Here is a 214,353-nt window from a genome sequence, read left to right as displayed (position 1 = left end):
ATTTGACCTGGACATGGTTCAAGCAAATGCCCACAGCTTGAGCACCCACGACCACCACCTAGATAGCCTCATCCAACTACCACTGTCACCTCTGTGGGGAGACCCTGGGCAAAGAAATCCCCACAATGCCAAGCCTCCATAGAAAGAATCTCACCTAGGACCCAACTAAAATTTCCCACAACAATCTGGGGAACAACCCAACACCCTGCACAAAGACCGTCCAACACCACCTTGAACTGTAGCAATCACAGGTGAACAGGACAAAACAGAACGGCTGCACTACAGGCATCTAGTGCACACGGCCCTCCCTGTTACATCACATTTCAGAGTAGGAAAAAAGCACCACCTAGGGACCTCCCCTTCTTCTAATTAAGCAGGAGAGTTCCCAGCAAAGGAGATCAGTTACCCTACAAACTTACTAGCCCTGAGCCAGGAAAAGAAGATTCAGATGAGAATAAACCTGCCAACATGAAAAAATAAAACAGTTTGACACCCCAAGGGATCACAATGGTGCTATAGTAGTGGACTCCAAGTGCAAAGAAATTGTTGAAATGACAGAAATGAAATTCAGAATATGGATGGCAAATAATATGAATGGAATTGAAGATAAAGTTGAAAACCAACAAAAAGAAGCCAAAAAAATTTTAGGAAATCAATGAAAACATTGCTAAAGAGCTAGACAATGTAAGAAAGGATATAATAGAACTTAAAAAAACGAAAGAGTTATTTAGGGAATTTCAAAACACAGCACAAAAATTCAACAATACACAAAACCAAGGAGAAGAAAGAATCTCAAGCTTGAAGACAAGGCTCTTTGCGCTAACCCAATCATCATTCAAAGAGGCAGAGAATAAAAAGACTGAGCAATCACTTAGATATGGGATTACATGAAGTGAACTAATATATGAATTGTAGGTATCCCTGAGGGAGAAGAAGAAAGAGCTAAAAGTATGGAAAATTTATTCAAGAGAATTATTGAGGAAAAATTCCCTGGTATCACCAGAGATTCAGACATCCAGATACAAGAAGGTCATCAAACACCAAGAAGATTCCTAGCAAACAGCACATCTCCAAGACACATATAAGCTCAATCAGAAATGAAAAAGGAGATATTACAACTGATACCACAGAAATACAAAATATGATCCATGAAAACGATGAAAATCTCTATGCACATAAACTAGAAAATAGATAAATCTGTGGAAAAACACAACCTCCCAAGACTCAGTCAGGAAGAAACAGAACTCCTGAATAGACTGATAATGAGCAGCAAAATCAAAGCAGTAATAAAAAATCCCCCAATAAAAAAAGTCCCACACCAGATGGATTCATAGCTGAATTATACCAGACCTATAAAGAAGAGCTGGTACCCATACAACAGAAATTATTGCATAACAAGAAAGAGGGAATCCTCCCTAACACATTCTATGAAGTGAGTATCACCTTAATATCAAAGCCAGAAAAGGACACAACAAAAAAAGAAACCTACAAACCAATATCTCTTATGACTATAAATGTAAAAATCCTCAATAAAATACTAGCACATCAAAAAAAATAATCCACCATGACCAAATGGGCTTCATGCCAGGCATGCAAGGATGGTTCAACATACATAAATCAATAAATGTGATTCACAAAAAAAAAAACAGAAGTAAAAATGAAGATCATGTGATCATTTCAATAGATGCATAAAAAATATTTGACACAATTCAGCACTGATTCATGTTAAAAAGCCTCAACAAATTAGGCACAGAAGGAACATGTCTCAAAACTATAAAAGCCATAACATTCCCTTGTCTGACCTAGGAAAAGTTAACTAGGAGTCTGACATATTTAAAGGTCTAAAACAAACATTTATCATCTATTTCCTTTAAGGGCTGCTACCTGTGAGGTTTTATTTACATAAGAAGACCACCTTTGCTAGCCAGGCCTCCCCTTCTTTCTCTTCCATAACTTATCTTGCCACTATAACCTGATTTAACACCATAATCTGGTTTTGGCTGTGCTCCAAGCCCCCATTCTTTCTGCAACCTCAAGATGGTAAATAAGCTTTTGTACCCCCATTGGTGGAGTTGGGTATAATCCTTCTGTGGTTCTCCCCTCATGTGCCTGTTAATAAATTTATATGCCTTTTCTCTAATTAATTTGCCTTTTGTCAGTTGCTTTTTCAGCAAACCTTCAGAGGTCAAAGGGAAAGTTTTCCTTGGCCCCTACAATAAGATAAACTGATAAACTAAAAAATTTAGGGGCCATCATTTGCTTTGGACTTACTCCAGCACATATATCATCAGTTCAACCCTTTCTACCAAAGTATTCTTACTTTCAAGATTTCAGCCTCTTAAACAGAACCCTATAACTAATAATTAGAGGATTTCTTAACCTGAAATTCAGGATTTCTTAACTTAAAATAATTTTCAGATTTTGAGATATTTAGTATGCATTTCCATGGGAGAGAATGCATTGTTTTTCATCATATAATCAAAGGGATCTATGACCCCAGAAATGTTTAAGAACCTGAGAGGAAAAAAAGGAATACAGTCTTTAGCTCTGTTAATAGATGAGCAATTCTGACAAGATTCTGAAGGAGCTTTATTCTCTGACCTCCACAACTTTCCAGTACATGTGTTGCTTTCTCTGTCCTTCTTTCCTTCCCTTTACTCCCTATCATTCCGCCTACTAACTTCACTGGGCTAACTCCTTCATATCATTCAAGACTCAAATTCATCTGTCTCTTACTCCAAAAAGCCTTCCCAAACTATACCTAGCACCACCCCCAAGTTGTCAGGGAACCATTTTCTGGCCTCAGAATTCTCTGTACAATTCTACATTGCCTGGATGGTAATTTTCTAACTTTATGTATCCTCTATTAGGATAGGAGCTCCTTAAAGGCAGAGACTTTGCATCATACATCTCTGAATTTCCAGAGTTTAGCAGAATGCTTAGTACACAAAAGGTATTCTATATAGCTTTGAATTAACATGTAAGTTTTTAAATGAATAACATAGTCCACAAATAGTGGTTTCTTCCACAGAGCCATGACACAGAGATTCATATATTACTCCTGAAATAAAGACTATAACTACTCCTGAAATAAACTATAATTACAGGCAGGTTATTTTTCCTGTTCCCTTCCCCAAATCTCAGAGATTTTTTTCCCATAACATTGTTGAAAATCTTTATTTAGGAATTTACAATCTTCTATAAAAACTTTCAATGCTATATAAAATTCCAGGAGTCCTTTTGTGTTTCTTTGCTTTGTTTTCCTTCAGTTGACATGCAAATACATTATTTTGAAAGTCTGTTTAGAGACTCAAAAGTTCACAATCAATAATTCTTAAATATATATGACAAATAAAAACATCTTCTTTTAGAGTTTAAAAAAAGAGAAATTTCTTTTATAGATTCCATGAAATAAATGGGGAATATAAAAAGCAAAGATTTGCATATTCCCAAATGGTAAACACTACCAATGAATTATTGCAAACTTTCACACTTGCAAAAAGTTTTTATAATCAGAAATATCAAATTCATCTAAGGATGAAATTTTTCCTTAAATCAATATTAAAATTAATATCTACTCCATTGTTGAAATTTAACAATTAATAAAAATACTCTGAAACTCACATAAGACTGTGCTGTTCTTAAATGACTCAAAGACAAAGCTGTAGTTTTGTTAAAAATATGTACGCAAAGTATTGACATCCTTTGAGTTTCTTAACATATACAGATCTCTAGAGTACCTCTCATTGAAAATGATGCTGAGCCAAATACAACATTCATAGATCTCAGAAATACAGACATTATCAGAGAGCCTTAGAAGAAACAAGCACTTAAGTTTCCTGGCCAAAAAAAAAAGGTGTTTTCTGTCATCATACTTTTAGGATCTTTAATAGAAGCTATGCTTGCTTATGTTACAAAAGATATAAAGGTGACAAAAAATAATTTTAACTTTTAAAAATATTTCTTAAAAGAAATAAAATTCTATAAGTAAGTCCACATTCCCTTTTCCACAATTCCAAAATCCCCAAATATCTTAGGCACCAAAACTAATTTGGTAGTAAAACTTGACCCAAATTGATGTGAAGCTATTTATGATTTTTATTCACTTAGTATGAATGTGATATTAATGTGTTTGATTACATGGTACTGTCTCATACCCCATTGAAGGTATTATGTAATTGACAGTATATATGCTGTATTGTCTTTCCATAACAAAAAAATCTGAATTCTGAAATACATTTGCATACAAAGCTGCCAGATAAGGGACTATAGACCTGGATTTCCTCTTTTTTTAAAGGGATTTTACTACTGAGCCTTTAGGAAAAAGCAGACACCCACACACATTCATGTACACATACCAGCTGAGCTACCATTTCTTTGGGGGTATAAAAAAATTATGCACTTACCAGACCTTATCTCTAATTCTCACCTGAAAGGTAGCTGTTGCTACCCCCAGTTAACAAATGTGGAAACTAAAACCAAAAAGGCTTAACTATTTTGTCCAACTACTAATACAAGTTATTTATATCAAATGGTATTCTCATTTCTAAGGCTTTTAAAAATTTGAACATTCTGCCTATAGAAGATTTCAGATTCATATAGAGTTACTTTTTTAAAAAGACATTTATTTCACAGAGAAAATGATCAGGGTGCAGTCCATTTTAACAGACTGCTTCATTCTAAAATGTTCTACATGGGCCTCCACAGAAATAACAAACTTAGCAATAAAACAAATTATTTCACCATATAATTTAAACAAAAGCTTTTTATTATGATAGTTGGAAAGAAAGGAGAAGAAGCTAAGAAATTAAAGCAAGAGCAATATAACATGAGACTAATACTCCCACATTTAGTTAACTGTAAGGTTTCTTTTTTATTATTATTGATAGTCAAATTGCTGGGGAAAAAGAAAATTCCTGACATTCATATCCTCATTTTAAAGCAAGCACAAGATTTAAAAGAAGAAAATTCCTTTTGCAAATCTGACCTTCTTACAGAGCCATCTACATACTTTAAAAAGGTACCTTAGTGTCCCCTTACTCCTTCAAAAAATTTCTCAAAATCCACCTCACATAGAGACAGGTCCCATGATACATAGTTCAGGTAACAAGCCTACATTCTCCAAAACTTGGTGTCTGACTTTCTTCTGATAGCAAAGCAGTTATATCAATGAAAAAAACAAAAAGAATGTCTTAGGCCGGGCGCGGTGGCTCACGCCTGTAATCCTACCACTCTGGGAGGCCCAGGCGGGCGGATCATTTGAGCTCAGAAGTTCGAGACCAGCCTGAGCAAGAGCGAGACCCCCTCTCTACTAAAAATAGAAAGAAATTAGCTGGACAACTAAAAATATATAGAGAGAGAAAAAATTAGCAAGGCATGGTGGTGTATGCCTGTAGTCCCAGATACTAGGGAGGCTGAGGCAGCAGGATTGCTTGAGCCCAGGAGTTTGAGGTTGTTGTGAGCTAGGCTGATGCCATGGGCAACAGAGTGACACTCTGTCTCAAAAAAAAAAAAAAAAAGAATGTCTTACATTCTTTGTGTGTTCAAAGCTTGCTTTTATATGTAAAGTATATGTAATACATTTGAAATTTTTTTTATATTCAAGCTTCAAGTGAACTAAGGAAATAACATTTACTGGACACTTTAAGTATATTATTTCCAATATTCACAACTATCCTGCAAATATCATCTCTATTTTACAGATGAGGAAACTAAACATCAGAAAACTTGAGCCCAAGGTCTACGTCTAGTAAGTCACAGAAACAGGATTTATGTAAGGATCTGAGCACCAGTTCTTTCCATTTCATCTTTCTAGAATATGCTTAACTTAGAACCAGGAATTTTTATCATGGCTATGATTTCTTCAGAATGTAGTATGTTGCAATATAAACAGAAAGCCAAATAATGATTCTGGATAATGTTAAAATGGCCTTTAAAAACTACAATCTTATACTAATTCTTTGCAGATCTTGAGTAAGTTGCTCAACTTCTCTATGTCAAAATGTCTCTACATATAAAATACAGATAATACCTTACAGAGTTGTTAAGAGGCTAAAACAGATTAAAATATATAAAGCGCTTAGCACAATGCCTGGTACAAAATAAATACTTCATAAAGGTTAGCTATTGCTATTGAGATGAGAAATCACCAGATGGACATATTTGGTACAAGGTGACTCCACCCAGCAATAGTTGGTCACCTAATTCAAAGGCAGTGAATCCTACAATGGACTGTGATCTAGTGGTAAAAGATGATGAACGTCAATAAAATTCTCTCTCTTAGAAATCTAAATTAAGAAACAAAGATTGAGCCAGCTAATAGTGAATCAAAAGTTAAATGGTCTGGCTTTTACTGTCATCAATTTTCTGTTATCAGTGATCTCCCTGTTGCTAAATCTAGCTTTTCAGGCTTCATTTTACATCACTTGTCAACATTTAGTCTGTTGACTATTCCACTTATCTTGAAACATTCTTTTGGTTGTACCCTAATCTCTCCAGGTGTACCTTCTCAGTCTCTTTGGAAAGCACTGAAATATTGCAGCTACTCAACACTTCATCCCAGGCCTCTTCTCCCTCTAGGCAATTTCATCCACACCCATGGCTTCAGTAATTATTTCTATGCCAAAATAATTATCCCTATTGCCAGTTCAGATTTTCCTGTAAATTCAGCTGCCTTGTCAATCTCTCCACTTATTTGGATGTCCTAATGGTACCTCAAACTCCATACATCCAATGCTAAATTCATGATCTTTCCTCTCAAACCTAGCCAAGACCCTTTCCAGTGTTTCCTGCCTCAGCAATGGCACCACCAGCTATCCAGCTACACAAGTTAGAAAGTGAGAAGTAGTCTTTGATACCTCCTTCTCCCTCATCCTCATACTTCACTAAGTCCCATTAATCTTATCTTCTAAATATTTCTCAATTCCTTTGCTTCATCTCCATTGCTACCTTCTAACAGGCTCCCTATATCTGCTCTTGTACCCTCTGGACTCTCCACACTATAGCAGGTTTCTCTATATCCACTCTTGTATCCTCTGTACTCTCCACACTGTAGCCAGAGTTATTTTTTTAATGATTCTAACCATGTCATGTTCCCACTTAAAAGCCATCAATGGCGTCCCATTATTCTTAGGATTTTTGACCAAAATTTGTATCATAGCCTACAAGGTACTGTAAGATCTCGCTTCAGCTTACATCTTCTCTCCTCCCAGTTCTCGACATGCAGGATTGAGAAACAAAACAAAGCCCTTCATGGATGCAGAGAGACAGGAACACTCATACGCTGCTGGTGGGAATGCAAACTAGTGCAACCCCTGTGGAAAGCAATATGGAGATATCTTAAACAGATTCAAGTAGACCTACCATTCAATCCAGCAATCCCATTATTGGGCATCTACCCAGAAGAACAAAAGTCATTCTATAAAAAAGACACCTACACCCGAATGTTTATAGCAGCACAATTCACAACTGCAAAGATGTGGAAACAACCCAAATGCCCATCAATTCATGAATGGATTAGTAAAATGTGGTGTATGTATACCATGGAGTATTACTCTGCTATAAGAAATAATGGTGATATGGCATCTCTTTGGTTCTCCTGGAGAGAACTGGAACCCATTCTATTAAGTGAAGTATCCTAAGAATGGAAAAATAAGCACCACATGTACTCACCAGCAAACTGGTTTCCCTGATCATCACCTAAGTGCACATTTGGGAATAACACCAATTGGGTATCGGATAGAGGCGGGGGCTGGGGGGAGGGGATGGGTGTATACCTACTTGATGAGTACGATGCGCACTGTCTGGGGAATGGACACGCTTGAAGTTCTGACTCCGGGGGATGGGGTTGGGGGGAGGGGATTGGTGCATACCTACATGATGAGTGCGGCGATGTGCACTGTCTAGGGAATGGACACGCTTGAAGCTCAGACCCCGGGGGGATGGGGGGGCATGGGCAATATATATAACCTGAACTTTTGTACCCCCATAATAAGCTGAAATTTTAAAAAAAGCCCTTGTGGAGCTTACATTGTAGTGGAAAGAGACAGGCAATAAGCAATATAAATAAGTAAATTAAATAGTATGTTCAAAGCAATAAGAAAAGAAGAACAAGGTAAGAGAATCAGGAACAGGGAACTTCCAGTGCCTATCTTGGTGCCTGGCATATAGTTAGCACTCAATAAATACTCACTGAGTGGATAAATGAATAAAGCAATGATCATGTTCAAGTTATGAGGGAGATAAAACTAGAAAATGAGTAGAGGAACTACTCAGTTGAAAAAAACAGAGATGCCATGAAAGAAAGAGAAACCATGAAGGCCTTGAGAGATAATGGTTCCTTGAAGCATGCCTGATAACTTCACATAGTTTCCAGTTCCAGTTCTGGGGTCAGAGGTGGGGGCAAGGGGGTATGTGTGTAACATAACCACACACATACAACACACATACACACACACACCCCAGGGCTGAAGCAATTCAAGTGGATCACTCTCATAACAATAATACCTAATCAGGACACATATACAAGGCTATGTACACCACTACCACCACCCAACACCGCACATATCCCCAAAGCCACTGCCTTCTACACACACACCAATGTCATCCCTTGCAAAGAAGTTCCAGTTCTTCCGTCCTCAGCCCCTTTTAGGAACAAACTTCCTCCCACACACACAGGCCTGTAAAAAGTCTTGATTTCTTCTGTGACCCTGTAAGACACTTAAAGTCACTATCTCTCAAAGCCCAGTCATACTCACAAGCTGTCTTCTCAGGAATGCAGTCTCCCTGCCCTTTAAAGATGAACTTCCACCCACAGAGATGTGGACTTACACCCCTTTGTGATTTTGAATGACCTTCAAGATCCCTGATCCCATATACACTCACACTCAGGCTGTAGCCTCCTTTGGTAGGCTCCTAAAGGACTGTGGCTCTGGGTGTCCCCTCAAGCCTCTTGTCTTTTAAAGGACCCATACAAGGATTTGTATATTTTCTCTGTGGCCAGGGATGACCCTGAGGACACTACACTTCCTCAAACCACAATTACTCTGTGTAAACCTCCCTTCCATGGCAATTAAAGTAACACACCTTCCACACACACCTCCCTCTTCAGAATCAGGGTCTCTCCTCCCTTTCCACCCACCCGAAATTATGCCCCTTTAGGGATCTCCCCCACACTCCCACAGGGTTGTGTACACCCTCTCCATGACACAACCTGTCCCTGGGATCAACCCTGACCACAGGTGCCCCTCAGGATTAGGGTCTGTGTCTTCCCTCAGGTCCCAGCCCTTTTTGGGCCCATGCTTTCTGGAGTGTGCACACTCCCCCATGCTCTCCTCCCCCAGCAGGACTTCAAGGTCCCTGCCCGCCACTCAGAGGAGTACACACCTCCCTTGACCCCTGACCCTGGGGTCACAGCCGCACCGCGCAAACACTCAGGGATGCCTCCTCAGGATTAGGGCCATGCCGGAATCCCTAGTCCCCTCAGGCCCAGAACAGCCCCGCCGCCTCGGCCTTCCCCTGACCGACCGCCCCCACAGACCTGCTTCAGGCGCCGTCTGGCTCCGCTCCGCCATTTTTGTTGTCCCTCAGTCTCCGAGCCCACGCAAAAACCGCGGGGCAGTAGGGAGCCGGCGGTGGGATCAGCGGGCTGACAGGAGCTCCCTCAGGAAGACGCGGCCCTACGGTTGCCAGGGCAACGGGCAGCCGGCGTGCGGGCGGCCGGCGCGCGGCTGGGGGCGGGAGGGGCGGGCTGGGAGGAGCGTGTGTCCGAGGCTCCGCCCCCGCGGCGCGAGCAGGCTCGTGAGCCAGGCGCTTGCAGGGCTGGGACTCTGTTGCGCTGCTCCCTGCACCCGAGCTACTGCGTCCTGGCAACTGAGCAGGCTCAGCTGCCTGCCTCTTTGGCGCTGGGGCCAGGGCTTCTGGGATGGCACTTTCCTGCCGCTGACCAGGGTCCTCGTGCTGACCACAAAGACTAGCTGAGCAGCTGGCTTTTCAGAGGTTGGTGCTCCACTCTGGGGACTTGGGACAGGGTTATTGATTTCCCAGAGCTTCTCCCATGGCCTGCCTGGCCTTCAGCAAGGTGCTGGGTAACATGTCTTCAACTGAAATACACTGAGAATCAACTGTGTTGCCCACCCCAACCCAAACACACAGAGCCCAAACGAACTCTGGCTCCTAGCTCCTCTGCCACTGCACCAACCCCCAACTCTAGAGACTTCTCTTTTGCTCTTATATTTTCCTTTTGCACCTTTCAGTGGTGACACGTCACTATCTTCTGAGACCAAGCTGAACATAACCCTTTGCTGACCAGCCCTGTCCTCCCACAGTTCCTTGTATGTGTCCTTTGTTCCAACACTTACAGTGCTTTATGCATTATTTCCTCCCCACTGGGCCATGAGCTCCCTGACACCTGAGGTCGATCTCTTCATCTTTGTCTACTCCATAGTGCAGCATGGTGCATGACACTAAGTAGGTACTCAGTAAATATCGGCTGAATGGAAAATGATTCCTAAGTTCACAACTGCACATTCCTAGCAGTTTTATTGAGCACTTAATGTTGTAACAAGTACCTTGCTAGGTAGGCCCCTTCTCAAGGAGCTCATAGAAAAAAACAAGGAGATAATGGCTTTGACAGAGGTTAACTGTGTTCGAAGTGCTGCAGGATCGGAGATGGAACTTAAAGTTGGTAGTGGGGGTGAGGGTGAGATAATCAGGGAAGACTTCACAGAGAAGTGAATCTTGAAGAATGAATAGATAGATAACAGCCAAGCAAAGGAGGGGAAGAGTGTGCTGAACAAAGGGAGCAGCAGAAGCCAAGGAACAGAAGTGTGGGTGATCAGCTAGAAAGTGCAACAAGTCCAGTATGGCTGAGCACAAACCACATAGGGAAAAACGTTGTCTCTAAAAAGTGTCTTCATTTGGATTCCCCAAACGCAGAGCCTGAAGTGCTGGTGATTTATTTGAAAGGGAACAGAAGTGAGGTGGAGAGAATGAAAGAAGGAGGGGAGAAAAAGCCAAGAAAATTGTTATTGAGCTGATTGCTTTTGAAGATAGCAGTGTTTAATCTTGCTGAAGACCTTATGAAGAACAGTGCAGAACGTGCCTCAGCCATTGTCTCACCGAAGAGCAAGGAGGCTAGGGCATTTATCCCCTAATTTCTATCTCCTTTGGTCGAGGGTTACTCTTCATACCCCCACTTGCACTCTCACATTTCCTGCTTATGTATGCCCAGAACTGAGCAGACTTCTACGGTTTGAGAGAAAGCCTTGAGGCAGAAAAGCAGAGAGGGACCTGAAAGCCTTTGAGGTAAGATGCTGGCAACATGCATAGAACTGTTCATTCACCTACACTGCAATCAGGGATAAGGTGTGGGCACCACAAGAATCTTCTATAGAAAGTTACATGAAAATATCCATCAGAAACATCTGTGACATTTGAGAAGTTTAAAATTCACAAGCCATGTCCACACAACCATCAAAATGAATGTTTATGTGCTTTCTACAATCCTCATAACACTTACATAAAGGCTGTGCAGGTTGTGGGAACTTCAGTGTGAAAGCTGCCACTGAGGGCTGAGGAGGACAAAGAAACTTTATTAAGCATAGGGAGATGGAAAAAAAGAAAATCTGGGTTCTACTCAGACTGACCTTATATAGCTTTATAATATTGGGCAAATCATTAAAACTAATTGAGCCTCAGTTTTCTTTTCCAACAAACTGAGAGAAAGGCCCTGCATACTACAAATAGGGTCACAAATAGGGTGATGGATGAAAATGCATTTGACAAGTATAAATCCAATCAATAAAAAAAGCTAGTGCAGTTTAAAATAATTCACTTGAACAAACATCCCCTGATGCCTCTTCTGAGCCAGCTCTGTGCAGACAGATGCTGAGGATAAAGAGGTGAATATAACACTGTTAAACTGAATTGCATTAATTTAAATTTTACATAAAATTTAGAACTCAGTTATATCTATTCAGACTAGCCACATTTCAAGTGCTCCCATAGCTACATGTGGCTAGTGGCTACCATATCGGACAGCATATGTATAGAACACTTCCATCACTGCAAGAAGTTTTATTAGACAGGGTTCATATACAAACGCCAACTAGGCAGAGGAGATGGAATGCCTTGAAAATCAGCTTGCTGACAGGACCAGGTTTGGTTCTCCTGTGTGTAAGCTATTCCTCAGGAAGCAGTGCAGAAGTGAGTGTAAACTCCTTCACTCCTGCTAGAGTCCTCAGAGGTATCCCTTTTGTTGTGTGAAATAGTACAATATGGGGAGTGGGGTAGAAATGCCCCCCAACTGGGCTGCTAGGAATTGGTTTCCTCATGCTACCATTCAGAGTGTCCCTGGGATGTCTGCCTTCACCGGGGATCTCTTGTGGTCTCTTTGTCCACCACAGTCAAGGTGCCTTCCTTCAAACAAAATACATCCTGTAGGGTTCACCCGCATTTATTAAAATGACACCTTCCATGTTTCTGGCCACTAAGTTAGATGCAGTATGTAATGAGAGAAATATTCAAGTTATATCATATTTGTACATGCACTAACTTATTTAGTTCTCAAAGCAAGATTATAAAATTGGTATTAATATCATCCTCTTGTACAGAATATGAAATTGAGGCTCAAAGAGTTTAAGTGACTTACACAAAGTCATAGTCATAAAGTAGCAGACTCAGGGAAGACTGAAATGGTGCTAAGAAATTCACCTATGTTATCTCATGTAATTTTCACATCAAAAATACCATGCCTTTGAAGTTTAAAAGATCAACATACACAAATCCATTTTGCAATTAGTTTCCAAACAATGTCATAGAAGCAATGACAAAGGCATCCTCAGAAAAGTATAGGAGTACCAAAGAGGTATGCCCTTGATGGGCATCTGGGAAGGCTTTCTGGAGGAAATGACCCAGAGCTAAATATTAAAGGAAAGGATAAGGGGAGTCAGCCAGATGAAGAGTAAGGTGGTCAGAAGAGAGGGGAAAATACTTTCTAATCTAATTTGTCGTTTGTATTTCTACTTTGCTTATGTTGGTTTGGCCTGCTTTCAGGCTTTTCTAATTTGGCTTCTAAGTTTGTTTAAAAACAAAAACAAAAATAAAAAAAAAAAAAACCTGCCCAATGCCGAGGTTGTAAAAGAATTGAGTATTTGTTCTTAATCTCTTAGAGTTTCATATTTTACATTTACATTGTTGATCCACATAGAATTTATATTAGTGTAAAGTGGGAGATATGGATCCAACTTTATTTTTTCCATATGGTTATCCTATTGCCCGAACAAAACTTATTGAATAAACAACACATTTTCTCCCCAGTGACTTGAGGTGTCACTTTTATAATATACTTAATTCTGGTATTCGTTTGTGTTCATTTCTGGGCTTTGTTGGGGCCCAGAAACCAATAATCCAAAATATGAAGCTTTGTACAAGCTGAACTGGAAAAAAAAAAGCCTCAAGGTCTTTCTGACCTTCCCCTACCCCTCAAGTTCTCTCTCAAAGCATAGGATAAAGTTGTTCTCCAAAGTTCCCTTATATGCCTAAAATCCAGACCTACCAAAATGCCCTGAATTTTTATTAACTGAACCCATACTGCAGGAAGGAAAACTAAAGTCTATCATAAAACCTGAACAGACTTTTGTCACAAACCATTGTCCTCTCTGCAAGCCCAACAGGCCTCACCCCAGACCACTCTATGTTCTTCAAGCCCATTGAATTCCCCTAAAAATAATTTACCAACCCCCTAAAATCATCCACACTTCCCCATCATACTTTCCCCTAAAAATTAGTGTGTAAGCATCTTTAACTCATTGGGATGTTGGGTAATTACTCTGAGATTCTCCCAAAGGCTTAGTAGTAATAAATTTGTAAAGACTTTTCTCTTATTAATCTTCCTTATTGTGAATTGATTTTTCAGCAAACATTCTAAGGGCAAAGTGAAAGTTCCCTTGGCCCCAACAGCTTTCTATTCCATTTCATTAATATATCCCCAAATTCATGCACTAGTATTAACCTGTGTTTATTAAAGGACAACACTTTATAATATCTGGTAGGACCTGTCCCACTTTGTATTAATCATTTTTTTTATTATATTTTCTGTATTCTGTGATGTTTCAACATCTTAAAAGCTTGCTGGCCTGGGAAGAGACGGCCCCTCCTAGGGCTAACCAATTCCTAGAGAGAGCAAAGGGTTTCCCCAGTGGGAGCACATCTTTCTTATACAAACCAACCATTCCTGGGTCTATAACCTCAACCACCACTTTATCTAACTCATATACCAAGTCAATACCCTACCCCCCAAAATTATCCCAGGACCAGGTACCAACCAGCTAGAGATCACTCCTATAGCCAAAGCACACCAGAATTATTCAAGCTAGCCAGTCCTAAACTGTTTACTCTACCCGGCCTTGCCTTCCTCCCAGAAATCCCAGTAAAGGCTTTGGCCTAAGATTTCTACTTGCTCCTGTCTTCTGCCCACTGACCAAAACCTGGTGCTTCTTCTCTGGCACTGCATGGCATGAATTAATCCCCTCACTGGAATATGTGAGTAAAATAAACTTCTTTACAAGTTTCATTCTCATTTCTTCCTGTGGCCATACCTACTTTATCATACCACATCCAACATTTATATTCTTAGGACACACTTCTTATTCTACACTTTAATAAACAAGCTATTCTTGTTTACTCTTAACATGTAAATTTTGAAATTAGCTTGCTTAACTGCAAAAAAATAAAAATAATAATCCTGCTGATATTTGTATTAGAATTATGGTAAATTTACAGATTCATTTAGGGAGAAATGACATCTTTATGACTTTGAGTCATATCCAAGAATATGATATATCTTTCCATTTGTTTAAGTCTTCCATTATGTCCTAATTTTAAATTTTCTAGTAACAAAATTTTAAAAACTAAAATATAACAGGCGAAATTAGTTTATAAAATATTTGTATTTAACCCAATTCATCCAAAATACTATTGCAAGATATAATTAATGTAAAAAATTATAATGAGATATTTTATATTCTTTTTCATACTATGTCTTTGAAATATGGTGTTTGTCTTACACTTACAGCACATTTCAATCTGAATTAGCCACATTGCAAGTGCTCAGTAGATACATGTGGCTAGTGGCTACCAGTATGGACAGCACAGGTCTAAAAACTCTAATTAAAAGGCATAGATTGATAGAGTGGATTTAACAACAACAACAAAAACAAAAACAAAACAAAACAAAAACAAGATCCAATTCTATGCTGTATACAAGAAATTTACTATAAATATAAACATATATAGGTTAAAGTAAAAGGATGAAAACACACTGTACAAACACTAATCCAAAGAAAGCTGGTTTAATATCAAAGTAGACTTCAGAACAGAAAATATTGTTAAAGAAGCTTAAAGAGGACATTGCATAATTATAGAGGTTTTTTCATCAAGAAGACAATTGACATCATAATTAATAATAAATTACTAAGCACTTAGGTGTAAGGCCTAAAATTAATGTTATAGGCTGCCTTCACATCTAGTAAAAAGAGGAGGGCCTGGAAGGACCTAACCACAAGTTCTCCTCCCTACTCTCCTCCTCCCACAGATAAGGTCCCCTAGACAAACAATCCTTCTTGTCAAACAGACCAGGTGTAGTTCCTGATTATCCCTGAGTAGGGGATTTCAGTTCTCTGCCAACTCACAATTATTCAAACAAGCCAATTGTATTCCTCCACAGGCACCAGGGGAGAACCTAACCCTGTTGAAATTATTACACAAAGACTGCCTCCCACAGCCCCTGATTGTTCATTCTGTTTCTGAGTTCAATCTCCGGGTGGCCCTGCATGGAGTACAGTGTCAGCCTCTCCTGGGCTCTGAGTATATGTGACTAATAAACTGCTTTCAATCTCATCTGTCATGTTAGGTATCATATGTTCAGCCATCCCCAAAACTGTAGGGCAGGAATCCCTCCCTCCTCAATGGGGTGAATAAGAGGTAATTAAAATGATGCTTTCTTCTTTAAATTAGGAAGAAGAAAAGGATGCCCACTGTCATCATTTTTATTCAGTATTATACTGGCAGTCCTGGCTGGTGGAGTAAGATAAGACAAAAATAAAATAAAAATTCAGTTAGAGTGAAAAGGAAGATATAAAATGTTTATATTTACAGAAGACATGATTGTCTACATAGACAATCCTAAGTAATATACCAAAAAGCTACTAGAATTAATAAGTGAGTTTTAATAGATCACAGGATAAAAGGTCCATATACATAAGTCAATTGCATTTTTTATATATTAATAATGGCAAAATACAATTGAAAATTGAAGTTAAAAAACACCATTTACAATCACATAAAAATAAAAATACAAATAAACTTAAGAAAATATGTTCAATATACAGTGAAAACTATAAACTATTTTGGGGAGAAATTAAACAAGATATCAATACATGAAGATATATGCCATGTTCATGGATCAGTAAACTCAGTATTGTTGAGATGTCAATTCTGAAATTTATCTATAGCTGCACTATCTAATAAATAGCTACTAGCCACATGCAGCTATTTAAATTTAAATTAATTAAAATTAAATTAATTTAAAACTTATGTTCTTTGGTCAAACTAGCCAAATTACAAGTTCTTAATAGCAGTATGTGGCTAGTGGCTACCATGTTGAACAAAGCAGGTAAGGAATAGTTCCATCATCACAGAAAGTTTCACTGGACAACACTGATCTATAAATTCAATGCAATATCCATCAAAATCTCAGTAATTAAATATTTTTTTTAATTTAAAATGACAAGTTGATTCTAAGACTTACATATAAATGGAAAGAAACATTTTTTAAAAGAAAAACAAACTTAGAGGACTTACACAATTGATTTCAAGGCTTACTACAATGCTACAGTAATCAAGATGGCACGTTATTACCACGAGGATAGATATATTGTATAGGTCAACAAAACAGAATAACATCCCAGAAGGAGATCCATGAATATATGGTAAATTGATTTTTGAAAAGTGCTAAGGTAATTCAATGGGAAAAGACAATTTTTGCCACAAATAGTACTATAACAATTCGTTATCCGTATGCAAAACTACAATGAACTTGGACCAACACCTTACACCCTATACAAATATTAACTCAAAATGGATCATAGACCTAAAACTAGAGCAAAAATTATAAAAACTATAAAACTTCTAGAAGAAAGCATCAGCAAATATTTTTATAACCTTGGTTAGGCAAAGAATTCTTAAGACAAAAAGCATGAACCATAAAAGAAAAAATTGGTTGGTGGGACTGCAAATTAGTGCAGCTTCTATGGAAAACAGTATGGAGATTTCTCAAAGAACTAAAAGTAGACCTACCATTTGATCCAGGAATCCAACTACTGAGTATCTATTCAAAAGAAAAGAAGTCATTTTATCAAAAAGACACCTGCATTAGAATGTTAATTGCAGCACAATTCACCATTGCAAAGATGTGGAATCAACCCAAGTGCCCATCAGTTCATGAATGGCTTAACAAAATGTGGTATATGTATACCATGGAGTACTACTCGGCCATAAAAAGGATTAATTAATGCCTTTTGCTGCAATTTGGAGGGAATTGGAGACCATTATCCTAAGTGAAGTATCTCAAGAATGGATAAACAAACACCACATGTACTCTCTAATAAATTGAAACTAACCTATGGGCACACATGTGCACAGAGGGAAGTAAAAGTCATTGGACATGAAGCAGGGGAGGAGGGGAGGAGGGAAGGAGGGAAGGAGCAAAAACCTACCTAACAGGTACAATGAAAACGTTTCAGGTGATGGGCATGCTTATAGCCCAGACTCAAGCCATGTAACAAAAAAATTTGTACTCCCTTAATATTTTTAAATCAAAAAATCACTAAATGGCATGAATAGATTAATATTATAATGTTATACTTGCCTTTTATCCAGACACAACTTTGAAAATAATAAATTTGGTTTTAGAACTGGAAAAAAAAGAAAAAATTGATAAATAGACTTCATCAAAATTAAAAACTTATGCTGTTCAAAAGCTACTATTAAGACTATGAAAAGACCAGCTATTTAATGGGGAAAATATTTGTTTTTTATATGATTTTATATGTGTATTTTTTAAGCCAGTACTCAAAAATGTGGAAGGAACTCTCACAACTCAATATTAAGAAGATGGGCAACCCAATTATGGACAAAAGAGTTGAACAAGAAGAATATACAAATGGCCAATAAACTTGTGAAAAGATACTCAACATCATTAGTCATCAGGGAAATGAAAGTTAAAATCACAATGAGATACCACTACCACATACTTGAATGGTTAAATATATAAAGACTAAGAATACCAAATATTAGTGAGGATGCAGAGCAACTAGAACTTTCCTATATTGCTGGTAGAAATGCAAAATTGCACAGTTACTTTGGAAAACTGGCAATTTCTTACAATGTTAAATATACTCTTACCATATGACCTAACAATTATACTCCTAGTTACGTACCTAAGACATTAAAAACAAGTTGCCAAAATAAAAATGAGCTAAATAAAAGTAGAAAACCCAGCTACAAAGGCAAATATACATGAGGCTGGTGGCCTAACAAGGCAAGGAAGAAAACTTGAAACAGAAGAGAGTGTATGTTACAGCAATAATGAACTAAGGAGCAGGTGGTTTTATTCAAGTTTTTCCCAGACCATATGACTATCTGCAGAGGTATCTTGGCACTGTTTAAAGGTATAGGAAATTATTTATTTTCATATTATAGACTGAATGTTTGTGTTCCTAAACATTCATCTCTTGAAACTTTAATCCCAATGTGATGACATTTGGAGATGGAGCCTTTGGCAAGTAATTAGGTGATAAGGGTGAAATACTGCCCTTTTAAGAAGAGACAGGTAGCTATCTATCCACCATTTGAATATACAGTAAGAAGTTAGCAGTCTGCATCCTGAAAGAGGGCCCTCACTAGAATCCAACCAGACTTGCACCTGATCTTGATTTACCAGCCTTCAGAACTGTGAGAAGTAAATTTCCGTTGTTTGTAAGCCACCAGTTAATAGTATTTTGTTATAGCAGCCCAAGCTAAGACACACCATATATAGAGAAGATCTGGGAAACACATACCAAATATTAAAAATAAAGAATGTAAGGTGAGCATAGGAAATATGGCTAAGTTAATAAGGATCATCTCTTTATTACATGAACATATATAAATTCTGGATGCTATGTTAACAATTTTAAAACATGGTTGAACTCAAAAGGAAGGAAAATATTCTGATATTAGAAGGAAGCAATCATGCAAAGTCATTTGTCCTTGTAGTTTCCTTTACCCCGAATGTTCTTCTTTCAAATAGCTGCCTGACTGGCTTTCTCAGTTCATTCAAGTTTCATCTAAAATATTACATTACTACAGAGGTCTTACCTCACAATACTATTAAAAATATAATTCCTAATAATATTCAGTAATATTATTTATAATTATTTACTAATAAAAATATTTAATAATTTTTATTGGTACTGTAAATGATATGTTCTATCATTTTCTTCTAATGACTTTACTCAATGTCCTAGTTACATTTAGAATTTGTCATGTAGACAAATGTTATTGATTTTTTGTAAATTAATATTATAGTTGGAAAATTCAGTGAATTTTGTCTAATATGTCATGTTATGTCCTATAGTTTGTGTATTGCTTCAGATTCTTTCTAACTTATAAGAATAATGAACACCAATATGGCAATTGTCTCTTCCTTTCCTATTTGTTCAGCATATTTCTTTTTCATGTGTTATTGCTTTGGCCAGGGCCTCTAGTATTATGTTAAAAAGTAATGTATACCTGGAATTCTTGTCTTTTCTTGATATTAAAGGAACTGCTTCTAAAGTTTTTCCATTTAATGTGACTTTTGATAGATAGTCTTCGTCAAGTTGAGGAAATTTTCTTCTTTTCCTAGTGTTCAAAGAGTTCTTAAATTATAAATAGGTATTAAACTTTAAATCAAAACCTTTAGTTGCATCTACTAAGGTAATCATGTGACTTTCTTATTTAATGTGGTGAATCATGCTGATAAATTTTCTGATGTTAAAACATCTTTCCCTTTCTGGGATAAATCCTATTTGATCACTACTATATTTTTTAATGCATTGTCGGATTTAGTTAGCTACCATTTTATTTAAAATTTTTATATCTAGGTTAGAAAATAACATGGGCCATCTGAAACTAGAGCATTTTGGGGGGAATATTTTTATTATCATTTTAAATTCCTTAATGGTTACTATTTTGTATTTTCTTGAGCCAATTTGAGCATTTTATATTTTTTAGAAATATATCAACTTCATGTAGGTTTTAAAGTTTTCACAATTTTTCTTTAATTTTTAAAAATGTCTCTTGTGTCTGAATATATTTTCTCTTTTGTATTATGAATTTTGCATATTTCAATTTTCTGTTCTTTTTTATTGATTAGTATTATCAGAGATATAGCTATCATTGGTCTTTTCAAACTTTAGTTTTATTAATATCCCCCCCCCCACTTAGCTAGGGTTAGGTTCAGGTACAAGTTACAGGAGAACCCAAATTGCCCGTGGCTTTACAAGAAAGAATATTTCTTCTTTCTTAAGTTGAAGAAGTCTGGAGATAGTTTAGGGCTGTTATAGTCCTCTAAGTGATGGGGATCAAGTTGCATGTATCTTATTGCTCCACCTTGCGTGGTTTCCATCTTAATGGTCACCTCACCATCCAATAAGACTACTGGAGTTTGTCACTAAGAATTTATTCTAACCAGCAAGAAGGAGGACTATGTTTTAAGGATACATTCCATGGGTCACAAATATAATTCTACTTATATCCCATTGAGCAGAACTTGCTCACAGAAGTACTCCTATTGAAAGAAGGGAAGGGAAATGAGTCTATTTTGGGTAGTTGTGTGCCCAGATCAGGACTGGCTACATAATTGGTGGGGCCCAGTGAAAAAGGAAAATGTGAGGCTTGTTAAAAATTATTAAGAATTGCAAGATGGCAACAGCAGAGCATTAAACCAAACTTGGGGACCCTGAGTACAACACTCTGTGCTACTTCACAGGTTTCATGCCCAAGAAGCTGGTCTTGGCCCAGGGTTCTCTGAAAATTGGGTATCTCTATTTAATGAAGAAGAAGAGAATAAATATTAAGGGGCAACAAGAAGTCCATGCCTATTATTTAATTTAATAATTTCTGCATTTTTTACTTCCTATTTCTTAGCACTCTGTCCCACTTTTCTGGTTCCTGAATTAAAAGCTAATTGCTTTCATTTTCCTGTTACTGAAAAATGTATTTTATACTCCCTTCCATGTACTTATGAGGTAGTTATTAGTATTATTATTATTGCCATTTTATAAATGAGAAGACTGAGCACTGAGAAGTTGAATAACGTGGTGTCTTACTCTGTTTTTGTGTTGCTATAAAGGAATACCTGAGGCTGCATAATTTATCAAGAAAAGAGGTTTATTTTCATATAGAGCTCTCAGATTGATAACATCCGGGCAGCCTAAGTTGATGAAGAGTACTGCATCAATGATGGTGGGGATGGAATAGTATCTGGATGAGTCAGACTTGGTATTGGTTTCAAGGAACTCATAGCCTAGGAAAGAGACATTGTAGCAATTTAAATGGAAAAGCCTGTTCCCTTATTAGCTCATACATCTTAATCATAGTAAGTGATGCCATCAAAGAGAATTTAATTGGCACTGACACCACTCTGGATAGAAAAGAAGGAGAACCATTGACAGCTAGTTTGGTGAATCTGAAATATAAACCAGGCTTAGGAGAGCACCAAACGGCTTCTTAGCACAGTAATGCTTGGGGCTAGTGTGCTGAAAGAAGCAAGGATAAATGCATGCTAATAGAAAGGAAAGCCTGGACTTGGTTAATTTTTTATTGTCTTCAAGAAATATGAATTCCCCACCCTCTTCCCACAAGATGTGATGAGTTCTTGGGTAAACTAAAGAGGAAATCAACAGTGATATCTGTCTCTTATGAGTAGGCAATAGCTGAGAAGAGTAGGAGCTATGGGAAAACAGGCCCGAACCAGATATATACAAAAGGTCAGAGAAGCAGATTATCTTCCTTCAGAGGAAAGGAGTACAGTTCCTAAAGGAGGAAATCAGAACATGGGCTTCTGGGATTTGGAAGTAGAAGGACTTAAAGAGGAAAGGTCAGATAAATCGAGAAGGCAAAGAGGTCTCAAGGATGTAAATTCCTTGGGTCATCCTTTTTCTGAAGGCCCAAGTCTGAAAAGCTTCCTTTTTTCCATAAAAGAGATTGCTAAATACAGATGGCTTCTAGTCTCTGTTTCTCCCACTCCTTGCTAAGAGATAGATCCATAAAAAGCTTTGTAAACTTTATGTAGTTATTCATTTGGGTAAGATTAGCAAGACAGGATAGTCGAAGAACAATCAGACCTCATCAACCCCCTTAGTATCTAGGAACTCCAGCGGAGATGGGACTAGAGAAGGCATTATACCCATATATAAATTTATTTTTTAAAAATTGATATCTTATATTACATATTGTTTATGCCTTAGTTTCATCATTTAATGTTAATTCATGAGAATTTTCTGAGGTCATAAAGTATTCTTCGAACATTATTTCTATTGCTGTAAAATATCCATCCTAGGGATGCATCATAACAAATTAAACCATTCCCTTCTTGGATATTTAGGTTGAGTCTTACTTTTTCTGTTGTAAATAATGCTGCAGTGAGTATGCCTTTTTTCATCATCTCTGATCACTTTCTTAGTTTGGATTTCATATATGAGGTCACTGGGCAGGAGGACGAACTGTTCAAGGGTCTCGAAACAATACTGACAAATTGTCCTCCCAAAGACCTTATCCCTTACGTTCTCACTGGCAAAGTACCCAAGTACCTGTCATATGATACTCTTGTCAACATTCTGGCTATGATATTTATAGGGAAAAATGTTTTACCCAATTAGCCAGGACACATGAACTGATAAAACTTAACCATCTGCCAAGAAGAAATTTGAGAAGTTTGGTTTAAACATGGAAAAGCTGATTTTACTTTCACAGATAGGGTACCTGCAGAAAAAGGGGACAATTGTTTTCAACAATTTATTTCCATCAGGAGAGAAAGGCTGTGCACCCCAAGTTTTGCAACCAGCTCCATGAACAAAAATGCCTTTTTGTAGTTCTCTTATGTTTCAAGTTTCCAGGCCAGTGAGATTTGCTGACCAGAACTTTGTAACTTTCTGTTTCTCTGATCCATTCCCTTTTGAGTTGTTTTTCTTCCCCCACCCCCCCAGAACAACAATTTCTGATACATAGCAAGTGGATGATTAATACATATTTTTAATTGAATGTTTGAATAAATGAACAAATGCTGTGATAGCTCTATGTACAGATATTTGGAGAGTACAAAGAAAGAGCACCTAATCTAAACTTGCAATTACAACATAGTGTGGCCAACGGAGATTTCCCAGAGGAAGGTAAAATGTGAGCTGAGTTTTAAAGAACAAATAGGGAAAAAGAGAAGGATCCTATGTCAAGCAAACAGGAAGAGATTTGAGGACAGAGGGTAAGAGAAAACACAACTTGACTATTTAAGAAACTGAAGGTGATCTGGCATGACTCGACAATAAGGTGAATAGGAGAAAATGCCTTCTGTCTGGTGGAGGAGTTGAGTGTAGTCTTGGAAGCTCTATACATAATTTGAGCCCCAAAGGTGCTAAAAATATCCTCTTTCTATGTGCTCCCAAAGACGATCAAAATCATCTGAACTTTCCTTCCAGTAGAGTTTCAAGCAATACAGGAAGTTAAAAACATTTATTTGGGAAGTCCTCACCTTTAAAATTCTCTCCTTGTGTCCTGTTCACCTCCCTCCCACAATCACTCTCCAACTAAGATCTGGCAGAGACTGAGGCCAGCTACCCTTTAGGACATCCAACAAGATTAATGATTATAAACCAGATTCTCAGATGGGATTAGAGACAGATTCTGTATAGTGAGTTCATCTCACAGTAACTATATTTAATAATATCCAGTAATTGCTATTGTTGCCATCCATGTCTTGGCAGATGTTTTAAGGGGTAATCCCCCTTCATCTGCTCCACAATAAACTGATTGCTAAAGATGCAATTTCTCTTATGTATATTTTCAATGCTACTACAATTGCAAACTTAAGCACCAAATGTCCTCTATATTTGGAGGGGAAAAGAGTATGTGTTTCTTTGCAGCAGGTAAAATGGTCCAAACAAAAAACCACATCCATGCCCCAAGGAGTCTGCAATCCAAAAGCAAGAATGGGCATGCTTCGGAACATAGCAGAACAATACCCACACAATACAGGCAGATGGAGTGGCATATGGCCACCACAGCTGGAACGCTTTGTAAATGATCCCCAAACCATCGCTAGTCTTTGAACACTTTCCTAGTTCAAAGTACAGAACACCATCTATTATTAGCATTAACTCTCAAAAGCCAAATGAGATGTTTAAGGTAGCCTTGAGTAAAGGTCATATTCCTAAAGTATGTAGATCTAAAAACTAAAGCTTTCTGACAAAAAGCAAATGACTGCCCACATTACCATCCACCTACAATAGTGAAACAGTCTGTATCCTTGTCAGAAGCAAATACAATTCATTGACTTTTTCTGGTAAGATGCCACTAACCAATGCTTAAGTAAATATCTTAGATAAATGTTTTGGGGGCAAATAGTGGAAAAGGGTTTACAAACTATTCACTTAGCTTAGCATTAAACCCTAGTACTGTTATTGACTATTTTGTTACTAATGTTAGGGAATAGTAAATAGAGAAGTAAATGGAATATGGTAGAAAGATCATTAAAACTACAGTGAGATCAGCTATTAATTCCTAGCAAAACACTTCCTCTTTCTAAGCTCCACTTTTCTTATCTATAAAGTGAAAGTATGTACTAAATGTATCTACTTCACTAGAGTGTTTAAAAAATTAAATGAGATAGTATATATTAATGCATTTCCTAAACCAGGAACACTGTACAAATACTAGAGTTTATTATGCAATAGTCATTGTTTCCATGTTCTTCTTCTTTTTTTTTTTGAGACAAGAGTCTCACTGTGTTGCCCAGGCTAGAGTGCCATGGCATCAGCCTAGCTCACAGCAACCTTAAATTCCTGGGCTCAAGCGATCCTCCTGCCTCAGCCTCCTGAGTATCTGGGACTACAAGTGTGTGCCACCCCACCCAGTTAATTTTTCTGTTTTTTTTTTTAGTAGGGATGGGGTCTCACTCTTAATCAGGCTAGTCTCAAACTCCTGAGCTCAAGTGATCCTCCTGCCTCGGCCTCCCAGAGTGCTAAGATTACAGGCATGAGCCACTGTGCCCCACCTCCATTTTCTTTTAAATTCCTGTGGAAGCTCTTCAAATGACCCTACAAGCATTTTTATTTATTGTTTTTTTTTAATTTATTTCAGAATATTACAGGGGTACAAACTTTTTGGTTACATGTCTTGCTTTTGTACTGCTTGAGTCAAAGTTATAAGTGTGCCTGCCCATCACCCAGATAGTGTACATTGTATCCAGTAAGTATGATTTCACCCATTCCCTCCTCCCCACTTCCACCAGCATGATTTCCATTGAGTTTTTCTTCCATCTGTGCACATGAGTGCTGATCAGTTAGTTCCAATTTTATAGTGAGTACATGTGTTATTTGTTTTTCCATTCTTGTGATACTTCACTTAGGAAGATGGTCTCCAGTTCCATCCAGATTGTTGAAAAAGATATTAACTCATTTTTTATGGCCAAGTAGTATGCCATGGTATACATATACCACATTTTATTAATCCACTCATGAATTGATGGGCATTTGAGTTTATTCCACAGCTTTATGATTGTGAATTGTGCCGCAATAAACATTCTAGTGCAAGTGTCTTTTTTATAAAATGACTTTGAGGGGGGGTGGTAAATACCCAAGAGTGGGATTGCTGATCAAATGGTAGGTGCACTTTTAGTTCTTTGAGGAATCTCCACACTATTTTCCACAGAGATTGCACTAGTTTACAGTCCCACCAACAATGTATAAATGTTCCTTTCTCTCTGCATCCATGCCAGCATCTATTGTTTTGGGACTTTTTGATAAAAGTCATTCTCACTGGGGTTAGGTGGTATCTCATTGTGGTTTTGGTTTGCGTTTCTCTGATGATTAGTTCTGTTGAGCATTTTTTCATACGTTTATTGGCCATTAGTCTATCTTCTTTTGAAAAGCTTCTGTTCATGTCTTTTGCCCACTTTTTAATGAGGTTTTTTGATATTTTCCTGCTGTTTTGCTTGAGTTCTTTGAAAAGATTCTGGTCACTAACCCTTTATCGGATGCATAACATGCAAATATTTTCTCCCATTCTGTAGGTTGTCTGTTTACTCCATTGACTGTTTTCCTTGGCTGTGCAGAAGCTTTGTAATTTAAAGACTCATTGCCATTCACAATAGCTACAAAGAAAATAAAATAACTAGGAATATATTCACAAGGAGGTGAAAGATCTCTACAAAGGGAACTATGAATCACTGAGGAAGGAAATTGCAGATGAGGTAGACAAATGGAAAAACATCATGCTCATAGATCAGCAGAATCAACATTGTTAAAATGTCCATATTGCCCAAAGTGATTTACAGATTCAATGCAATCCCCATCAAAATACCACCATCATTTTTTGCAGATATAGAAAAAATAATTCTATGCTTCATTTGGAACCAGAAAAGAGCCTTAATAGTAAAAGCAACCTTAAGCAAAAGGAACAAATCTGGAAGCATCACTTTACCAGACTTTAAGCTATACTATAAGGCTATCATAACCAAAATAGCATGGTATTGGCAGAAAAATAGAGACATAGACCAATGGAACAGAATAGAGCACCCAGATATAAAACCATCCACATATTGCCATATGATCTTTGACAACATAGACAGCAATATATACTGGGGAAAAGAATCCCTACTTAATAAGTGGTGCTGGGGAAATTGGATAGCCACATGTAGAAGACTGAAACAGGATCCACATCTCTCACGACTCACAAAAATTAATTCAAGATGGATAACAGACTTAAATCTAACACATGATTCCATAAGAATTCTAGAAGAAAATGTTGGGAAAATTCTTCTAGATATCAACCTAGACAAAGACTTTATGAAGAAGACCTCAAGGGCAATCACAGCAACAACAAAAATAAATAAATGGCATTTTTTGGTTTTAGTTTTTTTTTAAATGAATTTTACTTTTTGGAACAGTCCTAAATTTACAGAAAAATTGAGAAGATAATATAGACTCCCCATATATCTCATACCCAGTTTCCCCTCTTATTAACAAATTATATTAGTATGGTACATTTGTTACAATTAATAAACCAATGTTGCTGGATGATTATTATTTAAGTCCAAAGTTTATTCAGATTTTCTTAGTTTTACCTAATGTCCTTTTCTTTTCCAATATCTCATGCAGGATACCACTATCAACCTTAAATAATAAGATTTAGAAAATATGATTAAGTATAGAGTTTGTTCAAGCCAGATGAGATAAGTGTTCCAAAGTGGAGAAGTTAAGATTTTACTTATACAGGCAGAGACAGAGAAATTTTAGGAGGATTATAACATTTTCTGTAGGAGACCAGTACATATGTTACAGCAATTTCATTGGTTACAGATTGCTACATTTCAAGAAAGATTACTTTCTTACTCCATGAGGAGGGGCAGTGATTTGAGGGGGTCTTATCTCTGGTGTTGTTTGGTCTTAATTACTTAAAGAAAAAAAAGGCAGATGTTGTAGCCACCTGCCATGTGATTCAGGCTACATAGCCACATTACTCTCAATGCTCAGTATAATTTAAAGTTCCAATAGCTTTAAGTTTGAATTATTTAATTTCATACCATATTACACTTAGCTGACATGTTTCTTTAGGCTTATTTTGGCTGTAACTCTGACTTCCCTTGTTGTTGATGACATTGAAAAATTTGGGGAATACTGTGTAAATATTTTGTAGAATGCCCCTCTATTGGACTTTGATATTTCTTTCATAATTACACTGAAGTTATGGGTTTTGGGGAGGAAGATTACAAAGGTAAAGTGCCATTTCCATAATATCATATGAAGGGTATCTACTACCAACATGGCTTAGGACAGTTGATGTTGACTTTGGCCACCTGGCTGATGTAGTGTTTTCCAGATTTTCCACTGTAAAGTTACTCTTTTTTCCCCCCTTTCCATATGATATTCTTTGGAAGAAGTTACTATTTGCAGCTCACACTTAAGGAGTGGTAAGTTATGCTCCTCCTCTTTGGTTTTGTCTTTACCAAACAAAAGCAGGATTTTCATGGGACAGAACTTGCCCACTTATAGTGGGGAATGTTGGGGCTAAAAATTATTTTCAAATATCTGGTATGAGCTCACTGTTTTTCAGAAGAAAAACTATGGGAAGCGTAGTTTTCTATTCCTTGCCTTGAAAATCATAGTCAGTTTCTCTTCTTCCTTCAAGATAATTTTTACCTGAAAGAAAAAAATTGTTTACTCTGTTAGGTTTGCCATTGAATGCTTGAGGGGGCCTGTCCTCTTCATGGAGTCCTGCATTTTCCTTCCTTCTACTTTCTTATCACACCTTCTTTAAAAGGAGAACTCATACATTCATTTCTTCTTTTAGAATTTTCTACCACACTACTTCAAATATGTTGCCTGTATAATTTTCTGAGATAAAAAAATTAGAATCCAAAGTTTCTCTCTGAGGAAATATTACCTTTGAAGTTCAAGGAGGCATCAAAATCAAAGCAAAATCTACAATTTACTTCCTTACAACAAATTCTGGAAAGATAAAACTAACAAGATACAAAAGAAAAAAATCTGTTTCAAACTGATAATAAAGATGTTATAATAAGTAGAAAAAAAGAAACCATGACAAAGTCATGAAAAAAGTTACTTAGTTTACAATGATTGCATTTCTCTAAACCTCAGCAATACGGGGCAGCCGAACTAACCAAACTAAGTTTGTATCTCAAACTTCTTATTCAGCTTTTCCTTAGCAAACTTCAATTCTCAGAATACTAGTTTCTGAGGCAGAATAAAAGCAGAGTAAACATACAAGTACACACAGTGAAATCCAACACAAGGAATTTAGACTGATTAAACAAAGTTATCAATATTTTCTTTTAAAATAAAGTTATATGGAGGTAAGTAACGTTTTTCTAATGATAACCATGTGGATACATAGTTCTTGCCATCTTCTACATCAAAAATATATACAAACCTAGGAAAGCAATTTAAGATTTGGCTAACAAACTATTAAGACAATTTCTTCTTTAACAGCAACAAAAAAAACAAAGATTAAAAGCTTCTTTAGTCATAGGCAATACAGTGTAAAAGAGAAAATATTACTTTTGTAACTAAAAAGACCTGAATTCAAATTATGACCTCACCACTTACTAGCTACATGACCTTAGGTGATTTATTTAACCTCCCTGAATCTCAGATTTCTTATCTATAAAATAGACACACTTGTGTCTACCTAGTGTGTCCTTATGACAATTATAGATAAGGTAGATGAGATGCATACCAAAAAGCCTAATTAATACATAGCAGATTCTGAATTAGAAAAAGAGAGTAGATACTCCTGTCTTCACAGAATTTATAATCTAATGGAGGAAATGGAGATTAACCAAGGAATGAAACAAGTAAAATTTTCAAAATAATAAATTCTACAAAAGTGACTTAGAAAAAGTGCTCAATGTCTCTAATCTTCAGGGAAATGCAAATCAAAACCACAATGAGATATCACCTAACTCTAGTGAGAATAACTTTTATCAAAAAGTCCCAAAACAACAGATGCTAGTATGGATGTGGAAAGAAAGGAACACTTATATACTAATGGTGGGACTGCAAACTAATACAACCTCTATGGAAAGCAGTATGGAGATTCTTCAAGGAACTAAAAGTACACCTACCATTTGATCCAGAAATCCCACTATTGGGCATTTACCCAAAGGAAAAAAAGCCATTTTATAAAAAAAGATACTTGCACTAGAATGTTTATTGCAGCACAAAGATGTGGAATCCACCCAAGTGCCCATCAATACATGAGTAGATTAATAAAATGTGATATATATATACCATGGAGTACTACTCAGCCATAAAAAAATGGGGAACTAACACCTTTTGCAACAACCCAGATGGAACTAAACACCATTCTTCTAAGTGAAGTATAGCAAGAATGGAAAAACAAACACCATGTGTACTCACTATTAAACTTGAATTAATCGATCAACACTTATATGCAACATATGGAAGTAAAACTCAACAGAAATCAAGCAGGTGAAGGGGGGTTGGGTAAATTCACACCTAATGGGTACAATGCATACTATCTGGGTGATGGGCACACTTATAACATTGACTCAAACTATACAAAATAAGACATGTAACCAAAACGTTTGTACCCCTATAATATCCTGAAATTTAAAAAAAAAGAAAGAAAAAGTTAAGTTTTCCTGTGAAAGTGATGATTGAGCTGGAAGAAAGGTAGGCATTAACCAAACAAAGCACTGAGTAAGAATATTTAAGACAAAGGAAGCAGAATATGCAGAGTTCCAATGGTGGGGGAGATGGTGGTGGTTTCAAAGAACGGAAAGGAGGGTGCAGCCAGCCAGAAATAGTGAGGTAGGAAAGGTAGTTGACCCCAGGACATGGAGGGCTTTATAGGCAGTTTTAAAGATTTTGGTCTTTGATCTAAGAATAATGAAAATCCATTGAAAGGTTTTAAGCAGTGAAATAGTCACATTTTTTTAAAAGCTCACTCAGGCTGCTGTGAGAATAAACTATAGGAGGCAGGAGAAGATATAGGAAGGCCCAAAGAAGCCATGGTGGCAGGTTAAGCAGGGGTTGAGGAAGGCACCAGAAGAGTTAAATGTAGGCACAAAGAGATTAGTGATAGAGCCAGAAGTGCCAGGTCCATCTTCCTCCCAAATTTCATATTTTCTAGCCCTCATATGTTATAGTAAAATACTATATACCTGCAGTGAACACATAGAAAGCAGAATGCTTGTGGAATGAGCTGTTGAGTAAGAGAATTTCCCCAGCCTCCAGCCCTCAGGTTCGTTCCCAGCAACACAACTGCATGGAGGACATGGTGTGCACAGGACAGAAGCATTGACAAGACACTGAGGAACTAAATATATGAGGGAGGGAGAGGCAGGGTGACGGGAAGGGCACTGGATGGGGAAACTGGATACCCTCACTGTAGTCCCATCTTTGCCACAGACCTTTGGACAAGTCCCTTCTCCTTTTCAGACTATCCCCATCTATAAAATGATCAAGCAGAACTGGCTCATCTCTAGGGTCTCTTCCAGCTCAAATGTTTCTCTCACTGTGGAAAACACATCCATAAACTACAAAGGCAGTATAATATTAATATAATTGTTTAGAGTGAACATTCTGAAGCCATAAAAATAAAAGCACACACTTCATACGTCCTTACCATGCACCAGGCTTTGTTCTAAGTATTATATATAAACTGCCTTAATCTTCCCAACAAATCTTTTAGGTAGTAACTATTACTATATCAGCTATTGCTATATCACAGCTTCATTTTATAGTTGAGAAAAATAGACACAGAGATGTTAAGTAACTTGCTCAAGATTTCACATTATTAAAAGTCAGAGATAAAGCCAAGAGCAGTGGCTCACGCCTGTAATCCTAACACTCTGGGAGGCCGAGGTGGGCGAATTGTTTGAGCTCAGGAGTTCGAGACCAGCCTGAGCAAGAGTGAGACCCCCGTCTCTACTAAAAATAGAAAGAAATTATATGGACAGCTAAATATATATATATAGAAAAAAATTAGCCAGGCATGGTGGTGCATGCCTGTAGTCCCAGCTACTCGGGAGGCTGAGGCAGTAGGATTGCTCGAGCCCAGGAGTTTGAGGTTGCTGGGCTGACGCCATGGCACTCTAGCCCGGGCAAGAGTGAGACTCTGTCTCAAAAAAAAAAAAAAAAGTCAGAGATAAGATTTAAAAGTAGTAGTCTAGCTTTCATGTATATGCTCCCTCTGGATGCCTGGGTTCAAATACTGACTCTGTGATTTTCCAGTCATGTAACCTTTTCTGAGCCTCAGTTTTCTCACCTATAAAATGGGAATAATAATAGTTCTTACCTAAAAGTATTTTTGTGTGGATTAACTTAGAATATACCTATTAAATGATTAGAAGAACAGTCCCTGAACTTAGTAGGTGCTCTGTAAATGTTAGATGTTATTATTAATATTACTGGTGGCCCAGGGAAGAATGGACACACACATTTTGAGAAACCCTCATTGGCAAGAATGACTTTTTGTGTCCCCAAGCTTTCGTGGTGTTTCCAAGGTAAAATTTGACCTGGAAGAGACCCTAGAGATCAGTTAGTTCCACTTGGTCATCTATAGTCAAGGATTGTCTGAAGAGGGGAAAGGATTTGTCTAAAGGTCTGTGGCAAAGAAGGGACCACAACTAGGGTAACCAGTTTCCCCATCTAATACCCCTCCCATCACCCTGCCTCTCCCTCCCTTGTGTATTTAGTTCCTTAGTGTCTTGTGAATGCTGCTGTCCTGTGCACTCCATGTTCTCCATGTAGTTGTGTTGCTGGGAATAACTTTAAATACTGTGAGACTCTACAGAGAAGAGCTACTGTTCTGTACAAAGAATTTATCCTAATATATTTATGTTTAATTTATGCCCTCACTTAACACTTGAAAAAAGAAAAAACATGGTGATGATGAATAAAGTAAGTTACATACAAAATAAAGTGTAGTCCCTATACCTAATCCAATTATGATTCAAATTAGGTTTGGAAGTCTTTAATGTTGTCATGAATCAATTTATTCGGTCACAACGAACAATTAAAGGAAATGAAATAATAGGATACTATAAGTTTGGATAGAACATCACAGTACATTGCAGATAGTTAAGGTAAATATTGTTGCATAAAATTTTTGTTTCAGTGACAGAGACAGAAACAAAGACACAGAGAATATAAATTATATTTTTTACCTTGGGTCACAGTTTAAAAAAAAAAAGGTTGAATAACACTGAGCTAGATTATTTATTCATTCAACAAACACTCAATATGCCTAATTTGTGCTAAGGAATCTACTAAGAGTTGGTTTCACAAGTAATAAAAAAGTTCCAGCTTCAGGAAGTTCAAACTGAAATGGGAAAAACAGACCCTAAACAAAAACCTCACTGAACCTTATGGGGCTTAGGCCTCACTTACTGGGAGAAGAGTGATATTTAGGAAGGAACAGATGTTTTGGAATTACTCAGGTATCACGGGAACTACATGGCTGGGGAAAGAAATGCATATTCTGTCATGGTCAGTGGTAATTTGGTAAATTTTCTTTGTTTTTAGATTTACCTTGACTTAAAAAAATTGTAATATAATGTATAAATAGCTAAGGAACAGATAAGCCGTGAGATATAAAGCACAATATCACTGATGTAATATATTTTCTTGCTTTCCTACAGTTTCTTTTCCTTGGGAACACCAGGAAAGGGACCTAGGGTGGCATGGGAGAACACTAGATCCTTGTCTACTACTTCTCCTGTATATCCCACCATTATGGGTTAAAAATAAAAGCTATTGAATTGTGGAACTGGATACAGTTAAAGCCCCACTGTAATTAGTGCAGGAGCCCCACAGATTGTTAATGAGGCTGTTTGAGTTAGCACCTGCTCCCGTAAGGGTTGGTTGTGAGCCTGTAGGCAGCCAGGTCCCTTGAGTCAGTGAGAGGGAAATGGGAGTGGAGCGAGCAGTCCCCGGGCTGCCTTGTTGATATTTTCTGAGAGTCCCTGAATCAATATTTTATTTTCTATGTTATTGAATTCACTATGTGAAGAAATCTAGGCTAGATGCTAAAGGAGACATAAAGATGAGAGATACACCTCTTATCCACCAAGAACTCACACAAGGAGCAAGACATTTAACAAGGAACAAAAGTCCAAAGCATCTATGAAACAACAGAGTTCAGCATGAGAACTCTGACTTGGGAGTGAATCATGATCTTTCCAATTCCTAGCTGTGTGATTTTTGGCAAAGTCACCTAAACTTTCAGAGCCTCAGTTTTCTTATTTGCAAAATCAGGACTATTGGATATTTATGAGGAGTAAATAACAGCCATGAGTGAAATGGGCAGTATATTTCTGGGTGAATAGTAGGTGCTCATTAACTAAGTTGACTGTAAAATCAAAGTGCCTGCAAAGAAATACCAATGAAATTCTTTGGAGCTTCAAAGGAAGAAGGTGTCAAATCAAGAAAAACTTCTTGGAGGTGGTATCTAAGATGAACATTACAGGATTTGCCTGATTTTAAAAGGAAGTAATACAGTAGGGGGAAAAGATTCCTAGGGAATGATGGCATAAGCAAAAGGCACAGAGCCAGAAAAAAACTGGGACATTACAAATAGTAGATGTGTTCTTTGATGGGAATTGTGGTTACATAGATGAATAAGTCCATCTCCAACCTCAAAAATGTCATAGTCTAGTGGTGACACAGACATATAAACTGAAATTGACAAAGCAGAGAGATACCAATTGAGATAGAGGACTGCCCAGGGGGTGTGGGAGTCCAGAGGAGGCCCACTTGGATGAGCTAGGCTAGGGCTGATCAGGTGGAATGTCAGAATATGAAGAGGGTGGGGTGATATTCTCGAGGGTAGCATGGAAAATGCTGACCACATGGCCCATGCTCAGTAGAAATGCCTGGCACAACATCATCCTAGACACACAGGTTAGGAAGTTGAAAACCATAATGAGAATGAAAACTGGGTTGGTAGCAGTGAGAGAGTAAGAGCAGTGACCAGGGAGGAAGCAGGAATCATAGAGAAAAATGGATAAATTCTAGAGCTTAAAGGTGGAGCCATTTAGTGCTCTGATGAAGCCTGTGGTCAGCTATGAACCTGGGTGGCTGAAATGGAGGAAAAATGAGTCACTGGAGATGAGGAGTTCAAGGATTAGTGGGATTCAGTAACTAAAAAAATCATTGTTGTCAGCTGATGGCCCAGAGGGCAGAGATATAAGGAAGTCTGTGGGGAAGAGAAGAAGTCAATGAGGGGGATGTAAAAATCACCCAGAAAGGTGAGAGTGTGTCTTGGAGAGCAGTAGACGGTTTTGGTGTTTGAAATGGTGTTCAATATTAATATTGAGCACAGTGTTATGTCAGGGACTGTATTTTTAAAATTTTGTTTTTATTTCAATAGATTTAGGGGATACAAGAGAAGTTTTGTTACAATGAATATATTGTATAGTAGTGAAATCTGGGCTTTTAGTGTATCCATCACCCAAATAGTGTACATTGTACCCAATAGGTAATTTTTCATCCTTCACCCCTCTCCCAACCTCCCTCTCATGAATCTCCAATGTCAATTATTCCATTCTGTATGACTATGCATACAAATAGCTTAGCTCCCACTTATGACTGAGAACATGCCATATTTGATTTTCCGTTTTTTAGTTATTTCTCTTAGAATAACAGCCTCCAGTTCCATCTAAGTTGCTGCAAAAGACATTATTTCATTCTTTTTTATGGCTGAGTAGTGTACACATACATATCACATTTTCTTTATCCACTCATCAGTTGATGGACACTTACATTGATTCCATATCTTTGCTATTGTGAATTGTGCTGCGATAAACATATGACTGCAGGTATCTTTTTGATGTAATGACTTATTTTTCTTTGGGTAGATACTCAGTAGTGGGATTGCTGGATTGAATAGTAGATATACTTTTAGTTCTTTGAAAAATCTCCATGCTGATTTCCATAGAGGTTGTACTAATTTACATTCCCACCAACAGTGTATTAGTGTTCCCCTTTCACTGCATCTGTGTCAACATATTTTGGGTTTTTTCTTTTGTTTGTTTTGTGTTATAGGGGGTATTGTTGTTGTTTTTGAGACAGGGTCTCACTCTGTTGCCTGGGCTAGAATGAAGTGGTGTCTTCATAGCTTACTGCAACATCAAAATCCTGGGTTCAAGTGATATTCCTGCCTCAGCCTTCTGAGTATCTTTTGGTTTTTGACTTTTTAATAATGGCTATTCTTACTGGAGTAAGATGGTATCTCATTGTGGTTTTAATTTGAATTTCTCTAATGATTAGTGATGTTAAACATTTTTTCTTATTTATTGGCCATTTGTATATCTTTTTCTGAAAAATGCCTGTTCATATCGTTTGCCCACTTTTTAATGGGGTTGTTTTTCTTCTGAATTGTTTGAGTTCCTTGTAGATTCTGAATATTAGTTCTTTGTCAGATGCATAGTTTGTGAATATTTTCTCCCATTCTGTAGACTGTGCCATATACTCTTTTGCTTATTTTTTTTGCTGTACAGAAGCTTTTTAGTTTAATTAAGTCCCATTTGCCTATTTTTGTTTGTGTTCCATTTGCTTTTGGGACCTTAGTCATAAATTCTTAGCCTAAGTGAATGTCCAGAAGAGTTTTTCCTAGGTTTTCTTCTGAATTTTATGGTTTCAGGTCTTATATTTAAGTCTTTAGTCATCTTGAGTTAATTTTTATATACGGTGAGAGACAGGGATCCAGTTTCATTCTTCTGCATATGGTTACCCAGTTTTCTCAATGCCATTTATTGAATTGGGTGTCCTGTCCTCAGTGAATATTTTTGTCTGCTTTGTCAAAGATCAGTTGGTTGTAGGTACATGGCTTTATTTCTGGGTTCTCCATTCTGTTCCATTGAACTAAGTGTTTACGTTTATGCCAGTACCTTCCTATTTTGGTTACTATAGCCTTGTAGTATAAGTTGAAATCAGGTAATGTAATACCTCCAGTTTTGTTCTTTTTGCTTAGAATTGCTTTGGCTATTCAAGCTGTTTTTTGGTTCCATATGAATTTCAGGATTTTTCTTTCTAATTCTGTGTAAAATGATATTGGCATTTTGATAGAGATTGCATTGTCTCTTTAGATGGCTTTGGGCAGTATGGTCATTTTAACAATACTAATTCTTCTAACCAATGAGCATGGGATGTTTTTCCATTTGTTTGTGTCGTCTAAAATTTCCTTCATCAGTATTTTGTAGTTTTTCTTGTAGAGATCTTTCACTTCCTTGGTTAAATATATTCCTAGGTGTTTGTTTGTTTATTTGTTTGTCTATTTATTTATTTATTTATTTATTTAGGCAGCTATTGTAAATGGGATTGAATTTTTGATTTGGTTCTCAGCCTGGTTATTAGTGTATAGAAATGCTACTGATCTGTGTATGTTGATTTTTGACCAAACTCACTGAATTCATTTCTAGGAGTCTTTTGGCAGATCTTTAGGACATTTTAGCTCTAAGATCATATCATCAACAAATAGAAATAATTGGACTTCCTCTTTTTGCATGTCTTTTATTTCTTTCTCTTGTCTGATTACTCTGGCTAGGACTTCCAGTACCAAGTTGAATAGGAATGGGAAAAGTGGGCATCCTTGCCTTGTTCCAGTTCTTGGAGGGAATGCTTCAACTTTTCCCCATTAAGTATGATGTTGGATGTGAGTCTGTCATATATGGCCCTTATTATTTTGAGGTATTTCCTTCTATGTTTAATTTCCTGAGGGTTTTTATCATGAAGTGATGTTTAATTTTATCAAATGCCTTTTCTCTGTCTATTGAGATAATCATATATTTTCATCCCTGATTATGTTGATATGATGTATTATATTAATGGACCTCTATATGTTGAACAATCCTTGCATCCCTGGGGATAAAAGCCTCTTGATCACGATGTATTATCTTTTTGATATGCTGTTGGATTCTGTATGCTAGTATTTCTTGAGTATTTTTGTATCTATGTTCATCAGAGATATTTGTCTGTAGTTTTCTTTATTTCTTTCTCTTTATTTCTTTCTTTCGTTCTTTCATTCTTTCTCATCCTTTCCTGGCATTGGTATCAGGGTGATACTGGCTTCATAGATTGAATTAGAAAGAATTCCCTTCTTCTGGATCTTTTGGAAAAGTTTCAGTAGGATTGGTACTGGTTCTTTTTTGTACATCTGACAGAATTTGGCTTTGAATCTACCTTGTCCTGGGCTTTTTTGTTGTTTGGGGGAGATTTTTTATTACTTATTCAATCTCACTATTCATTAGTGATCTGTTAAGAATCTCTATTTCTTCCTGATTCAAGCTTGGGAGGTTGTATGTTTCCAGGAATTTATACAATTACTCCAGGTTTTCTAGTTTGTGGGTGTAGAGACGTTCATAGTAGTCTCCAGTGATCTTTTGTATTGCTGTGTATCAGTTGTAATGCCTCCTTTTTCATTTCTGAATGATCTTATCTGAATTCTCTCTCTTCTTTTCTTGGTTATTCTAGCTAGATGTCTGTCGATTTTGTTTATTTTCTTAAAGAACCAACTTTTTATTTCGTTGATCCTTTGTATCATTTTATTGATTTCAATTTCATTTAGTTGTGCTCTGATCTTTGTTATTTCTTTTCTTCTGCTAGCTTTGGGTTTGGTTTGTTCTTGTAAAATTTTCTAGTCCCTTGAGTTACAACACTAGGTTGTTAATTTGTGATCTTTCAATCTTTTTGATGTAGGCATTTAACACTATAAACTTCCCTCATAGCCCTGCTTTTTCTGTATCTCAGAGGTTTTTATACGTTCTGTCACTGTTTTCATTTGTTTCATAAAATTTTTGTGTTTCCATCTTGATTTCATCATTGACCCAAAGATCATTCAGAGAACAGGTTGTTTAATTTCCTTGAGATTTATTATATTTCTAGTTGTATTTGTTGGAATATTGGTTTGGTTCCTATGACAGGAAGGTCCAGAGTAATCATGGCCTAAATAAGCTAGAAGTTTATTCCTTTGTCATGTAAAAGTCTGCATATGTAGTCCATGGCTACTATGACAACACACTTAGTTATCAAGGCTTCGGAATCTTTGTGTTTTTTTGTCCTGCCAATTTCTATCTCAGCTCCCACCATGACAATTTCCACCATGATATCTGCATTCCTGTCAGCTGGAAGGAAGACAGAGTAGATAGCATGACCCAGAGTCACTAAGAGCGACCAAGATACAAGGGTAGGGGGATTAGATTACCCTCTTGGTGAAGGAGTAGCAGGGTCACAATGCAGAAGAGCAGGTGCATAGGGAGATATTGTTGTATCCATATTTAGAAAATACAATCTTCCACATGTGACAATAAATTACCTTTTACAGAATGCTGCCCTGCTTAACAAATATGCAGACCAAATGGCCATGAATAAAATGGATTACATTTACTTATTTCATTTAATTTAATCCACAGAATAACTCTTTAAGGTTGGTTAAATCACACCCCATTTTTCACATGAGGAATGTAAGTAACTTGCCCTAGATCTTCAAGACATTTAGCTATAGAACTGGGATTTGAACCTACAACTGTTTGATTCTCAAGCTTGTATTCTTTCTTGGCATGACACAGCCTCTCATGAAGCCTGACATCCAGAGAGAATGCAACAGAAAAGAAAGATTCACCTTGTTTATCACAAGGACTCAATCAATATTTCTCAAATCGAACTGGAATAAATACATCAAACTCCTAGAGTAGAATCTTAGGAACAAAATCTGAAAGCTATGAAAGAAATACAATAAGTCCTCACTTAACGTCACCAATAGGTTTTTGGAAATTGGAACTCCAAGAGAAATGATGTATAAGGAAACCAATTTGACCATAGGCTAATTAATATAAATGAGAGTTAAGTTCCTACAACATATTTCTGGTCACAAAAACATCACTAAACTTCTAAATGAAGACCAAAACACTTCTAATATTAAGTATTTGAAATAAATGTGAACTATACATACATTTAAGAAAGATTAATAAAATCAAGTAACGTAATTATTCCCCACTTATTCGAGTTCAAGGTCGTGGGTGGCCAGAGCCTATCCCAGCAGCTCAGGCCACAAGGCAGGAACCAACCCTGGACAGGATGTCATTCCATGGCAGGGTGCATCCACCCACCCACCCACACACACACACACATACTCATTAAGACATGGACCATTTAGACACACCCATTCACCAAATGTGCATAGCTTTGGGATGTGGGAGGAAGGGAGGAAACTGAAGTACTCAGAGAATACCCATGCAGACATGGAGAGAAAGTGCAAACTCCATACAGACAGTGGCCCCTGCTGGGAATCAATTTCTTTTTCTCAACAACGCTATAATGAAATGACATTGAACAAAACAATGTCATTCAAGGACCTGATGTATATTAACCATCTAATAAAACATATTCTCTATGAACAACATTTTTTCATTCATTGGTATTCACAGAACAAATACTTTTTAAAAGGATTTATTCCCTTCTGCATTCTAAAAGGATTCAAGGGATAAATATTAGATTAGAAATTCTGATAAAATGAAATAGTACTCAGAGATTTTAGTTATGTCAGCACATCGGAAATGCCCAGTTAAAGGTAACCATTGCCAACTGGGTTTGTTCCTAGATCTGCTTCTAACAAGCTGTGTGAACTTGGGAAGATCACTAAGCTTCTTTGGACCTGACTTTCCTCACATGTAAAATTAGGAGAATGATATAAACAATTCCTAAAGTCCTTTCCAATACTTAAACCTACATGACTGAGTACTTTCTTTCTTGTCATTTCCTGCATATCATGGTTAACCAAGTTGTTTTCTACTACTGAGCAATTAATTATCTAATCTATTAAGTGCAAACTGCAACTGTTAAGGAACAACTAAGAATTGTTAAAACTGTTAGAGCAAAGGCTCTAATCAAATGTTTCTGAACATATGCTCATGAGCTTACTTGAAATAGCACTTACTCATTGTTCCCATTAAAATCTCATGTGCTTAAATATTAGAGAATGCACAAATTTTGTTATGTTCATAATAATCAATAAAATTACAATGCAGCTTTGCTCTGACAATGGAATGCGCCATTTACTTCACAGCTATGTAGAGCAGATCTTTTTAACAAGTGTCTCTGTCAAGCTTTGCTGTCCAGTCTTTTTAACTCCTGCTTCTTTAAAATTCAGTTCTGGAATTATTTTTCCCCCAGGAACATCCTAGCATTTCCAGCCCCTCCCTCACAACCAGGCTGCTTTGGATGTTACTACTCTGCACTCTAGAAGTCCCTCCTGCTTCCCTCTATTTTAGTAGTGTATTGTCACTGTCTGTCATTTCCTCATCAGGCTGTGATCTTGTTGAGAACAAGACAACTCTACTGCCAGTGCATGAGGCCTAGACCTAGGAAGTATTCAATGCATACTTGTTGAATGAATGGTGTTCCATTGTTCCCCTTCAGGAGATGTTGGTAATGAAGACAATAGACGCATGTTTTATCTTACATCAAATTCCCAGATTTCTCAAACATCCATAATTTCACACAAGCCTATTCTTCTATTGGTGTGTGTAGTTGAGCCTATTTAGAATGTGCCCAGTGCAGAGGCAAAAGGGCAAAGACAAGCAACTTTTATTCAGTGGTCATTTTACATACTTTTTCCATTAACATTAAAAATCATCATCTTCATAACAACCTATGAGGTAAGTACTATTATCTCTATTATATAAAAACTGAGACTCAGAGTCTTGATAAAGACACTTGCCAAGGATCACATAGCTTCCTCCTGAATAACAAAGGTGGGATTCATCTGACTCCATCTAAAGCCACATTGCCTCCCCAGGGAGGGGCAGGGCAATGGGTCGGGGTGGGGATGTCTCATGATCTGAAAACTCTCCTATGTTTTAAAATCAACCTATCCCCCAAGTCTTTGCTTACTGACCCTTAATTTTAGCCCTGGAAATGAAGGTTCAGCAACAAGTGCTCCTCACCATAACTAATACCTCTGTTCCTCACCATTCATTATTTGAGCTGTGGGGTTTGTATGGATGCTATTGTTAAGTTCTTCTCATTAAGAGTGAAACAGGGCGGGACAGGGGAGGAGTGTGACAAATCAAATCCTCAGGTCAGACCAGTCAGATAAACAAAGAAACACAGGTGCCCTTATAATTAAGGTGCACAATGAGCTAGTAATGCCTTTGTGTGAAGAGTCGGGACTTTTAAAGAAAAATAACATTGCCCTTAATACAAGAATTGCTTTTCAAAGGAAGAAAGTAAGTTTCCATGCTCTTACTTATTGCTTTGTTATGTGAACTTGACTATTCTAGAGCCACAATCTGATTAGTAATTGTAAAATTGTAAATTGTAACATGATCACAGATTTTATTTATGGTTTGTATTGGAAAGGAACATAAATTAACATTATACTTTGGAGATTTTAACATAATTCCAAAACACTTATTTTAAGATAGTTAATACTATGCTGGTAAAATCAACATTTTAACTTTGCATATATATGTATATAGGCATATATATACATGATTTAGCCTAAAAAATATTTTCAATTGATGAGAAACTTTTTTTCCTATTGCCTGGTTCTTAATTCTGTGATGATTTGTTCTTTTTGATGACATTTTTCATAAGTGGTATTGCCCTAATATATTTGATTCCTAGACCTTTCTCAGATTACTTCTGAAATACCAATAATACCAATAATATAGACAGAAACTGTAAAATTGGAGATGTATTTCTAAAATCTCTGTGTGAAGTTTTCTCATTTATTTTTGATAGAGCTTATAAATCCAGAGAATAGATTGAATCATTGAATATAATAAATAAAATCTATGATAAAGTCCCATACATGCTGGATTCTTTATTTTGAAGAATTCATAGCTAAACTGATTTTGGAAAAGTTAGGCCTGAAAGAATGAGTAATCTTTGTATGCCTTGTATATGGATTTAACTTCTGTTTTAGTAATAGGAGCACATGTAAATGCTACATGGGTTTCTTTTAAATGGAATTCCCACTATGAATTCTGACAGCTTGTGCATTTGCATAACCTTTAGGTGTTAAATAACAATATGTTCATATATCAATATAAGAAACACGCACTAAAGTCTTTATATTAGAGTGTGACAAAGAACTTAAAATTTGTAAAATGTGTAATCATTTTAAAAAATCCAAATATACCAGGGACTGTTCTTATTGCTTTCTGTTAACTCATTTAACCCTCAGAACAACCTCCATGAAATCAGTTCTAATATTATGCCCATCTTACAGATGAGAAAATTGAGGTACAAAGAGGTTAACCATTTTACCCAAGATCATAGACATACTAAGTGGTAGAGTTGGGATTCAAACCAAGACAGGCTTTAGACCCCATACTGGTACCTACCACATTAAATAGCCAAATTAGATCTCTTGGAGAGGTGACTTGAGTAATAAAATGGTTATAAAAAGCAGAACTTGTTACAGAGTTGTGTCTAAAATCATTAAAAACAATAACATGTATCAAGTTCTTGCACATATGCTTGGCAGTGTATTTGGCTAAGTTCTCTAAATGACTCTTTGCATTTAATCCTCACAACCACACTATGATATGAATATTTATCTAGCTGTGTAAATTTAGCCAAGTTATTTAAGTTCCCTATTTAAGCCTCAGTTTCCTCATCAGCTGATGTGGGCAGGACACTGTACATACAGTGCTTAGCACAGTGCCTAGCACAAAGTAAACCCTTACTAAATGTTAGCTATTATTATCATTACTGTTTTTAGGCTTTAGTTGCTCACTTTGGCAGCAGATATACTGTTTTTAGGCTTTATAAAGATAAAGCAACTTGGTCAAGATGATATACCTTAAAGAAGACAAAGCCAAGATTGGAACATAGGTCTGATTTATACTCTAACAACAGTGGTCAAGACTACATTTTTGGCTGGGGCAGTGGCTTATTCCTGTAATCCCAGCATTTTGGGGAGCCGAGGCTGGAGGATCACTTGGGGCCAGGAGTTTGAAACCAACCTGGGCAACATGGTGAGACCCCTTCTCTACAAGAAAAAATAAAATAGCTGGGCATAGTGGTGCACACCTGTAGTCCCATCTACTTGGGAGGCTGAGGCAGGAGGATCACTTGGGCCCAGGAATTTGACAGTGAGCTATGATAGCGCCACTGCACTCGAGCCTAGGCAACAGAGCAAGACTCTGTCTGGAAAAAAAAAAAACCTACATTATTTACTATGCTAAACTGTGCTTAATTTTTGCCTGCTAGCCTTTGCCACAGTGCTTTGTTCATTGTAGGTATTTTGATAATAATCAGAGATAGTGATACATTAAAACTAATTTATTTTGTTTTAATTCCAAAATAATATATATTTACTATTTAATTTTTTAAAATGCAGATAAGCAAAAGAGGGAGAAATAAAAATCAGTCATAATCTTATCTTCCAAAATAACCAGTTACCCTTTCAAAAACTGGATTATTCTGAGCACACAATTTTGTGACCTGCTTTTCTCACTTTGAAATATATTGTGAACATATTTCCATGTTGATAAATATTCATCGACTGTATCATTCTTAATGTCTCCAGAATATTCCGTTGTATGAATAATCAAACCCATTATTGACCATTAAATACTATTTCCAATTTTTCCATATTTCAAAGAATGCTACAATAAACAATCATAGAGCCAAATCTTTGACTATGTTAATGATTATTTCCCTAAGACAAATTTATAAAAGTAGAACTGCTGGATCAAAAGATTTGAGTTAGCAGAATTTTGATTTGGTATATCCCCATCTGCTCAGGAACAAACTCTTTTGTATTATATAGTTAAAGGACACTGTGGGAAAACAACTCTTACAGCCATCAGGAATTGCTCAGTTTTAAGGCTGCACTAAGAATGAAATCATCTAAAACTTGGATTGATAGTCCATGGAAAGTTGATAGTGCTTGGCACATAGTGCCAATAACATAGCTATTATTATAATGAAACCATCATCAAATTTGTTCCTATCATCCCAAGTCCTTTTACTACCTACACCTCCTCTTCAGTTTATTTGGGTCTATTTGAAGTTCTGAATCTCAATCAAGTCCTAAAAATAGAAAAAATTTGAGAATGCTGAGAATTGTGAAGTAAAGCAATAGGCTAGGAGTTAGGAGAATTTTACAATTTTTCCTCCTGATTCCCTTGTGACCTGGGGTAGGTCTTCTCTGTACCTCAGAGCTTTGGTTTATAAAGAGGTATTGGATAAGATGATCTCTTCAGTATTTGCCTTCTAACACTTGGTACTAAGCTTACTTTAAACCCAGTACTTGTATTTCCTGTATTTTCAAACAAGGTAGATTTACTTTCTGGAGTAGTGGGTATTCTCAACAATCTAAATGTGAGTTTCTGAGCCCTAGTATTGAGGCTTTTATAAAGGTCTAGGAGGGCCAAAGAACCCACTACTTACCACTGGACTTATACTGTATTATTCAAACGTTTAGTGTGGTTTAGGAGGCCACAGGATAACCTCTTGGGAAGGGCTCTCCAAAGTATTCAGGCCAACAAACATTTTAACCTAAACTCTCAGTACACAAAAGACTTGGTTTTGGGGGCTTACTGATGTCAATCATTGTCTCCATTTCTCATTTTACTTTGAACACATCTTAGATACCAAATAGCCAAACACGGCTTGAAGGATCCACTTAAGATGTCTACATTCCCTGCCGAAGACAGGCCACATATCTAATGCCCATTCCCTCAAAGGGTAAAATTTATTCCAAGGGTCCTGAATTTGTCACATTTGTAAACCTCCAAGGCCTTACAAAACCACGCCCTCCCCGCCCCCCTGTGCAAAAAACACAGTGTTTTGGAGTTAACATTATTCCAAAATGGTGTTGGGGAACTTGAGCTGCAAAGAAGCTACTTCACTCAAAATTTAACCACAGCACAGGTAGCAGTACTGGAGGACGGGGAGGAGACTTACTCATACAACAGTTTGAGTATACACTGATGTCAAGCCTGGGGCCACAACGGGAGCCCGACTCGAAGGGGTCCGTCCTCTGTCTCCGCGCGAGGCGCCCCCTGGAGGCGCCGATGGGGGTGGCGGAGCCGCGGTGCCGGGCGGCCCGGCAAGCGTGCGAGTGAGCCGGGGAGCGAACGCGGTGCGACTGGGCGGACGTCTTCGCCCCCGCCGCGGCCCGCCCCGGCCAGCCTCCGCCACCTTGGTCGCCGCCCGGCCGGGAAGATGCGCCTCAAGAACCAGGTAGCTGAGCCTCCGCGCCCGCCGGCACCCCCGACGCCCCGCCCCCCCGCTGTCACTGCGCCGGCGGCCAGCCCGGCCGCGTGGCCGCGACTGGCTTCACCCAGCGGCCGGCCACAGCCTCCCAACTCTCAGGGACGGGAGGAGGGGTCCGAGGGCTCCTGCTAGAGGATGCCGCCCCTCGCTCCTGAGACCCGGGGGCTGCTGGCGACCCCCTAGGCCGCCCATCTGGCAGCGCTGGCCCCGCGGGGTTCCCGGTCACACCCCCGCCGCCCTCCCAAGACTTCTGGGGCGGCACGCGAGACAACTGAAACTTGGGTCGGCGCGCGCCCCCTCCTTCGCGACAGGCGACCCTACAGCGTAGAGAAGCCGCAGCCCCGCGCCCATCCCCTCTGTGCCTTTTCAGAGCCGTCCTCAGGGTGGCTTTGCCAAACGTACTGATGGCGCCAAAAAGTCCGGAGGGCTTCGGGCGATCAGGGCCCCAAGGCACTGGACGCGCTGGCGCGGATCCTCAGGGGACTCCTCTGTGTGTGAGACTCTCACTAATTGTCACACAGAGAGGGCAGCACCCTCCGCTGCCTTTCCTCCATTACAGCCCGCTGTGGACCTGGGACTTGAGCTATTTCTAGATGAGATTGAGAAGGCGCTTACGTTGCACTAAGCAGTGCTCATGTTTAGCGGAGGAAGAAGGAGGCTCAGGTGTTGGGTGGGATATATTTGTGTGTTATAATTGTTGCCTCTTTGGGCTGAGGCTTGTCATACACTTAGGATTTAGTAAACACACGTCCTCAAGCCTTGAACGTACAGGAGACCAATTCATTTCTAAAGGGAGAGAACCTCACCTCCCCCAACATATGTTAAGGGACTTAGGGAAACCTCGGGGAAACTGAGGGGAGGGACTTCTAGAAAACAACTCCAAGTTTGGGGGGAAAATGAGTCATATTGATTCCCAGGCTGTTAGCCTATACCACTCAAGAGTGATAATGCTTATAAAATCTTCCCTCTGGGGAATTAAATACCCACCTCCACAACACAGTTTGTCATGAGCTCTGTGGGTTCCTTTAAGCCTATCCATGTGCCTTACCTAGGTGCCTTAATTTAGTAAAAACCCTTCAAGAGGCTGCCTCACATTACCCCCCTGCATTTGTGCACTTGGTTTTTCATATTTTATAATACTTGCAAATTGACACTGAACAAGCTTTAACCTCAGTCATTTCAAAGTAAGTTTGATGTTTTAAGTGAGATGTGAATGGAGCTCCATTCATGAAGGAAGTAATCTGTGTGAAGTGTTTTGTAAATGTGAGTGGGTTGAGTTTAAAACACTGAATAAAATTAATGTAACAAGGAATCAAAGGGTTCAATCCAGATGTTTGCCTCCTTGCTTCCTTAATAAAGTGACAGTACAGGCTGCACAGTGCCTCTCCTTGTGGTTCTTGGGTAGGGTAGACTGTGGCACTGTGGTTGACCATGAACAAGTGGATGGTTGGATTCCTTCAATTCATTTTTTAAAGTACTAACAAAATCCTTGGGGCTGATGGGGTTATGACCCATCCACCTATACAGAGGATATTCCCTCTCTACTAACTACTTTAGACATATCTGAAGGATTTACATGCAGGTTTTCAGTTGAAGATCGTGTAAGTAATCCTCTTTAGTTATCATTAGTATTAGCCTCTGAAACCTTTGCTTGCGTGTTAAGATAAGGTATTTGGGTGTGGGTTTTAACAGAGGTGGGCTTGTGCATTAGGGCTGGTGGCCTTACTAATTCCTCTACTTAGTGTGTGTTTTGTGTTAACAGGAAACTCCTTAGCATTTGTGTAGAGGCAATATCATTTAGCATGAGGGATTCTAATTCAGATATTCTTGGTTCTGGTCTGACCTCACTACTCAGTAGTTATGTGACTTTGCATAATTAATTTCTTGGTCTTTTTTTTTCTTTTCTTTTTTCCTCACAGACAGATGGGAATGATACTAACCTTGCAAAGTTGACATGGGAATTATATGGAATACTATGTAACAGTGCCTGCCATGTGGGCACTCAGTAAATACTCCTAGTGTTAACCAAACGTAAACAGTAGCTATCACCATCACTGTTTCTACATCTGCTTAAAAACAGATACCCATAGTTGGGGAGGGAGATTAACCACAAAGGGGCAGGAGGGAACTTGCTGTGGAAAGTTTTTAAAGTGGAGACAAGGCAACAATTATTAATAAAATATTTTTAAAATATAAACTCACTTATCTAGCTGGGCGCGGTGGCTCACGCCTGTAATCCTAGCTCTCTGGGAGGCCAAGGCGGGCGGATCATTGGAGCTCAGGAGTTCAAGACCAGCCTGAGCAAGAACGAGACCCCGTCTCTACGAAAAATAGAAAGAAATTATATGGACAGCTAAAAATATATATAGAAAAAATTAGCCGGGCATGGTGGCGCATGCCTGTAGTCCCAGCTACTCAAGAGGCTGAGGCAGAAGGATCACTTGAGCCCAGGAGTTTGAGGTTGCTGTGAGCTAGGCTGACGCCACCGCGCTCACTCTAGCCTGGGCAACAGAGTGAGACTCTGTCTCAAAAAAAAAAAAAAATATATATATATATATATATATAAACTCACTTATCTAAACATTAGTGGTCGTAATCTGTTCAAACATTAAGTCTTGGGAATCCAGACCAAAACCATGGTGGAAGCAAAAACGTTTCTGAGAAGCAAAAACATATCCACAAACAGTATGCTAACTTGTTTACTCACGGGCAAACTCCTCAGACCCTCCCTCAAGCCTTTTGATTTTTACTTCAGACATAGTTCTAACATGCTTATTAGTTCCCTAGTTTCTTGGCCTACAGAAGATTAGAAGGCTCGCTAGGTAGGGGACACACTACAAGTTTCAAAAAATGTTAGCTGGAAGTGAGGGGCAAACAAATTGTAAAGATAAAACATGAGAAATCAGTCTTAATCTTGGGTAGAAGTAAAAATTGAATTACAGTGTTGAATAATTATTGCAGGTTTTGTTGGAAATTTCAATTTCATTCTTTAAAAGGGTTAAATTATGGTATACTCTATTTTAAAATGGGGATAGTATATAATATATTTTAGAAAGATTTCCATCTGATATGATTAGAATATAATCTTTGGTTTGTTTAAGGCTATCTTCAGTTACTGGAAATTTTACTTAATGTGAAATGATTTATTCACTCATGGTACTGCATAAATGAGGCATCCATTGACTTGTGATTTTTGATTGGGAACTAGATTTTTTAAATTGCATTCATCTTTTGATGCAACAACATAATGAAATGAATTATACATGGAGTATCAGTTTTCTAGGGTTGCCATAACAAATACCACAGACTAGGTGGCTTAAGCAACAGAAATTTATTTCCTCACTGTTCAGGAAGCTAGGAAGTTCAAAATCAAGATGTTAGGAGTGTTGTTTTTCTGAGACTGCTCTCCTTGACTTGTAGATGGCCATCTTGTCTCTGTCTCTTCACGTGGCCTTTCCTCTGTCTATGTCCTAATCTCCTGTTCTTTAAAGACACCGGGTCTGTTGGATTAGGGCGCGCTCAGATGACCTTATTTTACCTTGATTACCTCCTTAAGGCCATATTTCGAAATATAGTCACATTCTGAGATATTGAGGATTAAGACTTCAATATATGAATTTGAGGGGACACAATTTAGCCCACAACACATGCTATTTAGTAAAAAGCTGGATTGGTTCTTTCAAAATAATTCAGCTGACCTGTTTCATATTCTGTAGCATATGAAATAGGTCAGATTTTAATTGTTTTGGAACAGTCCAACTTAGATTTAAATGGGAGAAACCCCAAAATACTCATCATATACCAATACATACCCACATAGTACATATATACAAACCTTTTATGTGTGAAGCTGATTACAGCTGAAGCAGAGTTAAGGTTATTGTCCAAGCTAAGTGTAATCTGTGATAGTGTTCACTAGAAATCATGTCCTTCATTGATCAAAAAAGACAGCTGTGTAGTGACTTCCTAATCACTCTTGCCCTGTAGTACTTTGGGTAATGGAAGTAGAAGGTTTGACTTTCTTGAAAGAAACCATTTACTTCTTTGATACTTTCATACCTAGTTATCTTTTGAGCTCTTTGACCTTCTAGGTATCTATGCAACAACATAATTATACTAATCCCTTGATGCATATTTTCTACATATTCAGGCCATGAGTTTATGGATCCAAATTTGCTGCACAAGCAACCTTTGTTCACTCAGATCAAAGCCTGCCAATAGTTTACTCGGAGATACCTAAACTGCTTACTTCATGGTTTATTCTCCTTACTAGTTTGAAGTTCATCTCTGTTCTATATGTTCATGCATCAGAATATATTTTATCTAAAGAAAAGAAAAAATATCTCTGAATTTATGTTGTGCAAAAATGACTCCCAAACGCATTATGTGTGTTACTATCAGTTTGTGCTAATTTGCACAGCCTCTGAACAACTGGCAAAGTAGCTAGTTTTGATGTTGCAGCTGCCACTGAGTTCCTGGTTGCTTTAAGAATTTTTAAATTTTATTAGTATAATGACAGAGTTTACAATTATTCACAGCATATTAATTGCAAACACTTATTATCTATGGTACCAGCTTAATGCTTGATCTTACGTTTCCTTTAATAGAAATGTTGCAGCTTTTACATTTAATTATAATGGGAATTAATCATCACTTATATGAGTTTTCACCTAAGAGCAAAAATTTTGGAACAAATTATAGTTGGGATGAGTCTATTAGATTTAAAATATAACACCAAAATAGCTTTCCTTTGTGCTTTTAAAATTTCCATTGACAAAACATTGTTAATGTCACTAACCTCCTGAAACCATTCTATGTAACTGATTGGACGATTGATTGATCCAGTAAATACTTATTGAGTGTCCAGTATGGGCCTGGCCCAGTTGTAGGTGCCTGGAATAACACTCAGTGAGCAAAACTCAACTATCCCTGTCAGCAGGGGAGCAAGAGGAGACAGACATTCAAAATCACCATGATAAAGAAGCATATTGTATAGCAAGTTAGAAGGTTATAAGTGCTATGGGGGGGAAGTAGAGAAGGATAAGGAGGGTAAGGATTTGGGCAGGAGATTGGAATCTTGAATAAGATAAATCTCATTGAGAAGGTGACATTTGAACAAACTCGATGAAGGTGAGGAAGTTAGTTATGTGGCTATCTGGACAATAAGCAGAGGGAGCAGCCAGAGCAGAGGCCCTAAGGCAGGAGTGTACCTAGAGGGGTTCAAGGATCAGCAAGGAGGTCAGTGTGGCTAGAGAAGAGTGAACAAGGAGGAAAACGATTATAAATCTGGTTATAAGGTTTGTATGCTGCATAAATATTGTCTACCAATGAGTAGATAGATGCTTAGAATAATGGTTCTCTGTAAATGCTTGTGGAATGTTTCTTTGGCAAATGAATTGGTGCTTATAAGAACTGGTTCTGAACTACAATAGAAAATGAAAAAGACTTCTGGAATTGTTGCAAATTCTGCTGCTGGTGAAAGTTAGAATTGGAGTTAGAAAAGGGGGAGGACAGGAAACCAACATGGTCACAGCTAATGGGTGGCTGTCTGTGTCCTGCCTGACCACCATCACACCCATCTTGCTAGGGGAATTAATTTTTCACTTATCTGGTACTGAAAAATCATTTGGTACTGAAAAATTCCTTTTCTCTTTGATTTTTGTCCTCGTGATTGGCACTTTCAATCAGAAAGAAAAAATTTCAGTGTAGGGAATACCCATGATTTGAAAGTTTGAGATCTGTCAACCTTAGGAGACTCATACCACAGACTGGCATTATTCTTTCTTGTTTATTTCTTATAGAATAGATACTGTAATTATTGTAGCTTTGCATTTTGTTTACATTTTACAAATTATTTTTACATATATTAAGTCATTTGACCCTCACAGCAAATGGACATGAGAGGTGGGCTAGGCATTATCCATTTGCCCTCAAGATCTACTCTCTACCCTTTTTCTAATCCTTTCTGTGGTCTTAAAGTTGACCTTCATAGACTGCATCAGTGAGCTCCCTTTTTCTCTTCTGGAAGGATTCAGCCAAAGGGGGACAATGGCAGGGTATCTGTGGCAGAAGGGAAATGAATTTGGGGTTTTATTTCTCCAGCTCCCTTCCCACCAAGCTACTGATTAGCAGTGGCTGTGTGGAGGCCACAGCACCTGTCTAGTCTTCAGCTACAGCTTTCTTTCTGGGTTCTCTCAAGGTCTAGGACTGGTAATGGGTCTCCTCCACTATTGCTATCCCTTAGTGACGTACCTTCATTATTCCTTGCTCAGTTTTCCTTTTTTTTTTTTTTTTTTTAATTTCAGCTCTTCATGGGGGTACAAAAGCTCAGGTTATATACATTGTCCATGTCCCGCCCATCCCCCTGAATCAGAGCCTCAAGCATGTCCATTCTCCAGACAGTGTGCCTGGCACTCACCATGTAGTCGTACCTCCATCCCCTCCCCTCACCCCCCACCTCCCCGAGTCAGCACCTTCAAACATGACCATTCCCCAGACGGTGCGCAACGCACTCATCATGTAGGCATACTGAGTGTGCCTTCTGTTTCCTGTTGAGACCCTGACTGAGACACTACTTTAAAAATGACAACCTAGAGAAGTTCGGTGACTTGCCCAATAATAGACATCTGGTGAATGACAGAGTAGGGACTTGAATCCTGATTTTGTCACTCAGAGGCATAATCAATTCTGAATATACTACAAAGGAACCTATTCCAACTAGTAGATACTATCGAAAAACCTTTCTACTTTGGTCTCAAATTTAAAGTGTATTATATGGGATATTATCTATTGGTATCCTTTAACTATGGATAGCCCTTTAAAAGAATAGGGCTCTTTAAAAAAGAAATGTACCCTCCCCCCAAAAAAGAAACCCAAACATATCTTCATAAGAGAAGTATGGAGATAAAATCAGGAATCATTTAGAATGTTTGCTTTTGGTTGTTCACTGTGATGAATAGTGGGGACAGGGACAGTGTGAATAGTTAATTAATAATCTGTCATTTTCCTCTTTCATCTCTCTTCTGGTCTATCATAAAATTCTCTTTACTCTTTATCCGACTTTTCAGTCTCTTCCCCTCCATCTGGTCACCAATATCAAATATTGTCTCTAAAAACATCTGACCCTGTCATTTCTCTGTTCCCCACTAGCCACAGGATGAATCCCAAGCCTTTGGTTTGCCATTCTCCATCTGTCCTCACCCTTGTATCTAACCTAGTGGCCTTCTATTTTCTCCCATTCAAAACCTATACTTGCTACAATGTTAAATTATTTGCAGTTGATAAAATATGGTTCGCATTTGCTTTTGCCTTTTTGCACTTGCTGTTCTTTCTGCTACAATATCTCCATCCTTGCTCCTAGCCACATTGTCTGTTAAGAGAGCCACTTATCCACCAGGGTTCTATTGGAAAACATCACATAAAACCTTTTGTACCCCACAGGCTGAGCTGACAGATACAGGGAAAGAAGCTCAACTCTTTGAGGACAGAGACTAGGTCTTATTTATCATTGATTCTCCTAAGTTCTGCAGTCTAGTCTAGGATTCTGTGCTTAGTGGACAATCAATAAGTTATTTATTAAGCAAATGACTTAGTGTGAGGCTCCTTCAACCCACACCTTTACAAGAAAAATTTTGGAGTTGTTTTTGCTGATTTGAATTAAAATGTTAGAAAGATGGGGTAGAGAGGGGAGTAATGAGAAAATAAAAAATATAAATTTTGAATGGTCATCAACTGCAGAGTTGCTAAATAAGGAGTCTATGCCATGGAGTTATGTTTTCACTGCAGAAGGATTGAGTAGGACTCTGTACAACTTTGGTCTCTTTTCCAACCTGTGATTGATCTGTGTTAGCTTACTTTGCTGTCAGTATAGAAAAGATTTTCCTTTTTTATCCCCCTAAAGATTGGTTGACCGTTTTTTCTCTACATCTCTGATAGTAAAGGTCTTTTAGTTCTCACAGTATGAGTTTCTGAACAAAGGGTCATCTGGAAGCAGCAGTTTGAGGATCTTCCTCAGGTCATTGGAACTAATGTTCTGGAAGTGCATGACTGTCATAATAAAAGTCAGACCCCAAGTTGGTATTTGGTAAGAGTTTTGCACCACAAACACTCCCAGTCCATTCAGACTATCACTCGTTGAGGGGAGAATTATACCAACTGTAGTATATGTAATACTATACAGTGATGCACCCCATAACAACATTAAGGTCAATGATGAACTGATTGTACAATGGTTGTCCTGTAGGATTATAGTGGAGCTGAAAACTCCTATCACCTAGTGACATTGTAGCCATCAGAATATCATAGCACACTGCATTATTCACGTGTGTGTGGTGATGCTGGTGTAAACATCATGTAAAGTATATAATAATAATGATAATAAATGACAATGTTACTGGTTTATATATTTACTATACTTTGTATCGTTATTTTAGAGTGTACTCCTTCTACTCATGTATAAAAAAAGAAGTTAACAGTAAAACAGCCTCAGGCAGTAGATATTCCAGAAGAAGGCATTGTTATCATAGGAGATAAGAGCTCCATGTGTGTTATTGTCCCAGAGGACCCTCCAGTGGGACGAGATGTGGAGGTGGAAGACAGTGATACTGATGATCCTGACCCTGTGTAGGCCTAGGCTAACGTGTATGTTTATGTCTTAGTTTTTAACAAAAAAAGTTAAAAAGAAATTCTTAAATAGAAAAAGGCTTATAGAATAAGGATATAAATAGAGAAAATATTTTTGTACAGTTGTACAATGTATTTGTGTTTTCAGCTAAGTGTTATTACAAAAGAGTTAAAAAATTAAAAAAAGTTTATAAAGCAAAAAAGTTACAGTAAGCTAAAGTTAATTTATTATTGAAGAAAGAAAAATATTTTTGTAAGTTTAGTGTAGCCTAAGTGTACAGTGTTTGTAAAGTCTTACGGTAGTGTAATGTCCTAGGTCTTTATATTCACTCACTCACACACTCACTCACCCAGAGCAACTTCCAGTCCTGCAAGCTCCATTCATAGTAATTGTACAGGTGTAGCATTTTTTATCTCTTATACTGTATTTTTACAGTACCTTTTGTATGTTTAGATGCATAAATCCTTACCATTGTCCTACAATTGCCTGCAATATTCAGTACAGTAAGATGCTGTCCACGTTTGTCGCCCGTGAACCATATAGCCCAGGTATGTAGTAGGCTATACCATCTAGGTTTGTGTAGGTACACTCTATGATGTTCACACAATGATGAAATCACCTAATAATGCCTTTCTCAGAATGTATCCCCATTGTTAAGTGACGCATGACTATACTATAATTTGATGTCAAATTACCGTGTTGATTAGGTATATATAGTAGAAGAACAGAGCTCAAGAAACTTTTGTATACATGGGACAATCTTGTGCATTGAAATAGTATTTTCCTCACCTTCAAGGGTGAGGTTTATTCTTCTGGGGTATAAATTATGCAAGGCTAGAGTATTCTTATAATAAGATAATTTCAAAAGTGGCACCAAAACATTTTTACCAAATTAAAGTAAGTTTGAATTTTCTTTCCTAAAGTTTGAAATGGAAAAATCACATTGTACAAAGAGAAAGTGAACAGAGTAAACTAAAATTTAGTGATTTGTCCACTAGTCACAAAGTGGTGTCACACAGGAGTCGCAATGTACCCTGGCTTGCTTTTATAGAGAAGTTCTATTCAGTGGGAAACATTTTCTAATTCACAAGTCAGAGAACAGACTTAACAAATTTACCAGACAAAATTGGGATAACCAGTACTATAAATGCTGTCATAATAACCAGTCACTACCATAATGGAAAACTAGACAGATATGAGCTAGATTGATATTCAGCAGGGATAAGGACAGGATAGGATACATAGGAAGAAAAATCAATTCACAAAAAATTAAGAAGCAAAATGTTTGGAAGTACCAGCATTATTACTTATGTTTGTTATAGCACCCATTCGCTTTTCTTACACTTATCTACTTATTAATAGAAACAGTGTTATAAAAAGAGCACTAAAATTGAAGATTAAACAGTAAAAATGGAACACTGTATTAATGGTAAGAATTCTGAGGTAATTCTTTCATCACAAGTGTTCTTGTTCCTGTATTTACTATTCTACTTATTGGTACTACCATTTGCTCAGTGGCCCTAGGCAGAAGAATCTTGAGGAATTATCTTAGACCCGTTCTTCTGCCTTACTGTCTGTATTCAGCTTTCCAGTTTCTGGGTCCGGATCGTCAACCTGATTCCTTTAGTTAGCCAACATTTATTGAGTGCCTAGTATGTGCCTAGTAGAATGATATAAACAAAAATTGCAGCCCTTGTGGAACTTACATTTTCTTAAACACCATATTTCTCTTATTCTAAGATGAGATTTCTGAAATGGTAATGCATTTTACAATGTTAAAAAAAAGTTAAACTAAAACTTAGTAGTGCATTGTGTTGTGGTTATCATTGCCTATACATGTATGAATTTAGTGAAGCTCATAGAAAGTATCTGTTCAACTGTCACCCCAGTTGAGTTGTTTGCATTTGGAAGCTGCATAAGCAATTAAATTTAACTTAAATTTGGATCCCTGGTTGTTTTTAAAAATACTTTTTAAAATATCCAACAAACACATGAACAGGTCCTCAACATCATCGGTCATTAGGGGAATGCATATCAAAACTACAATGAGATAGCACTCCACACCCACTGGCATGGCTATAATTAAAAACAAAAACATAAAAAAAACAAGTATTGGTGAGGATATAAAGAAATTGGAACCCTCAGGTATTACTAGTGGGAATGTAAAATACTGTAGCCACTGTGGAAAAGTTTGTCAGTTCATCAAAAAGTTAAATATAGAATTACCATATGACCCCCACAATTCCACTTTTAGGCATATGCCCCAAAGCAGCGGTTCCCAACCTTTTTGGCACCAGGGACCAGTTTCATGGAAGACAATTTTTCCGAGGACTGGTGGTGGGGAGGCAGAGCTGAAGCGGTTATACGAGCAATGGGGAACAACTGTAAATACACATGAAACTTCACTCACTGGCCCCCTACTCACCTCCTGCTGTGCGGCCCAACAATTTTTCCCCTTACAGGTTGGGGAGGGGATGGGGGGACAGGTTGGGGTGGAGGGTGGGGAGAACTCAGGCTGTGATGTGTGGCCCAGTTCCTAACAGGCTGCGGGTACTGGGCCAAAGCCCGTGAGTTAGGGACTGCAGCCCAAAAGAATAGAAAACAGGTATTAAAGTACAAGCACACATGTTCATAGCAGCACTATTTACAATAGCCAAAAGGTGGAAACAGTGCAAATCTCCATCAGTGGATGAATGGGTAAACAAACTGTGGTTTGTGCATACAGTGAAATATTATTCAGCCATGAAAAAGAATGAAGTTCTGATACATGCTACACTGTGGATGAACCTTTAAAATATACTGAGTGAAAGAAGTCAAGCACAAAAGGTCACACATTATGTGATTCCATTTATGAGATATCCAGAATAGATACATCTATGGAGTCAAAAGGCAGATTGGTGGTTGCCTGGGGTGGGGGAAGGTGCAGGGCGGGCATTAGGGAGAGGAGAGAATCTGGGGAGAAACCGCTCAATGAATAAGGGGAAATAATGGAAATGTTTTGGACTTAGATACAGCTGGTGGTTGCACAACAATGTGAACATACTAAATGCCACTGAATTGTTCACTTGAAAATGATTAATTTTATATTACATAAATGTTACCTCAGTAAAATTATTTATTTAAATATTACACTGTGCTGCAAAATTGAAATGAAAAGTTATTGTGTGCCCTGACGTTTGCCTGTCATATACCCTTCAATGCAATTAAAAACAGAATAAATTGCAAAATCTCTTTATATAGATTCTAGAATTTTAGAGTTCAGAGAGATCTGTATGACCTTTTCATGTGTCATCAAGGAATGTCATTTAAGCACCTGACATCTATATGTCAAAAGCTTGACTTCCAACAGAAACTGTATGACTTTTCATGATACATAATTAAATTTAACAGATGTGTCCGCATTCCTTTCCCCTCAGCAGCTCTGAGTACATCAATATGCTGCACTCAGGAATCATGAATGGTATTGCTCTTTGCACCTAAGTCATGGAGCACTGGTGTCAGAGCTGTAACTTGCCTGAAGTGAATGTATCCATGACTAAGATCCAGAGCAGTAACAAAGGGTTTTGTGAAGCAGAATCTAGCTGAGAATGTGCTAGACTGGATCCTCTGTTCTAACTACTGCACTGCCACCAAGATGATCCCACTTATAGAAATACTCTCCAACTGTTATCTGCCAAGTCTTAAATAAGTCTCAGAACTCAGTGGCACAGTAAGTTCATGTTTCCACACTTTACAGGCCCCGAATCTGACCACCCTATACCTATCCCATCTCTTCTTGGAGTGTGGCTGGACAAAGTTGTCTGTTTACTTCCTATGGGCAGATACCCTGAGTGCCTGTAGCACTCAAGCATGATTTACATTCTTCATTCAAGGTAATTTTTCCTTCTGTTTCTCCTGTTGGAGAGGGAAAAAAATAATCGCATGTTTCATATCCAGAAAAAAGTATACATTTAAAAAAATCAAAACTTTGAATAACCAAATGCAGAAGAAACCTCAGTATTCCTTGATAGCTCTTGAGATTGTAATATCGATCATAAAGTATCAAAGATATCAAGTTCACCAGCATTGATTATGAAAAGCAGGATCCTCATGATGCTTGGCTGAACTGTCAATGACCAACAGTGATGGAGAATATATTTGCTTAATAACATCTGTTTATTCACAAAATTATATACAAATTTAGTTTTCAAAATTTGAATCTTGAACCAAGGTTTGACTGGGCTTGAATAGTGGCTATTTTCTTTGGTATTATTTTTAACCTAAATATATTTAGGCAGGATATGTACTTTCCAGGTAGGCTACAGAGACCACAGGCCTCCTTAGTCCCTTTTATCCTACTTGGGTCAGTTTACACATTTATGTTCCCTGCCTAGCTCTTGTAGCCATTTGAGTTTGTAATTGCCAAAGTAGACTCAAGTTTTGAAGTTATATGTAATGGTATAGATAATTCACAGTAAGACCAAATACATAGTAGGTTCTGGGCACTGTGTAAAGTGTTTTCTCTGTATTAACTAATGAAAGCCTCACAACTGCATTAGGTAGTGTGGCCCTCATGGAGATACACCATTCAGATCTGCCTTCACGAGAGACATGCTTATTTGCAAGAAGTGTAGTAAGATGACAGCCTCCAGCTACAGTGTCTTTAAGCCATGCTTTCCCTGGGCAGCCACAGCCAATAACAACGACTGAGCACTGTGGGGGTACCAGGGCCTCCCATTTTTGCCCAATGTGGGGACTCCTCTAATGGGAAATCTTTGTTCCAGAGCTCCCCATTAGGTTGGCCAAGGCTTTGTCTGATCTGTGTCATAGTCTCAGGTTCTGTCTCCAATTCTACTTCCTCTCCCCTGTATTTTCACAATCAACCAATAAATCTCTTATACTCCTGACTATCTCAGTGTCTGCTTCTGGGAGGATCCAACTAATACAGGTAGGTACTATTATTATCCTTATTTTATAGATGAGGAAACTGAAGCACAGAGAAGTGACTCAAGGTCTCACAGCCAAATGAGTTTCAATGTTTTTTATCATGTTTTTTACCATTATGGTATGTTGCCTCACTATCCTAAAATTCTTATTTATCCAATGAAGTATCCTTTGTATCCCAGAAGCTCTGCTAGGTGCATGGAGTGCATAGGTGAATAACACAGCCTTTGATCTCAAGGAGCCTACAATCTTGTGGAGAAAACAAGAAAAATAAGCAGACAACCTCCATCATTGCTCTAAGTTCAATGATGAGATATGTGCAGGATTCCATGAGAGTCTAGAAGGGAGGAACTTAATTTGTGTCATTTCTCTCTTCCCCTACCCCTGGAATGAACCACCCTTCCTCCTCTTGTTCCCCCTAGCCCACACCATCACACTTATCCGGGATGCCTGTCATGTCCTTGGACCTCCCAAAACTGAGCTGAGCCTGACTTCTCTGTATTCTTGTAGGAATGCTCCACACTTACCATAGCACACCCACCTTCATTGGTGTTTCCTGGTCCGTCTCCTGTTTACCTGTGTGGCCAGTGTCTAGTTCATGCCTGGCTAATAGGAGGGGCTTAGGAAGTGTTTGTTGAATCAATGAATGAGAAGAATCATTTGTTTGGCCTGTTAACTCACACACTTAGAGCCCTCCAAGGTGTGAGTAGGAAAATGCACAGGAGAGGAATGGTGGTGCAGGTCAATTTTACCTTTTTCTGAGAATATCTCACTTTATTTCCGACTGTCATCAACAGATGTGGATTTGGGGATGTTTTCCTGCCCCTTTAAAATTTTGGTTCAAACATGGACAGATGCTTTTAATCTTGTTTCCCAGTGATACAAATATGTTAAGCTGATGTTTTTATCCATCCATCCCTACATACAGACTTGCATGTTAAGTCTACCAAACACATATTTATGAGGTGTCCTGTGTCAGGCATAGTGCTAGGTACAGTTCACACAGTGGTGAACAAAAAGCAGTCTCTGTCTTCAAGGATCTTTCATTCTGGCAGGATTTGAGTTCTAAATAAATACAACATGAATATCCTCTAGACCTCTCTACTTTCTAGATGGTAGGTGAAGTCACTTTAAATATTTGTCACTAAGTCCAGTGGATCTGTATTTTCCCACCTACCAAATGGCATGCTGTCAGTCTTACTCCTTTCTTATGTCTCTGTGGGAAGACTCAGGACCATTTTTTTTTTTTTTGGCAAATGAAATAATGCATATTATTAACACATTCTTGGTAGTTGAGTAAACTCTTCATAAGTGGTGAATATTATTATTAATATAATCGTATAATGTGTTCGGCTACTTAACACTTTTGCCTTTCTTTTTCTCTGATGCCTCCTCTTACCATATTTCCTTGCTGTTGTCTGCTGTTGTTCTATTTGTTGTTTTAAAGCTGCCAGTACCTTTCCACTATGTTACTGCCACTGTTGGAAAAACCTACATGATGTTTATCAGCTTCCTGTATGGCCAGTGTCTCCAGATCTTTGTCCCTATATCAGCATCTGCACTAATCTGCTTTGCTATGCTCACCTCACCAGCTAGCCATACTCTTCCCTCAGGACTTCCAGGAGTGCCTGCTCCTTCTTCTCCTGCCACTTGGAGTTTATTGCCATTTTTTCTACCTCCAGATCTCAGGTGCTCCTCTCTTTCCAGTCATTAATGAAGCACTCTCTTCTTGTCTGCCTACTTTCAAGAGGATCTCAGTGACAGACTTATGGCTTAGGTTCCTAGTGACTGTGTTACTTCATTCTTTATCATACGGCATTCCTTTTCTCAGACTGTTAAATGTGTCTTTCAGTTAGAGCCTTGCACCATACCTGGAAACACTGATTTCATCTAACTTCATGCCCACTGTACCAGCCCTTTTCCTCATTTATATGTTCCCCCCTCCCTCAGGGATTCCTGTTTTCCCTCTTTTCAACTGGAAGTGATATTTAGACTAAGGGATGAAGGAAAAGTAGGAATTAGCTGCTGGAAGAAGAGAGGCAGGATTCGGTAGGGTGCATAAAGCAAATACGATATCCAGTATAAGGAATAGCCTGTGCAAAGTCCCAGAGCCCAGAAACAGCATGAGTTTGTATTAGAAGGTGTACTGGGAAACTACAGGCATTGCAATGTGGCTGACACATGGTAGAGTTCAAGGGCTCAGGTGGCAAGAAGTACCCCTGAAAAGTTAGGTTGTGTCAGATCAAGGAGGGTCTTTCCTAGATATAGAGAACAGAAAAAAAAAATATTCTGGAAATGAAATTGGTTGAATTTTCCCAAGTACAGGTGTTTTATTCTTAGCTAATTTTTCCCTGGTCCCCAAAGGCTAGAACACCAGCTGCTGACATTTTGTATGCATTATGCATGGCTTACATTTCTTCTTAGTCCTTTTATCCGTCTTTTTTCCCTACTCCATGGGACTGGTCTAGACTTAACGTTCATTTTCTGGATCTTTTGATTGGCATGACCGGGTGGTTGTTTCAAGTTTCCAGGACCCAGTTAACAGCCCTGCCAACTTCTGGATATGTTGTGGCTCTCAGATGAATCCTTCTTGCCTACATATGGCCTTGTCCAAACCCACCAGATTTAAATAGTTACCACATGGATATCTTGAAGATACAATCACCATGACAACCCTAAGACAAGAATCATACACCTATGGCAACAGAAGACTATGTTCCCACAGGGAATCTCCCACCCTGTTCATCTTCATGATCCCTCCCATGTGCAGCCTTGCCAAACAGATCCAGCCCACTTTTCTCTCATTCTTCTTTGAATTCTGGAATCTGTTTATTCCATTCATTTGATGATTAGTAATACTCTCTTACATTTCCTCTCTTATTGTATCATTTAGCTTTTTGTATATTTCAATCTTGCATTCCCAACCAATGTTGAGTTCCTTGAGGGCAGGAAACATGAATTTAAGTGCTTTGAAGCCTCCCCAAGGGCCAGTCCTGTGCCTGGAGACATAGGGGATATTTGGCATATATTTGCTAAGTGAAATCACTGGCTGACAATTAAGCTGCAGGAAGCCATGGAGAATTTGGAGATGGTTCACCCAGGCAGCATGGGTGGAAGCTCGCAGTTATTAGCCCAGTGAGGCTGCTCACACCCTACTTTTTCCTCTTCCCTCTGTAAAACAAAGGTGATGGTGGAAACTTCAAAGGTTATTGTAAGGATCATATGAAATAATATATCAACAAATGCAATCACAATTGTTATTGTTTATAGAAATGGCCTTTTGAGTTCAAGCAATCAGAAGTACAGGGAAAGATTAGGACAGATTATTTAATCTGAAGAAGACTGGAAAAAGTTACTTATTTGTTGGATTAAGGAAAAGATGCTCTTTCTTGGATTAAATGCTGCTCTGAAGTTGGACTGCCTGATTTGAATTTTGGCCCCATTGTTTGCAAGCTGTGGAACCTTGGGGCAAGTTAACATAACCTCTGTGCACCTCAATTTTATAATCCATAAAATGGGGATACTAATATTTATTGCATAAAGTTATTGTGAGAAGTGAATGAAATAATCAAATAATCCCTGGAAAGTGCTTATTAGCACAGTGCCAGGCATATACTAAGGCTCAGAGTAGGCTGGTTTATTTATTGCTACTTGCATCAGTTACCTGTTGCTGTATAATTAACCACCCTCAAATGCAGTGGTTTAAAACAGTGAGTGTTTATTATGGCTCATGAGTCTACAGATCTGTTCTTTTGATCCCAGCTGGGCTCACGCATGCCTTTGAAGTCAGTTGTTGGGCAGGTAGGCAGCTCTGCTGATTGTGGCTGGGTTCTCTCACATGTGTGAGGGTTGATGGACTATAGGTTATTCTAGGATGACCTTGGCTAGGCTCATTGGACTGTCTTCCATGTGGTCTTTCTTCCTTTGGAAAGAAAACCAGGGCTTGGTCACATGACAGCCAGAGTTCCGAGAGAGAGTGAAAGTAAGCGAGAACTGACACAGTGAGATTTCTAGTACATCCTATTGGCCAAAGCAGATCACAAGGCCAGCCCAGATGTAAGAGTGGGGAAAGAGATCATGTCTCTTGACAGGAAGATCTGCAAAGTCATATTGCAAAGGGCATCGATACAAGGAGGGGTGAAGATTGTGGCTGGTTTTACAGTTGATCTACCACACCACCCTTACATTCCTTCTAGAAACAATAGAAACAAATATTTGTATCATAATTTACAGATTACAAAGACCTTTTGTCTGTAACCACTGAGTCGTACAATGAAACTGTGAGTTAAGTATTTTTGTACCTTTATTTACAGTATACTAGATACTATCTTAAGCACATGCTTCACATACTTCTGAGTGCAGCAGTGCAATCATAGCTCACTGAAACTCCTGGGCTCAAGCAATCCTCCCATCTCAGCCTCCTGAGTAGCTAGGACTACAGGTGCATTCCACCATGCCTGGCTAATTTTTTAAAATTTTTTGTAGAGACTGTGTCTTATTGTATTGCCCAGGCTGGTCTTGAACTCCTGACCTCAAGCAATCCTCCCACCTTGGCCTCCCAAAGTGCTAGGATTACATGCATGAGCCATTGTGCCCAGCCCCATTCTTTTGAAAACTTTTTTCTTGCCCTTCTAGCACACGTTAATTGCTAACATTTGAGCAATAAGTTTTCCTCCTAATCCTACTGCTCTCCTGACTCTTCAAGGGTCATATTATTTACTTTCATGGTTTCATGTTCTACTCATATGTAGAGACATTGATACTCCAAACTAAACCCAGCTTTGTTTTTCTATGTCCAACTGCTGTTGGCCAACTCCTCATAGTTGTCACATGGCTACCTCAAACTGTGTAACTATTTTATTAAAATATAATTAAAAATATTTTAAATGTGTTATTATTTTAAAATATAACTATGTTAATAATTCACAGAGTAAAAACGCTGTGAGAATACAAAATACAGGTAGTAATTATTTGACTCTCTATGACCTTTACATATGACCTTTGGCCCTCTAAAATTTCGGAAATACTGAAAATGGCTTTTTGTAATCAAGATTCTTAGGAAAATACTCTCTGGACAAAGGCATTTCCTACTCAACCTTAATGTTGGGGCAATTAATCTTGGGTCAATAGGTAGGGTCCTGAATGTAGATTGGGTAGCCAAGTAGCTTAGGAAATTTCAGAGTTTTTATTTAGGGTTTTAGTGGTGCTTCTAAATATAGCATGTCCCATTTTTCCTTTTCCCTCAAACTGTCTCATTGATGTAACATGAAACCAAATAGAACAGTGCCGAACAGCTTGAAAGAGTGAATATCATGTGTTGAAAAGGAATATCACAGTATCACCTGATAAAAATAGCTTGTACCCACAGTAAGCAGAGATTGGTGTGCTCTAAGAGAGTGAATGTTTTTTAAAGGTTTTATTCACTCTCACCTCCCAAAGAAATTGACAGGGCAAAAGCCCTATCAAATAAGAGGTTGATGGATGGGGGGAAAAAAGAAGCTTTAAGTTTGGTGGCCAAGTAATTCTTTAAAAGAAGCAACAGAAATGTAGTTAAAATAGTCATGTATTTTTCCATGTTACCAATCAAATATGTTCATATTCTTGAGGATTGAGGTAGAGTTTTGACAAAGTCAAGATTAAGAAGCCTAAAGAGAAATAAGTAAGGAACTATATCATTTATTTATTCAACAGGCTTTAACTGAGGGACCATATCATTTATTCATTCAACAGACATGAACCAGGAAACACTCTACGTGGGTGTCCAGAGGATACAAAGGTGAAATAGACAGGGATCCTTGAGGAGTTTCCAACCATGTAAGGAAGACATATTGATTCATATAAATATGCATATAAATATTACCATGTTGAAAAGGACAGATATAGTGAGACAGGTACAGATAAAGTGATACAGAGTTTGTATGTTCTGTCATTTATTTATTCTGACAAAAATTAATTGAGTACCTACTGCATCCAGGCACTGTGGTAGGTGCTAGAGACACAGCTTACATTCTAGCAGGGCATATAAATATAATAACCAGCTAATAAACTATTAAATAAAATGATGCCATTGTAGATCATCATTAAGTGCTGTAAGGAAAATAAAGTAAGTTAAGGGGATAGAATGGGGGAGGCTATTTTAGATAAGTGGTCAGGGATATGTGGAGATGAGAGTGGGGAATCAAGGGGCTTCCTGAAGTCAAAGACTAGACATAAAAAGACATGAGAGAACACGGATGTATTTGGGGAAGAGCAGTCCACCTTGACTGTATGGGTGTGGGTGAGAGGGAGTAGCAAAGCTCAGAAGAGTTGGTTAATCTCCATATTCTAGTATTTTGAAGGGTTCTCCAGAGGAATAACAAGGCAGGACCAAGCTGGGACCAATGCTTGGAAGTTTCAGGGGTGAAAGTGTATACTATCTAACAGTAGAGTGTAGGAGGGCTTCTGGACTGTGTTAACAAAGCATGGTTAACTGCTTTTGAACTCCACAGGGGCACAGGAATGGTTCCTTTGTCATTTTTCATATCCCTATTGCCTGTCACAGTGTCTGGCACATAGTAGGTGATCAAGAGTTGATTTTTTAATTGCATTTCTCAACATCACATGGTTGGTTGTATGAAATACATGGATATTTTGCAAGCATTCAGTTGGGATGGCTATGGATTTAAATGGAGATCTACAGGTAATTTTTCCCAAAAAAGATGACCTATTCTGTTTGGGCACCCCTGGGTGAAATGAATTAATAGTAACCCCTTATTTTATAGGCATTTTCTCTTTCTAGGATTGTAGAGTTGTTTCGTTTTGTTGTTTTTACCATAGAGCTGTTCCTGATTTAAACAGGGTATGGTAATTTAATTTCTATTTATTCTACTTATTCACAAATATGTATTTATTTTAGAGAAAGTAATTTACTCAGGATTTCATAGACAGTAGTCACTGAGGCTTTGTGGCTCTAAGTCCATGCTCTTTCTACTACATTCTGCTGACTTACATGAAACAGATTTCATTTCATGAAAGCTTTGTTAATGTGTCTATATGTCATATTTTAATATCTCTAACAGCAGCATCATTTACCAGCTAAGAGAACCACCTGCTCTGGATGGAGACCTAGCCACTGTGATGAGGACACTTCACTCTTTGTCCCCTGGTTAATCAAGCCTTTCTGGACCTCTCTGGCTCCTGTTATTGTCCCCTGTTTCTGATTCCTGTAGCATTTATACACTGTTCCACACCTTCTTACTTAGCCTGTTTTCTTGTTAATTCTGGTTGTCTTGTCTCCACAAATGGGTTGTATGTTCTTCTAACCCAAAGGCTGTGTTTTAAACCAGGAGCTCCATTACTGTTTTGTCCAACTCTAGACACAGGGGCTTGTGAGCTACTTTTTTGATTCAGAATCACTTATAGCTGAAAGGAAAGTTGAACTCCTCCAGGACAAGGATCATATCATTAACCCTACCTGTATTCCTAGCCACCAGTATCTGGCCCAGAGTAGTTGCCCAATAAATGTTTTTTGGATATGTGGTCTGTTTATCAGTGTTCCTCTTAGTTAGTGATGTTGTCGACCTCACCACCTTTGAGGCAGGGTCCAGGATTTATTTCTATAATAACTATAATAATAATAATAACAGCTTGTTTTTTAGAGTTATAACCATGTGCAGGGCATTATACTAAGTACTTTACATAAATTCTCTTATTAAATCCTTGCAGCCACCCTGGGAACCCAGGCAGTCTGACTCCAGAGCCCACATTCCTCACCTCGGCACTATATTGCCTTTGGAGCCCCTTCCTGTGCTCGGTAACTCACAGGGGCCAGCCCTCCTGAATTTCTAGTGAAGGTGGGTTGAAAGTATTACCTCAGTATTTTAAACATTTCTAAGTCCTTTCTATTATAGTGTCTTGGCCGTTAATATCTTTTGTGAAATTCTGTGGTTTCTTTTCCCTGTTGCATGGGTTTGCTAAGTACAAAACTATTGCAGGGAATAGCTAAACTAGGATAGAATTGATATGTTTGCCACTCCTGGATTTGCCAGGCAACAGGATTCCTTGTTTTCCTGAGCTTTCTTGACACTTAATGGTGTTGAACGTAGGAGGATACGTGGGATGTAAACAATGGTCACTGGAATGGAGGGGACAGCAGTTCAGGAGATGCGATAGGACTGCAAAGGCAAGGGAGGGCTGAAAACTGCATTTATTTTCCTGAATCCTCATTTGGATTTCTACTCATTTATTACTATTTCAGGGGAGTGGGGAGAAATGGGCTCTTCTATGAGACTCAATGCCTCATCATTTTCATTTCCTCTTAACTAACCTTTGCTTTCATTTGATAGAAAGACTATAGAGTATAAAAACTCCACTGATAAGTGGTGAGGTTTGAGAAAGTTACATAATCGTTTTAGGCCTCAATTTTTTCCTCTGTAAATACCACATACTCCATAGGACTGTTGGTGGAATAAATGAGATCCAAATTCCTTACCGTGGCTTGCAACATCCAGTAGATGTCTGATCTCAGCCTCAGCCTTTCTGACCCAATCTTAGATCACATTGGCCCTTGCTCACCCGACTCCGGCTTCACTTGCTTTCTTGCTCTTGTTCCAGGACACCTGCCTGGCTCTTTGGCGCCATCCTGCTCTACCTGCACTTCCAGACCCTCACAGAGCTTCCCTTTCACTTGGCTCAGGCCTGTGCTCAGATGACCCCTTCTCAGAGCATCTTCTCTGACTCCCAGTCCAGAAGAGCTCTCGTTCCCTCCCTGTTCTGTCTACCTACCTTATCCTGCCTTGTTTTCCTTATACTACTTACTACTATCAAAAACTGTTTTAATTTTTTATTACTCGTCTGTGTTACCCTCACTTGAATGTAAACTCCATGAGGGCAGGGACTTTTTCTATCTAGTTTCCTTGTCTCTTCAGCCCCTCCAGTGGTGCCTGGCACACAATAAGTACTTAAGCAGTATTTCTTGTCATGAATGTAAACGTCCCCTGCACTATCCATTCCACATGCATAGACTTCCTAATTTCAGCTTTGTAATAACTTTTTTTTCTGGTCTGTGTCTTTGTTTTTACTAATTTAGCCAATAAAAGTTTATTGGACCATTTGATTACAGAAACTCAGGTCTACCATGGATACAGCTTCCTACTCATCTAGGAGGCTGCCTTTGGTGTAGAAATTTTTAGGTGCAGGCTTATCACTGGCTGGTAATTTTAAGAGAAGCAGCTAAGGTAGGATGGAAAGAACTGAATTTGAGTAGATCAAGAGAACACCAAGAACTTTGTCTGAACATGATGGAGACTGTAATCAAACTTGACAGGCAAGGAGTGCCTTATACTTACTGATAATATGACCTTGATCAAGTCCTTTTAGCTCCTGTGCATTGCAGTTTCCTTGTCTGTAAAATAAGGACTATTAATGGAGAAGGGGGAGGGGAGGGGCCGCCTACCACTTAAGGGTCGTTGTAAAACTGTTGAGAGAATGTATGTGGTAACAGTTTATATTGAGTAGCACTCACATAAATTGACAAAGGTGCATATAAAGTGCTTGGCACCCAGTAACTAAGCAACAAATGGTACCTATTACTATTTATATTAACATTATTAAATCACTTGGAAATGATTTGGACCACTTGTAAAGATTTGGATGTCTTACTAGTGTTAATGATTAGTTTTCCTCGAATTTAAACAAACTTTTGGATTGTCTTCTGTTCCCTGTTTGCATTTATAAGCATGGGAGGACCCATGAATGCAGTGAGTAAGAATCTGGACTCTGGAGTCAAGACAGAAATGAGTTCAAGTCCTGAAGTAAATGAATAAATTTATAAGCAAATGGACTAAGATTAAAACCTAATCTGAGCCCATGCAAGTTTCAATTTCCTTTCTCTGTCAAATTCCTGTGCATCACTGAAGGAGGTACTGTGTACAAAATACCAGGAGCAAGAGAAATAAACCGTGGCCTAGGTAATTCACAGATGCCTTTTGTACCTCTTTATGAATGTGAGCCACCCCTGTTTTTCTTCTCCAGCTGAGGCAAGAGCATGCTTGGTCCACACAGCCCCACTGGGCCTTCCCACTGTTTTATGAGACAGATGCCAAGACCCATCGGAGTAGCAGTCCCTCACTGCCATCATCACTGATGAATGACAAGAAGCCTGGAAAAGAAAGAGCTGTGGAAAAGTCACTCTATCCCTCAAACTCATCAAGCAGGGACACAGATCCTCTTTGTTTCAGTAGTTAGACTCTGACATACCTTGAATGTCCTTCACATCTGTTGTCTTTGCAAATGCTGGGAATGACATAAATAATAATCCTGAAACAAAGATTGATTGAGTGCTTGCTAAATGTCAGACTTTTTGCTTAATCCTTTATTTGAATCCTTCCACAACACAAGGAGGTGTAGTGGTAGTAGTATCCCCATTATACAGATAAAAAAAAAACTGAGGTTTCAAGAGATGATATGACTTTCTCAGGTACCCCAGCTAGAAATTGGAGGAGTTGGGATGTCAACCAAAGTCATCTAACCCCAGAGCTTGTGCTGGGCTATCACTCTCTAGGTTATCTCTTGTCTCTACCAGACTGTGAACTTTTGGGGAAGAGAGACAGCTCTTATTCACCTTTAGTCCCCATCCATCCCCAGTGTCAGCTCAGTCAGGGATTATTAAGATGAAATTTTAAAATCCTTTCTGTGTAGGTGATGCCCTAATCTGTATCTCAAGTTGCAAGGTAGAATGCACCTGCGCATTCTCCTCAGCCTTTTGCTCACACAGTCTCCCTCTAGTCTCACAGCCCACCCGGGAATAGAGGGTATTGTCACATCTTTACAGAGGAAGAAACATTCTGCTAGTCCTTCATAGCAGGTAGTGGATTTAGGATATAAACTCAGGACCCTTAACTTCATATTTGGACATTTTCCTTCTTTTGTATCTTTAAACTTTTAATATATTTGGAAATTTTGTGGACTCAGGCAAGGATATTTGACAGATTCTCCTTTATTATTTTTTAAAAAGCTCCTCTTAATTGTGAGGCAAAAGTTATTTTAATCTCTAATACAGGCACAAATGCTCTATGGATTTTTTTTTAAGCAAGGTAACAAAAACCCATGTCCCTCTTTTTGTGAAAAATCATTATTACTAGGTGTTGTGGTCTGCAAGATGCTAAATAAGGATTCTAGCTAAAAGGCTTGCCACAACCATTCAATGCAAAATCAATGGTATACATAAAAATTTATGATAAAATGAATTAAGAACAAAACAATTCCTTACGTTTTAGTGAACATAAGAAACATTAACATAAAATGTTAACTTTTGGTTCATCCACTGGAGTTTGAGATGTCATTAGTGGCTTTATAAATGAGAAAAACACCAAGAGCCTTGTCTGAATATAATTATGGCCATAACTAGACAGGCAAGGGGGTGCCAAAGGGCCTAAGTGCTTAGGAAAGTAGAGGTCTGACACAGGAGCTAGAAGTCCCGGAAGCTCTGGACGTCCAGGTAAGACTCCTATACCTTTGGTTGCTTTCTGGACATCTTCAGTGGATCATGTGAACGAGATTGTGAGCTGGTACTTAACTAGGCTTGGCTACAAGGCATGCTGGGTCACCAGCATGGTAGGTAGGAGAGGTGAGTGAGTGAGTTTGGTGGGCAGTATTTTGGACAACATTCTTTGAGAGGCTTTACTGGTGAAGCTCAAGATCAAGGGTTCTGGGGCTATGGCTGCTGGTGTAGCATGGCCTGGCTGGCTAGGCTATGCCTCTCTAGTTTGTGATTGAAGCCCAGCCATGTTCTTTTATAGCTTTTAGGACTTGTTTTACAATTATTTATATTTTTGTCTTATCTCATAGTGAGTTCCTTGAGGAGCCTGTCTCTGACCAGTTCCTTATGTTAACTGTCCTTGTTGTATACACTCCAGAGTAGGCACTCTAGAAATATCTGTTGAGTGAATTAAAGGATAGTTTAAAGAACACTCATAAGGAGATCAGGTACAGAAATGATAATAGTGGCAATAATTCCTGCCATTTATTGAGCACCTTCTATATGCCAGGTACATTGTTCACATTTCTGCTGTTTTTCTTTTAGGTCAATAACTTTATGGTAAATGTTCACTGGGGCTGACTATATGGCAGGACTTGTGCTGGTTCAGGAGTTCTCAGGGAGGAAAGGGACCCAGTCTGTTACCTCAAGGAACCCACAGAAAAGATAAAGTACAATTACCATATGGTGAGCTCAGTGCTGCAAGAGCTGTGAAGTTCCTGCAGAGTGACCTAATAACCTTGGGGAAAAGGTGCAAGGTAGAGCTGAGTCTTAAATATGAAATATAAATTTGCCAGATGAAGACACTGGGGTTGGGGTGGAGGGAACAGGTCCATCTCAATAGAAGGAACTACAAAAGCAGAGGTGGGAAAATGCTCAGCTGTGTGATGAGCTTACAGAATATTAATTAAGCAAACACATTAGGCACCTGTTGTATGTTATGCACTGGGGACACAGTTATGAGCAAAATCTCATGGAGCTTATAATTTAAGGCAGGGGGTACCATAAATAATAGTAAAAAACAAATAAACATTTATCTACAAATTATATTAAGTGCTATGAAGGAAAAGAATAAGACACTAAAAAAAATAGAACATAATTTGGATTTGGTCTTTGTGAGAAAGGGATATTTAAGCAGAGACCTAATGGAGTAGCCAGGAAGAAAGTAGGATGAAGTGTGTGCCAGATGGGGAATGCTATGTGTGTCTAAAGGCCCTGAGGCAGGGAAGAGCTTGGCACGTTTAAGGGGCTGTAAGGCCAACAAGGAGACAGGTGGAGACAAATCATGGAAGTTCCAGTAGGTGACATTTTTGGGAATTCTATTCTATTCTAGGTTCAAGGAAAAACAATTGAAATGTTTGTGCAGGGGAGAGGCATGATATTTTTTCCTTAATTTTATGATGAAAATTTTGAAACATACAGTGAAGTTAAAGGAATTTTAAAGTGATCTCCTATGTACTCATCACGTAATACCATTTTCATTTTATTGGATCCAAAGATTTGATTTATTTTAAAATCCATTGGCTTCTTTGTAGAAGAGTGTTAGAGAGGAAGAAGAGGGAGAAGTGGGAGCTCTAGTTGTAGTCCCATCATTTATTGCCATTGTAGGTCAAGAAAGCTCAGCATGGAGGCCTGGAAGGCTGCATGGGTGTGGCAGGGGCCAGACCACAGTGGGTCTTGCGTATTGTGCTAGAATACAGGTGGTTCCTGATTTACAACGGTTCAATTTAGGATTTTTCAACTTAACAATCCTGCAAAGGCAATACACATTCAGTAGCTAAACATAACCCCATCATTAGTCAAGGAGCATCTGCAAATGTAGGCTATGGGGAGGTAGTGAAGGATTTCAGTAGAGAGTACAGTAGTCCCCCCTCATCAGCAGCTTTCAGTTACCGGCAGTCAACTGAGGTCTGAAAATATTACATACAATAAGATATTTTGAGAGCGAGAGAGAGAGAGAGACCACATTTACATAACTTTTATTATAGTATACTATTATAGTTGTTCTTTTTTGTTATTAGTTATGGTTAATCTCTTACTGTGCCTGGTTTATAAATTAAACTTTACCATAGGTATGTATGTATAGGGAAAAAACATAGTGTATATAGGGTTTTGTACTATCTCAGTTTCAGGCATCCACTGGGGGTGTTGGAATATATCCCCCACGGAGCAGGGGGTTCTACTGTAGTGTGATCAAGTTTGCATATTCCTGGAGGCAATAGTGTATGGGGAAAGGTCTGACATGGTTTACAGCTGGGGCTAGGAGGCAAGTGTGGAGCCATAAATCCACTGCAGGAGGGAGGATAAGCTGTGCAGTGTAGGGCCAGGAGGAATGGGAATAAAGAGGGACGAGTGAATTTGGCGATTATTTAGGGGTACAATGCCTGACCCACAATAGTTGCTTGATAAGTGTTTATTGAGTGAATTAAAGTACAGTCAGCAGGATTCAACGAGTCCTGGTGACAAAAGATGAGGAGATGAGTTGTAACCTGTACAAGTCATTCAGCCTCTCTGAGACTCAGTTCCTCTTCATCTGTGAGATGGAAAAAGTAAGAGCTGTTCCGATATTAGTCAAGGTTCTCCAGAAAAACAGAATTGATAGGATTAATGAGGTGTGTGTGTGTGTGTCTGTGTGTGTGTGTGTGTGTGTGTGTGTGTGTGTGTGCGCGCGTGTGAGCGCGCGCGCGCGTAGAGGCAGGGAGAGTTACAAGGAATTGGCTCACACAATTATGGAAGTTGACAAATCCCAAAATCTGCAGTCAGCAAGATGGAGACCCAGGAGAACTGATGGTATAGTTTCATTCCAAATGCTGGCAGGCTTGAGGCCCACAAAAAGCCAACGTTTCAGTTCAAGTTCAAAGGCAGGAAAGAATTGATGTCCCAGCTTAAGGCAGTCAAGCAGGAGGAGTTCCGTCTTATTCAAGGGGTTGGGAGGTGGTCGGCCTTTTTTGAAACCCACTCAAATTAGGGAGGGCAATCTACTTTACTCAGTCTACCCTGAGCCAAATGTTAATCTCATTTAAAACGCCTCACAGACACACCCAGAATAATGTTTGACCAAATATCTGGTCATTCTGTAGCCCAGTCAAGTTGATATATGAAAATTAACCATCACACTTCCTCCGCTTGGTGTGAAGTGCTGTTTGAGTTATAAAATACTGTACAAATGAATGGGGGTGTCACCATTGATTCAAAGGGAAAAGGTTATTCTTTCATGATAATAGCTTACTTTTATCCAGTGCTTCCCATGTGCCAGTTACTGTTCTGTTTTCCTTGCCTTATTTAATTTTCACAATAATGTTATCCCTTCCTCCTTTTACTCCTTGGAAAGATCCATGTCTACAATTGTTACTGCACACAGATGGCCTGCATTATGGCATGGTGAAGAGGAGCACAGGAACTGGAGCCATCCTGCTGTGGTTTGAATCCCAGCTGTGTCACTAGCTACATGACCTTAGGGGCAAGTTACTAACTTCTCTCTGCCTCAGTTTCCTCTTCTGTGAAAAGGGATAATAATTGTGAAGTGCTTAGAACAGAGCCTGGCATTTAGTATATAAATATATACTGTACATAGTGTGTATCTGTTTTTATGTATGTATGTGTATATGTTGCAGCAGTTGTTGTAGGTGGTGGTGGCAATGATTGCACAGAGAGCAAACTCACCTGCTTTCAGGCACCAGTCAGGTAACATCAGTGTGTGAAGCAGCCAACAGTAAGTCAGTAAGGAGAGGTGGAGTGAGTGGAAAACTAGGAAGTGTCCTCTTAACTTAAAGGCATTAAAGTCCAAGAATTTCCAAAAGATAGCTTGGGCCACATAAAACCCTATCATTTTTTGACCCCTTGACTGCCATATGCCAAGCTGTGTAATGCATGTTTCACAAGTAGTTCCCTTGTGTTAGTGGGGTGGTCCAATTTATAGATGTCAAAATCAAAGCTCATGTACCAAGTAGTACATACTGGTGGAACTGGAACTGAACAAAGGGAACAGAGGCCTGACTCCAAAGCCAACAGGGCTCTTTTGACCATACGGTACAGTCTCAAGTCTCCTGGGTGAATGGAACTGGAGCAGTCAGTCCATGCGACTGTCCATCATCACTGACCCCTTCGTGGATGTGCTCTCTTGCTGATCTGCGGTAGAAACAGAACAAGTGAAAGAGGAAAGGTGCCTGTGTTCCTTGCAGTCTGCCTGGAATGTCTTCTGGGTCTCTCCTATGCAAATTGCCCATCCTGCTGACATCACTCTCCCTTCTCCATTCCCGTGCCTATCATATGTGCCTGTGTTGGCGGCCACACAGGTTACATCTGTGTTTGTGTTGCTCACTCCATTGTGAGCTCAGTGAGTTAGAACCATATTGATTTTTCCATCTCCTGCTGCTCTAGCACACTGGCATCTGCTGGGTCTGAGTTCCAGCCTTTGTCCATCTCTCATCAAATGGCGAAATCCAGGCTATTAATTTACCAACTAAGACGTTCAGTTTCTCCATCTTTATTTTTATTTATTTATTTTTTTAGAAACAGGTCTTACTATATGGCCTGGGCTGGCCTTGAACTCCTGAAACTCAAGTAACCCTACCACCTTAGCCTCTTGAGTAGTTGGGACTACAGGTGCACACCACCACACCCAGCTCTCTGTCTTTAAAACTGGGATGATAACTGTCACAGGTTGGATTCCCCAGGAAGTAGATTCTGGGATGTGGACTAGCATGCAAGAGGTTTATTAGGGAGTGTTCTTGGGCTCTTCACCAGGGGAAGGAGAGGGAAGAGAAGAGAAAGAAGCAGCATCAGGCAAAAGGAGAAGTGGGGCTATAGTGTAGTCTCAGTGAAGGCCTCAACCCACCCCATGAGGAACTCTGAAACTGCGATAGCCTTTCAAAATATCCTGAGTCAGGATGAGGGTGCCAGGTGTGTATACCTTGTGTTGACCAATCATTGATGTGGGTACAACAAGAAGTGGACGTGACCTTGCGAGAGGCAACTCTCAGTCAAGGCTACTCCAAAGAGAGTTGACAGTTAAGGGGCCTAATTCCTTCAGTTTTGGAGAAGGACTTGGGAGACATATCACAGCCCTCACTGAAGTAATAACTTCAGTAATAACAGTACTATTGGAAAGCTGATACAATTGAAAGCATACTGTAAAGTGAGAAACAAATGTAAGGTTTTAATTGTTATTTATATTAATAGTAATATTACTGGGGCTCAGTAAATTTTTCTTCGACTAAGTCAAATCTCTGTTTTTAGAGCAGCTTCTCAGTAAAAATCATATACCCTTGTTTTTATTCCTCTCACTTCCCCAAAGACACCCTTTCCCCTCTCTCTTTTGTGATTAATCTCGTCTTAAAAGTGCTTATGCCATCTTATTTTAAAACCTCTAGGGTTGGTTTGATTTGATTTCCTTTCCACTGAAATGACTGTTCTGAACTCTGACCTTAATCTGGGATGGTTAGAGCAGCTGGAAGCACTTTCTTGACTATCTATCTTCACACTTTGTATTCCGCGTAGGCTCAGAGAAATTCTAAGCACAGTTTTTAAACATTGCTAACATTAACAATTCCCATCAGTGAGGTTAATTACATTTAGTAAATGAGTGCTGACCCTAGCATTCCCAACTTTGTACTGACCCTGGGTAGGCTGTAGGGCTCAGGCATCAGAATACCTTAGCAAGCTGTCAACAGGAAAGATGAATGTTCCAAAGATCAGGAATATTGAGCAACTGTGAGTCAATTCCAGGGACTAGCTACTTACAGAAAAGAACTGTGTATGGGAGTTCAAAGGTGTAATATGCTGTTGATTTCACACATACATATACACACTCACACTGACATACCCACTGATGTAAGCAGGCAGATATTCTGTGAATTCCATCATCATATGATTTCTCTCATATATGTACGTGTATATATTTCTAACTCACAAATCACATTGTGCCACTTCCCTACTAAAATATCTTCTCTCGCTCCCTAACATCTCCATCAATTTAAAGTCTTAGCAAAGCTCTTTTTAGTTCCCTAAATATGCCAGGAGTTTTACGCTGCTGTGTCTTCGTGCATGCCATTTCCTTTCCCCAGAAAGCCTTCTCATTGCTTATGCATCCTACGGGTCTCAATTCAATTGTCACCTCCACCTGGAAGCCTTCCCTGACTTTCCCACAATGACACTTGCTGCTCTGTACGGCCTTTCCTCCTAGACAGTGAGCTGCAGTATGGAAAGAAATGAATTTGTGGACCTGTTGGAGAGGTGAGAGGGTCAGGGTGGAAAGAGAATGGGAGAAGTTATATACAAAGCCTTTGTACTTAAAACGTACATCCTGCAGAGTCAATACTCAGTTATATGTATCTCTAAAAGTGTGACTTAATATATCTGATATTTTATTTTGTTCTTGGTTTTTAAAAGAACCAAAAGGCATCTTTTGATCCAAGGATTAGAAGAGCTTTTAAGGGTAGGCTTTGTGACAAAAGTAAAACTTTCCCCTGACTGCCCTCTTGTGGAGGTGCTAAAAGAGCCCAAAGATGGTTAATATTAATATATAAAATCATCATAAACCTTGTTCTGGAGATTGAGAGAGCAGTTTTCTGGATTGTCCCTTGTCCTGGTTAGTCAAGCTGCCATGTGCAGATAATGATAGACTTTTAAAGAATTTGAGTATGGCAAAACATGACCCAAACTGAATTCAGTTTGTCTCTGGTAATCAGATGGTTCTTCAAGAATGTGAAATACCCAGAGTGAAGGTAATGGACAGCACATGGAGAAAGGCCATGTGTGACTAAGAGCGGTCTGTGATAGATACACACCAGCTTTCGCTGGCACGTCTTCACAATCTGAAGAAAGCACTATTAAGTGAGAGCACTTTAAGTTCCATTACCCCTAGACCGCTGGCTCTTGCCACGCCTAAGAATCATCTGCTAGACTGTGTTAAAATGCTGATTTCTGAGCCCCTCATCCAGATGCTGATTCAGTCTGTCTGGCCTGGAGCCCAGGAATCTGCATATTAATAGGCACTTCAGGGTGATTCTAGTGGGTGTGGCCCTCACACATCTTGCAGTGGGGATGGGTTTTATGGAGCTATTTACATACCTGTCTGCAACTAAGGCAACTTTCTGTAGAAATCATGATTTTGGCTATTCCAATGCACTATCTTCATGACAGCATTCTTCTTAGACCTCATGCTCTGATTTTTGGCTTGAAAAACATGCTTTTCATTTTCATACATGGGATTGCTCGTTAGAATTAGGTATTTAATTTATACCTATGGAACAAACTTTCCTTTCTCCTTTCCTCCTTTCTTCCCTTTCTTTTTGTACCTACCTACCTGTCTACCTCTGTACCCATGTGGCTACCCACCTGTATTTACAAATCAACCTTATATGAGCTGTGCCTTGTGCCAAGTGAGCCACCACAGAAGAGCTACCCTTTCAAAATGGGGGTTATCCTGGAATTTTGGGCTTTTTGATGGAGAAAGATGAGAGACATTGGCCAGGAAGTTAGCCTCACCTGGAGAATAATACCAACTGCCATTTCTTGAACATCTACCAGGTGCCAGGCACTCTACAAGGCTTCTTAAGTACATTATTACTAATCCAGCAAAGTTGTTTACAGGTGAGGAAATTGGCAGCGTAAAGAGGTTATGTATCACTTACATCATCCAGAGTTGTTGAGGTTCAACTATAACTTGAATCCAGGGGTGTCTGACTTCAAAGCCCCCTCCTCCCTTTCACTGGATGAACATCTCTAACTACCTGCAGGTGGGCACCAATGTGCATCGGCCTTCTCTAGGTCCAGTAGTCAGTTTTGTTGTCATTAGACATAAAATTTTAGGAGAAAACTCCATGTTCAAGAAAGCAAGTTAACAAATCAAGAATTTCTCCAGGGCACTGCTACTAATATTTTCCATGTTTCTGAGAAGTCTGAAAAATCAGTTGTATTGAAGTAGACAGAAGGATACTTTCTGTGATTGTTTAGAGGTTTCTGAAGGTTTTTGTAAGACCAAACTGGGCAGCCATGTATCTTAATTTTGTATTTTGTAGAGAACTTGTGGCATTGTTGACACTCCTAAAAGGTCAATAACAACTTGTTTGATATTTCAAGTTAATTGTGAGTCTCTGCATGTTTGCATAGCTGAACCTTTATTGTTAAAGATCCCTTATAAATGTCATATTGCCCTCAACGTTCAGGGATGCCTTGAATGCCTTGTGCACCAATGGAAATGTATTTGTTGCAATGGAAAGGCATTTGTTTTAACAGTGTAGTTCATTTTCCTATAGCCATCAGAACATTTTTAAAAATAAAGTTTGTGTTTTTCTGATTATGAAATACATGTTTGATGTTGAAAATTAGGGAAATATAAAACAGTATAAAGAAGATAAATCATCCATGATCCTCTTACCCAAGAGTAATGGTAGTAATAATTTTAAAAATACTCTTTAAGTAAGGCATGCTTACCATGTGTCAGCCACTGTTGTAAGGTGAGTAACATAATTCTGATTTTATAGATTTGGTAACTAAGGCTTAGAAAGGTTAAATAGCTGTCCTGCTAAGTGGTGAGTAGTGAAGCCTGGCTATAACATTCTTTTTTTATTTTTTCCCCTAGTTCCAAAGCCTGTACTCTTCCATTTAACCACTATAAATATTCTAGAATGCTTTTTCCAAGTCTTTTGTATACATGATTTTTCATGGCTGAGATCATACTGTGAACACAGTTTTCGACCCTCTCATTTGCTCTTAACGTAATGGCATAAGCGTTTTCCTTATATGATCTGGCTCCACCTCCTTCTCTGACTTCATCTCTTACTTCTTTCCACCTTGTATGTCACACTCCAGTCACATTGGCCTTCTGTCTATTCCTGGAACAAGCCAAGAATTTTCTTGCCTCGGGACCTTTGCACTGGCTGTTTCCTCTGCCTCAACCACTCTTAGCTCTCAAATGGTTAGTTTTGTTCCTCATCCTTTCGGTCCCAGCTTAAGTGTACAGGCTTTCCCTGAAAGTCTTATCTTAAGTAGGTCTGTTCTCTTTCTTAGTACCTTCTGGATTTCCTTCATAACACTTGTTACAATTTACCATTAGTTTGTCTTATTTGTCTTTTTATTGTGTCCTTGTGTCACTTCATCTTTATAGGTCTAGGCCTAATACCACCTATACATGATGCTGCACTTAAGGTTTTTGTATGCAAAACACTTTATCATTATGATAAAGAGGTTTAAATTGGATCAAAGTTAACAGCATTTTTAAGGCTCTTGCCTCATATTACTGCAAGAATTTCATCCCAGCATCCCAAAGGGGTTACAACTGTGAGCGCTGTGTAAGGGTGCCAGTCTCAAGGCACCCTTGCCAGTGTCATCAATTTTTAAAGTCTTAGCTATTTTGATAGGTGATTCAAACCATATTTGTATGCTGTGGGTGCTCAGTAAATTTCATTTGGTAATGGGATGATATAAAAGTGACATTTGGTCACGGTTCTGAGAATACCCAAGTCCTTTCCTGGACCCCTTTTCCTATGAGGTTACACAGAGAATATAAATACAGAGAACACTAGCAAGCAGAGGTGCACAGATTGGCCCCATCTTCAGTCCTCATAATCTGTGAAGGACCTTCTGAAGAATTCCTTTTGCCAGGCCTAGAAGAGGCCATTGCTTAAAATTGGGTTGCCCCTTGCTCCTTTCTCTCTATGTCTATATTATCCAAATGGTAAGAAAAGACTTATTCAGAGCAAAGAAAGAGTATTTGCCTTGTCACTGCTGATGTAGACCTGTCCAAATACCATTTCAATATTATATCCTTGACAGATGAGGTACCATTTTTATTCAGATATCAAGTTAACACTTTAAAAATTGATAATATTTAATGCATAGCATGGTAAAAACTTAACTTTCTGAGACTGTGGCTCAAAAATAAAAAGCTCTTGACTATATTTACAGCTGCAAGCCTCCTTAGGCAGGCAATGAAGGGGGAGATAGATGCTGAGACTCCCCCTTTTCAGCATTATTTTAATGTACATGTTTTTAAACTAGTTGTGAGGGTGGATGTTTGCCCACGTTTGTTAACTAGTTGTAAGTCCTGTTTTGGATAACTTTTCGTGTGTTTCATCTGAGTATATAGTGTCTTTTATAATACAGTTATGTGAGTGCTTTAAATAGTATAAGCAGTAATCCTTTTTTATATCTTTGATAAATATTTTTCCAGCTTGTCTTTCTTATAATTTTTATTGTTTTAGACTTACTGAAGTTTTAAATTTGCACGTAGGCAATATTATCAATATTTTTTCTTGTTATTTGCTTTTAAGCTTAGAAAGGTCCAAGATCGGATAAATGGTTACTTATATTTTTTCCTAGTTATTTTATAGTTTAATAAGCATGTCTTGTTTAGATGGTGCTTTCTAATTGTATAAAGGAACATTAAAGTTGTATGAGTTATAAATACATGGTTCTGTAGCATCTTCCCCCAAATTGGTGTGAATTTTTCTAATTTGGCTTTGAAAAAATAGATTCCAAAATGAGGTATGACTAGATAAGCTTTAAAGGTATTTCTTTGTTTAGTTCCTTGGAATCATTCAGCTTTTTTTTTTTTTTTCATTCTCTCTCTGCTCTCTCCTGGAATAGTACGCGGAGGAACCCGTTAGCATACTAATATAATAAGGATGCTTTTTATGGCTTAAGAGATCTTGGGAATCCTTGGGAAAATGTTCAGTGACTCTCTGCAATGGAATTAATGTTTTTAAGCCAGAAACATGCATTCTATGTAAGAGATATATTTTCAGAGCTCTTCGTGCTATGAGCTCTCCAACCCTTGCCTCCTGCAGTCCGGGAAGTGGTGCACCCCCCAGATAATTGGATTGGAGCCAGAGTCCCTTTATTGTTTGCTTTTCAGAGAGGGGAGGATGTGCATTATATTCTGTAAGGGATGGGGGCTGCTGTAGTGTGAATGCATTGTCTCTGGGACTCTGCAGATCCAAGGCCAGTCTATTCAGGGCCTCTTGAGTCATTCCCTGGCCTCTGCTGTTCTTCAGCTAATGGGAGAGATTCCCATTGTTTCCATCAACTTTTCCAAAGGGAGAATACCAGTACCAAGGAAGAGAGTGGGCTTGGAGAACCAATCAATTATCTTCTGAGCCTAAAACTAAAGAAAATGATCCCATGGTTTATGTACATTTACTTCATTGTCCATTATTTTCCTTATGAAGACCACTTTGTGGCAAGAATCTTTTCCTAATCACTGTATTGATTTGGATCTCCACAGCAGTCAGCCAGAAATGGAATGCTAAAATGGGTTTATTTTAAATTAATGTGTTTTCTTGTTTAAACCAGCTTGATACAATGAGGAAGCAGAGGCACAGAAAGGGCTAAGAACTTAGCCAATGTGAAATAGCTAGTTAGTGCCAGAATACTGATGCTTACTGTTCATGCCTTCCACTCTAGTACTTTCTGCCATCTCTTTTCACAATCTCCAGAGAAGTATTTTACAACTTTGGCTATAAACAACAGACTATATCTCCTAGATTGCATTTTTCAAAAATCTTAGCTAAAATAACCCATTGAGGATAAATAGATTTTAATTTTTGTAAACTTCACCTTAGTGATGTGACTTAAAATGTAACCACCTGAAGTGGACACGGAACTTTCTACATGAAAAGCTGCTGTGGACTGAATTGTGTCCTCAAAATTCATATGTTGAAGCTGTAACTCCTAATGTGACTGTATTTGGAGAGAGAGCTTTTAAGGGATAATTAAGGTTAAATGAGGTCATAAGGATGGAGTCCTAATCTGGTAGGCCTGGTGACCTTATAAGAAGAGGAAGAGAGATCTTTCTCTCTGTCTACCTTGTGAGGACTCAGCAAGAAGGCAGACATCTGCATGCAAGGAAGAGAGCCCCCACTAGAACCCAACCCCTGATCTCAAATTTCTTACCTCCACAGCTGCGGGAAAATAAATTTTTGTTGCTTAGGCCACTCAGTCGGTTATTTTGTTACTGCAGCCCAACTAATATAAAAGCTTTATTGTCTTATTAAATTCTGGTTTCTAAACCCAGTAAACATGCAAATTACAAGATCGTTGAAGCTGATCTATGTTTTAAAAACATTGTTCTGATAGTTCCTTTGAGGCTCTGTGTACCTTTGGTGCGATTGAGTAGTGAGTGCTTCAGAGCACTTGCTTTAATTGTAAGAAATAGCTTATTGTTGACTGGAGACATCTTGACTCACAGATGGAATTGATGGATGGAAGCATTGCACTGGAGTGAAAGATGTATGAGCATCGTGATGTCAGTGTGGCCAGCGGGCTTTGCTGGGTTGGGAACTCACTTCCAAGCTCCTAAAATCACTTAAATATAGGCACATGCACATAATACCTGAACAACATCCCTGTGCTGATTTTGTCTTTCTTACCATGCTGAGTTATTTATTAACTTTTGTCTAAAACATCTGAATCATAGAATCCTTTTAGGAGGTCCTCCAGCTCATCCCTTCTCTCTGTAGACCAACTCTTCCCCAAATATCCCTAACAAAACTCTGAACTTCTCATGTTCCTCACTGAAGAGTCGATGCCCTTGAACTGATGGATTCAACTGACGTCAAAATTGGAAACAAATATTTAACTTGGACAAAGTAAGAGATCTAAAAATGTGCAGCCTCAAGCCTCATAAGTTCTTAAAATAAAAGAAAGCCAACTGCTGGCCTGCAGGTCTTAGCAGAATGGTAATGCTACTTCCATAGCATTAACTACCAAATCCCTTCCATCCCCAAGGACAGACAGGCTCTTTTGATTACTCAGGGCACCAGAAACCAGAAAACAAGAAAGGGCACCCATCCACATAGCCAGCCGGCACCTCTCACGTCCTCCCACAGACCCAGTTCTCCAAATGCTAGCAGCAGAATAATCCATTAAACCCTGGTGAGCGGCAGTGAGGTTTCAGATCCATTCAAATGACTATTAGTGGTTCTACTTAAGATTGGCAGTTATTCTGTGCAGCAAGCTGAGTGCAGGCATAGCCCCATTTCACAGCTGTTGATGCAGACCCAAAGCAAGGCTTTCCGTCTCCACAGCAAAGGAATTGAGCAGCTCTGTAACTACAAGCCACCCTGAAAGTGAGCAAGCTCCTCAAGCGTTATCTGCCACACTTCCAGGCACTGGGATAAAGAGGAGAACCACACATGGTCTCTGGTCCTGTGAAGTTCTCAGTGTACAAAACGAAAGACCCGTAACTGATCAGTACAGTACGAAAAGTGATGGAAGCAGAGAGAAGAGGACCTAATCCAACTTGGAAAGTTTTCCTTTTAGATTCCACTATGATCTCCATAGCTTCTAATGTGATTTTAAAAAAAACTTTTGATATGTTTTAAAAACTTTGGTTTAATTTCAATGTTCTCTTAAGTATTGGGTTTTTAATATATATGAGGTTTTAAAAACATCTTTCTTGCCCTTTCTGTTTTTAGAATGAGCTTGAAGGGAGAGTGCATTTTCTCAGTAGATGCCACCAAGGGTGGGAAGGATAAGGCCAGGTACAGGGAGAACACAGCTGGTTGCTAAGGCTATCTGCAGAAGAACAGCCTGATGGGGAAATTCAGTGCCTAAGGGGTTCAGATGTTTGTTTTCAGAGTCATTTAAAAGCCTGACATTTGGGGTCCTAGCACGTAAAGCCAGGAATTTTCAGGTTGGCGTTTGGACATCAGAGAGGCAGGTGGAGGTTGTGAGAAGGTCCGTTCACAGAGGACAGTTGGAAGGTTCTGGTGCTGAAATCAGTGGGGAATGGCAGAGGCTAAACAGGCTCCGTCAAAGGTTATGTACATCAACCTGAGTCTCTTGTTTCCTCCTGTTTAAAAAGTTGGTGATTGTATCTATCTCATAGGATTGTCATAAGGGATAAATGAAACTCTCATGCATGAGAAGACTGGTCTTTGAAAAAATGTGACCTTCCCCACCTCTCCTTCCTTCCCGTACTCTTTTCCCCCCGCCTTCGCACACGACTCTTTTTCACTTTTCAGGAGACAGTAGTATATAGACAGAGCTATTCTAATATGTTCTATACAATCTGTGCCACTAGACTTCTAAGAGAGATGATGATATGTTAACTTCTAAGACACTTAGTCTAGTATTGCTATTTGAAAAGAATTGTCTGTATTAATCAGAATAGGCAAATTATTGTAACAAACAACCCTGAACTGGCTTAACTTGGTCAAGGATATCTCTTGTTCATTTCACAGTTCAACATGGATCCAGAGGAGGCTGTACTCCACACAGTCATTCAGGGCCCCAGGCCTTTCCCATCTAGTGGCTTTGCTGTCCATCAGGGCCTTGGAGTTCCCTCCTGTACCCTCTGCATCTATTTGGTAGGCAAGGAAAGAGAGAGTGAAGATGGAGCATCGTACAGAAGTTGTTAAGGGACCAGGCTTGGAAGTGATGTGCGTCACTTCCACCTACATTCCATTGATCAGAGCTCAGTCACTCAGTCCCACTGTAGCTTCACTGGGTGGCTAGGCAGAAAAGGAAACAAGATTTGGTGGACACTTGGCAGTCCCTGACCAATGGTCAGAGCTAACTCAAAATGGGGCAAATTATTGGAAAAGTAGTGAATGAGCTCCCTTTTACTGAAGGTACATAAGCAGAGTTCAGTGACCCCTTGTTTGAAAGTGATAGCAGGGTAAGGGGAAATTTAAGCTAGAAGAATGCAGAGGACCTTTCTTTCTATCTCTGAGATTCTCCGATTCCATAAAGCTGCAAAGACTTGGAGCTGAATTACCCGGCTGAATTTCCGGTGACTTAAACTGAGTTCTTGGAGTAGAAATAGAACGTTGAATTTCATTTCATGAATTGTTCTTCCAGCTTGACGTATTGGAGATTTTTAGCATGCACGCACGCTCACACCTGGCTGCACGCCACCTTCTGCCATTGCAGATACACTTACAGGAAACTGTAAGTGGATCTGTTTTTGATGCTGGCAGCATCTTACTAAAATGCTTTTGCTGGCATCATGGAACAGGAGCAGAATTCAGCTGGGACCAATAATGAGGCTATTTAGAAGGTTCTCTCCTTCACCCCCTGACAAGGCAGTTGTGGTGGGGATTTTTCCACTCCCATTCTGTCGAGGGTGGCCGAAATTAGTTCAAGGCCATCAAAAATGTTTAGACCTTGAAAGTTGAAACCCCAAACCCATAAAGAGGACAGATCCTTTTTCTCTCATCTAGCAAGAGAAAGAAAAACTCACCCCAGAGTTTCCCAACACAGAAATTTGTCATCTATCGTTCCACAACAGACCTAGAAAAAGCATAGTCATGTGTCAATTTGGAAGGAAAAACAGGATTGGCTTCCATCAAAAATATCTCCAGGTAATATTAAAGTGGCTGATTTTTTTTCCTGAAATCATGTTATATTGAAACAACATTTTCTCCTAAGCACTTTCACTTCTATCATCTCATTTTAAAATTCCCAGCTGTTGTTGTGTGAGGTAGGGATTTCATGCATTATCCCCATTTAATAGATAAGACTACTTGAGGTCTAGAGAGATTAAGTGGCTTGCTTAAAGTCTGTGAGACATGAATGCAATTAGTACCCAAATCTCTATACTTCCAAACTCTTTCCTTAGGCCACACAATGTTATATCAACTGATGCTTTTATTGGCCACTCGAGCTCATTATAACTGACCCTGTCCATCTGTTGATCCATTCATTCTTCTGTCTGTCCACAAAATCTATACCAGGAACTGTGCTTCAGATACAGAGATCAATCAGGGTCTTTGCCTTCAACAAGTTCACAGCTTAGCAGGAAAGATGGACATAGAAATAAATAAATGATGGATAAAATAAAGTATATAGAGGGGGTATGATGGGTGTGTATGTGGGGAAAGGGCAGGATTAAACACACGAAAGCATGGTCAGTTCTTCCTTAGGAAGTCAGGGATGGTTTCACAAAAGAGGTGACATTTGAGCTGAATCTTATAGGTATATGGCCATCAGACACACAAGGACTCAAAGGGCATCCCAGGCACAGCACCACCTAATGCAAAGGCATAGAAGCTTGAGAGAAGGTGGCCTACATAGGGATATTCTGGCATATTTAGGGATGGTTTTGGAGGGGACGAACCCCAGGGGGTACCCTGGCAGCACTGCCAAGCTAAAAATGAAGGATAATGTTTTGCAATACTTGTGTGGACCCTTGTTCCTGAACTCACAGTGACATGTCAATTCTCTGACTTTAGGGAGCAGTTTTAGTCTGACCCACACAATACAGTCCTTGAGTATGTTCTCTTGTCTTATTCTTTCCATGTTCTTATTGGTAAGTTTGGAGTCTGTAGTTTGATTGTAAATGCTCAAAGACCCTGAACCATGTCATATCCTTGCAGCATTCCCCAGCCCCAGGCTAAGAACAGTACATTGTGGCTACTAAGGGATGGCTTGGTGATTTAAAAATATTCAAAAATCAATCAGCGAGCACAAGAGAATGTTAGCAGAGTATTGCACCATGAAGGGGAAAAAAATGTGTGCTTCAGTTCAGTTAGGTAAACCAGCACCATGCCAGGCACGGAGGCACATTGTTGGTGGCCTCAGAGCTTACAGTTTTGAGCGGAAGGTAGGAATTGCAATTCTTCTGCTAATTATTAATAGAGACTCCTTGTACTCTCAAAAGTGTCTGGGTTTGACAAAAAAAGGGAGGGATCTCTTATCTCAAGCATCAGTTAAGGAAAGTGGTTGGTGTAGAAAGTCCCACTACTAGATATCAGAAGCACCAATTCAAAATGTATTCAGCAGATATTTATCGAATGTGATTCTATTCTGGACACTACAGGGATCCCTAAGTATGAACAAGACATGGTCTTTCTTTAGCCCTTATTTCAAAGTGATCATTCTACATATCCTATCTTTCTCACAGATGATTGTTAAGAATAACACAATAAGCACTCTGTAAATGTTGAATGATTATAATGAATCAAATAATGTATATTACTTAACCTCCTTCTACTTTAGTTTTCCTCATCTGTCAATGCAGGGATAATAATAACAGTACCTACCTTACAGGATTATTGTAATATTAAGTGAGTTAATGCATATAAAGAGCTGAGGGACAGTACATGTTAAATAAATAATAGTGTTACACGAAAGCACTTTGCAAACAAAACAGAGCTATCTATGACGTTCTGCAGCTTAAAAATGAGAAAAGCAATTATTTGGAAGCTTTTTCTAGGAAGGCTGCATTTGTTAATTTACTCAACCATCATTTCTTATGAATCAGATATGAGTCCCACCTCGAGGAGCTAAGCTTAGTAGGAGAGACAGACATGCAAAAGAAGATCATGAATCTACATACATTTATGTCCTGAAACAATGTCCTATAATATTGTGGGGTCTGTTGGAGGTCTGCTGGGTACCCTTTCACAGACCACTCATTGAAATTCTCAACAGAAGGGGTGGATGTTGACTGCTATTAATCAAGGAAGCAATGTGGTAAAATTAATTTTAGAAACATCACTGTGGCTGGTAGATGGGATTCAGTTAAAACTGGAGGTAAGGAGATGTTGATGTTAATAACCCGGGACAAGATCAAGATGCCAGGTTTATTTTCCAAGCCCTCTCTTGGTACTTGTGAAACCCGTGTTGTCAACCTTGAGCATTTCCACTGTTAATTGTTGCACTTCATGTTTCTGTAAGTAAAGAATGATTAGGAGGTAGATTAATTGTGAAGCTTTAAGGTAGGTAAAAGTATGAGAGAAGTAAGCACTGTAATTCTGTATGCTTGGGAGGCCTCAGCGACTGAGACATTCCATTTGGGATTTTGGATAGCAATTACTGAGTGCTTTGATTTGGATGTAGTAGACAAGGAGGCTTGGGTCCAGCGGAGGTGCTTGGGGACTTGCCCAGGGTCACATAGCTAGTTGGTGGCAGCATTGGTGCTCAAACCCAAGTCTTCTGACTCCCAATTCTCTTTTTTTTCCACCATAGTATTATTTAGACTTGACTGGATTGGTTTCCTCACTGGTTGCTGAGTTCCTCAGGGATCTCAGAAACTGTGTGGGTATAGGGTAGACATTTAGTGGGGCCCACTCTTCCCCTAACCAGGAGAACAGCACTATTCTATTTGTTTATATATTCAGAGTTTTCATAAAATAGTGTTTAGAAAAAAACACTTGCAGGGAAAAAAAGTTTGAAATTAAATCCTCTGGAGTTACAAACTAGCTTATTATCCTGATACTCCTGTAAGTACAGAATTATTTACTTCCCTTTTAAACTAATTTTATATATTTATAAAATTATATAATACTGTATACTTTTTATACACACATATATTAACTAATGGCACTGCCTATATATTTAGAATGCACTAATAACTCTTTTAAGTATATGTACTTCCTAAGGTTTTTTCACAGTCCTAGTTGCATAGATCATGGGAATATGGGCAGGTGATGAATTCGTACTCCAAGCTACAATATTAGCAGTACCTTCCTCTTTTCTATAGCTTCCACACCATCCAGGCCTATTGGGGTTCTCCGTGACTGAGGACTTCTTCAGCTATGGAAGCACAAATTCAGCGTGCAAACCGTCACATTATATTCACTAAATAAGGTGAATCCTCATCTCTATCAATAAAACAATGTCTCTGTTGAAAGTTCATGGTTGTATTAATAGCTCAATGGATTTATCTTGAAAAGCAACTTCCACTTTAGGCTTCCTGGTTTTAGTCACTTGAACATTCTTAGGGGGACTAAGACCTTCCTTTGGCAGAATTTTTTCACATTGGAAAAATGATTTTGTGGAAGGGTGGATTCCAAAAGTTATTTTGTTTTTTTGAGTCATCCTTGGGATTCATCTATTTTTCATGTATTTCTAAGAGAGGCCATATCTCAGCCTGCCATGTGAATATATTCATTTTACTTCAGCAAATATTTACTGAGCAGCAACTATGACAGCCACTGTGCTCAGCTGGAGAGAAACAAAGATAAATAAGAACAGTCTTTGCCCTTGAGTACCTTGAAAACAAGTAGGGGAGACAGACCTGTAGACAACTGTGGTAATACTCTAGCATGAGTTCTGTGAAGGCAGGAAGAACAAGGTGCTATAAGAGCTCAAACAACGAAGAAGCTAATTTTGCTTAGGGAAGTTGAAGCCTTGACAGATGGGTATGATTTTCCAGGGAGAGAAAGCATTCCAGATGGAAAACACAGCAGGAACAAAGACATTGGGTAAAAAGGCCAAGTGTTACAGGAGAATAGACTGGCATGTCTAGAGCTGTGTGTATGAAAGGGAGGGTCTCAGAGGAGTCAGGAAGCTTAAATGAAGGCCAGATTGTAAAGAGCCTTGAATGTCATACTGAATAATTGGACTTGATATAAGCAGCAAGGATCTTACAAGGATTTTTAGTGGGAGAGTAACAGAACATAGTTTGAACCATATGAAATTGACAATATTTGACTTTTATAGGCTTTTAACCTATAAAAACAATTTCATGTTTCAACCTAATATAAAAAAGAGTTAATATTTTTGAGTACTTAGCAGCATATCATACCCCATAATACATGCCTTACATGGATTATCTCATTTAATCCTCACAACTATAGACATTATTATTGTCTCCATTTTAAATATGACGACACTGAAGTTCAGAGAGCATCTTTGGACTTGATCAACGTCCTGGTCTCTGATATTTAAAAGCCCATAGTTTTAATGATTTTAACCATCTCCAGTTCTACATTTTATTAAAATAACTCTGGTGACCAGACTGGGTATTAAAGGAACATGATATTAACCTGGCTCTTTATTTGAGGCAGATTTTAAAATCTCCTACAAAAGCTTAGTTTCCCTTTAGCCAGCATTCTTATACTGTAAATTCAGTTGAAAATCTGAGTTAACCTTACTGAAAATTTTGTTTGCTAATTAAAAACTACTTATTTATAGACTCTGACATATTAGAGCTGGCAGAGACTTCAGGAATCATCTAGTTTTATTTCTTATTTCCTCAAGAAGATTTTGGTCCAGAGAGGAGAAGTGGTTTGCCAAGGTCATAGAATTATTAGAGACAGGGATGGAACTGGTCATGATGTCTCCTGGCTCCTCCTTGCTGTTCCCTAGTGAATTAAAATGGATCTATCTAACCTTCATGAACACACATTGAGCAGTTACTGAGTATAATGGCCACAGTTCTGGGCACGTTCTTCAGTTCTCTAACATACAGAAATGTGTAAAAATTCATATTAGGTACATGGCTCCATTTGGCTAACTACTGATACCATGTCAAAAATATGGAGGACAAAAATCTGTCTTTTAGCTGCACATATCTTAGAATTGGTACACATAGATACTGTGGTCTTACTTGATAATAAATTTTTAATACTGAAGATGTTTATTAAGATTACTGTTTTAAGCCCTTGTCTGTTTTTTTCCTTGTACCCCAAGGTACCCATGTACTAACAGATAATAAAGAGCAAATCTCAAGCAGGAATTTTTAAATTATTTGAGTTGTGAAACCTTAAAGATGACAGAAGATTTGAAAATTCTTCGACGGAATGGAAGTTGCAATAATATGCATAACATACATGGCACACACATTTACTTTCATAGGGTTTTTGAAGGCTATCAAAACTTTTTGTCATTTCACTACAATGTAAAAATAATCAAATGTGATGATTATTTGATTTTCCCATGATCCACTTTATGTATAATAAAGCGGGCAAGTTAGATGTCAAATAATAAAATCAGTAAGTACATTTTAGTTTTTCACTCTTAGTAAGGGAGCAGTAGCAAATAGTTGTATTGAATAGTGAGGTCAACATATGTAATTCTACAACATATGTAATTTTTACAATAATCTAGGATTAATGATGACTTGATTTTAAAAAGTTATGTATTTGTGAATAATTTCAGAGTAGAACCAGGGCTTTTTTAGGGACTCAAATTTTGTAGAAGCCCAGCATCATTATGGTTACCACATAATATCGTAAAGGAAGGTTAACATGAAATAGGCATTTGTAGCAAACAAGGCTTTGGGGGTTATGATGTTAAAACTTCTGTTCAAAAACCTTACATTAAAAAAAATACTCATCTTCGTTAAAGATGTGATCATTTTCAAGGAGATATTTTGAACTTGAAGCTGCTGTTGCTAAGGGGTTGCTAAGGGAAATGAGCTACTCAGCATTAATGTATAACTTTACTCTTCTGCTTAAAAGTAGTGAAATCATTCCTCCAGCTTCAGAGTCAGAGGGGAAGAACTCAAAAGGGTCAAGTGGAGAGTTGCCTCTTTCTCACAGTTATATAGCATGCCTGTCTTGTTTTTCACATTTTTTTCTTCACCTCTCATAGAAAAAGGAAGCAACCTTTCTGCACAGAAGAAGGCTGGAGACTAGGCTACTGAGTAGGGCAGGGCTTAAAATGAATGTAGAATGTCCCTGGCTAAGGCAGAAGGGAAGTGCCTGACCACTGAGAGAAAAGCAGCTGTGGTCTGCTGAACTAATGCTTCTGCTGGTGACCATCCTCAGGAAAGGGCTTTGTTATAATGCCCCAGCATTAAGGGTGACTGGATAAAGAAAGTTAAGTATTAGCGAATAGAGTATTCGCTACCAAATAATTTTTCCCTAAGCATTTGGTTCAAAAATTTTTCTCAACTATTGGGAATCAATATTTTTTTCTTTTATCAAGGGTTCACTATATTTCAGTTACTGTTATTCTATGTGCTGGGGTTATAAGGCAAATAACATACAATTTCTACTGTGCAAGCTCACAGTGCAGTGTGAAAGGAACAATGACTTATTAGGTCATTAAATATGAAATGTCTGATTTCTAATCATAAGTGTAGTTTATTATATCTCAAACAAGCAGCAGTACAACTAATCAAAGTATATACCTAAACTTTCGGCACAGTTTTGCCATCTTCACAGTAGCTTGTTTATGCCAGCAGCGAAGAAGCCTGGAGTGTAAGTGAAGGCGAAATCAAAACGCAAAAGGTGTTTTCCACAGCTTGTTGAGAATTGAATATTTTTCCTTGCAAGAAGTGGTCCAAATCCTGGAAGAAGTAGTCAGTTTGTGCAAGGTCTGGTGAATATGGTGGATGACAGAGAGTGTCCAAGTCCAGTTGCTGTAGTTTGAGCAGCATTGTTTGTGCGACATGTGGTCGAGTGGTATCTTGCAAGAGGATTGGCCTGTCTCTATTGACCAGTTTTGGCTGCTTAATCACAAGCATCCTCATCATTTTATCCAATTGGCTGCAGTAGACATCTTTCATAATGGATTGACCAGGTTTCGTGAAGCTGTAGTGGACAATACTGGTGCTGGACCACCAGACACCATTAGCTTTTTTTGATGAATATTTGGTTTGGGAGTGTTTTTTGGCACTTCATCTTCATCCAACCATTGTGCTGAATGGTTGCAATAGTCAGAGTCCATTTTTCATCACATGTAACAATATAGTGTAGAAATGGTTCACCTTTAGATTGTGACAGCAAAGAAAGGCAAGCTTTGACACCACTTCTCTTCTGACAGTCCTTTAATTCATGTGGAACCCATCTATCCAGTTTCTTTACCTTGACAACGTCTTTCAAATGGTCCAATACTGTTGGAATAGTAACGTCAAACCTTGCTGCTAATTCACGCATAGGTTGAAATGGATTCGCTTCCAGCTCATCATTATCCACCTTGGTCTCAGGTCGCCACCTGGCTCATTTTCAAGATTAAAATCACCAGAACGGAACTTCTCAAACCATTGACGTACTGTTTGTTCATTAGGCACATCCTTCCCAAACACTTTGTTGCTATTTCAAGCTGTCTACACTGCATTGGTTCCAGAACAGAACTCATATTTGAAAATAACATGAATTTTTGACTTATCCATGGCTTCAGAAAAATTGCTCTAAAAAAACTTTAAAAAATTATCACAAGCCAAACCATGCATTTGGAAGACTGAGGATGCTCCTTCACAGTAAAAATAAAACAAGAAGTGTCAAAGGGAAATGTCAGAGATATCAACTGTCAAACTTAGTACTTAAGGAAATCGGACATTTCATAGTTAATAACCTTAATCCATTGAATACAGTGTGTAATAAATTGTTTGAAAATCCTTGACTTTTAGAATTATGTTCACAGTTGAATTTTTTATAAATAAAATTTGGAAAATATTTGGAAAGATTAATTTCTTGGGGCTTTATAGATGATTTTATCTGAAGATCAGCCACTCAGCTCCACTTCCAAAGATGGGGAATGAAATAGTACACAAATAAAATAATAGTAGGCAAAATCTTTTCCTTTAATTCTCATAGAACTAGGGTTCTGTCATCACCTGGTGGCATAACACTGAAATTACAGGCACACGTTAGTTTTTTTAAAAAAAACTGTTATTGTTTTAAATGTCAGTAGATGTCAAAGACATTATTCTGAATGTTAGTTTTTGAATATAGAATAACACAGAGAATAAGACTTAAGTTTTTTTAGATCTATACTTTTCTATATAAGGTGGTATAAAATAGTGAGGAGTGTGAACTGAGGTCATATGGGCATATGTAAATATGAAACCTAAATTTGTCTCTTAATAGCTATGTGATCTTGAGAAAATCACTTAAATTCTATAATCTCTAGTTTTCTTATTGGAAATATCAGAGTTGTGAGATTAAATGAGATTTATAGGCAAAGCACCTCGTGCAATATTTGACACATGGTGAGTGCTCAGTCAGTATTAATTCTTGTTCCTTTTATAAAAGTATTTACTGAATAAGACATCTGCCCTGCCATAGTCATAATGTCATAATATTCCTCTTTTTATACCTTTTAAAAATGGAAGAGGTTGGAATAGATTCAGAGGAGCCTTCAGAGGGGATCTAGTTAGGATGATCCGGCTGTCAATATCCCTTTCTGTTCCCTCCCCTATCTTTGTTCTTATGTGAAATATCCTGCACTTTCCTAGCCAAATCCTATCATTCTTTAGGCCTAGCCTTACTTCCAGCTTCTCTCATGAAATCTTCCCTCATCACAGCAGATGGTATCCTTACTACCATAGACTATAACACTTAATTTTGATACTATTCTTTTTATATTGTTCCTTATACTATTAGCATTTATGCATAAAAAGAAAAGCTCCCTCCCAACTAGACTGTGAGCTCCTTGAAGGAGGAAAGAATATGACTTGTATTTATTTCTATTCTTCTCACCACGAATTTAGCACCAAACTTTGCCCACAAGACTAAGTAAATGTTTATCTGCAACAGGTATTTTGTATTAGAACTAGAACAGACCATTCAGCCTTTGTTAATTATTATTGTCTTATTATTCTCTAATTGTTTTGAGACTTTTTGTATCATATCTTCCTCAACAGGATTGAATTATCCTGAAGCTAATACTAATTTATCTATTTCTCCCCTATTTTTCTTTTCTTTTTTTCTTTTTTAATTAAATTTTTTTTTCTTTACGTGCGCTCATGCTCCACCTCCCTGCCTATTTTTTATATTAATAATAATTGCTACCATTTAGAGTGCTGCCTCCATCAAGCCTATATCTATTTTTGTTCGGGTAACAAAGCTTAAGGGAAGTATTATTGTGCCCATTTTACAGATGAGGAAACTGAGGCTAACAGAGCCTATCATGTCATTTTCCCCTTGAGATTTCAACAATTCCTAGTTGAATTGAATGAAATGGGCCTTGGGATAGTATTTGAGGTGACGATGGGTGGGACTATTGATCTTCATTCATTCCTCATACCTCAGTACTGCCCAGAAATGAGGACATAAAAGTTAATCCAACCAACGTTTGTTAAGAAGGTACTCTGTAGGGAGTTTTGCCAGGTTTGAAAGAGGAAACAGGGATGGGGTTGGTAACTTAATCAGGTACTCATCCTGCCTTCTAGGATTTTTTACTATCCTGCTTTAATCCTTTGTATCTCCCCCACTCTGAATTTACAGCCTGATCATAATGATAGATTAAATGAGACATTTTGAGGACATACTTAGCTAAAAGCATGTCACAAAGAAATATTTTGCCTTTTTTAAAATATTAAAAAGGATTTTAAAAGTTTTCACATTTTTAGTTGAGAAAAAATTGAGCATGCCTTTTACCCTCCCTTTCCTTTCTCTTCTAGTCTGTGCCCATTTTTCTCATTCATTCAACAAATATTTATTAAGCATATTCTTCTGTGACATGATGGAGAGATCTTACTTTTACATAAGAAGAACAATTTTCTAGAAGAATGCTTCTAAATATAATAATTGTCACTACTGTGATGTTGAGTAAGATTGTGCATGTCAAGTGCCTAGTGCAGTGTTTGGTATTCAGTAGACTCTTGGTAAAAGATAGCAATTTTTATATGTACTTTATAAGTCCTATTATTTGTTTATTTCTTCTTCTCCTCACCTCCCTGCTTTCACCTTTCCTTCCTCCTCCTCATCCTTGTCTTCCTTCTTTTTCCACAGATCTACCTTCCTTGCCTTTTACAATACATCTATTCCTTTTTTGTTAGTTACAGAATTATAAATGAGTCCAGAATTTTTTAAAACTCCATTTTGAATTATTTTCAAAACTGTATTAGACTGTTAAAACACTGTGTCCTTTAATGGTATGAATAGCTACTCCATACTTCATCTGTTCAGTGTACTTAGATTTGTAAAAATTTATATTTATACTAGGGGTTTTATTTGTTTTTGTTTTCTATTTTTAGTAAAGCTCATCTCAACTGCCATAAAAAGACCCCAAATCCCTTTATGTAGGGATCTTCAGAAATCCCTGTGGGTTTCCCGATGACCTGCTGAGTTTTGGGGGGCTGTGATAAAGAATGTATCAGTGAAAAGAGTCTAGGCTGTGACTCCATCTAAATTAGATTGCTTGAATAAATGTATATTTACCTTTTTCAGAATTTTTAAAGTAAGGCAATTTTCCTGTCCTTTAAATTTTCTTTCCTAGAAAGACATCCTAGTGCTTTAAGAATACAGTCAAAGACATATTTGAAAAAGTAAGCATATATTGATTCTGGAAAGAAACTTCCCACTTTCAGCGGCTGTTCTAGCATAAGGTTTAGGAGTACGGAAAGAAAATGGGAAGATTAAGTGTGGGTCTACTATTAGGTCAGTTTACCTGCACAGGTGAACTCTTGTTGATTTAGGCAGATTAGACATCCATTTGTCACATTTCGTCACATAGTAGCATTCTTCTAGCTCTTTCCCAGAATCCATAGTAGATGAAACTACTTAGGAAGGAGAAAGGCATCACATGGTCAGGTCATATATCTCCATAAGAACATTCGACAGTGCATTTCTGATCCTTCTGCTAGACTCCTTCGTGTCAGTCTGGTGCATCTTTCTTGCCTCTGTGGTATGTTTGCATTTTCCTATAAAATTGATTTAATGTTTCTACAGGAAAAAGGGAAAAAAAGACAAAAACACCACAATTCAACAAAGGAAAATTAAGCTTTAAATTTTATCAAAAGCCTTTAAATATAGCATACCATTGTCTGGGTGCACTGGTTGTATTTTTTCCTAAAGAAAGAAATGCCAGCAGTTTAGGTTTATGTTTCAAGGGAAGAGTGAAAGGATAAAAAGAAATTGAACCACAGGAAAATGTCAGGTTGTAGTCACTGATGATGCTACTTAAACGGTGTGCTATAATCATATTAGGACAGAGCACATGGAATTCCTGATTTCTGCATGACAGTGAAAAAGGGCCAGTAATTATGTTTGTGTGTGTGGATATGTGAGTGTCTGTTCACTCTACCTTTCCACCCCATTCTGCTAATTCAATTGAGGGGCAAGAAGAAGTAATCCAGACAGGCGGAACCTGAGGAAAAGGTCTGCAGCTGTGCTCGGAGGGACTGGTGCAAAGAGAGAGGCTCAGTCTGACTTGGAGTTTTGTGCTGTTGCACGTGAATGCTCTGGAACTGCCCTAATCGACTGAAAATGAGCCGGCTACAGTCATATGGAACAGGTCTGTTTAGCCACCTCGCTGGGTAGCATGGCAGATGGTAGACCGTCAATGGGTGGTATTGATTGGCTGGATTTGCCTTAGGGTAACAAGACTATGGGTCCTTAAAAACCCGCTTCATCTTATTTTCCTTTGTGCAGCTACGTACAGTAGTGGTTTTCTCTTCTCACTCTCCCTAGTCCCCAATATCTCCTTTTCCCTTTTCAAATTAAAAGTCTCCCTTGGTAATCAAAATAGAGAGGTTACCTTGAGATAAACACTCTTTAAATTATCACCAAGGCAAGAAAACTTGAGAATATTTTATTTACTAGGCTGATTACATTTTAATGTTTGAAGAAAGTGACATTTTTAATTAGTGTTTAAGACATATGGTGAGTGTACAAATTAGCTTATTTCATACAACCAGAATTTGATGAGAGCAACTCCTCCTTCTCACTCCCCAGTTAAAAATTGTCACTTGAAACTTAATATATGCGAGGAGGTTAAATGGTATTAAGTGATGCAGATTTGACTTAAAGATGAAGGAGATAGTCCCTGTTGTGTGTGGCTAAATGTTGCCTGGATGGGCTGGAAAAATACTAGTGTCAACACCTGTGTTTGCAAAAGAATGTGGAAGTTCCAGAGCTTGAATTTTGTCCAGCCAAGAAAACAAAATCCCAGGTATCTTATGTGTGTTAGTTTCTGTTTTAGACACATGGGAACATAGAATAGTACACACATGCTTTATAAGTAATAAGATCTTTCTTAAAATCGGACCATATAACAATATAAGTGATGTAATTTATTTTTATTCAGGTAGTTCTATATTTTTTTAACATCTTCCCTCCGTCACTTGGAGCTTTCAACGTGGGACATTATATTTATTCTTGGCAGAGGAGCAGATTAATTGTAATAGAGTGATACAAAGGAGACGCCAAGTTAGCAATATATCTGAAATAGTATACAGAAATGTTCCACTTCGAGGCAGATCTTGGGGAAAAGAACAGCCATGGGTAGAGACATGTGATTGTTTTGCTCTTGTGGTTGTTTGTCACTATTCATATAATTGTGTTTTTAGAAGAGATGCTTAAGACTTTGGGATTATTTTTCAGTGCCTTTACTTTTAAGCTTTCGGTTATTTCCTATCAGGAAAGACATCAAATAAACCTAATATTCTACTCAAAAGAAAAGTTGCACCTTTAAACTCTCGCCTCCATCTTGTGTGTGCTTCATCTACACATATACTGTGGAATTGGGTTTTCATTACATATGTATTTTCCTCTTTTTGCTAAAGGAAAATATTTCCATGGAGTTTTTGGTTTTCTCCCTTGCTGTGTGTTGATTATATTTTCCTTGTTCATCCTTTGCTTAATGAAACAAAGCTTGTTTGTGTTTCATTCTTCACAGTTCTTATTAGAATTGGTGGTGTTTTATTCTGTATCCTCACTTTAAGTCAGGAGAAGGGATTTTATTTATTTATTTTGACAAGATACAGTGAAAGACAATCTTGCCTGTTAGGATGCTGGCATTTCTCAAGTCACATCCTATACCCAAAAGCTATTCCAACGGAGGAAAAAAAAAAAAAAAAAACCCTATCTTTTAAGATGGTTTATTTGAATCTGTGCACTCTACCCACCTGGTGGTTATATAGTGAACTGTTACTTTAAAGAGTAGTTTAAACACCAGCCATGTTTGGGGCAGGCTGCTCTTGCAAAGAGAGCAGTACATATAACAGGAGTCTACTGTGTGTGAGATAAGGGGAAAATTCAGCTCACTGACTAGAGGTTTTAATGTGCGAACTCTAGGGATATAATATATTGACTGTTCCGTGGCGCGCAAGAAAATTGAAGAACCCTTTGCAGACGGAGTGCTTTGCAAAGGATTCTATCTGTTTCTCTTAAAACAAAATCTGTGGCAAGATGTTTGAAATCAGCAGGACGCTTAATGCTGCTTTGTTAAATAATGAGGTAATATTTTGTCACTTTTTTCTGGGCAGCATCTGTTTTACCCCCTACCCCCACCTTCATTTTTTTTTTTTCCTATGTTTACGAAGGATTCTTTTCTTTCTTTCTTTTTTTCTCATGGAAGTCAAGGAAATACAATTCACGCTTCCATTTCTGTTCCTTCCTTTCCGTGCTTTTGGAGAATTGGGTTGTCTTTTTTTTTATTTGCAGTTTCAGCCGGCTGCTGTTTCCTAGCCCATTGTGCCACGTAAGGCTTCTCCACTGCGCGGAGTAGGTAGTTATTAACGCTGAATTGGCTTCTGGTACAGTCCATCTGGACTCTGTGTGGGAAAGCTGGCTGCCGGCGACTGATGCTGAGATATCTGCAACCTTTGGGATGTGTGCATGGTGGCGAGGGGCTGACTGATATGAGATTACTTCTTTTAAGGGAAATTGTTATTAATGAGTCAAGAAACTGCTCATTTATGGTAAGAGGGCTACAGCGGCACTGGCAGCCCCACAGTGCTGGGATATCATTTTTAGGTTGCCTTAGCTGCTTGAGTGAGACAAGTTTCTTTCCGTGGTGGTGGAGGATTGTAGCGGAAAAAAAAAAAAAAAAATCATGCATGACTGGGAGACTCCTCTGCCTGATTCTGGAGATAATATATTGAGAATCTGTTGCTTTACAAATGTCACACCACTGATGTAGCGGTCAGCCCCTCACTCTGAAAGATGAATGATACTATTGGAAATGCGATAATAAGGTTGACTTTTCCCAACAATAGGATTCTGCCTTTGTCTTTAGAGAAAAGGCCTCTGAGGACATTTGTGCATTTGTTTGAGGATTCCGTTGAAAGACTTTAGATTGGAGGTTTTGGAGAAGTGATCAATATACAAAGTGCATGGATTTTTTTTAGCCTAGCAAAACCAGCTAGTAATTTATACTGTAACATACAGTTGCTATTTTGGAAAAGTGGCCAGAATATCTTTTTATATGCCTAATTTTAATTTATGGTTCACTAAGTGTGCTGAGGTTAGTGTAGATGGGAGAAAAGGATTTTTAAAAATTCCATCTTTTATAATGTCCAGAGAAATACTAAGTACATATTTTGTTCCAAGTGAGCTGTTTTTCTTTGTGTGTTTGTCAGCATTGTATTAATGTTTACTTTTCACAATATTTTAATATTGGTGAGATGGCACTCAGAGTTTCTATTGTTGATTTGAGCCACATGTGCCTACCCTTTGTACATACGTTGAGCCATTTAGAACACACTTAACTTGTGAATTCATCGTTAGTACACAGTTCAACAGATCCTGTAGTACTATTATGACTCAAAGGACTTTTTATACATTTGCTGAAAAAATCATTTTAAAAGTTTACTTAATTCAGTATTGTTCCACTTGAAGTGATTATAGTTTTAACATTTTTACTCTTCTATTTCACATATTTTCATTTCTAATAGCTAAATTGATTTATATTCAAGTCTAATAGTTCATGCAGTATGCCCAACACATATTGTTTTATGGTGTATCTGTATTTTTTGAAGTGTGTATATTTATGTATGTGTGTTCATGAAACAGTAGCCTGGAGAGAATAGTTTTAATCTTCAAAAATGTAAAGGTTGTATACTTTTCTAATAATTTTTTCACAAACCTATTTATTGTAGGACTTTGAAGCCTAGGAGTGTAACATATTTTTCAGCCTGTATTTCTACTCTGCCTAGTTCTATCTCACTGTCAACTCCTAAAGACTACGTTGAATTATGTCTTTGGTAATATTTGTTACCTCTGTATATTTATTGAGGAACAAATTGATTAAATTGTGCATTAAAGAAATAGTGATGTTAACCTTTTGCATAGGTGTTAGGCATAAACTTCTCAGGTAAGCCACTTAAAAAACCCAAATCAGAACAAAAAAAATACTACTGAAGGCTTGGTAGCATAGAGGTTATAAAATGTGTAACATAGGCAGACAAACTATATACATCACCACACACTTGCTAAACGTCTCTTTGCAAATCTCTTAAGAGGCTAAAGAAAAAAAAAAGACATCTTTCGAAGGAGAGGAGTAAAATCACTTGTTTAGTTAAGCAAAATGAGCACTCTGCACAGGTTGTGAAATGAGACTGTTGTCAAAAAGCATGTTTTTACCTTTCTCTATAGCGGCAGGGAAAGCAAAGGGAGAATGTATTTTAGTGGATTTTTAAAAATTCAGATCATGCCCCTATCCAAGTTGAAAAATAAATTCATTTAAATAAATCATTCATCATTCTCTGTTTTGAAAAGCTCAGACAGAGGGCAGAAAGGTAGAGGCTGACAGCTGCCCCCCTCCACCCTCCAGACTTTCTTCTTTTTTGTTTATTAGGAAATAGTTTTCTGAGGCAAACTTGTATGAACCCAGTTCACAGAGCAAACTTAATCTCCAACTTGCATGCTTTTGATATGTTGGTCATTTTAGCTGCAAAAGGAGCATTACATACTAAAAATCAGCAATATTGTGAAATAATAAAGTTAAAATGTAGATGAATTAGCACATTAAAGTGCTTTTGTTGTATCTTTAAGCCTAGAGGCAGATCATTAAATATGTATTTCGCTAGAAAGCAACTGTCGAGAAAGATAAGGTGGTTGAAAATATTCTACACTGGAAAAGCCCTCCATCAGAGGGTGGGATGGTTCAGCCCTCAGGACAGGGGAAAGGGAGGACACTCCCACTGTTAAGATTTGCAAGCCTCCAGTGACCTGCAGTTGTTACAGTACTTTTGAGCTGAGGGGAGGGAAAAGGTAAAAATACAAGTATGGCTGTTGTTGCTTCAGCCGGGCCTTAATTACCAGACACAAGAAGCAGTTCAGAAATCTGGTCTCTGTTGTTGTAGAGGTCACCAAATCATTAACATCGTCAATCTGGCAGTAGCTAATTTAAATAGCACCTGATGTTGCAACGCCTCCCTTCGTTTCCCCAGCCAATCAGATCCTGGCTTCAGCTGACAGATGGTCCCATAAATGGATGTAAAAAGGGGAAGCTTCGAGCCAATTTCAGCAAGGCTCTGTTCAGTTGTTCTTATCTACATCCTAGAATCGGGGGTTTCAGCTCACTGCTCCTTTTCTTTCTTTTTTTTTCTTTCTCTCCCCCTGTCCCCCCCAAAATAATTGATTTACTTTACAATCATCCGCATTGTGTTTTGTGGATCTTTAAATATATATAACAATAGTAGTCATTTAAAAAATATATTCTGAAATCTTTGAAAATTTTAAGAGAAGAGTCGAAGCTCTGCGAGACCCAATATTTGCCAATAAGAATGGTTATGGTAGGTATGACTAGATTTATAATCTGTTATTTGTGTTGCTGGAGGGAAAAAAAAGCATCTACACCTTGACCAGTCTTATGCTTGCACAAGAGTTTAGTTCTCTGCTGCTGTTTGGTTCCTACATTTACTATCTCTTTTGTGTAGAGAGTGCGGGTAGGTCCTTTTATTGAAAAGCAGTGGGGATATAGATTGTCATTTTGCACAGGTCGTTGTCAGTTTTCCCTTCAACATAAAGGTGGGGGTGGAGGGTGGGCTAAAATAATTGCTGGTTTGTTGAAAGAGGTTACATTACTTGAGACCATAATGGCAAAAGAAGGGTTTTATTTTTGTAAGGGAGAGGGAGTTTGTCTACGTGCCTGGGATTTGTGGGGCTGGGGGTGGATACAGCGGGGTTAGAATCTCTCCATTTCCGTGCTGGAAATTTAAACCTCGAGGGAGGCAGCTCCTGGATACTGAACGTTAAGATGGGCAGTTGTGTTTTGGGGGACTGCGCAGTCAAAACGGCAAAGAGAGTGATTTATTTGGGCTTCAGTAAATGCTGCATCTTGTATTTCAAAGAGTTTCCTGTCATGACCTCATAAAAAAGAGGAGGCGGCTTGTATGTGTAGCGGTGCCTGGCGTGTTGAGTTGTTGCTTCCTTCTCTGGGCAGCAGCTCTGTAAGAAGGAATGTCAGCTTTTACATAACGTTCCTTTCTGCTTTTGACACACTGTGTGAGGGTCCATCTTCTTCTGATCACAGATGGAGTGGAATGGCTTGAAGATGGTAAGTGAAAAGAGGAAGGCAGCTTGGAGGTTCCAGCCGTGTGTGTGTGTGTGTGTGTGTGTGTGTGTGTGTGTAAGGATGGTGAACTGTGCATCGTAAATCACTGTGCTGATCGTTTGTGTTTGTGTATGTGTGTGTTGATTAGTATTTCTCTTTTCTGAAAACCGAATCCATCTCCAAGTGTAATGGCACTGCATGCACACAAGGCACACACACTGCCTCTTTCATCAAACACATTATAGCCAAGCAAGGTTGGTGTTTTTTTTGACAATCAATGTCACTGTCACTGTTGGCTGGCGTGTCCACCGCCTCTGAGCCTTCAACGGAATTACACGACTGCTAAAGTTAAAGGCACATTTCTTTTTCAGTCTCATGCTAGGAGTGATGGGGAAGGCTGGGAATGAGGGGTGGAGGAGGTGAGATTCAGTACCAGCGGATGCAATTGTGAAACAGGACTTTCGGATGTGGAAAGGGAAGTGGAAAACCTTTCTGCCGAAGTAGTAAATCTATTTTTAGCATCATCTTTTTCTGAAAAAAGAAGCAGGGAAACTCCTTGAGTGCCGCTTCTGTCGCCTGATGTTGACCCTGAAGATATGGCACAAAATGGCATGATCAGATGCCACGAGTGCCCACTTTGACTCTGAATTTTCACCAGCAATAGGTTTCATGGGGTTTCAGAGCTGGCTATGGGGGGAGGCTGTAAATTCATATCCATCTTACTTATTTTTCTCTAGAAAAGCCTGGGGAGGACTTTTCACTCTGCATAGATGTTATAACAAAGCTGTGGTCTTTTTCCCATTCTTAGAGGATTGCCTTTGTCTGGCTGCTTGTTTTGATGGGTGTAAAACAAATAAGATTAGACCGAGCAGCCCAACTGAAAGCGATAGCTGGGAGGAAAACCCAATGAAAGGTTGCCGGGGAAACGAACAGAGGAGAAGCCGAGTAGGGAGCAGGTGGCTATCATGAGAACACACTGCAAACAGTGTAAAAAAAAAAGGGGGGGGGGGGACAGGACCTCGATTATCTTTGCTGTTCTTTGTGGCCAGCCCAACTTTAATTATTCTTTATAAATAGGTGTTAATTACATTTCTAACTCTGGTTTACAGTGATTTTTAGAAATCTATTTTTAAGCATCTGTTCTGTCTCCCCTGGTTTTTTTTTTTTTTTTTTTTTTTTTGTTATTGTTGTTGTTTTTTAAAAAACAGAGAGAAGGAGAGGGGGAAGGGAGGGTAGGGAATCTCGCTTTTTTTTTCCTTCCCCCTTTTCCCTGCTGTGAAATTGTACGTGCAAAAAATCGCAAGGAATCCTGTGAGACCATTTGAAAAAAATGTAAATTATATTGAATGAAGTTGACGGAAGCATAATAGTGAACTCTCACAGCTGATAGGTTTTGCAAACGATTTCTTAGAAATTTCCAGCAAATATTCATAGGAAAAATAAAGGTAGAATAGATTTACCCTAAGCAATGATTTCGTGTTAGGTGATATTAGTAATTTTACTAAATCAGATGTTGATACTATAGTTCAGGGGAGTTCATTGTATCTCCCATTTTATATCCTGACTAGAAATTACTTTACAGAATAATAAATGAAGAGCTGTAGTCTAGCCTTTTGCTTCCCTTCCCTCTGTGCCTCTAGTCACAGGATCCAGCAAGCTTGCACCCTCGCAATCACTGCCTTCCATTTGGCATTTGGTCCTGATTCTGGTCTTGGCATAAACTGAGTGAAAAGCTGATTTTTTTTTTTAGTGTCTCTGAACGTCTGGGACCCATGTGTGTACTAGGTGACAGGCGTCACTCTCTTTTTCTCTCCCTAACTGTGCTTTACCAATAGTCTCTTTTTCTCATGATGGTGGTTACCAGAACGACTGAAAGGTATAGTATTTGGGTGAATAGGAGGTAGCGTAAAAACAACTGAAATGGTGCTCTCTTATGGCTTTTTTTCTGAGGGACAAAAATAGATACATGTTCAGGTAACTAATTTTAAGTCCAAAAAGGAGAGATTAAACAATACCGAAAGACGTTAAAAGATTAGGAAATATAATTGGCTTTGTTGAAAGTACTTTTAATTTTTACTCTCCCCATTGCAAATCTCCAGGTGCCCTCCCCCATTCTTTTTTCCTTGCAGATGTGTCTGTTTGTTTTGTCTTCTTATTGGGTTATTTAAAAATTTTGTTTTGACTCTGAGGTAAAAATAAATAAACTTATATTTTTTGCCATACACTTAAACCTTACTCTCATCTCTTGAGTGCATAAACATATGTTGCCTTTAAAAAATAGTTTTTCTAAAAATCCCTAATATTGTTTTTTTTTTATTTTCTGAGAATTTTCTGGCCATTTTTAGTTAGGGAAAAATAATTTCCATAAGAACTGTCATCTTGGCTTGGGTTGTAAAAAGACACGTGGTTCTTCTGTTGACCTTTCTAGCTTCTTTGTCTTAAAAATATTAATGCCTGCTACCTGCATGTGGAGGTGTGTTTTTATGGGAGCACAAGGTTGAGTGTGCATTTATTAAGAAGTGAAAAACTGATTGGAAATATTTCTGCAAAAAACACCTGACTACATAGCAGTTTTAATGATCAAAATGTCTACATATCTCATAGTAATAGAATGGCTAAATCATTTATAATATTGAAATCTTTGAAAGGGTAAAGTGAACACAGGTAGGGAAGTAGCTAAAAAATTACTTTGAGAATCACTGATTTACAAGACGAATTTAATATCTCATTTTTCAAAAGTAACAAACAACTTAACCATTCGTTCGTGATCTCAGTCCCATTCATTCCTACCTGCCATTCATTCAAACCATCCTCCTGGCCAGATATAGATGGCCTTGCTTCTCTTTGATGGTTCACACAAATCCTTAAAACTTTTTTCTCTCCCTATAGCATTTCCTTGGTCCTTTGAATATTAGGGTGTTATGAGAGGAAGACCAGAATGTTGTGAAGTAATAACAATAGAATATCTTTTTAAGAAAAAGAAAGAGAATGAGCCTTTTCATTTTACTTCTAAACTCAGTCTTGAAATAGGGTTTGGGACACATTAGACCTCAGATATTTTAAACCTGGGATATCTATTGGGGATAATGTATTTGAAATTTCAAATCTAGAAATCATTGCATGAATGGTGCTTTGTGTGTTTTCAATATCTCTAAGAGGATTTGTTGGATGAATTGAGGTGTTTTTCTCAAGTTAGAGTTACTATGAACAATGAAAGGGTTTCCTTCAGGGCAAGTCCTTTTCGTTGGTTTGATTTCTTCCCATTGCACTTATCTCCTTATTGTAGGTGGATTCTCTTCGTATGTGTAGAACCAAATACTATTTCTTCCATAAGGAGATATGCTGCTTCATTTAGTCCTCGGCATCATAATATCTTATTTTAATTTAAAAAATGAAACAAATTATCTGTGCATACTGCACATAAGGAATGGTGGTCTGGATAGAGGTCATTGTACATGGACAGACGTACTTTGGCCTTGACAAATTTCTTCATCAGTTTCAATGATCTATGGCCACAAGGCACTTAATTTATATGCCTGGACATTTAATATGTACATTTGTTGGTGAGCTGGCCAGCGGATGCTAGACACACGAGTATGCGCTGGAAAATGCTGCAATGCAGTATTCTTTCCCCAGTGTCATTGGGAATTTTGGGGGTAGGAAGGGAAGTGAACATTTTCAAGCTTTTATCTTACTATTTTCCAGTCGACGGGCCATGTTGTATAGAATTGGTCAATTCCCCTTTTGAAAGTAAAGTCAACCTTTTATTTCCCACTGTCAATTCCCCCCATCCATTTGATGGAAAGTATGTGTGTGTGAGAAAGAGAGGGAAAGAGACTGTGTATGTGTATCAGTGTAAGTGTGTGTTCCTGGATTCCTGCACCTGTCTTAGGCTTTCCTTATTTGGTATTACCAAATGTGTATACACACTTGCTTGGAAGGATATGTGCATCAATAAATGGGAAGAAAACCGAAATGGGCTGCTTCCCATAAGAAGTGGCTGCTTCTTTTCATTAACTTCAAGAGTTCTCTTATTAGAAAAATACAAAACTTCAAATATTCATCAAAAAAGATATATCTAGACCCTGCAGAGTTCCATTCGTAACCAAACACCTCTCTTTAACTGTCACTTGAGAAACTATAAATGTGCACAATCATGACAGTATTTGTGAGCTAAAAGCTGCCCTTTCAATCAAGAAGTTGGGTTCGAATTAAAATGTGTGTGTATATGTGTGTGTGGGAGGAGGGTTGTTTTTCTTTGGGGGCATTTCGACCCAGTCTTTACCATTGGTAAAAATAAGGAAGGAGGTAAGATGGCTGTGTTAGCACCTGTGCTTTGCTTTGTTAAGTTTCTGTGCGCGCTTGTGTGTTTGTGTGTGTGTGTTTGGAACATCCTTGTATTTTTGAAATCTCCGCGTATTTTAGGGTAAAGGGTTTTTAAAGGTCACTGGCTTTCTAAGGGTAAAAGGAAGGCAATCTGTGGATGAGTGGGAGTTGTCACAAGCAGTAATTGTCTTAAATTAGCTATTTAGCAATGAAAAGGGGAAAAAAAGCTGGAGGACAGGAGCAGAGAGGGGTACCAACATGTGGCTCTGCACCTTTCCGGTATAGGAGATAATGAGTGATAAATTTGAACTGGTGCAGTGCAGGGTGCCCGATAATTTCTCAGAACCTTGACTTTGCAGGTTCATTACTTCCTTGCTTGCTTGTTCACACCTTTAATTATATCCAGTTTGGGATGCTAGCTGGGGGCACCAAAGATGAGCCATTTTGTTTGTTGTTTACTTCATTAAGTATTCAGGCAGTGTGTTCACAGTAGCTTTGAAGCATCAGTGTTAGGAATCAACCACTTTGGAAATGGAATTGTTACAAAAGAACAAAAAAATAAGAAAGCAGTCAGCCATCTAGCTTGCTTTGGATGTTCACATCCACTATGCTTAATGGTAATATTTATGCTGTTCCTTGTACATTCATTAAGAAATAACTTATGCAGTGTCAGGGCTCCTAACAGGCTGGTGGTTTATGCTCTCGCGCTGGGGCTCTCTCTCGCTCTCTCTTGCTAATCCTCCTCACCCCCCCACCCCTGAGATTCTGCCTTTGCCTGGACCATTTTAGGACTGACCATTTTTGCTTTAAGGAGACTCATTATTCAGATCCTTGTTGTATCTAACACCCGAGGTATTTCCCCCCTAATAAGTCTACTCCTCTACAGGAATCGAGAAATGCTGAGAGCCATAAAGAAATTCTTAAATAAATTTTGGTTGAGAAAGCAGTAAAAATGTTGAGGAAATAAGGTCAGTGTAATTGTTGTGCTTGCATTTTTTGTTTTTTGTTGTTTTTGGAAAGTCTTATTTTTAACCCCAAAAGTAAAATGCAAAACCAGCACATGACTTTTTTTTAAATGGAAAAATATTATATGTCGTAGATCTCTCCTGAAACTAACTTCCCTTGGACTCTTGGTTTGAAAAATAATATTTAAACTTGAGTTTAATGTCTCAATTATTCATTTAAACTATAAAATGTAATTTATAAATATTTTTCTATAGGAAGTTTAGTTCTTTTTTCAGGATATGGGGAAGCAGAGAAATGATCCAGCCAAGATGGCGAATTCTGAAAAACACACCATAGCACCGAGGTTTCCTCTATCTACACTTCGTGGCATTGAATCTTCTCCTGTGCTTTTGAATCGGTTATGCTCTATTGTTGTCTACTCTCTTGTAACAAGTCGCCCTTGAAGTTTTTTGCCAGCAGTGTTCCTAGTAGAGGCTGGCTGTCATTCCTTATTGAGTGAAGATGTATTTGTTGAGACTTACTATGTGCATTTCTATGGACCGTGGAATTGAAGGTCACCATTTCTTTTTCTTTTGACACTGATCAAAAGACATAATTAGGGGATAAGTCCTTGTGATTGCAGATAAGGTGAGGGATTTTAAGGTTTGCACGTCACATGGTGAATGTTTTTCTTTCTGTATTTGCAAAAGCCTAGGCATGACTCCAAAAGATAGAAATAAAAGTTCTTCTGGACATTTTAGTCTATAATATTCCATGTGTCCAGATGTTCACTCTCAGGAAGAAGTAAAGTTTGGACAGTTGGAAGGAACTTGTTTTTCAGGCAGCTGCCCATGAAGCTTGGCTGGAACCTGTTAATTTTACAAAATTTGAATGCCATGCTTCTGACAGAAATGACTCTTTGAATTCCTTTTCCTCTGTTACCCTTTGGGAACACCTGAACAGATGGTGACCCTCTTGTCATGCCCATGTGCAAACTGGAAGTTTGCTAGTAGAGCAGAAATCATAGTTACTTTGTCATATACATCTAGGTACTATGTGATCCATGCGTGTGTGTGTGTGTGTGTGTGTGTGTGTTAGTCTGTCTGTCTCTCTGTCATAGAAAGGCAGCTGTGATCCCCAGAGTGCCGTGAGCTGTGCTAATAATGGCTTCTCAAGTAGTCTGTGTTTTCCTAAGCTGCCAGTCTGAACACTTTAAAGTTTTGCTTTCTAATTTGTACATGAAAAATAACAGGCTGAGTTGAATTTTTTTTTCAAGTGCCCCCTTTGAAGATGCAGCAGTAGTAAATACAGCTCTAATGATAAACCTTAGCTCTAAGTGCTATTTAAAAGTCTGCCGTGGAAAGGCTGAGAACTTGCAATCTTTACTAATGAAACTTTCATTAGGAAAAGTGCTCACTTAAAATGGAGAAAACGACTAAGTCCATGCAATTTGTGATTTTGACCAGATTTGAGTCATCCTTTCTTACGTTACTTTTTGTAATGCAGCCAACCACACATCCAAAATTCTGGATATTGTACATATCTTCACCATTAATTATATCTGTTGATGCACTGGGTACAGACAATACAATTCCCACAAGTCCAGATTCTTACTGTAACACCGAAACAGAAGTGATATTTATGAATAATATTGGGAAAGTTGTCCTCATAGTAACCATTCCCTAAAGGAAGCTTTACATAAATGTGCATTTATTATTGAGGATATTAAAAGGGAATCCTTAGCTTTTACTTTTTAATTTGGGCTAAAATACGTAAATTGTTTTTATTTTGGGGTTGCTCTGTTTTAGGTGGCTTTGGGGGAGGATAACTTCCTAGCTTGATTATATTTTAATTGCCTCTGTGGTGGAAAAGAAATCAACCTGGTTATTGTGATTAGGACCCACAGGGCCAGTGTGTAGATGGGGCTAAAAATGTATTACATTGACTTATAAGCATGCAGGAAAATTAGATTTGTTTCTACTAGATACCACTATCATTATGCCTTTGTTGGCAAGGCCAGCTCAGAGGCCACAGAACCAGGAGTCTGCCTCTGGCTTTGGAGGACCTGTACAGGCAAACCTCTGAAAAGATTGTTCTTTGTCTTAAGAACCTGGAAAGGGGCCGGGCGCAATGGCTCACGCCTATAATCCTAGCACTCTGGGAGGCCAAGGCAGGAGGATCCCTCAAGGTCAGGAGTTTGAGACCCCATCTCTACTAAAAATAGAAAGAAATTAGCCGGACAACTAAAAATACATGGAAAAAATTAGCCGGGCAGGGTGGCGCATGTCTGTAGTCCCAGCTACTCCGGAGGCTGAGACAGAAAGGTTGCTTGAGCCCAGGAATTTCAGGCTGCTGTGAGCTAGGCTGATGCCATGGCACTCTAGCCTGGGCAACAGAGCAAGACTCTGTCTCAAAAAAAGAAAAAAAGAACCTGGAAAATGCAAAGGACTGGTGAACTTGAGTTAGAATACTAAATCTTCCAGTTAATAATTGGGTGATCATGGATGAGCTGCTTCAACTTTCTGAGCCTCAGTTTCATCTTTATGATGGTGATGAAAATGCCTGACTCAGGGTTTCTGTGAAGATTAGATGAGAAACAGTATTTGAAGGCACCAGCCATATGTAGGACTTGAAAACTGAAGATGCTTAGAGGATGTTAGGTCTCTTTTAGTCTGTTAGTCTTTCTGTCCCTTGGCAAATGCCCTTCCTCAGGAAGAGGCCCATCTGCCCATGCCAGATGTCCTGGGCAGTGACATCGCATGCTACCCCCAGCACTCCAGAGGGGTGACACACACTGATTTTTTAACATAGGTAAGCCCCCAGTATTTCCATGGAATTGTATGGCTTTATTAAGTTTTCTGCATCTTCCTACAGGTTTGCAAAGTACATCCATGATCTCCTTTGGAATTAGAATTAACCTGGAGATTTATTTGTCAAAAGAGAAAAAGATGAAGACAAAATTAATTTTAACTGGTGCTGTTTTTAAATTTCATGAAAGAGCCTGTTAGGAAATGTGTAAGTCAACCAGAAAAAAGAAAATAAAAATGAGTTGAGCTTAACTGATAAGATCCCATCTTTGCTGTCTATATATTGCAAGTTATTTTAGGCATATATTTTTATATATTTAAGTTATTTTTATATTTTATATATAGTTAAGTTTTATATATTTACTTTATGTCTATACATCATAAGTTATCTGACTTTTGCCCAGAAACCAACTTACTTTGGAGGTACTTTTTCTCCTTTACCACATCAGCTTTTTTCTGTATCCACCTTGTTTTCCTAATAGGCTGAATTCTGAAGTTCTCTTTCTCAAGGAGTGGTGAAGAGGCTGAGGCAAAAAGTGGCTTAATGAGATTTTTCCAACTTGCCATCAGTTATCCTCCTTCTGCTTGGCGAGGCAGGATGATGGATGGGTTTGGCAGTGCAAACAGCCCTAGAAGTGATCGGAGTGACTGAAGAGGTGTGCAAGATGTGAGCAGAATGCTGGCCCTCAATTCATTACCCTCCCATTTGAAGAAAAAAAAAAGAGAAAGGAAGAAAACCACCACAAAGGCCTTGACGTAGTTGTTGATTACGCACAGTTGGGAAGGGGTTGTGGGTGGTATCAGGACTGGTGTTAGGCCAAACCTAATTTTGTACCTTTTTTCCAAGGCTCTGAAGGAGGAAATAAATAGGCACAATAAACAAATTCACCAATTGTTTTAAATTGGGACCTGTTGCTGCTACCAGTGAGAATAGAGAAATAATACAAATAGTTCCTAAAGGGATCCAAGACTTAAACTGAAAACACAATCTTAGAACATTGTTTTAAGGTCACAGGTTTTGAATTCTACTTCATTTGCCCATGGGAAGGAGGTGAAGGAGAGTCATTTTCTTTTCGTCAATTTAATCCTTAAAATTAGGGTTATAAATTGATCTAATTCCCAAGTGGCATTTTGCAGGACCTATGCTTTAAAAAAAAAATAAAAAGAGCCTTTATTATGAAACAGACAGACAACAGAACTTTTCTCTTTCCATATGATCTATTTCAAGGCCTCACCGAGCATCTTCAAAGGATTTTGCAGGTGTATATGTATATACCTTGTATGTGGGGTACAAGCTCTCTGGAAGAATTTGGTTGGTTTTTAGACTGTATTTGTACACCACAGAAATATAGCTGTAGAAAACAGCAAGCTTTATTATGACAATAGGGTGGTATAGAAGACGTTTCTCCACATTTTAGCTTAGAAAAATCTCACGAGTATTAATGAAGGTTCAATAAGAGATGATTGAGTGATTTGAGCAACCAAATGAGCAGGGTGGGGGCAGGTGGATATCCCTAGGGCCTTCTTGCTAGATAGGCATTTATATTATTAAAAAATTAAAAATTCTTCCGTATTTAAGTCAATACTGGAGTCTCAATTCCTTCTTTTCTTACATTTCTGGCTTAAGGTTTTTCAAGAGAAGAAAAAAGACTTTGAGCTTAGAGGAGCTTTAGTAAGAACTCATAAACAGGTCTCTAGTCAGTGAATTTTGAAGACATGGCCTTGCGGTTGGTATTTTCTTAACAGGACTCCTCCTGAACTATCAGGTCACGTCAATTTCCCAAGAACAGAGGAGCAAGTTTGCATTCTAGAACTTCAACTGTTCCCAGCACAGTTCTGCTTGTAACAGATCCGTGACCATGGAGATCATCTCTCATATTCACTTAGCATGGTGTAATTTTTGTTGTATGGTGTCAGTTTGATCTCTTTAATGTAATTCAGGCAGGTACTGTTAACTCCTTCTTATAGAAAATAAAGCTCAGCCACTTTCTTAAGGTTACATGTTCAACAATATCAGAAGTCCTTGCTCCACAGTGTCTGGGAATATGTCCAACTTGACCAACGTTTACTTTTCTTGTGGGAAAAAGAAGGTAATTTCTTTTCAATATCAAAATTTTCACTGGGGAATCAGCAAATACATATTACATGTCTAGTGCATATAAACCCCATATTCTAGGTCTGTCCTGGAATGTCTCAGTAGTTAAAATGTATTCTAATATAGCCGGTAAGGATGATGACAGGCAGAATGTGGACAGTGTCTTGGCAGAGGAGGTGCAATGTACAGAAGAGAGAGACATTAGTTCTTTTGGGGGGAAGGAAACAAGGCTTCATGGTAGAAATGCCATTTGAGTGTAGCCAGGAAAGCTGAACAGGCAGAAAAATTAGGAGAAAGGAGAATTCCACATGGAGGGAATAGTATGAGTAAAGGCATGGAGATGGGAACTTACAGGACTTGCTTAAGAAATCATGATTAGTCTGTTGTGAATACAGCATAGGATGTGTAAAGATAAAGCTGGAGAGACAGGTGAAAGCTATGCTTTAGAAAGATTCCAATGTTTTGACTTGATTTTGACTTTGAATTTGTAGCTCTGGAATGCCTTAAATTAGAGAACTGTCATTTCCTGATTGTTTTGCAGGGTCAAGACCTGCCTTTATTAAGTCATTATTTCTCAGAAGTTGAAGTCACCCTAATGATGCCTCCTCTAAATTAGATATTGGTTAGAGAGAATCGGCATCAGAGCACCCTTCTGGTCATAATGTGATGTTATGATGGTGATGCTCATTGGCGAAGTCACCTTGAGGACTGCTTTTAGGGTAACGGTGCCAGAAAACAGCAGGAGGAAAAATATCGACTTTATTTCAGATCATAAAGAAATGTGCCATTAGAGGAATGGACTGCATTCTCTCACCAACAGGTACCAGTGCTCATTTTGTGGGATAATGTGTGGCCGGAGAGAGGACGGTGATGGGTGGGGAATAAGCTTATTTTCTCCAGTGTAAAAAAGTACCCACTTCAAACTTCCAAAGCATGCTTGTCTTCCCTGGTCGTCTGTTAGCCCTGGAGGGCAGAGATCATGTCAAATGCTCTCTTATTTCAATGTCTGATACATAGTAGGTACTTCATAAATGTTTATTGAATTAAGTTGCATTATCATAATGTGGTTTTTGTAGGGGTTTTAGTTTTTGTTTATTAAAGAGCCTGAACTACAGAGTTAGAAGGATCTGTCATTACTTGTGGGAGTCTGTTTTACCCAACTCAGCTATCTTTTCTGAGTTCCAGTTTCTTAATATATAAAATAGAATTAATACAAACTCACAGTTTAATGGGAGGGTCAGTTCAACTATATCCTTGATACACTCTAATGGACAGGATAACAATATTAGTAAATTACTAGGTTCTAGTTTTGCCTATAGTTATTTTACTGGGTCTTGACCAGCATTAAAAAAAAAAAATCAAAACAGTGGAATGATAGAATGGATTGAAATAGAAAAGAAAATATCAGTGGATGGTACTTACTTAGGGTAAGTATTATTTCATGAAACTTTGTGTCCATTACCTATGTTCTAAGTTGTGTTATTAAATTGTGATTTTCAATGTATTTCTTACTTTTCTTTTTACTTTGTTGGGTCATGGTCAGAAAAGTTTGAGAAGCAGTGTTCTAGATGATAGCTCGGTATTATCCAAAGGAAAAATAATAGCTTTCTTTCAGAACTATGCAATACAAGATCTCTAGTATCTTCCAAATTATTAAAGAAAGGATGACTTCTGATTGTTTTAGATGTAATATGAAGCATTGTATCCTAAATATTTGATAATTAATGATGTCTTTATGGTATATGTTGGGAGTCTCTATTAACCAAATATTTGTTAACTAGCAAACCTCATTCTTTGGTTATGCTACCTAGATGAACCAGCAACGTAATGATAATAATGATAATAATAAGTAGTGAAGGTAACCTAGAGGTGGGACTAGAAATGATGCGATTAGCTTTCATTTCTTGAGCCCTTGCTATGAGTCAGGCACTGTGCCTTACAACACCATCCCTTTTAATCTGAAAACACCTTTAAAAGGTAAATGTTAATTTTTCTAATTTATAAACAAGCTAACTGAGGTTTTGAGAGGTAAATTAAAGTTACACAGTCAGCAGTTGTTTGGACCAGGATTTGATTTGAACACAGGTCTGTCTGATTCCAGAGCAAAATTTAAAAGATTTATTCAGTTCCATGAAAATGTACTAAAATGCCTACTATATGTTAGCTCTGTATTCCTCTACAAATACAAGTGGCTCAGTCAGTCTCTGCCCTTGAAGGTTTACTAGCTGCCCTTGGGGTTTTACTAGGCATGAAGGTGAGTAAGGCTTGATTTAATCATAACAGGAGATAGGACAGGCACAGAGCATTTTCATACTGTATATTGTACTCTGAAAGTACTAAGAAAAGTGCCTGGCACACAGTAGGCATTCAATAAAGATTTACTGAATTGAATTGAAGTTATATTAATTCTCGTCTAGGGATTTGGGAGGGAGTGGGGAGAGTATTGTGGAATCTTCGTACTAAAGAATCACTACATTTTTATATGCCTAGCGGACAGATCAGTCCCAAAGCCATCAATACCTTTTGGAGCTCCTAAAACTGGCAGCACAGAAAAGGCAACAAGAGCTCAAGAACTCAAATTGTAAACTTCAAGTTTCATTCAGCCAGAGAGAACATTTTCCATCTTAGTATAAAAAGTGAATCCCATGGCAGAGACATTTGGAGAATGATAAATGGAATGCAGGCTTCCTCAGAATGGAAAATAATAATTATTGTTGTTATTTTTACTATGCCACTTACTAGCCTTATAACCTCAAGCAAGTCACATTACCTCTCTGAGCCTCAGTTTCCACATTTGTAAAATGATTCTACCTCTCAGGGCTGTGAGGATTGAATAGATCCATTTGCCAAATACTTACTAAAACTTAATATTTGTGGGTCTCTGAGGATTTAGTAGTAAAGGAGACATAGTCCCCTGCCCTCAAAGAGCTGAGTGTCTGGTAAAAGTGCTGTGAGAAATGGGATTCAGACTCTCACCACCTGCAAAGGCCACTACTGATAGAATGCAGCACCCTACAGTCTACCCTGGGGGTATGTATATTATTCATGTATATGTCTCATTTGTATCATCAGAATTTCAATCTGATTTTCATTTATTGAGGGCAAGGGTGCTGTGATATTCATCTTTTTATCTTCTCCTACCCCTGGGTCCCAGCTTTGCTTGTTCCTGCAATGTTACCTTATCTGGTAGTCACTCGATGAAGCCAGCCCAATTCAGCAAATATTTACTGAGTTGTTCAGGGCACTGTGCTGGGGAAGGGAGAGTAACATTTGCTGAACAGAGCTGAATTTAAAATGACTTTAGAGCAAAAAGGGGAGCAGTATCATGAAACGGTGATATACTACGCTAGTGCTAAAAATGCCTGTGATCTATTCAGGAAGAAAATAGGGCCCCAAAGAAAATTCAGCAGCAAGCCTTAAAAAAATGTATTTTTTCTCTCTCTCAGTGCTGTTTTGTTTGTATTTCATGGGGAAACCGTGTATTTGCTACAGACACACAGTTGAGATGAGATCTCAGAGATTGCTACTTAATTGATCTGTGGCTCAGGACCAAGTCCAGCTGCCTTCACAAGGCCCAGGAGACCCTCTGTGGCCTGGCTCCTGCTCTCCTCTCCAGCCTCCCATCCTGCAGCTCTCTGCCTTGCGTTCGTGCTTCACTGTGAAACTGCACCGTGCTCTTCCCTACCCATGCTCAGACAGATCCCTTGGTCTCCAACATCCTTCTCCTGGCTTCATGAGTCAAAAAGGAGGCCTGTCTCACCCAGAAAGGTTTCCCTAACACACGCTGCATTGGAGCCTCCTCTGTTAGCACTGCCAGGGTCATTCGACCATTGGTCTTCAACACTCCATAATCAAATGTTGATTTGTCCATGCTTCACCACCACCTCAACAATCAGGACTGGGTTTTTCTCTGTGCCTGGCACCCAATAGATGCTCAGTAATTAATTATTAACTGAATGATGCTGTTGGACATTGATTAGGTTGTCCATAATGTGTTCCCATCAGGTGCTCTCTAGCCTCAGTGGGGTATTGGACCCAAGGCCCCTTTGTCATGAAGACTGGTTTTGACACTGCTGTTGCTCATCAACCCCAGTGTTATAACTTAGAGCTGAAGATCTTGAGTATGTCTATTTACATGAAACTTAACCCTGACCACCATGACTGACCTGTAATTCCTCAGTAATTCTTTCTTCTAGACTCCTTTATGTCCATTGCTTTTTGTACCACACAGTTAACAATGACTCATCACAATAACAGTGACCCTTAATAGTGTGTGTGCCAGGCTTTGCAAACAGATCGTTACTTAAGATTATCTCGTTAAACGTCAGAATAACTCTAGGAAGCAGGTATTTTTATTCCCATTTTGGAGAAAGAGAACCATGTAGTTTAAGTAACTTGCACAAGATCACATTGCTAGGAAAGTATCAGACTTGGAATTCAAAACCTAGTTTGTTTGATTCCAAAGCCCATGTTCTGTCTCCCATTTTATATTACTTACCCCTTAAAAGGTAGGGACTAATGAGAGGCAGTTAGCTTAGTGGTTCTTAATAGGGACTTTTGATCAAGACTGCCTGGGTTCAAATCCTGGCTTTACCAGTTGTGGACCTTGAGCAAATAACGTCCACTCCCTATGCTTCAATTTCTTCATTTGTAAACTAGGATTGTTGTGAGGATTTGATGGGCCAATGTATATTAAGGACTTAAAACAGTGCTTGGCAATAAAGTAATAATTATCTTTGTTATTATCATGCAATATTAATTTGTATCCTATTCTTCAAATATTTGTTGAGTGCCTGCCAGACACTGTTCTAGGTGCTGGAGGTAATGGCAGTGACTTAAGGCAAGTCCCTGCCCTCACAGATCTTTTGTTTTAGAGGGAAAAGACATATCACAGAGTAAGTAAGTAAGTAGATATTAGTAGATATCATATACTGTGTCGTATTTTATAATGTCACATAGTGAACGTTGTTTAAAAATAAGAGACAACAGGTTAGAGAGTGTCGCTAATGAGTACTTGTTTGTGGGCACAGTGAGGCCACAATAGTTTAGCTAATGCCTTGCTTGGCTGGTGAGCTAGAATAGTCAATGTCCTGTTCTGAAAGACTAAGCTTCATGCGTCCAGCTGCTGACTCTTGAGGTGAGGGGCTTGTCTGACCTGCACTTGGAGTGAGGTTGTCTTCCCTGGAATGTAGGAGGAAATTGAGGTGTTTGGGCCTCAGGAAGACCCAACATAGAGAACTCATAAAGGGTCCAGGGGACCCAGCCTATAAGGGAGAGGCTCTACTTTCTTTCCCTATATTAGGCTGTGAAATGAGATAAATGTTCTGGGAAGGTCAGAAGGAGGGTTTGGCCAATCATTCAGCTAAGGACAGAGTCGGCCAGGATGTCTTGTCAAGTAGGATCTCTTTGCTGGAGCCTGAACTAGAAGGTGAGGTAGTTATTGGCATTATCACAGGATTCTTCATTTCTGTAAGAGTATCTACTGGCTAAGGATATCAGCTTTGGAGTAGAGAAATAAGATCTTTTTCCTTCCTCACTTACTAGTGACTTGGTAAAGTCACTAACCTGTTTGAGCCTCAGTTTTCTTATTTATAAAATGGGGCTAATAATACCTTCTTCCGAGGCTTGTTTAGAAGATTAATTAAATTAGCATATGTAAAGAGCCTGTTTCAAGGCCTGGTGCATAGTAGGCACTTAATAAAGGAGGATTTTAAAAATTCAGTCCCCTTTAAGGTATGCATTTTAGACAGTAGTAATTTATTTAGGGGTTCACAGGGAGAGACGATTCAGACTGAAATATGAGAGCTACTTCCCATTCCATAACTTTCAAAAAAGAGCAGATAATCTCAAAACTGAGGACATGTCATCTCAGAAAGGATTGTGGATGCCAAAGGAAAATAAGATTGGATTTGCTCTAAATCAGTATGCTAGAGACTAGAACAGCCAATCTCTGTCACAAAGCTGTGTTGGCTCCATCTTCCTGGGGTTACAAGCTCTTAGAGCCCTGAGGCTCTATGAAGAAAAGCACTTGGTTAAAGGGCTTTGGAGGCCTGGTGTGGTGGCTCACGCCAGTAATCCTAGCAGTCTGGGAGGCCGAGGTGGGCGGATCATTTGAGCTTGGGAGTTCGAGACCAGCCTGAGCAAGAGCGAGACCCCCGTCTCTATTAAAAATAGAAAGAAAATCAGCTGGACAACTAAAAAATATATAGAAAAAATTAGCCGGGCATGGTGGCACATGCCTGTAGTCCCAGCTACTTGGGAGGCTGAGACAGAAGGATCCCTTGAGCCCAGGGAAGTGTGGTAAGGGGAAGAGATTATTTGATTATTTTCATAGATCAAAAATATTCAGGGAAGTACCCCATACTAACTGGAATTTTAAATAAACCTACTTGGTGCTCCAATGTGAGCAACTGGAAAACACTAGTTTTAGAATATAGATATAAACCTTTATGTATTTTTATCTCCTCTCTCCATTGTGTATACTATTCTATAAAATTGAATTAAAAATTTAAGGTTAAAGAGAGAGAGAGAGATACAGTTTATTCTCATACCAAAGCTCTTTTGTTTTCATTAGCAATGTATAAAATTGGAATTACTTTAAAAACAAAACAAAAACTCTCCATCAAACACATTTAAGAATAAAAGAATAATTTTCCAAGCATTTGTTAGGGCACTTTTTGTGCAGAGCACTGGGTGAAGCTCTAAATAATTTTTTTCTTCCTCTCATGGTTAGCGGCATGTTAGTATTGTGATTCTCCCAGAATTTATTTGACCCCCTTGGCCACTACTTTCATATTTGTTTTGATCTTGATGCCTGTGCTCATCTAAAATAAACAGAGCAGGAAGAATGCAGATAAAGCTTAAGAAAAGGATTTTAAAATATACAACCACCCATTCCTCTTATGGTTTTCTCAGTATGCTGAGGAGCCTGGTAGTTTGGAAAAACGGAAGTATCCTCCTATGTGTCCTTTTCTCTCCCTCTAAACTCTCCTAGCACCCTGCACCCGTCTCTGATCACTGATCCATTCAGTGGGCATTGGTTGAATTCTCTCTGTATACTGCATGCTGGGAGCAAGAAGTCAACTGAAATTCAGGCCCTACTTTCAAGGAACTCATTTTCAATGGGAGACAGGCAGGTATTAATAAAAGGTGACTTAATGTAGTGTGGTGAGTACCAGGGTAAAGAAGGACAAGGAGGTGTCTACGACCATGTAGGTTGGGGTGTAGGCTTCAGGGAGTTTTACAGAATGACAGGGTTAAGGTGATGGTAGGAAAAGCATTTCAGTGGGCACATATACAAAGACATGGAGGGAATATACTGCCAAAGGCATTTAAATTATGGCACTTGTCTCACTGCATCTTGGAACTTTGTTTTCAGATCTGTCTACTAACCTTCCAAGACTGAATTCCTAGAGGGCAGGGATATGGAATTCACTTATCTAACAGTGATAATACATTTAATCTTTGCCACAATCCTGTGAACCCTATCAGCATTACCCCTATTGATATGCCCTGAGTTATACTTGAGAAAACTAAGACACAGAGTAGTTAAGCAATTTGTCCAAGGTCACACAGCTAAATAGGAATTTGAATGTGGGCAGTGAGATTCTAGTGCCTATGTTTTCAATTATTATGCTATGCAATAGTTATTTAATAAATGTTTGAATTGATTTTAATTAAATGAATGTAGAAGTAATTACATGATAATTTATTCATTTATTTACAAGAACATACCAGGCATGCCCAGGTCTAATAGTTGTTGCAGTAAAGTGTTAAGAACCCCCATTGGCTTTGGCTTTGGCTTGTGTGATGTATAGAAACTCTCACAGGTGGAAATGTTCTGTGAGACTCTTCACCTCAAGATGGTACTGCAGACTTCAGCCAAATTCAGACCCAAAGTAAAAATAAAATATGAGTTTAGGCCTGAATTAGAGGAAATCAGAGATGGAAGGAATGTGGAGATGAAGAAACAGAGGCTGTAAAGATGGCCTTGCCTGGAAAATGGAAGGCCTCTGGCCTTAAAAATACAGTCTTCGGAATAATTTGAAAAAAGTTGAGGGAGACAACAATGATAAGGGGAATACAGCTTTAAAAGGATGGAAGTGTCCCTATTTTTAAACTGATTCTTAAGAGGAGAGATGAGAAAGAGGTTTGTGGTGAGAGGAGAATGGTGGGAACAGAACAAGGAAAGCAGATCTGGCTCTGGAAAGCAGGTGAGAACCTAGGGAGTCATTCATTTATTCATTTATTCATTTACTCCACCAACAATGCCTGCCTCTGCACTGGTCCCTGGGATTACAAATAAATCAAACACACTCCCTGTCCTCAAGGAGCTCACAGTCCAGTGACAGAAAAAGACATCTAGCTGGAGAGTTTCAGTGCTAGCGGTGGATGTCTATATGGAAGCGTGTACCAGGGCTAGAGGGGGAGTGGTGGCAGGGGATTGGGAAGAGCATTTTAAGGCCTGATGGCAGAGAGGAGGGCTTTCTAGGCCAAGGGCGGTGCTTGTGCAGAGCGTGGCAGGGGGAGAAAACACAGTGTATTCTGGTTTGTCATTGCTGTCTGCAGAAGGATACAGAAGTATGGAACTTGTTATGGGTAAAAGAGCACTGTCTGGGGATGGACACGCTTGAAGCTCTGACTTGGGTGGGGCAAAGCCAATATATGTAACCTAAACATTTGTAGCCCTGTAATATGCTGAAATAAAAAAATAAAATAAAATAATAAAAAAAAATCTGGGTAGAAAAAAAAAGAGGAAGATGGGAGTCAGTAACCAGAAGATGTCAGTTCAATCCCAGCTTTTCACCGTGTAAACAGAGGCTGTCGTTGCTTTACCTTCCATTTGCTCCTTAACCCTTAGTTGGCTTACCTGTAAAATGTAAGTGATGGGAAGGGGACACCCCACCCATCTCCTCAGGTCTTCATGAACATTAAATGGGGTGATGGGTCCAGCATGTGATTTAATGAATTTTTACTTTGTAAGTAAGGGCTTTGTAAGGGTTAGTCTCATTTCTTCAGGGGGGATAACACTTGCTGTGTTATCTTTGCATTTCCCACCACACCTTTCTGACTGTGCCATGAAAAATCTTCTGGAAGTGCATTCTGTCAGTATAGCTGCTTCTTGGGGTCCACAGGAAGGATGGAGCAGTTCAAGTGGAGGGTGGACCAAGAACCACCCCTGCTCTTCCACCCTGAGCAGGTCCTTGTGGAAAGCTGGAAATGCCCTCTGCTATCAGTACACAGAGTGCACTGTGGCAGTGTTCTGAAATTTCCCATTGAAAACATGAGGGTTTTCCTTGTGGCAAATCAGGAACCCTAATGACTGTGCTTATTTACATTTGAAGTATCTAACTTTAACCATTCACACTGGAGGGTTTTTTTGAAAGGACAAAGGATACCAGAAATTATGTTTGTAAGTGTCAAAAATGGTACTTTCATTATTCATTTTTTAGAGTTCACTTAACCCCTCCCTCTTTGCTAAGTGTTTTCCTGTCTGGCATTATTGTGAGAGCTTATTAGTGAATGTTTGTGAAGATGAAGGAAATAGCTATTGGCATAGGTGATGAGTAGTAACATTTTTAAGTGTTCTTTTCTATTTAAGAAATTAAATTCCAAGGATAAATCTTACCAGCTCTTAGATTAGTCAACTTTGCCATCTGCAGCATGTTTTAATGGGCACATATTTCAGAATGTTATACTTTGGACAAGGGGAATGAACATATATTGAGTGCTTCCTGTGTGCTGAGCTCTGGACCATACACCTTAAACTTGTTGTTTTTAATCCTCATAGCAACCGTACAAGGCAGATAGAATTGTTCACATTTTTCAAATGAGTAAATTTAAATTGCACCTCAGAGAGTTTTAACAGGCTAAAACAGGTTAAACAGGTTAAAACAGAGAGTTTTAACCAAGGTCAAGGCTGGAGCTGGTTTTCAAACCCAGGTCAGATCAAATCCAAACCTCATGTTCTTTCCATTACTTCATGTAGAATTTTGAATTAAGATCTTTCCTGTAACATCCATTTATTTGGCAGTGTTTACCAACTAATAGGCAGCAGATACACAGGCTATGGTTTTAATCAGATTAGATCATTTGCTTTCTCCAAGACTACTGAGTCACATTTTATGGTGATGGTAACAATCCTCAGACTTAGAGGTTTAGGAACAGGCACAGAATTTGGTTTCAGCCTTGGGTTGCAATTCTGCCTGAGTGACAATGGACGTTGCTCGAAGCTGCATTTTTCCAGCATGTGTTGTAGAGTGACAGCACTTCTACATCTGTGAATGTGGGAAATGACAGACCCACTTTGCAAAGTTTGTGACAATTAAGTGAAGTGATGTATGTACAAACACCTATCACCATTTATTATGTGCTTACTATTGGTAGTATTGGAAGGAGTTAATGGTAATTGCTTGCCTAAACATTCTCCCGTGTAACCCAAAGCACTTTTTAATCAGCATTATAACACGATCTCCGTTTACTAAGTGTTTGCCATGTTTTGAGCAGGGACTTTGCTAGGCACACTTTGTATACTTTCCATCGCTACATTTATGACATTGTATGGTAATTATTTATTTACTTCCTTCTGGGCAGCAACTCTCTCTCTGTCCTTCATATCCCTGGCATTTAACATAATGGTTTCTGGTCCATTGAAGGAACTCATAAACGTTAGGGAACCTAGCTTGGCCTTTTGTTCCTTTGTACTGTTTTTCTTCTTTTAAGAGCTAACTTCAGTTGTGGGGAGGGATTTTTCTCAAATGAAGCACTATATTAACATCATTAAATTGTGGCTCATAACTTGCTTTCAAATATATGCCTATAACTAAAATTTTAGGTTGCTTTAGTTTGACAGCAGATGATTCTGAATATTTGTTAGCCTTTTACTTTTTTAAAAGGTAAATTTCTAAGATTAAAAAGAATATATCAAGAGTTGAAAGAGTTTATCAAGTAAATTTACTTTGTATCTGTGATTTCAAAGGACAAGTTACCCACTCAAAGAAGTAATATCTTAGTTTCAATATACATTATATCTACTTAAGACATATACATGTATCATAGTCAAATTATTTTTAAGGACATAGTAAAGTAGTCCTAAAAGGGCCTTATCTGAGAATTATATATTAGGCTGTTTGAATTATAATACAACAGTAATTTTTTGAAATGTTATCATGTGTTTTTAAAAATCTCATTTCTAAATTTTAAAATGTCCACTTGAGTTTTACACAATTAGTGAGATTTCAAAAGCATATTTTGAAAAGGCAAAAGATTGTGAAGACAGAAATATTAACTTATTTATTCTCTATGATAATCTAAAATTCTATTATGAGGCAAATCATAAAAATATATACAGTAAGAGAGTTTTAAAAAATTGAACGATAAGAAAATTGAGGTAAAGGAAAACTAAGAGAATAAAAAAATAAATTCAGAAGTAAGGTTTATGTTTAAAAACAAGAAAAAACAACAACAAAGTTGGCAGTGAGATCCTGTGCTCTTTACACACAGAGGGCTGCAGATTTGGCACTCCTTTTCCTAACAGCATTAAAAAGAAGGGATTCAATGAATTGCTAGATTCAGTGTCCATAAAACAAAAGCAAACCTATCACACAGAGGACAGAGACTATTAGCAGTTCATTGTCATAGTAAAGTATTTTCCTCAAAGCAGACAAAAATATTCTGATACGTGTGATTTTTTTTCCTCTCTGCTTCTTGTTCATGAGATTTTTAATAAATATTTATTAGGAGGATCTTCGTATGCAGGAAAGAGAGAGAGAAGCTTAAAAAGCTTGGTATGGAATGCTGCCTGACAGTGTCATACATTCACAAGATGTCCTTGAAGATGGAGCACAGAACAGAGATCAGGGAAATTTTGGCAGCTGCAGTTGGGGAAATAAATGGCTGTTGTATGATTGGGCAGATCCTGAAAGCAGGCTCCTGCTCAAACCATGTAATTAAGAAAAGTGGGAGCTTTTGTCCAAGTGCAGAATGTTCATAATATCAGAGTTTGTCAGCAGGAGCTTTTAGAACGGATCAGTACTTTTCACTCCCTGATCCAGGGAGCGGTTTTCTTATAAATCATCTTCTCTCCTTGATGTCCTGATGAAGCTTGCTGCCAGGCGATAAGGCAGACTTAAGATTGTAACCTTGCTAATTCACAGTGATTTAGATGAAGGGGAGACCGAACCAGAGACTGTTTCAAGAAATGAGATTTTTATTCATTTGGGCTTCCATGTGTCCTCTAATGTAGGAACAGAGTGTGGCCCAGGAGAGATCCTGCAGAAGATTCTAAGGAGGAAATGGAATCATTTTTAATATTGTGGTCCCAAACTGGTTTGAAAGATTTGACATTTTCTTTCTTTGTAAAAAGTAACTTCTTTTCAGATTATGAAAGTGCTGTAAAAACAAAACAAAAAGTTAGAAAATAAAGATGGAGACAAGTATAACAATCACTTATAATCCTACCATTTGTTAGTGTTTTTATTTTCCCCTCCTACTCTGTGCATGTTTATCTAATTGAGATAATCAGCCAGGTGCAGTGGCTCACACATGTATTCCCAGCACTTTGGGAAGCTGTGGTGGGAGGATCAGTTGAGGCCAGGAGTTTAAGCCCAGCCTGGGCAACATAGCAAGACCCTATCTCTAAAATAATAATAATAAAAAAAATAGCTAGGTATGGTGGCACATGCCTGTAGTCCTAGCTATTTAGGAGGCTGAGGCAGGAGGATTGTGTGAGCTCTGGAGTTTGAGGGTGCAGTAAACTATGGTTGGGCCACTGCTCTCCAGCCTGGACAACAGAGCAAGACTCTGCCTCTTAAAAAAAAAAAAAAAAAAAAAATTTGAGATAATGAATCTTCTATTTCACCTTTTTTCATATACATTTTCTCATGTTATAAAAATCCATCATAAACAAACATAGTTTTAACAATTGCAGAATACTGTATCTTAAAACTGTATGACAAGTTATTTAACCATTCCCCCTTGTCAGGCCATTAGGCTGTTTCTGTTATTTTCACTCTTCTTGATATACCTCATTGTGTGTACTTTTGATCTGTAGAATTTTGGGTTCTTTTCTGAGTTTCATAATGGGTCACTGGGTCCAAAAATATGAACACAAAGTACAGAAAGGTTGTGCCAGTTTATATTTCCACTGGTAATGATAAGAAATATATAAATACCTTAAAGCACCTTAAAGTACCTTAAATCTTGACAGTTGTAAACCTTGAATTTTTATTTCCTGTGTAAACATGTTGCCCACAAATAACTCAAAGACATGCTTCTCCCAGCCCAGGTCTGAATTTCTCACCAACACTGATTTGATGGAGTCCAATTTTCTTGCTGCCCCTTCTACCCTCCCAGACAATGTCCCAGAAAGGTGTCAACTGGCTGCTCTCAGAGGTAGTTTAAGAGATAAAGTTCTCCTATCAAATCAAAAATTTCTTTTTTTCCAATGTTTCTATCTTATAAAACAACAACAAAAAAAGAGAGAGGCAGTGAAGGGAGAAATTAACAATAAAGTTTCAAATGTGATAAAGTAATTTTCAAGTTTAAAACTACCCTGTCAGCATGACAGGATCTTTTTAGATATATGAGGCTGTGTGAATTGTCCACGGGTATAATTTACCGTGGCCACATATATATATATTAAATAAATTGAGGTGCTGAGAACTGTTTTATTTCACTCAGTATCTTTAGTTTTAGCTTCACAATGGCTCAAATAATCTCACTTTTGAATTGCACAATTGGAAGAGCCGTTGGCATTCTACATTTCCCTTAAAAAAGAAAAGGCTGCTTTGCACAGATTTTCCTGGATACTAACTCACTCTACTCCGCTTTACTCTCCTCATCCTCACTCTAGCTGTATTAAGAAAACAAATGTTAATTTTCAAAATAAAGTATATTTCTATGTAGATTTCTGAAGAATTTAATCTGAGTGTGCATAAAACTTAAATTCAGAGATATGACCTAATGCCTTAGATCATGATATATATGCAGAATAGCACATTGCTTTTGACAGCTAAATCATAATGAGTTTGCTCACACTCTGAGCCACTAGGCAGGCATTTTATAAATATACAATACGTATGTTTACATGAATTGTACCATTGGCTATTATTTATGCATTTAATCAGAAGATAAGTCCGACTTAATCACTTTGTGGGCAGTTTTTCAAATGATTCATTAACTGTTCTTTGTATGGAAGATGAAGATAGCATATTTACCATCACAACTGGTTCCCATCCCAACAGGTACCCACAGCTTATTATTAAGCATTTTGACTATTTTGTCCACATTAAACATTCAGAGTTCAGTGGGGCTTAGGTGGTAGGATGGGAGGAATTTTTTTCCAATGGATTTTTTTTATTAGAGCTCACATTTTTGCAGGAAGCCTGAGCTTGCCCATGAAATTGTATTTATGTTAAAATACAAACATTTGTCTTCTTCAAGTCTGACTTGAACAAAGAAAGCTTATTGAAAGTTTGAGATTGTGTTTATTTATTAGTCATTTTGGAAAAGACGACTGAATTGTGGGAGATGAAAGAAAGATCACCTCATTTTTACAATGAACTGGAGGATCAAGCTGTCCCTCAGCTCTGGGGAGTTCGCTGTGAAAGTCAGTTAAAAACAAATACCTAGAAGTTCTACCAGGACCGCGTCAGGATGGACACACCAGGAAATCATTTTAGGCCCAAATTGAAGCTGTAAAGAAACACTGTAAGATGTAAAGGAGGCCAGTTTTTATTTAGGAGGGGAAATGTGTGTGATGCATCTGGGGAAGAAGATTAAAAACTTGGATTTCTGTGAATTTGAGAATAATGCCTAAGAGAAATTAAATTTTGATTATGCTTTTCATATCCATGCTGGCCCTGCTATTTTAAGTATTAATGCTTCTTGTTCTCTCCAGCGACTGCTGATTTTTTAAAAGCCCTGAATACCACCACTGAGAATACTTTTGGCATGCCTGGTGTTCATCTCCAGAGCAGAAGATGCTGTTTCAAAGGAGGGACGCCTCAAGCTTACCTCATTGTTACAAATAGTCATTTGTTTAGGTAGGCATTTAGACTGGGAACAGGACTGTCAGTTCAGTATCCGAACGCGTAGGATTAGTCTGACTGTATTCAATTTATGTGCTTTTGGTGAGGAGGGGAAGTCATTAGAGAAATTCTGGAGGGGATTGCTTAAAAGAAAGGGGTGGATACAACTGATTTTAATTAAGTATTTGTTTACCTGCCCTCTCTGCCATCCTTCCAGTTTGAACCCTCTATGGGCAGGGACCAAATTATTTTTGTTTCCCTACCTTCTAGAAGAATGCCTTGGCCTATAATAGCATTCAATAAACTTGTGTTGAATTGAATACACTTGTTTTAAGGATATGCTGAGAATTTATTACCACATAACTTCCTAGAGTAAATAGGTCTTTCAGGTTATTTGTGCATCTGCCCAAAGGTATTATTAAGCTGTCAGCATGTTTTCCCTGGTTGGAATTAAATATTTTTTTCTAGAGTTTTCTAGTTACCCTCCAGCAGAATCTACAGAAACATGGTATGAATGGTTTGGGGGACATAAGTGCAGTCTTTGGCCACAGTCCTCTGGTCCAGTGGTCTTTGTGAGTCATTACCTGTAATTTGGTTGTACGGGTGGCATTCCCAAGCTCCCTTTTCCTAGAGTGATCAGATCATAAATCTCAGCCCCTCCTCTAGGGCCCCGTTAATAACATGTGTCTCCTTCACAGTTGAATCATAACAAGGAAAGTGTTGCATTTAGAAAAAAATATTAACCTGAATGGACTTGAGTGAATTAAAGCCTCTTGAAAAGATGGAGGGGAGAGTATAGATTTTATGAGCTGATGTAAGAAGCTTTAAAGAAAGATGAAATTGGGGGGTTGTAAGGACATTTTTAGTATCTTTTAAGGAGCAAGAAGAGAAGTGAGGAATTATTCCTAAAAATAATGTCTGTCTTCAGGAACACAGAGCCTGCTGTTTAATTTTCTAACTTTGGGGATTTATTTTCCAGGCTTTTGAAAGGCAGGTGAGATGCAATAGTCTGCTGGGCTATTGCATCCACTGGCGTCTAACGTACTGCGTGTCAGAATTTTATAAGGGTTAAGTGGGAAATGCCTACAAAGAGAATTAGGACTTTTATTTTTGTTCTCATGAATAATTTAAATATTTCTTTAATAGTTCAATTCAGTGACTGCCCTTGGTAAACATTATTCTTCACGCTCTTGAGAGCACTTGTTCTATTACATAAAGGTTAGCCTTTATATGTAAAATTTTCAAAAGTCCTTACAACATCGTAAAAGAAAACACCTTTAAATGCTCATTAAAATATTTAATAAAATACATGTGTGTGTCTCAGATGTACACACCTAAGACGTGTTTGCAATCAGTACATTCCTTTAGCATCTTTCTAGTTTGTAGGATTACTGACATTTAAAGGGGGCCGAAAGGAGAAGGGGAGAGTATTTGTAAAAGAAACATCACGTTCCTGTGGTGACCTTTGGTTCTTTCTTCTTGATCCTTTTGCCTGAATGGAGCAGTGAGACTACACCTCCACCAGAAAACCAGGAGTTAAGGACTGCCCAGAGTGTGGTGATAATTATACAAGGGCCCTGCGTTAGGCTGGGATGATAAATGTCAGTAGTAAGTTTCTACATCAGGGCAGATTCCTATAATGTGAAGTTGTAACCTTTTATTTGCCTCATGAAGTAAATCCTGAAACTAGGTTTATGTTAAAATACAGGAAAACAAAACAATACAGTGTATTGTTAAATTGCCATTTTTATAGAAAATATTGGGGCAAGGACACAATATGGTGTGGCTGGCAGGATTGGTCAGGGTACTATGGCAACACCCCTCATGTGGCTTTCTGGGGCCTAGGACAATGATTCTTTTCAGTTGTGAGGTGGAGGATCAGTCCTGTAACTCTAACCTGATTTCCTTCAAACTTGAGCAAATTAAAATGTTGTGAAAGGTGGCAGATGGAGGGAGGTATAAGGAATTCATGAGCCAATGGAAGAAATATTAAAGGGGTAAGCTGGGCACAGTGGCACGTGCCTGTAGTCCTAGATACTCAGGAGGCTGAGGTGTGAGGATCACTTGAGCTCAGGAGTTTGAATCCAGCCTGGGCAACATAGTCAGACCCTGTCTCTTAAAAAAAAAAAAAATTAGAGGGGACTTTAAGTACATTTTTAGTACTTAAGTACACTTAGAATTTTACAGTGGTCTTGCTTGATACACTTCAAGGACTTTCCTGGCCACAGGACATGCTTTCTCCTCTGACATAGGGACCTTTCGGCAGTACATATTTGTTTGATTAATAAGCAAATAAATTCTGAGAGCAAGGAATTATAGGAAAAGAGTGATTTGGGAAGGAAGGAAAGGTTTTACCTTTGATTATGTTGCTACTCAGCTACTCGTCTAGCTCCCAACCTAGTTTCTTAGATGTTGGTTTTTATCTTTCTCCTTGTTCTCTTCTAATGATATTAACATCACTATTATGTGTGGAGGGATTCCTGCCAGGAATAGTGCTGAGTGTTCCATGTACATCATCTCATTGTCTTCATGACAATTCATTGAGGGGGAGGTGCATTTATTGTTCCTTTTTTCATACCAGTAAGACCAAAGCCTGCCCTGGACCCCCAGGTTCTACTATCTCCCTCTTGATGACTCATGAAATGGGGCTGAGATGAAGGTATGGAGGGGCTCAGTGAGGGTGATGGACACTATATGCTGCCAGCTTGCTTAACTAACAGTTCTCAGCTACCTTGGTACAGGGACTGGGGTGGAAGACGGGTAGGTGGAGGAGAGGCATAAGACAGGGTTCTAAACTTTCCTATCAAGAAGTAAAAATAGTTTTAGTATACAGAGGTGCTCCAAAAATATTGCAGGCTTGAATGGGAAGAATCAATTTGGAGACTTTCAATGTGGTGATAATAGATTGGCTTTAGTGTATATAAAATGTTTTATAAGTGCACATTTTTCTGGGGAGAAAGGGCCAAGGCATTCAATAGTTTTTCTGGTAGATCCATGCCATTCACTCCTCCTACTTGAATGAATACTTCTTATAATCTGTATTTGACATAGAGACAGAAAGTAGAATGATGGTTGCCAGGAGCTGGGGGAAGGAAGGAATGGGGGAATGAGGAGTTATTTTTTAATGGGTATAGAGTTTCAAATTTGCAAGATGAAAAGAATTTTGGATGGTGGTGATGGTTGCAAAACAATATGAATGTACTTAATACCACTGAACTGTATGGTTATAAATGGTTAAGATGGCAAATTTTGTGTTAATGTGTATTTTATCACAATAAAAATTGAAAAAAATATATGCATTTGAAATAGTAACTACATGTGTGCCTGGCACTTAATAGGCGCTCTATAAGTGACCGGTTGTTTACCTGTTCGGTCCTCTTTTGTTATATGTAAAATGAGGATAATATTAATACATTATTGGCTTGTACTTCATGGGATTGCTTGAGGGATCCAGTGAGCTATAGGACACGCAAAGACTTTGATTCATTCAACAGACCTTTATCTAGAACCTACCAAGTGTCAGGCCTTGTTCTACATTCAGGAGATACTGTAGTAAGCAAAGCAGCTGTGATTTCTGTGCCACCGACCTTAGAGTTCAGGTCACCGTTCTTTATGAACTGTGAAGTGTTGTACTCAGAAAGGTATGGGGGTAGACATGTCTCTACACTGCTGTTTAAGTGCATTTCTGTGATATGACTAACATTCACTGCCTCTCCTCCTACCCCTGTTCAAAAGGAGAAGTAAATCCTCATCCAAATGGCCATGCCTGCATTGTCACAAAAGTACACAAGTGAGGTAGTCCGTAGACCTGGGCTCCAATCCCATTTCTGCCTCTAACTAGTAATGTGACTTTGGGTGAGTCATTTCCCCTTTATTGTCCTCAGTTTCCTCATCATTAAAATTATGGAACTGGGCTCCTCAGTGATCCCCAGTGTTCTCTGATATCTATTGTGCACCCACACTGTAAACTCAGCAATGCCTACTCCTTGCTGTTATCTCTGTATCCCCAGGGCCTGGCACTGTGCCTGGCACACCGCGGCTCCACCTCTATTCATCTAACAAACTCAGATCTAGCCCTAGTGGATATAAACCCTTTTTTTATGTGCATATGATCTGACATCCAGGAAGTGTTATAGGTTTCTTGGGTGGATATAAGGACCCTGAATTGTGGCAAGAAAGGTGTATGAAAGGCAGAGAGGGTTCGTTTTTTGGGGGGGAGGGAGCACCCTGAGAAGGTTGGCCCAGCCTCTGCTCCTTACCTCCCCTTTGCAGAGATAAACGGCCCTAGTGATGATCTGGCAGCTGCACGTCTGAGGCCTTCCCTCTTGCTTTTGTTGTATATTTTGCAGAAAAGAGTGGTGGGAGGGGTGAGGTTAATGTGTTGAGTGTGAGTAATTAGTCATTCAAACCATCGACATTTACAATGACAGGATTTGAGTGCCTACATTATTATGCACTGTTCTAATAGTTTATCCCTGAAATTTTCTGCCTGTATAATGTTTCTTAAAATATATCACAGGAACATAAAAGATTTAATGTAGTGCTTTGTACAACCATTAGAGTTTGAAGTCAACTGAACCTCCTCAATTCTCTATCCTGGATGCTGACTGTAATTCTGTTCTTAATTGCATTCAGAATAGGAAAGGAGGGCAAGTCAGGGGTTTGGAACCTGGTCAGCTGCAAAGTTGGCTGTGAGACCCACACAGAATGTTTCATTAAAGTACATATGCACACTTGAGTAACTGATATATTTATTTGCAATGAAAATTGTGCTGTTGGAATATCAAAGGTGTTAGCCTGAGGAAACAAGTGTTCTGATTTTGCCCAGCCAGCCTCTGTGCCTATTGGAGGATGTGCTTCCCACCAACATACATTTTTCTACCTCTGGTCTGTTTCCCAAGTAGAGAGTATAGGTGTCCTCTCTTTAAGATCTATCATGTCCCTTAAAATGCTGTAGTTTCCTATTCGTGCATTCAGTATCTTTACATCTTGGCAATGTCTCTTATTTTTCAGACGATGTTTTAAAATCCTCTTGATTCACTCACATGTCAGATTTTATTCTGACATATTACATTTCTGATTTTTTTTTTTAGCCTATCTTGCATCCTGGGAGGCATCACTAAGACCAGTGAGGAGTCTTATTATGTAATGTATATTAACACATTTGCAAATTTTTATTAAGAAAACTCTGTGCGTGTGTGTTTGTGTATATTTGCATCAGTTCTTTCTGGCTACACAAAAGGATAACTGTGTAGTATGTGTGCAGAGCAAAGGAAGCTCTATCTTCATTGAATGAGAATGACATGACCTAATTTATAGATGTGGTCAGCTGAAGTAGCTCAGTAGTGAATATTGCATCTCATAGCTCCTTTTTGAAGGTTTGGGCCCAGCTGGGGTTATCTAATCTATTGATAGGGCTCAACTCCAGGAGTGAACATAAATTAGAAACCCACAGAAGATATAAGGAGATCCACAAAGCTGATGGGGCAACTGAAATTACTTTGCTGCAGCCTTGCTACTACTTCCTAGGCCTTTCTGGAGCAGGTGGACCTGTGAGATGTTCAGGTGGACAAGTGTTTGCTTTCACCACGTGTCTGTGAGGTGAGCATCCAGTGAACAAAAGATGAATCTGGCTGTCAGGTGACCTTAAACAGTTTTGGGCCCAAAGAATGTCATCATGCTTAGATGTGACGTACACACTCCATCGTTAGCACCAAAAGCCTGCGTCAGTGCAGAATATTTTCTAGGTGTTTGTAAGGGAAGCCAAAAGAATGGTAACCTGAGAAAGGTGGAGAGCAGAGAAGAGGATCTATAGATTGTGGGACAGTTTTTTGGTTTTTGTTTTGTTTTGGGTTTTTGCCATTACATCAAAATGTAGTAGTTGGGCAGCTTTGTGGTTCTGCCAGCTGGGCCTCCTGAAATGGATAAATTCTGAATTTCAAGTTCCTTATTGAGTTGGCAGTGCTTCTTGTGTTTGTTGCCTGGACACCTAACTCAGTGAAGCAGTGAGACAACACAGCAAATAGAGGCACTGCACAGACCCAGGAGGCCAGACGACGGCTTGGCAGAGCTGAAAGCTGCCTCCCAGCCAGGAGTTGTGCTGATGCTCTGTAACATCCTCGCCGTTAGCATGCCTCCCTCCCCTGGGCCCAGCTCCCTGATTCTGTTCCTGGACCCTTGCCTCAAGGACAGAGCAGCTAAATAGGCTTTGCTGTGTACAATTTCTATCCATCGTGAAGACAGCTTGATTTAAGATTCTTCTCAGAAGCTTTTCACTTTCTCCTTGCTGTCTGGACCAGCCTTCTAGAATCCTACAGTTGACCTGAAGCCAAGAAGAAAGTTCTGGTGATGGGAGAAGTGGAGCTACTTAAGTTACTTACAGGATGGTAAAGAATCTTAGACACTCCCCACCTTCTTTAATCCACTTTATCTCCCTGGCTCCTCTTGAGACTTTATGTTTTTCTTTTGGTTTCATTTTCCATTTGTGACTATTAGAAGAGGAAGCAATTAGAGTAACACTCACCTATGTGGAGCATAGGGAGGGAAGGTGAGACTCATGGGCTGCATTGGACCCAGGGTGCAGGGCCCACTTTCGTGTGATGACAGAGAAGTCGCTGGACACCTCTGGACTTCATCTCAAACATGAGAGTATTGAACTAGATTTTACTCCCTTCTTGCTTTGCAATTTTGTGATTCTCCATGTTTATCATCCCATACCGGGCATCTTCACGACCTGACTCCATGAGCTTAAACTCACTTCCCATCTAACACCCTATTCTAGCATCTTTCAGCACTTTCCCTGAATCCCCCTATCCTGTAAGCAGCAGTAATTGCTTTTCTACTACATGCCCATTGCCCTACAGCAAGCCGTTACCTGTCTATGCCTTCAATAGACTATAAGCTCCTTGAAGATAAGAATTTTTATTCATTCTTCGTTCCCATGCATGCTGCCTGGAACAGTTCACATATCCAAGGAAATCTTTGTTTAACTAAATATTTAAGTCCAGAGAAAATCTTTTTAGAGTAATGTGTGAGAGGACAGCCTTTGGCAGTGCTGGACCTAAGGTGAAGACATAGAGAAAACTTTTCCTTCATGATTTTGGTTTTATTAGAGGTCTGGGAGAAATACTTACAGAGTGGCTGGATAAAAAAATCATTAGATGTCTTTGCAGCTCCTCAGCATGTACGTATGAAATCTGAAGTTTGATCAGTGATTACGCATCAGTGAAAATCTAAACCCTTCCCATATGGAACAACTCCACTTAATTTAATGTCATTTTACTTTATGAGATAGTTAATAAACAGGTACTGTATTTGATCTTGTGAGTGTAGCCCTCTATATTTAGCTTTTTCAGCTTTAATGGAACTATAATTTTAATCATGATTATTACTTTACATTTTAATTATAATTTGGTGTGGCTTAAGTATACATTTCTGAGAGTGATTGTGTAATGAAAACAGGAATTAGCTTTTCATTAACAAAATAATGGGAGAGTTCCCACTGCATTCTAGTCTGTGTTCAATATCTATGGGCTGGCCTAAAAATAGAAAGGGGAGTTTAACATTTTGGTTAAAAACATGCTTCTAAATTGTCTGTGTTCACAACCCAGTCTCTTTTGCTCCATTTTGCTTTATCTTGTTCTCTTTCTTTTAAAAAATTAAATAAAACAAAATAAAATCTTAGAAGAGATCTTAATTGTGTCTGAGATTTCACAAGGCTTCTTTTTATTATTTTTATTTTCATTTAGATAATTAGCACCATGGAGCCTCAGGTGTCAAATGGCCCGACATCCAATACAAGCAATGGACCCTCCAGCAACAACAGAAACTGTCCTTCTCCCATGCAGACAGGGGCAACCACAGATGACAGCAAAACCAACCTCATTGTCAACTATTTACCCCAGAATATGACCCAAGAGGAATTCAGGAGTCTCTTTGGGAGCATTGGTGAAATAGAATCCTGCAAACTTGTGAGAGACAAAATTACAGGTATGCTTTTGTTCAATATTCTAGACATGGGATTTGCAGCTACATTATTCCATTAGATATGCAGACCTTAGAAATGCACATGCATGATGATGCATCCGAGTGTCTGCAAGATTGTGTGGATACACAGTCATAAACTCACACCACATACATGTGTATACACCACATAAAACTATGCCGTGGATTGGTAGGACTGGGAAGCAGATGAAGACTTTGGTACTTCTTCAACTTTATGTGAAATGACCCTTTGGTTTTATCTTCTTTTATTTTTAATCAGCCACCCCTTCCTTTTGTTCTTTAGTTTCCAGTTCTGCCCTCTGCCCTTCCTATACTCCACGCTAGTTTTTATTCATATACACTTCTCCTCTCAAACATTCAGTTTGTGTGTGTCCAGTGTTTTTCCACGTGTCTGAGACAAGTGTTTTAAAGAGGCTACTGTGAACTTGTGGAAGAGTGACACCACTGCTCATAATCCTGTGGAGAGACAGGCCCTAAGCATAGCAGATTATTCTGCAATCTTATTGGAAGTGAGAATATTTTCTTAGAAAAATTCTGGACTATATAATGATGACACTAGAGTTGCTGCTCTCTGATATGCCACTCCTGAAATCATTCACGCTCACCTTTGAGTACTTACCAGTTTTGGGTGTTGACTTTTGTTTCCCTTTCTCTGGACATTTTAATTGATGAGCAACTGTCCTATGAAAGAAAAGAGAAAGCTCTATGACTAAAACAGGGAGATACATCATCTTACTTTTAAATCAGAGAATACAGTGTGTATGTGTGCATGTAAATATATATATCTTCTATTCTCATAATTCACATGTAAATTTATCCCCCTTATAAATTACTTTGCAAAATCATAAAACTTAAGTAACAGTGCTGCTTTCTAAAATATAAGTCACATAACCTTCCAAACACAATTTCCTCATCTGTAAAACTGGAAAATAATACTTACCTCAAAGGGCTTATTGTGAGGATTGAATGAGAGACTGGATATAGAGCCTCTAGCACAATGCCTATTGTATAGTGGTCTCTTAATAAATGGGGGATGTTATTACTATAGGTACAGCTAGTGCACTTCAAGGAGAGTGGCTAGAACAGAAAAATTATATCAAGCTTCCCAAATAGGGCCAGGATCATCTATCCTTTAACAGAATTGCCTATACTTTCAGAAAGCCGATGTTTAGATTCCTGAATAATCTTTATATAATAGGATGATAATTCAAACCAAATTAAAAGCAGTTAACCATATGATTCTTCCTCCCACTCCTGTATAGGAAAATGTATTTTTGGTATAGCCTTACCTTCTAAATAGAGACTCTGCCAGTTATATTAGTGAATATTATTAATCACCTTTTCAGGAGAGTTCCCTTGGAACTATAGTGAGATTTTTAAGAAGTACTGATTCATGGTGTTGTTCCTTGTTTTCTAAAGACACATGTTTAAACAAGCAGATTCCTTTACTGAAAGAATGCTAATTTGGTAGTTCACCGAGTGGATTTGAATAGGAGTGACAGCTTCGAAGACAGCCTTTAATTTGGTATACAAAACCAAAATTGTCAACTTTGGTTTGTTTAGCACCCTCTCCAGCACAAGCAGACACATACAGTAGCATCTGAGCTTAAAGAAGAAGCTTATGGGTTGAAAGCAGAAATACAATTCAGGCATAAATTTATAATTATGCATTTTTTTAATTCAGGCAAAAAAAAGAGTTTTATTTGTAGAGAACTTATGGGAACGAGGCAGGGAAATATAGAGAGACCAGAGATATTTGCCCTCATTTGGTAGCAGTGTTTAATAAAAGTAGAACTTGTGGTTGTAAAGAGTGCTTATTAAATTCTTCATTTACACTACCTAATTAATTCTAGCATTTTAAATTAACAGTGAAACTGGTCCCTGCTGTACCATTCCATAGATGCAGCATATTTCCTCCATCCACCCGTTGTTCAGGTTTAATTGGCTATGCTAGAAGTCAGAGAAGGAGGGAGAGATAGGGCTGCGGGGAGAAGGGGAAGGAGTGGGAATCGCTCTAGCAGAAGTCCTTCCGAGGCCTGCATTTGGGGTTAAGTCATAATGCAGGCTGGGAGAGGTGAGGTATCACACCAGGCAAGTGGAAAGGCTGCAGCGGTGGTTCAGAAGTCAGGGTAAATGACATCATAGGTATTTTTGTTGCCCTGATTTTTAACATCCCAGTCCCCCCTTTTCCTCCAACACCTCCTACAGATCTCAATGCATCTCGAACCTGTGAAGTTTACAAGGAGTTCTAAATATCCAGTGGGAGGATTGGGGGGTGGGAGGTGGCAAAGAGATAAGAATTCAAGATTAAGATTTTCCAGCCCCAACTACTCCCTAAGAGAATGTATGGATTCCCTTAAAAGGGTCTGGCTTCTATAGTGTTAAGATACCTTGAGAGAGAGAGAGAAGAACTGACTCTGTTGATAGCAATACTGGTGGGCTGGATTCACCCTTGGCTGTGGGTTTTCAGTGGATTCGCCATTTGAGAACACATAGGAAAACTTTGGGCATGGAATTAAGTGTTATGGTGCTGAGGACATAAATGCTACCATTTTTCAAGCACTTACTCTGTGCTAGGTACTTGCTAAGCACTGGACATACCTTATTTCATTCAACACAGAGAACAGTCTCTGTTTTCTTAGATGAGGAAACTGAAGCTTAGCAAGGTAAAGTAACCTTCCCAGGCAGCAGGGTTACTAGCATGTGGTGGAGCCGGGAGTCATCCCTGCTTTCCAAAAGCGTGATTTTTATTTGGGGAAGCATGTGCAGGGTGAAGACCTCTGCTTAAACCCCACCTCATAACCCAATGCAATGTTGTGTTTCTCTCAGTAGAGGTTGCTGGCTGCCCTCTGGAGAGTCCACCTAATGCACCACGGCTTTAAAGGAGACTCCTGTGTATAAAGGGAGGCAAAGATAAAATATTTATCATCCTCTGGGGATATAACTCAGCCTGTGTCTTCCTTCAGAGTAGAGCAAAATTTACTGAAAATGCCAGGCTCGAGTTACCATTACAGTGCTTTTGGACATCTCTGTTACTTATCTTCTCAGAGACATCAGATTTTCTTTTTCCAATTTGGAAAGGACATTTATCAGGATAATCTAGGTACCAGGGAAAGAAAAACACATGTCCTGAATTGCTTTTGTGTGCAGCCATGGGCACGTGATGGCATTGGAAGCCAAGTCCTTTGCTTTTCTCCTTCATCCACCTGCAGCCTCGGCTGCTGGAAAAAAAAGGGAAGTGACATGTGACCCACGGGATTCATGCAACCTAGAAACTCAGGCAAAGAACACCAAACCCCTGGTAGAAATTTTATTATTCCCAAGGACCTAGAAGAATTTATATAGTTTCCTATGTTTTGTTTTGTTGCCTTTTTATTTTTGTTTTTGTTTTATAGGCATTGAGATTGGCTTACTGAATCCAAGTTTCTGTATGATCAGTATTTTAGGGGAGGAAACATATGGCTTGGCCAGGACAGGATTAGGTGGCTCAGAATATGTCTTGAAGCCAGCACAACTAGAATGCTAGATTACATTCTTATAAATGTTTATCTTGTTACCGTCCCACCCCAAAGGGAATAAAGGAAAAAAGTAACAAAGAAAAATCCCTAGAAAGAAACAAATCAGTGCAAGACAGCAAACAGTCTCAATTTGCCTATCCATATTGTGTGATTATTATCACAGTGCTACAAAAGAATTATATTTTTACTTGATGTCAGTCTCTGTGTGTCCATGCAGTGTACTTGTTAAGAGTAACTATCTATTTCAGGTAAGTGAAAGCTCTGAAGGGGATTTTTGAGGAGAGGTTAATCCAAACTGAATCTTATCAATTGCAAAACTGAATATATCGAAAAGACCAGTATATGGAACAGATTGTATAAGTGCTGTGGGTGGTTGGAAAAGGTGAATTTTGTGTTAGCTGGAGCTGTTGGGGAAAGTTTAAAAGATGGAGTTAGGATTTAGGTAGAGGAAAGAAAGGCAAAGGAACAGAGCTAAAATTCTAGTCAAAGAACAGAAGCATTTTTCCCCCTCTGTGCTTTGGACAAAGGAAGTAGAGCTAGAACACGCTTCTTTGGAAGCAGTGGTCTAATATGAAGCAGCATTTGCCAAATTAAGTTAAGCATGCCAGAAAATTAAGTTGGTTAGAGTCGCACCCCAATGGACAAAGGCAAATTTTCCTAAACGCCACCTTTAATCCATTCCTTCATTTCTTCCTTTACAACATGTCTCTGTCTTAATTAATATTACCCAGTGGAAAAAGCAGAACAAGGCAACAACAAAATAAAAAAGCAAAACCCTTTACTACTGTGGACATCAGGGTAAATATTTTGCTATCACCTTTGTGTCTGAATTTACATCTCTAATTAAAGGAACCAACTCAGTTTTTTGATGCAGTGACATAAGGTAACTTCTGTTCTTTCTCAGATTTGTGAAAGTGCTAATAATCCTGTGTCTCTCTCAGTAGGTGAAATGTGGGACATGGACCACAGCAGTGGTGAGGGTATCTATTAGAGCATCCAGGCCAGGAGGCACGACACAGAGTACAGTCTGTTGGGTTGAAAAGGCAGAGAGGGGAGTGAGGGTTGTGGAATGTTTTATGCTACCTCATATACTTTTAAGGAACTGGAATTACAGGAACACTGGGGGAATTTGGTTGAATTTTACTTCTGAGATAACTGTATAAGCAATAAAAGGCTCTGCAAAACCCTAAAATATGAAAGTGCTTTGAACTCACCCCTGAAGTGTGAATTCATAAGGTGAGTTTATTAGCATAATTTCTTACAATCCCCAGCAAAGACAAGTAAGAATAATAGCAGCAGCTTTTGTGTGTTTTTGTGTGCCTTAATGTGTGTTCTGAGCACTGTAATAAATGCCTTAAATATAGTACCTCATTTAAATAATAAATTGGGATTTCTTGGAGAATCAAAATAGCCAGTGGTTATTGAGCACTTACTGTATGCTAAGCATTGTGCTAGGTAGATGAAGTCTCAGGTAATCCTCAAGAGAGCCATTTTACAGATGAAGAAACTTGAAATTAGGAGCAATTGAGTAACTTGCCAAGGTAACTTAGCTTCCAAGTTAGGGGAGCTGGGACGTGAATCCAGTGCTATCTGACTAATGTGAGTTGTCCAATTTGTACTTTATCTCTGGAATTTTCCCCCAAAATACTAAATTGTCTCCTCTCCTTTACAAGCCAACTTGGCTTGCATACCTAGGGAATGAAAACTTTTAATACAGGGAAACATAATTAGAGCTCAAAATCTTTTGTTTTGGAAAATAGCACACTGTGCATTAAAAAGATAAATTTTGTGAATTATACAGGTCACCGCTTACAAGAAAGACTAGATTTGGAATGGTTTTTAACTTCTGATGTTCTCCCTTCATGAAATACCCTTCATTATGTTCACCTTTTCTTTATTTTGCAAGCACTATATTGAAATGGATGCTGCCTTAAATTTAAGCACAGTTAAAACCCAGCCTCAATTAGGCATATCCAAGAAAATCCCAAGATATTGATTAGCTAAATGAACTTTTCTACATGCACATCAGAGAGATATTCATTAGTGATGGGAAAAGTACAGGAAATAGTAGCATTTATCAGCATATTTTGCTGCTGATTTGGAAAATGTGCTTTGTACAGTGTGATGTGTCTCCTGAATTCAGAGGAAATTCAGGCAGATTTGCATCTGTCATTTTATTTATCACCTCCTTACAGTCATACATATTCCACAAAGAAGAATAAAAGAGTTTTGATTTGTTGACTTGGGAAGGGGGGTTGATTATTCTTGAGGGCAAATGGAAATTTTTAAATATGGAGAAGATTTGGCAGCCTAATGGGGTTACAAAACAGGAGAATAGGAGTCTGCCTTATTAAGGGGAACTTGAAGAACGTCAGAACATGAAGTGCAAACAGTAAACCATATAATCATTGTGCCTCTTACACGCTCATCAAGGGGAATCGGAGAACTTCCATCCTTTCTAATTAGGACAGGTTGGCAGTTGAGTGGAGCTATGAGGTTTAGGGTTTGTGCAGGTACATTATGCGTCTTTCAACACAATTTTTTCCCAGGAAGACAGAAGTCAGGATTACAGACCAGGTATGGTTTCCTTTTGCCTCCTGGCTGTCTTCCCCTTCATGTTCCCTTCCAAATCAGATGGTTCTGCCCTGCTTCCAAACTCAGATAACCGTAGGAAAGTATTCTCACATCCCAGGAGAGATGTCTCAAAGGATTTTTACCTAGGATGTGAATCAGGCCTGCGTATTTTAAGAATTTTCTATTTCTGTGCTTTAGCTGACTATTTGGTTCGTAAGACCAATTGCCTGTTCACCCAGCCTCCTCTCCTTCCCCCAACACACACACACACCCACACACCCACATACTCACTCACTCCCCCCCTCTCTGTAGAATGGCCTGGTTGATTGAGACTAGGAACTAAGCAGGAAGGTAATGTCAAACTGAAATTTCCACACATTATCTAAAAATGTAATTCATCAGCTTCAGGGTAGGAGGAAAGTACTTTCTGAAATGTGTTAATGGGAAATTCATTTTTTTCTTGTCTTCTGTGAGGTATAGTAGTGGTGATTTCTTTTTTCAATCTGTCCCCCACCCCCCTTCCACATCTCCCTTGCTGCTCTTAACTGATGAACTCTGTACCTGTCTTTATTCCTCATAAGAACTAAATATCTCTAAGTTGCCTTTTCGTTTTTTCTACAGTCCCCAAATTGAGCTTTGATGGGAGAAGATATTTCTAGTTTGGAGAGAAGATAAAATTCAGATAGAGACCATATATTTATATAAAGCTTTTACATTTATAAAACATTTTCAATCAGCCAACTGTATTTATTTAATGTCTACTCTCTCAGACCAAATAAATGTTATTCCCTTTCCTTCTCTCCTCTGAAATTCTGTATCACAGTCTGTGAGGAAGCCAAAAGGAATAAGACAGTTTGTGTCCGCATGTTGCCACAAGGCCAATGAGTGGGGGAAGCTAGAACAAATTACAGGGCCCTCCACTGGCCTCAAGGTAGAGAGGGCCTGGGAGCCTGCTTATGATGCTTATCACCACATAGCTACCTCTGCTGTTTCTGGGTGGTGTTTTGTTTTGTTTTGTTTTTCACCAAAGCCTAATCTCACCCTTCCTGGTCCTGGCTATTAATGTCATTAGAAAGATAGTGAATAAGGATTCATAACAATGCAATAAAGTTAGAGGTTGATGGAATGCCTACTGTGTGTCAGCTACAGCACTAGCCATCTTATGTATGTTATCTCACTGGAGCTTTGTATCAGTCACGCGTAATCAGTGGTATTATCCTCATTTTGTGGATGAAGACACCAAGGCCTAGAATTAGTCAGCTGGTGAGTGACGTTAGGTCTGACTACAAAGCCTATTGCCTTTCTGTTACCTTACCACTCTGCCTCTGCTGAATGAAGGTAAAGACAACATTAGCTATGACTGTTTGAAGGAGAAAAAGACGACAATGAACTGGGATTCTCAGAGCAAATGTCAAAGAAGAGTGAGCCTCCAACCTGGCCCTGAATTTGGCAGAGATTAGATTGTAGGAGACCAGTCCATACAAAAGAGGTAGCTGAGCCAAGCTTCAGAGACATTGATACAGAGTGAATTTTTATGTCCCCCCCAAATTCATATGTTGAAGCCCTAACCTCTAATATAATTGGGTTTGGAGATAGAGCCTCTATTTATTAAGGTTAGATGAGGTCATAAGAGTAGACCTTGATCTGATAAGATTAGTGTCCTCATAACAAGAGGAAGAGAGACCAGAGTTCTTACCATACACACACACCAAGCAAGAAGGCAGCTGTCTTCAAGTCAAAAAGAGAGCCCTCACCAGAACCCAGCTATGCTAGCACCCTGATCTTGAACTTCCAGCCTCCAGAACTATGAGAAATTAAATTTCCATTGTTTAAGCCGCTCAGTCTATGGTATTTTGTTATGGCAGCCCCAAATGACTAATGCAGACATCTTCAAGGGCCAGTGAATAGAAGAGTCAGGACTACTCTGTGGGTGGTAAGTGTTGGTACCACCTTTGTGTCAATGAAATAACTAAAGGTCAGCAAGGTTAAGTAATTTATCCAAGGTCACTGCTAATGAGTGGTGGAGCTGAGATTGGAACTCAAATCTGTCAGACTCGGAAGCTTATGTTCCTCCTACTTTGCTAATAAATAACCCTACCTAACACAGAAGGAGGTTGACAACTTGCAGACTTATAAAAGCATCTGTGATCGGAGAATCATTGTTTATCTCGCTGAGTTGAGGTACATACTCACTCAGTGACTTGCTTTCCACCTACTTCAATTTCTTGCTGATTTATAAGTTTGTTTTTCTGCTTGGCCTTTGTTTTGTAGTTGAATGTCTGGTGAGATGCAAGGCCCCATCAACACAAAGTGAATACAGCCAGTTAGGGTAATAATTCTAATTCCTATGGGTGCTAATAGGATTTCTCATCACAAACTTCTTGCATCAGATTAAATCATTTTATTGGTGGTATGAGCATAAAATGTATACATCATACTCCCTGATATTTGCCCTTTGTGTTTGTTTTCAGAGGCTTTTCTATTCAGTACTTCCCTGAACCTGTTGAAGCATCCAAAGTAGGCAACATCTGTACTCACTTTACAGATGAAGCCAGTGTAGCCTAAAGAAGACACTTGGCCTCTTATTTTCCTTGCTCTTTTTTCTTCTTTTCTTTGCCTGTTTCCTATCCCACTTGCTCTTTCTTCCTTCTTGGTTATTTTTATACCACTTCGATTCAAAAGGATTTGAATTGGCTTATTAGATAATATGGAAAACAACTACATGTAAAATAGCTGTAGATTTTTACAAAACAGAGTAGAGGGAAATGGATGTAGAATGGTAAAAGGAGACCAGAGGAAATTAGTAAATTAACACATTGACTGCCACCCTAGGGGAAAAAAATTTTTTCCTTGGGGCCGTGGTGTTGTTTTTTTACAAAAATAGAATAAAAATTTCAAAAACAAAATGATCCTCTCTAATCTAATGAAAAATTTGTTATTTTTTATTGTTTTCTGTGTGTGAGTTATATGCAACTTGAAAAATAGTTCATGTGGCTCCCAAGGTGATGAGACGTGTGAGTTATTTATGCTTCATGAGGCTCTGGGCTCAAACTAGCGTGAGTTAAATACAACTCACATGGTAGGTAATGTGTTAAATGTGGCTAGGCAACTTGTCTGACAAATAACAGAAACCTAGTTTGAGTTTTCTTCACATCAGGGAAAAATGGACAGTGACAACCTTGGTCCCTTTCTAAAGTGGTAACCAGGTTCCCAGCCTCACACCCCTTCCCGCCACTCTCTCTATGGCCCTTTGTCTGGATACACTGGCCTCTGATTGTGGAGACAGTTGCCTGCTATAATGCAGGGTTGAATAGGAAGTCTGAAATCACATATATGGAATTTTCCTTTTCTCATCTTTCTTACTTGAACCCATTTTGGATTGATTGACTTGCTTTTTATAGCCAGGGCAGGCGGTAACACAGAGAAGCTGCCTGAGTGGAGTCCCTGTTTTTATTAATAAAGGGTCTAAACAACGTGCTAAAAGAGTGTTCCGAAGCAGGGCTTCCTTGCTTGTTGCCTGAACTGAGGTATTACTGGCTTCTGACTCTCTTCAGTCTTCCTTCTCCCTTTAGACCCTGAGGTTGGACATGCAGGAACTTCAGTCGTCTGCTTCCGTCTTTCTGGTGAGGGTTCCTGCAGTAAGTTCTGGCCAGTTCCCCATTGTTCAGATGCTGAGCTGAACAACAAACAGAAAACTCAAATGTCATTCTCACTTCCTGGTCCTGACTGGGAAACTGAAACGAGACCTCAGCCACCTTTGCTCTTCCCGCCAGTCAGTGGAGCCTTCCCAATGAGACAGACCACCCTCTAAGTCCAGAAGAGAGAACACTAGCCAAGAGCACCACACTCCCCAAAATACACACACAGTCACAGTCACTCACTCACACACACACACACACACACACACACACACTCTCTCTCTCACACACACGTCTCCCAAATACTTTCTTGTCAAAAATACCAAACACAGCACATTGAACTAATCAGAAGTGAAACAGACTTCAGTGAAATCTTGCCCCCAACACACATACTTAACAGATGCATGTGTGGCGTTACATAACTCACTTTATCCGCTTAGACCTCCATTTCCTCAATATACAGTAGAGAAGTTAAATCCTAACCCTACCTTCTTTGAATGGTGCTTCTGAGTGCAAACCAGGTTACACATGTGAAGGCACTTTGTAAACGGAAGCAACCTGTAAATGGGAGAGACACCTACTATCTCATAATTCCTAACTACTTCTCACCAAGCGTCTTACTTTGGGCCAACAGATGTGTAAAGGCAGAGGAGAGAGGAAGTGGATGTCGCTGGTTCAATCCTCAGTTAAGTGATCCCAAGTAGGAAGTAAGAGACAGCATCTGAGAAGGCAGGAGAATGGAATGGGAACTTACATTTATTAAGCACCTGCTAGAAACCACATGTTAGATGATGCCGTATATTTGCTATCTCATTTAATCCTGACCACAACCCAAATATCAGTGACCCCATTATTTAGACGAAGAAACCAAGGCTCATGGAGTTTAAAGTGCCTGACCCAAGGCCACACAGCTGGCAAGTTGCCAAGCCAGCTGCAAACCCATGTCTGTCTGCCAGTTGGGACAAGAGACCTTCACAGAGAGGGTTCCCATATTCTTGCTGTTTCATCCTGAGTCATGAACATGGTTGTGGAGGATGTATTCCAGTAAGCCTCAGAAATAGCTGCAGTAATAATGAATAATGGTTCTGGAAGATTGTAAATAAATTTAGCTCAATGCAGTTAGTTTCTCCTTGACTTATGATGGGCGTCGTCCTGGTATGCCCATTGTAAGTTGAAAATATCATAAATTGAAAATGCATTTAATACTCTGATAAACTCATTGAAAAGTGAAAATATTATAACTTAAACCATCCCAAATCAGGGACCATCTGTATTTGAAAGAATCAGGATAATTTGTGAGATTATTTTAAAAATTAAGTGATCTTTATGAGTAGTATCATGATAAAATGGAAGGATCTACCAAGTTCTTATTCTAGCACTAGCTGTGGGACTTTCAGTGGATCAAGCCATTCTGTCCCTCTGGTTGTTGTGCATAAAATGGGAATAATGATACTGACTCTTCCCACCTTACCGTGTGCTGTGAGATCAGATGAGCTGTGTTGGTAAGTTATTAAAATGATACATCAATTCAGGATATTGCTATGGTCACCTAGAAGACAGGACATTGTAAGCAGGGATTTATGAGGGTAAAGCTAGCTGTGATAAGGCATCTTTGCTTTCTAGTCTGCCTTCCAGATGTTTTGTTCAGTTATCTACGCACATCACAACAAAAGATGATTAACTCTCTCAGACATCAGTGTCTAACTGTTATTAATGCTCAAGCTGATCAAATTACAATGTCACAGATCCTACTTGCGCTGTTAATATTAGATTTTGGATTCCGGTCTATAATGAATGATTTTTCCTGCATGTATTGGAAAAATTGGTTAGCAGAGTTCATAAGAAAGTTTAATTAGCAGGCTGTTTGTGAAAATAGCGGTTGTGAGTCATCGTTCAGAATGAACTAACATTTCTCAGGCTTGAATTTGTTCTTCTGTTCCTTGAGCAGCCACATAGGATCCTTGTGTTTAGGAAGCTGGTGTCCACGTGCTGCCCACTTGAACTGCACCATGTAATAAACTAATAACAAAAACAACAGATTTTTAAAACCAGAGAGGAAGAGGAGGTGTAGGGTGTTTGTATATTTATATATGTGTGTCTGTGTCTTCCAGGGGAATATCATGGACCTACTCTAATCCAGAACTGTGCTACTCATAGGTCCTGGATTATACGTTAGCAGTATAGCCTAATGAATAAGAACTAGACTGCCTGTATTTACATCCCAGCCTTACCACTTACTAGTTGTGTAACAAGAAAATTCTTACCCTCTCTGTGCTCCAGCATTTTAATTTCTAAATAGGCATATTGATGGGATTATTGTGAGCATTAATATATGTGAAATACTCAGAACATCTCTTGGAATATACTAATATAATTTTTACAACAGTTCTGTGAGATGTAGGTTTTATTAGCCCTATTTTACAGCTGAGGAAATAGGCCCAGAAAGGTTAAGTAACTTGCCCAAGATCACATAGCTTCTAAATGGCAGAGCAGAGTTGAACCCATATTTATTTGACTCCAAAGCCTCCATTTTTGTCTGCTATACTGTATTATCTTCCAGGGTCATATGCCTAGTTCATTAAGTATAGATGCTTTTCATGTGTGTGTCTGTTTGCGTGGACCTATTAATACAAAAGCGTGCTCCTGGTGAGTATCCATACAGCCACACACAATTATGTTTTGCTTTTTTCCTTAGGTCTTTGGTTCTCCTAGTGAAACTTCTTAAGCTCATGACATGCTGACTACTGACACATAGTGACCTAGAACCAGACTCATACAATTTGTACCAACATGAAAACATGTCTTGAGATGTCTGATTCCCCTCCCCATTATGCATCTCTGTCCTGTGTCTAGATTATCGCAGAAGCAAGACTGTAATGTCTTTTGAGAAGCAGAATCGTAGCCTGTCACAGTGAAAAGAGACCTGAGAAGTATTCTCTGACTTGGTCTCCTTTTTTCTACTGGTCCTTCTGTTATCTCAGGAACTATATAGCTCAGCTTTGGGGACCAGACCCCCCACCTTAGGTTAATTACATCCTGAGATGGTATTTAGTCCTGTTCCAAAAGGTAATGTTCAATTGGAAATCCTATCTTTCCCAAATTTGCTAATCAGTAATATGTTTTTTTTTTCTTAAGGGGATCTGTGATCAAATGAGTTTGGGAAACTAAAGTGAAGCAAGTTTAAGAGAGGTTTCTTTTTATCATTGCTTCTCTGATTCTGTGCTAACATGCATTATAAAACCTAAAAGGAATGGTATAATACATAGCATTACCCAAGGAACCTTTTTTCCTTCAGCATTGTCTGTATAGACAATGTGGCATGTATATCCTTTCACGCCAGGAGGAAAGAATGGAGCTCCATGAAATATAAGTTTGGGGATGGGAGTGAAGGAGGCAGTTTGGGACAGTTTCTACCTAATGACCACATTTCTTGTAAGAAAGAGGTGAGATCCTCTATTGCTTGTGGGTAGGCAAGTAGAGGCCTTGATGTCCTGGGAAAGTGTCATCTAATCCAAGGAAGAATATCCAGTTGCCCATCAGTTCATGAGTGGATTAACAAAATGTGGTATATGTATACCATGGAGTACTATTCAGCCATAAAAAAGGATGATTAATGCCTTTTGCAACAATTTGGATGGAACTGGAGACCATCCAAAGTGAAGTATCTCAAGATTGGAAAAACAAACACCACGTGTACTCAGTGTTAAGTTGGAACTAACCGATGAGCACACGTGTCCATAGCAGGAAGCAAAACTCAGTGAATACCAAGCAAGGGGGAGCGGGAGAAGAGGAGGGGCAAAAACCTACCTAATGTGGACAATGAACACTATTTGGGTGATGGGCACACCTATAGCCATGACTCAAGCATTACAAAAGTGATCCATATAACCAAAAACATTTGTACCCCCATAATATTTTGAAATAAAAAAAAAAGAACAGAAAATGGCACCATATGGACCTAACTCTCTAGAATCAGCACAGTCCCATTTCACACCAGGCATTTTTTTTTTGAAAATTATTGAGTACTGAGGACATTCTGTGCATGATTCAAACCATGAGTTTATTTAGTGTCCTGATTTCTGGGGTGACATTCTATTTTCCATTGCCTGGAAGAGCTGAGCCATTAGAAGGTGTTCACACTGCAATCTCACACATATTCCTGGGCACTCCATTTTCACATCTGCCAGAAACTTTACTCAGTATAATGAAGCTGGTCATACTTGCTTGGTGTAGCCATTCCCTGAGAATCCCTTAGCCTTATAGAAAACCAAAGAAGATGACTTTCCTCCTCAATTTCTACTCTACAGACCTGTTTCTGTGAGTTCTTTTGTTCTTGCATTTTTATGTCTTTATTTTGTCTTATCTCCTATATGCAAGCTAAATAGTGATAAAAAGGAAAAACATTCTTTTGTTTCTTGTTTCTTTTGTTTTTCATGAATGTGAGGAATTTCTTTCTTTTCAAAAATTTGTTGGATGTGAACTAAGCTATCATACCATGGTGGTGAGCTTCCTGTCTGGTACTTCACTCCCAGTGAACTCCTTGATGGTAGGGACAGAGGTGTTCATCTCTGCATTTCACGCAGACACTAGTGGTGGGTCCAAAGCCAGAGAAAAGCAAGGTCTTATTTCAGAAAGGACACACTGACAGAGGTTTTCAGACAAAGGCCTTCAGCTAACATTTGACATCTTGACTTATGTCTACACAGACAAGTTATTTATCTCATCTTCTTCAGCAAGAGCCATGAATTTTCTTTTACTTTGAATAAAGGCAGTTTTAATAGGCTTATATCCAGTTAATATTCATGAAGCATTACTTTGTGCCAAGCCCTCTCACATAACTTATCTCATTTAATCTGAATCCCAACATGATATCAGGAGCCTCCACATGCCCTTTGTAAGAATAGTGTCTGGTAGGAGTTTTGGAAGCCATTGTCTTAGTGTTAAATACAGCAATTCCTTTCACCCACAGACATTTCACCCACAGAAAGTCTCATTTTGCCCAAAGGCTAATTACAGTGTATGTAATTAGTATTAACCTGATAATTTTTTCTACATCTTCTTCCTTTGTTGCTAAACCCTCGTCTTTAACATCAGCTACATTTCTGGAATCGCCTGTTGGTTTGCATCCACTCTGGGTAAAAAGTCTTGTCTATCTGACATCCAGACCTTTGTTTTACGTGAGAGTAAGCCAACCAAGAATTAAGAATTCTGGTTCATTTTTCTGGCTAGCTGGGAGTTTGCCAAAATCCTCCTCTTTTTTTTTTTTTCAACTATTGTTAAAAATATTTTTAAATGTGTGACTATTCTTTCCTATCTTGTAAGAATATTCTGAACATAATTTAATTTAATGTTGCTTCAATTAAGAATCTTTCATTGCCCTAGGGTCATCCATCTGAACACTCCTTATTTTTGTATGATAAATGCTGAAGTTGAGATAGTTGTCACAGAGGTTTCTATTGTCCCCTGTGCATTATCTAGAATATTTTTCCTTTCAGTTTTTTTTCTAAACTAAGTACTTGATACTAGCTTTTTATCTTACAAATTTCCTTTCTTTCCTGAACAAACAGAGGGAAAATAGGGTTCAGATTAGTTCAGTTGTTCATTTATTGAGGTTTATTATTGAAATGCATATTTGAAGACCTGTCATTTGAAGCAATTTATCTTATAGGACAAATCAAAAGGGGAAAAAATCCTTTGAGAATCAGTTGGTTGGCTTTTCTTTTCTAATAGTATAGCTTTGTAATTGGTCCTTTCTGCTTTGGGGACTACTGGAAATGAGTGTGTATACTCTGTGCATTTCCATGTGCAGAGGCATAATTTTATGTCTATGTGCACAGTTCGGTTGATATCTTTTCTGAAATCAGAAAAGTCTGTTAAAAACCTCTGTGGGCTTTGTAGCTGGATGGATTCAAGCCTTAGGATCTGAGGCCTCCTTGATTGTAAATGGCAGTGATAATGCCTACCTTGTAGGATTGTTTAGGGAGTAGATGAGATGATAGAAATAAAGTGCTTAGTATAGTTAGCGTAGTGACTGACACTCAAAAAATGATAACTATTTTTGTTACTATCCATTCACTTATTGATTAATTCATTCATTCAACATAGATTTATTGAAAGTCTACCATGTGCCAAACATTAGTCTAATAAGATCCATGTGGGTCCTAATAAGACCTACATCCCCATCCTTAAGTAATTTAGGGTCCATTGAAAAATACGTTTAGTTCAACCAACAAGCTTATATCAAATATCAACTGGGGGCCAAGCACTTTGCTTGTTGCCATTTTGATGCCACATGATGGGTGGAAATGACATCTACTTAGGAAGCCAGAATATAGATAGCCTCTGGAAATAACCAAGGACTGGCTCAAGGTAATTTTAAATACTTTGGGAATTCAGAATAAGGGAGGCGGGGTCCTGTTTTTTGGAGTGTTGTTGGCAGAGAGCAGACACATTCAAAATTACAGATCCCTAAATGATTTCTGAATCTCTGCCACAGGTATAGGGAGATCTCATATACACATCTGAGGATGGATTCAACTTAGAAATGATATTGACAGTACAGGTTAATGTCTACAACCAGTGGCCTCATGGAAGTCATGGCTATAAACTTAGTGACAGTCCTCTCTCCTCAAGGGGTGGGTGCTAATGCTGTTCCCTCCTCCTGGAATGCCCTTCTCTGACTATTGCTCTTGACTTCCTGTTGCCTAGCTGTCTCATAATTTTCTTCCACTTCTTTCTGTCTCCTTTTCAAATTAGTCTCAGTTCAGATATTACAATCTCCAGAAAGCTCTCTCTCCTTCTCACTATCATAACACTTAACCATACTCTACTATCATTGTTAATTCATGGGTCTGACTTCCCTACTAGATCAAAAACTGCTTGCTTGCTTCTTCATTCGTCTTCAGTCTCTGCATCCACAAAAGGGATTTGAAGATGACTGATACTAAAGCCCTTTCCAAGACTGTCATACTATGATGCACCAGATCCAGTTTGAAAGGCACAACCAAGTTGGAAGATGGAAAGGGGATATTTTGGAATATATGTTGGAATTAAATAGAAGAATAAGGACTTGGAGATAGTACTAGAAAACCCAGACTGTCTCAAAATCTCAGGCATACTATGCTATATCAGGGAAGTTGTTTAGCATAAAAATTAGCACATATTCAAGAAATCAGGGCACAGCACAAAGTACACTGGCTCTGGAGTCAGAGGAGCTTTGCTATTATTCTCAGCCAAATAACCTTAGGTAAGTTACTTCTCCCTCTGGGCCTTAGTTTCCCCTTCTGTAAAACAAGGATAGAAATACCTGCTTCAGCTGGGCACGGTGGCTCACACCTGTAATCCTAGCACTCCAGGAGGCCAAGGCAGAAGGATTGCTTGAGCTCAGGACTTCAAGACCAGCCTGAGCAAGAGTGAGACCCACATCTCTACTAAAAATTGAAAAATTAGCCAGGTGTCGTGGCACATGCCAGTAGTCCCAGCTGCTCGGGAGGCTGAGTCAGGAGGATCCCTTGAGCCCAGGAGTTAGAGATTGCAGTGAGCTACGATGACACTACTGCACTCTACCCAGGGCAACAGAGTGAGACTCTATCTCAACAACAACAACCAAAAAAAAGGGAAACAGAAACACCGGCTTCAGTGGGTTGTAATAATGTAAGTGAAGTGCCTGACAGATAGTAGGTGCTCAATAAATATTACCTGTTATTTTCATTTCTCAGTTAGAAATCAGGATAAACTAAAACCAGCTGTGAGCATTGGGTCTAAAATAAATATAACTTAGAACCTTTAAAGGAATCTTACAGGTCAGTCTTGCTGACTGCTATAGCATGTCATGACCAAGGGTAGGTCTGGCTTCTGTTTGCATACTTCTAGTCATGCAGCAGCCCACAAGGCAGCCCACCCCCTTATAAAATCATTATTAGAAAGTTCTTCCTTTTATCAAGGCAAAAATAGGCCCCCTCATTTTCTTCTGCCTGACCCTCATTCTCTCCTTTGGAACCCCACAAAGCAAGTCTACCCCTGCCTTCCCATGATGGCCTTTTAAAATATTAGAAGGGACTTTGAGTACCTCTAGAGTCTTCTCCCCTTCAGACTACATGCCTACAGGTCTTTCAGCTGTGTCTTATGGAATCTGATTCTTCTTCCCATCTTCCTCTGGACACAGGTGAAGCTCTGGTTAATTAAAAAAAAAAAAATTTTGCTGGTCTTCCTGCTATTTGGGAGATTGAGGGTGGTTAAGAGTAGGTAATTATGCATGTGACTAGACAATATTCATTCATTCACCCAACATTTACTAGATATCCAACAATGTCATGGACCCTTTGGTAGGTCCTGGGGGTACAGAGATAAATAAAACATCATCTTGGCCCCAAGTTGCTCCCAGTCTAGTGGGGAACAGAGACACATTAAGAGACAGTTTCAAAAGGATCTGTCAGTGATGGCAGGAGCCAAGTATGTTTTGTTCTCTTCTATATTCTCAATGAATGGAATTGTGCCTGGCATGTAACAGATGCTCAGTAAATATCTACAGGATAAATTTAGTGCTTGAATTCAGCCCTCAAGTTGGAATATCATCACTTTGATAGGGGAACTCCATCAAAACTCTACTCCAGCTTCAAAGCCCAGCTCAAATGCTCCCACCTCCAGGAAGCCTTCTCTACTTTGCTCAGTCAGAATCAGCCTCCATTTCCTCTCTGCTCCTGTATATAGCTTTAAAAAAAAAAATCTCTGCTATATTTATTATTTTCACCAGGCTATAATTAGTCCTTATATCTGCCTTTCCCTCCTACATAATAAGCTCCCTGAAGGCAGAAATAATCAATTTCTTGATCATTTTGGGGTCCACCCCTAGCACGCAGTAAGTTACAGTTATTGTGGAATTTGTGTGCCTGACACATATTATGTGTGCCAGTGTAAAGGAAAAGCATTAGAAGCATTCCCCACCTTTAAAGAGGTCAAGACCTCATTGAGGAGATAACACCCACACAGGAAACACTGTAAAGCCGTATCTAATGGAGCCTGAGAGAAGGAAAAGGAGCCAGCATCTACTGAGCATCTGTTATATGCCAGTCACTTTACATGCATTATCACTTTTAATCCTCCCAATAACCCCTTGAAAAAGTAATATTAACCCATTTTATAGATGAGAACACTGAAACAGAAAGAGGCAAAGTAGAAAAGCAAAATTTGGGGGCAAAAAAGTTAGCATACATTAAGTGATTCTGAGAGCTTTCCCATCAGTTTCCCTTCCCTATTACTATGGGTCTGGTGTGTAGTGTTCCCAGAAACCAAGGCACAGGGAGATTAATTTAGTTTAGCCAAGGTCACACAGCAATAAACTGGAGACCTAAAATTCAGACCGACCTCTGACCAACTCCAAGTCTCTTTCATGCAAATGTTTTGTTTCTCATCACACTTTAAAGCAACACTTCTCAGTCTTTAATGTGCATTTAACTCACCTGAGGATCTTGTTGAAATGCAGATTCCAATTCAGCAGATCTGGGGTGGGACCCAAGAATCTGCATTTCTCACAAGGCCTTAGGTGGTGCCAATCACGCTGGCACGGTGCCGAATTTTGAGTAGCAAAGTATACCAGACCTAGTTTGAGGAAATTGTGTGAACTACCAAAAGAAAATAAACCCTCTGAATAGCTGACTATAGTAACACTAGATTTGCAGGAGAAAAGCCAAGACTCAGACTGACCAATACCACGTAAACCTCCCAGAGGTGGGAGGGGAGGGAGCAGAGTCACAGGTGCTCCAGAACTGCAAGGCATCTCCAGTCAGCGTTAAGGAGGAGAAACCCTAACGTGGGTGAGTGCGTCCCCTTGTGTACTTACCTGATGCCATACATTTTGTCACTTGCACCAAAGCCATCCCCTGTGGAGAGAAAGCATGAGCTAAGATATCACCCAGACCTGGGTTGGTTGGAATTCTAGCCCTGGAGCCTAATGGCTGGCTGTCTTGGGCAGATTATTTAGCGTTTCTCAAGCCTCACTTTCCCTGTCTGTACAGTGGGCTTGATGGTGCCCATTTCACACAGGATTAAATGAGGTAACATTAATTACCACTTAGCACAGTGCCTGGCACAAAGTAGGCACTGAATAGATTGTAGCTGCTATTAGTCCCTGTGTTAATATAATCCTCCCGGTGATCCTTTGATTGTGAGGATTAAGGGATTATCTCTATTTTTCCAGATAAGGGAACGTGTTGATAAAGCTTAAATGACTTAATCAAGGTTATACAGCAAGTACGTTTGAGCCACACACACATTTATATATGAAGTAACAACCACACATCTCTCTGACGCCCTCCCGGGTATGCTTAGGTAGAATTGTGGCAGCTGAAAGCAGACAGAGGCATCTCAGAACTGGCAGTGAAGGAGTCCCGGGATTTGCAGTTGGCTGCGGTTAACCGGTGTGTGGCTGTCGCCACGCAGGTGATCTTGAGGTGACTGGGGATTTTATCACGTGCTTTGCGAACAGGGTTTTAGCCTGAGCTAGGGGTTCTAACATCCACAGAAATTCCTTACTCAACTCAGAAGTTTTCAGCAGCAGCTACCCATCTGGCTGCCCCCTCAGGGGTTTTGCAGATGAGGAGAGTAACTGTTAGGCTTCTGGAAAATGATGGTTTTTAAAGAGAGAAAGAGCAAGGTGTGCAGGTTGGCGGTGCAGAAATGCTGAGACTCCTTCTGGCCAGCATCTCTACTGCTGCCATCAAGCGTGAGGTTGTCAGGATCAGAATAATCCCCCAGGACCCCAAGGGCAAGGAAAAATTACTTCTATCCAGAATGGCTGGGAAAATATGGGGTTATAACCAGCTATGATCTCAACACTTTCTAGAGAATGAATATAATAAAAATGCTTAACATAAACTACTGAAGGTAATTTACTTTTTCTTAGATGATTCAAAAAGCCTCTGAGGCATTCAGGACCTCAGAATAGTTGTTAATAACATTTTAGTCCAAATGTAGTAACTGTGGTTATGGCAAAGGGGCACAGGATTTGGAATCAAAAGATCTAGACCAGGGGATCGGCAGACTACACCCCAAGGGCCAAATTGAGCCCGCTGTCTGTTTTTTTAGATAAAGTTTTATTGGAACACAGCTACACTCATTTGTTTACATATTGTCTATGGCTGCTCCACAATGGCAGAGTTGTCATAACAGGGACTATAGGACCCCACCAAACAAACAATTTACTGTCTTGCCCTATACATACAAAAGCTTGCTAGCTCCTGATCTAGACTACAACCTAGCTCTGTGATCTCAGGCAGATCACCATTTTCTCTGAGGTTCGGTTTCCACATCTGTAAATTGATGATTATCTCTCACCCAGGGTTGTTGTGAGAATCAAAAGCAAAAGAATGAAGGGGAAAGCACGTTGTAAACTCAGAATCTCTGTGGAAAGGTGGGCAGGGGTGGCTTTGGTTGTTCACCTGATCCATACCAGAGGAGAACCCACCCAGGACATTCTTTGTGCTTTGTTTTCTAATCTCTTATGTCAGTTTGTTGTCACAGTCTCTCTTTCTTACAAATGCAAAATAAATTCCCCAGGTACCCCCTTATTCCCCCAAACATGCAAAGCATTCTGGTCATAATCACGTTCAGATTTAATAATAGCTTGTTAAAAACCCCTCACCCATGCCTGCTGGACAGGACTACTCAGGACTGGTCACATGTAAGCGTTGTAGGTCACCTGGGCATCACGGAGTCAGATGCTCACTAGTTTCTAAATTTTGGAAATAGTCTTCATTTCATAATATCTTATTTTTTCAATAAACATAACTTCAATTATTTCATTTTTCTAATTTGTTCAACTTGCCATCAAAGTAAACTGATAAACTGGGAACAAAAATAAAGTTCGTTTTCATTTTCTATTCTGAAAATACTGTTGCCATACCTATATGCTCAAATCTTGCTACTGCTGATAAAGGAAGACAATGTAGCTATTTGGGAAAAAAAAAAGCATAATAAAAAGACATTATCTTTTTCTGGAATGCAGATACATAGACATTTAGCTCTAGGTTCCAGACTGGGTCCCCAGGCTCTCCCAGCATGGTGGCTTTCTTGGTCCCCATGGAAAAAGTGTTGGTATTTTTTGTGAACATGTTTTATCTATATTTTTCCATATATGCTTATGTACAGAACTGCAAATCTAAAACCCATCACTAATATACAGCCACCAAAATTAAAACATAAATTTTTTGCTCATTTTGCTCTCTCCCCCACTACTAAAACGGTTTCTAAGAGAAATGAGGCTTGGGTTTTTATATTTTCTACCTAGGGATTTAATTCTCTCTAGGGCATTTTTAAAAAGAATTCTTAGATCCATAGAGTATTTTTTATTAGACTTAGCTGGACTCCTCCTATGATGGCGAGAAGCATGTTAAGAAAGCCTGTTCATGAACTAGGCTAACCACAGGTAGTTTCATTGTGCTGCGAGTCTATCTCATATCTTTCAATTCACAGGCAAGGTTTTCTGCCTCTGTCCTCCTCTTATGCAATACAATGTTCTGTTTTAGAGTTTGCAGTTTATTATTTTATATCAAGGAGAATTGTCATTTTCTTTTCCCTTTCCTTTCAGAAAGGATGTTCTACTAGTTTTCAGTTTTCTCAAAAGCACCCTTATTCTTGATGTTAAATGCAGTCTCTCTCTAAACCTAGAGCTGGTGATGATAACACAGTAGTGTTAATTGCAGTCAGGAACTAAGGTGATGGTGGATTGAGGACTGATACTGGCAGGTGGGTTGACATGACACGTCTTTCTGGGCAAGAGTCCTTTCCTCACTTGACCTTCAGAACCTTCCTAGGATTTGAGGCTGAAAGTGTTTTCCTTCTTCTGGAAGCAAATGTCTAAAAGAAAGATAAAATGTAGAATGTAAAAATCATTATGTACTGTATTTATATTAGATTTCCATCAATATACAAATAATTTTAGAAAGAAAGCCAGTGTATTAGAAGCATGTACCACTAGTAAGCATGACATATTTTTCCACATATATTCCATCAGTATGATGAATTAGGCACTATTTTAGTGTGAGTTAGGTCTAATGTTTGCAGGTATGTGGTGAATGTTTTCTTTATTTTGTTTTCATTTTTCCCTTTAATTTTACACAAATTAAATTGGGCTGGATAGACTGACCATCTGACTAGTTTCCTAGAACTTATGTATAAGGTTTATCATTGAGGTAATTGTTTTTAAAATGCCCTTTAATAGCATATGGTGTTTTAAAAAAGTGATTATAAGAATATTTTAGTACAGCAGTTTTTGAGGCTTCTCATATATGCAAGGTAAATATGAGAAATTTACATGATGAAAATGAAGTTAATTAGGTGAATTTAGTTAGGCTTGATGAGGTGGAGCCAAATTTAGGATAAATGATATTTTTAAACCAATGAAATTAGTCTCTTGTATTTTGTGTTTGCAGAATGAAGTTTCTCAGAACATGTGGCAGGGTCTTGTAATTCACACACCTCTCTCTCTCTCTCTCTCTCTCTCTCTCTCTCACACCACTCACACACTACACTTACACAGTGAAAAGGAAAGAGAAGGACCAGCAGCTGGAGTGTGCACAATATTCTCTCTTCCCTCTTCAGTTACTAATTTTGTCTTGTGAAGGGCCTATCTGGCAAAGTTTGCCTCTGTCTTTCCTATTCTAACCCTGTTCTTCCAAAACACCGAGGAATATTCTAATGAAAGGTGGTGTCATTTTGGGTTTTTCATTTGGGGAACAAGTGCCATTGAGTTTCCTTATGATTCTCTTTGCTTCCATCCTATAAAGGATAACAAAGTCACCCATTTTCTGATCCAGAACCCAACTTGTTTTCCCAGGTTCCCTCCTACAACCAACACAAACACAGACATTTACCAGCAAAACAGAAGCTGTTGGAAAGATTTTTTGGCTGCTGAAATGGGCTCCTGTCACCAGGACATGGCAGGCTTTTTGCTGTATTGTCTCCCATCCCTGGCCCTGGTACTCCAAAGAGAGGTTTATGTAATCAGTCTTTCCTGACATGTGACGTCCTGTCATTTTCCTCCCCCAGCGGCTCTGCTGCCACCCACAAATCAATAACATTGCCTGGGAAGTTCAAGCTGGTTTTGCAGCCACCCCAAGCTCTGTGTTTCTTAAAGGGTATGTCAGAATATGTAAAGTTTCCTAATGATATTTCTGGCTGATGACACATGGCAGAGCTGATGGACTATTTATAATCAGTGGCACGATCGCAAGCACATTATTTTTATTTCACTTAGGGGGGAGCCCTGTCACTTGCTACCTCTCTTTGCAGACAAGTTGATGCCGTCTCCACCTAAAGTAGCTAGATCCTCTTTGCATGGTGTTTGCACTCTTCCCCTTCTGTTAGGAGCTCCCCAGCAATTTCCAATAGGAACCCTCCCTCCTTTTTTTTTTTTTAATTGTTCTTTGGCTGAAGGGATGATAGGGGCAAAGAATGATTTGTAGCAACTGCTTTAAATTCTGGCCATGCCCGCATTCTTCACTATACACGTCTTCAGTCTTTGCTGCTTAGATCCTGCTACATCCCTCTGAGTGTGGGTGTGGCTGGCATAACTGAGGCAATAGACACAGCTACTGCATCCGGCACTTGCCCCAATTTTACAGGACTAAGCAGACCGTTAAGCATCTTTTGTTGAGCACCTACTGCATTCTAAGCAATGTACTTGGTAGGCATTTTATGTGTAATTATCTCACTAACTCTCTCAAACCTGTCTGAGGTAAGTGCTGTTATCTCCAGAGAAGAGATCTGGGAGGGAAATGGGGGATTAAATGACCTCTTCAAAGATACATAGCTGATAGGGAATGTCCCAGGACTCTAGTTCAAGTCTTTTCTAACAAACCACACCTGCTGTCTTCCACTACCCTGTCCTACCTCTTCCTGATATGTGGCACTTGTATATCTTGTGTGGATGTGCAGGGACACTTACCCATTTTTAGACTGGGCACCTCCTGTGAGTTTAAAGACCAACAGGAGTGAGAGCTGGAGGAATTGGAAACCTCTCAGTCTGGGGGTAGAGCCTGGTATAAGAGGAACCATATACCAGAGGAGAGTTTTGACTCACTGCAGTGGGAAGTGTTGCCTCTATAAAGATACTGAGTGTGCTCTCTTTCTCTCTCTCTCTCTCTTTCTCTCTCGTTCTCTTTTTTCATGTTTCCACAGGACAGAGTTTAGGGTATGGATTTGTTAACTATATTGATCCAAAGGATGCAGAGAAAGCCATCAACACTTTAAATGGACTCAGACTCCAGACCAAAACCATAAAGGTAAGAAGTGATGCGCCAGCTCCTAATTCAGCAGGCACTGGTTAAGTTTCATTCCATTGATCTAATAAATCCAGGCTATTCGGGAGCTGAAGTCGTGCTTTTTATTTATTCAGAGAACATTCACTGTCCCCTCTACTAAGTGAGGGACACAGGCTATTATAGGAGAGTGAGGTGAGGTTTGAATAGAGGGAAGGGCCTATGAGCTGTTGGACCTCCAATCCAGAGGACAGATGAGGTATTTGGGATTTAAGACCCCACCAAGAGGTCCTGTGGGCCTGAGTCTGCAAACATGGTCAGAATGGAGCCAAGGGAAGAAGCTGAGGCACAGAAGCTGTTCCAGGCAGAGGAAACAGCACATGCAAAGCTGTGAAAATGTAAGACATTGTGAATGGCCAACCACATATAAATAAATAGTATGACCTAAGTTTGGATGGGGAGGTGAACAGACGAGGATGGGAGGTGGGCAGGGCCAAATTAGTGGACCATGTGTGTCAGGCTGAGCAGCTTGGCTTTACCTAAGGGTGGATAGGACCCTCCTAACAGAGGTTTGAAAAGGAAAAATCTGTTATAAATAAACACACTAATGTAATAGGGACGAGTACTATAATAAAATCGATGAGAACATAGTATGGGAAAGACAGAAAAAGTAACATTTCAGCAATCTGAACATAATCAGGTGGGTAGGTGATATCTCAGGAAGGGTTGTTTTAAGTCAAAAAAGAAAACCTGTGACCCAGAGCCCGCTCCTCAAGAAGGAGGTTTAGGTTTCTGTGGCTGGATTGTTGTGCTCTCTGTTCAGACTTCACTTGTGGGATCCTTCAGGAGGTGATGCTGTTTGCTGGGGGGCTCCCCTAGGGCAGCTGGTAGTGGGTCTCGTGAATGGAGCCTTCCTCCCTCTTGGCCTCCCTTCCCCTTCTTCCCCCACCTCCGGGCAGCGTCCTGTTTAGGGGCAGCTGCCAGCCAATTAATGAGTCCCATCCTTCATAGCCTATTAAACCGCAGGGAAGTGTCTCCTGGGCGCTCTTATCCTCACGACAGCAGGTCTGACGCAAAGTAGGACAAAAGAGAAACCTCTCCCAGAATGGAAATCTATAGATGGCACCAGCTCTCAGCATCTGAAAACACAAAACCAGAAAGAACTTTTTAGTCCAACAAAGCTACTTTTCCAACATCCAGACTGACAGAGACTACTGGTATAAGATAATCTTAGTTGGGAGGTAATCAAAACAAAAACAAAATACAGCAAAACCTTTCTCTATTTAGAATATGTTATGTGATTATCTTTCTTTCTTTTTAAAGCAGCTTTACTTTTGCAATTGAGTTTAGCTTATTTCTGAAGATGATTGCTTTCCCTGAACTCATACAGTCTGGTACAAAAGCCCCCAAAATGGGCCTGATTCAGACTGCCTCAGTCTGGGCTTAGAATCAATTCCTATGAGTTCTCTAAGGGAGAAATAATCAAGAGTTGTTTAATTATAGGCTAGTCCTCTGAGAGGCAGGAGGATTAATTTCTTTCAAAAGAAAAACATACCTATTTTTATGCTTTAAGTAAAGAAGGGATACTCATGTCACCTGACTCTTTGATGAGGCCTCACTAGATTGAGAACTGTATTTGTGGGTTTGATTGATTTTCTGTGCTATCCAGTTCAGCATTAGAATGTCAAACATTTACTCTTCCCTTGACGGACACATTGACCTTGAACTAAGAAAGGTGCTTTTCTTTCCTCTACAGTTTTCTTGAAACCCAAATTCTTCTCCAGGGGCTTAGGATCAAATAATCAGCCTTCTGTCCTGCTTTTTCTTTCTTTCTTTCTTTTTTTTTTTTTTTTTTAAGTATTCCATAGGGCCATTGGGGTTTCCCCAAAGACTGAGTGAACCTGGCTTTTCTGGTCTCAGAATGCACCCCCTGGCCTATCATGCCATCAGGTGCTTTATCTAAGTGGATCTTAGAGACAAGGAATATTGATTATTATCTTTCTATGAAGAGCCTGTCTGCTTCCTTCCCTTACCTATATCCCTTTCTCCACCCCCTCACCCAGCCTGTGTTCACCCTGTATCAAAACGCTGCCAACACATTTGCACTCAGCGGTAACATGGGCTTCTGAGGCACTATAGGATTCAAAATGCACAATGCCACAGCTGAATCAATAATTTCCATTCTCTACTATGAATGAAAATTTAATGTGCAAACCTTGGGATTTCAGCCCTTTCATTAAAGCAGTTTATTTGCCATACTAAAAATTAAGTTTGAGTGATAGGTTCCTTTATTAACTTTTCTTCCCTTTCCTAAAGGGACACAGTGTTTAAGGTAAAAATCATATTAAAGGGTAGAAAAAAGCAAACTCTTTTTGTGCGCTGTTAATAGTCTCATCATTTATTAATTTTTTTTTAAATTGCTTTTTTGCCTTTCAGGCTACTGTTTACTTCTGCTTCAGTTTGCTTTGATAAGTGACATGAGATTTATCTCTTTGCTCTGACTCCCATGAAGGAATAGATAACTTGCCTATCTGGAAAAAAATGCATACCTTTTTTGGAAGCATGCATTACAGAGATCTCCTGAGAACCATCTAGACATGTTTGTGAACTTTTGTCAAGTTTGTCCCTCCTTTTCACATTTCTGGAGTGCTTCATGCAAAACACACTACTTTTGTAAGTGTAATGCACAAAATAGGTGCAGGCAAATCAAGAGTTAATTCCTAAGCTGTGAAGGTTAATTATTAACAGCTAGATTCAGGGATAGTTCTGGAAAGCCAGGAGGGAGTGGTGGAGAATGTAGTGAGTGGTAAAGAGGACAGCTATTCTGTTACTGATGATGATTGTCTAAACCCAGTGTGTTGCCAGATCTTCCAGTGTTCAGTAGAAATAGAAATCTAGATTTTTTTTTCATGCCAATCTCCTAATTTTATAAATGTTGGAAACTTACTCAAAAAATTTTAAGAATTATGCAGGTGGGCTAAAAAGAACTTAATAGTTGACCTATGGACAGGCAGTTTGCAACCTCTGAACTTAAATGTAAATGCAAATAACTGTTTTGCACTTGGCAGTGAATGGCTCATTATAGGGCTACTACAGGTTGAGCATCCCTAATCGGAAAATCTGAAATCCAAAATGATCCAAAATTAGAAACCTGTATGACAAAGGAAATGCTCATTGGTACATTTCAGATTTTGGATTTTCAGATTAAGGATGTTGAACAAAGTATAATGCAAATATTCCAAAATAAAAAAAAAAATCCAAAATCTTGTTGTCCCAAGCATTAGGGATATTCAACATGTGGTAGGAGATACCCACAAACAATGGTTCCTTGTCAACAAATATCCATTTCGCCTTTTTTAAGAGGGATGTCATATAACTGTGTGAATACTGACAGCATGAAGAGGGCAGGGCCAGACCTCTGTTTTCTAGAAGCATACAATCTAGGCCTTGATAGCATCAAAGCAGAGAAAAAACATGATGCATAATTAAGCCCCCAATGGGTAGTGTGGATGGTGACCCCAGAGGAATTGTTCTTTGGATCATAACTTCTATGTGGGAAAAGTTTCCCACCCCACACTTCAGAGAGATGAAGTGACTTGTCCAAAGCCACACAACTGGCTGCCAGTTGTGCTGGAGTTAACATCCAAAGGGCCTGTGAAGGATTCTGCCAGAAAAAGAGCTGCTTAATGTGTTAGCATGAGCTTGAAATAATAATAATAATGATAATACCTTATATTGAATATTCACTCTGTCTCCGATGCTACCATAACCCTTTTACATGCTTGATATCACTTAATTTTTGAAATATCCCTGGGGCTAAGTGTTTTACACACATCAGGTCTAATTCTTAAAATAGCCCTGTGAGGAGGTACTGTTATCTTCTTTAGACAAATGAGGAAACTGAGGCCCAAAAAGGTTTAGAGACATATCCAGGATCACACAGTTGGTAAGTGAGATCTGGAGTAAGAAAAAACATTTTAAAAATAACTCTCTGGCAGTAGGTCTTAAGTGTTGGAATGTCACACTGCCTGCTTGCTCAGCAGCACGTGCATTCTGTGAGGATGTGTGGGTGTGTGTTTGGCTCTGCACACACATGGGTTATACTCCCTGGAATGGGAAGGAGATATAAAAAGCAAACAAATGAATTGTGTGGCTCCTCCAGGTTCTTTAGTAAACAGACTTGTGGCTCAGGGCTTCTGCGATCCACCTGGGGACAGACCTGACTTCAGATCATTTCTTCTTGGGTCCCTGCTTTCCAGGCTCTGTGCTGGGTCCTACGATTTAGGTGAACCAGAGAGCCGTGGAGTGTGGACCACGGGCTTACATTCTGTAGCCTGCCAAAGCAGACTGGAGCACTACCTGGGAAACTGGGTCACTTTTCAGCATTTCAACCCTGAGCTCAGTGGAGATGATTTGGCCCATTTAAGGATTTGGGGGTGTTGTTTGGTTAGCATTTTTTTTTCCAGTTGTCTCCAACAGGGATCACTTTAGACTCTGGAAATGGCTGTGGATTCTGAAAAATGATTCCCAGTACTCCTTGACCCCACACCGGATGCCCATCCCAGTCTTGACTCTCTCCTGGGCTCTAAAAGAGCAGCTTCTGAATTTATACTAACTTCAGCTTCTTACTAAGAAGCGCTTAATTGAATCCAGTTGCATTTGGGTCCAGCTCTGTCACATTAATTAGGAACAAAAAAAAGTAGATGGTTCTGTAGTACCTTCAAAAAAGGAATATGTTTACCAAAGGTCCGGATTGATAGTAAAGTTACACTGAGAACCTTCAGTATAAAGTGATCCAAAATGGAAGTTGAGGGTTTTTTATCACTTCCATTAAACCTTTCAGAATGGTGAGACACCTGTTTGGGTTTTCACCTAAATGTGAGAGAGCAGGAGTATAGAAGTGTTCACTGCTGGCTCTGTCTCTGGAAGCTCCTGTACCGTGGGGGACACAGACATGCAAAGGGCCATCTGTAATGCAGGGGATGGGGGTGGTCATGGGGCTGCAGACATTCCCGTTCGATGCTGGGGGTGCGAGGAGATAGAGAGCTGTTCAAGGTTTGAGCAAGGAAGGGATCTGGTCAAAGTTAATTTCCAAGAAGATTCATCTGTCAATGGTGTGCCACGTGGGGTGTTTGATGCATGAAACCAGCAGCTTGCAGGCTACCATGGTAGGTTTTTGTCAGCCTTAGACTTTGGATTTCATCAGCTCTGTTAGGCGCTTTATTCACTCATTTTAAAAGCAAGACACGCTTACTTGTAAATAATTTGGACTATACAGAATCATATCACGAAGGCAGTATCAGCCATTCCCAAAGCAATAGTGTTAAATTAACATTTTTACATATTAACGTCCTTTTTTCATTGCATTACATGTTTACAAATGGCTTAGTGATTTACCATTTTCTAATAATTACATTAAGCTCTTACTCAAATGATAAAAATGTGACTTTAAATAAAACGTTTCCAAAGCACAGGTCTGGAGAGTGATTTCAGGACTGGATCTGGGATGCAGTAGCAAAAGGGCCGCTTCTGCCACTCTGAGCAAACCCGGAGAGCTGGCACGCAGTCAGGCAGTGGGGTGAGAGAGTCAGAAAGATGCCTTATCACCAGGCAGCAGCCCATGCTGGAGGGAGCAGGAGTGGAGACCGGGAAGGTGTGTAAGCGAAGGAAAAATTTCCCTTCTCTGGAAGGAGAGTGAGCTCCTTTATTCCCGCCTCTCCTCCACCTCCTTGTTATGATGCCGCTTAACCATTTCTCCATTTTCGCTTTATTCTTCTAATAGCACTAACGGTGCCTCCAGGGGATCTTTCCACACTTGAGCTCTGCAGGTTCCAGTTCACCCCTCCCACTGCTTTCTCTTGCCAGGGGTCATCAGGGAGCTGCGCTTCCCCCTCCTCCCTCCTTCCACCTGCCTTGCTAAAGGCCTCCATTCCGCTGAGGCATCTTTCTTTGCACTAGGCATAAGCAATTATTTCTCCTATCACTGCTCTTAATGCTTCCTGGAGAGTTAGCAGATCAGTTTTTGCTGACGGATATCACCCCACCCAGAAATGATGGACTGCCTCCCTCAGTCTTGTTAATAATAAAAAGGTGTTTTCTCTCCTCCTCCATTACTGCTACAGTCAGAGCCTGTGCCGGAGCACTTCCCTGCCAAGGTCAGCAGGGGCAGCTGAATCACTGAATCCCCAAGGAGCCAAGAGAGGGCACGTGGCATCGCCAACGGAAACTGGAGACACGTTCACCCCAGTCGTACCAGCTGCCCTCTCTTTCTTGTGGGAGATTTTATTTGGGTGCTCTGCTTCCCACTGCCCTGTTAACTTCCTTTTGAGTGAATAATCTCAAATAAAGGGATAGGAGTTGGAGAGATGGAAATACAGTTCCCTGCTCTCTCACCCAAGTGAAGTCAGTATGGCCCTGGCATATTAAAGGTCATTCGTAGTGTCCTGTGTCTAGATTAAAAAAGAAAATTGGACACGTACAGGTTGGAAGGACACTTAGGTTTTCAGAAGTATGCAGAAGGGGGCCTGGGGGCTTTAGCTGTCTGCAAACGTAAAAGAAGCCAACAGTGTGATGTGAGCTACTTTCAAAAAAAATAAGCACACTCTTGGCTATGTTAGTAGAATTATAGACTCTGAATCACAGAAAATAGTGGTCCTTTCTTTTCCACTCTGGTCAGCCCATCCTGGTGTCTTATGTCCCATTTTCATTTTCATGTTTTGAAAAGACCTGACACTCTAAAGGTTGTCCAGAGGTGCCAAAGAGGACTCTGCACCCACATATTCACCCCACAATGGTTGCTTTTCCATTCTCTAGGAAAGAAAATTCTTTCAGTCACTCCCAGGCATTAGTTCAATCCCGTATTTCAAAAATCTGGGAAGAGAACCTGTGTAGCTACTTATTTGCCTTGGGTGGTAGTGAGTCTCTGATCATCAGAGTATTCAGATGGAGTCATTAGGGATGATGTAGAAGGGATTTCAGTCTCAGAATGGAATCTGACTGTATCATCCTAAAGGTTCCTTCTAGCTCTGAGATGCTGTAACTTTGTGTTGTTTCTGGACCTAGAGATGCTCTGTCCAGTATAGTAGCAACCAGCCACATAAAGCCATTTATGTCTATTTACATTTAATTTTAAATTAATTAAAGTGAAATAAAATTAAAAGTTCCATTTATTAGTCACACTAGCCATGTTTGAAGTGCTAGCCATGTAGCTAATGGCTACCATATTGGACAGCACAGATATAGGACATTTTCCTGATCCAAGAAAGTTCTGTCTGACAGTGTTAGCCTAGAACATCAGTGGCCCTAAAGATTGAAGAATCACTTCTCCATGGTGCTCATGCAGGCTTAGGGCAGAACAGCTGATCTATCAAAGATCATAGAGCACCACAACCCTCTTCCCTTCTCCCTTTTTGTCCATTCAAAAGAGCTCTGAGTTTAGAGAGTCAAGTTCCACCTCTGTCAAAAACTGCGAGGGATGACCTTGGGCAACTTATTTTACTTCTCTGGACTTATTTCCTTGTCTGCAGAATGATTCCTTCAGTCTACCTAATAAAATATTTTAGCGTGATCTTTCCAGCTTGGTTACTTTCCAGGGAAAGTAAGAGTGTGTGCCAAGCACACGGCTTTTATTTCACTGTTCAAGTTAGCATGGCATAGGGGAAAGATCCCAGAACTTGGGGTTGTATACTGGTTTGTCTTTTAGTTCAGCTGTGTGACCTTGGACAAGTATTTGATCTCACTGAGCTTGTCATCTTGCAAATGGAACTAATGATATCTGACTTGTAGGTAATCATAGCTCATAATGCATGCTCAAGAAATGCTCCCCAAGATGAAGATGATGGTGAATAAGGTTATCCCTAAGGTGAAAATTACATGAGGGGAGGGCAGGACTTTTTTCCATCTACATGTTTCAGAGATGCATAAGAGAGTAAAGAATGAGTCGAATATTACTAAGACTCAGGCAACATATGGAAAAAGCTTTGTATAGCAGAAAGCATAACGGAGCTTCCAAGTGGCCACAGTAATCATATCAGTCTTTCATAAAGCAGGAGCTAGGAGTTGCAGTTTAGTGAAGAGACTGAGTCTGGATCCCTGAGTCCGAGAACCAGCTCTTCCACTAACCAAGCCATGAAACCTTTAGCACACCTCTCCCTTTTCAGGGCCACTAGACAGAAAGAACCTCATAAGTACTAAGTAAGCCTGTTCGATAATTTGATGGACATTTTAAAAGAAGTTGCAAGATACATGAATCTATCATCACACCTTTTTTGTTCTTTAAAAGAAATATTTATCTAGCCTATTGTGTGCCAGATACTCTTATGATATTCTTGGATACTCTTTAACTTCATGATTGTTTCTAGCTCCTTCTTCACATCAGAGACAGCTCCTGGGAAATAAGCTAAAACCCACTGCATAAAGTATAGTATACATTTCATTTCAATTCAGAGAGCATTTTTTGAGCTCCTGCCCTAGGAAGGCTTTGAGACTAGATGCCATAGGGGGTCTGCAGAGATCACTGGAATGTTCAGACTAATAGGGCAGGTAAGATGTTGGCACAGATGGCTATGATGGGAGGCAGGGTGTGTGGTAGCTGCTGCCACTGAAACGTGTGCCCTCTGTAGACTCTGAGGAGAGAACAGTCATTTGTGCCTGGGCCTGATGGAGGAGGCGGCATTCAGGCTGGGCCTAGAAGGATGGGTGGGGAATTTATTTTGCCATGATGATGAACAAACAGCAAGAACAAAGACATGGAAGTCAAAACCTTCAGGGCATATTCAGAAAACTGTGACCATGTTTTTGTTTGAACTAAAGCATAGGGTGCATGAAGGAGTAAGGAGATGAAAGGTTAGGCCAGATTCCAGAGGGCTTTGAATGCCAGGTAAGGGATTTAGACTTCTGTCGCAAAGTGTTAAAGAACCATTGAAGGTTTTTTGAGCAGGAAAAGGTGGCACGATCAGAACTCATTAGAAATGTTGTCATCGGGTTTTGCCCTGATGAAAGAATAGCATGTATCAGGTGGCAGGTAGGGGAAGTATAAAGAGTGGTGCTAAGCAGATGTCTATCCTGCCTGTGGGTGGGGCTGCAGCCACAGGCAGAGGTAAACTGATCCTCACAATCAAAGCTGTTGTTTCCAGGAGCCAGCTGTCTTCTTTCTTCTCTCCCTGCTCCAGGAGGTGGGATTGGAAGTCCCTGGAACGGTTTGCTCCTAGAGGGCCCTGGCAGCACCAGTGTCTGTTCTGTGCTGCCATTCTTCTGGTCTCTTTGGAGTGAATGCTCCCTGGGGACCTGTCCGCTCTAGGGAGTTTGTATTCACTCAGAGAATAGGGTGTTACAACAGATTGGGGAAAATCTGCAGCCTGATTTTCTGAAATGATTGGTTTGTACGTATGTCTCCTCTGCTAGACTAATAGTCCTACATATCAGGGACTGTTGTACTCATTTCTGCACCCCCCGTGTCTAGCATAAGGCCTGATTACATAGTGATCTATCAAAGCCACTGTTTATTGAGCACTTACTGAGTACCAGGTGTTGTGCCTAGGAATCGTACATGCATTTTCTTCTTTAACTCTCAAACAGCTCTGTTAGAGAGTTTCTAAACTGTGTTATTCAAGTGATGCAGCTCAGAAAGGTTAAGCGACTTACCCCCTGGCATATAGCTAGTAAGTGTCAGGATTCAAATCCACATCTCTCTAACCCCAAAGCCCTTACTCTTAATCTCTGCCTCCTTTCTGTTCCAGAGCAGGTTCTCAATCTTAGTTAAAGAAACATAAACAAGAACTCCTTTGGAGGGACTGTCTAAAAATACAGTTACCTGATACTATGATGAGCACCTGTCAATGAGACCCTCAAGATAAGGGATAATGAGGGCAGGAATGTTGCTTCTGGGGTGTGGAGATGCAATAATAGTAGGAGAAGAATGGAGGCTACAGGGGAGACAGATGCGAACTCAGTAGAAGGAAGAAGTTTTCCAACAATCAGTGATGGCCAATGTTGGTGCAGGATGATGCCTCATGAGGTGGTGAGCTTCCTGTCTTTGGGAGTGTGTAAGATGGATGGCCACCTGTCTTGGGTCCCGCTCTGAACCTTTGAGGTTACTTCCAACACCAAGTTTGTGTGAGGCAGATTTCGGGAATAGTACTTTCTATTGAGATCACCAGTGTCACCTTCTGCCACCTTTATCTCCACTTACCACAAACCATGGTTACAGAGATTAGCAGTTTTGTGAATAGAATGCCTAGCTCATGAAAACATCCAGTCAATGGCAGAGGTCATGTCATTATTGTAATCTGAAAGGACCCAAAAAATGGCATTGCTGTTTTCCACACCCAAGTTCTAAACCAATTAAGAGGTAAGGCAAAAGAGAAAAGTGTTTGAAATCCTAAGGGCATCTTCATTAATTAATTAAGGCCTGGATGGGTTATGTGGACACAATGAGCTTCCTAACACCAGGCCCTACTCTTTGACAAACTGACACCCTGTCACAGGGGCTCCAGTCCCCACAGCCTCCCCATGTGACAGCAGAGCCTGCCCCTACAGAACTGAGAGCCTGGAACAGAATGCACTTCTGGCTGGCATCTGGCTCCCAGGAGCGAGGAAGCAGGCAGTGTCTGAGCCTCATGTGCCCATTTCTTCTATTAAAGCCTCCATTTAGAGCAGTCACTCCACCTCCCCTGGAGAAGAGTGAGTGAAGGGATAGAAAAAGGCCTTTGCTGCTACTCCAGGGGGCTCCTCCACATGGAAGGAAACACCGGGAGTGGGAAATGAGTATCCTCCTGGCAGGAACAGCCCTCCGTGCTGCACTCTTCATTTGCTTGTTTACTTCCCTCACCAGACTGTGGAGTCCTTGAAGCAGAGACACTCCCTGCACCCATCCCAGCACCTGGCATCAGGAGATGTTCAGGAAGGGCAGGAAGAAATGAACTCTCTCCTCTTCTAGCCCCAGTGCTGCCCTCAAGGAGCCCCTTTCCAGGGCTGGGAAGGATGCCTTTTTCTCTCATTTTATCCTCCTCATTGCACCTGAGGTCACGCCTTTGTCATGTTTTCCATGTCCTCTCCATTGTCTATATTTTGGCGGGTCAGACAAGAGGCGAGGTATTACTGGACGATTGAAGAAACATTTTTCCCAAGGTCGTGCTATTCCTCCCACACTGCCTGGGCCAAGTTCTGGCTGTGAACAGGTACAAGGAGCTGTGGGTGCCATGTGGGAAGAGGCGGCCCCCAGCCCTAGTCCTGCTGCCCCATCTGTGATGGATAGCAATGCCTGCCTTGCCCATCTTGGTGAGAAACACAGAGGGCAGCACTGGGAAGTCACTTTGGAAAGTGGAAAGTACTGTGTGAACAGTGGGATCTGTGGGAATGTGCTACAGAAAATTCATGGCAGTGAGGTGGTAAAAGATGGTCCAGACCCCACCAGGGCAGCAGAGGAGGACAGTGCCTCTACAGGCATTCACTGGTAGTGTTCCACATGTTTGCTTGCTTGGTAACACTGGAGGATATATCCCAGTGGGGACTAGATTACCATGCTGGCCTACAAAAGCCTGTATGACTCATTACACAATAATATTTAGTAAGTACTAAGTTCTAGGTATGTGCTAGACGCATTAAATATATTATCTCAGTTCTTTACAATAACCCATCAAAGAAGAATCATCCCCCTTTTATCAGTAAAGAAATTGAGACTTATCAAGATCAAATTACTCACCCAAGGTCACACAGCTGGTGAGTACTAGAGCTGACCCACAGTCAGGGATCATAAGTGTGATGCCATAGTAAGTGTCATTCTTGTAGAGGGTGGGGGGACTGTGCACAGCAGGGCTGGGGAGAGCTGGGGAGTTGGGAGGGACTGCAGATCTTCCATGGAGGTCATCTGTAAATCAGCCATTCATGGTCACTCACCTTTGGGATGCCCTTACCCAGAGAGAGGAGTGGCCTTTTCACTCCCAGCTCTTTCTGAGCCCCACAGTGAGGTCAGTGCTGGCCTAAAAATGCCAGTCTTCTCTTCCGAGATTCTGGGTGAATGAAGCGAGCAGGATCCCAACTGTCTGCAGCCCAGGGCTTCTCTAGGGTGCTGGCTCCAGTGTTGGAAGTGCTGAGCTCTAGGCCACTAGCTCAGGGGGGCCAACATGCCAGCAATGCCTGACCCTCCGCAGGGTCTGAAAGTTGGCAGTTTTTTTAGACATATTTCAGCCTATCAAAGGGCCTAACACCTGTCGTCTTTCAGTTAGAATTGAATAAATGTATGAGGAAACTTGAAATGTTTAGATCCTGGGACAAGGATTTGGATATTGAATATAGAAAGATTCTTTTCTGTCCCTTTTGTCTACTCCAAATCCTAAAGGTTTCGTGGACAGAGGGCTAAGAGAACAATAGACTTAAGGTTCCAAATGGAGGAGAAAAACTAAGCAGGAATTAGCTTGGTAGAGAATGCTTGAGGTACTGTTCACCTTTGGGATTTTGGGTCCTCTCTGGGGAATCTGTCATCGTAATTCTCCCTGGTTGAGTTTGTCAGAATCATGTTTGGGGAAAATGGTTTTGGTTGTGTCACTGACTTTTCAGTGCCAGCTCCTTTTCCCTAGCAGGGTCTGTCCCCAGCCTGCTCCCTCTGTACCCCAGCTCTGGCTGCCCAGAACTAATGAGAATCAAGGTCATTACTGCCCATCGTGCATTTACTGGGTGCCATTATGGCTTTACTGCACTAAGCCCTCAGCCTTCATCACGTCATTTGTCCTCATGACAGAGGATAGCTATTATCAAGCTACCATTTCCTGACCTCATCACCATCGGCCTAACCTCAGCTCCGTCTTCTTCCTGGCCCTTTTCACCTTTGATTAGTCTCTCCCTCCTCTGCATTTCAGCTACACTCCATACATAGCCCTAGCATAGTGCACATTTTGTGGCATTGTGATAATCAGTCTGTATGTTTACTCATCCATTCTTCTGTTCAACTCATATTTATAGAGTACCTTCCGTGTGGTCTCTATGGCCTTCTTTGGACCTGAAGGTCCTTTAGAGCAAGAGACCAGGCCTTGTTCTTACTGTATCCCCAGAACACAGCACTGTGCCTGGCTCCTACTAGATCCTCAGGAAATGTTTGCTGAGAGAAGGCCTCTAAGTGATGTGTAGTCCTAGAACAATCTTCTTTCAGTTCTTCCAACCCCAAATACTGGAGAATGGGAAATCTGTCCCTTAGCTCTTAGCTTGGTGGGAAAATACAGGTAAGATTCTAGGTGCTTGACTCTCAGTGATCCACCTTAGTAGAGAAACAAAGCGGCAGTTAACCCCAAAAAGCCAGTAATGTCAGCATCAGTCATCATGAGCTGTGGGTGTTCATTCATTTTTTCAGTAGATGTTGAGCACCCCGAAAGTATCAGGCTGTATGCTGGGAGCTAGAGCCACAGAGATGAATGAGACACACACAAGTACAACTCAGGACCTAAAGAGATCATCAGACTAGGTGAAGAAGTGGTGAATTAAGGTCAGAATGGGTGAAGTACCATGCTTCATTGAGACCACCACTAGGGAGACTTTTCGGAGGAGGTGAGATCAGAGAAAGCTGTCTAGAGAAGATGGCATTTGAGTTGAGCCCTGAAGAGGAGTAGAATTTGGACTTATGGAAGTAGGTGGAAAAAATTTCCCCATGAGCAAAGGCATAGATGTGGGAGGTTGTGTTTGTGGGGAGCACTAAAGTCATTTAGATAATTAATTTGTCAGTAATTGGCAGGAGTGAGACAAAGGTGACCCTCGTTACCATAAGCACATCACTATAATGTTTTATTTCCTTCTCCCCAGTGCTCCTTCCTCCTGCCCAAAAAAATAGTTTTGCTAAGTTATATCATGAAAGCCTCTGTCCCTTAAAGGACAGAAGTAAGAGAAACTTCGGTGGAGTGAAGCCCTGTCCGGGCAGTCGTATGGGATTCTTGGTCCTGCAGCCCCATGCCCCAAATGCTCACACACGAGCTCTTCATGTGAAGGCCCCTCTGCCTCTAACCATGTTCTGGGAAGGAGCCTCCTGGGTCACCCATGAGTTTCTAGAAGATGTAGACACTGCAGGCAGCTGCCTTGCTCTATCAGCAGGAGGAGGCCAGAGAGGCAGATTAGTCACTCACATCATTTTATCTGTTGAGTCAACATCTATTTTTAGATTTGGAACCCATAAAGGGACCTGGCATCTCTGCCATAGAAAGGGAGAGAGTACCATGGATAAGGGGTCTGCTTATCCTTCATCCTCTTTGCTAGACTCAGTCTCTCCCCTTGAGGTCTCAGAGCAGGTCCACTTTGCTACTGGAGGTTTAGTTCTTAAGTCAAAGATCCAGTTTAACATGTGCAATTCTTTTTCACACATACTTTTGTATACGTGCACACATAGGCACACACACGCTCTCACCCTTACAATCTTAACAGCTCATGTGAATTGGTTATGTGGAATAAATGAAAAATGTTAAGGCATTATAGGTCCCTTCCTGTCCAATGTTGTCAGATGTGCTCTGAAATGACTGTTTTCATCATCTATTCTGAGCCATAACCACCCCAGAAATAGCTTTAGCAGGAAAGTGCTTTTGTTAGACTAGCTGTAAATTATATTTCAAATGTCTGATGTTGTTTTCTTAAAAAATAAATAAATAAGTAAATGAAAGTCTAAAATTAATGACTGCTGGGGTTTGCTTTGCTTATGTGTACTGCTACAGATTTGGCTTCTTGCAGATGGAATTTCAGATCTGTTTACACTTCTGTGTTAGCTTTTTGGGGGAAAAAAAGCAGTTGAGCGATCTGGGAGGACAAATTTACAAAGTCGAACTTATTATAACCATCGGTGAGGCTCTCTTCTCTCTCTCACTGCCCTTTCCCTTCCTCCTTTCTACCGTGCCCCCGTTTTGTTTGTTGTGGTTTTATCTGCCCTGCCTCAAAGTTAGAGGCAACCCGGTCCTTGCAGATGTGACGGCAAGGTCACATATCCAGTTTCGCAAGCAGATGTTCATTCAGCCCTATTTCACCAGCACTTTGTCATTCAGTGAGAGCAGACCTCAGGGGAACAGATTGGAGCAACACAAAGGATGGCACATAAAAAATCTTACAGAGAACCTGATCGCTTTTATGTATTCAAGAAGAAGGGGATGGGGGTAGGGAGGGTGGCAAGGAGAGAAATGTGCAGAGCAGAATTTTATGGGGTTTTTTTTGGTTTATTCAAAGATTATTATGTGTTGGATACAGTAAATCATCTATACACCCACATCCAGGAGGTAAATCTTCAGAACTCCATGCGTGGGTAGCTCTGCATTTAACAGCTGCCATACAGTAGCTATTTTGTTCTGCACTTAGAGACCCTTATCTGTGCATTTGTTTTAAGTTATCATCAACTCTCCTCTTGTTCCTCTACTGCTGTTCTCCTGGTTCTCATTACTATTACAAGAGTAGCTAAAAATCTGAACTACTGAGTGATTTAAACTGACACCATGAGTTGTGACGGTAGATGAGGGGCTGTCATCTTGCCTGTTGACTCAGTCTCTACTCTGAAGGTGATTGCCTGTAATGGATTTAGCTCCTCTTGCCTTTCCTAGGTCTCATATGCCCGTCCAAGCTCTGCCTCAATCAGGGATGCTAACCTCTATGTTAGCGGCCTTCCCAAAACCATGACCCAGAAGGAACTGGAGCAGCTTTTCTCGCAATACGGCCGTATCATCACCTCACGAATCCTGGTTGATCAAGTCACAGGTTAAGTGTTTCTTTGTAATTTCTCCCTTGTATCTCAATATCACCAGCCAGCATGCCCTGTTACCTATAAGAACAGAAGGCTAATGGTTGCTTACGGCAGAGGATATAGGTCATGAATAGACAGATGTTCGACTTGGGAGAAAGGCTTCTTATTCTTCCCAAATTTAAAATGGGCCGTCTTGGGAGGTAGAAGTTCTCCATCACAGATTACTTGTTTGAGCAGCAGCTAAACGACTTGGCAGGGTTATAAAGAGGATTCAGGCATCAGGTTGAGAGTGACTATATGACCTTCAAAGACTCTTTCAGCCCTCAACCAAGTAGCATTACTTTTGTATGTGTAAACAACCTGTGTATATAGCTGTAGCTCCAGTTCATAGCATTATCAAGTTAGAAGGAACCTCAAACTGCCCCATTTCACACGAGACAAATCTTTACTGAAGCTGGCTCTGTGCCAGACACTGTGCAGAGGGATGCCAGAGACAAAGGATGAAGGAGGCACAGTCCCCACCCTTACGCGACTCCAGTGTGACAAGTGTCTGCTGGGGGCTGTCAAGTCTGCCCCCCGCTGACCCCGCCATAAGAGCTCAGGAGGTGTGTTACGCCTGGTGGGAATTGTTGGGAAGGCTCCATGGAAGAGGCAATGTTTGAATGGGGTTTAGGAGGATGATTTGAAGCTATCTGGCAAAAAAGAGGGATAGAACATTCTAGGTAGAGAGGACATCATATCCCAAGGCATGGAATCGAGGAAGAACACAACTTGTTCAAGGAGTGTCAGGCAGTTCAGAGTGGCTGGTGTGAGGCTCAATAGTGTATTTTGGGCCAGATTGCCAGGGCCATTGAATGCTGTGCCAAGAGGTCAGGACTTTATCTGTATGCAGCAGGAAGCCCTGGAAGGGGATTTTATGGGTTTTGTTTGTTATTCTGTTTGGAATGGGGGCAGTGAAGAATAGGTACCACACACAAGGTAAAAATTTTAAAAGGTACAAAAGAGTTATAGAAGATGTTTTTAAAAAGCATAATGTGGTCAGAGTTTGCTTTTCAAATATATTACTTACTTGCTAGGTGTGAAGGACACATGCAGGACTAGAAACTGGACGATGGGTGATCAGTTACAGTAACTTATGGGAGATGAGACCTGAGCAGGGCAGTAGTGGAGGGCTAGAGGGGACAGACCCAAGAGATCCATAAGTTCTGTTGTTGGAGGCATCTGTCTAAAGCCATGGTGGCAGAAACGCAGGTAGACATATCATTGATAGGTGAGAGAGATTCAGGGAGCTAGGCTCAGCCCTGACCCCACAGGTGGGCTGACTCCCCACACGGTGTGCATGGGGCCCAGTCCATCTCTTCCTGCAGATGTTTAGCGGTTTGGTTTGTTCACTGTTTTACAAAGTCTCTTTCTCTTTCCCCAGGAGTGTCTAGAGGAGTGGGATTCATTCGCTTTGATAAGAGGATCGAAGCAGAAGAAGCCATCAAAGGGCTGAATGGCCAGAAGCCCAGCGGTGCTACGGAACCGATTACTGTGAAGTTTGCCAACAATCCCAGCCAGAAGTCCAGCCAGGCCCTGCTCTCCCAACTCTACCAGTCCCCCAACCGGCGCTACCCCGGCCCACTTCACCACCAGGCTCAGAGGTTCAGGTAGGTACGTCCACAGAGAAAGGAGCCCTGCTACAGAGGTTCAGAGCTGGGCAAGGGCCTAGAGAAGTGCATGGTTCTGAAGGATGGGGCAAGGGTAAGAGCCTTGGCCCCCAGGAATCACTGTGCAAAACTCCCCGTGAGCCTCAGTTTCCACTCCTGTAAGATGAAACGATTGGACCAAGTGCTTTTCCAACCCCCCTTTCAGTTTACCACTGTCAGTGTGCAGTAGAGACAAAATTACTGCATTTAACCGAACAAGAAGATTCAGTTTCAACAAGAGTTAATCACAGATAAGTGACCACATTCAGCAAATTAGACTTAAAGGCTGGACAGTGGCTTTTAATAAAATCAAAGAATAGACCAGGAGGCAGATCCTTGCCAGAGGAAGTGGTTTTTCCTGTCCTCTTTTCCTTCAGCAGGTAACACTGTTGGGTTCAGGGAAAGGGGGAGTCTCTTTGGTGTTAACTTGACTCTGTTAAGTCACACTCTGGGAAAACAAGGAGGAAGATTTTTTCCAAATTTCAGGCAACTAAACGACAGTAAGCTCCTGGCGCAGTGGGGCATTTCCCTTCTTCTCCTGAGACTTGACAAGTTTCTCTCCACGAAGCCAGTATGACCTTGAAGGACCTTTATTGTACAAGAGATAAGAATGTTTTTTACCTGCCCATAATAAATTCTAAATAATTATTTTATTCCACCTGTGTCCCAACTTCCCTTTAATGAAAGGATTTTTCTCCTTGTCAAACTTCGCATAGGAAAATAGCAGGTATTTCTGTCTAGGGTAGTATGGTCCATCTGCCTGCCATAAGGAGAAAAATCGGCCTCTTTAGTGTCCTCCCATGCCCCGTGAATTTGAAATGGTTAATGATTTCATGAAGAGTGCCAGTCATCTAATTTTTATTTTGTGTGAGGGCACATGCAGTATTTATGTAAAAAGCCTCTCCAGCAGGCTTCTAATGGTGGAAACTATGGTTACTTCTGCCCCATGGTGTGACTAGCTTGTCCCCAAGTAAGGTACTGAACGTGAGGAAGATTATAACATAATGGTGGTTTGCTGGGAGGTGTTATCGGGCAGTAAATAGTAAGCTAATTTTTAAAAATCTCAACCCGAATACTCCCCCAGCCTCCCAAAGATGTGTGTGGTAAGAAGATTTAGTTAATGTAGCTAGGCTAACAGAAAAGATCCGTCCTGGTGCTTATTGTGTGCGCATGTATTGTTAATCTGGAATAGAGACCTTTGTTCACAAGTTTAATTATAGTAAAAGGTGAACAATTTAAGAAGCCTCCCCTTTTAACAATTTCACACACAATATAAAACAAAATCCACACAAATGTTCTGAGAGGTGGGGGTAGTAGGATTAATTCAGACCTTGAAAGAAAAGGAGATTCATTAGACACTTGCTTTAAACTCCAGCATTGACCTGAACATGAATTACTTGCTGTTGGAGGCAGAAAAGGGGAAAGTACCGGTGTGGATAGACTCCTAAGCAGTGGGGAAAGTTGTTGAGCTTTTCTTCTTTGAAAATGGAGCATTCTTATTAATAGTTCCATTGAGCGATCTTGCCATCTGTGAGGCATTAACCCAGAGACCCTCCTTCTCTTTGCAGGCTGGACAATTTGCTTAATATGGCCTATGGCGTAAAGAGGTAATTAAAACTCCACAGATTGCCAGATGTCCGTGTTGGCACAGACTGGGGCTAGAATTTTTTTTTTTTTAATTCACTAACTTTACTTTAAAAAAAAAAAAAAAAGAATCCTTCCTTTTTCTTCCACCAGCATGTCAAATTCTTAATTTTAATTTCAGACCTCAGTTGATTTTGTTTCTTTTAGGGCACACAAAGTGTATTTGTGTGTTTCACTTTTTCTTTTATTTGCAGGTGGGCTTCTCCTATGGTTCAGGTGCCACAGCTACCAAGCCCTTGACAATCCAGTCCTTTGAATGGCTCCCCCTAAGGGGGAAGACTACGACTCTTTGCTGGCTCGTTTTGCAAACTTGCAAAGCAACTGTTTTGCATTAGCAATGCCAATATTCAGTTAAGAGAGCAGGTTCCAGCAAATCGGAATTAGAACATTTTGCTAATCATAGTTGACAATCTTATGATTTTCAGTAGAAAAATTAGATTTTGGACTACCAGCTCTAGCCAAAGCATAAATAAATGCATGGATGGCATTCTAACTCCTGCCCCCACCTCAGTGTGCATTTCAGAGCACATCTTAAGAATGAAGTGTATCTGTGTGCACCTCAACCAGGGGTTTCTTTTGTTACAGGTTTTAACAGTAATTATAAATCCTCCCTTGGTTATATATGTATGTGTGTTTTAAACTTGCTGTTACTTTTCATTGAAAGCCTTTTGTGTGGGATTGGGGGCTCAAACAAAGTCAAGGCTTTTGGGGCTCTCTGAATGCAGTCACAAGGGTATTCCAGACCAAGTCTGAAATCTGAATCTTGGGAAGTTAGGTGTGTTATGTCACTGTGTCCATGAGAGTCCCATATGTGCTTTTGATAAGCTCCACTGCACTGCTAGGGATGTAGCGTCTTCGTCATCTTGCTCAGTAGAGCTGCACACTTTAATTCCCCTTCCTATAGTCAAGGGAAAGAGATGTGATCTTTAATAGTCCGCATCACACTCCCTGTACCAGGCAGTTCTTTCACCACTTGGCCATGCATGGTAAGTACCCTGACTCTGGGAACAGGCACACAGTAGAGGAAGTAACTTGACTGCAGACTTCACTATCAGACTGCCAGCCTCTCGAATCTCAATCCCAGCATCAGTGAGGATAACTGTGAATTATCTCCACATGTCTAGCACACTGTTTGCCTGTTCCCAGGCATTTTAAGTCTGTCCCATCCCTTTGCTCCTCTCTGACTTTAGTGAGGTAGCACCAAATGTTATGAAAAGAGTGATGCTTGTAACCTAGATGAGACCAGGGAAGATACAGCTGTGACATCCATGCTGACACCTCCTCCACTGCCCCACCCAGAATAGACATCACTAATTGATAACAGCATTCTCTTTTCGTATTGAACCCAGATTTGGATCTAGAATCCTTCCTACCAAAGTGCTCCAGGTAGCCATCACCAACTAGAGTAAAAGCTCTACTTGCAACCTCTTTGCTGGCCTTGATCTTGGCCTTATAATAAATACTTAGCCATTCTCTACATATAGACTAAAAGGGGTCAATTCACCTGGTTGGAGGAGAGAAGGTTGAGAAGACAGTCTTCAGAAATAACCCAGATAGCAATTCGACTTGGATTTGCCCTTCTAATATATGTACCATGATGTTTTTTAGTTTTGTCTTGTTGTTTTTTTTTTAAGCAAGAGGGAAGACTGACTTAGTGAATAATAGCAAAAAATAATGTCTATTTGGTTGTTATGTCTAGCATGTCTTCAGCAGCTATTTGATTATCTAAATTCTAGTTAGACACAGAACTATTCTTTAATAGGATTTTCAAATCTCCAAGAATATTTGCTTATTTTTAAAAACAACCCTAGCTCACACACTTTACCCCATGCTCTTCCCTAGTTTTTGTTTCCTCTCCTCCCATCCCCCCAAAATTAAACCCTGACTAAATGATAAGATGCTAGTCAGTGTACAGGGTCAAAAATCTCTGTATGAGTTCAGTCTGAAACAAAATATTAACAAATATTGTTTCTGCTGTAGGCACTAATAACCTAATTCTTTAATCTGATATATCCATCACAAATCACATGTGGATTTATTTTATCAGATGGTGAATAGAATCCGAAAGGTCATATTTTTATTTTCAGGATTACATGAAAACTGAGATTTCTAAGCTTAATACAAAAGCAGTTATAATAGGGCAAATAACAGTTTAATGTTTTTCTAGTGTTTAGTGATTCAGGATATATAAAGGCAGAATATATAAATCCACTTGAAGTCTTGCTCTAGTGATTCTCAGAAATAAATTACAGATAATATAGCCTCAAGGAGTGATACATCTTTATTATTATTGCTCAGGTTTTTTGGGAACCCTTTTGAATAAACGCTAAATGTGACATGAGCCACCCATCTGTTTAATAACAAGACATGCCTGTTCATTCTCACTTATCTCCATCCTCAATAATACCAAGAGATCTTTGACAACCACAGGTCAAGGGACTGCAAAGATGGTAGACTTGAGTGTTGCTAATGCTATACCCTAATCTGCCTTAAAAAAATAAAAATTCCCAGGCATTTACATCAACCAAAGTTATTTACTCATCCAATCAATAAATATTTATTGTTTTCTGTGTGTCACTATGTCTGAGAGATTGCCATATGTGCTCCACTGAATAAATGAATAGAGCCACAGAATGAATGAAATAGAGTCCCTTGCCCCAAGAGTTCACTGTGTATTGTGGGTATGGGGGCAGGGTAGGGTGAGGGTGGGATACTCTGTGAGCATATACTGTGGTAGAACGATGGTAGAGCCTTGCTCTGGGAGCCCTGGGCATCCCTGGTGGTTTTTAAGAATTGGCATCGGTCTTTCTCTCAGCATGTACGTGCCTTAGCCAGTCTAGCCATTCCCATAGAAGAAATGCCATAGACATTAGTTTTTACATTTTGGTTTTTAAACCCTGAAGACTCTCCAGCAAGCACTCACTCAGCCCTCTGCCCCGTGTCTGTGTCTGTGCATCTGTGTGTTATCCATGGTCAGACTGATGTCTGGACCAGTCCCCCCTTCTGCTTGTCCCCCCAGGTTCTCACCAATCACCATTGATGGAATGACAAGCCTTGTGGGAATGAACATCCCTGGTCACACAGGAACAGGCTGGTGCATCTTTGTCTACAACCTGTCCCCTGATTCTGATGAGAGTGTCCTCTGGCAGCTCTTTGGCCCCTTTGGAGCAGTGAACAACGTCAAGGTCATCCGTGACTTCAATACCAACAAGTGTAAGGGATTCGGCTTTGTCACCATGACCAACTATGATGAGGCGGCCATGGCCATCGCCAGCCTCAACGGGTACCGCCTGGGAGACAGAGTGTTGCAAGTTTCCTTTAAAACCAACAAAGCCCACAAGTCCTGAATTTCCTATTCTTACTTATTAAAATATATATATAAATATATACGAACAAAACACATGCGCGCGCACACACACACACATACACAAAAGAGAGAGAAACAAACTTTTCAAGGCTTATATTCAACCATGGACTTTATAAGCCAGTGTTGCCTAAGTATTAAAACATTGGATTATCCTGAGGTGTACCAGGAAAGGATTTTATAATGCTTAGAAAAAAAGAAAAAAAAACAAAAAAATACCTTTGATGCATTGAATGTTCTTTCATAGCTGTCGTTGTTGAATATAATATACATAGATAGCAATGTGCAGGGATTTTTACCCAGCCAGCTAACTTTACTACCTTCCTTGAAGGTGGGTCTTTTTAAGATGACCATTCGCTCATTTGAAGAAGAAAAACAAAAAACAAAAAAAAATAATAAAAATAAAACAATTTTTACAAAGTAAAGGAATTCAAAGAAAGGAAAAAAAGATTTTTCTTTTTTGTCAAAATGTTGATCCAATCAGATTGGTAAAAACCCCCACACAAATTAAAGAGGAATAATAAAAATTGCAAAAATGAAAAAAAAACTTTTGCAAATTTTTTTATTTTTCCTTTTTTCTTTTATATCATGTGAACTAAAACAGTCTTCTGTTAGGGGATGGGGCAAGGGGGATACCTGATGACATTAACAATTTAATAACATTAACATTGTTGCCAAAGAGGTGGTCTCTTTGCTGAAAATGGGTTTCAAGAAAAATCTATTTTTATAAAATATAAAGAATTTTTACAAGAGAATCTGGATTTGAGAAAAAAATATTTTGACTGGCTAATTTAGGGGAAATTGACAACTTTGTCGCGTTCATACTGCACTGGTAACTTTTTAGAGATCAAGATGTGTGTTTTAAACTGGATTCGTAGACTGTTTTTTGAAGGATGGGCTATAAACAGATGATCTTCATATCTTTTCATAGCATGTAATAATAATAATTAAAAAATTATTAATTACTAGGGGAAAGGAGTGTTCGTTCTACCCAGGGTACCACAGTTCCCCACAGTCAAAACCCAAAAGCAAGGAGATGAGTTGAAAGACAGTTTTTCTTTAAGTCATCAGTATGGGATGTCAGCAGAACAAAAATTAAAAAGATTAATTTTCCTTTTGATCTAAAACTTCCTTAGTTTGAGCAGTAGGTGCTACGAAATTATTTACATATCTTAGTATCATAGTTAAATGTAATGTGTTTAGGAGAGGAAAACAAAAGATACATTTGCTTTAAATTCATTAAGGAATTTTCAAATTCACTTTGTAGCCCATGCTGATAGAATTGGGCTGTGTTGGTACATTTGAAACACTGTTTATGTTGCTTGAAACACTTATTTATTTAATCGCCGATGTGATGATGCCTATGGCCGAGATCAAATATAGCTAGATTGGCTAGACTACTTATTTGTTTACTTAAACTGTGGGAAGAAGCATATTATTGTGTCATTCTGTTGTGTGTGTATGTGTATATACAATATAAATATATATATATAAAGTTATTTTTTCTTTGGGTTAATTTATTATAAGTTGTAACACTTGGCTAGTTTCGTTTGTATATGTCTTAAAATGTTTTCTTATGATATTTAAGTGACAGTTAAAGAGGTATCATGGTAACTTGTGTAGAACTATTGTTTGATATATTGTCATGTTTGTTGTGAATATTTTTTCTTACTGCACAGTAGAAAAATAAAAACAACTGGGTCTTTATTTTAATGTAATTCAGATTGGGGAAAACAAAACAGAGCTAAGGGAACAAAATGACTGAGGGAGCACTCTCCCACGTCCAGTGCACTGACCATTTTAGTATGTTTGTGCTTTGTACGGTTATATATTTAAAACAAAAACAAAACAAAAAAAATACAAGGGTTCATGCTCTTCCCTGGGTAATAGAAACAGTTGCTCGCTATGCATAATCTAGTTGATAGTTAAATTTGCTATTGCTTTTCTTGTCTTGTTATATAAAATCTTTTCAATACAAGTTTAGTCTTAATGGTAATAAAACGTTATGGTTATTTATAACTTGTGCTTATTTTGTGCATTTTTTCCCATGCTGAACCCACTAAGTGCATGTAGACAGGACTGTTGTTTTCACACTGAAGAGGCAAACTTTGTAGTAGTCGTCGTAGTGGTAGACAGATAATGAATACCAAGGCTGCATCATAGACTCCTCCTTTAAATTTTTTTTCTGTTTTTTTTCCTCTTTTTGGTTTTGGAAATAACACCAGATTTCAGTTCAGAGAACACTCGTTCAACATTCAGGGAAATCTTTTTACGTCACCTGCTATGAATGAACGCAGTTTGCTGGCAAAGTTTTGATGCATTTGCTAAGCATTAGTGGGAAAGGCATGCCAAAATCTCTTCTCTATAATGTGTTCAATCTTGGGGGGAAAAAAAAGGAAAAAAAATCTTAGGACCAGGCAGTTGTGTACTTTAGTTATAATGAATGACTTCATGTTAATCTCACTAGTTTAGATGATTTCTGAGGGAAAGTATTGTAAATGTTTTTTTTTTCCATAATCTTGTTGTGTTTGAATTATTTGTATTTTATCTGTCCAGACAATAAATGAAAGTGTGTAGAATGGATTTGAGCTTCCCAAATTTTTAAATGTGTTCATTCAAACCTTTTTTCTGTGGCATCTTCAGATTTCCCCAATATTTTTATCACTAAACCAGAAAAAAAGAAAAAAGTAGAGTAAAATTCTGTTTTGCAATTTACGTCAGTGTCTCAAAGTCACCTCGGTATTCAGAAGTCATTGCTCGGGTTCCATGCTACTAAAAGTGTGGTTCCCAGCTGGCAGTATCAGCATCATCTGGGAGTTGGTTAGAAATGCAAAACCTCAGGCTGAATGCCAATCTCTATCTAACCACATCCCTGTGAATCATGGGGACTTTAAAGTTTGAGGAGCACTGCCCTGGCTGATAAGCCAGAATACTTGGTATTGTAACACGTTAGTGTCTATTATGCATTTATAAGAATACTTGTGACTTGTTCAGAAGACAGGAAGTCACTATTTCCCAAGCTTCTATGATGTAGCAGGCAGGCTGTACGGTGTCCTCTACATTCCCTATCTTTATCCTCTCACATTTTTCTCATTTCACAGATGACAAGACTGAGGCTCAATGAGATTAGCAGCTTCAGGCAGCCAGAGAGCTCCCAGCTGAGCTTTGAATCCGCGTCTGATTCTGCTGCACAGCATATCAGCATTGAGATTGCGGAACTTTTTTGAGCAATAGTAAGGAAGAAGACCATTTGTATTGAAAGTGACAACTAAACAAGAAGGTCATCTTTACATTTTAGCATTCAGTTTTGTTTAGAAGTAGCAAATATTTGGCTTTTTTACCTTTGGATAAAAACCCTAAACAAGGACTTTTCATACAGTGTATTAAGAACATGATTTAAGCTCAACCTAGGGAGGAAAAAAACCTGCCTACACTATTGTGAAATCACGTTAAAATATACCCTGAACTTTACAGATTAGCTTTTTAGTGATTTCCTGATACAATCACCCGTTGATGATCTCCTGTCTTTCATTTTCACTTTCTCACTAATTGAAAATTCATACATACCTTATAAAACATCACCATAAACTGACACTTCAAGAAGAGATGCCCCCACTGAGCCAGAGGAACGAAGAGTTATATTCTCTTCCATTTCTCATTAACCCCTTTATTATTATTATATTAAGCTACCACATTGATTGGGATAATTAAATTCAAGGCAAAGAATGGGATTTAATTAACCAAGCTAAATATTAAACCTGTAAGTCAGCCTGAACCTCACATCGTTGATTTTAAAGGTTCTCACTTTAGTTTTATCTTAAAGACAAGCCCCTGTGTTTCTTTTCTGGAGAAAAATGGGCATTCAAATGAATGGTTTCCCCCAGGGATATCATAGCTTCACAAACATGTTTGTAGAGTCTAAAAGTGTTACTGCCCAACCTATGATAGTTACCGGTCATCACCACCCCTGCACCTTAGGTATCATTTTAGTGCACTTCAAATGGATGGCTGCACTATTTTGGAATATTGGAAGGTGGTGGAATCTTACCAGTTCATACAGTTCATTTCCAGCCTCCAACAGATCTATCCTGAAAGTTTCACAAATAGATGTAAATCTTTAAATAGGTCTTGAAAATATCCATTGAAGGACATTCTACATATACTCTCTTGGAAACACTTCTCAACATCAGCACAATGAGTCTACCCAAAATCTAATAAAAAATTCATCTCGCTGTGAGTATAAGCCTGTTACCTTAAATCTTCAGGCAAACGCACAGTTTCTGTAGGCGGTTGTAGGAAAGATCTAACAAATCACAAGATGTAGAGATTATTAAATATTGTTGAGGTCCTAGGTATTTATATTTTGCTTGAATGAAAAAGTGCATGTCATAGAAGGCTGATAGCATTTATCTAGTGTTATTTCTGTCAACGTGATAGGCAGGGGAAAGTGCAAAAAAAGAAATGTGCTTGTGTCTATAACTATCCCACATCATCACCACCAGCACCAAAACTTTACTTCTCCTATTACTGAAGATCAAACACTGACCAAATGATGGCAACAGCCAGAAATTTTTACCAACTAGGTTTCTATTTGAATTTCTTTCACCAAGAGCAATCACCATTTGTTCATTTGTAAATAAAACATTTAACCCCCAAAGAATAATGTGTAAAAGTATATTTGAAACTCACAGTGGGGCCCATAGTAAGTCAGTACTTAGGTGTAGATACCTTAACCTTGTCAAAATGCAGCACATAATCACCTTTGCCATAGATAATTCAGGAAACTTCTAGTCCCTGAAAATATTTTGCCCTTCCTTCCCACAGGCATTATGCATTTGTTCCTTAAAGGACATACACATGCAAATACACACAGGCAACTATTTGTACAATTGAGTAAAAAAAATTTTTTTTTATACTTTCACCTGTGAATTCAAAAGTCATACCTGACAAGGTAACATTAACAGCAAGAGTGTGTTTCCTAAACGGTAGAGTCATTAAAATCTTAATTTGAGGCCATTCTGCCTGGATCCCTTCCACATCCTTAACAAGAGCTCATAGAACACAGCTGTCTAATATCCCTACACTTTTCACTGCCTTTGTTCTACCTGAAGAAGAGAATAATAAAAGGAAATTACATTTTATTTCCATGAGCTAAAATCAAGTTTTAATATTGTCCAAAAATGACTCGTACCATTCCTTTATCTTATTAGCTTTTTGGCATATTAGGTAATAAGATAATTTCTCATGGTACAGTATTTATGTAAGAATCATATTTCTCTCTGTGCAGATCACTTACAGAAGTGTCTGTTAACAGGAGAGAATGATGCATAATCGGCACTTAAGATTAAAATAGACCTGAGAACATAAAAGTGTTCCTTCAATTAAAGGAATAGCATTTCTCCAGTCTCATCTTTTTTGTTTCTGCAGCAGAATGAAAACTGGCTTAAAATCACCCAACCCCAGGTTAATTACCAGAAGGATTTTCGATGCAAGTTCAGCTTAATCTACTAGTGGTTCAAATGCAAAGTGGACTCATGTGGCACTCCAGGATGCCATGTAATTATTTCAGACAGTTTCCAGAAAAGTCCGTGAGGTTTAAGAAATTGTTTCTAAAAAGAGCATTAGCACTTATTGTCTTTCCTGTGTGCAGGCACTATACGTGCTTATAGTCCTAGTGAGGAGTTATCATCGCCCTCTTATCTTGAGCAAAAAGAAAACTCAGAGAGATTAGATATTTTGTGCAAGCCAGTAGGAGGGAAGCCAGAATTCAAACCCAGGTCCGTCTGACCTCCCCAAGACCCCTAGTTGTACACCCTGGCTCCAAGCCAATTCTGTCATAATTATAGCCAAAACAATTGCCAAGTGGCCCTCATTTCATTTAAAAGTGAGGATGAGTCCTGTTCTGTAAGGAATATAGAAATTACATTAATACACTGTGCCTGGGGCCAACCACCTCCCCACATCTTTAATGGAAAAGCAGATCCAAATAACACTGGTTTACAAGCAAATTGACAAAGACTAAAAGTGATAGTTTTTAAGCACTGTTGCCCAGCAGTATTTAAAAACGAAATTAGTTTTTTGACAGGTCTATCTTAACCACCAAAAGTCATTGAGGTAAAAAGGAGTTGCAGATGGGACAGGCAGGTAAGAACGTTAACAAGCCCATTTAGCTGCCCTCAGAGCTGGCCCCGTGGGTCCCCCCAGGAGGTAAAGGCATCGTGTGAGCCAATAGCACCTTGGTGGGCACTCCTTTCACTATCTGTATTGCCCTTGAATCCTCAGAATAATCCTGGGAGGCACATAACATAATCCTCATTTTACCTCTGACAAAAACAGGCTCTGTGAAGTTAGATACCTTGCACAGCATGTAACAGAATTGGAATTTACGCAAATGTCATCTGGTTCCAATCCCATACTTTTCCACTAAACCATACTGATGACTTTCATTGTGATACCACCATTTGCTGGAACACCCACCCAGGTGTGAGGTATGGCAGGGTGGGGGTTGAAGGAACTAGCCTAAGCCTTGTCTACACTAGAATCCTTACTCTGAACACCTACCATATGCCAAGTACTAAGCTAGGGGCGTGTTGATGAATAAACATGTCCAGCCTTTTTTTTTCTTGCACCTATTTTGAGCATGATACTATGCAGTGGGTTATGAAAGAAAAACAGGAATGGAAATTTAGAGTTTTATTATAAAGACAAGACATATGGAACAATGATCTAGCCACATAGCTCTAGCATAGGTAGTTTCTGTGCTAAAGGGAGCATTTCAGGAAATTATGAAAATCTGTGAGTGGAAGGAGGATTCTGGAACCCAGAAAGGAAGGAGGATGTGCCCTGGTGGACAGAAGGCAAGTTCTAATGAAAGAAATTTCTCGGTTTGGATCCCTGGGCAAACCATTTAACATATCTGAGATTCCCGATCAGAGAAGGGAGGATTAGAGATAAAATATGCCAAGTTTCTGGCACTCAGTGAAGAGTAGTGGGAATCAAACAGTAGCCAGAAAGAGTTCCCAGAAGAAAAGAGCTTGGGCCAGGCTCTTTGGCAGGGAGAAGAAGGCTTGATGGATGCCCTGGATATAAAGAACCAAGAAACCCTTAGTTAGGTCCCTTCGAGTGAGAGAGGGGAGAAATAGTAGGAATACATGTGGGAATAAACTACTGAGAATCTCAACTGGCCTTGTGAAACTTAAGCTGCTTTTGAAATACAGTAATGTCTCCACCTATGGGAAGAGGCCCTGATTGCCCTCTCAGCAACCAGAGACCCCGCTGGTCTCTCCTCTGTGCCTGGACATTACAGTGACTCAGCCATTCTACCTCATTCATCCCTGAGAACTAGACAACTGGGAGCAACACGGAAGAGTTACAGGGACTTCACACAGGGTGAAGGGATGGAGGCCTGTGCTAAGGAGTTACGTAGGCAGCAGTGGGAGGGGAAAGCAGAAGGATAAGAGGAAAAGGGCTGGTCATACAGGCTGAGTCAGGGGACTTCTGTAGGAAAGCAGGGCCCCAGAAGGCTTGTGAGCAGAGAAGTGAAGCCCCTTTGTTCATAAACAAATATGGGGAAAGCCAAGGCTTGGGGAAAGCCAAGCCCTACTCCTCTTGGCTGTAGGCACCAGAAAGAGTCAAAAGTTCTGTCTCACCCAAGATGGGAAATGGATCCAATTAGACCATTCGTAAAGGGCAGTACTTCCCTGTTTGTCACACAGTCAGCCTTGACATTGCCTGCTTAGTTAGCTATGGAAAGCCCTTGGAAGTCAGTTCAACCTCCTCATTTGAATCCTTAGGAGAGAAAGGGCTTTGAGTTGCTCAATCTCCATCCTACCCCATGTGACTAGCTATCATCTCATTCTACAAATACTATGGTTCCTCTCCTTAAAATACCCTTCTCTTCATCTCCAAGCCCTATTTTGCAATACACAAATATACAAGCCAAGCATAAAGGAGGGGTTAGAGAAAGAATAGCTGTGAGGAGAAGCCAGTGTTCAGCCCAGACCCTCTGTGACCCCCTTGCATCAGTGAGAAAAGGGGAAGTATTGATGGTAACCCAGTTCCCACCCTCTTAGCCCACCCTCATCACACTGGGCCCTCCAGAAACAAGATGCCACTACCATATTAGCATCATCCCTGGGATCTCATGACTTGGTGGGTGGAGTAGGGGGATACAAATAAGTGGGTCCAAAGATATCAGTGGACTGTAATTCTGGGCTACAAAGGAGAGAGTTTGGAGTGTCAGTTAGGGTTACGGAAAGAACAGTGGCCGCGGAGACCAGAGTTCAAGTCCCCAGTTCCTTGGTTCAATTTCCTGTGTGATTTTGAACAAATTATATTCTCCATACCTGCTGCTTCCCTCGTGTTCCACATCTCAATTAATAGTGGGAAAGCCTGGAATATTCATAAACTCCCTCTCCAACCATCCAACCAATTACCTCCCCACCTATCCAACCAATTACCAAAGCCTATCAATTTTACTTCGTGAAAATTTCTCAAATTTATCTCCTCCTCCCCTCCTCACTTCCACTATCCTAGCTTAAATCTTATCTCATTCAGAGGCTGCAAATTGAATACCTGCTATGTACATGGATTCTGGCACTAATCTCATAGGAGACCTCCCCTTCTCACCATCTGCACTTCCACTCATCACCTCAGTCAGAATGATCTATCCACAACTCTAATCTAACCAAATTCACTCCCCTGCCTAAATCCCATCAGTGGATTCCCATTACCCAGGCTCAGACTCCTGAGCATGACTTGCAAGACTCTGCATCATCTAGGCTCTGACTGCTTAACCAGCCTTCTCCCCTTCCTCTTCCTCTTGTTGCCTCACAGTTTGTGGTCCAGCTATGCAAAATTACTAACTCTTCCCTCAGTACAACAGTGTTTGTCACAGGCCTACTAGTGTTAATTCTCTACTTCCTTACTAACAGAACCTTGATTTTATTAGGGCAATAAAATGCCTAGCTTCTTTCTTTCAGTTTTCCAAGTAGTGGCTATATCACACAGCTCTGATCAGTGAGATGTCAGAAGTCTCTGGTGAGTCTTCTAGGAAGCTCTTTAAAAGGGAGCAAACTCAGCTGATATACTCTTTTCCCTTTGTCATTGCCCTCTTTTCCCTCTCCCTTGTTCACATCTGGAATGCTTATTTGATGTCTAGAGCTGTAGGTGCCATGTTGCAACCATGAAGGCAACAGCCAAAAACCATGGATGGGAGATTAGAAACACATGAGGAGCCTATGTCCTCAATGGTGTCTCTAAACTGCTACAACAGCCCTGGATTGTCTCTTCTGGACTTATTATTTGAGAAAAATACACTCCTTACTACAGAGCTTCCCAACCAATGAACACATTCTTCTTAATGTGCTCACTTTATTTCCTCAACCCTCTAAGCAACTGGGTGGGGCCCTGGGCTGTTGTAGCCCCCAAGTCATTCATCTCTGGCATCAAATAGCCAGTCCCTCTACCTTTTGAGCCACACAAATATTTTCATATGTGTACCACTGTGTGAAAAGTGTTACACAACTTTGTCTCTCTGGTTTGAGTCTATTTATTGCTTTGTCCCATTTGGCCATTGCCTATGTCCTCCATTTTCCTCTCCAAATGACCCCACTGATAGAGCTTGATCACCACCTGCCTCCAGGCTGTCATTGCCTTATTGCTGCCTGTATCAGTCCGCCATGCATCTGAGACTCCTCTTGGGTCACCCATCCAGTGGCACTGACCTATCTTTGATCCCCACTGCTCCTTGGTACATCAATTCCTGTCATCACACTCACTGGCATATCTCAGCATCTTTGCTAACCCCCACATCTCTAGGGCTCATCTCTTTCTCTTTCTCTCATTTTCTTTCTCTCTCTCTCAGTTATCATTAAGCAAGCATACTCCCTTTCTTTTATTCCACTTTGATGAAACAGTCCTACCATACAGTCACTTGGATCTCTAATGACTTAGTAAAATATTTTTTGGGATTTACCAGCAGGGCCAGGTCACAGCAGGCTCAAGAAGAGCTCTACATTATGCCCACAACTGATGCTGTTTAGCTTTGGACCCATTTGCTATTCTGGTCCCCTGTGCTGAACTCCCCCCTCACTTACAGTGACATTTTCTCTCAGAGACCCCATTATCCTTATTGTAATCTAGTTTCCAATGTCCCCTATTCCCACGACCTCAATGCTCATCAGATATACTTATATATGCCTGAACCCCCAGTATGAATAACCCAAGTTCTTACTCCTGGGGTCTATGAACCCAGGGGTGTAGCCAGACACCAGAGGGTGTGGAATGTATGTAGAGTCCTGAGCTTCCTGCTGCAGAATGAATGATTAAATTCTATAGGCCTCAGTTTCCCCATCTGTAAATGCAAGAGCAGGACTACCTCAACTCAGCTCCATCAGTCTGACACTGGGAGGAACCCCAGGGCAGGCTTGAGGCCTGAGAGTACATTAGAACCAGTACAGGAGCCGGGGGAGGAGGAGAAATGAGGGGGAGAGGAAGTTTTCAATCAGGTGCTAAGCTTTCACTGCCAAAAAATTTCCCACAAACAAACCCACCCCAGCAAAGGAAGCTACTGTTGGCTGGCATGCAGCAGAAAAGAAGGCGGGCACGAGGCCTCATTAATCCGGCGGCTGTGGGATCAGTTGCAGATACCCCCAGCCCACCCACATTTTGCCATCTGCTGCTGCTGCTGCTGAGCCAAAGGCGTGCGGCTGTGGTGGGAACCCAGCCGGAAGGCAGAAGGGCCTGGACCCTAGACTGGGGAGTAGCCTCAGAGGCAGGGACCACGCTCCAGCTGTGTCTCCAAACCCACCCCCTCTCTCCGTGCAACGCCATGACACCCCACAAAGCTGTGTTTTGGAAGCCACCAAGGGAGAAGCCCGGGAGCCTTGAACAAATATTAGGTAAATAAGTGACTAGACTGCGTTGGTTGAGAACCCACTCAATGCCAGAAACATACCTTATCTCCCATAAATACTCCTCCAAACCACACTAAGATTTCAAAACCACATTTGTCATAATCTTGGTGATTTCAATACTCACATAGATGATCCTTCCAACACCCGCATCCTCAACCTCCCTCCTCCTTCCACCTCAGTTCTCCCTCCCTACTCATCCCTTAGGCCTTAATACCCTAATTTCAACTTCAAGCATCCCCTTGTCAATGCCTACTTCCTGTCTCACTCCCTTTAATACCCTAACTCAAAATAACCCTCAACCTCTCTTGGACCCACCTTTATTGCCCCCCGCCCATGTCCTCACTTCCCTTCCCACCCAGTTTAAATTCCATATAAAACATACAATCCTTCTCTTGCATACGCTCTCATTTTCCTCGCCCCTCCTTCACTTCACTGTATTGTTTGGTTTCAACCAAAGCTCTCCTCCTACTCCGCGCCTGCATCTGCACAGCTGAACACACACTTCGAGAGAAAAACACATATTTGTGCTGACCAGGGTCTCTTTCAAGTAGTGACCACCAGCCTCACGTGGGCCCTAAAACTGCCAGAAGCTCACACTATACTTCTCTAATTCATTTGCTTTCCTTCTCTCCTAGATGATGTTTTCCTACTTTCTCCTCTTTCTTCAGACGTCCAATACCTCCTCCCTTATCTTCATTCTCAGCTGAAGACCCTGCTTCCTATCTCACTGGGAAAACAGAAGCAACCAGAAGCACACTCCTACTAGCCCCCTCCTCCAACTTCTCTCCTAATACTATGGATAAGCTGTCCATTGCCAATGCTTCTACCTGTGTATTAACTCCCACCCTCTCACCTCCTCCAGAACGTTGATTCAGCAGTTCGCCTCTCTTGTCCTGCATCATCAGATTTTCCCTCTCTACTGGGTCATTCCCATAAGCATACAGAAATACTGTTAATTCTCCTGTCTTAAAAAAAAATCCCTGTTTACCCTAATTCCTATTACTACTCCATATCTTACCTTCCCTCAACAAGAAAACTTCTTAGAAGTATAGTGATATTCACTGTCCAATTTCTCCTTTCCCATTCTCCCTTGAACTCACTCTAGGGAGATTTGCTCCCCCACAACTCTTCCCGAACTGCTCTTGTCAAAGTCACCAGTGATCTCTCCATTGCTACATCCAAAGAGCAAGTCTCACTACTCAATCTGGCAGCAGCATTGGACTTGGCCAATCACCTTCTCCTCCTTGAAGTGCCTTCTTCACTTGCCTTGCAGGACTTCCCACTTAGCATATTTTCTTCCTACCCTTCTGGCCACTCCACAGTTATCTCTTCTCTCTCCCTTCTTTTTTTTTTTTTTTTTTTTTTTGAGACACAGACTCACTCTCTTGCCCAGGCTAGAGTGCAGTGGCATCAGCCTGGCTCACAGCACCCCCAAACTCCTGGGTTCAAGCGATCCTCCTACCTCAGCCTCCCGAGTAGCTGGGACTATAAGCACTCACTACCACGCCTGGCTTATTTTTCTATTTTTAGTAGAGACAGGGTCTCACTGTTGCTCAAACTGGTTTCAAACTCCTGATCTCAAGTGATCTTCCCACCTTGGGCTCTCAGAGTGCTAGAATTACAGGCATGAGCCATGGTGCCTGGCTACCTCTTCTCTTTGACCTGTAAATGTTGGAGCCAGAGTTCTTGGGCCTCTTCTCTAACTATATTCACTCCCCAGGGTCACTCATCCAGTGTCATGGCTTACAATATAATTATGCTTGGAGGACTCCAAAATATATTTCCACACCAGACCTCTCTCCTGAACTCTGAAACATATATTCCTTTGGCTAGTAGACATTTCCACCTGACTGTCCAAAGGGCATCTCAAACTGAACATGACAAAAAAACAAACAAACAAATCAATTCTTTTTTTCCCTCTCATCCACCCAACCTGCTCTCTTCTCCATCTCAGCAAATGGCAGCACTATCCCAGTCACTCAAACTAAAACACTTGCTGTTACACTTAACTCTACTTTTTTTCCTTCTATTCCCTACAAATTCTCCCTGTTGTGCAGAGATGTGTATGTAACATCACCTCCTAAAAGAGTGCCTGACCCTTAGTAGGTAATAATAAATATTTTCTGAATAAAGAAATAACTAAATTAATTTAATTTAATGACTTGGGTACCAAGTCCTTCATATCTGTTCATTTAATAAATAAAATAATTATTACAGTTTATAATAAGAGCTAGGAAGTAAGGTACTATGGAAGAAAATAACAGAGGGGTTTTACTTAGGACAGAGGTCTTTTTCCTGAGAAAATGACTTTGAAATGAGACCTGAATGAGTCATTGTTGGAAACAGCCAGAAGATTGATGCAAAGGCCCAAAGGTAGGTAGGAGCTTAATGGGTTCTAGGAAACAGCAGATGGCCAGAGTGGCAAAGGAACTGTCAGAGAAGGGAGAGGTTCGGGTAGACATTGGACAGCTGGGCAGGAGCCAGATCATGCAGGCTTTTGCAGATCCGATAAGGAGTGTGGATTTTATCCTAAGGTCACTGACTTCATTTGTCTTGCCAATTTTCTAAACAAAGAATGTGGAATAATGTTAAGACCTAAAGATTTGGACCCCTGTTTTGCCAGGCTTCAGCTATGAGACCTTTAGCAAGTATCTCACCCTCTCCGAACTCCACATCTGCAATCAAAGGATGACCATCTTTTACGTGCTTACTTGGTATCATTGTCTTGATGTTCAAATGAGATTAGTCAAAGATCTTCAGGGGTGTCATTGACAGAGGTTGAAGGTCGTTTTAACCAGACTGTTAAGTACAAGGGCCAAGCAAAAGGGAAAGCTAGAAAGGGTTTGCAGGTGAAGAGGTTAAAATGGGCAAGGGCTGTTTTGCTGTGTTGGAAGTTAAAAGTTAAAAGGCATTTCCTGGTGATGCTTGAGGTTTCTAGCCAAGATTCCAGCTAAGTTCCTGGCATTTGAGAAAGCACGTTGAGAAGTAACCTGCAGACAAGAGAGTACTTGGAGTTCAGAGTTCTGGCCTGTTAAGGCCACAAAGCCAGGGTTCGCCTTGTCTGCTCCCACCCCTGCCTTAGCGATTAACTCTCACCCCACCCTCTCCCTCTCCTGAGGCTTCCTGGGCCTCATCTCTGTCCTCAGGGAGAGTTTAACGTAAATCTTAATGAAACTTCAGTTTTTGCTGCCCCAAGATCAAGACAGCCCCAAGAATGGTTACAAAAGGAGTAGGGCATCTGACTCGGGCCAGCCAGCCCATGCACCTTGCCGACCCGGAAGAGCCAGGCTAGAGCTCCAGGTCAGCACCAGCTGGGTGGGGTGGTAGGTACAGGTAGCTGCAGCTCTTCCTCCATCTTCAAACATCTACCCAGGGCTGCCCAAGGGAAGCTGGAGCAGCAGTAGGAAAAGGAGTAGGCTTCCACATGCCCATAGGGCCAGGCCAGGCCCAAGGATGGAGTCTGGGAGCTCAGACCAGAGATAATAAAAATGATTGCCTTTTTGTGAGGACAGACCAGGAATTAAGGGCTTTACTACATTATCTAGAATCCTCCTAACACCAGGCCCCTTTGAACCACGTAGTATTTCCAACACTTTACACATGAGGAATCTGAGATGCAGTGAAGCCATGTGACTTTCTCAGCACCTACAGCTTGTCCCTGGAGAAGCTGGGATTGCAGCTCAGTCTGTCTGACTCCAAAGCTATATGTGCTGTTTCTACTAAGTCTCACTGCCTCTCCCAGGGATATCTGCCTCCTCTCTCCTCTTACAGAGCCTGGGAGAGGGGACTGCAAAGGCATCTTTGCAGCAGGAGCATTTTTCCCTCACAGGTGGAAATTTAAGGGCACTTACTTTATCCAGTTGTTGGGAGAATTCAGTGATTTAGAACACAGGCCAGCACACAACACACAGTGAGTAGCCAGGGAATGTTGGTGCTTATTGTCATTGTCATCGTTGTCATCATCATCATCATCACCATCATCTAACCATCTCTACAGAAAGAATCCAAGGGTGGCCCCAAACTCTGTGAAGGACAGAGAGGTCAGCCAGAAGCTCCTGGGAGCCTGAGGGGTGGGAGAGTCCAGTGGGCCAGCAGCACATGGTCCCTGCTGGGAGCCTCCTCAGAAATTCTTTCCAGAGCAGTGGCTCATGGTGGCACCTCTACAGTCCCTCTCTATCCCCACCAGTGTGGGCTGTGGTCAGAAGCCCATGTGGAATGATGTCTTGGGAAAAGCATGAGGGAGTTCACAAACAAGTGGGAGGAAGCAAAGGTAGACACAAACTAGAAACCAGAGAATCAAGGTAAGAGAGAGAAAAGGACTAGGGATGCAAATGGCTCCCTGAGGAAGACTCCAAGTGTGCAGGTGCTAAGATGGCAGCCTCCTCAGCAGCTCACAGAGGGTTTGGGGGTGAGCCTCAGAGTGAGTGAGTGACTTCACAGTGAGTGATGTGACCCCTTCTCTCTTTCTTTTATCCCCTACATCTAGTCCATCAGTCCACCCACAAGCTATCTTCAAAATTAACCTCAAATCTGACCATTTCTCACCAACTCTCCCACTATTATAGTTTTTGTATATGTGTTTGTGTGTGTGTGTATAGATAGATAGATAGATAGATAGATAGATAGATAGATAGATAGATAGATAGATATAGAGAGAGAGAAAGTCTCTCTGCCACACGAGAAAGTAAGCCCCATTGGAGTATGACTTTGAACTTGTTCACTGCTTTATCCCCATCAGCAAGGAAAAAGATGACTAGTCCATAGTTGAAGATCAATAAATTTTTACCAAATAAATGAATGAATAAGTAAATAGATTGGTGGATGGTTGAGTGAATGAATCAGAGACTGTGTATGACGTGGGAATGAGTTTGCACATAATTTGAAGTGCATATCAGTCAGAATTAGTTATGTTAGGCTACAGGAAAAAACAACTGCAGAGTCTTGATGACGTAAAGCAGCAAAGGTTTATTTCTCATTCATTATGGATCACCAGAGAGACCGTGCTCACTGCAGTCACCCAGAGACTCAGGATTATGGCGGCTCTATCTTGACACCGGCTTTCACCACAGCAGGAGGAAGAGAATGTGGTGAATCATGTACTGGCTCTTAAAGCTTCCCTCTGTGTGTGCTCCTTCCACTCGTGTAACTAACTGTAGTAAGTCGTGTGGCTAGGCCTAAATACAAGGGAGCAGGAAAGTGCCTAAAAGGAGAAGATAAGCAGAATCTCTATGGACAATCTGTGATCACCAGAGTGAGTGAGGCACAGCCATAGTGATATGCAGCTAGTGTCAGTGACAGTAGAATGAATCTGTGTACAATTCCAGGGGAAATCAGTAAATGCTTAGTGGGGTGTGTGAGTCAGTTGTTGCTTATATTCTCTCCCGCTCTTGTCTAACCCTTGCCTAACGTCTGGTCTAGTTCCCCAAGGCCTTCCCTGGGTCAGTGTTTGGAGCACTCTCTACTGGGGACAGACAGGCTGGAGCTCACTGCACTGCAATACCAATGTCTGCCTTCTCTTGGCAGGACCTCTAGAACTGTGGGCCTTGCTTTCATTAAAATAAAGGTCCTAGACTCCTGGAACTTGGTGATTTTCCCACCTCCATAACAGACCAATAATTCTATCCCTTTTAATTTCCCCATTCCTCATCTTAGCCACTTCTGTTTTCTATTTGCTCCTTCATCATTTCTAAGGATTCCTGATATACTACATGGCTACCCTTCTCCTATCCCACCCCACATATGTACACTGGCTCTCCTCTAAGGTAAGACGCAGGCACTGTGGAAAGTGCATGGGTTCGGGGTCAGACGTAAGCTCAAATCGTGTCTTCACCATTACTGAACACACAACACTTGGTTTTCTTGTCTTGTAAAATAGAGATAAAAATATCAACCTCAATAGATTGCTATGAGAGTTAAATGAGAAAATGTATGTAAATCACATGCAGTAGACAAAGACAGCTGTTTTTGTTGTGGTGACCTTATGGCCATGTGTCAAATGTTCCCTACTAGACTGAAAAGTCCTTGATGGCAAAGACCTGGATTCTTGTGAACACTGACTCCCCAGCCCCAGCTCCTAGGGCAACATCTGAAACCTGGTAGGTGCTTAATAAATATTTGTTAACGGATATAAAGAGTTTTGTTAGTAGCAAATAAAGAAGACCACAACACAAAGCAGATAGCACAGACACACCAAACCAAAGCTGGATCCATCCTCTCTGAAACTGGCATCCAGTTGTCATCATTTTTAGACATATCAAGAATTGGACATATTATTAAAATCTCAAAAAGTGACTTCCCTCCCAGCTGGCCTTCTGACTGTAATGAGATGACAAAGATCTGACATCTTCATCACATGATTACTAAAACATCCTTCTTGAGTTGTCATTTTTAAATATTTGCCTAATTTAGCTGGAGTTTGGATTTAATTACAGGAAGAATATGGGCTTGAGTTAAGTTGAGTTGGATTAGAGGAAGGAGAGAGTAGATAACTGGGTCCCTTCCACTCTCTGAAAGACTTTTGTTGGCCAGACACCTTCCAAGTACAACTGGGGTTGTCAAGTAAAGCAAGAGACACAAAAGAAACTTCCAAACCTCTTTGAAAGGAAAGAGAAGGTCATGGAGCAGGAGTTTGAGCAGGACTCACTGCAAACTAAAATCCTTCAGTGTCTCTCCAGGGCCTCAGGGCACAGGCCAAGATGCCTGGACTGGCATTTAAGCATTCCAGGGTCTGGCCGCCTCTCCAATTTCTGCAACCTTGTCCCCTCCTCTTCCCAACTGCCAGCCCCATCGCCATGCAGCCTACTGACCTCATGGACCTCGGGGCTCTTCCAGCTTCTTTCTTGACTGGGACCCAGTTTTATTCCTTCTCCTGTGCAGTGGTCTAGACTGGGCTGGTCTAGTCCATCAGTCTATAAATATTTATTGGGGACTTACTATGTACCAAACATGGTTCTAGCAGTTAACAAAAGAAAATAAAATTCCCTGGCCTTAAGGAGAAAATAGACAATAAAAATAGCCACATATATAAACTATAGTCTTTTAGATGGTGATATTAATAATTGTTTACTATATTAGTTCCTTTTCCTTTTTTTTTTAGGACTGGTAAGTGAAGGTGGCAAAACAAAATTTGTGTTTGATTTGATGTACAGCATTCCGAAACATCTTTCTTTGATCTCCTAAAGACTCAGTAAACTTTCCCTTACCATTGCACGGAGACCCGCTAACTGACATTTACAACACAGTGTACTGTCCTTTTAACTAGACAGGGAGCTGCTTGAGGACAGGGATGGAGTTTGATCCTCGTGAAGGCACTGGAGACTCTCTGCTGAATGAATGAGGGAGGGATCATGCCAACTCTGAGCTGTCTATCCACTGACTTCTAGTTATAAAATAAACCCTTCTCAACACTTTTCAATCCTTCAACTCCTTTCTTCCCTATAAAGTTCCACTACTCTTGCAGTGGGCCTGTTCTGATATCTCAAGAGGTCTTCTGGGGATAAAACCCTTTGGAGCTATGATCCCTGATGACATGATAGCATCCTGGAGAGAAGCATGGTATTTTCTGACCCAATTCTATAAAAATATTAATAATTATTGCAAAAGTCATCATCTAGGAAGCACCTTCTATTGCCAGGCACCATGCTAGGCCCTCGACATAGAATGTCTTTTTAGTGAATAAAAAGTTCTCCTTGGTAATCCTCACAGCGCCAATAACCATGAGAAGTACATGGAAATTACTAGCTGCTATCAATATTACTGTGTCTGAAACTACCGTTTTCCCCTGCATTAGAACAATCTGAACATTGTTCAGACAAAGACATCTAAGCAATTTTAAAATTATTTGAGTCATGACAGAGAGACTCACAACTGAAATATTTACCTTTCAATTTCAGGTGAGGACGTTCCCGGAGATGGAAGATGTGACAAGTTCCCACATCGTGTGAGCATCAGAGAAAAGTTCCCCTGACAAGTCACGTGTAGAGATAGAACTGCTGATTAAAGAGAGGATTAATTTTATCTTCCAAGTATTTCTACTGGGAAATACTCTTAGATTTATAGACTAGTGGGGCTAAAAGTGTTCTTTGAGGTCTCCTGCTCATCCCCTTTGCCTTGTAGATGGGGAAACAGAGGCCCAGAGACCAGAAGTGTGTTCTAATTGCTCAGCCTACCTCTTGTACTCCCTGCTCCAATTCATCCTCCACACTGGAGTTATTTGAATGAACAAATGAATAAAAATGAAGGGGGAGGGGTTAGTCTTGATTCACCCATTCATTTATTCCGCAAATATTTATTGAGTATCCACTATTTTCCAGGCACTGTTCTAGGCACTGAGGATACCATAGTAAACAAAGCAGGCAAAAATTTCTGCCCTCTTGGAGCTCCCATTCTAGAGAGAGGCAGTAGACTGCATAAACCGTCGAATAAAAGCTAGAGAGAAGGCTAAAGCAGGAGGGAGGGCCAGTGAGGGAGAAGCAAGTACAACTTTACATAGGATGGTCAGAGAAGGCCTTACTTAGAAGGTGATAGAAGCAGAGAAAGGAGCCACGTGCCTATCTGGTGGAGAAAATCCAGACAGAAGGAATAGCAAATGTAAAGGCCTGGTGGGGCCAAAGAACAGTGAGAAGGCCCGTGTGGCTGGAGCCAAATGAGTAAGATATAGTGAGATATGAGATGCTGGGACATGAGTCTGGAGAGATGTTAGGGGGCTGGGGGAGGTGCACAGTATCCTGAAAGTCCTTGTGCCATCAGTGGCCAGTTTCCTCCCATATTCACCCTTCCCTTCTCTGTGCTACTCCCTTGTCCTCTTGCTTCTGGCTAGGTTTGACCAAAGGGATGCACTGTCAGGAGATTAGAGAGTGGGAGGAAAGAAAAGCCAGGTCTATCCTCTGTTTCAAGTGGGGTAGCAGGGGCCACAGCTCCCCCTGGCTCCACTTCCCACCAGACAGGCCCACCATGTTTCCAGCTCTCATGGGGCAGCTCCAGCTCTTGGGATCTAGCAACATGGCCTCCTCTCTTCTTGCCAGCATTCCTAGGGGAAGTTGTGGCGCCCTGCAATTGCTAATCTCAGGGTTACCCCACCTTCTCCTGGTTGCTCTTTCAGCTCTTCTAACACCTTTGTAACTAATTCCCTGTATTAAATGGTCTCCACTAAATTACCTGGTGTAGATAGTGTTACCCAGCTGGACTCTGACTGATAAAGGCTTCATAGCCCCCTATAGGACATGGGCTTTTACTCTAAATAAAATAGACAACCATTGAGGGGGTTCGAGCAGAGATTCCTGAGGAGCTTTGAAAGCCTGGATGAATGGAAATACGTTTGTGTTTCCATAAACCTTTCCTGAATTGAAGACACCTTCCCAAAGTCACACAGAATTTGTGACAGGACAGACCCCTGGTGCCTGCTCCTCTGCTCTCCACACCCTTTTAAATAAATGGCCTTGAGGACCTCAGAAATTTCAAGGATAAAGGAAGACATTTACAAATTCTCAAGCAGCTTTGCCCAAGACTCCAACTCTTTGAAGACATTTGAAGGTCAGAGACGACAGTGAGCAGGCCCAGACATCATTGAGAGGACATCACCAATAATGCAGAGGAAGGTTTTTCTCTGTTTGATTTCCTGGGAGAGCGCCAGGAAGAAAAGCTAACCCTGAGGAGTCCCTGCAATATCCTAGGCACCCTGCCAGGCAATTTCACATCCAATGGCTCATTTAATCCTACAAGGACACTGCCCGGTGGATATTATTTCATTATCTTTATTTTGAAAACAGCTTTCAGAGAGGTTAGGTAACTAGTCTAAGATCACACATCCTCTCACTCCATCAAGTGGATCAGGGACCAATCAGTTCAACTCTTCAAGGTGGCCATGAAGGCAGTGGAGTAGGAGAGTCTTTGAGCAAAGTCACTGCATAAGAAAGTCAGGTTTTTGGAGTAAAAGTCATTTTGCTTCTCTGAGTCTCAATTTCCTCATCTATAAACTATGAATAACATCAGTGATATCCATTTCAAAGAATGTTTTTGTGGATTTAAATGAGCTAATGTGTAGGAGGGATTTCATAAATTTTAAAGCTCTATACCTAAGACTCTTAACCTGAGGTCCATGCCTAAGCATTAAGGTCAATGAACCTCTTGTAGATGATGCTAAATTTTGTAAGTACAGGCACAGATCTGCTGGTCCTTCAGACAATCTGAGTTCCCCTGCACCTCACATAGGTAAGTTTCTTGCTGTGCTAAAAGTGATTCTATTATTTAAAGAAAGGCTTTTTCATACAACATGGCTCCCAAACGTAAACCAACGAACTACTGTGTAGACACCGAGCTATACTCTGGACTTTTAGGGGCAATTCAAAGAATGTTCAATGGTAGTTTCAACCACACGTGATTTTTGCCTCACAGACTATCTTTAGAACCCAACCCTACACGTGATGGGATTCCTCTGTGCATTTGTGGCTCTGGGATCATGGCTTCCAGCAGCAGGTTCTTAAAGGAGAAGGAGATTCAAAGTTAATTGGAAAACACTGTTTTAGACAAATATTGTGAAGTATTACAATGTTAGTAATGATGAATATGCTATGATAACTATAACTACATCCACACTTACTGAGCATTTACTATGTGCTGGGAATAATTCAAGGGTGAATTAGAGAAGACTATATCTCCAGAGGGCTCATATGCTGTGGGGACAACAACCCACATGGAGGTGGCAGATTTTTTGGAGGGGGTGAGCTCTGAGCTGGATCCTAAAGGATGCTTGGAATCTTAATAGGCGAAGTTAAGAAAAGGGCCTGTCAGGCGGGAAGGGTGTATTGAGAAAAGGCATGGACTGCGGAATGTGGCGGGGCCTGCTCAGGGAATGGCGTGACTGGAGCACTGGCTGAGATGTGAAATGAGCAGAGAGGGGGCTGAGGGCAGAAGAAGGATTGGGCTTCAGTGTCAGCCAAGATGCAGACTCTATTCTCCATCCCAATTTCTACAACTCATTCAGCCCTTTCTCTCCCCCAGCACCCATTCCAGGGATGAGTACCTTATGGGTGCTCAAGGATGTCTTGCTTTGGAGATGGAAAACATTTAACCTAGGTAAAAGCAAGACAGACTTGGCTTCTAGTCCTGCTTCCTCTACTAGCCAGCTGCGTGACCCTTCCCCCTCTGAACCTCTGTCTTTCCATCTATAAAATGGGAATAGTCATACTTCTTCTGCCATAGCACTCAACAGGGTATTTGCCACTTGGAAGAGGCTCATCTCATTTTAGTTGAACTGCCTTCTAGTGGAACTCTTGGGGGACATCAAATGAGGCAGTAGATGGACCAGTGATTTTCCTAAAAGACCAAAGACAGCCTCAAAGTCCTGCATTATTGCTGGGTCACTGACCTTGAGCAACTCTCACTCCCTCCAGAGGCAGCAGACACTCAGCCCTCTGCCATCAAGCCAGGCTCCTTCTGCAGCAGAGGAGACAGAAAGGAGATTCATCAATTGCCTGGGCTGAAGCCAGACATTGGAAATCTCACAACACATGCTAATGCCATCGACCCTTGCTGAGATGTGCTAGGCTTTCAAACAAGCTTATCTGACTTTGATTCACCTCTGGAGAAAAGAAAGGTTACATTATTGATATGAAAGAATACTAGGGGAAAAATTGTCCAAACAGCAACAACAACTCTCCCTAGACCTCAACTTTCACAACTTCTATGTAAGTTTAGATGACACACCCTTTTAGAGAGGCCATCATACGTCATTCACTCACTTGATTATCTCTACAAATGCTTGCTTTAAGCTGACCCCGTGCTGGGCCCTGGGAATACCCAGAGAACACAGAAAAGATTCTGTGCAAAGGAAGTTCATAGTCTAGGGGAAGATAAGGGGTAGAAACATGAGTCTAGACCACTGTAGACATTAAAGTGTGATGGGTCATAGGATGGGGGTAGCCCGGCGTGTAGTGGGAGTCAGAGGAGACAGCACTCACTAGCTTGAGGTGGGCACAGCCATAGAGGTTTTGAAGACAGCAGGCCTTCTATGGGCTGGGCCCAGCTGCAGCTCCAGAGCTCCCTGTTGCAGCACCTACTCACACCATCTGCACCAGCCATGCAGTGACTTGCAGCCATTCATCCACTCCAGCCTACTTCATGTATTCATGCCCATGATGGAGTATGTATAAACAAGGCTTGGAAACCAATGCATGAAGACCCTTCCAGCAGAGGGTTCAGACAAGGTCTCATAGGGAGATGTTTGAGCTGGATCTTAGAATAAGTAGGAGTTCACCCAAGGAGTGGTCAAGAGGTGCCATGTGGCATTTGGGTAAAGGAGAAAGCATACGCAGGGGATAGTAAGTTCAGTGTAGCTGGAGCACTAGGTAAGTGAGGAGGAATGGCGATAGTTGGGGCTGGAGACAGAGCCACGGTCACCAAAGGCATTGGATGCCAGGTCTAAAGACTTAGGACTTTATGGCCAGGAGCGGTGGCTCACACCTGTAATCCTAGCACTCTGGGAGGCCGAGGCGGGTGGATCGCTCGAGGTCAGGAGTTCGAGACCAACCTGAGCAAGAGTGAGACCTCGTCTCCACTAAAAATAGAAAGAAATTATCTGGCCAACTAAAAATATATATAGAAAAAATTAGCCGGGCATGGTGACACATGCCTGTAGTCCCAGCTGCTTGGGAGGCTGAGGCAGTAGGATCGCTTAAGCCCAGGAGTTTGAGGTTGCTGTGAGCTAGGCTGACGCCATGGCACTCACTCTAGCCCGGGCAACAGAGCGAGACTCTGTCTCAAAAAATAAAAAAATAAAAAAAATAAAGACTTAGGACTTTATCCTGTAGGTGGTAGGGAGCCCTTCAGTAGGTCTTAAGCAAGGTAGTGACTTGGTCAACCATGATAATAACCCTGGAGTCCTTAAAGTAAGCTCATAAGAGGCTCGGTTTCTATAAACTAGTAGAGAGAAAGCTTCTGAAATTTGACCCAAAGGCAAGAAACTACATTCAAGAACCCAACAGAGAGTAGGCCAGGCAGCAGTCCCTCCCCCTGCCAACTGACAAGGGGACCAAAACCTCCCAAGGTCACCCTCTCCTGATAGACTTTTGATGTCTATACAATTTCTCCCTCACCCTCTAAGACCATTGCCTTTTGGCAGTCTCTGTACCAAGGACAGATTTGATGATGAGAAAATGGCCCACTGGAGAAATAAAATGCTTGTGTGTTTTCAGCAGGGAAAGCTGTTGGGGTTTTTTATTTTCATTATTATTATTTTTCTCTGAGCTGAACAAGTGACAGGACATAATAATATCATTTATTCTAACTTACTCTTGCAAATCAGAACTTTTTAATATTTTCCTTTCAAATGAAAATGCCATTTATCATTATCAAATGAAGTGCTAATGAAAACAACATGTAGAAAAAACACATTCACACAGCAGAGCATGATGGAGCACCTTGTCAGCAGTCCATAGTCTCGCCGTTAATTTGATTTCTGCCAAAAATCACTTAAGTGAGACTTGGGGATTTTTTTTTCCTCAATGCTTCAGGCCTTTCTACTGAGGCCTGTTTATTCCCCTCTCTTGAGAAGGCACTGAAGTCCCAAACCAGTTTTAATCTGACTTTTAACGGGACTCCCCATTGCTCACAGAGGGAAGTGGGCATGGCAGGGGGCAGGAGGGGCTACTCTTGCCTGACTGTGTGTTAGCGCTCGTTTCTCTCACCCAACACATATTTGGCCCATGGGCTTTGGTTGTGTCCTTGTGTAGGGGTGTGTGTGTGTGTGTGTGTACTTCAGTCTGTTGTGCCTCTGTAGATGAGTATGTATCTGTGTCCGCAAGCCATGAGGACAGTAGTTACATCCACTTGTTCACCACTGGAGACCCAGCATCTGGCCTATTGCCTGACACATAGTAGGGACTCAACAAATATTTGTTAAATGAACAAGTGAATGTTTCCGCACATTTTCTTGAGACCCATGCTTTTGTCTGTATGAGTTCAGATATGTGTGTTTCTATCCACACGGGTGGGGCCTTCCAGAACAGGAACTACTCCTGAATCTGTAGTGTATTTGTACAGCACCTGGCACATGGCAGGCTCTCAGGAAATGCTTATTGAGTGTCTATGTCTATAGTTTTCTATATTTTTTAATTGAAGTAAATTTTATATAACATAAAATTAACTATTTTTAATTGTACAGTTCAGTAGCACTTAATACGTTCACAATGTTGTGCAGCTGTCACCTCGATCTAGTTCCAAAACATTTTCATCTCCTCAAAAGGAAACTGTGCCCAGTAAGCAGTCACTCCACATTCCCCCCAGCCCCTGACAACCACTAATCTGCTTTCTGTCTGTCTCTACAGATTTACCTATTCTGAATATTTTAGATAAATGGAATCATACAATATAGGACTTTTTGTGTCTGGATCCTTTCATTTAGCATAATGTTTTCAAAGTTCTCCATATATGTTTCTACATCTGTGGGTATGTGTAAGACTCTAGGTGTATGTGTATCAGTGGGATATTTGGCACCACTTCTGTGTCTCTAGGGCCTAGAATAGGGCCTGACAAAGAACAGGAGGGCAATGAGGGAAACCCTTGCCACTCCTTCTCCCCTCCCCGGCCAGGCACTGCTGAGACATTGCATAGGCTGTTCCTTGGCCCAGATTGCCTTTCCTCACCCTCACCTCTGATGTCACCTTGCTAACTCTGAATGATTCCTTCATGACCTATCCAAGTGTTATCTATTCTAGGCAGCCTTTCCTGACCGCAGGCTAGGTTATAGGACCCTCTTCTGGACTCTCACTGCCCCATGCTTTCTTGTGTCACTTCCCTGCCCCAGTGTGATCACTGTCAATTTACTTGTCTCTCTCTCTCCTATGATAGATCATGAGTTCCTAAAGGACAGGCACTGGGTATTCGTCACCTGTGCAGTCCCAGTGCTTAGCATGATGTTTAGCTCACAGTGGGTGTTCCACAAGTGTTGGTGAAATGAATGAATGAATGAATGAATGAATGAATTTTGAGGGAGGGGAAGGAAGGCATTCTGCATGGAGAGAACAGCCTGTGTGAGGGCCCTAAGGCCTGAGAGGACATGTTCATTATTAAAAAAAAAAAGAAAGAAAGAAACGGTAGTTGTTTGGTGTGACTTGAAGCCTGGTGCAAGTGAATGAGGAGCAAAGTGAGAAGTAGGAATGGGCCTATCGTAAACCACCGTGAGGGCAATGAGAAGTCCTTGAAGGGTTTAAGCAAGGGCATGACATGGTCAGATTCATGGGTTAGAGGGTTTCTCTTGCTGCTAGGTGAAGAATGAATTGGAGAGGACCAGATGGATGAGGGTGAACTATTTAGGAAACTACCGCAGAAATCCAGGCAAGTGATGTAACAATGGCTTAGTCTAGGGTGGTGGCAGTAGAACTGTAGAGACTTGAGCAGTGCCCAACAGAGTGGCCTGTGAACTGGGCCCAGACCACAGCCAGAAAAGTACAAAAAGGAAGATGAAAGAGCAAGAACTTAGAAAACTTTACAGCAATTTGATATTGCTGAGACAGTTTTATTGTATTTTACAAAAGTTCAGTCCACAACACATTGGAAATGGAAAAATAAGAAATAAAACCACAGATAGTTTAGAGGACGTGCTAATGAATGGAGTATGTTGTGGAGTGGGAGCGAGAGGAAGCAGGGATGCCCCCAGCAAGACTGTGAATGATAGGGACCATGTCTGAAGCATTTCTTCGTCCTCAGGTCCCCTTGGGGAGGAAATGTTTGCTAACCTGAATTCCCAGGGTTTGTCAAAAGCTGATGGTTTTGAACAATGTCAAGGATTTCACCTGATGCCAGGAAAGATGAGGACAAAAAGCTGGGTCCAGAAAGAAAATGGGATCTGGGTCTGGGGGGCCATCGGCCTCGGAAGAGTCCAGCTGTGTTTCCTTCTTCATCCCCCCTCCAACTTTGCCCCTGCCCTGCTAAAAGGCACAGAATGAGCTTCTGTGAACGCTGCGAGTCGTGCTGGACCTCACCCCCCACACTTAATTATCACCAAGCGATGTGACCTTAAGAGGCAGTACAGTGTGGGCTTGATAGCACGGACTCTGCAGCTCGTCTTCCTGAGTTCAAGTTCAGAGTCCACCACTTAAGAGGTATATAACCTCGAATATGTTTCTACACCCCTCTGAGTCTGTTCTTTGGGTTATTGTGAGAACTAAATGAGTTCAGGCACTTAAAACAATGTTTGGCATATGGCAAGTGTTCTAGGTGCTATCCATTTTGATTAATGACTGTACTGGTGGTTGCTTCTACTTCTAAGTATCTTGTGAATGAACCTGCCCCTCTCTGCATTCTTTGCACCACTGCCCCGGTCTAGGCAATTGCCATTTTGCACCAGACATAGCAACAGCCTCAGTGGCCTTCATGTCTTCTGTTGGGTACTTTCTTACTCCACTCTGGTCCCAAAATGCTCTTTCCGAACCATGAATCTGGCATGTCACTTCCCTACTTAAAACCCATCAGTGGCTGTTCCTTGTCCCCAGGATGAAATCCAAGCTCACAGACATAACTCACAAAGCCCTGCACGATTCAGCCCTTTGCCACCCAACACAGCCTCAGCATTTGCCATAATTGCTTTGCCCTTCGTGTGTCAGCTGCATGAGCCTTTCTCAGTTCCTCAAATGGTTTTTGCATATTTGGATCCCTCTGCCTGGGTCACCATCTCCAACTCCTTCATCAAACCAGCTCCTCTGCTTCCTTCAAGTCTTACCTCAGTAGTCGCTTCTTCTGAGATGTCTTCCCAGGCTCCCCAGGCAGAATTAGGAGCCCCTTTTCCGTGTTCCCACAACATCTGTGCCTCCTTGACATAGCACTGACCCAACAGTGTCATCTTTGTTGTTACATATCTGCCTCCCCAGACTGTGAGCTCCTCCAGGGCAGACCATGGGCCTGACCCATCTGTGTACACTCAATAAACCCATGTGAAATGGGAGTGAACTGGAACCAGCCCAATATTGCATTTTAAAAGCCAGAAAGCAGAATAAAGCGTCTGAATCCAACTTCTCCAGGAGAGGCTCGTGCGTAGGCAAGGGGAGCATGAGATGTTCTTTTCTCACACCGTCCTCTTCCTGCTGCCAACCCCCTCCTAGCCGCGTGAGTCTCGTGAGTTGACTCCAAAGGGGATGGGCTTGGCAGTGGCTGCCTGGCTCTATGCCCACTACCCGTGGGTACCCAGCAAACATGCTGAAAGGAGCTGAGCACCACCCAAGCAGTCCTGCCCCCCAACTCCTCCCGTGGGTGTTGGATACAGGAGTAGGTGGAGAGCAGAAGGCGGGGCTCCTGAACCTAAAATATCTCTAGGCCTCAGTCTTCTCCTCTACTAAATGGAATCAACGATCCCTACCTAAATGGCTGTCATGGAGAGTCAAGGAGATCACAGATCTAGGTGCATAGTGGTCCTGTACTACTGCTTGAACCCATTAACTTTCTTGGGATCACCTCGGAAACTGGGGTGAAGAAAGTGAGGAATAGCACAGCTTTGGGTAGGATCCAACTCTGATGCAGTGGAGGCAGGAAGGTGCTCTGCAAATGGACAATATCTTCCAAGGATCTAAATCATTTTTAAAAGCCCTCACAGGTGGTGAACCTGGGCACAGATTTGGAATGGTAAGGAAGCAGAAATGAGAAGTTCAGGAAACAAAGAATTCTGTATATGTGGAATGGAAGTGAACTGAAATATACTGCTGCCAACAGAATCTAACATTTGTAGAGAGTACTTACTATGGACAGGGACTGTGTTAAGTGCTTTATATGCATTATCTCAATTAAGCTTCACAACAGCCCTATGAGGAAGGTATTCCCATTTTACAGATGAGAAAACTAAGTCAGAAGGAATTGAGTAATTTGCCCAAAGACCCATTAAAACACAGCCAGGATCTGACAGATGGTGACAACCTGCCAGTGCATATATGGAGCATCGACATACACACCTATAGCGCAGATGGGCACCATGACAGAGGGAAGCACAGTGGGGTGGAGGCCAGGGAGGAGACAGGAGGAGCCAGGGGAGGTTTCCTGGAAGAAATTGCTCATGTGCTGGGTCATAACAGAGGAATGGAAAGGAGGGACATGAGAGGGCAGGAGTGGGAAGATACAGTAAAAGGAGCACTGACACCGGAGTCAGGCTAACCACACAGTTCAGAGCCTTCTCTGCTGTGTGACCCAGGGTGACTTGTGTATCTTCTTCTGTAAAGTGGAATAACAGTACCTGCTAGACAACGTCATCATGGGTCTGATGGCAATATAGAAAGGTGTAAAGTAGGTGCCAATGGGTATCCAGTGCCTCCCACCACCATGTGACAATGGCCTTTCCTAAAGGACAGAGAAGTTCAAGGTTAGAAGGGGGGTGATTAAAATCTGTCTTTTTTTATTTATTCTTTTTAGAACAGTTTATTTAGGTTTATAGGGGAAAATGAGCATAAAGTATATAGTTTCCATATATTCCCACACACACACACACCTCCACACACAGTTCCCCCATTATTAACCTCTTGCATTAGTGTGGTACATTTGTTATAATGGATAAAATATGCCTGAAGACGCTTAGCTGGCTTCATCACGTGGAACAGCTCCCCACCTTCCCTACTGGATCTCCCTTCTGAGCAGGTCTTACAGCTAATTACAAAATTTGTAGGGAATAAAAAGTGAATAATGAAGAATCCAATCCCCTGCCCTCATGCCAGCATCCCTGAGGTTAGAACCACCCAGAACACAAGCAGGCCAGAGACTTATCAGAGTCCAGTGGGCCCCTCTCAGCTCACATTTCCACTGCTCTTTTAGTTCTGGGCCCCCACAGTGCAAGAAGAAACCATCCCTGACTTTCTTTTTCCCTTTTCAAACTGAACAAGTTCCTGAACTTGTCAAACATAAATGCAAAAT

At 39.9% G+C, this 214,353-nt stretch overlaps 1 protein-coding gene across 12 annotated transcripts; it reads left to right on the top strand.

The window, feature by feature from the left end:
* The first annotated feature begins 45,876 nt into the window (after positions 1 to 45,876).
* ELAVL4 (ELAV like RNA binding protein 4) lies at positions 45,877 to 187,153 on the top strand. Of its 12 annotated transcripts, none has more exons than XM_045546451.1 (7): positions 45,877 to 46,037; positions 136,926 to 137,166; positions 162,086 to 162,189; positions 177,720 to 177,873; positions 179,283 to 179,508; positions 181,116 to 181,154; positions 184,211 to 187,153. In XM_045546451.1, the coding sequence occupies exons 1-7, from the start codon at positions 46,020 to 46,022 to the stop codon at positions 184,536 to 184,538; spliced, it is 1,110 nt and encodes a 369-aa protein (XP_045402407.1). In that variant the 5' UTR covers positions 45,877 to 46,019; the 3' UTR covers positions 184,539 to 187,153. The 12 variants fall into 12 exon arrangements, with proteins under 12 accessions (XP_045402407.1, XP_045402404.1, XP_045402409.1 ...); XM_045546448.1 differs by having other exon boundaries at positions 45,914 to 46,037; positions 184,169 to 187,153; XM_045546453.1 differs by lacking the exon at positions 45,877 to 46,037 and adding an exon at positions 97,899 to 97,990.
* Positions 187,154 to 214,353: the final 27,200 nt, after the last annotated feature.

The sequence above is a fragment of the Lemur catta genome, chromosome 3 (genome assembly GCF_020740605.2).
Source record: "Lemur catta isolate mLemCat1 chromosome 3, mLemCat1.pri, whole genome shotgun sequence".
NCBI classification, from domain to species: domain Eukaryota; kingdom Metazoa; phylum Chordata; class Mammalia; order Primates; family Lemuridae; genus Lemur; species Lemur catta.
The sequence above is the reverse complement of the archived record's forward strand: the minus strand, read 5'-3'. Positions and strand labels throughout refer to the sequence as shown.

What these genes read in the sequence shown, in the direction of transcription:
- ELAVL4 (XM_045546446.1), top strand. Translation starts at nt 100,281, where the DNA reads ATGCTGAGATATCTGCAACCTTTGGGATGTGTGCATGGTGGCGAGGGG. An exon ending in CCTGGTTGATCAAGTCACAG is followed by an intron (nt 177,874 to 179,282) that starts GTTAAGTGTTTC and finishes CTCTTTCCCCAG; the next exon opens with GAGTGTCTAGAGGAGTGGGA. An exon ending in ATGGCCTATGGCGTAAAGAG is followed by an intron (nt 181,155 to 184,210) that starts GTAATTAAAACT and finishes TTGTCCCCCCAG; the next exon opens with GTTCTCACCAATCACCATTG.